Consider the following 274,957-nt stretch of genomic DNA (forward strand, 5'->3'; position numbering starts at 1 on the left):
ATGAGCGCAGCCACTGCCCAACACAGACGGTGAAGAAACTCCTGGAAGAACAGAGGCGTCGCCAGCAGCAGCCTGACGCTGGTGCTGTACCGGTGAGGCCTGAGAAGCACTTCAAAAGACAGCTCTCGCTGGGCGCGGTGCCGCTCGCCTGTAATCAGCCACTCCGGAGGCTGAGGCAGAAGGACTGCAAGTTGGAGGCTAGCCTCAGCAAATTAGCGTGACCCTGTCTCAAAAATTAAAAAATAAAAATAAAAAATAAAAAAGGGTTGGGAATGTAGCTCAATGGTAAAGCGCCCTGGGTTAAATTCCTAGTACAATGAAAGAAAAAAAAAAGGGGGGGGGAGCAAATCTCAAGAGGCCATGTGCTTGTTGCGCCCTCAGAACTGATAAGAGTTATAGTTCTGACTCTGATGCCCTAGAGGTTGGAAACAAATGCCGAGAAATCTGGCAAATTAATTCTCCCTTGTTCCTTTTTGCTTATGTCTCTACAGATTCAGTTCTCCCCTCCCCTGACCCAGCCCCTGACGCCATCTGTGAATGAGGCCGAAGCTGGTAAGTCTGGAAACTCATCTGGTTCCCTGAGCTCCCAGCCCCAGCCTCCCTCAGGCCCTCAGACACCCCAACTCTCAGAATTTTAGGGAACAGAGGGTTCAGGTTCACATTTTGTCTGGGACTTACTAGAAATTTGATCTAGTTTCTTTGGATCCCAATCATCTATGCACGTGGGCCCCAGGCTTCCACCTTGTGAGGACCCCACAAATCCAGGTTCCAGTTTGCCCCTGGGTATTCCAGGATCCTAGGCCCCAGCCCCTCAGTGTCCCAGAAATCCTTGTCTGAGCACCTTGTGACTCAGGCTCCTCCTTCCCTGACTGTGACTCCCCCAAGCTCTGGTAACCAGGCCCCACCTGCCCTCCTCTCACATACAGGCCATACTCACTTCCCAACAATCCAGGAGACTGTGGGTTCTGGAATTGGCACCCTGGCACCCCCGACAAGCTTTCCAGACTGGGACCCCAACACACATGCTGCCTATACAGACAGCCCCTGCTCTTACCCTGCTTCTGCTGCTGAAGGGTTCCTGAATCCTGAGTTCTACCAGCCCTCGGACTCAGGGCGATCGTGTGCATTTTCCCTAGGGATGGAGGTGAGATACAGAATGAGGAAGGATGCTGAAGGGCTTCTAAAACTTCCCAGTTGCCCTTGTGCAGTATTCTGAACTATGGAATGGGATTAAAATCCCATTCCCCAGACGGGCAAAACAGGCCCAAAGGTTCAAGGTCACTTGGCATAGACGGGGTTCCCAGCCCTAGCCACTTGACCAGAGGCTGTGTATATGTATGTGTGGCGGGCTGGGAAGGGGGAATTCTTAACTGACTGACTGTCCCTACCCCTTCAGGACCCCCTGAACACACGGCTCTATGCAGAACCTTCCCTGTCACAGGCAGAATCCTGGAGAGTTTCTGGGCCCCTCTCAGTACCCCCACCATTGCTCCCATCCACTGGACCATCCTTGGAGACAGCCCGAGCTCATATGCTGGCTTTGGGGCCACAACAGCTGCTGGCCCAGGATGAGGAGGGAGACACGTGAGTATAGGGGAAAACGGGGATCATCTGCACACTCCTGAGTCAGCAGGGGACTGTTCTCATTGCTTCCCCCTACCTGTCTGCAGGCTCCTGCACCTGTTTGCGGCTTGGGGACTACGCTGGGCAGCGTATGCTGCAGCAGAGGTGCTCCAGATGTACGGACATCTGGACATCCGTGAACATAAGGGCAAGGTGAGGGATAGGGGCCTGGATTTCTGGGTACAGGGGAGGAAAGAGCTGGGGGTTGGAATTCCTGGATTCTGGAGAAGGGAGCAGTATGGGCCTTGACTTCTGGGTCTGAGGGTGGAGAGGGCTGGGAACCTGGATTCCTGATTCTCAGAGGGGAGATTGCTCGGGGCCCAGACTGATTTTTCCCATGACCTGCAGACCCCTCTTTTGGTGGCTGCTGCCGCCAACCAGCCGCTGATTGTGGAGGATCTGTTGAACCTGGGAGCGGAGCCTAACGCCACGGATCATCAGGGCCGTTCTGTCTTGCACGTGGCTGCTACCTACGGGCTCCCAGGAGTCCTTTCGGTATGGTTAGCTGCCAGGCAGGTGTCTGGGGTGGATTGGTTGCCCAGATCCTGATCCAGGGCTAGGAGGCCTGGGGAGACCCTTTCACAACATCTTTTTCCTCCTCCTAGGCTGTGTTTAAATCTGGTGTTCAGGTGGACCTGGAAGCCAGAGACTTCGAAGGTAAGCTGTGTGTGGGCAGGGCTGGCATGGCGGCGAGGCTGGGCGAGGTGGGTGCCCCAGCTGTAGGTCCCTTACTCTCTCCATTCTACAGGACTCACACCCCTCCACACAGCCATCCTGGCCCTCAATGTTGCTATGCGCCCACCCAGCCTCTGTCCTCGGACACTGAGTACCCAAGCCAGAGACAGGCTGAATTGTGTCCAGATGTTACTGCACATGGGTGCAGATCATACCAGCCAGGTGAGCTAGGCTGTGGATGGCTGGCCCATAGGAGGGTGTGTGGGACAGGGTCACCTGGATGTCCAGGGACACTAAACAAAGCCTGAGTTTGCCACTCCCTAGCTGTGTGACCTTGAACATGTTACTTCTCTGTGCTCTAGTTGTCAACTTGGGGTACTGTCACGGATCTTAGCTTAGATTTATCCAGCACTTAATAGTGATCAAGCACCAAATTTTATATATTAACTTATTGGATCCTCACAAGAACCTTGTAAGGCACGTGCTATTATTTCTTTCTCCATTTTACTGACAAGGAAACTGAAGCACAGGGAATCAGAAGTCTTAAAACTTGTGTGTCAGAGAGAGAATTAGAACCCAGGGAGTCTGACCCTAAAACCCAGCTCTAAATCATATTATCCACCTTTGCCATGAAGCTTCTTTGCAGGCTCGATGAGAGAATGAAATATCACTTAATTAAAAACAATTTTTGGCTGGAATTGTGACTCAGTGGTATAGCGCTTACCTAGCATGTGTGAGGCACTGGGTTCGATTCTCAGCACCACATATAAATAAACAAAATAAAGTCCATTGACAACTAAACAGATATTTAAAAAATTTTTTTTAAATCAAGAATTTTAAACACAGATAAAGTGTAGGAATACTAGAATGAATTCCATATACCCAATATCAGTAATCAGCAACTCATAGCCAGTGTTGCCATCCACTCTCCCACTTTCCTGTTTTTTTTATTTTTATTTTTTTTTGACCGTGCTGGGGATAAAGCTCAGGGCCTTGCTCCTTCCCTAACATACCATTGAGCTACACCCCCAGTCTTTGTGTCTTTAAAAATTGCCTCCCCCTTCCCGGTACCACTATTACACCTTAAAAGATTAGTGATCTCATAATCTCAAAAATCCTGGCTGTGTTCAAATTTCCTTTTGGCTCTAAAGTGACTTTTTTTGTTCATTAAAAGTAATTAGGGGACTGGGGATATAGCTCAATTGGTAGAGTACTTGCCTCACATGCACAAGGCCCTGGGTTCAATCCTCAGCACCACACACACACACACACACACACACACACACACACACACGAAAGTAATTAGTAACCACATATTACAACGATGTCTTTTTAAAGTTACTTTTATTTTAGAGCTCCTCCTTCCATCTCTTTGTGTTCTCATCATAATTTGGTGAGCAAACTAGGTTGTTTTCCATATACAAGCACTTAAAATTTTTGATGTTCATTAAAAATGTGCAGTAATTCCATAAAGGCAGGTAATGAAGTTTCTTTTTAGAAAATGTCTATTTTCCCCAAAAAATATGGAGGGCATGGGCTGGGGTTGTGGCTCAGCAGTAGAGCACTTGCCTAGCACGTGCAAGGCCCTGGGTTCTATCCTCAGCACCACATAAAAATAAATTTAAAAAGTAAAGGTATTGTGTCCAACTACAACTAAAAAAAAAATATTAAAAAAAATACGGAGAGAGCAACTCAACATTGCAGTGGATATAGGCTTAGTCCACTGATTAATGCCACCGACTCTTATCCTTGTAGATAGAATACAGTTATGTGGGACAAGGTGCACTTTAATGTGTTAGGCAGAATGCAGGACAGCCAGGTAGCTGCAGGCCAGAGTTCCTTTGAGGGATTGGAAAAGGAGCCTGTTTCTCAACAACACTTGAACAGGAAAATAGTCATAGAAAAGGTACAGTTCTGGGGGGCTGAGGTTGTGGCTCAGTGGTAGAGCGCTAGTCTAGCACACAAGGCACTGGGTTCAATCCTCAGCACCGCATAAAAATAAATTTAAAAAAAAAGGTATTGTGTCCAACTACAACTAAAATACATATATATATATATATATATATATATATATATATATATATATATATATGGTACAGTTCTGTGCTGCACATGGTGTGAATTGCTACCTGTCTCCCTTGGAGGTAGTGCTGTACATGGGCACCCCTGGGTAGGGTCTGCAGGAACCCTGAGTTCCATGGGAGGAGGACTGGCCTTGACCTCTGCCATTGCCCCCCAACAGGAGATCAAGAGTAACAAGACAGTTCTGCACTTGGCCGTGCAGGCTGCCAACCCTACCCTGGTTCAGTTGCTGCTGGAGCTGCCCCGGGGAGACCTGCGGGCCTTTGTCAACATGAAGGTGGGGACCTAGGCTGGGGTATGCAGGTTGTGGGAGAGAAAGGCAGTAGGGTAGAGGGTCCTGTGGGCTGTGGGCATGGAGGGAACAGAGGGTGGGAGGTGAAGGGGAATACATAAGACAGACAGAAGGGGGGTGTGGCATGCGAATATAGAAGAATAACAGGTGTGGTTTGGAGAACTCAGGCAGCTTAGCCTGCAGCCTTATCAACCCTACCCCCGCTCTTCAGGCCCACGGGAACACAGCCCTCCACATGGCAGCTGCCCTGCCCCCTGGGCCACCCCAAGAGGCTATTGTGCGGCACCTGTTGGCAGCCGGTGCAGACCCAACGCTGAGGAACCTGGAGAATGAGCAGCCTGTCCACCTGCTGCGACCAGGTCCGGGCCCTGAGAGGGTGAGTACTGTGCCTGACCACAGAGGGACCCCCTCCGCTGACCCAGTTTTGACTTTGGAGGGTGACTTCAAATCTCAGTAAATGACCTTCAACCCTTATCCAACCCCGACTTCAAAATGTGATCTTCAGTGTCAGTATCTGGTCCTTTCTGTCCACATGAGACCTGGTTCTCCAACCCTGACCTCTCAACCCCAAATCTTGACCTAAATGTGCCCTTTGATCTCTCAGTGGATCCTTTGAACTCCTGTCCGTAACTCTGGGTCCTGACCTCAAATGTATTTCCAACTCTTGCTTTAACCCTTTGGTTCTGATTCAGTGCTGACCCGAAGGTCTTGAGACCCCAGGCCAGGGACACCCTTCCCTTCATCTCTGCTCTGCTAGGTTTTTCCTCTCTGGTCCCTCACTCGTGGGTGTCTGTGACTCCCCACTTTCCTCCCGGTCGCCCACACTTTTCACCTTGCCTTTTCTCGTCTACAGCTCCGGCAGTTGTTGAAGAGGAGCCGTGTGGCACCTCCAGGCTTGTCCTCTTAGGACTCAAACCCAGAACCTGGACTGATTTTCCAGTCCCCACCGTCCCGTGGGACAGCCAGCGTATGCTAATGTTGCAAATCCATGATAATGTATGTGGAATGTCCTGCCATTAGGGTCTTACATTAAAACCCCAAAATGGCTGCCGGGAGGGTGAACAGTCCCCAATATTTGGGGTGGTGTGATACCCCTTCCCTACCCTCAAGGAGCCATCTGGATGATTTCCATGAAATCGAGGCTTCTTGATTGTTTCTGTGAAACAACCTGGGCCCTCTGACCCTCTACCCACTAGGGTATTTCAGGATCCTCTCCCCTAACTCAGTCCTGCATGTCTAGAAACCCGTGTAACCCTTTCATAGGACTTGGAGCACCTCAGCAGGGTTCCCTAACCTTCCCCAGAACCCACATCCCTCCAGTCCCTAACCCCTGAGACATAAGAAGGACCCTGTGGGACTAGTGTCCCTGGGGTCTGTTGCTTTCAGATTCAGTATTCAGTGGAGTCCCTGCCCCAGATCTCAGCATCCCTGTGAACCCTCTCCCCTAATATGAGCCTCCTCTAAGATCCCTATTAAACTTTACTTAGAACATAACTGTTATCATCTCATTTCTGGGGGCATTGGTGCAGGGAGGTGGCTATCACCCCACTGAGGGGTCACGTATGCATGCATGTGCTCAGCGGGGCATGTAATAGACACTGTGGGTGCCATCAACCTCGACCTACCCAACATTGTGCCCTGACAGCTAGGTCCAGCACCTGTGGATTATTTCTCATGGTGGTAGAGGCTGGGAAGTCCAAGACCTATATGCCACAGGTGCAATTTCTAATGAAGGTGTTCTCTGGTTCTGCAGAGGACCATCTTCATACTTCACGCATTTTCATACTAATGGTGTGTCCACTGTGTAAGATGTTGGCAAATCCTAAAATCCAGGGAGTTTATGCTACACATAGTGGTGCACATCTGTAATCCCAGCTACTTGGGAGGCTGAGGCAGGAGAACTACAAGTTTGAGACCAACCTGGGCAAGTTAGTGAAACCCTATCTCAAAATTTTAAAAGGGTGATGGTAGTTAGGGATGTAGCTCAGTGGTAGGGCACATTTGGGTTCAATTCCCAATTTATCACATGTGCGAACATGAATGCACGAGTGCACACGCAAAGCCAAGGAGTTTATTCGAGCTTCAGGTATGGCTCAGTGGTAGCAGGCTTGCCTGTCATATGCAGGATGCTGGGTTTGGTCTCAGCACCATAAACAAGAAAAGAATAAAAGAAAGGCCAGGGAGTTCATGCCTGCCTCTTGGGCAGCCCTCAGCCAGTGACTATTAGGAAATCGTACATATATGCTTCAGGTCCCTCAACGCCCTTGGGATAACTTTTATATTCTACTCTGGTTCCCAGAGTCCCCCAACAGAATAAATGAAGCACTAGTTTCCCAGAGTGGTTTGGGGGAACTCAAAAACTCCGTTTCCCTTCTCTGTGTCTCTTCCTGCCTCCCCTTGCAAGTTTCTCCAACCCTTCCTCCTAAGCTTGACCTTAAGTGCTCGCCTGAGTCAGCTTCTGGGGGAACTCTCTGAGTTCCTCTGCCATGCCTGCTTCGTTTACTCTCCCCACAACTTCAACTCTGGTTGTATTCTAGACGAATCACACCAAGAGAAAGCCCCTTGGCCTACCTGAGCCTCTTTGCTCGGAGTCTCTTGAACAACAAACCAAGTATATATTTGCATACCTCAGGAGTCTGCATCCCAATATTTAAAGCTAAAAATGTTTGCCTCTTAAAATGTTTATGATTCTGCAGTCTGAGCTGGGTTTAGCTAGCAGTTCTGTTCTGTAGCTTTGGTTACTCATGTGGCTGCAGTTAGTTGGACACTGCTGGACTGGATCCAAGACAACCTCACTCGTAGGTCTGCTCTCTGGGCTAAGATTGCTAGATCTGCTGGGAGTGGACCAAGAATATCTCCACGTGGTCCAGGAGGGTAGGTGGATCCCTTCACGTGGTGGATAAGGGCTCCAAAAGAGAGCAGGCCAAGGGCTGGAGTTGTGGCTCAGTAGAGCACTTGCCTTGCATGTGCAAGGCACTGGGTTCAATCCTCAGCACCACATAAAAATAAATAAATAAATGAATGCATTGTGTCCATCTACCACTAAAAAAAAATTTTTTTAAAAGAGCATTCCAAAAGAGCATGCCCTTTTTGTATCATGCTCTCCTACATGCCATTGACCAATGTTAGTCATGGGGCCATGCCCAGAATCAGCATGCGGGGTGAGGGGCAGGAAAATTGGGAGACAGAGTTGGGAAAACTGGGAGACAGAGTTGTCAGGGGCCATTGGTTTTAACTCTCCCATCAGCTTCTATATGCCAACCTGTGTCACTCTTATATGTATCAATACAGTGGCAGCTGGCCCCTGAAGAATTTATATGAAGATGCTCTTATTTCATTGATTCTAAGAATAACTTAATTGGAATTCATCTTACAACCAATTGTGTGACATAGTTTAATTTCTGCCCTTTTTCCTTTGTGATACATAAAACAATGGGTTTTTTTTTTTGTGTGTGGGGTGTGTGTGTGTGTGTCTCTGGGGATTGGAACCAAGGCCTCATGCCCTCTACCATGAAACTATGTTCCCAGCCCAGTGATGTTATTTCTCATCATTGATAGCATCTGAAATTTTGTTGACATATATTTATTCCAATTTATATTATTATGGATGTTTATTCTAATTCATATTATTATGTTTGTGTGTCCCTCCCCCAAATCAATATGTTGAAATAACAGGCCCCAATGGGGGTGGAGCCATTGAGAGGTAATTAGGTCATGAGCATGGAACCCTCATGATGAGATTAATAGCAAGACACAGGGGAAAGCTTGCTTGCCCTCTTTCTGCTCTGTCCTGTGAGGACACTGAAAGAAGATGGAGCCATCTGCAAACTGGAAAGCATGTCCTTCTCAGACATAAAATCTGCTGGTACCTTGAGCGTGGACTTTCCAGCCTCTAGAACCATAAGAAAGCCACACAGTCTATAGTGTTCTGTTATAGCAACCAGAACTAAGACATGTATCAACACACACACACACACACACACACACACACTCACACACCACTGATATGTTAGAATGTCCCTGAAAACCTAAATTATATTAAAAGAAAAATTAATAAAATCATCTTCAGTGTGGCTTAGGGGCACAAAAGCATCAAATGAGCATTATAAAATCAATATGTTCATAAAAATAGCATTTTAAAATGAATTATTCTAAGCATTGCCACTAAAGTAGAAACTTGGTTAAGGAATCAGACACTGACCAGATTGGAGAGAGAATGGCCTTTTAGTCCTGGTCTCACCTGCTCGAAATTCCTTCCCTACTGTTAGCCTATTGTTCACTCATGGTTGTGAAAACACAAAGACAGCTTTCTCCCAAGCCTGTATTGTTGGTGATAGATTTCTGCTGAGCTCATCTGACTATAACTAAAGACATAACCACTGTTGGAATGATGATGCGTCCTGAATTCTCTAACAAAGCTGTGGCGTTGTATCCAACTTGCGTTTTAAAAGCACCTTCCTCCTTACACCTACCAGGGTGTATTTAATATACATGACCTGTATTTACAGGGATATATTATGAAGAACTCTGCTAGCTCATAGGCCCTTTGGGAGAGTTAGAAATAGGTGCTTCCTCCCTAAGCCATCTGTCTGAAAAAATTGTGCTTACATTAGAACATGGCACATTACCGCCATCTGCTGGGAAATTGTGGTAAAAGAGCAAATCTGCAATGTCTAAGGGTGAAGGAATAGTAGGCATGACTTGAAATTTTGCAGTGCACAATTTAAGCATCATATATGACAGTCTTGAATTATTAAATAGTATGTTAGCAAAGTGCTCTAGATTATATGCACTGGACACAGGATGCCTGTGTTGAATTCCCAGCCCTCATCCTTCCTAGATGATGGAGTCAAAAGGAAATTTGATCTCACTTCTCTCATCCTGCCTTTCCTAAGCTATAGATGGAGATACATTAATTCCAGTTCTATGGAATGAAAATAATGATGAGGCGCACCCAAGCATGTAAAGTGTGTTGGTACTAGGATCAAACCCAGGGTATCATGCATATTAGGCAACTGCTCTACCACTGGGTCCCCTCCATTGTGTTTTGTTTTACAATTTATTTAACAAACACTTGCTAAGTGGCAGGAACAGTTTTAATATCTCCACATATATTGACTCTTTTAATCATCATAATGACTGTCTTGGGAATACATCATCTGATGGGACCCTTGAGTATATACATTCCAATAGGTGTTTGCAGACATCACATACACCCCACTGGGACACAAGACTGGAATTTCCACATTCCAGGGAATCTCCTTTTGACTCCCTAGAAGCTATGAAGACTTGGGATTGGGAAGTGATTCCAGATTCCCAGTGCTCGCAGGTTGGGGCAGATGCTGTGTATGATTGTATGGGCGGGTAACTAGAAGGGTGGAGAAACTTGTGGGAATCCAGCAAATAGACACCTGGAAGTCGCAGCCACTTCAGCACCACGGAAAGCTCCTGGGCATGCACAGAAAGCCTCACCGAGGTCTTTGGGCCCTGTCCCCCCGCCCCGCCCCCCTTTCCGCCGGCTCCGTCCAGATTTAAAGCTCTCTCTTACTTAGAGACCCAAAGGAGGCCTGGGCAGAGAGGGACACCGCGTCCAGCATATTTACACACTGAATCTTCCATAAAGACATAGGATGACCTGGTAGGGAAGAGGACTTTATTGGGATGTTAGTGGGGAAAACGTGGGCAGGTGAACTCTAGGGAAAAATAGACGCTGGAACCAAAGTGGTGGTGACCTTAGGGAGCAATAACTTACAAAATAAATTAAGGTGAGGAGGTCCAAAGTGGGTCGGCCCCTGGGAATGTCTGGGTATTTCTTAGGGATGGCACTGGAAAGGGGAAATAAGAGTGAACTTGTCGAGACCTCCCTCCCCCACCCTAGGCTGGGAATTGGGGTTCTGGGGCCCCAGGAAGAGGGGAGGTCTGGGCTCAGCTGAAGGCATCAAGGGGGTGGGTTCAGGGTCGTTCCTCCAGGAAGCGGTAGGTGGGGTTCTCATAACCATGTCGCTGCAGTTCACGAAGCTGCTGCTCCTCTAGGGTCAGCATGGGATCCACCTGCACCAGGGGCAGAGGAGGGCTCATGGAACTCAGAGACCTGGCCGCAGAGCTCATGGTCCATCCATGTCCGCACCAGGTCTTTGCACCTCTCACCTCCACCACTCCGTGGCTGATGGCCCCATAGGGCTTCTTCTTGCGCAGGAGCAGCATGGAGAGGACGATGAGGGAGCCCCCACCGGCTCCCATGATCAGCAGACCCGACACAGCCTCACGAGACACTCCTGTCCCCGCTGGTGCCTGAAGAGAGAGAATAAAGGGCCAAAGACATCTTTGAGGCTTATCTAGGTCCTGTGGGGCTTTGGGAGCCACAGCTTAAACAGTGATCTCTGATCTTTTCCCCTTAAGCACTGAGAATATGCTTCCTCTTACCAGCTCATCTCTCTGGATCTCTGAGGAGTGGAAAGGAAAGCCCCTTGGAACAGACGCGTTCACCTGGGGAAGCAGGAGGTATCATGGATCCCAGCCTCTTCCTCCCCAGGAGCCCAAAAGGGGACTCCCCACAGCCTTCTTCTCTCCTAGGACTCCAAAGCCCATGGCTTCAGCCCTCTTTTCTCCTCTGGCCAAGGCATCGAAACCCTTAGCACCTCCCTCCCTCACGCCTAGGGGTCCAGGCTCCCTCTTGTCCTCCCTCAGGTGCCCACAGGTCTGTTTTACTTACCTTTGGCTCGTATTGCTCCAAGGGGGTCATCTTCTCTTTTCCAGGTGATGCGTTATCTTGTTCTGTGGACCCTACCCCCCAAGTCCCATCTCATTCTTGAGGGTCCAGAAGGGTGCTGCCCCTGCCTGAGGAGGGGGTCATAAAGGGCACCAGACTCCACCCCAGGAGGTCTGAGGTTCCCAAGGTATGGACCTTTTCCATTCTGGGTTTAGGATTCAGTGGGATTTAGTGACTTGGACACTCACCTTTTGGAAGGGTCATGGGGGTGTCTGCTGGCAGCCAGTGGGGGAAAAGGCAGGTGAAACAGTAAAGAGAGGAAGGTATCATCAAAGAAAGAGCAGGGAAACACCCTCCCAGGGACACAAAAAGGGGGACAGAGGACCCTGCAGAGGCCTCCACACCTTCAACATTCCTCCCCATCCTCTTTTACTCACTATGGTGACTCAGACACCCACAGAATTTAGGGGAATAGAAATAAGGTTGGAGGCTTGTCCCCCAAAATCTTGAGTTATCGATATTTAGGTTCACTCACCATCCTTGGAATCTGGAGGCTGCGGCCCACCCTTGTCCTCGCTGCTGCCCCCAAGTGCAGGGACTTCCAATTCATTGGGACCCAGGTGTTCTGAATGGAGAAGTTCCTCTGAAAAGAACATATAGAAAGGTGGATGGGTTGGTGAGCCCAGGGACTCCACAAAGAAAAATGGGTGTGTGAATAAAACCCTAAGAGTATAGTGATTGGATGATTACACAGATAGCAGAGGCAGCCCCAAGTGTGGGGTAGCAACAAGTATATCTAGGATTCTGGGTGTTCTTAAATATCAGGAGGTTTAGGGTTAGGTATGGAGCATCCAGGAAAAAGTCACATAGATTTGGAGGCTGTGCAAGGTCACACTTTCTGGTATTGACCACATTTTCATAATCTTATTTAGGCCCCTCCCCTTGAATCTGACTTGGTTTGTAACTCATTATAACCAATAGAATGTCTATCTAAGCCTTAAGAAGATCTGGAGGGGTTGAGGATGTAACTCAGTGGTAGAGTGCTTGCCTAGCATGCACACAGACCTTGGTTTGATCCCCCATTACTGAAAAAAATAAAAGGATTTGGCAAATTCTACTTTTCTGCTTTGGGGTGCCTGAGCCACCATGTAGGAAATCCATCTATCCTGATGGAGGGACCACATGGAGAGGATCCATGGAGAAGAGAAGCCCTGAGCCTATTTGTAGAAGAGAGACCCATCTACCAGAGAGTGCCTGTCCCAGTCAGTCTGCTGGCTAAATACAGCTGCACACTTGACTACTGGCAAGATTACCAGAGCAGCCAGCTGAGCCCAGAACAAATGGCAGGATCATGAACAAAGAAAAATGGTCATTGATTTGAACCACTAAGTTCTGGGATGGTTTGTTATATAAGAACAGATAACTGAAATCAGGGAAGGCTGAGGGTTGAGGGTCAAAGTCTGCCCTGAGAGATCTGGAATGAGGGCCCGGGGTCATAGCTACTCACGGATCTGGGGGCGCAGCTCCTGAGCCAGGTGGGGATTCTGATCAAGCAATCCCAGGCTCTGATTCATCCTTTCCTCAATCACCTGAAGGTGGGTCTGCACCTGCAGAGAGTAGGTTGGAAGGATGAAATGGGCAATACCGCCTGGAAAAGAGGAAATTTCCTCTTTTCCTGCATGAAGGAGGAATTGAGTAGGGTCCAAGGGAAAGTAGCCCATAATGACAGACAGCCACCCTGTAGGGAGTAAGGTTCAGGAATTGGGCCATAGGAGGGAAACTGAAGGAGAAGCAGGATAGAAAGAGAAAGAAGAGATGTACACAGAACAGGAAGTGAGGGGCTTGGGAAAGGAAGTAAGGTACCAGGGAAAGAAGTGATTCCTAAGGAAGTGGGCACAGGCGACAAGGTAAGCCAAGGTAGGTGGGGCAGGGGCGGAAAAAATAGATCTGAGGAACAGAAAGTGGGGTTTTAGGGGATTCTAGAGACAGGAAGTGGGATTGGAGAGTCATAGAAATGACAGCAGATTATGAGCAAGACCTGGAGTTCAAGAGCACAGAACAGAGCATTCATGGACAGGAAGATTACCAAAAAGAAAGAATTAGAATCTGAGGGCACAGAACAGGGGTTCCAGGGAACAAAAGTGGAGTTAGAGAAGAAGGAGGATTGATGGGCAGGAACAGGTTTCTAGGTACAGGAAGAGGATTCTAGGAAAGGAAGTAGAAATTCAAGAGCCAGGAGGTAAGAATCCAAGGGAGGAGAAGGGGCTCAAAGGCACAATGCGTGTGTAGGGGCAGTGTACCAGAGCCAGGAAGTAGGGATCCATGGGACAGGAAGTGGAGTTGAGGGACTGGAATGGGTCCTGGGGCACAGAAGGAAGGCACTCTAAGGGGATCCACGGGACAGAAAGAGGGTTTGAGGGACAAGAGAAGAATCTGAGGGACTGGGGTCTGAGGATGGCAAGGCATGTGGGGGCTGGAAGAACATGAGCACCTGGAAGCGCATCTGCTGGGCCTTCTCAGGGTCCACTGCAGCCACGTGCTGGTAGTGCCGCAGCGTGTGCCGCTGCTCCTTCTGCTCTGCACGCAGGTAGCGCCGTAGGGCCAGAAGGACGCGCTCTGCCTGTGGGAGAGACAAAGGCTGCCCAGGCCTGCCCTAGTTCTCCTCATCTTCTGCTCTGTGCCCCATGGCCCTGTACCTGAGGAGGATCCCCTTGCAGCGCTGCCAGGAAGCCCTCCAGGGCAGCACGGCGCTGGTCATTGATGAGGGCGATGACTCGGGAGGCATGAGTCTCCACCAGACGCTGTCGCTCACTGGACACCTGCTCCTCCAGGGTCTGCAGAATGGACTGGAAGTGCTAGGGGTGGAGGTGGACAAGGGGTCAGGAGAGATAAAGAAGGGTGAAAGGCAGGGATATTGGGGCAGGTAAGGTGGGGTTCAGTGCATCTCGGCCAAACTAGGGTAGGACTAGGTCAAAGGAGACTGACTGGAAGGAGGGGCTATGGGACCTGGTAGAGTAGGGGTAGCAGGAGGCTTACTGGAGTTAGTCTGAGGGTGTCGACTGGATGGGAATGAACTGGAAACAGAACTGATCAATGTTAAGATCCAAGGGAACTTGTAGGGAGATTAGGGTCAAACTGAGACAGGCTGTGCCCCAATAAGGCTGATAGGAGTGGGACCAAGAGTTCAAATGGGAGCCAACTGGAACTAAGGGAGGAGGGGCCAATAGGTCAAAGGCCATGTTTACTGGAGAGGGACTGAGTAAAAGTGAATCAGAGGGGCAGGACCAAAGTGAAGGGGTTGGGGGCTAACAGGGCCATGAATACTTCCAAGAAAAGGGCCCAGCTATGACAGCAGGAGGCCGGGGTTGGAAGAAGACTCCAGAGACAGTCCTTTGAGGAAAGTCAAGGAGACATAGGGCTAAACCTGGCCAATCTGAGGAGGAGAGTAATGTGGTATTAAGAGGAATAGGGCCAAATGTAGGGAAAAGGTCAAGATAAGTAAGAAGGGGTTAAATGGATGGAGCAGAATATGGCCAGAGCCAGGCTGAGACCATGCACCCCTCATAGTGGACAGGCATGAGTGGGACTCACTGGAAGTTTTGTCTTACCTCGTTCAGGGCCTGTCTATCAGCTTTAGGCAGGTTCTTGGACTGGTTGTCTGCCATGGCCCATTCACGCATCACCTGGAGGGGGAGGAGCTTCAGGATCCTGGAACCCACCCTGATTGACCTGGCTAGTCTCCCAGTCCCTCTTTAAGACTTTGGAAAGTCCAGATCCCTTAAGTCCCACTGATTCTTGGGTTCCCCAAAGGGAAGACCTAGAGGAAGTTGAAAGTGGAAGAGTACCATGGACCAGAGTTTCCATGGGAATTTGGTGGCATCTCAGTGGGATTCTGGGTGGGTCAGGGATCCCTGGTCATCTTACACAGTAGTGTTGAGGGCTCAGAACTGAAGGAGGCTGGGCATCCCTCAGCTGTAGTGTCAATATCAATGTTTCTAAGGAATCTCCTGGTATTTATGGAAATCTGTGGGGGTGGTTGGTCCTGGGGTCCCCAGTATCATCACCTCATTAATCTGGCGCATTCTGCGCTCCTCCAGGTCCATCTTTGCCCTCAGGAACCCCTCATGCTCACTGATTTCCCCAGGCATGCCGAAGTAAACATCCACACCATCAGTGGGCCTTGGGGTGGGAGTGACTGCAAGATCAGGAATCAGGAGATCAGTCTACAGCCCACCTCCAGGTCACCTTTCCTACCTGGAGAACTATATTTTCTAGAGATCATTGTGTATCTGGTTTAGTCATAGCTGCTAGGAATTATATGGGAGATGAAATTCTAGTCTGGGCCTACTCTTGAAAAGTTCAGGAATCCTTTATACTTCTGAGCTTTCCCCCAAATGATACTTATGACCTACCAAATGGCCCCTCCACTTCCAAGTGCCCCAAAGCTCTTTGCATTGTTCACAGGCTAACCCTTCCACCTCTACTTAACCCAAAGCTACGTGTCTCTTCCGTTCTTCCCAACTGGGCCTCTCCCCTTCAGGTCCTTCCCAAAGATGCTATTATACCAAGGCTCCCCAAATCACCCTTTCCTCTATGGTAGAGAGGACTGGTAGATTGCCTGACCTTTGCTGACCACTGCAGGGGTATGGGAACTTGGGAGCAGGACTCTTTCTTCTTCCTGTTCTTCTTCAGCTTGAGGGGGCTCCACAAAGTAATCATCTACTGGCTGTAGGAAGGATTCTTCCTCTTCTTCATCCTCATTCCCCTCTGTTCTGCCCCGCAGGGGCCAGGACCGGGTAGAGGGGTCACTGAGAGAACAGAAGATTCAGGCAGTAAGATTCTGAGCCTAGGCTGCCATGTTTCCATCCCCTGCCTCAGAAACCTTGGGATGGGCATGGAAGGTTCCCTCTCACTCACCCAACTGCTTTCCCAGATGGGTCAGGGGTCACTGGAGGAGGGCAGCACACATACTCCACACCTCGGAATCGATCTGTACCACAGGGTAAAAGCATGCCCGAGCCATGAAGGATGAGGCCTTGGGAGCTGCAAGCCTGTAACAAGAGTGGGCCCAGATGCCAGGATTGTAGAGTAGGAGGGTGTAGAGGGGAGCTTTGAGAGATGGTCTTGGGGTATGAGGAGGCTAGAAGCCTGGATTCCTGGCTCTAGAGAAAGGGATTGGGGGATAGAAGTCCTAGATCCCAGTGGGAAGAGGGAGCTATAGGCCTGGACTCCTGGGTTTGAGGGATGGGGAAGGGTGGGCCAGGGTCCTGACCTCTTGTGCCTCCTGGTGCCTCCGGGTGGAACTCTCACACTGGTCCATGCGTTCCTGGTGTAAGAACCGACAACCTTCTGGCACCAGTAGAGCCTCACTCACAAACTCACCAGCTGAGGAAAGGGGGACACCAGACTAAGGCTCTCCTACAGCCACCAGCCTCATGCTCCGCAGAATCCAGATATTTTATCCTCCAGCTTCTCTGCCCCACTCTCAGTTCAGATGCTCAGCCCTCTAATGTGGGTCCGAGACAGGGGCTCAGAACCTCCTCTCTGGGAGACTCCCACCTCATTTCCCTTCTCCCAGCCTATGACTCACGAAGGCAGCGGAAAGGCACAACCTGGTGGTGAGGGTGGGCACAATGGCCACCCCGGGCACCCTCGCACCAGCGCTCCATTGGGATAGCCTGTGCAGCCTGCTCCACACGTGTGATGTGCAGCTCCGGATACATCTGAGGGCACCAGGAAAGGGCAGTCAACCCACTTCCCCACCTTGTCAGCCGCCCATCTCCTTTTCAAGGGTCTAGTATTCATATGGACATTTCCTCCCTAGTCCCTGCTTCTCCATAGAAGCAGACTTAGATGCCAAGTCCTTCCTGCCCATTGGTCAAATCCCCTAGTGCTCTCCCTTTAAAATCTGGCCATCTTTAGGTGCTCTTTTCCTGCCCAGTTTCTTTATGGAGGTCCTTCCACCTGACCCATCAGGTTAACCTCTCTAAGCCCCTTACTCTGGTTACTCTTCCCCTCCCATCAGGTCCCTCTCTCAGTAGATCTTACAGGTTTTCTTTATATTAAGCCCTCCTTTTTAAACCACGCCTCCTAGCTATCTATTCTCCCATTGAGTTCCATCGTTCCTCCCCATCTTGCTGGTCCCTAGGTTTCTTTTACTTCTTTGCCACGCCCCTTCCTTGGCCTCTCCCACCTACAGCTGTACTCGTGACAAAAATCCACCACGTATCTCTAAACTTTGCCTCTTCATTGGGTATCTTCCTTAGCTGGCATTCTAGCGTGGTTCTCCACTCTCCTTGGTTTCTCAAAACAGGTCTCTCCCTAAACTAGCCTTGCTTCTTCGTAGGGCACGCCCCCTAGCTTCCCTTCTACTTAAATCCCACAAGTCCTTGGATCCCGCCTTTTGCAAGTCTAGCTTCTTAGCCTAGACCTCGCCCCCTCTGGAACCGGCTTTCCCGCTGATCACGCCCCTCTCGTTGGTCCCGCCCACCTGTCTGCAGTACTCCAGCACGCGCTGCGGGTCCCGGAGACAGCGTCGTGAGCGCTGTGGGTCTGGCTCCCAGCGGCCGGTGCGCAGGTCCCGGTGAAGGGTTAGGCGCCCGCATAGTCCGGCCACTTGCGCTGATCCCGGAGCCTGGGAGTGGAGGCCGAGGAGACAGTGAGAGCCTCAGGGAAGCTGACATACGGGGTCTTTTGCTTCCTAAGACCCAGATATTCATATCCCCAGCACCAGCCCTCCCCCCAAGCACCGCACACCGGCCTCGGTGGAGGCACAGTTCCCTGGGAAACAGCTCCTGAAGGGCGGGAGCGCCCCAGCTCTCCCGTTGCTATGGCGACCCAGGTCCCCCGGGTTTCTCGCGGCCTTGTTGCTGCGGAGACAGGCTCCGCCCCCACCCCAGCGCGGCATAGACAGAGTCGGAAAGGGTTAAACCTGAATCGTGGGGGAGGAGGCCAGAACCCAGGCGTTCTGGCCCCTCCTCCCTCCATCCCTAGTTCAGGCTCCTATTGCGGGGGTGCGAAGACTACAAGGCCTGGCTTCCCAGCGGGCCTGGGTATTCTGTTTGGGGGGCGGGTAATGACTGGAGGCCTGGACTCCTGGCTCCTGCGAGCCTGTGGGCGCCCTCATGGGACCAGAGGATGCAAGGAGCCCGGATTCTTAGATTCAAGTGCCCTGCTGCCTGGTGGATCCTATGTTCAGGTGGCAAGGGGTTGGGGCCAAGTCGTCCAGGCTGAGAAGGTGTGGAGGAGTGGGCTGGACTTTCGGGTCCAGGGGCTCTGGAAAAGCCAGTTCCTATGCTGCGGGTGGGAGTGGGCTAGGACGTCAGATGATGGGGTAGCTAGGGCCTGGAATCCTGGGTTCATGAATACCTAGTGCTGTTAGGGGCTCCTGGGAGAGGGCCACCTGGCTGAAAAGACTGCGCTTTCTGCCCTGGACAGTCCGCATCGGGGTACCGAGGCCCGGTCCCACCCCTTCCCCCATCCCCCAGGACCCGGCCCGGCCTCACCTCGGCCGCGCCGGGGCTCCCACCGGCCAGGCTCCCGATGGCGAGCTGCGCGCGCAGGAGCAGCAGCAATAGTGGCAGCAACAGCGGCAGCGGCTGCGGGCCCCGGCGGCGGCCCAGACCGCAAGCGGCGGGGCTGGCCGGCCCCATGTCCCGGCCCTCGCGCCCTCACGTCCCCTGCACACCGCCCGGCCCGGCCCGGCCCCAGCGGTGACAGGAGCTCCCAGCTCCACCGCCGCCGCCTCCTCCTCCCGCTGCCCCCGGGCTGCGCCGGCGCCGCCAGCCCCGCCCCGCGCCGGCCCCGCCTTCCCAGCCAGGACAATAGCGTGGCAGCTCTGCGCAGAGTGGAGCGGCTCCGGAACCCCGAGTGGGAGCCAGCTCCAGGCCCCCGCCCCTTGAGATTCCAGGCGACCTATCCACTCCTGCAAAAACCCAGCCAGGAGTCTGGTTCATGGGCTGTGCGGTTTGGGATTTTGAGTCCTCCTTCAGGGCTGTCATGCACAGCCCTCTCCTTCTTCAGATCCAGACACCCATAAGCGGCTTTGTCCTCCGCCAGGGATGCCAGCATGGGGAACCCCCCTCCCAATAAATTCCTCTCTGGAGGTCACAAGAATTCAGTCTCCCAAATTTCCTCAATCAAGAACACAGCGATTGAGATCCATTTCCATCCTCTTTCAGAGGAAGCCCCAGGCCCCTTTTCCCTCAGAAACAGAGGCAAACCACCCTCCCATCCTTTCTTCCTCAGACCCAGAAGTTCAGGCTTCCTATCCTGCCTCTTAAGTCCCTGGTGTCAGGACCTTTAACTTCTAGCCCAAGGATCCATGAACCAAAGCTCCCAGGCCCTTTCTAAGGATGACCTAAGTCAGGCACCCATCAAGGACCCAGCACCTCAGGACAAAGGTCTGGCCCCCTATCCTCACTCTAAGGACCAAGGGATTTCCATTTTCCCATCCAGAGTCTTCTCCCCTTCAGTGCTCACTGCTTTGTCTCCTCAAATGACAGCTTAGAATTCTATTTTCCCTGGCTAACTGGGGCAGCTGTGTCACAAGTGTGCATCAATATGGACTTTTATGTGTGTGTCCTGTGGGTACATGGGTATCTATATTTCTGTTTGCAGCTCTGAGTATGCAAGTGTATGTATAGACTTGTGTAGTTGTATATTTAAAACATCTAGAGTGTTAAACAGGTAACAAGGGACTGAGAGGTGGCTCAGAGTTTTGGCTCCTACAGTCACCTCCCAGGCTAGGGTAGAAGAAGACCCTTAGAACATGTTTGATCGACCTCTTCCTTGAAGAAGAAAAGTAATAATACCAGGAAAATCTTCCAGACATGCTTGCCTGTTTGGCTTTCTTTTTTTTTAATAAACATAAATATTCTTATCCCCAGAGTCTCCTTCATCCCCACAATGATAGTTCTCACCCTATCCCCACTGTTTGAGTTCAGCTCTTTCTGAGTCTTTAAGGAAGGTGGAAGGAATCAAGATGGCTGCACTTCTATTGGCTAAATAAAGTGCTGTCAGGGAAAGCCAGGACACAGTGAGAGTGTCTTTTTTCCCCCCTTGTTGGTGGTACTGGGTATTGAACGCAGGGGCACTTTACCATTTAGTTACATTAGCAGTCTTTTTTATTTTGACAAAGGGGCCTTGCTAAGCCTCAGAGGTGGCTGGAATTCCAAGCATGTGCCACCATGCCTGGCTTATGTCTTCCATCTTGATCTGCCCTATACTATCTTTCTTCTCAATGCAAGGCGTCTTCTTGAAATATATTTCCTCAGTAACTAGAAATGACTTCCATTCCTGCCCCTAACTTTTATCACCCTCTGTCCTCAACCTCTGCAAAGGGCCTTGCATCTTGAATATCTTTGTGTGTGTGTGTGTGTGTGTTTTACTGGGGATTGAACCCAGGGCCTCTTTCAGACTAGGCAAGTTCTCGACCACTGACCTACATTACTAAACCCTTGAATACCTTTTCCACAGCAGAATAGGTGGGCACAATGGCCATATTGCTTCCACTTGGGGCATTTGCTTTGGCTGAGTTCACTATGTATAAATGATCCTGATAATTGTAATGATCCCCCCCCCCTTGATGTTCAACTTTGGAGGAATAAGGTTGTCATCTTGTTCTGGTCCCTCAGAAATCAGGACAACCCATTATGGCAAGTTGAAAATCCCAGGATTCTTCAGTTGGAGATGTCACACATGAGTCTGGAGACGTGGGTGGCTTGGCATGGGGAAGGCAGCATACGGGAAGGGGGGAGTCCCGGACGTCAGCTCTGGGGGTCCAAAGGATGTGGGTTTGATGTAGTTGGTGAAAGCTCGAGGATGAGGTGTGGTGAGATAACCTGCCCGGGCTCTGTACAGTCTGCAGGGGGAAACCATGTCCAGGTGTGGGTTGAAGTCATAGAAGGTAGGGGTCCCTGGAAGTCCAAGGGGGGAGGAGGGTGGCAGGAAGAGGCCTCCTCCTGGAGCTTCACCAAGGCTCAGGCTCACACTGACCCCTCGCACCTTGTAGTAACCGTTGGTTGGGTCCTGAGGGGACAAATGGGACTTGGATTGGTAACACATATAAAAGTACAGGGAAGTGAGGATCAAGGATGGACAGACAGACTGAGATAGATTCCAGACCTACAGAGAGGCGAAAAGACAGAAGCAGGAGCAGGAAAAGACCCAGAGACAGAGAGACAGACATAAAAACTGGCAGAGAGACAAAGCAAGACACAAAAATAGCCACAAAGACAAAGGGACAGGAGACCAGCAGAGAAAGCTAGAGACAGGGACAAAAAAGAATGAGACAGAGACAGAGGAACAGGCCTACTGAGGGGAGGGTGGTGGTGCAGAGGAGGGGGCAGAGGGAAGGACAGCCATTCATTCATCTGCCTCATAGCTCCTGGGCTTTGATTTTATATCATGCCCTGGGCCACTGCTGGAGACATGTTCAGAGGAGGCCTGGACCTTGTCTTCATGGAGATTTCAGACCAAGAGGGAATGACAAACCCCCAGATAGAGCAGAGCCCAGAGAGGTCAGAGATGTGACTAGGAAAAGAACAGGCAGTGACTGGGGCTGACAGGGGACCCTTTGGCAAAGTGATCATGCTGTGACAGGGAAGCCCAGGACAGAGTGGTTATGGCTGTGATGGGAAAATTGCAGGCAGAATAACCAGGCTGTGATGAGAAAAGCATGGGCTTCCTAGAATAGGCAAAGTCTGGGCTGAGACTGGAGGAATAAAGGAGGGAATTAGATGGAGATAGGAACGTGGAGGGTTTCAGGCCTCTGCTAAGTACAGAGGAAAACGATGAGGAGGGAGGGGACTGGGGCTGGAACCAACAGGGCTGTCCTGAGGTGGGATCCCAAAGTTGGGATGGGTTTGGGGAGATGCGAAGCTAGTATGGGATCCAGTGGGTAGAAGGGGCCTGGGAAGACCATGGATAACCAAGGAGAGACATCCAGAAGGCCTAAAACATGACTGTGCCGGGGGAAAGAATGTCTGGTCAGGACTCAAGCTGGAGACTAAGGCCAGGGCAGATAAGTGGAATCAACAAATAGTGCAAATTAGGGCTATGGAGCTGGATGATATGGCCCAAGAGGTGTGTGTGTGTGTGTGTGTGTGTGCGCACACGCTCGCTCTCACACATGCACAAGTGATAGATCTCAGGTCTAGAGGAGACAGAATGAAAATGGAGGAGACAAAAACAGGGAAAGAGTTATAGACACAGTGAAGGAGCCCCCCACCCCCACCCCGCACCCTCCCATTCCTCACCTTGGTGTCCAGCGCCCCTTCCTCATCCAGAACCAGGTCACTATGGTCTGTGTGCACAATGGGGCCCTGGGGTATGGAAAATAGTGAGAGGGAGTGGTTAGAGGAGCCTCTTGCCCCAATGACAGACCCCAGAGACCTTCAGCCAGCCAGTGGAGGCCAGGCCACAGCGATCACTTGGGAACAGGAATCTGGACTCAGGACAAGAGGCTGGGGGATATATTGGGCCTAGGGAATGATATGGTCAGGGGCATATGTGGACCGCGGGTGCATTTGGGTCTAGGATCACTGTTAGGACTGGGGCAGTATTTGAGTTTGTGGGTTGGACTAGGTTATTATTGGGGTCTGGAAGCACAGTCAGGTCTGGGACCCTTTCATCTTACCCGTTCCTCACCGCTGCCTGTCTCCTCCTCTGGGCCCCTTGAACTGGAGCCATCACTGCTTCCTGGGATTCGCACCAAGTTCTTTTGTTTGGAGAAAGAGGCTGCAGCCCCAACAGTGAGAGGCTGAGGTGAGTGATGGGCAGGATCACAGTTTGTGGGGATCAATAAGCCACAACAGAGAGGACTGGGGTAGATTCGGTGGGGAGTCTGGGAGCCCATAATAACCTTGTCTTAGAAGTGGGTGGTGACACTGAGGACAATGTGAAAAGCTGAGGAGAACCAAACTGTGCAGGGGTAAGTCCCAGGGCCAGCAGTCAGTGGGCAGGCCATGTGTGGGGCTGGGGGCTTTGGGACTGGAGACTGGATCAGGCACTCACCCTTGTTGTGGCGCCAGCAGCAGAGGGCCACCCCAGTAATGACAATAAGAATGGTTGTGGCTGCAGCAGCTACCCCAGCCACCATCTGCACAGTAGGCAGCAAGTCTGCAGGGAGGAGAAGGGGCATGCTGAGCAAAAGACTGAAGAACAACAGGGAAACTGGGGCTCAAGGCTCAGGCTTGAGATCTCTGGGTTCAAAAGGCCACCGAGTCTGGGAATATCCAAGGTGGTTTTTTTTTTTTTTTTTTTTTTTGGCACTGGGGATTGAACCCAGGGGCACTTACTACTGAGCCACATCCCCAGCTTTTTTTTTTTTTTCATTTTATTTAGAGACAGGGTCTTACTGAGTTGCTTAGGGTCTCACTAAGTTACTGAGGTTGGCTTTGAACTTGTGATCCTCCTGCCTCAGTCTCCCAAGCTGTTGGGATTACAGGGTGCACTTAGTTTTGGACTTATGAACTCATGAATCTGAGGTTTGAAAGGTCTCAGAGTGTGTGAATGTAAACTCCTGGGCTTTAGAGAATCTTAGAGTTTGAGGAATCTTTTATTTTACAATTTCCTACATTTGTGGGCTCCGTTTTTGGAGTTCTTAAGTACAAGGAGTCTTCTGGTTTAGGATTCTGTACTTGAGGGAATTTATTGTTTGGGGGTCTTAGGATTCAAGGAACCCATAGTTTTGAGGTCCCCAATGTTTCATGCTCTCTACATTTGGTGGTCTTATTCTTTGGCAGCTCTACTCTGGGAATACTGGCATTCCTGGGGTTTGAAATCCCCAGATTTGGGGTCTTTGAGCCAGTGTCTCACCTCTACGACCCAGGCGGATCCGGGTGCCTCCCTCACCCAGCCGGTTTCGGGCACTGCAGTTGAAGTCACTGCTGAAGTCAGACTCCTGGGTCCCAGAAATGTGCAGCACAGAGATCAAGCCTGGACCTTGTCCCCGGTAGCCCTCTGGGGCTGGAAACGTCTCCACCAGGAACCTGCCTCTTGACCCTGCCTCTAAGAAGCCTTCATCCCAAGACCAAACCTGGGGACACAAAGTAATGAGAGAGATCACTGAAGAGACTGGGGAGGGAGGGAAGAAGTGGGTGGGATGCTGGGAAAGTCAGAAAAAGTCACAGCAGCTGCAGGGGTGTGGCTGGGCAGGTCAAGGTAGGGAGAACTCTTCCTTACCACAGCTTCTGGGGCTGGAGAGGAAAACACTAGACACTGGAGGCGAGCGGGGCCCCTGAGGAAGGCGGGTGCAGAGTGCAGAGCCATCACTACTGGGGGAGCTGGAATGCAGATTGTGGACCACTCAGGAGAGGTCTCGCCCTCCCCAGAGCCGATTCTGAATCAAGGGAGACCAGGCCTGAGCACTCCCAGCTAACCCCAACTGACTCTCAAAAGTCTCCCTTTCAACAGAATGGCCTGCAATTCCCACGCCCCCATCTACAAAACTTTCAAGGTCATGCCCACTCCCTTTAGACCTCACCCCCTTTGACCACTTCCTATCCCATGACCCTCCCGATCTCTAGAAAGTCCCTCTTACTCACCGTTCACGGTCAACCTAGCCTCGGCTGTGCCACCCCCCAGGCCCAACAGCCCCGGCTCAGCCCGGCACACATAGTCGCCTGCATCCTCGGGTCCAACCGACTGAAGACGCAGCGTGGGCCCGGAGCTCAGCACCTGGGACAGTGAAAGGGCATCAGGGGTGGGACTTTGCGAGGAAGCTCGGGCCATGCCAGCTACCGCCACAGGCTCACAATCGAGCTTCACCTGCGCGCCACCGCGGCGGGTCCAGGTTACCCGTGGGAGGGGGTTCCCGCGCCAGGCACAGCTGAAGGAGGCGTCCTCCCCCACGTCCACGGACATGGATTCTGGCTTTGCCTTCAGAATCGGCCCAACTGGAGGAGGAAGAGAAGAGGTCACATGGCTGGGGCAGGATAAGCCCCTGGTTTGGGATCAGCCTCTCGGAAACGCATATTCAACAGCCTAAGTACACCCACAAATTGTTCACGCTTACACGCCCCTGACCCGCCCCTGCCCCATTTTGGCACTAACCCAGCACAGCCCAATCCTGCCTATATGCTCTTTGCAGCCCCAGGTCTTCCCACCGTGCTCTACAGCCACTCGCTGCTTTGGTCACACCCACGGCCCCGCCCCTGCTCACACAGCACGTCCAGCGCGGTGCTGCGGTTGGCGCTACCCACAGCGTTGCTGACCTCGCAGGACACGGGCTCGGTCAGGAATGAGGCGTCGGCCACCACCTCCAACCTTGGTCCTCGGGCCCCAAGCACCGGAGAACCTCCTTTTGCCCACCTGCAGAGATGATGGTATTGTTAATGTCTCAGTCTCCCCAAACAGGTGCTCTGGCTGGAGAGAGGTAGTCTTCCTCCTCACCTGTAGCCAGTGACAGGAGGTTGGGCTGTAGCCTGACACAGGAAAGTGACCTTCTCTCCCTCCTGCACAGTCTGTGGCTCAGCAGACAGAGTCACCACTGGGGGGTCTATAAGGATGGGACAATGGTCAGAGTGGGCAAAGACCTGGAACACCTTTATTGCTGATCTAGGTAGGAATCCAGTCCCCAGACCCTCTAACCCACTAAGCTGAATCTGTACTTCCCTCCTTTCTTTGAGCCATCAGTCTGGGCTTCCAGTTCCCAATGAGCGATCTTTCTGTCCTCTCCTGCTATATCAGATCCAGGAATCTAGGTCCCACCCCTTTTCCGCAGGGCCAACTGAACTCACACTGCAGGCTCAGTGTGATAGCTGTATCTCTCCCTGTAGGCAAGGCCTGGCTCCTGGCTCTGCAGACTAAGGTGGCTCCATCATCATGGCTGGAAGGGGTCAAGAATAAGGTGCTCTCCACTGACCCAGTGGTTCCTTCCTTCAGCAGGTTCTAGAGGTTATGGATAATAATAATGATTTCATCTATCCCTTATATATGGTAATGCTTACTATGTGTCAGGCACACTCCTAGGCATTTACAGGTATTATTTTATTCAATCCTCATAATTATCCTATAAGGTACATACTATTAATCCTATTGTACAGATAAAGAAACTGAGGGTCAGAGAGGTTAAATAACACTCAATATCAATCAGTTAGCAAGTGTCTGAGTTAGGATTTGAATCCAGGTAGTCTGGCCTTAGAGTTCTTATCTTGAATCACATTCCAAGGGTCCTAACCTTTGAATCCTTGCCCCCCCTACCCTGTACTCTAGGTGAATGATCAAAGTGGACCCTAAGTTTCACTAAATAGGCAAGGACCAGCAAAAGGATTTGGACCTGACCTGGTGGAAGGTGGTCCCCTCCAGCCGGACACCATCTCGAAACCACAGCAGCTCAGGGATGGGGCGGGCATCTCCACGGCTCTGACAGGTCAGATTTGCAGGAACTCCAACAACCAGAGACACAGAGGGGCCGCCCAGCACCTGGGGGGCTTCTGGAGGCACTGTATGGTAGATCTTGGATCAGAACTGGATCTTAGGCCCAGAGACCCTCATCTTCTCAGCTCCAACCAACCACTTTCCTGGTCTTTCTGGATTCTGATACTCCTAGCTAGTACTGGCTGCAACCCTAGCCCCCAGCTCTTAAGGACTAGTGGGCTGGATCCTCACCCAGTACGTGCAGTTGGGCTGGTCGTGATCGAAGACCTGCTTGTGTAGCCTGACATTCATACGATGCTTCATCCTCTAGCTCCACTGGCCTAATGTGGAGGTCATGCTGGCCACTGGCTGGATTCCCAGATATCCAGTACCGGGACCACCCTAAAGTCAGGGGAAAGGCAGTCACACCACAGTTTGAGCTCTTGACCTCTGGTCTTCATCCCCAGATATACCACACCACAAAATGACCCACACATTCCATGGTTAGACACTTAAAAAGTGTGCTGTAGACCCAGAGAAATAAACCCCATTCCCAATGCAGAAAATGTGGGGGTGATAAAATCAGAAAGGAAAACAAGAAAATGACTGCTATAAACATAAGGTTAGCACCTACTTCTGGGCTATGATGGTGGAAAGGAATAAGGGGCATTTGGAGGGAGCTAGCAATGACCCAAGGTATTGGTTACATGACTTCTATAATTTATGTTTACTGCACTTTACGCATTTATATAATATTTTACAGTAAAAAAAAATAATAATCCCAAACTCTATGAGTCACCCCCAAAGAAGCATCTCAATAACCCTGACTCCCAGTGTTTACCTGATCCCATCAATTTCCCAAACTTGAAAACGTCATAATAGAAACTTCAGATACAGCCCAAGCCCAGTAGTCCCACTCTAGTGCTAGTGCTCCCTGAGTAGGGGACAGCCTCACCTGGCAGGTCCCTTTCTCCCCCTAGAGCCAGCCCGTCCTTAGTCCACTGAACGAGACCCCTGTATGCACCCAGAACACAGGGCAACCGGGCTTCCTCCCCCAGCAGCACCACCAGGTCCTCAGGCTGTTGCAGGAAATGGGGCGACCGGCCTAGGAGAATGGGGAACAGCAGATCTGAGCTTAGCGCATTAAAGAACTCCCTCACTCAGGACCCAGGGGTCCAGTTCCCAACCTGCTCGCTCTTTGGATTCTGAATTCAGAATTCTCCTCCCTCAGACCCAGGAGTCCCAGCCCCAAAGCTGTTGTCGGCAAACAATTCTCCCCATTTTCGTCCGCTCCGGTCTTGGGTACCTGCACGCCCTCTAAAGCAGAAGAGGAGGACGAGGAGGGCGGGAACCAGCATCCTGAGTGTGTGTCCCCCAAGGTCCACAAGACTTGCTGTTGCACTGGCTTCGCTCCAATTTCCTTAGTTGCGGATCTCTCCTCAGCCTAGAGGGGAACCCCCCCCCCCACTTGCACCCTATTCTTCGCCCCAGACTGGAGGTCCCCTGTCTCTGGCCTGAAGTCCTCCAACTTTGCTCATCCGCAGCCTCTGAAGCTCTGAAACGCCTGCGGGTTCCGCGCGCTGGGTCTCTCGGAGACCCCAAGAGGGCCTGATCCCGCTGGCTCCGCCCTGCCCGCCCCCTGGGAGGACCGCCCTCTTCCCATTGAGAAACTCCCGCGGTCTGGGCTCGGAGGAAACGGGCGCGGGGGCAGCCTAATTGGGGTCTGGGAGCCGGAACACCTGGGTGCAAGAAGGGGGTCCTGCCTGGAGTGGACACCTGCGTCCTGCCGGCTTTGGGGGAGAGTCCTGGGAGCGGGTGGTGAGGAGGAGGAGGAGGAGCAGGAGGAGAAAAGGGAAAGAGTGGAAGAAACTTGCTCAGCCCGGGTCCTGCAGGGACTGTGATGAGTGGAAACCGAGCTATAAACGGGAGCCCCTGGGGCCTCGCCAGTTCCCGCGCCCTGGGGAGGCGGGGCCCAGGACTCCCGTGGGTCTTCGGGTCGCGGAGAGGGCACCCGGGTGCGGGAGGGCCAGCTGGGACCCCTGAGAAAGGGGGTTCTGCTCCCCACATCACACAATTCCTCAAAATATAGCTCTGCTGCCTTGTTATTGCTGCAAACCGTAGAACACTCTAAAACCCAGGAGTCCACGCCTCCAGTCTCTCTTTTCCCAGGACCCTGCAGTCCGGGCCCAGCCCCTTTCCCCATTCCGCGGGGGCCGGGCCCCTGGACCTTGGTTGCCAGGCGACGGCTGGGAGGCGGCGGTGCCCGGGATGGGACAGGCGGGGAGGCTGGGAACTGTGCAGCTTGTACTGACGGCTCCGTGAAGCCCAGCTGGGGCGTTCCCACGCTGCGCAGCTGGCCGAGCAGGTGGGAGGAACCCTGAGCTTATTGAGGGGGCTAGGGTCTGGAGAGATGGGACCCCGGGTCTGACATCTGTGGACCTGTAGAGATTGAGGTCCACATTTAGATTCTCAGTTGCTCCTGGGCTCTTAGACTCCAGCCTCCCTAAATGGCAGGGGCTTGGATTTCCAGGACTGTAGGGACTGGTGGTCGAGATCTCTGATGACCTGAACTCCCGGTGCTTTGAGGCAAGCAGCATGGTGCAGTTGGGTGATGATCAAATATCTGGTCTTAAGTCTTAGAATCAGTGGATTTAACCACAATCTCTCTCCCATCCCCATACGGACGCAGGAGGATTTGAAAAGCTACAGACAGTAACATCTGTCCGAAGTCCCGTGGGGGGAGGGAGGCGGTAGGATTGGAAACCTGAACTCCTGGGTCCTTGGAGAGAGGGGCTGGGAGTCTGAACTGCTGGGTCCAAGAGAGGAGGGTCCTGGGGGCCCAGACTCCTAATTCTGGGGGCATGAATTCCTGGCTTCTGGGTTGTGGATCCAGGGCATGGATGTTGAATTAGGATAGGCTCAGATCTAGGACTCCTGAGTCTTGGGGAGGAAGTCAGGTGATGAGACTGTTTTTCCAGACACCTGACATCGCTTCCCCTTCCTGGCTCTCTGGGGTCACAGGCATGGAAAAATGGAGAGCCTGAGGTCCCTGGAGCATGCAGAGAAGGAAAACAGCCAAGGTGGAAGGTAGAAGGTTTGTGCTAATTAAAGGTCCCAGCAACTGACAGCTCTACACCCTGATCTCCAGGGACACCATCTGGTGAGGGCCTCATGGCAGACCCTCCCAGGTCTGCATCCAGCCCAATTCCCAGGAGATGTGGGGGGCAGTTGGGAAAGGGAGTGTGGGAGGAGGGCAAGGAGTCAATAATGGAAAGCAGGGGAGAAAAACCACAGGGTGCATCAAGGGTGGAGCTGCCCCAGCTCAGGCCAGATGCCTTGCCTTGTTCCTGGAGGAGGATCAGATAGGGGGTCACAGGGAGGGGGAAGAAACATGAACCGTTGTAATTCCTGCAAGAGATAAGCAGACAGAAGGAGCTTATCCCATGTGTATGTACACACTGGGGTGGGGAGGGTGGGCCAGTTAGCATATGGTTATAAAATTCAGGGATGTGAGAATCAGGACTCAGAGCTGGAGAAACTAATAAGAGAAAGAGGCACAGGCAGGAAGATTCACTGAGAACAAATATTTATTGAGTTCCTGAGGTATGAGAAACTGAATGTGAGGTAGGAGCAGCGAGAGCTGAGAACAGAGACAGAAAAAAAAATTTAAAAAAAATAAACAGGCTTAGAAAGACAGTGGAATAGTTAATAAAAGGTTGACTGAGATTTAACTATGAGAGAGAGAGAAAGAGAGAGAGAAAGACGTTTCAAAGAGATAAAGATAAATCATGATGGATAAAGAAAGGGACTAAGAAACACAGGGAAGGGAGGAAGAGATGGGGGAATGGTAGGAATGGAGACAGAAAGAAGCTCAGGGCGTCTTTGCTAAAGGTCACCCACACTAAGGGCTGGAAGATTTGGACTCATCTTTTCCTTGCACTGTTCTGACTGCCCTGAGCCCTGCACACTCGTACAAAAGACACTCTGACCCAGTCACACACTCAGCACACACCTTCACAAATCACAATTCACCCTTGTCTTCCTTCCTCTCACACTCATGCACACACATAGGTGTGCTCTTACACCCACATGCACACACAGGTAACTTCCCTCTCTCCCACACTCTCCCAGTTTCACATACACTTTTGTACACTCCCCAGCAGAGATCCCATATGCACTGAGGGGCTGATTGTCTACTCAGGAAAGGATGGGACTTGCCAAGGTCATGCTCTGGACAGGGAAGAGCTGGCCCAGCTCTCTATTCCCTAAGCTGAACTAGGAGATGATCCATGTCTGATCTGCTCTCCCAGGCCCTTGGGGTTATGGGAGCTGGGGAGGCACCGAGGAATGTGCCTGGCATGTGCTGACAGGGGATTTCATGGTCCAGCTGGGCCAGGAGGAGCCTGCTGGGCGGAGGCTGGAGTTGGAGACTCAGGAGTGACTTGGCTCTGCCACTGACTGCCTCTTCGCTCTCCTGGGCTGATGGGGCTCACTGGACTCTGAGCAGCAAGTCTTTTTTTTTTTTTTTTTTTTTGTGGAACTGTGAGTGGTGGAAGAGGGTGAAGGGGCAGGGGGTAGCAGGAGAGAAGAGAAACAGACTGTCAAGGAGATGAATGGACAGATGGATGGATAGATAGATTGAGGTGGAGAGACAGGCCAAGGGTGGTGGTGGGGGGATTCAGAGAGTTGCTCAGAGAGAAAGAGCCTGAGGCAGGGAGAGAAAGAGAGGAGGAGACTCAGAGAGACTGGGACAGAGGAAGAATGAGATGGAGATAAAGAGACACTCCCGGAGAGGGGAAAATAGAGAGAGTTGGAAAAAGAGACAAAAAGAGAACAAGAGGCAAAGACGCAGAGAGAGGGAGTCAGAGAAAGGTAGTGGCAGACATACGTGGCAGCCAATGGGCACTGTGGGAGCCACGGCCAGAGGAACTGGAATGGCCCTGAGGACACCCATCAGGGCTCTCCTGATGCTCATGGGGCTGCTGACCACAGGTGAGTGGGACACTGGCTCTGTACCCAGTGCCAAATGGCCTTCATTTCCCACCTTTTAGACAAACCTCTGCCCCTTCTTGCTGATCCTTTTGTGTTTCCAGGTCTGGCTCAGTTGCCAATCCCTGCCTCGGCCCCTCGTGGTTTCTGGGCCCTGTCTGAAAACCTGACGGCTGTGGAGGGGGCCACAGTTGAGCTGCGGTGCGGGGTCACTGCCCCTGGCAGTGTGGTACAATGGGCCAAGGACGGGCTACTCCTAGGCCCTGACCCTGGGATCCCGGGCTTCCCGAGGTACCGCCTCAAAGGAGATTCTGCTAAAGGTGAGAGATAAGAGCCTGAGATTCTGAGCCACCAGCAGAGGCTGTGGTCTTGACCCTCTGGGCCTCTTCTGCAGGTGAATTCCATCTGCACATTGAAGCATGTGACCTCAGTGATGACGCCGAGTATGAGTGCCAGGTCAGCCGCTCAGAGATGGGCCCCGAGCTCCTGTCTCCCAGAGTCATCCTCTCCATCCTGGGTATGGGTGAGAGACCCCCAGGACCCTCAAGTGTGGGCTTCTAGTCCTCTTCTCCCTCAGGACATGGGAGCTGATGGTCCCAGATCCTCCTCCCCCAGATCCTGGGTACAAAACTCATTTTGGAGCAAGGAGACTTGGCCCACATCCTCCTGTCCTTCAAGTGGTAGAGGCTGATTCTACATCCTTTCTCATCAGTTCCCCCCAAGGTGCTTCAGCTGACCCCTGAGGCAGGGAGCACAGTCACCTGGGTAGCTGGACAGGAGTATACAGTCAGCTGTGTGTCTGGGGATGCAAAGCCAGCACCTGATATCACCTTTCTCCAAAGTGAGTGTGGGTGAATTGGTGGGGTCAGTGTAATGTCCCTGGACTAGGGAGTCCATGTGTTATGCTAGGTGCCTTCCTAGGGACCCAGAAAATATAACCAAGATAGGACCCTGGAGTAGGCAAGGGAAGAAGCTGAGGCCCGAATGGGATGCACTGGATGGGAGGTGACACCCGGGGGAGGCATCCAGGAGACCACAGGAATGCTGGTCGGGGGCCTGGAAGAAGCCAAGATTCAGGCAAGATGTGGGCAGTGAGGGTAGCACAGGAAAGAAAAGCTGAGGTGATGGGGGCATGAGGTTCAACCTAATAAAGATGCCAACAGAAAGAAGAGACCCAGGACCTGAGAACTCCAATCATTTGGGAAAATTCCAGGGAACAGAAGTGAGGGAGTCCTAAGTCTTACAAGATAACAGGAATTTCCAGGGGACGAAGCTGGCACCTCAGGTTCTTTTCCTCCAGAACCAGGAGGAAGGGGGCATCATGACCACCCCAGAATCTACTGTGGGGAGTTCCCAGCACCCCTGCAGCCCTCTTGTTGCCCCAAGGTGGACAAACAATATCTGATGTTTCTGCTAACGTGAACGAGGGGTCCCAGGAGAAACTCTTCATGACAGAGGCCACAGCCAGGTATGTCAGGTCCTGTCTTCCTGTTTCTTCATAAGAGCTCCATATCCCAGGTATTCAGGCTGGAAACTCAGGCTGGGTATAAACATCTGGGACTCAATTCTTTACCCAACACCCAAAACTTCTTCAAGGGAACCCCAGTTTCAGGATATTAAGTATAAACATTTGGGGCCAGTATGGCCCCCTGAAGCCCTAATTCTTATTGCTAAAGCCCCAAATCCTTCCCATGGGACTCCAGATCTTAGAGGAAATCAGTATGGAGACTTAGACTAGGTGTGGAGGCCTGGGACTCCCACTTCATCAATTTCAGAAGATGACTTTGACTCCAGAATTCCAACTTCCCATCCCAGGGTGACACCCCAGAGCTCGGATAATGGGCAGTTACTAGTCTGTGAGGCGTCCAGCCCAGCTTTGGACACTCCCATCAAGGCTTCCATCACCATGAATGTTCTGTGTAAGTGGAGAACTGACCCAGTTGTGGGCATGGAGGATGGGAGGCAGGATTGGGGGTCTTGGGGGATTGCAAGAATTATGGGAAATTCAGTCATGCCAAAGAGAAACATGGGAATTCAGAGTCTGGCTATGGGGACTAGAAAGAATGAATGGACTCCCCAGGCCTACTGAGTGGCTATTGCTCCCCAGTCCCCCCAGGACCCCCTGTCATCCAGTGGCCAGGCCTGGAAGAAGGGCACGTGAGGGCAGGGCAGAGCCTGGAGCTGCCGTGCACGGCACGAGGGGGAAATCCACCAGCCACACTACAGTGGCTGAAGGTGAGGGCAAAGGCCAACATGGAAGGCTGGGGGAGAGCCAGAGCCAGGAACGGGCTCTGAGCTGTTCTAGGTCTGACCCTATCTCCAGAATGGCCAGCCTGTGTCCACAGCTTGGGGCACAGAGCATGTTCAGGCAGTGGCCCGCAGTGTGCTGGTGATGACCGTGCAGCCAGAAGACCACGGAGCAAGGCTCAGCTGTGAAGCCTACAACAGCGTATCTACAGGGACCCAGGAACAAAGCATCACGCTACAGGTCACCTGTGAGTCCTAGTGCTAGCTGTCTGTCAGCCCATGTCCCCACATCATGCTTTTCCATTGCCATCTGGGTCCCATCCCCTTGTCTGTCTAGGCTGGTTCTGTGAGGAACCCAGTTCAGTCCAGGGTCTCTCTCTGTCCATCTGTCCCGCAGTTCCCCCTAGTGCCATTACCATCCTGGGATCTGCGTCACAGACTGAGAACAAGAACGTGACACTGTGCTGTATCGCCAAGTCCAGTCGCCCTCGGGTCCTGCTGCAGTGGTGGCTGGGGGGGCGGCAGCTGCTTCCTACGGATGAAACAGTCATGGATGTGAGGAGGGGGCTGAGCCAGGTGGGGGGCTGAGGGCACAACTCTGGAGCGGGGACAAGAAGGCTCGGAGGCCTTGTCCTTGAGAATCGTGGCCTGGGGCCCCCTGAATCCTGCATCTGACTAGGAGGAGGTCAAGATGTGCCCTTGCTGGGGTCTGGGGTAGGTCCAGGGGTCTGGTACCATGGGTGGGGATGTTTTAGTCCCCAAGTCCCAAATCTCATTCTCTGCTAGGGCCTGCATGGTGGCCACATCTCCATGTCTAATCTGACGTTCCTGGTGCGGCGGGAAGACCATGGCCTGACCCTCACCTGCGAGGCCTTCAGTGAGGCCTTCACCAAGGAAACTTTCAAGAAGTCGCTCACCTTGAATGTGAAATGTGAGTCCCTATCCTGATCCAGGAATGCCACCAGGCCCCACAGATCCCACCCTGAGGCCCCAGCCCAGAGGCAAAGTCACCCTCCAGCCTCTCCCTGCAGATCCTGCCCAGAAGTTGTGGATTGAGGGACCACCAGAGGGGAAGTATCTCAGGACTGGGACCCGGGTGAGGCTGGTGTGTTTGGCCATTGGGGGCAACCCAGACCCCTCCCTCACCTGGTACAAGGTCAGTGCCAGCAAGGGTTGTCGGGTGACCAGGAATTTGGGGAAGGATGAGGACCCTCCTCTCCTTCGGAATCTTTGGAGATCTTGGAAAAACCTTAATTTCTTGAAAAATACTGGAGATTCTGGATTTTGGTAGGGAATTGTAAGAGAATAATATGGAATTAATTATATGAGAATTATATGGAATTATGTGGGTCATGAGAATTATATGGAATCTTAAGGAAAATTCTGGGAATTCTGGAAAAACAATTCCAGGATAAAAGAAGGAATTCTGAATCAAGATTGGGAATTCTAGAGATAAAGGCAATTAATTCCATTAAAGTTAAAAGAAATTCTGGTGAAAAGTTCAATTCAGGGAAAATGTCAACAATTTTAGGGAAAAACCAGGAATTCAAAAAACAAAAACAAACAAAATAACAATGATATTTTGGGCAAAGGCTAGATATTTGGGGAAAAAGACTAATGATTTCACAGAACATTGAAAATCCTTTAACATTAAATTGAATTCTTGAGATGTATAGGTAAGAAAATAAAGTTCCATTAAAATTAAAGGAAACGGGATAGAATTCTGGGAAAATTCTAGCAAGTTAGGGAGCTACTGTAAATTCTGGAGAAAAGACTAGGAATTATAGGCTGGCAACAGGATTCCATTTTAATTGAATGGAATTCTGGGGAAATACCAAGAATTGGGGCAACACATAGGATTCTAGTGATTAGGATAATAAGGGAATATTGAGAAAAAAGATTAGAACTCTACGGAAGTCACTGGAATTAAGTGAAAGGTCAAAGAGAGTGGGAATGTTAAGTAAAAGAACTGAGAATAGGAAAAAGGGAAGGAAGTTCTGCCAAAGATGTGGGAATTTCAAGGAAATTTCTGGTTCATAGAGTGGTTAATATTGAAGAAATGGAATTTGAGGAGTGGGGCAGAGGGTCCTGGGGGACTGGGGAGGTGGAGCGAGGCAGGAGGTGGGATCTCAGGGGGGATCAGGGAAAGAGGGAGAGACTCTCGGGGTTAGGGGTTCTGAATTCCTGGTCCACTTCTTAACTCTAGCGGGATGCCAGTTGATGGGAATGCCTTTTCCTTATCACACAAAGGCCTTGTCTGGTCTGGCGATGACCAATCCAATAGGGTCGTCTCAGGACTGGGTGGGGAAGGGCAGGGCTACCTGCGGTCCCCAGCCAGTCCCGGTCCTCAGAACTCCCGCGTCGTGACGGAGCAGCGGCTGCAGCAGGAGTCCCGGCGGGTGCACCTGGGAAGTACCGAGAAGTCTGGGAGCACCTTCTCCCGCGAACTGGTGCTGGTCGCAGGTCCGTCGGACAATCAGGCCAGGTTCTCGTGCAAGGCGGGCCAGCTTATAGTGTCCACGCAGCTGGTGGTGCAGTGTGAGGATGCCAAAGGACGGGACGGGTGGAGGGTTTGGCTGGCGTGGGGTACAGACTACACAGCCAGGCCGGGGTGTGTGGCCTCCCAGACACCAAGTGGTGGGCGGGGCCGGGCTGGGGACTGCAGACTGGGCAGGGTCTGGGGTCGAGATGTTGTGAAAGTAGGCCAGGGGTCTCCTGACTCAGCCTCGCTCCTCTGACCCGCTAAGTTCCTCCGACTAATTTGACGATCTTGGCCAACGTGTCTGCGCTGCGCCCAGGGGACGCCTTAAACTTGACGTGTGTCAGCATTAGCAGCAACCCACCAGTCAACTTGTCCTGGGACAAGGAGGGGGAGAGGTGAGAGTGTGAGGCTCCGCCCTTCCAAGGTTCGGTTCACACCCAATCGGTTCTGGTCCCACCTGAGACTGTTGGGCCCTAGAGACTGTTGGAGTAACAGCCCTCCAATCTCTAGTTTTGGTCCCACCCTGGCACCAGCCCTGGCTGACCCAACTGTCTGCGGTGTGCACAGGCTGGAAGACGTGGCCGCACCTCCCCAGAGCGCCCCGTTCAAAGGCTCTGCTGCGTCCAGGAGCGTTTTTCTTCATGTGTCATCCCGCGACCATGGCCACCGTGTCACCTGCCGCGCCCACAGTGCAGAGCTCCGCGAAACCGTGAGCTCCTTCTACCGCCTCAATGTGCTGTGTACGTGGTTGGTCTGTAACCCTTGACCCCCTCCTGACCCTAAACTACTCCAGTCTTCACCTTGACACTGTCCTTAGCCACTACCCCAATCCTGTTACTTTCCTACCTTTATCCTGATCCCTGCCCCAACCCCTAACCCCTATCCTGACCCCTTTCTCCATCCTTCAGCCTGACGTTGGTTCTAGACTTTTCCTAAACTGAATTTTAACGTCTATCCTGTTACCTCTCCCCAACCCTAGTCCTTCCTTACTCCGACTTTAACCCTTAGACCTGTGTCTGATCTCAATTCTATTCCTGACCCCGACTTTAACAACACTCTTGACTCCCTGCGGCTCTCCCTCTGAAGACCGTCCAGAGTTCCTGGGGGAGCAGGAGCTCGTGGTAACCGCGGTGGAGCAGGGCCAGGCACTGCTGCCTGTGTTGGTATCCGCTAACCCCGCTCCGGAGGCCTTCAACTGGACCTTCCGCGGCTATCGCCTCAGCCCAGGTGCGGGAAGGGGACCCAGAGCGGAGTGTGGGTTCCTGGTGATGGGAGGGTCCGCCACGCCCCTTACCCTGACTTTCCCCAGCTGGCGGTCCCCGGCACCGCATCCTGTCTGGTGGGGCTCTGCAGCTATGGAACGTGACGCGTGCGGACGATGGCTTCTACCAGTTGCACTGCCAGAACTCAGAGGGCACCGCTGAAGCCCTAGTGCGGCTGGATGTGCATTGTGAGCCCCGCCCCGATCACCCCAGGAAATTAGGGTCTCTGGGAACCCTGCCTACCACTGGGGACTTTGGGACCCACTGTGGAGTCTCCTCATTTCGGAAGCTCTGCCCACTTAGGGACAACCACCCATCCTAGAATACTCCCATTCTGGAAGTCCTTTCACTTCTATTGTGGAATCTGTGCCCACTAAAAAGACCCAGTGTGGAATCTCTACCCAAAGAGAAGGACCACCTAAAAGGGTGCTACTCCCTTCAGGGAGCCAAGCCCACTGTAAAGTCTCACTCTTCAAGTACATCACATAGATGGCAAACTCTCCACACACCTAGCTTTCCAGGTCACCTCTAAGACACGCCTCTTGCCTGGAGCACTCTCCCACCATGATCTATCTGGGCCCAAGTGCCTTTCCCAACCCCCTATCTCCCACCAGATGCTCCCACCATCCGTGCCCTCCAGGACCCTACCGAGGTGAATGTCGGGGGTTCTGTGGACATCGTCTGCACTGCTGATGCCAATCCCATCCTCCCAGGGATGTTCAACTGGGAGAGGCTGGTGAGGACCCAGCCTTCAGTGAATGGAGGTGGGGCAGGGGGCTGTGCTTTCATAACTGTGAGATCCTCGGGAGTGAAGTCCACATCCGTGTGATTGTATAACTAGAGATTCATCAGGGCATACTCCAAGAATGAGTAACTGCTAGTCAAACAGTAGAGGGATGGGTGGATGAGTGGATTTACAGTTAGGTGAGTGGGTTGGTGGATGGATAGATGGGTGGATGAATGAGTTGATGGGTGACTAGATGATGGAATGAGAGACATTAGTGGACAGATCAGTGTATATGGTAGATGGATGCATCATTAGTGGAAAGATGTATATGGAAAGATGAATTGATGTATGGATTGACAGTGGAGAGATGAATAAATAGATAGCTGGATATATGGGTGAATGGTTGTATGTATTTATGAGTGTGTGCACATATGAGTGAATAAATGTGCTTATGGTAGGGAGCAGCAAGGATGGATAGATGGGTGCATAGGTAGAAGACAAATGTTGGTTTCATGAATGAGTGGGTAAGTAGATGCAAGTATAAGTGGATAAATGGGTGGCTAGATAGTTAAATGAATGGATGGATTGATGTGTGGGTGGAAGGATGCTTCCAGGCATGTGTAGTTAGATAAATGGGTGGGTGAGTGGTTGGTTGGATTGGTGCTTGAATGAATGGATCGAATAAATGTTTGGATGGATTATAAGAGAAATTTTCATTCAATAGCTTTGTGGAGAGTAGTTGTGAGTGGGAGAATGATGTTACAGATGGGACACAGTTTGGGTGATGATGGATTTGGGGCTAAACTGGAGGACAACCTCTGAGTCCTGGGTCCCCAGGGAGAAGAAGAGGAGGACCATAGCCTAGATGACATGGAGAAGATATCAAAAGGATCCACAGGACGCCTGCGGATTCACCATGCCAAGCTGACACAGGCTGGTGCTTACCAGTGCATTGTGGACAATGGAGTGGCACCTCCGGCCCGGGGGCTGGTCCGTCTTGTAGTCAGATGTGGGTAACATTAAACGCTTGACTTCAAAAGTCTGCCACTAAACTCACCGCTCTCATGTCCTCCCACACACCTCATGTTGATCCCCCAATCCATCCTAGTTGCCCCCCAGGTGGAACATCCTACTCCCCTAACTAAAGTGGCTGCAGCTGGAGACAGCACCAGTTCTGCTACCCTCCACTGCCGTGCCCGAGGCGTCCCCAACATCATCTTCACTTGGTCCAAAAATGGGGTTCCTTTGGATCTCCAAGATCCCAGGTGAGCCAAGCCTGCCAGGAAGTGGTCCAGCCCAAACTCTGATCCCAGCCCCTGAATCCCTGCCTCACTGTCTTTCCAGGTACACGGAGCACACCTATCACCAGGGTGGGGTCCACAGCAGTCTCCTGACCATTGTCAATGTGTCTGCAGCCCAGGATTACGCCCTCTTCACGTGCACAGCCACTAACCCCCTTGGCTCAGACCACACCAACATTCAGCTCGTCAGCATTAGTATGATGGGAGGGGGCTGGGAGGGTGTCAGGGGGGTGCTTCTTGGGTCAACTCCCAAGTCCCTAGTTGGTAGTGTTGCTGACACCTGAAAGGTGTGTATGAGTGAGGATGGAGTCTCTGACCGCCCTGAATTTCCTAATGGGAGACTAGATCTTCAGGGAAACCCACAACAAAGACAAACAGATTAAAATGAGTTGGGAAGATTTATTGGGTCAAGTAACTGAAAAGCGGATTTTTCAGGAGTTGCTGGATCTAGGGCCAGCTCTTAGGTCTGCTTTTCTCTGTCTTGCCTTTAATTCTAAAGCTCCTTCTAGTGGGCTTTTAGAATTCCCAGAGGAAATAGAATTCTTTCTCCTCTGAACAGTTATATGGAAAAACTAGAATGAAATATCATTGGCTCTGCTTGGATTCCAGCTCATCCTCGAATCAATCATCTGATGGAAGGGGCAACCCTCTAATTGGTCAGGCCTGGTCACATGTCCATCTTCCTAGGAGTGGAGTCACTTCCATCAGAAGAATGTGACCTGAGAATGTGGGAGGGTGGTTCTCCAAAGGGAAATTCAGGGTGTTGGAACTGTAAGCAATGAGAATGGATGTGAGGTTGGCATAAAAAACCCACTGCAAGGAACATGTGTGTGCATGTGTATGTATGTGTGTGTGTGTGTGTATAACATATACGCATATGTTTTATACATATACATTCATCTACTTGCTAAAATTTATTTGTAATCTCCAAATCAATACTCATAGTACTTTGTGGTCACTCAAGGACATATACAGAGTAATGCAAAATTTGAGTCACCTGCTGTGCATGTTCCTAGCTGAGACTGAACAAGATGACACTCCACATCTTGTTCCAGTTCTTATACTGTAAACAAGTGTGGTTTATTTACTGTCACTTTAAAAAAACTTTTTGTGGGCTGGGGATGTGGCTCAAGTGGTAGCGTGCTCGCCTGGCATGCGTGCGGCCCGGGTTCGATCCTCAGCACCACATACCAACAAAGATGTTGTGTCTGCCGAGAACTAAAAAATAAAATATTAAAAATTCTCTCTCTCTCTCTCTCCTCTCTCACTCTAAAAAAAAAAAAATTGTGCTTTGGGTTGGTGTTTTTGTCATTTAAAATGCCTGCCAAGCACAAAGCTGAAATGCTGTCCACTATTTCTAAGTGCAAGATGGCTGTGATAGAAAAAATACTTGTGCTCTGGATGAGTTTGTTCGGGCTGGAGTGAGCGTGCTTTTGGCCACGTACTAGTGGTGAATCCCGGTACGTGTTGTGTAAGGCACCTTTAACAGGAACACGCCTAAACAAGATCCTGTGTTCATTGGTTGATGAAAATGCTGTGACAAAGAGGTTTGAAGAAAACTAACCCTGAGTTTCCTTTACAAGCAATAGTTTAGTATTTTCCAGCTTAGTGTTCACAGTGAACTTATTGAATGTAATCACCATGAATAATGAAATTAACTGTAATTTAGAATTATTATTAGGAAAAACCTGAAAGGAATCTTCTAGAATCCTTTTGTATCTTCTATTTTCCCCATCCTTCTTTCCAAAGGCCGTCCTGACCCCCCACTGGGATTCAAGGTCGTAAGCATCACCCCACACTCAGTGGGGCTGGAGTGGAAGCCTGGCTTTGATGGGGGCTTGCCACAGAGGTTCCGCGTCAGGTGGGTCCCTGTCAAGGCAAGTAAGGTGTGGCAGCCAGTGGGTTGGTCATTTTCCTGAACTTACTGGCCTCTCTGTCCTACAGGTATGAGGCCCTGGAGACTCCAGGATTTCTCTACATGGATGTCATACCACCCCAGGCCACCACCTTCACATTGACTGGGCTGAAGCCTTCTACACGATATAGGGTCTGGCTGCTGGCCAGCAATGCCCTGGGGGACAGTGGCTTAGCTGAAAAGGGACTACAGCTCTCCATCACTACCCCAGGTGGGAAGGACAGTATTGGGCAGGTTGGAAAGTTCCTCAGAGGACTTAGAGGGTGGCATAGTGAAATGGATACTAGTTCTATTCCTCTTTTACAGATGAAGCCCAGAGAAGTTGAGCAAATCAACCAAGGTCACACAGTTAGGAAGAGGTGGAGATGAGATTGAAATCTCAGGCAGATGAGCTCCATAGGTCTACCTGTACTATCTTGGTGTGATTACTGACAAGAGGAAATTAGAAAATAGTTTGAATTGAATAAAAATGAAAACAAAAAATTTGAGGGGCAGCTAAAGTAGTGCTAAGAGGAAATTGGATGGCATTAAAAATTTATATTAGTTTTTTAATTAAAAAAATCTTCAAATAGACATTTTACATTTCCATTGTAAGAAACTTGAAAAAGAAGAGCAAACTAAACCCAAAGAAAATGGAAGGAAGTTAAGAGAAGAAATTAATGAATGAGAAAACAGAAAAAAAAAAAAGGAAAAATCAATGAAACAGAAAGCTTGTTCTTTGAAAAGATCCATGAAGTGTGTAAAACTGGGACCTGAGCTGTGGCCTAGCATGTGTGAGGCACTGGGTTCCATCCCAGGCTTCACATAAAAATAAACAAATAAAATAAAGGTATTGTGTCCATCTACAGCTAAAAAATACTTAAAAAAAAGGAAATGTGTAAAACTGATCAAGACAAAAAAGAGAGAAGACACAACTTCCAAAAATATCAGGAAAGCCAGAAGAGACATTATTACTGACCCTACGGACACAGAAAAGATATGCAGGAATATTCTGAATAACCTTAGACCAACACGTTCAGTGACTTTGATGAAAGGGACAAATTCCTTGAAAATGTCTAAGAAGAGTCTTATGATTCTGACAGGCCCCGTGGTTAATCCCACAGGGTCTGGCTCAGAAAAGCCTGGGTTCAAGCTCCCACCTCCCCTGCCACTTCCTAGTTTTGTGAACTTAGGCAAGTGCCTCAGTTTCTTTTCTTTTTTTTTTTTTTTTTGAGAGAAATTTTTTTTAATGTTTATTTTTTAGTTTTCGGTGGACACAACATCTTTGTTTGTATGTGGTGCTGAGGATCGAACCCGGGCCGCATACATGCCGGGCGAGTGTGCTACCGCTTGAGCCACATCCCCAGCCCAAGTGCCTCAGTTTCTAAAAATAAGGTTTCATACCAGGTGTGGTAGCAGCACGCCTGTAATCCCAGCAGCTAGGAAAGCTGAGACAGGAGGATCGTGAGTTCAAAGCCAGCCTCAGCAACATCAAGGCACTAAGCAATTCAGTGAGACCCTGTCTAGAAATAAAATATGAAATAGGGCTCAGGATGTGGATCCTGAGAGCCCAATGTCTTCTTAGGGAGACGGGGAGGATTAAGTCAGCAAATTGATAATTCAGGTTAAAGGACTTTGTACAACATAAAGCACTCATTTATAATTTATTATTATTATTATTGATATTCCTATTGCTATTAGTGTGTTGTCATTATTATCAGAAATACTTGGCTATCTTTAGAATACCCCTAAGAAATCATGTTCCCATTCCAACAAGTTTCAAAGTGAGGTGAAAAGCTTAGTCAGAGACTGAGAAATACATAATCATCTCAGATTTTTGTTATTAATGCATAATCTCTATATTCACCCCCCACCCAGGCCTGGACCAGCCTTCCGGAGAACCTGACCACCAGGAACCCACAGAGCAGCCTGCAGGCAAGTGCTCAACCCCTGAATCCTGCCTCCTCCCCTGAGAATGGAACCTTTTGATCCCATCTCCTCTCCCTTGTGGTCACAACTGCTCTGTCCCTGAAGATTCCCACTTGCATCTGAAGCTCTTCCTCTTACTGGAGTGATCAATTTTTTCTCTTCCTAATTTAGTTTAATTGGAAAAGAATTAGCTGATTCTGAGCTCTGTAAGGAGGTTGGGTCAGTTAGTTTTAGCTGCATATCAAACCACCCAAACATGGGCACTTATGGCAACATACGTTATTACCCATGACTCCTTGAGTCTGGTGAAATGGTTCTGATCTAGGCGGGTTGAGTCATCTCTACAATCAGCTGGCAGTGGGACTGAGAATTGTCGATATAGGATGGCCTCTGTGTTAGTCAGCTTTTTGTCACTGTAACAAAACGTCTGAGAAAAACAACTTCAAGGGGGAAAGATTTATTTTAGCTCAGTTTTCATTCCATGTTCAGCTGGCTCATTGCTTTGGACAAAACATCATGGTGGAAGGGTGTGTCACAGCAAAGCTGCTCACCTCGTGGCAGCCAGGAAGCAAAGAGAGAAAGCCAGCTGTGGGAAGAAAGGAAGGATCCAGGGACAAGATAGAGTCCCCAAGGATCCTCTTCCTTCAACTCGGCCCCATATCCTGCAGTTGCCGTCACCTCCCAATAGTCCAGTTAGCTAAGGATCCAACAGTGGATTAATCTATTGATTAGGTTAGAGTCCCCATGATCGGATCTCTTCCCCAAAGTGTCCCCCCACCCATTGCTGCATTGGGGATGAAGCCTGCAGCACATGAGCCTTCGGGGACACTTCATATTCAAACCAAAGAGCATCCTTCTCTTCACATGTCTGGCAGTCATCTGGCTCTTGATTGGGACAATGGAGATAACTGGGTCACATGTCTCTCCCTGTCATATTCACAGGGAGGTGGTCCTAGGGGTCCCAAGGACAGAAAGAGAAGAAAAACTAATTTACTAGCATTTCTTAAGTTTCTGATTCTATCACATTTGTTCTTGTCTCATTGGCTCCAGCAGAGTTGGGTGGAAGGGAGATTGTGCAACAGTGTAGAAACAGCTGGACGTGGTGATACAGGAGCCTGTAATCCCAGGGACTCAGGAGGAAGAGGCAGGAGGGTTCCAAGTTTGAGGCCAGCCTCAGAAATTTAGTGAGGCCCTAAATAACTTAGCAAGACCCCACCCTAAAATAAAAGATAAAAAGGGCTGGGATGTGGTTCAATGGTAGAGCACCCCTAAGGGTTCAATCCCCTAGGACCAAAAAAGAAAAAAAAGAAGAAGACAAAAACAGGGTGAGAGGCCCTCCCACTTTCCGCACTTCTAGCTTTCATTCTACTTCTTGGCTGTGTGTAGATGTGTCCTAACTGTTGTGCCAAAGAGCCACCACGAGTCAAATGCCAATCACTGTGGAAAGCGGAATGAGTGATCTTTTCCAGGGTGGGTCAGGTGATCCCCCCAGAGTCCTGTAGGAACCGCACAGACTAGGAGCAGGGGACTGGCTCTTTTCCCAAAGGAAAACAAGTGTCCTTAGTAGTTGATGGCAAAATGGAGGGACTGAACCTTGTCTTCAGGGATGTGGTAACCCACTATTGGCCGGGATGGCAGTTGGTGGAAATAAGTCATTGGTGATGAAATCTGTGGAGAAGAAAGGACATTGAGGATAGGCCCTTGATTATTCCAAGGCTCAGAGTTGTGAATTTGCTTCAGCGATTCTGGAAATAGGTAGTGGTTCGTTTGTGTGACCAGAAGGTACAATTCCGGGGTCTATGGTTGGTGGGCAAAACTGGAGCTGTGGAATAGGCTGGATTATAGAGAGGGCTCAGGCAATGGCTGAACCTGCTGCTAACTTGACTTGAGAGAGGAGCCACCTGCCCTTAGATGGCAAGAAGAGGTGGAGACAGAGATTGTTGCTCATTCACTTCCTTGACCTTGGGTGGGGTTGGAGGCTTTGCTTGATCAGGGGTGGCTTTCTCAGACAGCTCCCATTGTACCCAGAGAAGATTGCTTGGGGCTCACTGAGAGGTCTCCCCACCCCTAGGACCCTCCGGGCTGCCCCTGCTGCCCGTGTTGTTTGCTGTCGGGGGTCTTCTGCTGCTTTCCAATGCTTCCTGTGTGGCGGGATTCCTCTGGCGATGGAGACTGAAACATCTTGCTGAGGGTGAGGAGAGGTCCTGCCCCTGCGAGGACAGAGACCCTAGGGGGGGACAGGAACCCTGGGGTTGCTGCATATTTGAGATCTCCCCAGGACCAGGTGGGCTCATGATTGTCTCTGATTCCTTTCCCCCTATTTCTCTCAGGCATCTCAGAGAAGACAGAGGCAGGGTAAGTAGGGGCATTTTGCTGTAAAGAAGGCTCTGAGGAAGGAGGTTTGGGGGTGACAGGTGGCAGAGGGTCAGTCACCCAACTGCTGCCCATATCTCCATCTTGGAAGGTCGGAGGAGGAGAGAGTCAGGAATGAATATGAAGAGAGCCAGTGGACTGGGGACCGGGACACTCAAAGCTCCATGGTGAGTGGGGGTGGCTTGGACTGATCCAATGACAAACTCTACTGTGAACTTCAAGTTAATCATTTCCCTTTGTGTAACTATGGAATCAGAAAATGGAAAGGACTTTACCTGTTTTGTGTGTGTGTGCCTGACAGGCTAGCACGTCAGAAGCAGAGCCATATTACCACTCCATGAAGGACTTCAGCCCTCGGCTGCCTCCCACGCTGGAGGAGGGATCTTATCCCCAAGGTGAGTCAGGACCCCATCAGGACCGCCCCCATTCCAAGGTTCTCCTGACATCTGGACTGGGTGCCCTGATGACTCTTCCTTCCAATCCAACCCTGGGTTTCACAGGTCTCAAAGATGAGGACATGGCCTTTCCCGGGCACCTGTATGATGAGGTGGAAAGAATGTATGCCCCATCTGGAGCCTGGGGACCCCTGTATGATGAAGTACATATGGTAAGGAGATTTGTATCAGATGCAGTTCCGGCTGGAAACCTGCCTCCTACTGCTTGTATTAGTTAGGGTAAATTAGCTGCTGTAACAAAGAGGCCTGGCCCTAATCCAGCAGCCTAAAGAAGACAGTCTAGGATTGAAGATGTATCTCAGGGACAGAGCTCTTGCTTAGCATGGGTGAGGCCATAAGTTCAATTCCCAGCACTGCAAAGAAAGCAGGAAGCAGTTTTTCTCTTCTCACGTGGCTGTCAGAGGTGAGCCCTACTGTAAATGTTTATTCAGAACCCAAGTTCTTTCCATTGTGTTCCTCTGCCATCTCCTGGGACATCCATCATCCAGGTCTGTGTGGAAGGGCCAGTTTCAGCTGGAGTGAAAGGAAGCACCACCCTGCCTTATGGCCCAGGTCCAGAATGGTACACGTACATCTCTCATTCCACCAGGGAAAACAGGGTCCCATTGCTATGCTTCACTGCAAAGGAGGCTGTGAAATGTAGTCTACCTTGGTACCTACATGCCTCACTACAGTTCTGCTACTGTGGAAGAACAAAGGGAAGTTTTCCCCTGGGCATTTAGTAATCTCTACCACAATGGTTAAGCAACTAGAGAGAAAGATTTTTTTTGGGGGGGGCTCATTTAGCTGAGGAGGGATAGAATTGTCTTCAGGACCAGACAGATCTGGGAGTTTCTCCCTAAAGATTTCCTAGAAAAGCCAGGTTTGTAGACAGTTAGATTAGGAATCTTCAAAGAAAGAGAATGCCTCTTTCCCAAAACTCCCAATGCCCAGTAATGGTATTGATCTAGCTTGGGTCATATCCTCATTGTTGAACCAACCATGGAGGCAGGGGATGGACTGTACCAATTGGACAAGCCTGGATCCGTGTCCACCCATGGGATAAGGGAGTCGAGGCCAACTCTACTCAGTTCACCAGATTGAGGGTGGGAGAAGAGAGAGAACCAGGAAGGAAGTAAAGATGGTGTCTAGGTAGATGAAAACAGCAGGCACTTTGACCATCCACCCACCCATTGCCCCAAAGTAAGGGAAGTGGGACAGAAGGCTTGACTCTGTATGTGGCCTGGCTAATGCTCTGGCATTTTGGGCCAAAGGAGTCCCCTTTAACAATGTCCCCCTTGGTGCACTGTTTTCTCAGACTGTAGCTCTGTACCAACAAGGAAATGACATAGAGCTCCATGGCGCTGTCCATGGTTCTGGACTGTCCGTGCCTGGAAGGCACAGATGAGGGAATCTGCAGACATTTTCTGTAGAGGGTCAGAGAGTAAATATTTTGGGCTTTGTGAGACGTAGGATTCTTCAAAACTGCTCAGCTCTGCCACAGTGGGGTTAAAGCCACTCATACATAAAAGAATGGCTGTAGCTATGTTACAATAAAACTTTATTTTTGGACACTGAAATTTGAATTTCATGTCATCTTCATATGCCACAAATATTATTATTCCTTTGATCTTCCCAACAACAATTTATAAATATCAAGCCATTCTTGGCTCTCAGGCAATACAAAAACAGGTGGCAGGCTGTATTTGGCTCATGGGCCAATCTGCTCTAAAGTTTGCTAAACAACTATTTTCTCCCAGCTCTAGAACAAAGCACATCTCTGGCAAGGATAACCCTTCATTGTCTTTTTTTCTCTTTAATTTTGATGGGGGAAGTGTTTTGTAAATGCTAACAGGGCTAACAGAATCATGACCCATATTCCAAAATTGCCATAGCCAATATCAATATCTACAAAGAGTTTGTATTCCTGACATTTAAATTATTTTCCTGCCATGAAATCATGGGATATCTTGAACTAGTTTCAAAAATAATCCAGTTGGGTGGAAGTAGAGGGTGAGAGGCAGAGATTTAGATAAATCAAGATGGACCAAGGGATGGTTCTGTGGAAGTTATGTGTTGGTACATTGTGGTTCATGAGGGGGTTCACTATAATCACTCTTCTGTGCATAGATTGGATCTTTTCCCTAATTAAGTAGGACTTTTCCCCCTGGGAAGGTGAGTAGGGGTGTGTGTCCTCCATAGCTGTGATGATGACCCAAAGGGATCTCTCCATGGTTCTAATTCTACTTTTTTTTTTGCCCGTTAGGGTCCTTATGACCTCCGTTGGCATGAGGACAAGTATGAGAATCCAAGAGGAATCTATGACCAAGTGGCACAAGACTTGGATGCTGTGAGATCTGATTCTCTACCCTTTGAGCTGAGGGGAGAGCTGGTGTGACAGAACTGTGTTCAAGACAGAACCCAGGGTGGGGGGATATGTGTAAGTGACAGAAGAAGGTTCAAGCTGGTGTCAAAACATAACCAAGGCTCCTTCTGGGCTTAGTTTTAGAAACTCAACTTCTCTCAAGGGGCAGAGTCATTCACGTGACACCTCAATAATAAATAGCTATTCTAAGGGTCTTTATGCTTTCTGAAGTAAAAATTCAAAATTAGAAAAGACATATTAGCAATTCATTTCTGGGCAGGGGAAGCTGGGATTGTAGCTCAATGATAAGGGCGCTTGCCTAACATGCATGAGGCACTGGGTTCGATCCCAAGCACCACATACAAATAAATAAAACGAAGGTACAGTGTCCATCTACAACTAAAAAAAATTTAAAACCCTGCCATCTTTAAAAAGAAAGAAAAAAAACCCTCATTTCAGGGCTGAGGATGTAGCTTAGTGGGAGAATGCCCACCTGAGGCCCTGGGTTTGAGTCCCAGCATCGCCAAAAGCCAAAAAAACAACAAAAAAAAAACTCAGTTCATTTTGAGTTTGATTACATCTGGAATAGTTAATAATAAGTGGAGTTTATGAACCATGTTTATGTCCTGCCTGTACTTGGCTTATTGTTTTCCACGTATATAAAACATGATGCATAAACTGTAGCACCTGTGTAAGAATAGACTGTCAAAAGGGGGGAAGATGCAAAAGAATACATACCATGTGATTTCGTTTATAGGAAAAACTGATTTATTGTGCTATGGTTATATAAGAGAGTGCCTTGATCTTTAGAAGTGTGTGTTCTTCTATATTTAGGGTAAAAGGGTATTGCAGCTTTCGTTTATTCTCAAACAGATGAGAAAAAATATGCGTATTTACACAGAGATAAAAACAGATGAAACGTGGTAAAATGTTGACATTTGGGGAATCTGGGCAAAGTGTATGTTGGAATTCTTTGTTCTGTTCTTGGAACTTTTCCATAGGTCTGAAATCATGTCAAAATAAAAGTTAAAGTTAAAAAATGTGTTGTAAAGGTGCCTAACAATGACAGAGATGCAAAGAAAAGGATGTGAAGCTAGGTGTCATGGGCTCTTGGTTCTGCCCAGCTCTTTCAGTGGTGACGATGGCACACCAATACGAAGGTACTTAATACCACTGAACTGGGTATTTCTAAATGGTTAAGATGGTAAGTTTTATATTATGGGTATTTTACTACAATAGAAATTGAAGAGAAATCCAACTAACAAAACACAAAAATGGGCTTTGCACGGACAAGAATGCACATGAATAATGATTAATCTGTTCTGTGTTTCTGAAGGCTTAGAAGGAAAAAAGAAAAGAAAAATAAGTATTCAGGCACAACCATGTGCTTGTGAGGGTGAAACTGCCAACCAAAAATGTTTTGACAGTATCTACAAAACCCGAACATATATATGCATATGCCATGACCCAATAGTTACACACCCAATGGAGATAATTCTATATGTGAACAGAGACACTAACTAGTAGGTTCAATGGCATCAGCAACTGGAAACAATCCAATTGTCCATTAAAGGAAAATGGAACTCAATTATATATTCATCCAATGGATTCTAGGCAATGAGGATGAATGAACTACTGATATATAGAACGACATGGACGGATTTTACCAAGATAATAGGGAATCAAAGTCAGACCCAAAGAGAACATGCTGTATGATTTCCACTGCAAACAGGCAAAAACTAATCTGTGACATTGGAAGTCAAGAGTAGATATCTTTGGTAAATAGTGACTTCCGTGCCAGGAGAGCTTCTGGGGTGGGGAGAAGTAGATAATGTTATTTATTGACCTGGGAGCTAGCTATATGGGCATGGTCGCTCTCTGAAAATTTATCATACTGAACACTTGTAATATGGCCATGCTTTTATATGTGTTATATTTTACTTAAAAATTTATATTATATCTCACAGTTGGGATTGTGATTTTCTAATATGGTTAATTAAAAAGGAACAATTGTCACTCTGTATCATAGTTTCCTTTCAGAAAAGGTCAATATATTCTGGGCACAGGGGGCACCAGGTTTGGGAGGCTGAAGCAGAAAGATTGCAAGTTCAAAGCCAGACCCAGCAAAAGCAAGGTGCTAAGCAACTCAGTGAAACCCTGTGTATAAATAAAACACACGCATACAGACACACACAGACAGACAGACACACACACACACACACACACACACAAGAAAGGAAGAAAATCGGCTGGAGACGTGGCTCAGAGGTAGAGTGCCCCTGAGTTCAATCCCCAGTACCCCCCACCACACACAGGTACACAAAGGGTCAATATATTTTAACCATACCCAAAATTTTCATGTTTGCATATATGTTATGTTAATAATGTAATTAACATTGTATTACCTTTTATTTTTACCCACACGAATGCCTGTAAGGACATTTTCAAGTTGTTCGGGCTGCGAAAGCAATGCCCAGTTTTCTGGGCCCTGACTTCTGAAAGTGGGTACCGCGCCCTGTGATCAATGTAGCAACCACGAACGCGTGTGCAAATGCCAAACTCTCCCACTAGGGGACGGCACTGCCCCGTTGAGAAGACTTGACTTGGCCAGCGATCGTGAATCAGCGCGTGCACAGGGAGTTCCGGTGTTCAAGGGCTAGAGGTCTGTGCTGGAGATTAACACTGGTCAGGGAGTGTCCCCTGCGTGTAAGTGGCCACTGAACCCCAATATTTAAGTAGCGGTGCAGGAGTAGAGGCCGACAGAACTCCAGGAGCACAGTGCAGGTAGGGATTTTTCTAAAATTGCTGAAAAATAAAGGGCAAGTGTAGGAATTGAGGCTGATGAAATGATCGAGGATCAATCACGTAATCTTAGGGAGTTTGTCCTTTATCCGAGGACGGAAGTCATTTTGCAACAATAATAACAGCATTTATTCCGTTTCCACTTACCACTCTAAGTTCTTCATATGTATTATGTATTCTGGAACCATCAGAATCACTCGTGAGTCCTGTTGATTTTGTCATTCACAGTCACTCATGGGGGTATACTCAGTGGTAAAATGTCCCTAGATTCAATCTCTTCTTCTACTACTACTACTACTACTACAAAAGTGAGTCCTATTTAGAATCTACTTGTATTCATGTAAGAAGGAATCTCTAAGCCCCTTGTCCACCAAATGCTAACCATCTATATTTACATCATTCAACAAAAGTTAAGTCCTGTGCTAAGTAATATGTACAAATAAATGACAAAGCTAAATGTAATTCCTACCCTCATGATGGTCACAGCCCAGTGAGGAGGGAGGGATAACTAAGTGCTTACTCAAAGATGAACAAACGTGGGCTGTGGCTGTGGCTCAGAGGTAGAGTGCTCACCCAGCACGCGTGGGCCACTGGGTTCAATCCTCAGCATCACATAAAAATAAAATGAAGATATTGTTTCCACCTATAACTAGAAAATAAATACTAAAAAAAAAAAGAAGAAGAAGAACGGACATGGCAAGATCTGCAAGGTTGCTTTGGTATTAGAGTGTGACATGGTAGAACGTCCCATCATCTGGGAGGGACCACTGTGTAAGTCAGCATTCTGTTGCTGTGACCAAAATACCTGACCAGGACAACTTAGAGGAGGAAGAGTTTATTTTGGCTCTTGATTTTAGAGGTTCGATCCATGGTGGCCCAACTCCATTGTTTGAGTCCAAGAGGAGGCAGAACAACACAGCCGAAGGGTGGAAGATGGGGTGGAAGATGCACCTCCCCAGGGCATCTGCCAATCAGTGACCCAACTCCCCCTTGTACTACATGATGGCAAGGGTTTTTTTTGTTTTGTTTTGTTTTTTGTTTTTTCCCCAAAGGTCTTGGGCAGCTTTGCCCCTTGGTCTTGTCACTTGGAGGGCACTGGCCTCTCTTTTAACCTGTCTCTCTCTGCAGCCAGTCCACATTACTGGCATTTCCTAACTACTGGGGGTCCTGGGGTTCCCACTCCAGCTTTGGCTTCTCCTTTACAGCTTCATGCATCACCCTCTCAGCAAAAGCCGACAGACCCTACTACCCCTTGCCTGGCTTCCCAAGCCTTCCTTTGAATCCTCAGTGAAAGCCTCCATAATCCCCTCATTCCAGCCTCACGTGGATGATGCCAAGGTCTGCTGCCAGCTCACACATACCTGAGCTCCACGGAATCATAGCTGCAGCATCCTCTGAGTGCTGATGTAGCTCAGCATGGTTAAAAAAAAAAAATTCCTAGGCCCCATGTATGAGCAGGAACCCCCATGATCTCCTTTCAAAAGAATTTTCTCTTCTGTACCCTGGAGCCTGTAGTGGATGCGCTCTTGCAAATTCCTGAGATGTCCCCAAGTCAACTTTCCTATTGTCCCTGTGAGAAGTACTCAGCATCCCTTTAGGGACTCTAATCTCTTCAATAAGCACAACTTCCTTGGTCCCAGTTTTACAAGCATTTTTTTTTCTGGCCAATTTGCAAGTTTAAAAAATCCTTTAGCTCTGTTTTTTTGCTCCTTAGTCTCACAGTAATCCTGGCCAAAAGCTGCCAGCAACATCCCTGCCACTGACTAAATGCTGTCCTGCCTTGGAATTTCCTCTGCCAGATTAATTAGACCATCACCTCTAAATGCAGCCTCACACACAGTCTCAGGACATGGGCAAAAAGTAGCCAAGTCCTTTGCCAGAACATAGCGTGGGTGGCCTCTAGTCCAACTCCCAACAGAGTCCTCATTTCCCCCTGAGACCTCAGGAGCACAATCCTCATTCCTGTCACCGTTCTGGTCATTTGAGCCCCCCCAGAATCACCCATTAAGCTCCACTTGCAACATTCTAAAAGTTTTCCAGCTTGCATCTCCCAAGGTTTAAAAGTCCCACAGACTGGCTCCAAAGACTTCTGAACCACATGGTCGGAGGTTAGTGACAGCACCACCCCACTCCCCAGTGCCGATTTCTGTTTGAGTCAGCTTTGGGTCTCTGTGACCAAAAGACCTGAGAAGAACAACTTCAAGGAGGAAAAGTTTATTTAGGGCTCTAAGTTTCCAAGGTTTCAGTCCATAGATGACGGACTCCATTGCTCTGGGCCCATGGTGAGGCTGCGCATGATGGGAAAGGGCACGAGTGACCTTTCCCAGCCACTTATGCCAGCTCCCAGTGGGGTCAGGAAACAGAGAGAGGGAGGAAGAAGCCGTAGGGAAATTGCACCCTTCCAGAGCAGCTTCCGGTGACCCGCCCCCTTCAGCCATGCCCCACCTGCCCTGAGGTACTGCCCAGTCTATTCAAATGAGGAGGGTCTGACTAGGTTACCGCTCTCATGATGGAACCACCTCACCTCTGAACAATCCTGGACTAACAGGAACTTTAGGGGGAGACACCTCTCATCCACACCACAACCTACTTCATTTCTTTGATTTATTCAATAGTTACTCAGCACTAATATGTGCTGCCCATAATTGGGGGCTGCAGCCTCTTAGGAACAAATAAGAATGACAGGAAAGGAAGGAAGGAAGGAAGGAAGGAAGGAAGGAAGGAAGGAAGGGAGGGAGGGAGGGAGGGAGGGAGGGAGGGAGGGAGGGAAGGAGGGAGAGAAGGAGGGAAGGTAGTTTAGAGATTGCAAGAGGAAATGGGGAGGGTCAGAAGCAGGAGTCTGATTCTCATATTTGGCCAGAGCCTCTGTGCTTGATTCCCTAGAACATGGGGCTCCCATGGGAATATCTTCAGATGAGGAGACAGTGTCCCTTAGATGCCACACTAGACCAAAGTCTCCATCCCCGTTGCCTTGGGACTTGGGGTTCCCATGAGGAATTTTAGGTTACCTCCCACCCACGTTGCCTCCTGTGTACCTGTCTTCTCCTTCAGCACCTTCCTGGGCCAGCCCCACACTGGCCCATTCTGATCTGCCTCACCTTCCTCCTGTGCTGCCAGCCTCCGTCTCCCTCTCTGATCCACTCTATTCTTGGTAGCCAGGGGTAATCTTCCTAAAGCCTAAATCCGAGACTTCCTGCCCAGAATCCTCCATGGCTCCCTGGCCTCATCAAGGTAAAGTCAAACTTCATAATGAATCTTTAAGGTCCCCCTCAATCCAGCCCAGGAGACCATTTTGCTTCTGGCTTCTCTCCTCTCCCTGTGTCTCCCTAATCCCTTTCGAAGCTGCCCAGCCCTCCAGTGAGTGTGTTAGGGGCTTTGAACCAGCGGCTCGCACTGTCCCTTTCTCTCCTGTTGAGTTGGTGCCAGCAGAGGCCTTGGAAGGCTGGCCTGGAGGGCCATTTAATAGCCTGGTCCTTAAGAGGTCTGGCACGAGGACCCTGGAGGCAACCTAGTGGTCACCAGTGAAAACCAGCTTAGCAAATTATGGCTGTAGACCAGAACTGGCTTACGGGCATTATAGAGGATGAGTGGACACATCACATGATATCATAAGGACATAATCAGGTAAATCCAATATGTGGGGCATTCTACAACTTGCATGGGAGCTTTTAAAAAGCAAATATTATTTTTTTAAATGTCAGGAAAACTGTACCCCACCCCAACTCCCTTGCAAAGATAAACTAAAGAAACATGACCAAATGCAAAACATGAACCTGAATTGACTAGTTAAAAAAAAAAAAGGATCACAAAGGCTGAGGGCATAGCTGAGTGGTAGAGCACCTGCCTGGCATGCTCAAAGCCCTGGGTTCAATCCCCAGCACAAAATAATAAATTATTTAATTTAATTTCTTCATTTATTTATATTTTGGTACCAGGGATTGAATCCAGGGCACTTTACTACCAAGGCACATCCCCAGCCCTTTTTAAAATATATTTTATTTTAGATACAGGGTCTTACGAAGTTGCTTAAGGTCTTGCTAAGCGGCTGAGGCTGGCTTTGAACTTGTGATCCTCCTGCCTCAGCCTCCCGAAAAGCTGGGATTACAGACATGTACCACCACGCCTGGCTAATTAGTTAATTTTAAACAGCCATTTTAGAGGCAATTGGGGAAATTTTTACCATGGGTAAGATATCAGGTGCTAAGGAATTATTGATATTTTCTTATAAGTGAGACATTGTGGGTACGTAGGAGAACAAACTCTTTCTTTAGACACGTATGTTGAGTATTCTGGCCTCTCTGAATTCTATGAGACCTTATAGAGAATCACTGAACCCGAGGTGGTCTTGGGGATCCCCAAACACAGAGTTGATTATGACACATGCCTCCTCAGAAAGACAGGTGTCAATGAGATTGTGCATACCCAGTCCTTTATGATCACAGCCAGTATTTACAGAACACGTTATACACCATTAATTATGTATGTCCGTTAACTGGATTCTCAAAACAACTCTGGGAGACTGACACTATGGCAAATTAAATTTTTATTTTATTTTTAAAAAAGTTTTAGTTGTAGATGGGCACATTTATTTTATTTATTTTTAATGGTGCTGAGGATTGAATCCAGTGCCTCACACATGCTGTGGCACCAGCAGAGCCCGCACCAGCTCTGCTGTGCCCTTGAGGTGGAAGGCTTCGACATTGAAGTTCAGGGGCTGCCAGCCTGCGAGTAGAGCACCCGATGGCAGAGGGTCATGCCACTCCATACCAGGGAAAGGGGCTTTGATGGTGGCAGATGCACACTGACGGCCCCTTGCCCAACCAGGGGGCAGTAACTGATTAACTGGGCAAATCTTTAAGATTTGAAAGCAGGGAAAGTAAAACTATAATAATGTTTTAGAGGCACACACATGGGTGGTCAGACAAAATAGTAAGAAAAACAAGGAAATGATTAACACAAAAGTCAGAGAGATGGCTAACTTCTGTTACTCAACATCGTGTTTGTGAAATTTGACCATGTGGTTGTATATATCAGCAGTTTGTTCTTTTTATTTGCTGTATAGTATTCCCTCATATGACTAAGTTGCAATGTATTTATTTATTCTTCTTTGATTAAAAACTTGGGTGGTTCCCATCTGGGGCCATGATAAACATTTTTGTACATTTTCCCTGATGCCAATGTTCAAGTTCTATAGGATATATACTTAGCATGGAACATTTGGGTTATAGATTATGTGTATTTTAAATTTTATTCAATAACACTATACTGCTTCTCATTAAAATATGAAACAATTGCAACAAGAGAGCTTAGGTGACTTTCCCAAGATGGAAAAGCCAAACTGCCTTGAATCCAGAGTTCCTGCTCCCCAGACCGTGGGTCCACCCAGCAGCCCCAGGCATGTGGTGCGCATCTCGCAAGAGTGCACTGTGACACTGAAGGTGGCCGGGGGCTGAAACTAGGGGTTTCCTTTCCTGTTACTGTTACTCCGAACTCTGTCCCCATTGGTTAATAATTTACTGCCCCCAAAGAGCTTTCAATCTTAAATATTTGCCCAGTTAATCAGTCACTGCCCGCTGGCTGGGCAAGAGGCAGTCAGTGTGCATCTGCCACCATCAAAGCCCCTTTCCCTGGCGTGGAGTGGCAAGGGACTCAGGATGCTCTGGACCCGTCGAGTGCTCTACTCCCAGGCTGGGCCCTCCTCTGGGGGCTGGCAGCCCCTGAACTTCGATGGCGAGGCCTTCCACCTCAAGGGCACAGCGGAGCTGGCGCGGGCTCTGCTGGTGCTACGGCTGTGTGCCTGGCCCCCTCTGGTCACCCACGGGCTGGCGGTGAGCTGTGACCCTGAGCATGGGCCTGGAGGCTCCCAGGACTGGCTCTGAACCCTTGTTCCCTGTCACCCAGCTCCAGGCCTGGTCTCAGCGACTCCTGGGCTCGCGGCTCTCAGGTGCCCTTCTCCGGGCATCTGTCTACGGGCAGTTTGTGGCTGGAGAGACCCAAGAGGAGGTGGAGGGCTGTGTCCGGCAGCTCCAGGCCCTGGGCCTCCGGCCCCTGCTGGCGGTGCCCACTGAGGAGGAGCCAGACTCGGCTGCCCAGACGGGGTGAGTAGGGGCCAGGGCCAGGGAGGCTGGGGCAACGGCAGGAGGAGGCTGACCGCCGGACCCTGTCCTCTGCTGGCCGGGCAGTGAGGCCTGGTATGAGGGCAACCTGGATGCCATGCTGTGGTGTGTGGACCTGTCACGAGGCCTCCCGGAGAGCCCCGACCTGGCTGGGAAGACCCTCATGCAGCTGAAGGTGACGGCGCTGGCCAGCACTCGGCTCTGTGTAAGGGACAAGTAAAACTATGGGGGTGGCGGAGGGGCTGCCCCCAACGTCCCCTCACCCCCCCACCTGCCACCCCATTTCAGAAGGACCTGACCTCATGGATCACAAAGCCAGGGGTCTCCTCAGAGCTGAGCCCGGAGAGGCTGGCAGAAGCCATGGACTCTGGACAGGTAAGGACTTGAGCGGGGCAGTGCCCGGGAGCAGAGTCCCCCAGACTAGACGTAGCAGGCATGTTGAGAGAAACGGCGAGTTTAGCTGCAGAATGATGCACAGGTGATGTGATCCCATAGATTATAATGCATCTGAATATTTCTGTTATTGCCTAGTGAGATCATAGTTCTTGTGACGTCATATCACGATGCCATCACTTATGTATCGGTGGTAATGTTGGTGCAAACAAATCTTCTGTGCTACCAGTCGGAGACAAGTATAGTACAGCTGGGTGCAATGGCACACGCCTGTGATCCCAGTGACTCAGGAGGCTGAGGCAAGAGGATCACAAGTTTGAGGCCAGCCTCAGCAACTTAGGGAGACCTGACTCAAAATAAAAAGGGCTGGGGGGAGAGCTGGTGCCCTTGCCTAGGATGTGTGAGATACTACATTAGATCCTCAGCACTGCATAAAATAAATTTAAAAAGTATTGTGTCTAATATATATATAAAGGGCTGGGGATGTGGCTCAGTCTAGAGCACTTGTCTAACATGGTTGAAATCCTGAGTTCAATCCCCAATACAAAAAATAAACAAGTAAAAATAAAAGTACAACACATGCAACCACTTACAGTACCTATTTGATAATGATAACAATTATGTCACTGTTTTATGTATTCTATTATCCTTTCTACCATTGTTTTATTTTATTTGTTGTGGTACTAGGTGTTGAACCCAGGGTCACTCTACCACTGAGCTACATCCCCAGACTTTTTCTTTCTTTCCTTTTTAAAAATTTTTTTCTTTTGAGACAGAGTCTCTCTAAGTTGCCAAGGCTGGCCTCAAACTTGGGATCCTCCTGCCTCAACACCCCAAGTTGCTGGGATGAAAGGCTTGAACCACGGCACCCCCTGTTGTCATTGTTTTAAATGTTCTCCTCCTAAAAACTGGTTGACGGTGCAGCAGTGCGCTGTGTTATGCAGGCAGCAGCTTCATAGATCTCGTGTTTGCCAAATCTCTTGCATTGAGAGGTCACGGCTTGTGGGCTTGATGTCGCACGCCTGTAATCCCAGCAGCTCAGGAGGCTGAGGCAAGAGGATCGTGAGTTCAAAGCCAGCCTCAGCAAAAGCGAGGCACTAAGCAACACAGTGAGACCTTGTCTCTAAATAAAACACAAAATAGGGCTGGGGGTGTGGCTCAGTGGTCGAGTGCTCCTGAGTTCAACCCCTGGTGCCTACCCTCCCCAAAAAAAGAGGCCACAGCTAATGACTGAGCTCTAGGTGTGTGGAAGCACACTTCATGAGGTTCACACGGTGGCGCGTTTATCAGAGTCAGTCCCCGTGTGTAAGTGGCAAAGACTGCACCATATTTAACTGCCACTTCTTCCCAGGCTTAGAAGATCAGAATGAATGTGGCTGCAGCCCTGGCACCTGGGTGGCATATGAGTCCTCCGGGGTTCTCAGGGAGGAGCCTGGGACTGAACGCTCCCAAAGGAGGGCTGGACAGCTGCTCTTTCTCCCCAGATGACAGGGTATCAATATTTTATCAGTCAACACAGCTGAACCGATGGGCACTGGCTGTTCCTTATTCCTCTTTGTACCCATGTCCTGTGTCTCCCCTCCTCACCGTGGCCAGCCACTCCATCTTGGGTAGCGTTTATCTTTTTATTATGGTGATTTGTTTCCAGAAAGAGTATTTTGGGTGATACTTCCAATACACACACACACACAGACACACAGACACACACACACAGACACACACACACAGGATTGAACTCAGGGGCACTCAATCACTGAGCCGCATCCCTAGCCCTTTTTTATATTTTATTTAGAGACAGGTTCTCACTAAGTTGCTGAGGCTGGCTTTGAACTCATGATCCTCCTAACCTCAGCCTCCCTAGCCACTGGGATTACAGGCATGAGACACTGTGCCTGGCTTCCCCCAATATTTTATCATGAATATTTTCAAACATAGAACAGGAAAAATAATAAAAAAATATATAATAGCTGTATACCTACCACCTTTAACCGTATAGTCATCTCTTAGTACATATAGAGGACAGGTTCCAGGACCACCCTAGGGTGCCAAAATCCTAGGATGCTCAAGTCTCTACATAAAATGGTGTGCGCTGGCTGTTATTAGCATATAACTTATGCACATCCCCTGTACACATTAAATCATCTCTGGATTACTTATAATACTTAATGCAAATGTAAACATACTATCTTGTCTAGGGAATCATGGCAGGAAAAAAGTCCTACATGATCAGTACAGATGAAATTTTCTCATTATTTTTACTTGCTATTGATTGAATCCATGGAAACAGAACCCACCAATCTGGAGAGTCCACTATACTTCCTTTAATTCATATCTATCCCTCTATCCACCTTCAATCCATCTTATTTTGTGATGTATTTCTTTCTTTCTTTTTTTTTTTTTTTTTTTTTTTTTTTGGTACCAGGGATTGAACTCAGGGACACTCGACCACTGAGCCACATCCCCAGCCCTACTTTGTATTTTATTTAGAGACAGGGTCTCACTGAGTTGCTCAGAGCCTCACTTTTGCTGAGGCTGGCTTTAAACTCATGATCCTCCTGCCTCAGCCTCCCAAGCTGCTGGGATTACAGGTGTGTGCCACCGTGCCCGGCTCTGCCTGTTTCTGAAATATGAATGTTCCCCAGGCTTAGGTCCTGGCCCCACCTCTCCCCCACCACAGCAGCCTCGGTTTCCCTACTCTGCACTAGTGATGCCCATATTTCTGTCTCAGCCCCAGCCCTTCCCCCAAGCCTCATGGATACTTCCCCTGGCACATGGATCTCACACTGGCCTCAGTGTCTCCCCAAACCTGTCCTTCCTTCCTGTCCCTCTCCTCCCATCTCGACTCCACCCCACTGCCTTGGTCTCCATATCCACTGTCACTGCCATTTCCCCAGCCCCTGGCATCTAGACAAGATATGATTAATACACATCAAACAAATGAATAGTGGAGAACTTATTTATCACTCACACTATGCCACATACTGTCGGGCTTCACATACGTTCAAGTATATTTTCTGCCATGAGTTTAGACAATGAACCTAGGAACCCAGGCTTTGGAGGAGGCTGAGGTTCAGATCCCAAGTGTGCCCCGACTAGCTGTGTGACTTTGGACAAGTGACTTTGCCTCTCAGTGCCTCAGTTTCTCCATCCACAAAATGGGGACGATGACAGTCCCTTCCTCAGAGGACCGCAAATGAGTTAAACATCTGGCCAGTGCCTGGAGTGGTGGGCTGCAGGGAGTCGGGCCCTATGAGGAGGGGTGTTAAGGAGAGGAAGCCCTGGCAGCTGCTAACTCTCCCAAACCCCTGAGACCAAGCTCCAGGCTGGGAGAGGGGCAGTTCTGTGATGGGGAGGAGGCGACTGGGCGGGTGCCCCCAGCTCTTCCTTCTTCCTGAAGAACCCTCTCTGCCAAGATGGGAAGATTGCAGTGTCCAGAACAACGTGTCCCCAGGTGAGGGTCCGTCAGGAGCCTCAGGCTATGTTGTCCTGGGGGACTCTGAGGATATAATAAGGGATTCCATCCCACCCGGGCCTCGTTCTTTACCTTCCCAATTTCTTTGAACTTAGCTAGAGTCCCTTTGCATCCCAACAGTTCCCATTTACCCTTTTGAGTCCCCACAAAAAGACTGGGAGTTTGGGACGATTATTGCTACCATGTTACAAAATGCATTTGTTCCTAACACATTTAATTTGGGGTATGCATGCCCTTGAGGGGTATACTGGGGCACCTGGACCCTCCTGTCTCTCTATTTGCTTTCTGGCTGCACGAGATGAGTGGTTTCCTCCTCTATGCAGTCCCCACCTTGATGTGCTGCCTTGCCACGGGCCCCTCGGGCCAAGTGGCCATGAACCCAAACCTCTGAAACTGTGAGCCAAAATAGACCTTGCCTCCTTTTAAGGTGTTTACCTTGGGTATTTTGTCACAGGGACAGAAACTGACTAACACAGTGACCAAGACAACTAAGTTCCTGCCCTGGTGTCACTTACTTGCTAGCCAGGGACAGGAGACCCTCAATCATTAAAACCCAAGTCAGAATGTGACAGGTATAAATGAGCATTGCGGGGAAAATGAGGCAGAGGAACAGGAAAGGCAGGTCTTGGAGAGAAAAGCAAACTAACAAAGATGAGGGAGAGGGAGAGGAGGGAGCCAGGCAAGTGGACATCATCTGGGTAACAAGAACGATGGCCCTCAGGGGGGAAGGTAGCTGGCACATTCAAAGGGTGACCGGGAGGCCAGTGTAGAGGATACAGCAAGGAGGAACGTGGAGCAGAGAAATCACAAAGGACCAGACCAGGAGAAGCCTTTGGGGCTACAGTGGGGCCCTTGGCCTTGGATGAGGAAATGAGGTCCCAAGAGACCACTGTGAGGTAGCATGGCAGTCTCTGTGAGCCGGCCTCTGTGCTCAGCACCTTCCATGTCATCCTGAGTCTCTGCACCTCTCCAAGCTTCAATCTCCTCACCGGAAATTGAAACTTGAATAACAATAATATCTGTCTGTTAGGATCATTGTGAAGACTAAGTCTGATCGTATATAAAGTCTTCTACTCATTCTAGTAGTAACAGACAGTGCATGCTTATTATGTGTGACACTGTCTTGTCCTGATGACATCCAGGAGCATTTCACATATTAACCCATCTTCTGCACACAACAACCCCAGCAGGAAGGAACTATCATCATCTTCAGTTTACAGAGGAAGGAACTGAGGCCCAGAGAGGTTATATGTCTTGCTCAAGATCTCACAGTACTCAGTTGGTAGAGTGCTTCCCTCGAATGCACAAGGCCCTGGGTTCAATCCCCAGCACCCCACATGCACAAAAAAAAATTACACACTAAGTGGTGGAGCCAGGATTCAAACCCAGAGTGTGATCTCCTAACCTTTGCATTACATCTATCTCAATAAACAGTGTCTATGGGATATGGTTATTTTTTCTACTTCTAACAATTTCTAATTTTTTTCCCCCTTCTTGATGATGGGGGAGAGGAGACATAGGCCCTGGAAGCAGCCAGCAATACTGAACCCCTCTCTGCTCCCCTGCTGCCCTCCCAGAACCTCCAGGTGTCCTGCCTCAATACTGAGCAGAACCAGCATCTCCAGGCCTCCCTGAGCCGCTTGAACCGGGTGGCACAGGTAATGCCAGCTGCAGTCTTGCTCTGTGCCCCTGCGGGACATCCCTGGGATCCTCACCAGGGTCTCTTTTCCCCTCAGTATGCCCAGGCCCAGCAGGTGAGGCTCCTGGTGGACGCGGAGTACACCTTCATCAACCCCGCGCTCTCTCTGCTGGTCGCTGCCCTGGCTGTGCGCTGGAACAGCCCCCGGGAAGGTGGGCCCTGGGTGTGGAACACGTACCAGGCCTATCTGAAGGTGGGTGATGCCCTCTGGAGACCCGTGGGTAGGGGCCCAGCATCTGCCCCACCTCCACCCGCCATGTGCCCTGTAGGATACACACGAACGGCTGCGGCGTGATGCCGAGGGGGCACACAGGGCAGGCCTGGCCTTTGGAGTGAAGTTGGTCCGAGGTGCCTATCTGGAAAAGGAGAGAAAAGTGTCCCAGCTCCAGGGGACAGAAGATCCCACTCAGCCTGACTATGAGGCCACCAGTCGGAGGTAGGGCTGGGCCAGGCAGTCTTGGGAGCAATAATAATACGTGACCTTGAATTCATCAGAGTTCACTGCCAGCCAGCATCCTGTATCTGCCTACACGTGACGTCCCCTCCCTGGTCCAGGACACTGCTCACCTGAATGGTTGCCTCCTCCTTGGGCTCCCTGCTCCTCCCTTTGTCCCCAACCATCACCCCAGGCTCCTCGATGTGCCCTAGTCCATACAGCCAGTTCCCTGTGGGTTGTTGCCAATCATGTTCTGTGGATGGTGATGCAGGGACCACCCTTGGGTGCTGGCATCCTGTGCTGGCAGCGTTTCCCCTGGTTGTGAGTCTGCCATTGTGTCAGAGACTGTCACACACACCCTCACCGCAGCCCTGTTAGTGAACTCACATGGCCACAAAAGGAGGAAATGGCTCAGAGAAGGGATGTCCCTTGGAGCTGGGGCAGGTGGGATGAGGGGACTTATGGACTCCAGAGACCCATCCCCAGTTCCTGGGGCCTGACCCTCGCCCACCAGGTGAACCGAATGGGGCATCTCCCTTCAGTTACAGCCGCTGTCTGGAGTTGATGCTGAGCCTTGTGTCCCACCATGGCCCCATGTGCCACCTCATGGTGGCTTCCCACAATGAAGAATCTGTTCGCCAGGCAACTAAGCGGTATGAGGTGGGGGAGTGGGAAACAGGTGCACACAGGAGGGCCCCCTTCCTTCAGAGGGATGGGCAGAGGGCGATGGGGTTATGGTGCTTTAGAGAGGATATAAAAATATTTAAGCCCTGGATGGACAAGGAATTGTCCCTTATATATTGGGGTGTGGGGAAGTCTGATAGTTCCAGGAAGTGACCAGGACTCATTGGGAGTTCTTTGGGAGACTCATATAGTTATTTATCATTGAGTTTGGAAGTACAATTATTCTTCATTATCCACAGATGATTGGTTTCAGGAACCACCCCCTCGGACAAAATCCTTGGGACACTCAAGTCCCTTGTCTAAAATGGCATAGTATTTGCATGCACATCTTCTCATGTACTTTTAAAAAAATAGTTGTTAGTGGACACAATAACTTGATTGTATTTATTTGTATGTGGTGCTGAGGATCGTACCCAGTGCCTCACACATGCTGGGCAAACGCTCAACCACTGAGCTACAGCTACAGCCCCTCATATTTTAAATAATCTCTAGAGTACTTATAATATCTAATAGAACATAAATGCTATGTAAATAGTTGTTACACTGTACTGTTTAGTGAATAATTGCAAGGAAAATGTATGCATTTGGTGCAGGCACAATTTTAAAATAACATTTTTCATCCTTGGTTGGTTGAATCTGAGGATGCAGAATCCGTAGATATAGCAGGCCAACAGTACTTCAATATTGAATTACCAGAGCAACCTATGGGTGTGCAGTGGCTGACTTGCTGCTCCAGATTCAGTCATTATCTTTTGTGATGGATGATGTGGTCTTTTCTGTAGCATGTGGGAGTTGGGCATTCCTCTGGATGGACCTGTCTGTTTTGGACAACTTCTGGGCATGTGTGACCACGTGTCCCTAGCACTGGGTATGTGAAGGGCCCATCTCCCATTCATACCTGGAGCTACCTGCTGCATGCCTCATTTCCTCCCAGCCAGATCCTTTCTGCTATCCCCAACCAATCCTGGCCGTGTTCCCATCCAGAGCCCACAGAGTTCCATCCTCCAGCTCCCTCCAGATAGATGAGTTGTCCCGATATCTGTGGGCCTTGCAGGGCTGGGTCCCTGCTCTCTGCTGGTTCTTGATCATGGGGCTACAATTCCTGTCTGCTTTGTGATCTTGACTGTGCTTCTCCCCAGGACCCGAGGCCAGAAGATTTATGCTTCCTTCTGCTAGATGTTCAGGGATGCAAAACCATTGTACCCTAAATCACAGCTTGAGGTTTCTTGAGCTCTCCAGGGATGCAAATTTGGGCTGCAAATATGAAAGGGAACTAACCCATGGCCGTGACCTCTCAAGAGATGGATCTTTCTGTTTTCTTCCCTGTTCTACTTATGGCCATTTCATTTCTTAGGAGTGGGGGAAAGTGGAAGAATTTACTTCTCCTTGATTTTTGTTCTAAGGGGTGTAACTTTCTCTGTTTTGCAACGTAGTTTTTGGAAAATTTTTCCTATAATTCTTCCTCTAGTGAGGCTCACAGCTCAACTGTACCCTGACATCAGTGAAATCATCAAATAGGAGCTCTAGTTTGCATGCAAAGAATACGTAGCTTCCTGTACGTCCTTCTTTCTCAGATCTCATTTTCTTTTAATTCTGAATTAGTAAATTCCTTGCTGTCTTAGCAGAATTATTATTATTATTATTATTATTATTTGGTACTGGGGATTGAATCAAGGGGTTGCTGAACCACATCCCTAGCTCTTTTTATTTATTTGTTTTTAAATTTCAAGTTGCTTAGGGCCTGGCTAAGTTGCTAAGGCTGGCTTTGAACTTGATCCACCTGTCTGATACTCCACTGGGGATTACAGGCGTGAGCCAAGGTGCCCAGCTCTTGGCACCATTTTAATAATCTTAAGAAGATTCTTTGAACTGTTTACTCCAGAATCAAACTTTTTTCTCAGTGGGAAATTTTGTCCAACTCACTCAAGTTTGCCATCTTCTTAAAATGGAAATCTCTGTTGAAGACGGGGCCTGGGCGCCTCTCCCCAAGCCTGAGCCTGTCCCCTGCCAACACTCCCTCCAGGGCAGGCTGGATATATGGTGTATAAGTCCATCCCCTATGGCTGCCTGAAGGAGGTGATCCCCTACCTGATTCGGAGGGCCCAGGAGAACCGCAGTGTGCTGCAGGGTGCCCGCAGGGAGCAGGCATTGCTCAGCCGGGAACTGTGGCGGAGGCTGCTCGGGAGAAGCAGAAAGCTACCCCATTAGCACCCCCAAGGGTTGTGTGTTCAATAAAGATTCTGAGCTACTGCCCAGGCTGCTGTCCTGCACTGATGCTGCTTTTTTGTGGAAGGGTTCATCTCAATTTTAACCAACCCAAGCGAAGGAGATGTGGGGCTCAAGAGAGATCTTTAAATGGCCCCAGCACATACCAAGGACATTGTTCAAGCACTAATGAAACGTCCCCCTCAACTCTGAGATCTCCCATCTTGGGATAAACCTGGGCAGTGACTGATGTGGGAGCTTCGTTCATCTCAGCGAATACCCAAAAGAGGAGCATGGAGGAAGAGTGCACGCTGAGGCACTGACGATGAAAGGTTGGGCCAAGGTCACATGGCCAGGGACGAACAAAGCACTTTCCCAGTTAATAAACACGGGGCTCTTTTTGAGCTAGGTTCTGAGGTGAGTGAGGCTGGTGACATAACAGTGACAAAGACAATCCTGGGCCCTGCATCACAGGGCCAGGAGGTGTAGACAGACCCACTTCAGATAGTGATAACCCAGAGTGGTCAGGGCTATGTTGGGGTAGTATGGTGGGTGTGGGAAGCCAGAGGAGGCACCTGACCCAAGCTGAGGATGATCAAGAGACCATCCCCCAAACTTCATAAGAATCATCATGAAGACTGAGAGGAGCATTCAAAGCAAGGACATGTGCAAAAACACAAGTGTGGCATGGATTGGGGGGTGGGGAGGCAAGGATAGAGGGGTGGGATAATACCGCCTCACAGGCCAGACTGTAGAGCTTGGCCTCGGTCCCTGGGGAACTGGGGAATCAGAAGGGGTTCAGACAGGAGAGAAACAGGGTCAGTTTGGGCTGTAGGAGACCCCCCTGGCTGCCATGTGGAGGGTGGACTAGAAAGTGATATCAGGCTGGGAGCCTGAGAGGCTGGAGCAGGGCAGGGAGGGGAGGAGGAGACAGGTCATGGGACACGAGGCTGAGGGCCAAATGGGAAGGGGATGGCCAGGGCGAAGTCCAGGGCTCTGACTTGGAAAAGGGGGGCAGTGGGGCCAACCCTGAGATGGGAATACAGGAGAAAACAGTTTGGGGAGAATTCTGAGGCCACTGTGGGTCCTGGGGTGTGTGATGGTCCCAGCGGATGTCCAAGGGGAGATGCCCTGTGTCTCCCTCAGAAATAGGGTGCAGGGAAAAGGCTAAAGAATCCATGGAGGTCTGTGAGGAGCATGGCAAGACAGCCAAGGAATCTACACAGGGTCAGGAAGGGCCTGCTGCCCCCCAAAAGTTCTGCAGTGTAGGCGAGAAGGGGGGAACATGCAGAGCTCAGATGAAAGCCCTGAGGCAGACACGTCTGCGAGGGCCCTTTTGCGGGGAGGGAAGCTTCTGCGCAAGAGTAACAGGAGCCGCTGGTGGCACGTGCGCCTAGATTCCCAACCAGACAGCCATCGTGCGCTGCGGTCACGGTCACGTGGTGGTCACGTGATGTCCACTATAGGGCCCAACGGTAGGTGCAAAGCCACCTGGATTGGGGTCCAGGCCTAGAACTTTTTCAAGCTTCAGGCCCCTCAGTTCTCCCCCAGCCCCTCCCCCAGGCCTCAGACCCCGCCCCAGGCTCCTCCCCCAGGCCTCAGACTCCGCCCCGACCCCCTCCCTTCACTAGTCCCTTCCATCAGCCTCCAGGGACCCTCCCCATCCCAGACTACGTGGCCAAGCTGCAGATCGCCGCAGCGTGGCCACTCTTCCGATTCCTCCTCCCGCCGCACTCAGGCCCCACCTGGCCCTCGCCCGAGCGGGTGGACCACTCCACCTCTTCCTCCACCGCTGGCCTCTTCCTCCAACCTGCAACGTCCAGAGCCGCCTCCTAAGCCCTCAGACGCTCTTCCAGACTCTGTCACCTTTGCCACGCCCTTCCCCAGCCCCCAGCTCCTCTCCCAGCCTTTATGCTGCCCTCGGGCTTCGATCCTCAGGCCCCCTTACAGCTGACCTTCTGTTATGGACCACGCCTCCACCCCTATCAAACCCTCCCCAGTCCCCTTCCCACCTGGCCAGTTCTGACTTTATTGCTTTATTGCCCCCAGAGGTGCGGTCCTTCACCTCCTTCTGCCCTCATGAGACCCCCTAGCTGACCCCCGCCTGGAAACTGAGTCCACAGCCCACAGATGCCCTCGCTGCCCTCACGCTTCCCAGTGGAACTGGGCTCCGTGCGGGATCCGGATGCCCAGGTGGGCCGTCTGCATCGTCTGGCTGTGGCCGGGGGCCCAAGCTGGGGTCTGGCCAGGCTCCTGCGGAGAGGTGAGGACCTGGCTGCTGGGAGGCCTGCGGGACAGGACCAAGGGGCGTGGGGTGGGCTGGGTGGGTGTGGAAGGTACAGCTTCAGTTGGCCAGTGAGCAGCTGTATACACCGGCATCTACTGTGCGCCAGACTCAGAAGTCTGAGATGGGGATTTTAGGGTGAATCTAACTTCTGAATCATTGAGAATGAAATCTGATAGTGGCCTTATAAGAGGAATGAGGATGAGACACATCGGACAAGTGGCTTTTCAGATGGAGTGAAACTTTAATCCTGCGGTATAGGAGCCAATCATGCAAGAGAGAGACAGACAGACAGACCCGGACCCCCTTGGAAGCTGAATGGCCTATGCAAAGGCACTGAAATCAAAGCAAACTGGGCATGTGTGTGCATGGGCTCTGGTAGAGGACTCAGGTCCAGATAGTAAAGGGCTTCAGAATGTGTGTGAATTTTGTTGGATTTTGTTCTCAGTGGGATGGAAAACCATTGGAATTGTAAGCAGGAAATTAACATCACAATGAGCATTAAAAATTTACAATTTCTGTTTTCATTGATTTTTGTTAAGTTCTGGTCTATTTCTGAACTTGCTTAGTTGTTGTAATTGTTGATTCTTTTATTTTTCTTAATTTTTATTTTTAAATGTTTATGATTTGTTGGCTGAAAATGGTTAAGGTTTGGTCTTTGCCCTTCAATATTTGAACTCTTAAGTTTCTTTTTCTTCTCTTGAGTATTAACCAGAACTCCCAAACCATGTTGTTGGCAGACATAGTTTTCCTTCTTCTTTTTTCCTCCTTTTAATTAGTGCATTATAGTTATACATAATAGGAGGGTTCATTTTGTCAGAATCGTACATGCATGGAATTTGATTTACTCCATTTCAGTTTCTGGTCCCCCACCTTTTCCTTCCCTTCTTTATCCTTGTTCTTGATATTAAAGGGATTGAGTCTCTGTTTCTGTTTTATCATGCTTGCTACTGGCTTACAATCAAGTAAGGGAGTTCCCGTCTATTTTCTGAGGTTCTCTTCCTTCAATTATAAGTTGATATTAACTTATATCAAGTACTTTTTTTATCTACTTAAGTATGTGATGTTTGTCCTTTAATCCATGAATGCATTTTATTACATGGATAGCTATTCTTGGGTTGAATAATCCTTGCTTTCTAGAGATAAAGCAATTTTATTTTATTTAGTGTTTTTGCATACATGATCACAAGCAGAACTGATAATATAATTGTATTTTCTGGTTCTGGAAACTCTCATCTGGTTTGGAATTCAGGTCAGATTGGCCTCAGAAAGTGAGCCTTACCATCCTTTTAATTTTTATTGTTTTGGAACAACTTGTGTAAGATTATTTAGTTCTTAAATGATTTGTATTTAAAGAAGATGCCTTTGTGTTGCATGATGAGTGCAAAAACCAATTAGAAGACCATTGCAAAAGATGGGCTTGAGTAAAACATGATGCAGTGAATGTGGTATTCAGAGGCTCTGGAAGGTCTACATTTGAGGGGTTTTGAGGTAGAGAGCCAGCCGGGGTGGACCAAGTGCATGATTGATTGACTGTTTCTGCTGAGGACACAGGGGTACAAAGCAAGGACACCATGCATTGGCCCTCCTTGGCGAAGGACCTGGAGAAAGAGGAACTCGGGAATCATGGGGAGGGGCATAGATACAAAGCATGGAGCAGAGGGTGAGTGAATGGGAGGTAGCATCTGGGCAAAGTGATGATGGGGAAGGACACATGGGGGAAGGCACAGGCATTGAGGTGGCAGTGAATAAGAGGTTGCCATCTGGAGTTAGCAGTGTTCAATAATGAGAGATTTCCTCGTAGAATCCAGAAAGTTTGCTTTTCTTGAAGATTGAAGGCTGGATACATGGGACCTGTTTATATAATACTGAGTTAGGGCTGGGTGAAGGTTGCCTGTCACAGACAGTGGGACAATGCACAAGGTTTCGTGACGGTTCCTTCCTCCCAGCCCCATTGTGATCTTGACACCTCTAGGATGGGGTATGGATGCTGCATGACAGGCAGATGTCGCCCCTTGTTCTGTGGACCTAATGGTGATTTCCGGTGCACCTTGTTGAGGATTGAGTCCTCAGTAGCTGGTGCATGTATGTGGAGGGGGTTCTGGGACAATGATGGAACCCGGGGTCAGGGGAAACCCAGTCTAGGAGGGACTGTGGAGGCTGGGAATTGGCAAGAATATTTGCCTGATGGCCCTAGGACCTCTGCCCCAGGAATGCGGGGCAGGGGCAGTCCTAAGTCTTGCTGCCTCTCAGTTGTCCAGGTGGACGGTGAGAACTCTGCTGGGCAGACGGGGCTTTTCCTCTCAGCACTGTTGGGCCACAGCTCTGCCGTGCGGCTTCTCTTGGCCTTTGGCGCCAACCCCAACCAGTGAGTGGACAGGCCACGATGCCCCACACGCCCAGGGTCCTGAGCCTGAAAGCCAGGACTCCTCTTCTATCCCTTGGTGATCCCCTGATCCTCTGGGGTAGCTTCCCATGCTCACAGTGGTCCTCCTCTCAGCCCCCCAAAGACCCAATGGCATCCTCAAGTAACCCTTCCCATTCTGGTACCCACTTCCCTTGTTCACAGTGACGCCTCCATCCCCCAGGGCCATCTTCCTGCCACTTTTTGCCCCTGTTCCATCCCTTTCCTAATCCATTCCCACCCTTGTTCTGCCCTAGCCGCTGCCGTGATGGCAGCACACCAGTGCATGCGGGCGCCTTCTCAGGCTGTGGCCTGGTGATGCTGCACCTGCTGCAGGCAGGGGGTGACCTGCGCCTGCATGACCAGCAGGGTCGCACACCACGAGACTGGGCTGAGCAGGGGGGTGCCAAACCAAGCTGGGAGGTAAGCAGTGGCGTTGGTGCAGGTGGGGACATCAGGGCCAGCCATACCCAGCCTCACCCATGTGTCCCCATCCAGATGCTGGAGCTGTTGCAGCTGTGTCGTGCCCATATGTCAGCACTACTGCATGGTGCTGACCTGGCACCTACTACTTCCCTGGGCCAACTGCAGGCCAGCTCCGGGAATAGCATGTGTGGCTCCCTGTCCTCTCTGTGGCTGGTACAGACAGACAGGTAATGTTCTGCACCCTGGAGAGCTCACCCACCCACCATGCTCAGTTACTCCATATTCACCCTAAGCCCACCCTTTACTCCAGAACACTGAAGCCAGAGCAGATCAGGAGATCCCCTCAAATCCCAGCTTTGGGGTTTGGCCAGGTAAGTGGGAGGTATTGGGGGAGCGTGGACCACCCTTGTCTTCTTCATGTCTCATGGTCCTGCTCCCCGTCCCCAGCTGAGCAGCCTGCAGCCGCTGGGGCTGGTCACAGGCATACCCCTGGTGGACCCCAAGGAGCTGCTACCAGCCCAGGGCGAACCTGACCGCACCTACGAGAGCACTTCCCATACCCTCATGGTCAAGTGAGAGCTCCCTCTTGTGTTCTTGCAGCGCCCCCTGCTCCCTGCCCCCCTCACAAGGAAATCCTGCCCCCATGTCTCAGACCTGCCCTCTGCTGCTCGCCATTCTCTAGCCTCCTGTGGAGGAGCCACCCTGTGGCTGTGCGGCGGCTGAAGGTCCCAGGAGCCCACCCTGATGTGCTGCTGGCTGACCTTCAGCACTGCAGGTATCCTGTCCCAGCCTCCCCGCTGCCCAGCCTGCTCCCTGCGCCAGTGTCCACCTGCCCTCCCAACTTCAGCACTCCATAACCCCACGACAGGGCAGTGTGGCGATAGCCATGGTTAGTCTTCACCTCTGGGTGGAACGCAGCATGGAGCCTTCGAGCTGGAGTGATTCCCCTTCCACTGGAAAGTGGATGCCCAGTTCTTTGTGCTGTGTCCCGTGGGCCTCGGGGAGGAGGTGGGCATAGGGAGGGGTAAATGGATGGGGAGTATGGGCTCAGTGCTGGTTCTGCCACCGCGGGGCTGTGCGACCAGGGTCGCAAGTTTCCCTCTAGCTGGTGGCTGGTGCAGGTGGCCTGCCGCTGGCACAGAGTGGGTGGTGTGAGCTCAGGAACAGAATCCACCCCCTGTGCAGGTTGGGCCTGCTTGTGAGTGGCCCGCTCTCCTCCCCGCCCAGCACCCTGCACCACCCCAACCTGCTGCTGCTGATGGCACTGAGCCCCTCGGTGGACCTGTCGGGGCTGTGCCTCCTCTTTGAGCCCGTGTGGCTGGGCTCCCTGCACGTGGTGCTGCACTCACAGAGACCAAGTGAGGAGGGTCCCCAAACCGTGCCAGGCTTGCTGCCTGGCCACCTGCTGCTGCAGGTGTTGGAGGCCCTGCTGTTCCTGCAGGCCCGCTGGCGGGCCCATGGTGGACTCACCTCCCATGCTGTGCAGCTGGTGCGGCCAGGCCTGGCTAAAGTGGGCAACCTGGAGCATGGGCGCCCACTGCATCAATGCCGGCTGCGACCCAGGTGAGTGCTTTCGCCACCCGCCTGCCCTGTGAGCCTCCCAGTGGCCACTGCCTCATCAGGCCCCTTGGGCTCCACAGGCTGCAGCAGGGCTACCCTTGGGGGAACCAAGGGCTGCCCCCACCCCCTGAACTGTACCCATGGCTGCCACTTGAGCTGATCCACGGTGACATGCCTGCCACCACCTCAGATCTCTACAGTTTCTGCATCCTGGCTCAGGAGGTTTTCACTGGTCAGTGAGTGACCACCCTATACCCTGGCCCATTGAGGCATCCCACCTGGTTGGGTTCCCTGATTGTACTTCCTCATAGGAGAGCTGCCCTGGGCTGGGAGAGAGGGGCCTGAGGTGAAGGCTAAGCTGGAGGCAGGTGAGAGCCCAACTCTGGACCCCATGGTGCCAGCCCCCTACCAGGCCCTGGTTCAGGCTGGGCTGGGCCTAGGGCCTGCTGACCGCTGGGGCAGCTTGCAGAGTACTCGATACCTGCTGCGGGAGGCCATGGCCCAGGTACAGGAAGGTCAGCAGGGGTTGGGGGTAGTCATGGAATCCCAGGCAGGCTTTTGTCCCCCACAACACGCCTCCTTTCCACAGGACTCATCCCCTGAGGTTGGTTCCACACTGGAGTGGACCACACTGTCCCCTCTACTGCAGGGTTCCCCACCAGGTTAGAGGGCAAGGAAGCGTGGTGGTGGTGCTGGGCGTAGCGGATCTGTGCCTCCCGGTTACAACAGTTGCTCTGTCTCCCCAGAGGTAGCTTCCAGAGTCAAGACCAGACCCAGGCCTGTGCCACCAGGCCCCGTCCCATCCCAGGTAGGGGCTGGGGAATGGAGGTGGGGGACCAAGGCAGGTGTGGGGAACCTGGGTGACCCATGCCCACTGTGCCATTGTTCTCTGCAGGCCCTGGAGACTCCTGAGGCCACTGGCCACAGTAGAGTGCAGAGGAGTGTAACCTTGGACTCTGGCAGCAGCTTGACTCTCAGCAGCAGCCCCAGCTGCAGCCCTAGCCCCAGAGCCAGGGGCCGCCTGCACTGCTGTTTGGAACCTAGCTCCATAGTACGGACACCCCAGAGCCCTTGCTGGCCCAATCCCCCCTGCCCAGTAGCCCCCTGGCCCCCTCTCCTCTGACCAGTGAACCTCCCCACCAGGGACTCTGAACCTGTTACCCCTGACCAACCTGCTTCCCTCAGGGCCCTGCCCTGCCCTCCAGCTTCCAGGAATCGGCCTCCCTGCTGGGGACCCAGAGCTCTGAGGAGCAGTTTGAGAGGAAGTTCTCAGTCAAGATTCAAGCCCTGCAGGGGCTGCTGCAGCACCCACACAGGGTTGCCCCGCTGGACCCCCGGCCCTGTGAGCCCACCCCTGCCTGGTGACCCACAGGGAGGCTTCCACACCTTGGGAGGCTGCTGGCAGGGAAGGCCATGAGGGCAAGCAAAGTGGAGGACCCTGAGCCCACCCACCGTGCGCCTTCCGTTCTTCCAGGCCCGCTGGAGCTGCGTGACCCCCAGGGGCAGCTCAAGCCTTTTTCCCCTGCAGGCACCTGGCACTGAACTGATCACAGAAGGGCTCTTCTCCAGCCTGCAGCAGTGAGAAATGGAGCCCCGGTGGGGGGACCCTGGGCTCCTCCCTCATCCCTGAGGTGACCATGGGTCTCTCCCTGCCCCACTGCTCCCCAGGATGGACCTTCTAGAGGAGATCATGGCAGAGCTGCAGAGTGGATGCCAACTGGAAGACGAGCCCAGCCTCAGCCTCACCCCTGGCACAGATTGCTAGGGCGCCAATGTCCTCTCCCTGAGGATATCACCCCCCTGCAGCCTTCCAGTAGAGACTGACACCCCCTCAAGTGCCTAGAGGAAAGAAAATGAAGATAAAGCAACCCCCAACCCTATGTCTTTTTCATTTGCCGAGTCTGGCCCCAGCATGACACAACAGCCACATTTTCACCATTTTTATTCATTAATTTTGTCAGATGGTTTAGTGGGGCACACGAGGAAAGAAGGCAGGAGTTGTCCCCCTACCCCCTGTGCACAATCAGGACAGGCAGGAGGCTCCCGGAGGAGGAGAGAGAACAGGGTGTCGGCCTAGCCCTCCCTTGGATTTGTGCGAGAGCCCCAGAAGGGGGATGGTGGGGAGATAGGCAAACCCTTCAGCCAGGGTGGACACTGATTTGAGGTGAGGGACCATCAGAAGCAAGTTACAAAGTTAGAAACCAGGGGTAGGGCTCAGGAACTCAAGTAAATACAAAATGAGGGATTGGGCTGGGCTGAGAGTCACTGAGGGCGAAGGAGGGGAATAAGGTCCTTGTCAGCTCTGGCTCAGCAGTAGCTTCGGGTCTGGCCCTCAGAATGGAGAGACCAGCTAGGTGTGGGGTAAGGGGGTGGGGGACCAGCCCCCTCCCCTCTCTGACCCCCATTTCTATACAGAGACCCTCGGTGGTGCTCACCCCCTCTCCCGTAGGCTGGCGGGGCTGCCCTGTAGAGCAGGAGAGGCTCTGGAGGGCCCCAGGGGCCAGGTACCCTGTGAGGGGTACGGGGACCCCAAGGTGCCCGCTGCTTCTGGGGAAGGCGGGGGGCTGGGGGTCCGGGATCTGAACGACTTCGGGGGTGGGCCGGAGGGGAAGAGGAGGAACAGGAAGAGGCAGGTGAAGGACCCCTGGGCCCTAGGGCTAGGTTGACATAGAGGGGCTCAGGCCGGGTGGGACGTCGGGCAGAGTGCTGTGGGGCTGAGTAGCCAAGATGGTCAGGGGGAAAGCAGGAGGGGGGTGGGGGGTAGCTGACCAGGAAGTCAGGGGACCTGTGGAGTGGTGGTGACTGGCCAAGCATGCCATATGAGGCATTGAGCCTATCAGGGGGCACGGAGCGAAAGGGACTCCAGGACTGGGTAGGGCCCGCATAGGAGGACCCCTCGCTTGCCCCAATCTCATAGTACAGGTTCTCTCCCCTGTCTGGAGGGCCCAAGGAATTCCTCCAGACTGGGGCTGGGGAGCTGGGCTGGAAGGATGAGGGGCCCAGGGGATACAGGCCTGGTTTGGGGGCCCCAAGGAATGGTGGCAAGCACTCCCGGGGGGCTGGGGAAAAGAAGCCAGGAGTAGGAATCTGTGAGGGGACAGAACATGGGGACTGAGCTGCCATCTCTGGGACATCCCTGCACCCCCCACCTGCCCTGAGCTGGGCACTGACCTGTGCTGGGCCTCTGAGTCCCCTCCTTGAGGTCCCCATGGGCCGCTGGCTCCTCACCAGGCTCCCATCACTTTGTTGTCTTGGTAGGTAGGATGGGGGTCCTGGGGCCCAGGCACCCGAGTGGGCCAGGGAGTGAGGGGGGGGCCCACTCCCTGAGATCCCCACGGGCTCCCCGCCTACTTCCAGGGACAGTGAGCGGCGGAAAGGGGAACGAGGAACAGATGGTGTGCCCCCATGCTCCTGTTGGCTCTGTCGCTCGGCTACCTGCTGAGCCCGCTCAGCCAGGGCCAGAGCCATGAGGCGTGCTGGGTTCTTGGGGGGTGGAGGTGGGGCCCCCCCAGGGCGCAGGAGGGTCAGGGGTGGGGGTAGCAATGGTGAATCCATACCAGGACCTACAGAGAAAGGAATGGGAAGGAAGTCAGCTGTGTTCTGGGACAACCTCAGGGTCTATGAGAGTATGAGATGGACCAAACAGGACTCACCATGCTGGCCCTGGGTTCCCCGGGGACTAGGCAGTGCCAGCTTGCTGCTGATCTCCTGTTGACAGGTGTCACTCAGTTGGGTCTCGGCTCCACGAAGCAGCAGGGGGATAAGATGGGGGCGCAGGCCTGGGCCAGGGCTGAGTGCTGGTGTTGGGGTGGCTGAGGCAGGTGTTCCCCCAGCCCCCAGCAGTTCTAGGACAGCAGGTGGCACTGATACAGCCAGGGGCTCTGAGATGTCCAGGGCAGTGGGTGAAGCAGGACTGGTGGGCCCCCGAGGTGAGAGAGCCTGGGGGGTCACCCTAGGTGGGAAGGCAGAGGCAGAGGCCGGGGGTGCTGGGCTGGCAGGAGGTGCAGGGTCCCCTGGGGTGGGGCTGCTGCAGCGAAATGTAAGGGGATCAAAGTCAAGCCCCCGCAGTCCCTCCAGGCAGCGTGGTGGGCTGAAGTCCAGTTCATCACCATCATCTAGCCAGGCTGAGGTGCGGTGTGAAGGGGACCCAGAGTGTGGCCCCAGGCCAGCTGCTGAGGACTTGGAGGAGGAAGAGGAGGAGGAAGAGGAAGAGGAGGAAGAGGAAGAAGACGAGGAGGACAGGCTCTCGCAGGAACCAGCAGGTGCTGGGCCCACAGGGAAGGCGTCACTGCTGGAGTGGGGTCGCCGTAGCCTGTGCAGCCTCTGGAGGCCTGGAAGGGGCACAGTTAGAGATCAGATGTCAGAGCAAACAGGACACAGGTCCACAGAAAGGCAGGAAGCAACACAAGAGGCACTTCCCTAGAGAGGGCCAACGAGGCCGTGGATTTAGGAAGAATTGTTCAGGCAAGACCACGAAGAGCCCATTCCAGATCCCAAACAAGAATGGAGTCTTGCTGCCCCAGGGTCTGTGAGCTGCTGGGCGTCCAGATGGGACTGTTTGGGGAAAGCAAGTCTACCTTGTCCTGTAATTTCAATGTGTGCAGACCCTACAGTAGAGCACCTCTACTCCTGGGAATGTGGCACAGCAACCTATGACAGGGATTCCTCACCCTGGGGACTTAGGATGGGACACCACCCCAGAATAGAAAGCAATGGGCTGAATCTGGGCTATGCTCAGCAACACGGATGGCAGTTCGTAATGGAGTTGTGAATGAAAAATTCATTCTGTAGACAGCATGATACCTCCTCGCTCCTTTCTTAACATTTCCTGTAAATAGCATCAAAACTGAGCAATATGTTCTTTACACATATACTTGTATGTGATAAAACCTTGAAGCAAGTTCATGATCAGCATCAAATTTAGAGGTTGGGGGAGAGGGAAGGGGCTCCTGGGCAAGATACTAGGGCTCTTCTAGCTGTGCTTAGGGAGTTGGTGGGTATTCATAATATTTAAATTTTTTGAAAAGGAATGCATAAACAAAAGACTGTTTTAAAGGAACCTGGATGAGCCAGGAGGCAGAGTGTATAGTGGATTTTAGCCAACTCATTGTACCTAAAGTTCAGATTTTAAAAATTTAAACATTCAAGAATCCTCCCAAATCTGAAATATAACTTTTGGGGACAAAACCGGGGCTTCAGTTCCCCTATGATGCTTGGGCACATGTAGGGCCTACCCCCTGCTCACCAGCACCACTGGCCTGGGATGACAGAGACTCTTCACTCTTGGCAGATCTCAGTGTGACTGTGTCGGGTCGACTGCCTGTGAGGAGAGGTAGAAGAGGTAGGAGGGCCTCCATACACCATCCCCCCACCCCCCGTGCCAACTGCACAGCCACAGCCACTGACCTGAAGGCTGCGGTGGGGCTCTGGTACCCCCTAGCCAAGGCAGGGGCTTCTTTCGGGGGACACTGGGGCCCCGGCCTAGAGCAAAGAATGTCTTCCAGCTGCTACCCCCTGGCTTCCGCTGTTTCTCACCTCTGTCCCTTTTCCTCCTGGGGTTTGGGTGAGAAACAAAAGGCAATCTGAGTCACGGTGCACCTCCAGTCCTCCTCCCCGTTTACCCAAAATCCCACTCACCTTTCCACAGGTGAGGCGGGGGCCTTGGGAGCTGTGGGCTCAGTGGGTGTTCCCAGCCGACCCTGGGTGCGAGCCTGAGCTTCCTCCAGTGTCAGCAGGCGAGTGGAAGGGCCACTGCCCGCAAGAGACTTGGGCCTGGGGAGGAGGCAGCGGCCTGGGGAGGTCAGAAAGGGGGAAACTATCAGCTTTGGGGTCACTTAAGGCTACAGGCAAAGCCAAGCGCCACAGCCCAAGCCCCAGCCCGCAGCATGCCCACCCGGGCTGGCAAGGCAGGGGGCCAGGGTGGATCAGGCGGGAATGGGGGTGGGACAGCAGGCAGGCGAGGAGGAGAGGTGAGGCAGAATGAGCTGATGAGAAGGCAGCTCCCAGCAGCCAGCAAGGGCAGCGGCTCTGGTCAGTTACCTCGGGCCAGAGGGCCCTCCGACGAGCTGAATCCTGACTGGGCTGGGGTCCCGGGCAGGGCAGGGAGTCTGGGCAGGGCCCAGGCAGGGTCAAATCTGGGGACCTCCCACTTCCTCCCAGGTAGACCCATGGCCCCAAGTGCCCCCAGGAGCTATAAGGGGTGAAGGAAGAACGGCGTCCTGGCCAAGAAGTGGGGATCCTGAGCGTAGGAGCTGAAATGAGAAGGAGGGGGCGGGGGGGGGCAGGGAGAGGGATGGGCCGGGCGGGGTCCTCAAGGAGTTGGGAGGGAGGTCCGGCTTCAGTGGGGTAGGGATAGGGCTGGAGCCCACCTGCCCTCCCACTGCTGCCCTGACGTTGAGTGGGCAGTAGCCAAGACATCAGAGGTAGGATGGGCATACCTGCAGGGTCAAGGCCAGCAGAGGTGAAGGTGTCACTGAACAGGACCTCCACATGGGTGAGCAGGAATTCCACCACCACAGACTGCACCCGAACCTCCCGGAAGGCTGCTGCTCCACCCAGCCCCACTGACTCCAGCTCCATGGACCTGGGAGAAGAGAAGTGGGGACAGGCGCCTAAAGCCTGGGCTGGCAGGTTCTGGGTGGGCAGTGTGGGGAACCAATGAAGTAATGACTGTCTGTTCAACACCTCAGACTTTCCTGAACTAATCACATGTGGAACTGAGTGCCCAGCCTTTCCCCAAGCTTCCCTACTTGGCCCCTCTCTTTCCTTCATACCCACATCCAATCTGTCAGCAAAACCTGTTGGTTTCACCTATAAAATCTACCCAGAATCTAACTCTTCTCCCCTCTACTATGCCCTGGCTGCTATGGTTTGGATCACAAATGTCCCCCATAAGGTCCCCAAGGTGGTGTTTATTGGGTGGTGGTGAAACCTTTAAGATGCGGAGCTAGTGGGAGGTCTTTAGGTCATTGAAGGCATGACTTTAAGGGGGATTTGGGGATCTTAGTCCCCTCCTCACTTTTTTTTTGTGTCCTGGCCATTAGGTGCTATAATGTGTTGCTTCGCCACTGGCCAAAGCAACAGGGCCAATTGATTGTGAACTGAAACCTCCAAAACTGTGAGCCAAAATAAACCTTTTCTCTTTATAAGTTAATCATCTCAGTATTTCATTACAGTGATGGAAAGCTGACTGACACACTAGCCCAGAGTCTGTTCCCTTCCACATGAACATCAGAGCACCTCCTCCCAGGCCTCCTGTTCCTATCCCTGTCCCCAGAGTCTATTCCTACCTATAGCAAGAGGGAGCCTGTGAACAAAACTGAGTCAGATCAGGGCCTTCCCTGTTCAGAGACCCATCCCAGCTGCACCACACTCCAGCTAAAAGCAAAATCCTCACTATGATCTGTGAGTCACGCCTCTATCTGGTCTGATTACTTCTCTGACCTATCTTTACCTCCCCTCAATTCCTCAATTCAGCTCCAGCCACACCGGCCTCCCTGCTGTTCTTCCCACACATCAGGGTCCATCCCAACTTCTGTTTGCACTCACTGCTCCTCTGTTTGGCTTGTTCCTTCCCAGAGTGCACACACCCTACATAGGTCTTGACTCAAATCTTACCTTTTCAGTGCAGTCTTCCCCACCCACCTTATTTAAAATTGTAGACCTCCTTCTCTGAACCCTTGGTCTTTCTTTTCTGTTTAATTTCTCCCATACATTTTGTGCCCTTTTTTGATGCACCACCTGTTTTACTTATTTGCATGTTTCCCAGAACATGGAACTCCTCCAGGAATCAGGATACAGATTTTACCTGTCTTGGTTAGCAGCAGATCTCCCAGGGCTTACCTTGCTGCTGACCATAAAAAAAAAAAAAAAAAAAAAAAAAAAAGGAAAAGACATAAGCCTTCTCTGCCATTCTATCTAGAAACTTCAAACCGCCATGACTTGGTACACTTCCCTTCCTGACTCCTCTCTTCCTTCTTGGTATCAGACATTACATTGTATTTTTCTTCTTGATGATTCATTGTCCATTTCCTCCATGGGAATGTGGACCCCAAGAGGATAGGATCTTGCTCACTTCTATGTTGCAAGTGCTAAGATCAGGGCCTGGTACATGGGAGTTACTTGAAAAATATGAAGAGGGTCATGCTGGTAAGCTGCCAGTTTACCGTAGGAGGTTGGGTGCCCAGACAATGGCCAGGTTGCGGGCATGCATGCTGGTGTTGGCACTATGTCGTGCCATTCGAGCCAAGTGCCTCAGCAGGTACTCCAGAGTCCTGAGAAAGGGAGCAGAGGGGGACAGCTAAGCCTCAGCCCCCTTGGAACCTACCACAGTCCTTCCCTGCTGCTCCCGGTTTACCTGTAGTGTGGTGGGGGCAGCTGCTGGATGACATCATGGACTCGAACCAGGCGTTCCTCCTCCCCAGGCACTGACATGGCCTCCTGAGATGGTGGACAGGCATGATGGGGCTGGGCCAGACACATCCCCGCACCCTCCAACCTTGCCAGCTCCCTTACTCACACTGAACTTCCCATAGAGTTGGTAGGTGAGCAAGGGATTTGGCAGCTCTCGGAAATAGAGCTTGCAGAGGGAGGAGACGCTGTGGATGTCCTGAAGGAAGGCGGGGCCAGACAGTTCAGGGATCCTCTCACTGTCAAATTCATGCCTGAGGTCATTAGATCCAGAGGAGGAAGGTTCAGATCAAACTGGCTCACCTGGCCATATTCCCCTAGCCCTACCCCAAGTTCCCGCAGATGAATATAACTGTCTTCCCTAGGCCCAATGCTGAGCTACCCAGAGAGAGAACCTTACAATCCCCCCAAAAAATCTTGTGTGGCAAAGACAAGGGTGACCCATTTTAAAGAAGAGGACACTGAGGCTCTGGTGTGTGATACCTCTGCCTATAGCTACTGAAGGCTGACTCCAGAGCGACCATGTTCCTACCATGAAGTTGTGTCATTCATCTGGCTTTAAGCAGTCACTGGAAAATGCAGATAAAATCCTAGCAACCCCCTACTCATAACTCTGGTGGAGCCCAGTGCTAGAAGGTGAAGCTCCTGTGTAGAACAATCTCCTGCTGGTCTCACTGCTCCTTCAGGCTTTGAGCTCTCACTTCATGGCCTCTGGCCTCCCTTGCTGTATTTTGTTTTTTGAATACTGGGGATTGAACCCAGGGGCACTCTACCACTGAACCCCTAACATTTTTTTTTATTTTAAGACAAAATCTCACTAAGTTGCCCAGGCTGGCCTTAAACTTGCTATCCTCCTGTCTCAGCCTCCCCAGTAGCCTGAGTTACAGGTGTGTGCCACCATCCTCATTCCTTCCCACTACTAGACTGTTATGAAGGCTGACTCTTCTTGGCTTAGAATCCTTCTGTGGTTCTCCCTGGCTCAGAATAAAATCCTAAATCCTAACAGTCACGAAAAGGCAGGGCACACACTGCCAACAATCTCCACCCCATCACCTGCTGCTATCCCCACTGTGCTGGTTGCTTGCTCCACTGTGACTGCTTTTCCCAGGAGATCCACGTGGCCTGTTCCCTCACCGCCTCCACTGATCTTCCCCATGAGGCGCCTCTGCCCACACTATCTAAAACTGCAATCCTCCTTCCTGGTTGATCCTCCTTACCCCTAATCAATTTTTCTCCAAAGCATCTGTCACCTTCTAGTAAACTCTTATCATTTTTTTTTCTTTTTTTGCTCTTTTCTCCTTCTAGTATGTGAGCCCAGTGAGGGCAGAGGTTTCTGTCTTGTTCTCCATTACTAGTGTGGACTAGTGCTCAGTATGTGGCAGGTGTCCAGAGAAGGTTAATCCCTCTGCTTATGCTAATTCTACTCTCACCTTTCAGGCCTTAGCTGGGGTGTCACTTCCTCGAGGAAGCCCTCCCTCCCTGACCCCAGCTTTTATTCACCCCTTCTCTGTGCCTTCCTAAATTCCCATAACTATGAACCTGGCACAAAGTACAGGGCTGGACTAGAAAAGAGCTCAGTGAATCTTATGGAAGGGGTTGGTGGAGGGCCCTCACCGCAGTCTTTGGATGTTGGAGGACACGCCTGAGAGCCTGTAAATTCCATCCACCACTCCGTGGGCCTCAATAAACTCAGAGCAGCAGCGTAGCACTTGGGGTACTGGGGGGAAGCAACAGAGTCAGGGCTGGGAGGTAGCATCCTAGATAAGAGGGGTGGGGTGGGGTGGTGGACCCAATTCTCACCATCCTGGCCTGAGTTGCTGAGGTGTTCTCCAAGGTCACAGCCAAACACTCTCTGCCGCAAGATTCCCCGCTGCCTCAACCGCTGCCGAGAAGGGCGGGAGCGCATGAAGGTTCGGAGGAGACCAGCTAGCTTCCCACGAGGTCGAGGTACAGCTGTAGGGGAAAGGAAGGCTCTGTAGGGTCAGCTCAATCATAAGCCTGGTGGGGCAGGGGGAACAGACCTGACCCCTGGTTTCCATTACCTGAGGTCAGAGAGGAGATACCCTGGGGAGCTGGGATGCCACACAGGGGACCATCAGCATCTGCGGGGTGGACAATGGGTGGAAAGGATGGATGGTAGGCAGAGGATGCAGGGGGGCCTCCCACTCTTTCCACGGCACTTACCTGCTTTTAGGCCTGGACCCGGCCGCTCTGTGAAGAGTTCTACACACTCACTGGGGAAGAAGCCAACCTGAGGAGGAGGCACTGTCAGTGGCTGGGCCACCTAACTTGGCATGGCACCCTAGACTCACATGTCCAAAATAAGCCAGGCTCACCTGGAAACCTCGCTTGCCTCGCCACCAGCTCCGATCCTCTGTGGGTGGCATGTCAATCACTGAGACAATGTCTCCTACCTGGAAATGGGCAAGTGGGAGTAGGGGGGTCAGAAGGGGCAGGGGAAGTGGGGAGCCCAGTTGGAGCCTGCTTGCCCACAGCCTCACCTCAAAGGATAACTCATCTGGTGCCTGAGCTGTGTACCGTTTGACCACATGGGCAGCAGCCACCGCAGGGATATTGAGTGAGGCCTCCTCGCTGAGGAGCAGTCGCCGGCCGTGATTGTCCAGCTGAGAGGGAGGTAAGATGTAGCAAGGAGAGGTCAGAAGAAAGAGTTAATAAAGAAAGAGTTAATAAAGTTAATAAAGCAGTGATGTCACTGATTGTCCCCCGACTTAAGAGCCTCTGTCACTCAGAGCTATTGGTCAATCACCTAAATTCCTGCCCCCTGCCTTTAAAACAATTCTCCCTTTTTCTCACACTTGACAAGTCCCAGGACTCTTCTGACCCCAAGACCTCACCACATACTCCAGCACCTGGAGTGTTTTTAATATCTAAAACCCCTCTGGTTTAAACCAGGTGTTCTTTGAGTTATAGCCCAATCCATTTCTAACTGGGATACCTTTAAATGCTCAGGTGCCCATAGTCCAACACCTGCTGAAACACAGACACACATAGACACATACTTCTCTCACAGGCGCCCACATAGACACTAAAATACCAACGCTTCCCTCACTCTGGCTCCTTTCTTTTCTGTGCCCACACACACTCCCAGCTGGTTCTCACACCTCAGACACCCTAGCTTTCTCCTAATTCCAAGACCCCCTGCCCATGCCCACCTCCATCCAGGTGAGCACAGGCCCACAGTTGAGGTTACTGTCCACCAGTCCTGATAGGGTCTCCAGGTACTGTAGCAGCAGTGGTACCAGCATCTGTGGGCAGGTTGTAAGGGTAGGCTCCTGTGAACAGATGCTGAGAGAGCCTCTGCCCTCCCACACTGCCCTGGCTCATCTCTGGGCAGGATTAAAATTCAACCTGGATGCATGGGTGTTGAAATATTGTCACATCAATTGGTAAACAAGCTGTGCTAAGCTCCAGTGCGCAATTGATATGGCTATGCTAACCCTCCTGTGGAATCTCTGGACCATCCCACGATCCCAAAACTAAAGGAAGCCTCCAGAACCCTTTTATATTTCTAAGGCTTCTCCACTTTGATTGGTTGGGACTCAGACCATATCAATCTTTAAATATTTATCTATCCCCCCCCCATGGTGATTTCACTCATGCCTAGTGAAGACACACCAATGGCTGAGGCAGGGGCTGAGACAACAAATATGTTACCTGAGCAGCCCTGGCACCCTCCGGGGGTGGGGGGAGCTCTGGGAGGCAGGAAAACCTTCGGTCAAATATGCACCTATGGAGATGGGCATCCAGGGAACGGAAGTCATCATAACTACGGAGAACTGGCCAAGAACGGCCCTGTTGGAGCAAGAGGGACAGAAGAGAACAGTGGTCCCATTACATTGAGCAGGACCATGGCGGCCAGTTCCTTAGGCTACATGAAAAGCAAGGGTGGCTTTACCTGACAGGTCACCTGCACCCCAAACACCAGCTCATTCTCTCCAGAGAGGCTGGGGCCTTCACGTTCTGGAGATAGGAGGAGCTGCAGAGGGAAACAAAGGCCCACATGAAGGCCTCACTTTTGTCTCAATCCTGACCTCTCTAAATTGGCACTATCTCGGGATGGGTCTGTGTCATCCTCCTGAACCTTCCCAAGGAAAGGACTTAGTGATCTTTTGGTCAGAGTATAGGGCTCTGGTACAGAACAGATAACTAAGAAAAAAATCAGTGAATGAATAAGTCAAATAACAATTGGATGAACAAATGAGCAGCTCTCCCCATCTGCCCTAGCCCCTGCAACTCCTGCTACTGACTGCTCAGACAGGAGGAGCAGCTAGTATAGTAACAGACTTCAGTGATAAAGCAGTTGATATTGGTTCATGTTTGGGTAGGATCTCACCTTCCTACCTGGATGCAAAGACCCCATACCTGAATGTGGCCAAAGTCAACGTTCTCATAGTGGAAATGGGCACAGTCAGCCAGGCGGGGGAAGGGACCTCGAGGAGCTGAGAGCCTGGGAGAAGGTGACACATCACCAATGACTCCCTCCTTCAGGCTCCCTCCCTCTTTAAGCTTCCCTTCCTCCTAAGCTAAACCTTTTCCTCCATCACCCCTCACCTCTTCCCAGGCTTCCCCTTCACATTGGGCCCCCCAGTTGGGGGTACAGGTTGCACTGTGCCTTCCCCTGAGCCATCCAAGCTGTCAGTGCTGCGGGCCTGTAGAGCAGAGAGAAGAATCAGAGGCTCCCAGAGATGGGAGCAAAGAGACAAAAGGAGCATTGTTATCTGCCAGCCTGGACCTACAGGCCCAGGTTGCTCCTTGCTCCACGTTTTCCTGAGCATGGGGCAAAATGGTAGGTCACCAGGAGGTAAGGACTGGACTGAGGATAGGCTTCTTCATGTGTGGTCTAGAGTGGAGGACTAGAGGAACAGGGGCCAAGGCATGAGTCATCAACAGGAGAGAGAGCATGGTGGGCTCAGCTCTCCCTGTTTAAGACCCGTCAGGAGCCTCTGCAGGGTACAGTTATCTCCTGCCACACTCTGGACATTCACATTTCACATCTTGTCAGTCCTCTGCTTCCAACCTCTCCCTCCCTTCCAGATTCTTCACAAGTGCTAGGATCACCCAAATTTGGCCCTGTCTATCCATAGATCCTGGACCTTCAATGGCTCTCTGCTGTCTTCAAGATGAAGTTGGAAGTCTCTGGTCTGATATTCAAACTTCTCTAAATTGGTTTCTGTTTACCTCTCCAGTCCTGTCTCTCCCCATTGTCCCTACTCTCAGAGCTCTTGAACTTCTGAGAGTCCAACAAAAGCACCACCTTCTTCTCATTTCTTTCTATGCTTTTGCACATGCTATTTCCTCAGCCTGGAACCTTTGTCCCGACCCTGTCATTAGGTCCTCTCCTCACCCCTCAGGCCTCAACTCACATGTGTACTACTCCAGAAAGCCTTTCTTGATCTTTTAGGCTGTGCCAGGCATCTCTTCTAGACTCTCTCCATCCTCTGAGGTCCTCCAATCCCAAGATCCACAACTTTACCTGACTTTGTCCCATCATAGCCATGAGCACCCCTGAGATGCCACTCTCTGGTGACAAGCCCATCTCCCCCACTGGACTTTTTATCTCCCCAGAAACAGGGCCCCAGGATGAGACACCCCAGCACGCCCAGCACAGAGGTGGGCACAGTTGCTACTCTTCATAGGGAAGATCATTCTGCATTCCTCTCTGGGTCTGCAATGCCCAGTGCCAGCCCCATTGTACAGCATGGGCTAGGTAAAACCTGATGAATAAATTAGCCAACTACCAGATGGGAATTCAGGGATTCCCCACATTGGGCTCCAGCTTCTCCCTCCTCCATGTCCCTGCAACCCGGAGTTCATCCCTGGGTCTCACCCTCAGGGTCTGTCCCCTGCCAGCCCATGAAGCTCCCCAAGGCAGGATGGGATCTGACTCTCTCTGTGCCTGGAGCATGTCTGTTGAGTGAGGGAATGAGGTACGAATGGATGAATGGATGAATGGTGGGAGAGGGAGCCAGTGGAGGAGGGGAGATGAGCACAAGAAGATGGAGAGGACCCAAGGATCAAGGGGAGGTACAGTACTGGCTTGTTGGGTGGAGTAAGGAGGGGAGCGGCTGGAAAGGCTAAGGTAAGGGTTCTGACAGATGGGGGGCGGGGGATTGAGAAGAGCTGGGATGGGGGTGAAAATGAGGGAGAAGGAGAAGAAAAGGGTCAGGCTGAGGATGAAGCCGGTGGGGGTGGGGCTCAGGAATGAGAAAGGGGCTGTTGGGAGGAGGAGGGGGCTAGACCAAGGGGGAGTGAGGGTGTGGATGAGGATGCCGAGGAAGGCGCTGGAATGGAGACTGGTTTCCAGGGAGCCTCAGCAGACCCCTGCGGGGGCCACTCGCGTGGCGCGGGTCCTTCCCTGGACCAGTCCCTCCTCGAAAGCCTGGGTCCTCGGCCACTGTCAGCCCCATTTAGGGCGCGGAGAGGGATGCGCGGAGGGGGCGGGGTCGAGGTAAGGGCTCGGACCCAGGACCTGGCCTGGGGACTAGAGGGATCGCGACGAAGGGTGAGGGGCGGCGCAGGCCGAGGGTCCGGGCGGGGCCAGGGGCGGGGCGCGCAGGGAGGGGCCGCGCACGGACAGAGTGACACGCGGACCGACAGACTGACGGCCGCGTGGGCCCCTCACCACCATAGTCGCGTAGCCTCCGTCAGGCCCCGGCCGCGCTAGACCTCTCGTTCATGGTCCTCGTCGCCGCAGCCGCCGCCGCCATGGCGACACAAAGGGGAGGGCGCGAGCCGCGCGCGGGCGGCTGCAGACCCCGCCCCTAACGGCCGCCGGTGGTTTCAGCGCGCGCCCCACGGGGGCGGGGGAATAACGGGGACGCGGCGCCGCTTCTCATTGGCCCCACCCTTGGCCTTTTGGCGACGCCACGCCCACCTGGAGTTTTTTCATTGGCTTTGTCTTGGGTACCACCCCGGCTCTGTCTCTCCTCGATCCCACCCCCGAAGTTTGACAGCGCCACGCCCATGACTGCTTTTTATTGGCTGTCATCCTCCTCCTGAGACACACCCCCAGGTTCTTTATCCTTTGCTTCCGACATTTCTAATATTAAGCAATAGACCGTCCTCTTGACTCTCAGTGATCACTACTCCGACATTCTTAATTGGATTCTCCCACGGCCTTAGGGTTTGAGTCCAGTCCTCCAGCAGCTTTTCAAAGCCTCGGTCCTCCACTCCCACCTTGTCAGTCCAGACCGTGACTCCACCCACGGAATCAGGAGGGCGCTCCGCCCACTTTCGTTTTTTTTATTGCCTCGCACACCCTGAGTGGGATAAAATCTTCAGTCCTCTACGACTTGCCTTCGGCGTACCCACTGGACATTTTCCTCGTCTCCCCTTCTACGGCTTATTACAAGCATCCTCCACTCCTTTGTCCTGGAGAAAGGTTTAACCGGAAATGCTAGAACATGATCTTGCCTCCCATAAAGCCACTCTCAATTATTCCTACAACAGATTGAGCCATGACCAGGAAACACTCTGTAACAATGCTCTTTCCAAGAGGACGCTGTCGTTGGTCATACCCTCAGAAGAGCCTTCACCTCAAGAGAGCATACGTTGGTTTATTCACTCACTTATTCCATAAAAAACTCCAACCAATTTTGTGAATACATCAACAATCAAAACGGGAAAATATACCCTATCCACATTGAAACTCAAAGCTGACGGGAAAAGACAATGAACAAATATTTTAAAACAGCCGGGCACAGTTGTGCAAACCAGTGATCCCAGCCACTGGAGAAGCCAAGACAGAAGGATTACAAGTCTGAGGCCAGGCTAGGTAATTTAATGAGACAGTCTAAAAAATGGACCAAGGCTGGCCTGGGGATGTAGATCAGTGCTGGCCCAGGTTGAATCGCCAGTGACACACACAAAGAACCGTGAAGTATCCTGTTGAGAAGTGTGACTATGTTGAGGCAGCCATACTTTGAGGAAGTCCAAATCAATGGAGAGGACATATAAGCATTACAGTCAACAGTCCCAGATGAGTCTAGTCTTTAAGTTTTCTGAGCCCTGAAGTGGTGCCAGATTGTCAATGAAGAAGTTCCAAAGGATTCCGTCCCATAGCTGTTAAGCCACCTCTTGAGTTTCATGGGAAGAGAGCAGAGATAAACTATTCCCAGCTTTGTCCTTTCCAAATTTCCAGACTCACAGAATACATGAGCATAATGAAATGATTGTGTTCTGCCACTAAGATTTGGGGTTAGTTTTTTACCCAGCAGTAGTAATTATGGTAGTCCCTTGTGAATTAGCTAATTCTTAAGTGGCTCAACTTAAGTGTATTTCTTTACGAATCAGCTCTCTCAACTAGACCAGATTCTGCTACTATAAACATCTCTTTATTTCTCCTTATGTCTAAACAGTTATTATCCTCGTCTATTTCCCTTAAATGTATGGTTTGTTCAAAAAGTCAGGAAATCATGTTTCTGACACACAGAGCTGCTGTTAGAAATCCATCCTAACCCACCTTTTATTTTTTTATAGACAGATATAACAATCTTGGTCATATATTCTCCATCATTTTATTATAAAAATTTTCTTATAGCAAATTGAAAAATTTTAGAGGACATCCACATATCCAGTTAGATCTTGCCATTAACATTTCATTTTATTTGTCTTATCTCACATCTGTTACTTTATTCATTCATCAATTCAATTAATCTTTGATGCATTTTAAAATAAATTGCATATGTTGGTATACTGTCCCCTAAATATTTAAGCACACATATCTTTATTTTTCTTTTGTGGTAAATCTGTACCTACAATAAAATTCACTGAGTTTGATAAGTGTGTAATCCATCCCCAGCATGGTAAATCAGTTTGGTTTATTTTTTTAAACATGGACTCTAAAACAAGGATCAGAGAGGGAGCCAAAGGAAACTAAATGGATGATATCATCTTTTCTGAGTTTTGGAAGTTAAGCTGCATCCTTTCCTCTGTACTCTATTGGTTGAGTGGCTGTTTCAAAGGGAAGGAATGTAGACTACCTCCTGGCAAGTGTATCAAAGAACACATAAGCCAGATGTGGTGGCACATGCCTATAATCTCAGTGACTCAGAAGGCTGAGGCAGGAGGATCACAAGTTCCAGACCAACCTCAGCAACTTAAGCAAAGCTCTAAGGACTTGGCAAAACCCTGTCTCAAAATAAAAACATAAAAAGGGGGTGGGGATGTTGCTCAGTGGTTAAGTGCCCCTCAGTTCAATCCCTGGTACCTGCCCCCCCCAAAAAATACACATACATTTTTTAAAAAGTTATACTCTATGTATGTATACTTTTGTTTATTTTCATGTGGTGATGAGGATTGACCCCAGTGCCTCACAGGTACTAGGTGAGTCCTCTACCACTGAGCACCACCTCAGCCCCAATATGTTTAATAATAAGTTTTCAATAGTCCAGGTAGGAGGTGGTGACAGCCTAGATTGAGGTGAGGGCAGTGGAAGAAGAGGGTTAAATTTTGGACAATTTTAAAGCTAGAAATGACAGAATTTTCTGACTGACTGTAGGTGGAAGAGAAAGAAGAGTCAAGGTCAACTATAAGGCTTTGGCTTGTCAACTAAAAGGGCAGAGCTGAGGAAAAAGACAGGCAAGTTTAGCGGGGAGGCTGGGAGCTCAGGAATTTGAGGACCTATGGAATTTGAGAAGTCTCTTAGACCTTTGGGTGGAGATGTTGAGCAGGCAACGCAATGTAGAAACTCAATTCTAGGCCAGAGATAGAAATTTAGGGGCTATCAGAATATTGATGGAGTTTATAGCCATTAGGCTAGACAAGAGCACCTAGGAGAGAGTGTAGATAGGTAAGTCAAAGCCAGGGCCTTGGGAGACACCAAAGTTGACACGTTGGGGCAATAAAGAGGCAAGAGCCAACAGGTAATGAGAAGGTTCTGGAAGCAGAGGAAGAAGTACTTCAAGGAGGGAAGGATCACTTGCATCAAAGGCTGTGGCTGACACAAGCAGGATATCGACTACTGGTCAATGCTTGGGTGACCCTAGTTAGCTTCATACCTAGAGGACAGTCCCTTTGTCCATCTGAGACAAAAAGATCCACTCCTGAGTTAAAGTCAGATAAATTAGGTCTCAGACTTGCCCAGACTTCCCCAGCCCAGATGAAACCAGAAAATAAATTTTGATTCAGTGGTCAGAATAGAGAGGGAGGGACATTTCCTTAAATTGGCACAACCCTTGGCCATTTCACAATAATCCATTTCTCAGAGACAAAGAGGAACCTGGAAAAACAAGTTTCATTGGGAAAAATAGATTGTATACAATTCAAAGTCGTCTAGCTTCAAGAGAGACTCCTTCCCTGCGCAGCCGCCTCCGTGGGGATGATGTTGCGGGTGACCTGGCTGGAGGCAACCACGATCCTGGGTCTTCAGCATGGTCCAACAGGATGGATAATTGGGAATCCACTTTCCTGGAGAAGGCGAAGTAGAGGCAGCTCAGGATCAGGTCTGGAACAGTGGATGAGGTTCTGGGAATGTAGATGGGGTGGGGGTCGGGTATCCAGCCCGGGTCTCAGAGGACTCAGGAGTTCAGTGTCACAGATCCCAGTGACGGAGAGTTACCTCTTCTGCAGCCTCAGCTCTGCCCTCTGAGCTCTTAGCACCCGCAGCACGGGGTCCTCCTGGAACTCGCTGCCATCTGAGTCTGGGTGGGTGGGTACAGAGTGAGTTCTGGGGCACAGGACTCCAAGGAGGCAGACGCCAAGATCCTAGAGGCCCCAGCAACGCGCTCACCTTCTGCAGCCTCCAGAAGTCGCGTGGCCTGGGAGAGCAAGTCCTCTGCTGGGGGCTGAAGGTCCCCTGGTGGGGGCGTGGCCATGGCCTCAAGAGGCCCCGCCTTGAACTCTGGGGGCGGAGCCTTGGAGAGTGTGGACGCCTCCTCAGTTGGAGGTGGTGGGGCCTTGGGCTGTGGACACTCGGCTTCAGCAGAGCAAGTAGCTTTAACTTTCTGAAGCACTGACCCCACTGGAGCAGGCGTGGCCTTGGCTTTACGAGCCCGGGCCCTTGACCGACAGTGAGGGTCAGAGGGAGCGGGCGTGACCTCTGGGCAAGGGGGCGAAACCTTGGCTTGTGGGTGTGTGACTTTGCCTTTTTGAGATTCAGTGGCCGCTGGAGGTGGGCCCTCAAGGCGAGGGGGTGTGTCTTCCAGGAAGTCAGGGAACAGCCGAGCTGTCACTACTTGACCCAAGGCGCCCCTGAGCTGCAGGTCAGGCCCCTCGCCAGAGTCTTCTGGGCGCAGAGCTCTGGACCTCCGAGGTTTGGGGCCCAGCTTCTCTTGCTGGGCAGGGCTGCTTGGTTCAGGGGAGGGAGGGCCCGGGCCCTGGAGGGTAGTGGGGGGCATGGGAGTGGAGGCCAGGGGAGCCAAGGTGGAGGCTGAGGGCACTGGGATGGAGGCTGAGGGTACCGGAGTGGGAACGGGGGTAGCTAGGGTAGAGGCCAAGGGAGCCTGTGTGGCAGCCAGCAGCGTGGGAGGAACGGTCGCAACAGATACCCAGGGGCTGGACTGTGGAGCCCAGAAGAAGCTATAGGGGCTGGGGGCCCACATGATGTGTGGAGAGGACCCTGGGGGAACAGGAGGCCTCTCCACATACAAGGCCTCGTGGGGACCACGCTGGGCCACACTGCCTCCCATGGGGTCACAGTTAGGCTGGGTTGTCACAGCAGGGGTAGGAGAGGGCTGCAGACAGATGGGAAGAGGGGTGTAAGAGGGTGGGGAAGAGGGTAGAGGGTCCTACAATCCCCTGTCTCCCCCTTCCTCCAACTCACCCGAGTGCCGAGGGCTTGGGTCCGGGGCAGCACCCAGGTTCCATCCCCCTCACCTCCTCGGGCCTGTTCAAGCTTCCGCCGCTGCCGCCACTGGTACAAAATGTCATCCTCTGGCCGAAGGGGTTCTTGGGGGGAGGCGAGGGCTGGGGCTGGGGCTGGGGCTGGGGCTGGAGCAGGGGTAGGGGCCTGGGCTGGTACCGGGGCTGCTGTGAGGGAAACAGAGGAGAGGTAGGAGTCAGGTGATCAGCCACCAAACAACAGCCTGTGCAGACACTCTTCTCTGTGCCAGAAGATTGTTCAGACAGGCTGTTCAGTAATGCCAGCTCCTCTCTGGAGTGGGAAGTGGGGAGGGGGCAAGGTCAGAGGAGAGAGCCATCCATCATTTTTCAGTTCTTCAATCATCCAATGAATATTTACTGAGCTTTTACTATATGCCATGCAGATGTGTTCTGGATATGGGGGTTACAGCACTGAACAGTTCCTTTGCCCTCACCCTGGTCCAGCCCCACTCACCCCACCTGGACTATCATAGTGACTGCCACCGGCTCCTGCCTGGGACCCCTGCTCTCCTGTCCTCCCAATCTGTGCCCGACTCACAGCCAGAGGCAGGTTGTGAATACCTGAGTATCCAGGGCCTTCCTGGTTATGAACACTGCCCTGGCTGTACCTCCCTATTGGTCAAAGGCAAAGGCCACTGAGTGCTGGTGGTTCCCTCTGTCTGGACTGGTCTTCCCTCATGTATCATATGCTTCATTCCCTCTCCTGCTCTGTGTCTTGTCCAAATGTTACCTTCTTAGTGAGACCTTCCCCGACTACCCTATTCAAAAGTGCAACAACCACCAGCCCTATTATTCCCTGTCCTCTGTCCTATTTCATTTTTCTCCTTTCACTTACCCTCTTCTAACATACTGAATGGTATTTTCTAGCTTAATTATGGTTTGTCTCTCCTTCCACAATGCCAGTTATGTAAGGAGAGTGATTTTTGTCTGTCTTGTCCATTACCCTTGCCCTACTGTGAAGAATAGAGCTCAGTGCAATCAATATTTGAGACACGATGCAAAAAGAACTGTTTATTGTGCCCTGTCCCAGTCCCCAACTATGTACTGGGGAAATGGTAATGATTACGGACAGGGCCAGGGGGCTGGGACTGGAGCTGAGTGGTAGAGCACCTGCCTGGCACACGAGAGGCACCAAGTTCGATCCTCAGCACCACATAAAAATAAAATAAAAGTAGTTGTGTCCACTTACAACTAAAGTAAATAAATAAATAAGGTTTGTTTGCCAGCAAGCTAATTATACCTAAAAAAAGGGGGGGGCAGGGCGTATTTTTGTTCCACTGGGCAAACAGACATTATTTCTACCACCCTGGGCATAATTTCATTTGTCCTATCAGTAGAGCTACCATGATCTCTCAGAAGCCCTATCATTTGATGCTGCACAGAGAGCGGAGGAACCACCCCCATCACCCCTACTACATCCTACAATTCTACTTTTAACCTGGACACTTCCCTCCACTGCACTCTTCAGTTCTGGCCCACTTCAAACCAGCAGCTTCTCTCACTGGATATAGACAGAAGCCAGAGGAAGTCTGCTAACACCCAAGAAAGTTCATCCTCTCCATGCTCCAACCTCTCTTGAGGATCTCCAATCTAAACATTACAACCAGATGCCTCCCCATGCCTCCAGGGCCCAGCATTCAAGGTGCCCTGCCAATCTCTCCCTCCTATGCTAGTCTGATCCTGGCTCTTGCCTTTTCTGGTCTATTGTCTGCACCACGCTCCCTCTCACTTCAGTCAGTTGTATATGCTAGAAGGCTCTGTTCATCTCACCTTCCTCATCTAGGTTTCCACTTAGCTAGCACCTTCTGGAAGCCCTCCCTGACTTCTAGTTCCACAGTACTCTCCTGCCTATCCTTCATTTCTGCATGTTTTACTTATATATGGGAGGGTTATGTGGTGATTCTCTGTTCCACATCCACTATGCCGTGAAGGTTTTGAAGGAGGGACCATGTATTCATAGTTTGTTGTGAAATCCTCAATCCTATTCACAGAGCCTCAAACATGGTAGGATTCAATATGTAAATGAGTTGAATAAATTTAACTGCAAAATAACTTATGAAGTAGGTACTAATTTTATTCCCATTTTACAAATGAGAAAACTGAGGCTCAGGAGGGAGAGATGAATAAAAGACAAAGCTTAGAAAGAGTGAAGAACTGGATAGGTGAGTCCTTGGGTAGGATCATGCAACATGCATGAACACCTCTGTTAACTTCTGCTTACTTGTACCCAATCAGGGGACCCCTGTGAGACCAAGATAGCATTCTGAGCACAAAATAACAGTAACAATTGGGACAGTAGTAATAGTAACCTAGGTCTATCATCCCATTTCTGAAATTGATCTGGAGTTCCAAAGTTTGCATACTTTAGCCAAATTGCATGATATATGTATAGCATAGACATGGGTCTGAGGCAATATATCAGACTCAAACATATTGACATATAGTGGAACCAAGCCAGGCACTGGAGCGTGACTTGGGAGTCTGAGGCAGGAGGATTGAGTTTGAGGCCTACCTGGGCAACTTAGTGAGGACCTAGGCAACTTGTCAAGACCCTGTCTCAAAATAAAAAATAAAAAGGGTTGGGAATTTAACTCAATGGGGTAAAACATCCCTGGGTTAAATCCCTCATATCCTCCCTCCCCAAAAAAGAAATATAGTGGAACCATACAGAATGGCAATATTCACCTATCTTTTATTTATAAAAATGAAAATTCCCTATGGTTCAATGTAATATACATTCACCAAGAATTATGTATAGTATTAACGCTAAATGTGATCAATACGGACTACAAATAGCCTCATAGGTCAGATTCTGTTGTTAAATCAATGTGGTACCGAATCTGCAAAAAGCCGCCTGATATTGGAGCTTGTGTTCCGCACTGCAGAAAGAACGTTAGGTCTCTCACACTCATGATAACTCCTGCTTTGTTTTGTTTTTGGTACTGGGCATGGAACTCAGGGGTGCTTTACATTGAGCTATATCCCCAGCCCTTTTTAAAATTTTGAGGCAGAGTCTCAACTAAGTTGCCCAGGCTGGCCTTGAACCTGCAATTCTCTTGTCTCAGATTCCCAAATTGCTGAGATTACAGGTGTGCACCCCCATACCCAGCTATGACAGCTCCTGTTGACAGACTTGTGCTAAGTGAACTCAATTCATCCTCACCACACCTGGAGGAGAGGGATCGAACTGTCACTACTGTTTCATAGTTGGGGAAACGAGGCCCAGAGAGGACAAGGTCACACAGCGGGTAAGCAGCAGATGGGATTTGAACCCAGGCTGCCCTCAATCCTTGCCTCTCACCACTTACCAGGTGCTCTGGAGCCAGAGCCCTTGCTGGCGTCAGGGATGAAGGTCATGGAAAAGGGAGAGAGGCCATCTGAGTTGGCTGGGAAGGAGGAACTGCTGGCATCACTGGGGCTGAGGGAGGAGGAGGAGGAGGAGATGGAGGCCTTGCTGCAAGGGGAAGGCAGAAGTGAGGCACTGGATGTCTCCGAGGCAGTGCGCTTGGCTGTGGCTGGAGCAGTGGGAAGGGTGAGGAGGTAGGGGAAGCACCTGCGTTTGAGCAGCCTGGTAGCTCTGCTCTGCAGGCTTAGCGTCTCCAGGTCCAGCAGCGACGAGCTCCATGTGTTGAGCCTCTGTGGGATGAGAGGGGTCAGAGGCTACTCCCCACCACAAAGGCTGCTGGGAAAAGGGCTCTGGACAGAGGGCTCAAGTGCAGGTTTCTACTCCACCTGGTACCTCAAGTGGCAGCTTACAATTTCCTCAGGGAATAGAGACCCAGATTTCCTCTTGGATCCACACCCTTCATTTGCAAGTCACTACTGTTGAAGGATTGAACCAACTTTCCTGAGGGAACCTGACTAAATAAAGCATTCTATCCTCTGGTTCACAGCAATTGACTTAGGATGGGTGAATAAGAGAGAGTCCTGGGGTTTGGGATGGAGCTAATGGAAAAGCTCCACTCTCCATTAAAGTCGCTGAGTTAGTACTCAGAAGCCTAAGCTGCTGGAGGCCATGTTGGCTACTGTGAGGGGAAAGCCTGCCTGAGATAGAACCCAGCAGAGGAACACAAAACCAAAAAAGCTGAGTTCCTCTTAATATTGTCCAAAACACCTTGATCTGGCCACACCTAAAAGCATCTACTTTTGGAGCTTGCAATTACACTCAACAAAATAAATTTTTTTTAAAAAAATCTTCCTTTTAAGGTTTAAGCTTCCTTGAATTGGGGAATGGCTTTAATTCTGTCTCAGGACTGGTGCTGATAGTTGAGGCACACAGAAGAGGGAGTGAATGAGGAGGTCACCTGCTTTATTTCCTGAAGTGGAGCCTCAGCCTGGGATGCGCTGGCCACCTTGGGAGCGAGAATTGCTGTTTTGAGTTTTCCTTTCCGTTCATGGGCTCCTGATGAGAAACCTCAACTGAGTGAAGGGGCCAGAAGGAGTGGTTGCTGGGGTCATTGATCAGGAAGGATTTTAGGCTGGGGGTGGATGGGCGCAAGGAGGTACCTGCTGCATGCTGACTGCTGAGATCTGGAGACTCTGGCCGAAGCCACCAAAAGTCATCAGGGGTTGGGCCTACAGGCTGGCGTTCCTCTCGACTTGTGGGCTGAGCTTGGCGGAACCTGTTTATATACCTGCAAGCATTAGAGGATGGGAGGTAGGGGATGTGAGGAGAGCTAAAAAACGGGTGAAATCTCCAGTACCACAATATTAAAAATTTAAAAATAACTTATTTCAGAGGCACCACAATGCCAGACCTTAAATTATACGACAGAGCTATAGTAACAAAACAGCATGGTATTGGCACCAAAACAGACATGAAGGCCAATGGTACAAAATAGCAGCCACAGAGAAACACCCACAAAAATACAGTTATCTCACACTGGAAAGGCACCATAAACACACATTGGAGAAAAGATAGCCTCTTCAACAAATGGTGCTGGGAAAACTGGAAATCCATATGTAACAAAATGAAATTAGAACCCTGACTCTCACCCTGCACAAAATTCAAAGTGGATCAAGGACCTAGGCAATGTGCCTAATAGAAGAAAAAGTAGGCCCAAATCTTCATCATGTTAGCTTAGGAACCATAGTCCTCAACAAGACTCCTAAAGCCCAAGAAATAAAATCAATTGGCAATAAATGGGATGGTATCAAACTTCTTCACAGCAAAGGACACAATCAAGAATATGAAGACAGAGCCTAGAGAATGGGAGAAAATCTTTGCCACCTGCATCTCAGACAGACCATTAATCTCCAGTATGTATAAAGGACTCAAAAAAAAAAAAAAAAAACTAAACAACCCAATCAATAAAAGGGCTAAGGAACTGAACAGACACTTCATAGAAGAAGAAATAAGATCGATCAACAAATGTATGAAAAAAATGTTCAACAACCCTAGCAATCAGTGAAATGCAAATTAAAACTACATTGAGATTTCATCTCACTCTAGTCAGAATGGCAATTATCAAGAACACAAGTAACAATAAATGTTGGGGAGAATGTGGAGGAAAAGGTACACTCATACACTGCTGGTGGGACTTCAAATTGGTTTCCACCACTATGAGAGTAGTATGGAGATTCCTCAGAAAACTTGGAATGGAACCACCATTTGACCCAGCTATCCCATACCTCAGTTTGTACTCAAAGGACTTAAAATCAGCACACTACAGCGACACAGACACATCAATGTTATAGCAGCTCAATTCACAATAGCTAAACTATGAAACCTAGGTGTCCTTCAACAGATGAATGGATAAAGAAAATGTGGTACTTATATACAATGGAATATTACTCAGTCACAAAGAAGAATAAAATTATGGTATCTGCTGGTAAATGGATGGAATTGGAGACTATCCCAATAAATGAAATAAGCCAATACCAAAAAATCAAAAGCGGATGATCTCTTTGATATGAGGATGCTGACTCACAATAGGGGTGTGTGTGTGTGTGTGTGTGTGTGTGTGTGTGTGTGTGTAGGTTCACCAGATTGGACAGAGGTGAGTGAGAAGAAGGGAGAGGGGATGGAAACGGGAAAGAGTAGAATGAATCAGACATAACTTTCCCATTGTTCCTATATGAATACACAACCAGAGTAACTGGTTGTACATCATGTACAACCACAGAATGGGAAGTTAGACTCCATGTATGTATGAAATACCAAAATACATTTTACTGTCACGTAAGAACACATAAAAAAAGGAAAAGAAAAAAATCTGATTAAGCTATGTTCATTCTAAAATCAAGTGGTAGCTGGTAGGCATGCGGCACATGCCTATAATCCTAGTGACTTGGAAGGCTGAGGCAGGAGAATTTCAAGTTTGAGGCTAGACTCAGCAATTTAGTGAGACCCTGTCTGAAAATAAAAATAAGAATAAAAATAAAAAGGGCTGGAGATGTAGCTCAGTGGTACAATGCCTCTGGGTTCAATCCCCAGCATAAAAACAAAAACCAAACCTGCTTTTTGCTAGGCATGGTAGTGGCACACACCTTAATCTCAGATATTTGGGAGGATGTGACAAGAGGATCCCAAGTTTGAGGCCACCCTGTCTCAAAATAAAATAAAGAAGGGATGGGCATGTATCTCAGTGACAGAGAACTTGCCTTGTATGCATGACACCTGGATTCAACCTCCAGTACCACATACACATATAAAAACCCCCAAACAACACAGAATCAACAAAACCCTGCTTTCCATCTAACCACTAAAGGCAAGTAGTTGTCTTTCAATATTTTTTTCCTTTCTTATGTGTTAATTTTATTTGATCTATTTATTTGGCAGTGCTGGGAATCAAACCCAGGGTCTCCTGCACGCCAGGAAAGAGCTCTATCACTGAGTTACAATACACTGGGCCCAGTCATGCAATTTTTGTTGGATACGTAGTCACTTCTTCTAAGGACTACATTTGCCATGTGACTTGTGATCTCATGACTAGATACTTGACAAACATGAAATGAAGAGATGCAATTCTAGAAAGTCGATTCAGTTGGGAGCCATTTTGGTCCATGAAGGAAAGAACACAGTCCAGGGATGGAACAGCAGTAAGACAGAAGGACCCATATCTCTGACACCTCAAGCAGAGGCTGCCATATCAGCCCTGTTGATTCTGCCTGGACCATTAGATGAGGGAGAAATAAATGCAAACTTGTTCAAGCCATAATTAATTTAGACTCTTTATTACAGCAGCTGATCCTTAACCTACAAATTCAAGTGTTCATTTGATATAGTAACTCACTGAAAGCTCAAAATAGCCCTAGGGGTATGTGCTATCAATATCCCCAATTTAAAGATTAAAAAAAAAACTGAGGCCAAGATCATACAGAGAGAGTAAGTGACAGAGCTGGGACTTGAACCCACACAGCTGAACTTCAGAGCCCTCCATAACACACATGAAGCACCTGGCCCTATAAGAGCACTGTATAAACAGTCTGCCTTCGATGATTATTACCTTCTCCCTCCCCCTGACCCAAACTCTCCTTTCCCTTCAGGGTTTCTGGTACTTACTTGGCCATCACTGAATCCCCACTGTCAATCAGGGTAGGTGGTGGAGAGGCCTTCTCAGTGGTGCTGGATGGGGAAGAGGTCCCTGAACTGGATGGCCAGGACTCTTCCAAATGTTCAGGGGAGTTGGCTGCAGCCTTAGGAGCTCGTGGGAGCTTGGATCTCTGGGACCTGGATGGGCTCAGAGTCTAAGATAGGGGAGGACACAAAAAGAAAAAAGTGAGGTTCGAAGGGTCCTTCCTGTAGGAAACAAAGATACACGTGAAGTCTCAGTTCAGAGGGGAGGAAGCAAATCCCACAATATTATCACTGTTAGCAACCTCAGGTGATTCGGGGAACGATGGGGGATATAAGCAGTAGAGAGCTGTACAAGGGAAGGCTATGGGGAGGTAAGGAGGGACTTTCTCCTAATGTCTCATCTCCATCTCTCCATATAAGCCTTCCTTCCCTCGATACTAGAGGTACTACTCTCTGTGGGCAGTCCTCACCTTGGGTTGCCAGGTCTGGCTTTGGGATGGCCAATCGTGGCCTCCACCCAGGGAAGCATCTCCAAAGGGGCTTTCTTGGATGGAGAAAACTGACAGGCTGCAAGGAAAGAATGGGATTGGAAGGCAGAGCATGGAAGAAGAGGGCAGAACAGACAATTCTCATGGATTCCTGGAAGAGATGGACTATAATTCCCATGAAGCACTGATGCACATTTAAGATAATGATAGTGGAGCCACGAGTCCCATGAGCCTTTGGAGAGCCACAGAAAAACCTAGGAACCAGTTGTTGGTGGTTCTCAATTCTGGATCCACTTTTTGGTGGGGGTGGGAGGGGGGTGGGGGCGTGTTTAAAATTAAAAACAAGCCGTTCCTACTCCTGACAGAATCAGAATATCAGGAAGTGGGGCTAGGCATCCTATCTTTTTCCCATTGTCCCAGGTGAATTTTTTAAAAACTGCAGCCTAAAGGCAAAATGTGGTCTGCGGCCTGTTTTAATTTTTTTTTTTTTGACACACACTAATTGTACACATTTTGAGGTACAGTGTGATAACTGAATACAAGTAGACAATGTATAATGATCATATCAGGATAATTATAATTTCTATCTCCTTAAACATTTCCCACGGTTAAGAACCGTGATTAGGCTGGGAATGGTGGTGCTTACGCGCAGGAGGACCGCAAGTTCCAGTCCAGCCTCTGCAACTTAGCAAAACCCTGTCTCCAAAAAAAAAAAGACTGGGTACTGTAACTCAGGTGGTTAAAACACCTGAGTTCCCGCCCCTCCCCCCCCACCACCCCATACCTGGTAGAGAAAACACAAACAAAAGACGAACAACAACAACAAAAGACCCGGGACTAGACCGTACACCGTACATTTCCCATAAACCCTTGGAGGACACTAGGAAATGGACTACAATTCCCATGATTCACTAGGCTCCGCCTAACCAAGAAAGTTCAAACACAACACCCTTGGGTGTCTAGGGCAATTTCAAAATTTAAAAACTCAATTTCCATGTCTTCTTAGAAGACCTTAAGGGAAATAATCCTTTACAGGTACTCAGAGAAAAGAACATAAGGCATTTAGGGATACCGGGGACTGTGAAGTCCAAGGCTGGGGCGGCCAAAGGCTGTGGAGCATCTTGGAAGTTGTAGTTTTAATGCGGTTGAACCCGACACTCTGGACTGTAGCATAAACTGGTGCTACCCTCACCCTCAGCCCTTCCCAAACCTCTTGTGATCTCGGGAAGAATAATCAGCCTCACCCACGGTCCATCCTGCAGCTACTCTGGGGCGCTTGTGCCAGCTCCGCTTCTTCACCCGACAAACCCAGTGCGCATCTTGTCGCTTAGCAATGCTCCATCAGCCCCGCCCCTCTTTGGGAGTGCCCGCTCTGGAAGAGAGCGGCCTCCAAGGCGACCAATGAGAGACAGGAAAATAAAAGTTGGAAAGGGGCTAATGGGAGGTGTTTCACCGACTGTCTATAACGCTGGCCTGCTTGAGAGACCGCGTTTGATTGGACAACCTGGAGCGTACAGCAATAATTGGCAAGACTGTGGACCAATGGAATGGGCTTGGAGTTGGAGGCGCTCTAAAGGATTCTTATTTTCCTGCAGTCCTGCTGTCACACCGCCCCTTCTTGTGGAAGCCGAAAGTTCTTCCCCGCCCGAGTCCAATGTGTTCTACCCGTTGAAAGGGTAATCGGGTACTCTTTCTCCTTTCTAACCTCCATCAGGCCAGTCAGACCGCCCTGATGGTCATCCAACAATTTCCCTCTTGCTGCAGAGCAGCTGTTGCACCTCTTGCCAGGCCCGGGCTCCTGGCCCAGGTAGCGGGATCAAAATGAGCTATTTCGGGCCCCAGCGCGAGGCCCCTGGGGGGCCAGACTGGAGTGTTAGTGCTCACGCCCCCGGGCCTCTGTGTACCCGAAGCTGAGTCAGAGGCACAGAATTAGGCCCAGCCTGCTGGGGGGCTGGGCCCAAGGCAGGGCTGAAGATGGGGGTAGGGTCTGTTTTGTGTCCTTCTGACAGCCTGGCCCGGCTACTGCATTCTCCAGCAATCTGCTCCTAAGACCTCCATCTGCGTCATCCTCAGAGCTGCCAGCTGGGTGGTGGTGGGTTAAGAGAACTGAGAACTCTTTGGTGGACTTTTCGTCTCTGGGTCCCAACTGCTACTTTGTGTTCTCCATACTCTTCAAGGCTCCGCCCTCTTAGCCTTAGTTTCCCTTTCAAGATACTGAAGAATCTTAATGACATTTTCCTGGCGTCCTTTCCAAGCATCCAGCAGGCGCTTAATAAATAGCCAAGTCATTATTGGGGTTTCTAAATAAGGCTCTTAATGGCCGAATCTGGCCACGGTCCCAGTGTCCCCGAGAGGCCCGCGGAGGGGCCGGCACAAGACGCACTATAAATCAGCGCCTGTGCATGCAGGGGCACTGCGGGATCCAGGGCGGCGGTGGAGGAACAAGATGGAAATCCCGGTGCCTGTGCAGCCGTCTTGGCTGCGTCGCGCTTCGGCCCCCTTGCCGGGAATTTCCACTCCCGGACGCCTCTTTGACCAGCGTTTCGGCGAGGGGCTGCTGGAGGCGGAGCTGGCTGCGCTCTGTCCTGCTGCATTCGCCCCTTACTACCTGCGCGCCCCCAGCGTGGCGCTGCCCACCGCCCAGGTGCCAGGCACGGGGGAGGGGGCAACTCGACCACTTTCAAAGCCAGAGGTCTGGGTCACCCCGAGGGGGTGCTGGGATGACTTTGAGCGTAGTGGAGAGTGCGACCACCCAGGGTTTCTGGAGTTCCCTCAGTTTGGAATCGGGTTGCTGAAGAGAGTTCGAGATCCCCATCACTCAGAAGGGGCGGGGGTGGGAGGATTGACTCGTAGTTCTAAGGGGAGTGGAAGGGCTGGGTCGCTCGGAGGGGAGTCTTGGCTCTGAAGGATGCCGGTGACCAGGGAATCTGGGGGAAAGGGCAGGCAGTGATTCTTGAATGGTTGCAGGGTTGTTAGTTTTGTTGTTGTTAGTTTGGAGGTTGTGTGTGCTTCCCCGGATGTCTCCTGGAGAGGTAAAGGAGAGAAAGGATCCTGTGATTTGATGAAGGGCATCTTGGCCACCCTGAAGCAGGGGAAGGGTACCAGAAACTGCTGGGAGCGCAGGAGGTTAGGTGACCCGAGTTGGAGGGCTTAGAAGGACTCTGGAAACTTGTGGTTAGAGGCATCTTGACAATTTCTGGCGGGGGTGGAGAGTTAGGACTGCTGGGGCGGGGGCAGAGTGACTATGGAGTTTGACACTGGGGGAAGGGACAAGCTTTCTCGCCTTAGGATGGCTTCGGACCTGACCTTGCAGGAAAAGGGAACCTTATCACTCTCTGTGTGAGGGGAATCCAGTGATTAGAGGGGATGGGAGGATACCCGTTATAGTGGGTTACGAGGTCCTCACTGACTCTCATTAGGGAACTGGACTCCCCAGAGTCAGCTGTAGTTATGGAGCCGACAGGGGTGGGGCCTCGCCGGGTCTGGGGATCCCGGCCCCTTCTGATGACAGTCCCACCCGGCCCCGCGCCCGCTGTTCGCAGGTGCCGACAGACCCCGGTCATTTCTCGGTGCTGCTGGATGTGAAGCACTTCTCGCCGGAGGAAATTGCTGTCAAGGTGGTGGGCGAACACGTGGAGGTGCATGCGCGCCATGAAGAGCGCCCCGTGAGCGCGGGCGGGTTGGAGCAGAAGGCGTGCGCAGGCGCGAGGGGTGGGGCGCCTGCGGGAAGGGGCGGGCCAGCTGAAGCCTCTCTGCCCTCTAGGACGAGCACGGATTCATCGCTCGCGAGTTCCACCGTCGCTACCGCTTGCCACCGGGCGTGGATCCTGCCGCCGTGACCTCGGCTCTGTCCCCTGAGGGCGTCCTCTCCATCCAGGCTGCACCTGCGTCGTCCCAGGCCCCTCTGCCGCCACCGCCTGCCGCCAGATAGAGGTCCAGGCACGCCTGAACCCCGTGGTTGCGAGGGGTGCCGCTTTAGGCTCCTTTTCTTAAAGCCGATCTGACTCCGCCCAGCCAGAAGTCCCAGCGCCAAGACAGTCCCTCCATCCAAATCAAGATTCCGTCCTGACCCCTTCACCCTAGACCCAACCTTAATAGCCTTGACCCTTCCAATGACACCCCCGTCCAGCTTTTAGATCCCAGCCTAGACTCCATTAGCAATGACTCCACTTTCTTGTCTTATATCCCCTCAAGATTCCCTCCAACTGCTGAAAAAAATTTTATCCACATACACACACTCTGACACCGGATTATGATGTATGTAGCCCTGCTTGGTCAGGCATGACCCCTCCCCAAACGGCCCAGACCGCAAACCTCCCACTCCAGTCTAGGGCTATGCCCCAATACTCTGGATCTTTTCCTAAAAGCAGACACTCCAGTGTCCCCACCCCATTTTTTGACTTGAAACCTCATCCAGCCACCCAGACTCTTGAGCTCTTTTCTGATTCCCAACCTTTGGGACACCTATCCCAGGCCAACTAGGACCTGCAAACTCAAAACTGTATAGGTTGCCCCCCAACCTCCCCAAAGATGTGTCGGGCCCCCTCCTCAGTTAACTAGAACTCTCCAGTCCCTTTGTCCCTCCACACCTCATCCTCCAGGATCCAACCAAGTGGCCACTCTTTCATTCCCTCACCAAATGACCCATCACCCCATGCCCCCATTCTTTCCTAGGCTCACTCCCCAATAAATGTGCTACAGCACTGTCAACTGCTTTGTTTGGGCTGGGAAGAAACGACTGGAACACACGCTAGTGTACGGTTGGGGGATATTTATTGGAGGAGCTGGGAATGTCACTGTCGATCGTACATCTCCCGGAGGATCTTCATGCTTTCTGAATAACGAAGCTGATTCCGATGGGATGCCTCCTTCCACCTGATGAGGTAGAGCGAGGATTCAGTAAATGGAAAAAGAGGTCATGGGGGGAAGCCAGCTGGGGGAACCTCACCTCTGGCGGATGCGTTTCCAGCGCTGCATGTTACGATAGATGAGTGTGGAGGGTGAAGGCTCGGGCTCAGAGGGCTGTGTGGATAGAGATCAGGTGTACATACTGGAGCCCCACAACATGACCCACAGCCTCAGGCCAGCCTCCTATACCCACCTCATCATCGGGTGTGCCGTGGGTCTCAGGCTGAAGTGGGGATGGAATTCGTGATCTGCAGGCATCTCCAGGTGGCCCAGGGGCTGTAGGTGGAGGCAGCTTGTACACATCACGACTTTTGCTGTTGGCGACCTCTGAACCCTAGAGATACAATACCCCATACCAGGCCCAAGAGAATCAGAGCAAAGGGCTGGGAGTACACATTTTATCCTTCTTGACTTTCCCAGACAATAGACTTAAGGGGCTCACTGGGAAATCTATACTTGCAGGACTCATATCTGAAGGACAGATACCTTAAACAGCCTGGAAGTCAGCTCTGTCTGCTCCAGGGATACCTGTCTTCTCCTGTCAGCTTAAGAACCCTTGTCTACCCTTGCCCAGCCCAGGAAACCCCATCTATACCTGTCATCCTGGGGTGGGTCCCTTGAGCCTGTCTAACCACTGCCCTCCCTGGCTGCTGGGCTGGGGCCCACCACCCATCCCACCTCCTCATCTTCGGGCAGTGGGGGCAGTGGTGAGCTGGGTGAGTGTTCACGCTCGCGCACTGAGGGGCTGTTGCGCATCCAGGCTCGGCAGATTGGGTACAACGGTGTATTCTCACTGAACTGGGCCAAGTCCACACTCCGGTCAAACAGCTTGATCACATATGTGTCTGGGGTGGTGGGGGTGGGAGGTAAGTAAGCATCCTTATGTAGCCCCTGGCTCCCAGCCCACCCCCTCTAGGGGTTGCCCACTCACTGGATCGCTGAGGCCCTCCCTCAGCTAGCCCATCATCCATTTCCCTCCTCTTCTTCCTCCGCTGGTGGGGGAAGCGGGCAGATGGCCTGTGTGAGGAAGGGAAGTGTAAAGACAGGGGTGAGGGCTGGAAACCACATCCACTGGCTGGGGCCCCTGCCACCTTACCTTTTGCCAGTGGCTGCGATGGAGCAATCTCTGTGGGGAAAGACAGGGCATTAGCAGGCTGACCTTCAAACAAATGCCTGCTCCAAACCCCCTGAAAGGGCACCCTGGGACCCCTTGAGTCTTGTGTCCCACTCATACCGTGGGGTTCTAGATGCCAACCATGAGGGGACCTAAACTGCTTCTGTCACAGTTTTTGTATATGTAGTGTGGTTAGGAGTGTATCAGAGAAAGCGCAGGCAGAGTGGCCAGGGACTAGATGCGGAAAGGAGTTACCCACCACATTCTCAGATCCAGATCCTATAAAACAGCTTACTTGTTGTGGGTGTCTGAGGGGGTTTTCCCAGCTTCCTCGTCCAGCCGCTCCCTAGTAGCAGAAGAGAACTATTGGCTCAGGGTTCCCAGGGCCTGGTGTGTGTGTGACTGCATCAAATGGCTTCCCCATGAGACACCTTTCTCCCAAAATTAGCCTCTGGGGTCCCACCCAGATCCACCCAGGATCAGGAGTTTCAATTTGCCAGAGCTCCAGCCCCATGATCCCACCCTGGACCAGGTTCCAACCTGTCCAAGTGACTCTTCTCCAGCAGACACTGCAGAACAGCATCCAGTTGGTTCCGGGCTTTGGCCATCTCCAACTCTGGGGGCAAAGGGTACCAAGCAGAAGTCACCTCTGTATGTATATCTCCACCAGAGCCAATACTATTGCCTGGTCCAGGCATGCTAAAAGGGTACAGCCGGCAGAGACTGAGAGATACAGGGATTCCCAACATCCCTTAGAGGAGAGACAGTTTGAAGATGGGGGTTGGGGCAGCTGAGACTGTAGCAAACAGCCTTGCATCATGTTCACATCTCTGTCCCAGTCTTGGCTTCTCTCCTGAATCTCAACTTGTAGATCCTACAACTTAAGACACCTCCCCTTGGACATCCCCTGTGCTCTTTTTATGCACCGGGCCCTACACTGGCCTCAGCTCTCTAACCCCATGGCTTGACCACTTGGCCTCCTGAGTGTCTTCCCTCCTTCACCCTTTCTATCCTGCCCATCCTGGTCCTGTCTTCTCTTTTCCTTGGGATCCTAACCTCAGTATCTCAAGGTAGCCAGGGGAACTTCCAAAATCAAAATCAAAAACAAGACCCTGATTTTCCCCAGCTTAGAATCCTCCAGGACTCCACAGCGCCCCCCAGAGGGTGGAGTCTTCACTCAGTCTGGAGTTCACAGGTCTATCTCTAGCCCCTACCATCATTTGTGTTCAGACCCCTAAGGGGTCTGAATATTTTTTTGGCATTGGAAAGGTCCTTTATTAAGCCACTTGAGTTCAAAACCCTCCCTTGGATCCTTATTTCTCTCAAAGCAAAAGCCTAAGTCCTCACCTGGGCCCACAAGATCTGTCAACCCTGAACACCTCTTTGCTTCAACCTCCTCTCTACCTCACTCTGCTTCAGCCCCCTTGGTCTCCCTACTGTCCCCCCAACTCACCAGGTAAGGCTTCTATTTCTGGGCCTTTTTCAGGCCTTCTTCAAAACTACTTCCTTTGTTTGGCAGTTCCCTCTAATATCATTTTCATAGCATTCTGCTGTACCTTGCCTCACTCCCACTCCTGATCTCCTTAACTTCTCTCTTTAAGATTTAAAAGGCAAAGTCTTGCTATATCGCCCAGGCAGGCCCTGAACTCCCAGGCTCAAGTGATTCTCTTATCCTCCACAGGATAAGAACTACACCACCAAACTCAGCTCCTGTCTTCTATATTTAATAATATTCATCGGATGTCATTCGACTATTATATTTTTGTTTGAATTCTTTGCTTCCCCACTGGTTTTATCAGGGCAGTCTTGGATTCCCATCAGCTCTGCCCCAATCCAAAATGACTTCTTCTGTCTGAGCTTGTTTCCCTATCCAATGCACTTCCTTATTCCTAGGGTTATTGGAATATAGTGACTGTGAGGGTTAAGAGTCCTTATTTTTCAAATTCACAGCACAACGCCTGACACATGACCACTGCTGGAATCGGAGAAACTGAGGTGGGGGCAAGAAAAGGGCCCTTCTCAGTTACCGGCTGAAAATCCCCTCCTCTTACCAAACCAGCTGTCTGAACCACCACCATTCAATCTCAAAGCTACTGTCAGCACAGACGGGGATGGAATGATCGATGCCTGATATCGCGATTGTCAGATGGGCTGCAAGCAGAAGTCACCTAGCCGCCTTTTCGCGATACTCCTGCCTAGCAGACCTCCAATACCCTGAACAGCACAGTGCTCCCTTTCAGGCCCCCGATCTCTGGGTTCTCACCTGATTTCTCCACTTTCACCTTCACCGGGAACATGGTTTGGCTTCGGAGTCTGGCTAGCTGGGTCACAAAAAACCCCAAAGTGCCTAGTGTCACAAATCAAGGCAAGAGGCGAGCGGGGAGAGGTCAAAGGTAAGCTCCGTGTACGGAAGGCCCTCCAGCTTGAGCAGTGTCCAGCCGCGACTGCAGCAGTGGCCGCCGCCTCCCTTCTTCCCCTTCTGTGGGTGGGCCCCTTCCACAGTCTCTTGTTCCCATTAGTCAGCCAAGTCGTCAATTTCGTTCGCTGGCCAATTGACAGCTGCCGCCCCCACGGCTCCCAGCCTTAGGTCCCACCTTTTGGGCTGCCGCTTCCGGAAACAAACCAACGACAACCCGGGGTGCTTCCTGGGAGGTGTAGTCCTAGCTCCCGAGACTCAATCTGTAACGCCGCCCTCGCCACGCGAGGCGCGGTGGGAAACAAAAGCTCCAAAGCTCCGACATCGCAAGGCTTTTGGGGAGTTGTAGTGTTAGGTTTGGGGAACACCGATTTACTTATTTACAGGGTTTAACTAACCGTAGGAGTCCCTCTGGTTCCTAAAAGGAACACTAGTCTTAAATTAGAGTGGCCTCCTCTTCCGGAGCACTAGTTAGATGCCCAGCTACATGTTAACTTCAGGTACAATCTCATTCATTTAGCAAATAATTAGGCACTGGGGAAATTGCAGTGAACAAAACTCCTTGCCCTAATGGAGCTTATCTTTTGGAGGATGAAAGATAGGCAATAATCAGATAACATATTCCAAATGATTGATGATAAGAGAAAGAATATAGCTTGAAATGGTAACAGGGAGCAAGACAGGAATTTAAATTTTAAATAGGAAGTTCAAAGAAGGCTTCTCTGAGAAAGTTCTTGAACACCTCTGTTGCTGCAGACAACACTTCCTTCAGAGAATGAAAAATTTCCACTTAGCACATGTCTTGGCCTAGATAAACTCCTAGGAGGTAGCATCCTGATTTGTATTCTAATGAGCATATTGGGGCCCAGAGTAGGAAATTCATATTTTTGTTTAGTTTTGTGATGCCAAGAATCAAACCCAGGTCCTCATGCACTCTAGGCTTATGCTCTACCACTGGGCCACATCCTCTGCCCAGAAAGTCATATGTTTTTGAATTCACAACCACCATTACAGGATAGCACCCTCTAGAAGTGGACATGTTATTTGTTTCTTGGCTCCTCATCTGTAAAATAGGGTTCATGAACAGGAAATTTACTATTCCAGAGGGTTATTAGTTTTCAGTGGGGGGGAAAAATGCATATAATGTGTGAAGCACTAAACCTGATACAAAGTAAGCACTCACTAAATGTTTTTGAATGTTAATGATCATTTTATGCTTCAACGTCCAAAGATCTCAGGAAGTCAATATCAAAAGTTAAGGTTATTTATTGGGGATGTCAACAGAGATGACAGGTGATGGACACATGTCTTTGGGGCTTGAAAGTGAACTTAAAGCAGAGGAGCCCATCCAGGGAGAAATCAGGTCCCCAGGCTGTGGAGAAGTTGTCAGGGGGTGCCCAAGGGTATAGTAAAGGAGAGGTAGTCTCCAAGGGCACCCCAGCGGGGCCGGTAGATCTGGAAGATGGTGATCCAGGTGGTGAGCACAATCACCCAGAAGAGGAAGCCCACAGCTGAGCGCCAGACATCTATAATGGGGAACAGGAATGAGGAGGGTTGGCCTCCAGATGCTCTTTGGACTCACCCTGACCGTCCCTCTCTTCTCTTTCCCAGATCCCCGAATTCTGGAGCATCCACCCCCCACCCCCACTTCCCCTTTCTTCTGTGCCCTAGACTTACAGCCTTTGATTTGGCTCTGCTCTGTGTAGGCTGGGGCGAGGAACGCCTCTCGGAAAAACCAGAAGATGTTGACCAACCACAGAAAAGGCAGGAACGCGAACCCACCTAGGAAGATAATCCACACTGGGTTATAAAGCAATAAGGATCTCTACCAAAGCCCACACAGAAGATCTAGTTCAACGGGAGATCGCTGCTGTCAGGGGCTCAGGGATCCTGGCTCCTCCCTGGGTTCCAGGAATCTGATTCTTCAACTTCTTATAGGATGAGGTCTCAACTTCCTCCTTCCTCAGGACCCTGATGCTCCCTTCTCTCAGATCCAGGAGTCGGAGTTTCCAGCTGCTTTACCCCTAGGGACCCACGAATCCAAGCCCCTAGGCCCTCTATCCCTCAAGCGCTCTAATTCAGTCCCCTCTTTTCTCCCGAGACCCTCAGGGATTGGCCCTTACCCAAGTAGTACTTCCGGCACAGGTTCAACTTCTCCTCATTGGACACCCGCTCCAAGTTCATATTTGCGCTAGACCCGGGTCCTCTTAAGGGTCTGCGGGGCAAGACCCAAGTAACAGATGCAGAGATCACAAACAGCCACGCCCCTATTACGACAAATCAGAGACAAATGCAGATGTGGGTTTGATGAAAGAAGGGCACACAGCTCCCTTTAGCAAGCAGGACGAGTGAACGAAGCTCTTTATATTTATTGGGGTTCGCGAAGCGACTCAAAACTCACCAGTGGAGTTTATTTCCTTTACCTTGGATGCCTTTGGTATTTTCAACTACGGACGTTTGCGAGAGGTGCCGCAGGTTTCGCTGGAGTTTGTAGTTCTTTCTTTTTGGAGAGGCAACGCTGTACGCATGCGCATTCAGGAACCTCCCGGCGGTGTTTGTGGAAGGGGGGGCGCGGACCTCCAATGCGCAAGCGCACTAGGGAGTTTGTGAGCGCGTGATAAGCGTGCGGAGGCAGAGACGAACTACACTTCCCAACGCTCCTAAGTGCCGGAAGTGACGTAAGGATCGGGCAAGCTACAGGGTTGGAGTGAAAATGGCTGAATATTTAGTTTTGATATTCGGGAATGAGGACAAGTGAGAACAGGCGCAGGGAGTGTCCTCTCGAGAATTGGGGGCTAGGGCTTTGGTCCTTGGTAGCCGGACGGTTGGGGACGGTGTTTCTGGGGTGTCCGACCTTCCCGGCCCCTAATTCACCACTGTCTTTGCACCTCTTCCAGGGTTAACTGCTCTTTTTACTTTAAGATCGGGGCCTGCCGGCACGGGGACCAACACTCCCGGCTTCACAATAAACCGACTTTCAGCCAGATGAGTCCGAACTCGGATCCCGGCTGGCTACCACCTTCAGGCTCTTCCCCTTCTGCTGTCCATCATCACTAGGTCCCACCTTTTCCGTATTTCTAAGGTCCAGCCTACCGCCCGGCTGTTTTCTGGTAGGCCCTCTCTGCAAGTTCCTCCCCTTAGCTTTCAACGCCCGCTCCCTGAGACTTGGCCACACCCCCCTATGACAGACTGTGCCTCTGGGCGGTCTATTGTCTCTAGGTCCTCCCCCACCTCTTTCTAAGGGGCAAGCACCGCTGATGCACTGATGATGCTTAGAGTTCTTCTCTGGTGCAGGGTTCCACTCCCAAACTTGGGTACTTCCCTCTCTGCATGAAGCCCTGCCCTCCGAGCTCAGGTCCCGCCCCCTTTAAATTCTGTTCAGACCATAGTGCTGCTCAACCTATATCGGAATCACAGAACACCGCCCAAACCGCAGATGGATCTCATTGTGAGTAAGGGACTAGACAGGACAGGAGCAGGGCAGACAGCCTTGCAGGAAGGACGTCTCCTGATTTCACCCTGCTCCCCACCTCCAGGTCACATGAGCGATGTAGAGGTGCAGGAACACTATGATAACTTCTTTGAGGTGAGAGTCAGCCAGGATAGGTTGGATTTCCTCTGCCAGCTTAACTGAGTTTCTCCTTGTCTTATGCAGGAAGTGTTCACAGAACTGCAGGAGAAGTATGGGGAGATTGAAGAGATGAATGTGTGTGACAGCCTGGGGGACCACCTCGTGGACAATGTCTATGTCAAGGTGCTTGCTGCCAGCCCCCCTTTCCCCAGCCCTGAAATGGAAGCATTTCAATGCCTGGTGACCATCACTGAAACTTCACAGTTTGAGGTCCATTACTAAGTTAAATCCTGTCTAGCCTCAGAGCTACTATCTAGTTCCCTGAAGATCACAAGTTCTGCTGCTGACAGCCACCCAGTTTCTCCAGTTTTGGCAGGATGAAGATGCAGAGGGGGCAGTGGCTGAACTCAATAACCTCTGGTTCAACGGTCAGGCTGTGCATGCTGAGCTGTCTCCTGTCACCGACTTTCAGGAGTCATGCTGTCAGCAGTATGAAATGGGGTATGGTAGTTTAAGGGTGGGACAGACACTCAGAGTCCCAGACTCTTGGGTGTGTGCTGGAAGGCTCAAACACACTCAGTGAGGAAAGTTTCCTGTATCCATCTATCCTCTACTCAGGGAATGTACCCAAGGTGGCTTTTGCAACTTCATGCACCTGCGACCCATATCATGGAACCTCAGGCGGCAGCTCTATGGGCGGTGACCTAGGCACAGGTAACTCGGGACCAGTCTGTCAAGATTTCTTATAGCTAAGGACCCTGAGATGAGCCTAATCCTAAATCCCAGTCAGTGTCCCAAGACTCTTGTACCCTAAGAATAGTCGTGAGCTCTATCTGAAAACTAGTACCTCAGTCTCAATCCCCAAACCAGCTTGAACCTCAAATCCAAGACCAGCCTAGATCTCCAACCCTGAGATTGATCCCTGAGTGCCCTTTCCTGAAACCACCTTGTGAAACACTAGTTATATTAATGACCACCCTGCCCATCCCAGAGCAGAGAGGCGTGGGGGATCTTTGCACCACTCCCAATGGCTCTAACCCAGTTCTCTCCCTTCCTATCCCCAGATCACCCCTGAGGTCCCATACTGGCCACCGCCCCCGAGAAAGGAACTGTCACCATTCCCCAGTCCACCGGCATACCACTTCTAAGACTGGCTCCCTTGCCCTTCACCCCTGACAGTCACAGATGTTTCTGGCAAGGACCCCTCAAACTCCCCTTCACTCTAGCCCCATCTTCCCCAGGCTCCAGAAGTCCATTAAGTAATCTTTACAACAAGGATTTTCTCTACTGTGCCTCACCTAATAAAGTTCCACACTGAGGGTTTAGAGCGTCATCTGTGGTTTGCAGTTTCCTTCCACACTTCCGATAAAAAAAAAAAAAAGAGAGAGAGAGAGAGAGAAAACTGCTGGCTTCCAGCCACACGCTCAGCAGAAGCACTTCGAACTACTAATGTGAGAGAGGCTTGGACTCAGGTCTGTACTGGTGGGGTGGGGATACCTTTGTCCTGGAAACCTTAGCTTCTCCATTTGAGACATCCTCAAGGGGGAGGTATCTGTTTATGGCAGGTTGGAGGATTCCTAACATGGAAGAGATTAGGTCAGGAGGGGAGAGGTGGTTGGTAGTTCAGTGGGAGTCTCTAGTTAGAGTTAGGGCTGGGTTCTTGAAGACCACCACTCTTGAGATGGTGGTAATACTTAACACTTAAAATGAATTTGTTATATGCCAGGTGCTGTTCTAAGGGGTTGACTTTTCTAAGTAATTTTTCTTCCTTCCTTCAAGACAGGGTCTTGCTATTTTGCTCAGGCTGATCTCCCAACTCCTGGGCTCTAGCAGTCCTCCCTCGGCAACTTCTGAGTAACAGGCCTACAGGCCACCATGGCCTGGCTGGCTCTAAGCGCTTCTAATAACATAATATTCTCCACAGCAGCCAGGTGCTATGAAAAAGGGAGGGTGGATACCAGATCCAGAGTTCTCCTTAGCCATCTTGAGGCCTCTTGGGTCCTGATAATGGACCAGGAGTTGGCCTGGGGCCTCTGGTGGGGGTTAGGTTCCCGCTTCCAAAGAAGCCAGGGAATTCCTTCCCCGCAAGGAATTCTCCTACTTCCTTCTTCCCCTGGGATTTCTGGAAAGTGTAGCAGAAGAGCTGTGGTTGGAAGTCTTGTGGCCACAGCCTGCGGTGTGCAGGACCTGCCCAGATGGGGACCGGACGCTTCCTCTGTGTCGCCTTGCTGCTTATGGCTCAGGCCTTACCACAGCCGGAAGCCTCCCAGTACTGCGGCCACCTGGAGTACTGGAACCCTGACAGCAAGTGCTGCAGCAGGTGCTTAGAGCGCTTCGGGCCGCCTCCCTGCCCAGGTGAGGAGCGGACTAGGTATACGCATCAATCCTTGAGGTGGTAGGAAGCCGCGAAAGGGGTGAGTGGGGGCTGTAGCGCAGGCCTGTGAGGCTTGTTTAGAGGCAGGCGTGGGCCTTCAGCAGGTAAGACAAGGCCGGCCGAGCCTATGTGGAGGACAGAGATGGGGCCCGCTAGTGGCGGGGTGGGGGGTGGGGTGGGGGCTAGCGGTTGTGTGGAAAGGTTGGCCTTTTTGTGGGTGAATTCGGGTATGGGCAGTGCCTGGTGCAGAGTGGGTGGAGGAAAAAGGGGAGAGGCCAATATAAAGTGGTGAAAGGGGCGGGATCAGTGTGAAAAGAGAAGGCGAGGGCGGGCACTGTTAGGCTGGGTGCGTGCCGAAGGGGCGGGACTTACTGGGATGGGGCAAAGGAGAGAAGTTAATACAGCAGAGGTTTGGGGGCTCGCTCAGCCGCTCAGGATCATGCGTTTGATTCCCTCTAGACTTCGAGTTCGTGGAAAACTGCGGGCTCAACGACTTCGGCGATTTCTTAACGCACCCGTTCAGAAAGTGTCCTGCTGGACACTGCAACCCCAACAACTCAGAGCAATGCAGTCCCTGCAGCAGTGGGGTCGCAGCCTTCACTCCCGTGGGAAGCCGTGGAAGCAGAACCTTACAACGTTGTAAAGAGGTGCTGGGCGGCCTCCAGGGTCTGGGTCAGGGCTTGCTCAAGGTGGGGCGGGAGGCATGGTTTGGGGGTCGATGGGCAGGGCCTGGACCCAGGGAGGGGATAGGAAGCCGCATAAGGGGTGAGGGCTGTAGGGCAGGCCTGTGAGGCTTGTTTAGAGGCAGGCGTGGGCCTTCAGCAGTTAAGACAAGGTCTCCTCCCCACAGAAGGGCCAAGCAGTACCTCCAAGTGGTGTGCCTGATGGGATGTGGGGAAGGCGGACTGGGTTAAGGTAGTGTGGGGTGAGTGGAGTGGGGACAGGATGGAACAGTGAATGTAGCCCCATCGAAGGATATAAGGATGGGAGGGGCTTGAGCTGTTGGGGCAGGCGTGGCACATGGACTCCCTATTTATTCCCAAATCTTTATTCCCAGAAGCCCATCCCTTCCAAGGACTCCTGCCCTATGTCATCTCAAGAAACCAGAGCCCCTAGTTCACCAGTGAGTTCCAGTCTCTCATGGACAACTGAGAGCACCAGCACGCTGCCAAATTTTGTTCTGTCTTTGGTACTGATCTCCTTGCTGGTCCTACTCCTGATCTTTGCAGTGATCCTCCTGCGCCCCCTACAAAGATACTACTGTCCCGGCAAGGGAAAAGCCATTTCCCTTCCCTCTCCTGGCTTGGTTTGTGGAGACCCCAACACCTACATCCTCTCCTTACACTCACCTTTCCCAGGTGCCCCGGAGGCACTGGAGAAAAGGACCACAGGGACAGTATCTCTGCTTCCACTCTCAGGCAAAGGTTAGTTGGAAACAGGACACATACAGGTGAGGGGTGACCTAGAAGTCTGCCCCTTCCTCCCTTTTACTTTCCATTTCCCAGGTCTGCCAGGTCTGGAGTCACAGCCCCTGTCTCGCCTCCTGGATGAACTGGAGGTGCTGGAGGAACTGATAGTGCTGTTGGATCCTGAGCCTGGGCCTGCTGGATATATGGCCTATGGCACCACTCGACACCTGGCTGCAAGATATGGGCTGCCTGCTACTTGGTCCACCTTTGCCTATTCACTGCGGCCCAGTCGCTCACCATTGCGGGCCCTAATCGAGATGGTAGTAGCAAGGGAGCCATCTGCCTCCCTGGGCCAGCTAAGTGTGCACCTGGCCCACCTAGGAAGGGAAGATGCACTAAGGGTGCTGTCCAAGCTTGGCTGATTTGGGATTTGCCAGGCCTACTGCTCAAAAATAGTTTATCTTGAATTCAACTTGCTGTCTGTTCCTCATCAAGGGGACTTCTTGAAGCATAATCCTAATTGGGCAAAGAAGACCCAACATGCCACCGCCTCCTCCCTACAGAAGGGCCACATGTGGGAGAGCTGACCTCAGTGCTGCTTTCTGAACAGTCCTGCTGCACCTCAGACAGCTCATCCACAGGCATTCTACATTAGAAAATGTGAGGCATTTCTTGCTTTGAAAACTTCGCAGACCACACAATTTACTCCTAATTCCTACATGGCCTCTCACATACTGTTGAGGCTGATGTACTTCCTTGGTTCAGGAAGGGCTGGGGTATGGAGAAGAAACAGCTCCTACCTGCCCCCAACACCAATCACATGGGAAGACCACCTCTCCAAACATTGACAGACTTTATTGTGGGGGGTTCCCACCTGGGACCCCACCCTCTTAAATAAAAAAAGTGCATAGAAAAGAAGGGATTTAGAAACCTTTGTACAATATCTACATCCTGGGCCCCCAGGGCAGGAAGGGGGCAATTGCTGGAAGGGTAGAGGCAGGCCCCTTGCCACCTGCATGTCCACATCCACTCTGAACAGGAGGGTGGAAGTGAGATGCTCTGAGGGACTAGGGATCCTTCAGGCTAGGGGCAAGATGGCAAGAGAGTTGTGAGGAGTCGTGGTGGGCAGCCACGGCCTCAGTTAAGGAACCGTCGGCAGCGCTTGGCGCCACAATTGCAGGGCAGCTTGTTGCTGGCATCCTCAATGGGGAACTTGTAGTCATAGGTAAGTTCCTCACCACGCAGGATGCGGCGCAGGGCAAAGATGACGATGTGCTTCTGGCCCTCCACATGGATGACACGAGAGAAGCAGTTGGGCTCACATGAATGGTTGATGAAGCGGGCGGCATTGCCATGCATTGTGGCATCCACCACATCAAAGTCATCCATGCGGAACATGTAGCACCCGATGCCCTACAGAGATGGGTGGAGAGAATCAGGTGCTCATCCCCAAGGACTGGCCCACTTCACCCACCTCATTCCCATGGCCTGTGCAGCCCACCTTCCCATCGTAGAACTTCTCCCGCTTGTCAGTCAGCACAGAGCGAATGACAATGCCAGAGTATTCAATGACCATCTCGCCGGCATCGATGTTGCGCTTACAGAACAGGCCTCGCCCATGGATGGCTGATCTGCCGTGTAGGATGGATAAGGGGAAACTCAGGGGGGCAGAGGGCCAGACACCATATTGCCCCCTACCAGGGCACCTGTCCATCCACCCAAGGGGCACCTCCCCCGACCCCACTAACCTGTAGACACCCACAGCCTCTTTGGACGTCTTTTTGAGGTGGCGAAAGCGCATGGCCATGGGCAGTTCCAGGCTGGTGGCACGTCTGGTGGGAGACAGAAGTGTGGAATCCAGGAAAGAGGGCTCTCTTACCCCTGGTCACCCTCTTTAGGATTCTTTCAGACCACCAACAGCACCCCAGCTTACCCTCCATACCTGGTTGACCTGAGCTGCACCTCATCCTCTTCCTCGTCACAGGTGGCCCCCTCAGGGAGCACCCGGTGTTGGGAGGCCAGGAAGTTGAACATATCAAAGGTACACTTCCTGCAGGTAGGGAGGAAGGGAGGGTCATACATTCCTTCATGCTGCCTACAGATTCTGTGGCCTTGGTCTGCTGCTGACAGCATAGGAGGAATATGCTGTTGAAGACACAGCAAAAGGGGAAATGGTGGGCTTTATTCTTCTGATGTGAATGTTATGTTAGAAATAACTCTTGGAGCCAGGCGTTGTGCAGGCCTATAATCCCAGCAACCTGAGAGCCTGAGATAGGAGGCTCACAAGTTCAAGGCCAGACTGTCCAACAGCCTGTCTCAAAAATGGGAGGAGGGGCTGCAGGTGTGGCTTGGTAGAGTACCCCTGAGTTCAATCCCCAGGACTGAAAAGAAAACAAACAACAAAACCCCACCACTCTTGGAGCAGCCTAGCGTCTTCTTCCCAGGACTTGGTTTCAATACTACAGACTCAGCTCCCACCCTTGAGAGCTCCCAGACCTCTCACCGGAGATAGACCTCAGCACGGGCAGCCCCATGGGGATTCAGGGGTGGTTCCTCCTGACCCTCTCCCTGCTGGTGGTAGCGAAACTTATAGTGCTGGCAGCGCTGGGCCCCAGGCAGTTGCTCTGCCAGGAAGATGACAGCATCATGGTGAATGCCCAGGAGCCTGGCCCCACTCATTCCTGAGGAGAGAGGTTGATGATGGATCAAATCCTGGAAGGCCCACCTTGCCCTCAGGGAGTTATCCCAGCCCCCAAGTCCCTGTGGATCTACCCTTTACTTACCACTAAAAGAGAGATGTCTGAGCCGTGCATGCCCTCGGGCCTCTTGCACTTTCTCAATCAATGTTCTCCACGCCCCTGGAGTAAGAGCAGTGCCAGAGTAGAGTCAGGAGGAGGTCTTGTGGGCCACTTTTCTTCCCTGCCACTACTGTTCCCAACTCACCCTCCAAACTCTCTGCCTCCACACTGAAGCCATCCTCACTACTGATCTCAAAGCGCAGATGTGGGCCAGCCCGTTTTGGAGCCTGGTTCTCTTTGTCCTCTGGAGATGGAGGTTCTTCTTCAGAACTGGAGGCCTCACCTGGTCCCAATGAGCAGGTAAGAGGGCAAGGATCACCTTCCTGGAGTCAAAAGTCTCCAACATCCCACTGTACTCCCTGCAGACACTGCTTTCCCTTCCCCCAGGCACACAGACTATGGAGTCCAATCACCCTCCTCCTGTTCCTTCTGCCCAGTGAGCCCTATAAAATGGACATAATTTTCTCAATGAGACATTCATAAAGGATTTCTTTCTTTTTTGGTGGTGCTGGGGATTGACTCTAGGTTGGCCTCAAACACCCTAGGCAAGCATGCCACCGCCAGCCCAGAACCTGGTTTTTCTTTTCTTTTTCGTACGGAGGATTGAAACCAGGGGTGCTCAACCACTGAGCTACATCCCCAACCCTTTTTTAATATTTTATTTAGAGAGAGGGTCTCACTGAGTTGCTAAATGCCTCACTAAACTGAGACTGGCTTTGAACTCACCATCCTCCTACCTCAGCCTCCTGAGCTGCTGGGATTACAGGCGTGTGCCATCATGCCCGGCTTTTCTTTTTCTTTAATTTTTTTTTAAATTGTAGATGGACACAATACCTTTATGTTATTTATTTTTATGTGGTGCTAAGGATCAAGCCCAGTGCCTCACATGCCTAGGCAAGCTTTCTACCACTGAGCTACACCCTAGTCCAGAACATGGGTTTTTCTAAGGGGCCTACAGTTCCTTTTCTCTTCTTTGTTGGTCCTGGGGACTGAACCCAGGGGCACTCCACCACTGAGTCACACACCCCCAATCTTATTTTGTATGTTATTTAGAGACAGGGTCTCACTGAATTGCTTAGCGCCTCACCATTGCTGAGGCTGGCTTTGAATTCACGATCCTCCTGCCTCAGCCTCCTGAGCTGCTGGGATTACAGGTGTGCGCCACCGTGCCTGGCTGCGGTTCCTTTTCTATAGGACTTCTCAACCATCAGAACAGTTTCAAAGAGGCATGGAGTATTTGAACTCTGCAGGCCACACAAGATTGCTCACTCAAATCCAGTCTATCATAAATGCCCATATATCAATCATCATTGTTTTTCACACAAATTAAAAATACTGGAAAATTATGTTTTGCATTTTTTTTTTGCCATGTTGGGGATCAAACCCAGGACCTTACAGATGCTAAACAGGTGCTCTAACACTGATCTACAGCCCCAGTCCTATATGCAGTAAGTTTCTACAAATATTGTAAGTAAGCTGGGCGTGGTGGAGCATGCCTATAATCCCAGGGGCTCAGGAAGATGAGGCAGGAGGATCGCAAGTTCAAAGCCAGCCTCAGCAACTTAGCAAGGCCCTAAGTAGCTCAGTGAGACCCTCTAAATAAAATATAAAAAAGGGCTGGGGATGTGGCTCAGTAGTTGATGTGGCTCAGTAGTTAAGTGCCCCTGGGTTCAATCCCCAGGACCAAAAAAAAAAAAAATATATATATATATATATATGTATTACAAGCATACATACTCATACACATAGAACCAAGTACACTGTACATAAGGTATTTAAAAGACTTCTCAGGGGTTAATAGATTTTAGAGATAAGAGTAGGTGACTTGCTGACATAGAAGCGGATGTGACAAAAAGAGTTGTGGCCAAGACAATTCCGAGGTTTGGAGCTTAAATGGAGAAAGGATAAAACTGCCACTGACTGCAATGGTGAGGAAAAAGAAAAACAAATTTGGGGTGAAGGTCAAGGGCTCAAAATGGGACATTATGGCTTTGGGTTGCCACTTAGAAAACTCCCCCTGCAACTTGCTGGTGGAAACGGCAAGGAAAGGAGGCAGCAGATTGCAAACTAGGAGTTCAGAGATTAGGTCTGGGTTGGGAAAGCAATATGGGGACTATCAGATTATAGATGCGTATGTAAAGCCAGAAGAGAACATCTGGGAGTATAGATAGTCAAATCAAGGGCAGGACTCTGGGACACACTAAAATTGGCAGGTTGGGAAAATATAATGACCAGCTCTCAGTCTGTATCCTGTGGTGCCAGCAGCAGCACTGGTACAGCTGTGTGCCCTCCCTCCTTGAGACATTCTTTCCCTGGCTTCTAGGACCCCACATTCTCCTCTCAGAGGTGAGAGCTGGTCATTATATCTGGGGTTCAGGGTCAGAGCACAAAAGCCTGAGTGGAATATGATTTAGGATAGCAGGACCCAATGGCCACATTCTTGACACATCACTTCTCAGGGGTATCCTGCCCACACACCCTCCCCAGCTCCAAGTGAAACTCTAAACCAGACCCTTGCTGTGTGTGTGACTCGCATCATCCCAGGACTCAGCACCCCAGGGTCCATCTCTAACCACTTCTAGCTCTTCTCTTATCTGCTCCCCATCCTCACCTCTGCACAATAGTGCTGACTGCAGGGCTCTTGCCCAGCTACTCTTTCATTTTTCCCTCACAGTACCCATCTAACCTGCAATGCACTTGTACTGCATTGTGTGTCTACTTCCCCTACCAAAACTTGGTATGGTCCCTAAGAGCAACAAATGCCTGTCACAGTTACTGCCATATCCTCATGTTGTCTCTGACCCCCTAAGCAGCCTCTCAGTTAAGCAGTCTCAGTCCACCTTGCTCCACTTTCGTGCTCAACAGTTAATCTCTGTGTAATGAGAAAATCCAAACACCTGGACAGGATTGGGCCACAAATCCCAAGCAAGGCTGTTTGACCACCAATTGACTTGACTCTCCCCACTCTCGAGAGACTGCCCTTAAACAGAGAACTTCACTTCCAGCTTCACTGAGTCCTGCAATCAAAACTACTCTGAGCGCCCCTATCATCTCCCAATTTCTGCATTGATACCTATCTCACCTCTTCTCCTCCATCTCAGGAGTCACCTGTTTGAAGCTAACCACCATAAGTTCTCCCACTCACCTTTCCTTCCACAAGCATCCTTTGGTTCATCTCAACCCTCACACTAAATACTTCTAAGCAGCTGCCCTACCTCCTCCCCCTCCTAATCCTTAGCTGAACTTTTTGGCAAGGTGCCTGATGTTGTTTTTAGCTTCTTTTTTTTTTTTTAATTTATTTTTTAGTTCTCGGCGGACACAACATCTTTGTTTGTATGTGGTGCTGAGGATTGAACCCGGGCCGCACGCATGCCAGGCGAGCGTGCTACCTCTTGAGCCACATCCCCAGCCCTGCTTTTAGCTTCTTCATTAACCAATACCTTTTAATTTTGGATGGTGACACAATATCCTCCTCACCCCTGTTCCACCTGCTCATACCATACACTGTTCCTAGACTCCCAGTGGTGCTTCCTATGGCAGGTAGATTCCCAAATGACCACTCCCTTTCCTTGACCACTCTCTTCTGGTCCTCTTGTTCCTGGCCCTCTTCTGGGTCCTATGGTCATCCTCTTTAGATGATACCCTCTTTAGATGATCCATCTTTAGCTTGACTAGATACCTACCTCTCTGACCCTGGCAGACCAAGCTACCCTGGGCAGGCCAGACAAAGGACTTGAGGACTTTGCTGAAATGTTATTAAAGCTAAAATATCATTTTTATGTCTGTTTCTGCCACAAGGCCTTGAGATCCCCATGGGCATCTCTGTGACCATAGCACTTAGCCTTAGGCTCACAACCACTAGGTATATTCTCCCTTGTTTTCGGGTGCTAAAAATTGAAACCAGGGCCCCTCTAAGTTAGTTATACCCTCAGCTACTGGTATGCACTTTTTAAAAATTGGGCCAATTCAGGATGTGTCAGTCATCTAGTTAAGTCGAGCACAAGAAAAAGACAGTGAAAAGGAAAAACTGCTCCTTACCTGAATAGTGGTGCCACTGGGACTCAAGCAGCAGGTCTGGGGTACCATCAGGGGCCCGGGGAGCACCTGCTTCTGGAAGTGGCAGCAGAAGGGACCGTTCCTGGAGGGGCCTGTGAAGAAAGACCTGTTAGAAAAAGGAACAGAGGTCCCAGACTGGCTTCTAGGAAAAGGGGACCTAGCCACTCACCCAGAACTTTCCTCCCCAGGATTATCCAGGTTGAGAACTCCTCGCACCGTCGGTGTTTTCATCCTCACTCGGCTAAACCTGGCAGGGAGAATCCATGAAAAGGACAAGCTGCCTTCTCCTGCCCATCATCCTTGCTTGCTGCCCCAACCTCAGGACACTCACTTACCCACTGCTACCAAGTCCTGGAACTTGGGGGACATCCTCCAAGGACTCCCCATCTTCATCCAGCCGGGGGGTTTTGTTTGGGGGAGGTGCTGGTGGGGAACGGCCAGAAAAGGTGGACACCCTTTTGACACGGATGGCCTGGCGAGGTGGGCTGGGGGGCCCACTGCTAAACACCAGTGTCAGTGGAGGTGGAGGCGGAGGTGGGGCAGGGCGGACTACCCCTACCCCTACCACTGGCAACACACCAAGCAAGGGTCCTGGGGGCAGAGTCCAGGAGGTGGGGGTCGTGGGAGGAATGGTAGGGGGCAAAGGTGGCTGCTTCACTGGGGGTGGGACAGGTTCACCCTCCCCAGCCATCTTTACAAATACTTGCCCCAGCTTGTTGACAAGAATGATCTTGGATGTAGCAGGTTTAGGGGGCTCAGGAGCAGGGCCCAGGCTTAACACCCGAACTCCTGGGGCCCCAGGGAGCCAGGCAAATGTCCGGGTGGGATCGGCTGGGCTAGGGGGCAAACCTTGGGAGGGCTGGCTGCCATTTGCCATGGGAGGTGCTTGGGGAAGTGACTCTTCTCTGGGACCAGCAGCCCCCTCCCCAGGCCCCCCTAGGTTCTTCAACACAAAATCCACAATTTCTGATGGCAGGTCCTCAGGAGGTCGGGTCCTGTCCCCTGCAGCCCCGAGGACTCCAGATCGGCCCACTCCAGGCCCTGAAGGAGGAGTCCCCTGGCCCCGGGGTTGCTGGACTGCCTCGGCCTCGCTGTCTGTGCCATCGTCCACTCCATCCAGCTGTTCAATTCGGGGGACTCCAGGGAGGGTGCCAGGCGCCAGAGCAGGGCCAGACACCACTGTCACAGGGAAGTGGACATAGCGGGTAGTGGGGCTGTTCTCTTCCTCTGAGCTGTCCCCGGGGCCCTCATGGCTGCTCCCCACTGCCCCTGCAGCCACAATCTCTTCCTGGAAGGGCTCAGTCCCCAGTAGGCTGGCTGCAAAGTCCAGGTCGGCAGCACTCAGTCCTGATACAACTTCCATGTCCTCAAAGTCTGGGCCCAGATCTTCAGGGGGTGGTGGTGGAGATGGGGCCAAGCCAGGGGGAGCCAGCTCCCCTGAGGTAGGTGTGAGGGCTGTAATGACTGAGGTAGGAGGGGGCACCCTGAGCTGAGGGGATGTTCTGAGAGGAGGGGAGGCCCGCCTTGATGGTGGCGGCCTGGGAGTCAGGGGGCTAGGACGACGGGAACGTCTGGGTGGAGCTGGGAAGTCCGGGTCTCCCACAGTAGGGATGTGGTGGGTCAGAGAAGATGGACTTCCTGTGGTGAAAAGGGTCAGTGCGTCAACCAGTGGCTCCAGCCTCCCCAACTTCACCCTTCCCTGGACACTCCCCAAGTGCTCACCAGGGGAGGGCAGGGGGCCAAAGGAGACACCTCCCAAGGGCCTCCGGGATGGCGAGTAGTTGGGCACTTTGATTCGAGCCCCTGAGAAGGAGCGGGGGGCTGGAGGAGGAGCGTTGCTTGAATCTAGCCGGAGTGGGGGATCCAGATTCTGAACAGGCGAGTGATGCTCAGGAACTCCAGGGATTAGGGCATCTGTATCTGGTGGGGAATCCTCATGATATGGGGGCTCTGAAGAAGTAAGAGAACTGCATTAGGGGTGATCAGTCCAAGTGTCCCATCACGATACCCCCTTCATTTAAACTAAATACACCATCCAGGATCTCAACCCTGAACTGGTCACATCATGTAACTAGACTCCTGTCATCAACTGGGCCCCATCTGTGGCACCTGTAAAATCTTTATGAACACCCGCATCAGGGTCCTTTCATGATGTCTCTTCTCCATCCTTGCTATCTCCCCACTTCCTAGTTGCCCACTGCTTTCTCTACAGTAGGCACCACCTGCCATGAGCTGCAGTGCCCTCTCTCCAGCATAGCCAGTCCTACCACTTCCTACCTGCTCTGAGCACATCCATGCCACATCAAACACATCAGCCTCATCCTGGTGTTTCAGGCTCTCCATTAACTGGCCCCACCCAGACTTTGCAAGATGATCTCTGCCTCCTCTTGACACTCCCTTCTCTCCAGTCAGGATGGATGCACCCTCCTCTTCTCTCCACTTCATATCATGCTCCAACTTGGAGTAAGACTGTTAACCCACAAATACAATCCACACTTCTTCCTCCTATTTGGCCCACAATGACCTCTCCCTTTCCTACTAATCTCTAAGTACATTCTTTGAGTCATCCAGCTCTAATCCCTCCCTGTCAGCATGGCTGTGAGGTTGTCAGTGGGAAATAAGTAGATCCAGATTCAAATTCCAGTTCTACCAATATGTTACAGCAATAGCAAAAGTCCCCCATGAGATACAATACCACAGAACCCATACCTTCACCGGAGTTGGTGAAGCATTAAATATCATATAGCCCTAATCCAGGAACTAAAACCACTCCGCTTCTTACGGCTGTCCCCAAGTCACCACTCCTCTAAGGCTAGTCACAGGGTGTTCTCCCCCCAATCACTTCCTAGGAAATGCTGAGCACAGCCCTAGGCAGGTAATGCATGGCCAGTAAGTTATTATTTTTATTACAAACAAATAAGCACCTCCTAGAGTTTCTCCAGGGGAGCAGGGAAAGAGAGGCTGATGGGTAACCATTTAGGGAGGGCAGCATCAAAGGAAAAGAATGGGGTAGTACCGAGCCAGACCTGAGGAAGGGGCAGGGCTGTGCGCAATGGTCTGGTTCTCCTCTGCTGCCTCCAGGTGAACCGGCTCTTCCCTTGGCCCCCACGGCCGATACTCTAGAATTCGGCACCGATACCAGCAGCGCCTCCGAGCATCCACTGTGCTCCAGTACAGACGGGAGCACCTGGTAGGTCAAGGGTGTGGGATGAGAGGGTTAGGACAACTTGAAAAAAGGGATCCAGTCCTGAAGTTCCCCAACCCACTAATCACCCCTGGATTGCTCACTGGTAGCCAATGGGGAAGAGCCGTCCCTCACAGTCCGAGAGATCAGAGAGAGTACCCAGGGAGTCAATTCGGATGGAGCCTGTGGTGCAAACAAGAGATCAGGATGGGTAGTTGGATAAGCAAGGTCAGAAGAGTAGGGAGAATTCAAGTAGCTTACCAATGAGCACATTGATGGCATCAGGTTCAAGGCCTGTCAAAAACTTTCGCTTAAAGTTGATGCCTTCAAAATCCACATAGACTCGGCGGAGAACATCAAACCCATCAGGGGTCACAATCTCCTGTGAAATGGAAGGCAAGTGGAGGTTGATTGGTGGGAGTGAGGGGAATGTGGGGGTATGTGAGGGAACAGCTCTGTAGGCCAGGACTGAATGGTCACGTCCGAAGCTTGTCCTAAGGACTGTGGGAGAACATACAAGGAGGAGACACTGAAAGTGCAATGGGCAGCTAACTGTCTCCCCAACTGTCCTGGCCCACCTTGCCATCTAGGAGGTCTGTGTGTTTCTGGCAGAAAACCTTCTTGTCGTCCTGGAAGATGCAGTAGCTGGCTCGGGCACACATGAAGTGGAAGTTACTGAGGCAGGAGGACAGGCAGCAGCCCACTGTGGCGCCAGGCTTCAGGCAGAGCTCACAGCGCTGCAAAGGGAAAGGGCTGCTGAGTGGACAAGCCAGGTACTAGAGCCAGGGTCTCATGCCGGGCACTGCTGATTCTAGGACTCTGCCTAACCCAGCACCTCCCTCAACAAAAGCTCTCACTAGGCTAAACCTCTTCCTTGATCAGGGCGAGGAGCACGTCCAAACCATTTCAGGGCCTTTTTTTTTTTTTTAATGTTTTAGTTTTTATGTGGTGCTGAGGATCAAACCCAGTGTCTCACGCATGCTAGGCAAGCACTCTATCTCTGAGCCACAACCCCAGCCCTGCATTTCAGGGTTTTTGAAACAAAGCATTATTAGACAACTTGAAAAAAAAAAGAGAAAGATTAACAATAGCCAACACTTACTGAGTGACATTTAGCATCTTCCTTTCCTCACACTATTCGAATGTGGATCCTGCTTTACTCTATCTGGTCTTCACAACTAACCCCTGCAGTCAGAATCTCCATCATCCAAGCGCTGATGAGCATTTGACACTCTCTGAGGCCTGCCCCAGGCCAGACAGTCCATGGGGGCAATTCTAACCCAGGTACTACCTCATCACTTCATGGGGGCAGAGTGAGCGTAAAATGCCACGGTATAGCACATCTAGTACAGGTTCAATCAACAAGACTAAAAAGACTAAAGCCTAACTTTAGTCCCCCAAGGCTTCAGGCTCAAATTATGGCCAGATCTATCACTGTAGCACCAGAGTCCTGGAACAACCAAGAAAAGTATCTAGAAATAGCAGTCAAAAGACACATCCTGGTAGAAAATGTGAAATAAGAGCTGCTTCCACTAAAGGCAGGGACCTATCTGAGACCCCAGGGCTGCCCTTCTCTACAGGACCCAGCCCTCACCATCTGCCTCCCTCGAGCCACAGCAGCATGCACGTTCTTGAGGGAGCCATCGTTCTCCTCAAACACTTCAGCTGACCAAATAGCACAGTTGACGTGTGTCCACTCATTCTGCCCGATGTACAGAAGCCGCCCCGCTTCCTATAGGCAGAAGAGGAATTGTATGATGGAGGAGGGAGCTTCCAGGGCCCCACAACCTGAGGCTTCATACAGCAGCCCTCACCTTGGAGTCTGCATCCCCATATTTGAGGCAGAGTGCACACTGACGGGGGTCCTCCAGGTGTGAAAAAGCAGCAGGATCCTTGCACTGGAAAGCTGGAAAGAATGCAGAAAAAGAAGTCCAAGAATCAGGATCAGCAGACTAGCCCTCAAGCTCAAGGGCACTAGCTTCCAGCACCCACATGCCAGTACCTGCTGAAGGATCCCCTGGAGGCTGCCCTGATTCTGGGGTCTCAGGTTCCTCCTGTCTCCACTGAGCATACACATGGTCCAGGGATGGGGGCAACACCGCATTGGGAAGGACTCCGCTGTGGACAGGCAGGGTTAACATCTGATATGTCTAACAAGGACAGCTGGACTGGGGCCCACCCACAACATCAGTCTAAATGTGCCATGACACTCTTTGTCCTCTCTCCATGTGGAAGTTTTCTTAGTCTCCCAAATAAGCCAGGTCCTCTTGTGCCTCCTTTGATGTAAGAAATACTGTTCTCCTCATGCCTGAAATAATCTTCCTCCACCTCTCAGCTCAGATATCACTGCTTCCAGGAAGACTTTCTGATCCCCAGCCTCCAGCAGGTGCCTCCTTTAGGCTCCCACAGCCCCCCCTGGATTTCCCCATTGCCACCCTACCCATCTGGATCATTAATACCTGCCCAGCACCCCAAACGTGAGCTCTTTAAGCAGAGTCCAATCTTACTTGCTCACTGCTCTGTCCTCAACTGCCTTATATAAAGTAGAAACAAAGCAAGAGCTAACTTACACAACCTGAGTCTTTGCTAGTCCACAACCGCCGGGGAATCTCATCCTGGTTTCACCACCCTCTTCTTTAGCCTTAACCCTAACTCTGATCCTATTTTCAGCCCAGCTTGACCCTGGATTTGTAGGTGCCCCTGTCTTTGCCCTCACTCCCTGGTTCCCTCCTGCTACCCAGCCTTGCTCACTTTGGCAGCCGGGTACTCCGTCGCCAGTACTTGGGGTCGTGGGCGTCGAACCAGCCGAACGCAGATTCTAGCAGCTGGGGAGTGGGTTAACAGGATGAGAACTGGCTTCCCCAAAAGTTGGTGGGGGCAGGGTCTGATGAATCCACTCTCTCCCCCCACTACCATTCAACCGCCCTAGGAACAACATCCCCCAGTGCTTACCTTCAATAGGAGCCCCTTCATCTGGCTTCCTGCCCGGCGCTCTGGGGTCTCTCCTTCTTCTGAGTGCCTCATCAGGATGCCCACCATGTCCTCCATGAAGCTGTGCTGTAAGGGGGTTTGTCAGGGTCTGAGCCCCAACCCTAACCCACAGACCTAGCCCTACCCTCTCCTCTTGGCACCCACCTGCTCCTCCCCATGTCCCACTCACCACAGACTTATAGTGGCCATCCTCGAAGCGCTGACCCACAGCTTGCAGATCACAGGGACCTGGGTGCAGTTGTTTCCCATCCTGCCCACACTGCAAATAGGAAAAGTCAGCAGGGCTGGTGCTGGGCCTGGCCCCACCCATCCTGCCTCCTGGGCCCTCCAGACCTGGGTGCACAGCAGCAATGGGCCCGCCACCTTTGAGCTCAGCAAGCCCTGGAGCACCTGGCGCAGGCCCCCCTGTAGAGCCCCACTCAGGGCCTCTCGCCAGCGGGGCTGTGTGGCCCCAGCACATGGTCCACACGTGTACAGCACCGAGTCTGGCAGCCCGGAGAGGATCTCATAGTCTTCATCTAGAACAGCCAGGCAGGAGAGGAGAATATGTTTTGGGAGGATGGCAGAGGTCCTAGGAGCCCCTAGGCCATGAAGAACACTTAGCCACATGTTGTCTAAGGACCTGAGGTGGGATAGGGATCCCCCTAGGGCTGAAGCTACACCCCAGGTTCTCTGCCTACTCACCTGAGAGCCCCTCACACTTGGCATGCACCCAGTGGTCACACTGTGCGCACTGCATCATTTTGCTCTCATAATCATTGTCTTCGTAGCAGCGTGTACAGATTGGGCAGTAGTTTCCTAGAGGAAAAGGGAAGCAGGGAAGAGTCAGAGAGGCTGGAGTTACTCCCTACCCCTCACAGTCCCTGTGGAGAGCCAACCACACCTTGACTGCCAAGTAGGAGGCATCCATTATGCCTGTCTCAAGTCCCTAATAGTCCCCCCACACTGGCTGAGGATGAAGCCTCTTTTCTAACTCTGCAGACCTGATGCCCTTCAGAAACCAGGGTCTTGCTAAATGTGCTGCTTGAACAAATTAGGAAAAAGTCCCAAGTTTTGAATTGCCAATTGGAGATTGGAATTTATAGATAGGATCTCAGAAACTGACCAAGAGTAGGGTCCCAGGCCCTTTATTCCTACCACCCTCAGAGGGGCTGTGTCCCTCTTTTAAATGAACTTCTGTGGGAGAATATTCTGAATCAAAAAGTTATGTAGCTAGAAGGTAGAAAGCCACTAGACTATCTGTTCCAACTCTTGCTGGCAGAGGCCCTATGTTGGGCCCTATATCAGGAGCCTGGCCTCCTCCCTCTGGTCCTCCAGTCCCCATTTTCCTGGCAGGTCCCACCTTTCTCATAGAGCTGGGTGCATCTGGGGCAGAGGCTGTAATCTCCAGACCACTCAACATCCCAGTTCTTCCCTGGAGTTGCCCCACAGCTCTTGCAGCGCACACAGGCCGAACAGATCTGGGAGAGCAGGGTGATATTAGGAAGAAACCAGACATTGGGCTGAAGCAATACAATAGGGGAGATAGGTGAGGAGAAGTGGAGGGAACACATGAGGAAGGACAATAAGAGGAGAAGAGATTTGTGGGGGAAACAACGAGAAAGAGGAGAGGGGCAGAAATGGACATCAGGCTACGGCAGGTAATGCTGAGCCTGGGAATGTGGAATGCACCAGCTCCTAAAACCATTACATCAAATTCTGCATCTAAATCTTGTCTGTGAAAATTTAAAGAGAAAATATTAATCAAATTCTCAAAGTGATGCCAGCCCTCCCCTCCTCCTGAGAACCCTGGGGCAAGTCGGGGGTGGTGGTGGCATAATTACACTACCATAGTGAGGGTTGTGAGCCTCATCTCTCACCCAATGGCGTCTTTTACGTGTGGCCCGGGTTGGATAACTGGGCCCCAGGCAGGCTGGATGGTAAGCATGGCGGCATCGCTCACACTCCAGAAGGTGCTACGGAATGTTTGAGAAAGTTGGCAATGGTAAAACCTATCGGCATAGGGATATATCCCTCTCACATGCCTCCACCTATTCCAGGCTGGCCTCTGTGCCCACCTTAGATCCCCTGCCTTTGCGCCCACAGACATGGCAGAACTTGCAGCGGCGGCAGCACCAGCTATCATGATGCTGAGGCAGGGGCCGTTCAGCCTCCTCCAGGCAGAATGGGTGGAAAGGGTCACAGCAGACTTGGCAAAATACCAACTAGAGGTGGGGTAGGAAAGAGCAAATGATGGGCACAGTGTGAGGTTAGAAGGCCAGGAGATGAGATGGCCCTAATAATCAGGAAGGGCCAATGAAGCCTTGGGGGGGTCTGTGAAAAGAGGGAGAACACCAACCTCATGTAGGCCTTTGCTGGCACACAGCAAGCACACCATTGGGGGCCCCCCTGGGACAGAAGTGAGCACGCTCAGGCCACCCATCAGCCACACGTTCTCTAGGTCACAATCCTCCTAGGGGAAGAGGGGACACAGGATTGCAGAATAGCCAGGAACCTAGGTCAGATCCATCCTTTAAGCCCTGGCTACTCTGACACAAGCAAAAAGCTTCTTCTAACCACAAGCCCTACAACCAACCCCTCTCGCTGACATACCTTAAAATCCACACGGACCCGGTGCACACCATCTGGGGACTTCTGTTTTCCCGTCCAGCCATTGGGAAAAGAAGCAAAGTGGCTAGGGCCCAAAGTATCCTAAAGAGGGATAAAGAACTGATCAGAGGCTGCCCATCTCACCCTCTCTGCAGACTCCCCTCCTCAATGCCCTTCCCCTAGCCTGCCGAACCCTGACCTTTGCCCAGACTCCACTCTGCTTTCCATATAGGCAAGGCCTGACTCATCCCTTAAGGCCTGTCCTCTGGTGTGGACACACCACAGTACTCCGGTGTGCCCGTCACCCTGACTTGCCAGGTAGCTCCTGGAGGGCAGGAGCCATGCCTCACACAGGGCTCGGGGTTCTCGAAGCGGGCCGTGCTGACCTTGTCCAGGCGCCTTCGAGCCTTGAGCTGCAACACAGGCTGCAAGGTGGGTTTGCGGGGCCGGCTCTGCTCCTCAGGTTCTGGTGCTGGCAGCTCTAGGCAGGACACGGGAGCAGTGAGACTTCCCCATCTATATCCCATGATCGTCTTCTACAACCCCAATGTTACCTAGATTACCAAAGCCTTCTTTAACTAAGACCCACAAGGATGACCCTGAGGCCCTACTCAGTAAGTTCAGTGAGATCCTCACATACCAGTTCTGCATATTCTCCTAAAACTACCTCCTCCTCTGTTCTCAGCCACCCTCTCAAGCAGACTGATAAGAGCCCTGGTGCTCTTGCCGCTTCCACAAAAGACACAAGACCAGGGTTGTGCACGTAGCCCAGAGATGGAGCACTTGCCTACCATACACTAAGCCCTTAGTTCCATCCCCAACATGGCCAAAAAAAAAAAAAAAAGAAAAGAAACATAACCGATTGCTTGATGGAGAAAACATAAAGTAGTCCATACCATTTTCTCTGGGGGTCCGACGCCGAGGAGCAGGAGGACCCCCGGGCTCTGAGTCATCCGAGTCCTCGAAGATATCATAGGAAGGTCGCTGTTTGACGCAGCGCCGGGCTGACTTGCGCTGCAGTAGGAGGGAGTCCTGCTCCTCGGGTCCTGGGGGGGCCACCACCTCCTCCCGGGGCCCCCCAGTTCCCGCCCCCCGACGTGGGCCTGGAGGACCCGGGGAGGCCTCAGGAGATTCATCCGAATCCCAGGGCAACAGCGTCTTCACTATCGTCCGGCCTGTGGGAACAGGGGACTTAGTAGGATTTGAGCTCAGCTGGGGACATGGGACAATGAGATAGAAAAAAGACAAGAAAGAAGTGGGGCAGACAGAATGAATATAGGAGGAGTTATGATACATTTGATGGGGAAGAAGACAGACAAAGGCAGAGAACTGCAAAGATAAGGAGGAAGAGCAAATAAAATGTGGCTTCCTCCACACCACAAATCTACATAAGGTTTCATGAAACAAAATGCTCCTCAAACCTGGTTACCTTTTTTGGCCAGCCGTTCCATCTTACGAGCCTCTATCTTGTCACACTTTCGGTATCTGGGGAGGGGAGCAGCACGTCACCAGGGTAGGGGACTGGTGGTCTGGGGGAAGAGAGGAAGCTCTCCACAAGGATGCCAATCCCACTGCTCTGGCTGGGCAGAAAAGGGGCTGGGGTAGGAGGTCTGGATCACGAACAACCCCAGGTGGGAACAAGGCCACCCCCAGCTACTCACACACAGCACTGCTTCTTGGTGTTGGGGCCCCCAAATTTGGGCTTATCCAGGCAGTTGACACAGGACCCACAATCCTGCACACGCAGGCAGCCCCGACAGTGTCCACACCGGGCCATCCGCATCTTCTTGCCGTGGTGGGAGGGCAGTGAGCGCCGGGGTGTGTGGGTCAGGGTCCCTCCAGACCCTGTAGGCTCCAAGTCTCCCCCAGGTCCAGCTGATTCCACTTTTCCCCGCCGGGACCGGGATGGGACACTCTCAGTCTCAGATGCTGATGACGTATCTATTGCAAAAGATAGAGTGGAAATGGAGCCACAAAGCCACCAGGCATCCTGCCTCATTTTCCTGTTCTCCCCCAAGTTCCATTCAGCTGGCCTCTGGCCTCTACTTTCCCACATTGATAGGTTCTAGATGTTCCCGAGTCAACCTGCTTTGTCAAAGATCCAGCATTTCAGTTTATTTGCCACCTCACTCCAAGCCCCCAACTAGGCTCCCTCTCTTCTAGCTTCCTGATATGCTTGATCATACACAAATCTGACGTGGCTGCCAAGAACTCACCCCCCAAATTAACCCCCCTACCCTCTGTGGCGAGATCTTGCCGGTCCCGGAGAGGGAGGGCACTGAGGCGGGGAACATCTTCAGGTACCATGGCCCGGGCCTGACCAAGGGCTACAGCAGCATGACGGCACACGTGTTTGATACGGGGGCCTTGCACAGGTGACTCAGGGCCCTGGGAGAGGAGCAACCAGAAATAAGTGTGGGCAATGGTTCCCTGTGTTCTGTAACTAGCCTACTTCCGAGAACCCTCCTCCAACTGCGTACCGAGGCGCGCTCTCTCTTGACTTCCACAGACTCATCTTCAGACCTGACACAGCCTCTGTCTGGGGTCTGCTTGACAGTCCCCATAGCCTCTTCCATTTGCCCTCCAGGGCTCAGCTGGTAAGGGAATAAGCAGGGTCAGGATCTGGGAAGTAAAGACAGATGGGGACAGGGGAATAGCCATAGGGAAGGAATAGGATCGAGGACAAAACAGGACACTAGAGGATAAGGTAAGAACTGGTTCCGAAGGCTGCTGACAGTGCTGAATAGTGTCTAGGGAGGCAGCTGGATGAACTAGGGAAAAGGGCCTGGCCACAGCACCTTGCTCACCGGCATGGCCGCTGCCACCTTCTGCTGCTGCTGTTGGTCAATCTTGAAGAGCTGTACCTTGGCTCTCTTGAGAAGGCTGAACATTTTCTCCTCCACCCCAGACAGTGGTAGGGAACTCAGGCTGGTCATCCGGGCCTTTTCCAGTGGTGGTGTGTGCTGTGGTGATGGCTGCGGCTGCACTTGTGGCTGCTGGGGTGGTTGTGCCTGGGGCAGTAGCTGGGTCTGCAAGGCCTGCAGGGGCTGTTGTAGCTGAACCTGAGGCTGCTGCCCATTGCTTAGAGGTGGAGCCCCATGGGGGGGCACCTCGGCCTTAACAGGAGTGGTGACCACAGGGGCAAATAGAGGCAGGCTGAGGTGGTTGGTTCGGCCCACTGCCCGTGGCTCAGGCTCAGCTGGAGAATCATCGGCAGGAGGCGGCTCTGGCTCAGGGGCTTCAGGAGCCCCAAGAGGAGTAGTAAGCACCGATTCATAGATCTTCAGGTGGGCTTCGCTGGGGGTAAACTGAGGGGCCCGAAGAAGCAGGGGCCTCCGGGAGGGTGTGGCAGGGGCAGGTGGTGGAGATGGGGCTGGTGGAGGGGCGGGGGGAGGAGGGGGCGGCTCCCGGGTTAGTGAGGTCCAGCGAAATGTGGGTTCCCTTAAGATGGACCGCCTCTTCTCAGGGAGTGGGACTGGGGTAGATGGGGGAGTTGGAGCACGTGGTGGAGAGGGAGCTGGTGCTGGTTCCTGGGGAGCAGGTGGGGAGGTGGCGATGGGAGGTCGTAAAATAGGTGAAACCTCCACCTTTGGGGGCTTGGGAGGGTCTTCATCCATAAATCGTCGGGGTGTCTTGATGACACGGGAGGAGCGGGCACTTACCACAGGCATAATAAACTGCCGGATATTCTTCAGGAAGGTGGTACTTTTGGGGGCCACGGTGGGACTGTCTTCTGAAGGGCCTCCCATGGTGGTAGTGGGGTTTGGAGTGGGAGAAGTACCCTCTGGCCCTGCCCGAGCAGCTTCCCGCTCTGCTCGTTGGCTGGGTGTCAGGGGAGGCCGGCCCCTCTTCCTGGAGCATGTAGCTGGGACTGCAGGAGGTGGGGACTCTTCTCGCTCCTCTGGGACCAGAGGTGGTGGAGGGGATGGTGGTGGAGGGGGAGACACTGGGACTGTGGGTGGTGGAGGGCAAGGTTGAGGGGGAGGAGATGTTGACGGGGGTGGGAGAGGAGGAGGGGGTGGAGGGGCTGGAGGAGTTAAAGGTGGTGATGGTGGTTTTGCCTCCTCCTTTTCCTCGGCTAGCATCACCTCTTCCTCAGCCTCAGCTCTCTCTTCCTTCTCCTCTTCCTCCTCATCCTTTTCTTCTTCTTTCTTCTCCTCTCCTTCCTCCTCTAGCTTCTGCTCCTGCTTTTTGCAACAAGGGCCCCCTCCTTGTCCAGATTCAACTCTTCTTTGGGGAGCATCCTGCCAACTTTCCCCATGTCGACCTTGACCCTGACCTGATTCAAGTCCCAAGGACAACTGTCCCATCTTCACTTTTTTGGCCTTTGAAACAAACTTGATCACGAGGGGGAGCCCACCTCGGCCTCTGCCCCTGCCTCCACGGCCTCCTCTCCCAGACTGTCCTCCACGTTTGGGGGTCCCAGGTCCTGGGCCAGGCCCCTCCTTGCACTTCCAACTGCCAGTTCGGTGTTTTACTGGAACCACAGGAGGTGGGGGTTCAGGTTTAGGGATTGTCACAGCCGCTTCTGCTACCACTACTGCTTGCTGCTTCTTCCGGCAGGGGCCTGCTGGCCTTCCTGGGGGCCGTCCCCGAGACCGACGCGGGGTGGAGGGCTCACATGCCCGGCTTCGGGGGGCTGGGGGTGCCTGGGCCCGCCGGAGAAGTTCAGTCAGTGCCTGCACCATCCGTTCTGTGCCCTCCTCACCCCGTTTCCGGGCAGGGGTCTTTGTGGGGGTAGGTGTCACATCTGATAGGCGAGGAGGAGGAAGAAGGGTCGTCTTATGTTTGCGGCCCCGACCTCGGGGGGCTCGACCTAAAAGGAGAATAGGTGTGGGGAGATGGGTCAAACTGGCCCTGCAGACTGAGGAAGGTGCTCCAGAAAGGCAGAAACTAAGTCCTACTTATCAGTTTCCCCCAGTCTATCTTGGACTCTGAACACAGGACATACTCAGTAACTGACGGAGACTAGCAGAACAGGGAAGAACTGACACAAAGGGCAAGAATAACATTTTTGTAAAGCTACAGAGGTAGAGTTTCCCCCATCACTCACCTCGCTGGGATCGGAGCGCAGAGCGCAGGGAACTGGGGGCCACATCTTCATCTGAATGAAAACCCTGAAACTCCTGATTTAGGGGACCGGGGGTGGAGGGGAGAAACAGCAGTCAGTGCCAAAGCCCTGGTTCCACCTGGGACTCAAGGTATGGAGAAACATCCCCAGCTTACCCCTTAATGTACCTCTGCCTATTTATAAAATAAATGGACAGGAAGGTCTTTCCCTACAAATGGAGGCACAAGGTGTTTCTAAACTCCCCTCCCCAGTGCCAGGCCAGACAAGCAGAGCCACCAGGGGTTCCTGGCCCAGAAGAAAACACAACAGTGTTTCCTCAGGTTGGGCAAGTAAGCCCTACACTAATGGCCAACTTCAACTCAGAACAAATTGGAACCTCCATTTACACCCTTTCAGGCCACAGTTTCTTCCTGAAGATGGGAGTAGGGACACCCAACGGGGGGAAGGAGCAAGCATCAAACGGTTTATCATATCAGGCTCCACTGAGTCCTCAGGTGATTAATAGGGGTCCCAGCAATACAATGGACACTCTTGCTTTTTCTGAAAGGTTAGGGGAATAAATCCTGAGCTGAACTCAGACCAGGCAGAGTGCCCAGTCTCAGCCTCCCTTTCATTCTTCTTCAACCCATGTCCCAAGAAGCCCTCCACCACTCTACCTTAAGATCAGCAGAAGAACTGGAGCACTGGTGAAACTAGGGATGTGTCAGAGATTGAGGTCCTGGGGGAAAGCCTACAGCTAAGAGCTCAGACTGCTCTAGTCTCTAGTCCACTAAAGCCATGCTGCTGCTGTTGCTGCCGTCGCTGCTGTCAACCACCACTGATTGGGCGTGCAGTCCTCATGGCCTTCTCGCCCACACTTCTATTCCCCTAGTCTTGCTACCAAGAAGGATCAGCCCAAGACGCTTCGGCAAGACCTGTCTGGGGCCCAAGAGGCTAGCTGCAGACAGGGCTTCTCCATCCACTTTCAGAGGCCCTATCCACCCAAAGCTCTCTGCAGACTATCTCCTTCCATGCTTGTTCCCAGAAGCCTTTCCTCCACAGAAGCCCTGAGGATCCCACTTGCCCACGCCACCCCAAGGGGGCACCCAGGTCCCTGTAAGCCCCCGGCCTCCGCCCCACCCGGCGCGGGGGACGCCTCCGACTACCTCACCTCATCGTCGGAATCCCCGTCACTGCTCTCCTCCTCTGGCACGCAGCCTCGGCCCGGCCCCGGGCCCCAACCTCGGCCCCGGCCCCGGCCCCGGCCCCGCTGAACGCGCGGGCCGGCCCACAGGCGGCGGAGCCGGCGCAGGCCCCGGCGGAACCCCAGCAAACGGAGCAGGGCCGTATCTTCTCCAAGCTCGGCTCCGCCCGGCCCCGCCGCGCCGCCGCCGCGCCGCAGAGCTACCCGCACTCTTTCGGCCCCGCTGCCCCGTCCGCCGCGGCCCCCGCCTCCGCCGGAGCCCCGCGGCCGGCCCGGGAAGCGGCCCCGCGCGGAGCCAGGCCCCGGGCAACTGCCGCCGCCCGCCGCCGCCGCCATCTTGGCACCGTGAGAGGGGCCGGGGAGGCGGGGGGAGGGGCGGCCCGTGCGCAGGGTCGGGGGGAGGGGAGCGGAGGAGGGGCGAAGCGGGGCGGCTGTGGCTCACGACAACAACCAGCGCCGCCGCGGGGCTGGCGGGAGCCGGGGGCTGGGCCGGCCACGCGCAGGGCACCACGGGAGCGGGAGTCCGGGGCCGGGCGGCCGTCACCCTCAGACCGCACCTGAAGAGAGCACAGACCCTGCGTCCGGGCCGTAGAGGGGCGAGGCGCAGGGGCCTCCGGGAAATGTAGTCCAGACGCCTTGCTCCTTCCGCTGGCGGCTCGGACACGAGAGCTGAGAATACTGGGTTCCCGACTGGGACCCGGAAAGCCAGTACCCCGTCTCCTGGAGGTGTGGTCCGCGCCCCAGACTCCTCCCATTGTTCTTGTCGGAGCCAGCGGTCCGAATGGACTACCACTCCCAGGGTGCCGCGGGCTTCAGACCCTGGGAACCCGGCAGACGCTGGCAAATGAAGTTAGCCAGTACGGGAGGCGTGGGCTGGGGAAGGGGCGGCAGCAGAGGATTAGTTTCAGGTCTAGGAGCGACTCGGGAGCCGTTCCGTCGGCTGTTGAGGCACGATGGTTGTGCGCTCAGGGAGAGGAGACGAGTAACCGAAAGCAGAGCCGGAGCATGCGCTTCTTTCCAGTTCTGGGCCGGGCGCGCCCAGATCAGTGAGCGCCCCGTGCATTGCTGTGGATGGAGCCAGTGCCTCCGATCTCACAGTTCACCCCGATCCCTGCAAGACCTGACGTGAAGTTTGCCGAGATGCCGAGCCCTCATGGCCAATGGCCTCTGTGGGAGGCCCAGGAACCCGGAGAGATGGAGAAAGTGTCGGTCCCGCTGGTTAGCACAGCCACCAGGGGGCGCTACAAGACAAGGGGCTAAGCTGGGGAGGGCGGGGCGGGGCGGGGGGCCGAAACTCGGACTAAAGCCTGCGCTCGGCTTTCCTGTCCAGACCAGAGAGCACAGGAAACTCTTTATTATGGTGATAAAATCAACAGTTCCCATACAGTTAGTCCTCACTCGTGCGAATTTCAGCCCACAGGAGCTCGCTGACCCAGGCTTCTGTAACCCGCAGTCATCCGGGAGAGGGCTCTCGGCGCCTGTCCTGCGGCGCTTCTGAAGTCAGATTTGCTAAATCTAATTGGATTCGTCTGAGGCCAAAGGACCTACCAACACACCGTCAGGTGGTGGTGGAGGGGGCACTACCAGGAGAGGTGGAGGCCTGGGACGGCCTCGAGGATGAGGAGGAGGAAGAGTAGAGGAAGGTGGAGCGTATGGTCCATCCGGGCGGGAGCTGGCTGGGCGAGTGGCCGCGCATGTGCGCCTGCATGGTGGCCAGGCTAGGGCAGCCGGCCCCGCACAGAGGGCAGCGGTAGGGAGCAGCCCCGTGTGTCCGCAGGTGCTTGGTCATGGCAGAGAAGTCGCGGGAGCGCTGAGGACAGAGGCTACAGGAGAAGGGTTTCTCTCCTAGAGCAGAGGGAGGGGGAGGCCATTTAAGGAAGGAACAGGGGACGAAGGCTGACCAAGCCTGTGGTACACTGGGCGACGAGACTAGGAAATTGCGCCGGAGCCGGAGAGAGGGACCCAGGAGTGGGTAGACCGCCGGTAGGGAAGGATGCCGACAGCTTCACACTGGGCTGGGCGCCCATACCTGTGTGGACTCGGTAGTGCGTCTCCATCTGATGCTTGAGTGCAAACCTCTTTCCACAGACAGAGCAAGAATAGGGCCGAGACCGAGCAGGAGGCGGGGGAGGGTGTTGGCGAGATGGGCAGCCTGCTGTGCCCTCATGACCCACACAGGTTGTCCGGGAGCCTGTGTGGACAGAGAAATCAAAGCGGGGCAGGGCCAGGAATCCCACAGTCTTAACACCTGGGCAAGAAATCAGTAGGTCCAGTGGGGCTGAAGCAAAAATGCCCTCACCCTACTCACCTGTGCGCTCCTGCCCAGAGTCTTCCATCTCCCCAGGGCTGACCTGCACAGGGCCCTGGGGGAGGGAACCTAAAAGGAGCAGAGTGAGGTGGGGGTCCCTGCTCAGGTCAGGCCTGGGACCCAGCCCCGGGGGAAGAGACCCTGTGTGCAGGACAGCGAGGGGCTTACCTGGGGTAGGGCTGGAGGAAGCCAACTGATTCTGACTCCAGAACCCTTTAGGGCTGTTCAGGGTCAGAGGGATCCTGGGGGACAGGGCAGGGAAGAATTATAGCCATAGAAAGACCTGGGAGCCTGGTCAACACTGGCCCCTTCCCGAACCCTCATGGCTTGGCCCTGGTTGCCCCTGTGGTGGGAATTTCTTGGCCCAACACCAGCTTAGGAAATGTAGAGATAAGAGGTGTGGTACCCCTCATCCATCACTGCTACCCTTCTTGCACCACTCCCTCCCATTTTAGAGTCTTCCACTAGGCCCTTCACTCACCTCTGGTTCCAAGGCCAGACCTCCTGCCAGGTTCCAGTGCTGGGTGTGCTATGGGAGAAGGGAGTGCCATATCTGGGCGGCCACAGCAAGATGCTCCACAGGGCAGGCTGGTCCTCCCCCAACCAAGGGGCCTCGGCCCACCAAGGCTTGGGGATGATGCTGGTTTGGAGGGAACCTGCTGGGGGAAGGGGACTAGGGAACCCCCGAAGACTTTCCTCAGAGCCCCCTGTTCTCTCTGTCACCCTCACGACCACTCCTTGCTCTCTATCTGCTCCCTGGTAGTCAACAGGGATTTGGCTGAGTTTCTTCTCTGATCTCATCTCTCCCTGACCTTCTGGTATTGCTCTTGTCATCTCAGAGTACTCTATTGGTGGTGGTTTGTGCCCGTGCCATGTCTCCTGTTCCCTCCCACCAATTCTAAAAAATTTCTTTGGTTTTTGCATCTCTCCAAGCCCCCACAGTCCTCTTTCTGAATCCCTTGTGGGTTTCTCTGGCTCCTCCTGATGTTTCTTCAGCCCTTCATCCAGTTCTTCAGCCTTGTCCCTTCGAGCCCTCCTGCATGCCTCTTCCAGGGCCTGCACCCCCAAAGCCCTGGCTGCTTCCTCAAGAGGCCTCAGCTCCCCAGGCTGCAGCTCTACATTCTCCCCATAAACAAAGCTCAAAAGCTGGGCAAAGGTGGAAGGGCTGATGCCTTCTACCAGAGCCCACTGGCCCCTGCAGCCCAGCTGCTGGCTCACACCTGCTAGTACCAGGCTGTGTGCAGGAAACTCCTGGTCTCCTACGGTGATCATGGTATCACATAGTGCTGGCCGGAGCCTGGCTGCTAGCTGGACCAACCGATCAGAGCCATATGGGCTGAACAGTCTTGTTGGGGGGAGGGGCATTTTCCCTTGCCTTGGATACCAATCTTAGGGATTCTTAGAGAAAGACCACAATGTGGGTCCTTGGCAGAAAGGGGAGGGAGATACGGCATATTCTCAAGCCTGTGGAGGGGAGGGGAGAAAGAATGAGTTTTTGGTCTTTGATCAGAGTTCTCTCTTCTGAATAGACCAAATAAGCTAACCCAAGAGAGGACCTAAACTTATCCAAAGTCATAACAGGAGCCAGTGGTGAAAATGTGGTGGTAAGAGAATGGAAATTAGATCAAATTCAAGTTTTAAACAGTAAGAACCAGGGCTGGGATTGTGGCTCAGTGGTAGAGTGCTCGCTTAGCGTGTGTAGGGCCCTGGATTCGATCCTCAGTACCACATAAAAAAAGATAATAAAGGTATTGTGTCCAACTACAAGCAAAAAATAAATATTAAAAAAGAGAGCGAGCTAGAGAATTAACAGTTGTGGGTTTAAGACTAGTATAGGAAGCAGTCTCTGGTTTAAGAATAGTCATCATGGATACTTCTGCAGAGGAAGACCTCCAAGCTGCTGAGCTTTCCTCATTCTAGACAAAGGGATCATCAAAGAACAGTCAACCCTGGCATTTAGGAATACAAAGACACAATTTCACAGGAGAGCTTAGAAAGCTAGTAGGTCCTCCCCAGACATACCTGAAAGCCAGAGAGGGCAGCAAGACAGTGGTCATGGCTGCAGGAGGGTCAAAGACATCCCTCAATCATCTCCCTGAGGCTGAAGCTTTTAGAATACATCTTTGGAGGAGGAACTGGAAGAGACTAAAGACTCCCATCCAGTGGGTTAAGAATGCAGATTCAGGAGCCATAGAGAGAAGGCTCCTGACTCAGTGATAGAGTAGGGTTTTGGAGAAGACTTTGGTGCCTGAGAAAGTGAGAGAAAGGGAATGGAAACTATAGAGAGAGGAGGCTATTCTCTCGCAACATGAGGGTAAGGAGATGGTTTCATTTTGTTTCTCATAAGCCAAAAAGTGAAGAATAGAAAGAACTGTACAAATCACATCAAAACCACCACATGGGCTCTTTTCTCTTTTTTGCCATACTAAGGATTGAATCCAGGGGTGCACTATCAACTGAGCTACATCTCCCCCACTTTTATTTTTAAATTTTGAGACAGAATCTCACTGAGTTGCCCAAGCTGGCTTTGAATTTGTGATCTCCTGACTCATCCTCCCAAGTAGCTGGGAATTACAGGCATGCGATGAGGCTCCTGGCTCCATCATGTTGACTTTTAAGAAGAGAACTGAGAACTCAGATACAAACAGAAACACAGCTTAGAGACCAGCCAATACACCAGCTCTGGGTGCAGGTTCTCCATAAGGACCCTTATAGAAGAGAGAGTTATGACTTGGATGCCTCAGGGAAGTTACATGTTGGTAAGAAGTAGACAGGAAGAGGGGTGTAATGGGAGGAAAGCCTCAGCTGGGGAAAGGTATCCACTCACCGGTTGTAGCTGCCTCCTGACACCACATGCTCTGAAATGCTGTTGGGGATGCTGCCCCCCCACCCCCGAGTTAGCCCCGCCCCTGACTTCAGTCCTCCATTGGATGCCCCAAGTATCAGTCTGCCATAGTCCCCCAAGAGGGTGTGGCTTTATGCCTCTGCTTTACCCTGCAGGGGAGAGATGGCCCTTGTACTTCCAGAACCCAGCCTCTTTACCTCCTGTCTCTTCATTTCTGAACTCTTAAGACTCATAGAAGTGAATCTCTGGCAATGAGGACTTTGGAATAATCTGATTTGCATTTAAGTATCATCTCTGCCCTTTACTAGTTGAGTCAACTTGGGCAAGTCACCTCTTTGAGCCTCAGTTACCTCATCTGTGAAATAAGGATAATCTCTGCTTGCCTCATTTGAAGATGAAATGGCTTGAATATGAAAGTGGTTTATAGGTAACAGCACCATGCAGATGATATTAGTTCCCTTTCTTGGAGGTGGCATAGTAGCTGAAAACTTCTATCTCAGAAATAAAAAAGGGATGGAAACATCTGGATTTCAAGGAGAGAAGGAAGGAGGGCCAAAAGCATGCCTCTTCCCTCTCCCTGGCTTAGTATTGGGAAGCCTCACTTGCTCTATGGGAATGAACTCTGTCATCTGGGCCACCACTGGGGACTGGATGTGTGTGTGACTCAGATCCTCCCACAAAGCTCTGCAAAGGGGTAACCCCAGGAACAGCCTGTGGTGGTCTTCGAAGAGAAAATCTTCTTTTCTTGGGCTGATGACAAATGACATTTCTCTGAAATCAGAACCCTCTTTCATTTCCTGCCCTAGAGGTCACGGTCCCTGGAGATTTCCCCTCCTTTCATACTTAAGCACTTTTTAGTGTGGGGAAGAGAAAAAGGCCTGAGAGGTTCAAATTTCTTTTTAGTTTATTTCCTACAACTCCATTATCCCTGATCCCATAGCAAATTTTTCATTCATTCAACAAATGTTGGTAAAATATTTATGGTGTGTGTCTGGCATATCATATACATGCAATAAATAAGTAGAAGATAAACAAGTCAGGCGTTGGTAGATTGCTCTAGTGACAAGACATAGTCTGATTCCCCCTAACATCTCCTTTAGATCCTGGTCCCCTCCACCCAAATACTGTCTCTAAGGTCCCCTTTTTCCCTTTGGCTCCAGGATCCTAAAATGTTCAGAGTACCCTCCTATTCTCTCTTCCTCAATATCTAAAATACCTTCCATCTCATTCTAGCTTGGGTACAGGCAGGTATTAATTCTTCCTAGATCAGACAGGGTGTGTCAGTGGGTGAGGCTGGTGGAGGGGCACCAGGGTGGGGAGAGGGGAAGATGAGTCAAAGTGAAAGGGAACATGCAAATGGGCATGTGGTATTCACCTGCTACTCTGAAGCTTGAGTATTTTCCATTTCCGAGCTCGTATCACCACCACACCCAGGGACACATTAGACACCCATGTAAAAGACATAAAACATCCTTCTGATATGTATATGAAGACAGGGAAACACCCTTCTTCCAACACAGAAATACAAGTTCTTAAAGTCCAGGAAGAAGTGGAGAAAGCGACTAGGAAGAAGCCCCCAAGTATAACAGGAAAGGTTCAGGGGTCTGGGAGATGAACTCATGACCATGTGGTCCCCTCCATCATGTGCCTGTGACTCAGCTGCACTACTAGCACTGTTTGCTCATTGATGATCAAGAGTTGGAGACTGTGTTCAAAGGGCAGCAACCTCTGTAAAACCAAATGCAGTTGACACGGAGTGTCAGTGGGCTTTCAAGGGAACCTAAAAGGGGGGAGAGAAAGGGAAGGGGACTCCCCACTGGGTGAACATAAACCCCCAAGAATGGGAAACCCCACCTTGCCTCCCGTTTAGGGTCTACCCCATCTAAGGATATCCCCTTAGCACCTCCTTAGAGGAATCCTCAGGCCCTCTGCACCTCATGCTTGTGATACTCTAGGCCCTTCTCTGACCTCTTACTACATTTTTTTTTTTCTGTACTGGGAATTGAATCCAGGGATGCTGTACTGACAAGCAATAACCCCAGTCCTTTTATTTATTTATTTTGTATTTTGAGACAGGGTCTCACTAAGGTGCCCAGGGCTGACCTCAAATTTGCAATCCTCCTGCCTCAGTCTCCTGAGTAGCTGGAATTACAGGCATGTGGCAACATGCCCAGCTTCTCCTCCTACAATCTTGGTAATGCAGTCTAAACCATCCTGCACTAAGTAGTGACAACAGATGCAAATAGCACTTTGACTTGGTAGGAACACTGCTGATTTATTATTCTCAGATGTTCTCCCCTCTCTGGTCTCAAAAACCTTGCCTACCTTCCAATTCCCAGGCTGACTCAATAGGTGACACTCAGGAGATATCACAAGAATGTATTGTCCCCCTGGGATAGAGGAAGGAAACCGCAGGTTAGGAGGACATGAGCCTGTATCATGGCAGAGTAAAGTACATAGGAAATGTTAGGGTAGGTCATGTTGGAAAAGAACTTGTGGAAAAGGGGTATGGTTTTTGCTTCTGTTCTTTTCAATATTCAGATGACCAAGTCAAGTTTGAAGTCTGGTAGTTTTTATTCTGATAGATTTGACCAATGAGACAATAGGGGAAAATGTGTGAAGTGCTCAGTGCACAGCCTGGCTGCAAAATCAGAACTTTCCAGAAATCTTGGATCATAAGCTTCTTCAGGCACAACCCAGCTTGATGTAACAATGTCAACACAGCAATAAAAATATTGATTCTATTTAAATACTATAATTAAAATTAGATCATCAGACTAAGCCCTGGAGCTGAGCATGGTGGCACCTGCCTGTAATTCCAGCAACTCAGGAGGCTGAGGCAGGAGTATTGCAAATTTGAGGCCAGCCCTGGGCAATGTAGTGAGACCCTGTCTCAAAACAAAAAAATAAAAAGGCCTGGGGATATAGCTCAGTGGCAGAGCTCCCCTGGGTTCAATTCCCATTACCAAATAAATAAATAAATGCCCTGGATAATTATTTGTTTTATGAAAATGTTCTCCCCCACCTTTTTTTTTTTCCCAGAGCTGGGTATCAAACCCAGAACTTCATGCGTGCTAGGCAAGCACTCTACCCATGAGCCATATCCCCAGCCAAATGTTCTCCCTTTATCTCACGTATTTTAAATATTGATCCCACTCCCCAAACCAAGCTGAACAAGATTCAATTTATAAAAACTCTACTAGGAAAAATTCTTTGCAGAAACACACCTCTTTCCACAATTCAAGGTGATGAGAGGCCTTTTATATAGATAAAGGCCAATTATTCAAATCCAACACGAACTTTCAAGATATTTGCTCTTTCTAGATAAGTGTGCTCAACATGTATCAGAGAAGACACCCAATGGGGCGAATTTGTTCCTTCCTTTAAACAGGTGCACTACATTACCCAAGAACCACATACATAGTCATACCCAGGCAAAATGAATCAAGGTCACAGAGACCCTATCATAGCGCACCTTTTGTGGATTAAATGGAAAACAAACTAGACTTGAAGCCAGAAACTTAGGGTCCACTGCATTCTCATAGTGGATGGCTATTCTTTAGTAGTAGTATTGTACCCAGTACTTGATACCAGTACTTAAACTCAGGCAGAAAGCCCAACTCTGATATCTTTTGGTTTTGTCCTTTCCCATAAGCTGAAAAATTCAAGAGCATCTAGGAAGTGCCCACATGGAAACTGAAAGCACCCCCCACCAGCCGTGAGATCATGATCTGGGTATCAAGGGCCTGAAATTTGACACTAAAGTGGGCATTCATGGCCTACACGGGCCTCAACTCAGGTCCATTCAGGAGAGGACTGTGTGGCTGACATTCACACCCTGGGTTCTGATTGTGTGTGAGGGGGGATGTAGAGCAAGCTTGGATGTGCAAACTAGTATGTGAGATGCCATGAGGTGTAAGCCAATACCAAATGTGGGAAGAATAGGGGAATATTTACAGTTTTGCCCATTCCCCATAAATAATATGGGAACCTCATGGAAATGAAGGGAGACCCTCATTGCTATACAAAATTACATATAAGAGGTTGTGAGGGGAATGGGAAAATAAACAAGGAGAGAAATGAATTACAGTAGATGGGGTAGAGAGAGAAGATGGGAGGGGAGGGGAGGGGGGATAGTAGGGGATAGGAAAGGTAGCAGAATACAACAATTACGGGGGCTGGGGATGTGGCTCAAGCGGTAGCGCGCTCGCCTGGCATGCGTGCGGCCCGGGTTGGATCCTCAGCACCACATACCAACAAAGATGTTGTGTCCGCCGAGAACTAAAAAATAAATATTAAAAATTCTCTCTCACTCTCTCTCACTCTCTCCTCTCTCTTTAAAAAAAAAAAAAGAATACAACAATTACTAATAGGGCATTATGTAAAATTGTGGATGTGTAACCGATGTGATTCTGCAATCTGCATTTGGGGTAAAATTGGGGGTTCATAACCCACTTCAATCTAATGTATGAAATATGATATGTCAAGAGCTTTGTAATGTTGTGAACAACCAATAAAAAAAAAAGAAAAAAATAATATGGGAACCTATTTTATTCAAATTGGTCTTAAACTCTTGGGGTGGGGGCTCCATCCAATTGAGAATGTAAGCCATAGGACCAATCCATTACATTAGAAAAGTGTAGACATTCATACCATTTTACATATGAACAAATGATAAGAAATTCCAGATCGTTCTGAAGCCCATGCCTGAATGGGATAAATATTCCTTTAGCTTATCCTTATAGCCCTTTTTTGCACCCCCCATACACACATTATACAAATTTTTCCTCTAATTTCTAGGAACCAACAGACCCCTGAAGTCCACTCATATACTACCTACCCCCTGCATTCCCATCCATGTATACAAAAGTACTCTGAAAACTATACCACCATTGAACAGCTGAATGAAATTAGATACTGACATAATGCCCCATGAGTATAAAAAGATGATTAATACAGACAACCTGGGTGATTTCCTGAAGATCAGACTATCTCACACACTTATTATCCTCCAGGACAATACCCCTGCACCTGCCTCTTCTTACAACCTGATATCTTCTGGAAATGACCAGAAAGAACATGGGGAAGAGTGGGGATGAGACTGAAAAGCCCCAAACAACACCTATTCCCATTGTATCTAGAGCTACCACAGGGCAATAATAATTCATTCAGGGCAACCAGCTTGGCTGGGATTCAGAGGCTTCCTTCCCAGAACCTCCATAGGATCTCTTCCCTAATCTCCTGGCTACGTTGTTCAACCCAGACCTAATATTGGAAAGTCTGCCAAGAGAACCTCAAATCACAGTCCAGAAACCCTCTAGAAATCCTTGGGACCACAGGTTCCCAGCACAGCCTGGGCGCAATAATGACCCTTGACAATTTCCCAGTGGACTGTCAACCTCACTAACACTCATTCCCTGCCCAGGCTGGGCCCCCAAACCCCAGAAAACCTCCCAAGTACACACTAGTTTCATCTTTTGGCCAGTGACTACATAATCTTCGAAAAACCACAGGACTCCACTCTCAGTTGCTAGGTCCACACTCAGTCCAGAGACTCCAGACAACTTCTCACGGTCCAGACACCATACTTCAAAGTCAGTGAACCCCCAGAACACACTTAACAAATGCAGGCTGGCCTCAGGGACCATGGACCAACTCAGAGGGCATGCTAGCTTGACTTTGGCCCAGCCTAGGTCCCAAAGTGCCCAGAAGCCCCCACTTCAGCCTTTCCAGGACAGAGGAAGGCCCAAAGGAACCAACTTTCCCTACCCTCACTTCCGATCCTTAAAGGGGACACTCAAGTCCCCTGGACTCCAGTTTTGCCAAGTGCCAGGTCCAAGGCCAAAGAAAAAGGATTTTTTGCTTTTTGTTTTTGTTTTAAATCCACGGCACTCACCAACTCAGACCCTGTTCCTTCTCCCCATTCAGGGTAGCGTAAGCCCGAGTGACCGAGTGACCGTTAGAAAGAGCCCAGCAGCGCGAGGCCAAGAGCTGGTGCCCAGAGCTCTAGGAGCCTGGATCTCGAAGCGAGCGCTGATTGGTTGCAGTGTCAGCCGCGCGCTCTCTCTTGGCTCGTGCGGGATGAGAGCACTAAACAGTTGGGAGGCACCTAGGACAGCGCCACTTCTTCGAAGCTGATTGGCTGTGGAGCTCAGGCGGAGAAGCAGATCCTTGACTCTGACTGGTCCAGGGGCTTAAGCTTCGCGCCTCTAAGGCTGAGATCTCATTTGTCTTCCAGCCCATCGCTAGAGTTGATTGGCTATGGAGTTTGCCCTTTGCCACCATCTGTGAATTGGGCCCTGAACCCCCTTCACCAGAATAACCTTGAGGCTCTTTGGGCAAGAGCTTAGAGAAACCACCACCTTTCTTGCTTTTATCCTGCTATCCTGAGTGGCTTTGTTGTTGGCGGCGGCGGGAGGTGGGGGGGTGGGTACCGGGGATTGAACTCAGGGCCACTCAATCACTGAGCCACATCACCAGCCCTATTTTGTATTTTATTTAGAGACAAGACCTCACCGAGTTGCTTAGAGCCTCGCTGTTGCTGAGGCTGGCTTTGAACTCGCGATCCTCCCCTGCTGAGCCGCTGGGATTACAGGCCTAAGTGGCTCTTGTTTGCAAACCCTTTCAGTTTTCTCTCAACCTCCTACAATCTGTGGAGATTTACACTCCATATAAACGCGAGGGGGCGTGTAGGCTGCTTCCACGTTTGATTGGCTGGGAGACCAGGATTCAGAAGCCGGTGGTGGCTCCCGTTTCCCGCCTCTTCCCCTGCCCCACTGGTGATTGGCTGCACAACTCACCCTGCCTCACCCGGAAGTATCCGGGAGCAGGAAAGACACAAGACCGGACAGTGCCTTGACCGGTGATTGACTTAGATACTCTCACTACAATTCTCCCTGACTCGAGACTCTGCAGAGCCAGGATTAACTATGTACAGCAGGTACCAGCCGTCCACCACACCGTAGCCCAATGTGCTGCCCCAACATTAAATGGCCAGAGGGCTTCCGCCTAGCCATAGCTTTGGGTGCTGACAAGTCGCTAGCTCGCACCACGCCAATCTCCCGCTGCCAGCTGACTGCACTTTCTTCGCACCAGCCAGCTGCGGTTGCACCGCTGATTGGCTGGCACCAGTCTCTTCTAAGTGGCTCCGTCTAGAGTGTGCCCTCGGACACATCCAATGAGACGCGAGGGCGCTTTAAAGAGGCGGGCATTGCTCTGCCGGTGCCACTTCTGATTGGTCCGAAGGCTCACTCTTCTCTCTTGATTGATCAGCGTGTAGGAGGGAGCGGGAGGTGGGCCCAACGGTTTCAGGCTGTTTTTAGAGCTCTGCTGGGGGCTCAGCAAAGGGTTGCGGGCACCTCCCTGCGGGCGGCTGCTAGAGGAACTAGGGTTAGGAGGAATGGGAACGAGCAAGAAGACCCACTTGAGGAGGGCAACGCGGTAAGGACCTGGGTCAGTAGCCAGAGCCTTGAGTGGCGACAGAGACACCCCCGAGAGGAGTTCCCAGCCCGAGAGGGAACGAAAACCTCAATAAGTACCACCATCGTCGCGATCGTCGCGGTGGTAGTAGTAGCAACCACAACTCACGTTATGGAGCCCTTCCCACGCATCGCTCTTTGCGCGTCATCTCGTTGAATCTTTCCAAATAAACCCGCAAGGGAGACTATTGCTATGCGGGTTTAACCTCGGAGGCTCAGAAAGCTGAAGTCATTTGTCTCAGGTCACACAGCGAATATGAGCATTGCTTGAACCCTGTTCTGGTGAGAGTCCAGCCTTTGAGCCACACTATTGAGTAGGGTTGATCTTGTGGGTCTGATGTGGTCACATGGTTCCTGCCTGGTTTGCCTCATCTACAAATGAAAGGTTTTTTGTTTTTGTTTGTCTTTTGGATTTGGATCTGAACCTGAAGAGTCTGCATATTTTCAAGTCCTCGAATATTTGAGAGAATTAATTGGCATTGTAAAAAAAAGATTATTTTAAAAAACCAAGGCTGGAAGAACAGCTCAGTGGTAGAATTCCTGTCTAATTTGTGCAAGGCCCCGGGGGTGGGGGGTGGGGGGAGTCGACTGTATAATATCTTTGCCACTTATTCTACACTTAAACTGAACCAGGCCGGGTTTAAATGCTTTACCTACATCGTCTGACTGAATCCGTGTAGCAAATTCTAACAGGTATTTACTGTTATTATTCTCATTTTGCAGATATGAAAACTGAGGCTGAGAGAAGAAACTGATTGTTCCTAAGATCTCACTAAGAGGAATGTCAGAGCTCGAATTTGAATAGGCCTGTTCTTCTTACTCCAGACCTCAGCTCCTAACCGTTCATATATAATATTCTAACAGCTACAGTGTCCAGAGTGCAGACACACATGCTCCTGGGGAATACTCACAGCCGCCTTGAGAAGTGCTGATAAGACTCTTTGGGCTCACCAAGATAATGTTAGCTAGGTCATATAGTTCATCTAAGGCTGAGCAAGGAGTAGAATGTCACATGACCTTCCGAATCCAAACCTGAGGGTTAATCACTTCTCCTACTTCCCATTAGACAGATAAAGAAACACACCCTGGCAGGGCGCCATAGCACAAGCCTGTAATCCCAGCGGCTCCAGAGGCAGAGGCAGGAGGATCAGGAGTTGAAAGCCAGCCTCAGCAATTTAGCTAAGCGCTAAGCAACTCAGTGAAACCCTGTCTATAAAATACAAAACAGGGCTAGGGATGTGAGAACCCTGAGAAGAAATCAGCTGGAATGCAGCTCCAGATTTTTCTGACTCAATTGATCATCCCCTGAGCCACCATACTTCCAGGAAGTACTTGTCTGATAGATCCTAGGTGGAATCAGTTGAGTTCTAACCCAGTCAAGCTTATTTATAAACTGAGTTCATGTGGTCCCAATTTTGGCCCTAAAGGTGTTTGAGGGTGTATTTACAATGGCTTCTCATTGAGAAGCCCTAATGATAATTTCTAGTTTATTGAACCCTTTTTGTAGACTAGGTAAGGTAGGAAGTATAATGAATTGTATTATCTCACTGATTTCCCATAATAATTTTAGTACATAGGGATTGTTACTGTCCCCATTTTATAAGTGAAGAAACTGAAAGCCAGGGAGGGATTCTATGTAACGTTCCTGTATTTACAGAGCCAGAAAATGGTGGAGCCTGGAAGGGAACACAAAGAATCCTACTCCAAAGTCCTCAAATTTACATTCAGCACCGGGCTCTGGTAGAGTGGAATAGGATGAGTTGTCAGCTTGGTTCTGAGGGTTGAATTGCAGGATTTGTAGAGTTAGTTGTCTAGAAAGTGGAGAAACAGTTATTGCTTATTGAGCACCCAATCCATGCCAGACTCTATTCTAAACTTTAATATAGCCCAAGAATCATAGGAGGGGGCTGGGGATGTGGCTCAGTGATGGAGTGCTTGCCTGGCACATGTGAGGCACTAGATTCGATCCTCAGCACCACATAAAAATAAAATAAAGGTATTAAAAAAATCATAAGAGAAGCTGGGGTTAATTAGATGGATGCTGGATCCAAATTTGCCTGTATTCATATCCTGGTCCTGCTATGCATTAGTTGTAAGACCTTTGGCTAGTTACTTAATTCCTGTGGACCTGAATTTCCTGAACTAAAAAATGGGGATAATAATAGTACATACCTATCAGAATAGAGAGAATCAAAAGAAGTAATAGAACAGTGAAATCTCTTCTCAACTGTCCTGGAAACTGTTGTTTCCTTGCAATCCACTACTTTGACTCTGCTCTAGACCCTGAAAATTAAGGCTGATATCTGCCTTCTCAGAAGAGGTAGCAAGTAGAAGGCCCTAACCCAGGAGTGAACTTAGTATGTTTGCGATTCAGTAAGAAGTCCAGCTGGAGCCAGGCAGTTGATTAAGACTCAGGAACTCAGCTCAAATGCACAAGTGTTCACAGCATATTTAGAAATAACTCTGTACTTTACAAAGCAGAAAGGAATTTCACTAAGTTCACTAAGCTTTGATCTCTGGAAAAACCAAAGGCCATGATTATTGAGGCTCAGCAACCAAGATTACACAGGGATTTAGAGGTGAAACTTAGAATTCAGGACTTGAAGCTCCTTGGAGCCCATGTGTAGGCATCGAAAGATTTGCATTTACTTAAATACTAACCTCCATAGTATATGGCCACATTGAGCCCTGGAGAAGACCCAGCCCCTGCCTTCACAGATTTCACCTAGTCTGCAGATAGAAAAAGGAAATACAACAGGGAATCATATTTGACAGTGCTTTAGAGGATGGACACGGTGCTATATGATCGGAGGACAAGTGGAATGAACAGTGTGGGCACCAATAAAAATGCAGAAAATTGCTTTGTATGTTGGCAGAGAAAGTGGGAAAAGCAGGTATAGGGAGAAATCTGATGTTCACAAAGTGAAGTTGGAACAAGTACTAAAAGGCCCAGAGGAAAACCTTGTGACCTACAGACACCGTGCCTGTTGCCAAACCCTGCATAACTTCCCAGCTGGAGGCCTGGAAAAAGATGGCTGCCCTAGCAAAGGCCTCCCCAAGAAGCAAAGTGGTATGCATGTGACTCCGCCAGAAGCTTGCTAGGCAGACTCTGGGACCCAAGTGACAGAAGTGCCCTAGGCCACTCTTCCCTGGGGAAGCACAGATCTGGCTTGACCTTCTGCCCAAGAATCTTTGATTCCATAGCCTCAGATGGGACTTTTATGCATATGAAGTAGTAATTTATGAAAACCGAAAATAAATATAGCAAAAGGAACCAGGCGAGGTGGTACATGCCTGTAATCCCAGCGGCTCCGGAGGCTGAGACAGGAGGATTGTGAGTTCAAAGCCAACCGCAGCAAAAGCGAGGTGCTAAGCAACTCCAGTGAGACTCTGTCTCTAAATAAAACACAAAATAGGGCTCAGTGGTTTGAGTGGCCCTGAGTTCAATCCCCAGTTAAAAAAAAAAAAAAAAAAGCAAAAGCATAATGTTAACTACCCAGATCTTAACCCTTTCAGGGGTTGGAGGGATAGCTCAGTTGAAGAGTGCTTGCTTAGTGCTTGCCTTATCTGGGGTCAATCTTCAGTGCTAGCAAAAAAAAAAAAAAAAAAAAAGAAAGAAAGAAAATGATACATTTTGTGAAATACCTTAAAAGAACCTTAATTTTTTTTTAATTTCTAGCATTTTATAATATTTTTTTTTACAATTTGCTTTTTCATTCATTGCATAATATACCTCCCCTAAGATCACAGCATTTACAGTTTTGTAAAAGTGCTACAATTTATAAACTATTCTTGTTGTATCACTAAGTTATGTCCAGTTTTTCACTCTTATAAGGAAGGCTGCGGGGCTGGGGATGTGGCTCAAGTGGTAGCGTGCTCGCCTGGCATGCGTGCGGCCCGGGTTGGATCCTCAGCACCACATACAAAGATGTTGTGTCCGCCAAGAGCTAAAAAATAATTATTAAAAAATTCTCTCTTTAAAAAAAAATATTAAAAAAGGAAGGCTGCAGATTATATCTTTGTACATATCAATGATTATTTCCTTTGTATAAATGCTTAGATTTCCTAGTTCAAAAGCTATGCAGATTTTAATGCTTTTGATGGTTATTGGTAAAATATGCTGATTTAATATGCATTGAAAATATGACAGTTTAAGCCCTACACAAAGTCCCAGACGCAGCCAGGCGTGGTGGCACATGCCTGCAATCCCAGCAGCTCAGGAGGCTGAGGCAGGAGAATCAAGATTTTATAGCCAGCCTCAGCAAGATTGAAACTCAGTGAGACCCTGTCTCAAAATAAAAAAATAAAAAGGGCATAGAATGTTGCTCAGTGGTTAAGCCCTGAGTTCAATCGCTGGTACCAAAAAAAAAAAAAAAAAAAAGTTCCAGAAGCATGCTCCTTGCTTCATACCATATCATATAGCTAATTTAAAAAATTGGGGTAGGAGCTGGGGCTGTGGCTGAAGCAGTAGCGCGCTTGCCTGGCATGCGTGCGGCCTGGGTTCGATCCTCAGCACCACATACAAACAAAGATGTTGTGTCCGCCGAAAACTAAAATAAATAAATAAATAAAATTTGGGTGGGGGGTACGGCATGATTAAACCTGGGGTGCTTAACCACTGAGCTACATCCCCAGCCCCTTTTATTTTTTTATTTAGAGACAGGGTCTTGCTAAGTTGCTGAAGCTAGCTTTGAACTTGTGATCCTCCTGCCTCAGTCTCCTGAGTTGCTGGTATTTCAGGCATGCACTACCACACCTGGCTTCATCTAGCTAATTCAATAAGCAAAACAAAAACAAAATGAACACACAAAAACCTTTTTAACACCTTCTAATTAACTTAAATAGCATGGATTATTTTTACATTTGATTATTCATTTGTATATATTAATATTCTTTGAAATACTGCATTCTGCTTTTCTATTTTTCTTATTATTTCTTTTAAGTTATATGTGAAAAAATCATTTTTGATAAAATTATAAAAGCATGGGATATACCTTATTCTATTAGAATTTCATTCTTATGGATGTACATGGTGGTGGGATTCACTGTATTGTTTTCATGTATGTACATGGGAAAAAACTATGTCAGATTCATTCCACTGTCTTTCCTTTGCTTATCCCCCCCTCCCTTCCTACCATCTCCTCTTGTCTAATCTACTTTATTTCTATTCTTCCATTTCCAGCATTTTAAAAAAGTGTTTTCACAAGGTCAAGTTTGAGCAAGGCATGTCTATAATACCAGCTACTCAAGAGGCCAGACTGGGTGACTTACTGAGACCCTGTTAAAAAATACAAAATGAAAAGGGCTGGGGATATAGCTCAGTGGTAAAGTACCCCTGGGTTGAATGTTCAGTACTGGAAAGAAAAAAAGGAGAAAGAAAAGGAGAAAAAGAAGGTGGTTATATTTGGGGTTTAATCACTCACTCTACCTGAGGATTTATATGATAAGCATCCCATTGGTAATTATCTGGGATTCAAATAGGTCTGCTTCTCCACAAAATTTCTTGGTATTATATGATATGTGTCACAATGACCATTTACACCACTCCTTACCGAATGCCATGACAGAAATGTAGCATAAACTCATTCTGTTTTGAACTTGATTGGAATCATTTTCTTGAAGAGGGACAGGAAAGTCTAGTTGGGAATGGCATTTGTATATCATGATTATAAAAAAAAAAAAGATATCGGTCACTACTCTGTAATTTCTAGATTCATCTGTGACTCTTAATGGTAACTCACTTGGCATCAGACAATGATGTAATCAAGAGATGCAGTTCTTGGACTTACAGTTTGATCTTTTGTTTATTAACCTTGAATACTGTATTCTTGCTATAATCATTTATTAGTTCTATGATGGTTACTGTTGTTGCTGTCATCTGTGAACAAAGATAGTCCTATTTATTCTTTTCCAATCTATACACCTTTTATTTCCTTTTCTTGTCTTATTGCATTAGCCGGACTTCCAGTATAGTGTTAAAAGGACTGTGAGATGGGACATATATTTCAATTTGATCTTAGATTTTGTTCTGTTTTGGGTTTTTTTGTCTTTTTTTGTTGTTTGTTTTTTGGACAGGAAGGATTTGAATGCTTAGGGACATTCTTTTTATAATATTTCCAACAGGACTAGAGTGTTACTCCAGAAAGATCATTTTCTTAACTTTTTACCTTTTCTATTGTATTTCTATTTCAGTGCCAGGGTATCTAACAGACATCTAAGGGAATCTTCATATCTTTAATAGATTTCCTACTTGGGTTTTGAAACAGGAATTTCAACGTGAGTTAGAGCCTTATCTTTTCAACCTCCTGTAATATCTGAAATGTTGAAAAACCACCTATTCACAGGATAATTCTGCTTACTGGAGAAATGGCCCAAGGACTGGATACTGTTGGCACTCTTTGCCATCTGACTTCTTCCAGGGAACTCCTCTATTTGAGGAAATCCTAACAATGGAATACTCAAGTGGAGGCATTTGATTACCTCTGCTGGAGACTGTGCGGGTATCTTTTCATCTACCCTGTGTGGTAGATTATGAAAATGGCCTCCATGATTCTCCTCCATGCTGTACACCTTTGGGTAACCACCTCCCACACTAACTCTGGGCTTGCTTTGATATATGAGACAACAAATGTGACAAAAACAGAGCCTTGATAATTGCTTGTGCACGTTGGGACTTGTGTCCTCTTTAGCTGCTCTTGGGAACTCTGCACCATGCGAATAAGCCAGGACCATCCTGCAGTAGACACATGGCCTAGTCAGAGCCATTGTCCCAGCTACATACACCACTGCCAACAAGCCCCAAATGCCACACATGGGAGGGTGCTCTAGCCCAGCCAGCCCCCAGACACTCCACTAGCAGACTGCAGCTGCATGAAGGAGCCCAGGTGAGACCAACAGAACTGCCCAGCTGAACTCAGCCCGAATGGTCCTTAGATAGGATAGAAGAAATAAGAAACACGCTAGAAGACAAAGAAAAAAAAATAGGATTCAAACCATAGTTTTGCATGCTTGTTACCCACTAAGCCCTATCTCCCTTCTGGGCCTGTTACTTCCACATTCCTGGGAAGTCTGTCATCTACCTGTGCTCTGTTAAACATCCAATCAATCCATCAAAGAGATACACTATCTTGAGGAACCAATAACTTGGGGGACTTTCCAGGGCTATCTACTGATCAGATAATGAAGACCACATCAGCCTAAGCATCCTGAGTGGCCAGACCAGTAGAAGTCAGCTTGAGATGGTCATTCCCACATTCCTGCATCCAGCAAGTTTCCAGAAGAGCTGGGAACTCACAAAATGAGTCTCTCTTGAGATTGCCCATATTCTCCCCTAAATATGTATCTCCTTCCTATTAAACGTGTATGTCTCTAACTGGAATGTGCTGAAATTCTTTTCTTTCACGAACACCAAGAACCCTGTTGGTCTGTGTGGAGTTCCTTCTCCTCAGATCTTCCTCTGAGGATACCTCCTGTTGACAAGTCTAATAGAGGGGGAAAACATTATTTTAGGGCACTGTGTTTTGGGGTTCTTAACAAAAGCTACCTGATAAACCTGGACTTGAATCATTTTTAGGCAAAAAAATATCACTATCCATGACTAGGTATAGACCTTGAAAAATTAACATTTTGTTTTCTGTTTCCAGATTTGTTTCCTCAAATTTCAGAATAAGTTTTTATGAAACAAACTTTAATATCTGGATTTTTTTTTTGGTGGGGGTGATACTGGGGATTGAACCCAGGGGCACTCGACCATTAAGCCATATCTCCAGCCCTATTTTTTGTATTTTGAGATAGGGTCTCAATGACCTCAACTCAATGAGTTGCTTAGCTCCTTGCTTTTGTTGAGGCTAGCTTTGAACTCCCAATCCTTCTGCCTCAGCCTCCTGAACTGTTGGTATCTTCTTTTGATTGATTTTTTTTTCATCAAGGCTGGGAACGGCCCCTCAAAAAGGCCTTTTTTTGTCCCTCTGCATTCTGTTTGGCATCTTTCTGTTTCCATGTGGAGAGAAGCTGAGAAAGCTGTCAATTTAGTAAGAAATAAAGATACTATTCATGAGGATTTTGTTTTTGTTCTCTTGATACTGGGGATTGAACTGAAGGGCACTTTACCACTGAGCTACATCCCCAGTCTTCATATCATATATGTATAATTATTTTTTAAATTTTGAGACAAGTTTTCACGAAATCTCTGAGGGTATCTCTAAATTGCTGAGGCTGGCCTCAGACGTGGCCAACCTCCTCCCTCAGCCTCCCGAGTCGCTGGGATTACTGGCCTGCGCCACCGCGTCAAGCTACTTCAAGTTTTAATAGATATCTTACTTGGGTAAGTGGCGCGCTACCATCTGGGCTCAAAATGGCCATCACTTGCAATGTGAAGAACTAACAGCCAGTTACTAGTCACACGGCCCAGTAGGAATGAGAACAAAATGAGAATCAGGAAGCCCTGGCTCCAGCAGCGTCCCTCCGGCGACCTCTACTGGCAAGGCCAAACATGACAAGTGGAACTGAAAGGAAGAAATCGGTAACTTGCTCAGGGGGCGGAGGGGCCTCTAATATCAATAAAAACAAGAGCAATGTCAATGGCTAACACTGAAATCTTTCAGTGCTTTCTCAGTCATTTGTCACCCCGTCGTCTGGAGGAAGTTTGGCTGAGGAAGGGAGTAGAGGTCATTTCTGCCACCCCCCCCCCCCCCGTGTGATCACCGGTCCCTAGTCTCAGGGTCTGAACCTGCGCTGGGTCACCGCTCGCGGGCCGGACCGGAGGATGGAACTGCCAGGGTCCTGAGGGTAGGTCAGGTCTGCGGCCGGGAATGGTCGCTCAGAACTTTCCATGGCCCCCCGCACGGTGTTGGGAGAATACTGGTTCCAACAGGGACGACAGGAACCGACCCACGGGGACACCAGGGACACCGCACTGCTGGGATGTGCATGTGGTGTAGAAACCACCCGCCTCCTTTCCTGGCTGGCTTCGGTTTTGTTTTTTATTTTTCTCTTTTCCTTCTAGGCATCTACTCTCCTCTGACACGTCTGTTTCTCTTATTGATTTTATCTGTGACCCCCTGTCCCCAGAAGGTAAGCTGTATAAAGGGAGAGTCTGAAGTCTAATTTGTTCCCCGACGGGTTCCCAGATCCTAGAAGAGCCCTCGATGCGCAAGATTGGCCAGCAATGAATATCACAATGAATGACTGAGTCTGGGACCCTGGCGCTGGGCCAAAGCCTGCGACTCAGGAGATTGAGGCAGGAGCATTGCAAAATCAAAGCCAGCCTCAGCAACTTAAGGAGACCCTGTTAAAAAAAAAAAAAAAAAAAAAAAAAGTCTTGGGATTTAGCTCAATGTCAGGGTGCCCCTGGGTTCAATCCCCAGTATGGGGGTAGGGAGGTGGGCGGGGAATGAGTCAAGGATATTCACAATTTTGCTTAAAAGATATTCACAATTTTACCACCTAGGACACGGACCTCACTTTAATAGCTCAAGCTTATTAGTGATCTCTCTGCATTAGATAAGCTCTCTCACATCTGCAAAGTTCACTTCTTACAATAACATTGCTCTTAAATGGTCATGATTTACACCACCATTCTCAAAAACCTTACATAAAAATGTAAAATTTTCCATTTAAGGAGGTTGACCCCCTCTGGGCTCTCCCAGATCTCACCAAAATTCTTATCTGCAAGGCCACCTACTGGGGCAACTGCAAGTCACTGGCCATATTTTCCAGAGAAATATTTCTGCCTCCAGCTTCCTATCCTTCTGGAAAGCCCTTTCCCTGCTCTCTGCTCTGTCTCTAACTCAGACTCTTAGCCTAGTGGTTCCAAGGGGGAATACAATCAAAAATACATTTTTTCCACAACTTGATCCTGTGTATCTCTGCCTGGTCTCCATCTTTCATTTCTCACTGGCCCATCTCCCGGTTCCTAACTTTCCTTTCAAAGACATTCTAAAATCATGTCATCAGATAAAAGGTTTCAAATAAAGATGTACTGGGGAATGAAACCTACCAGATTATGTTATGTCCTTGTATAAATATATACATATATATGCATATATATACCCACATATTTTAATTTCTGTGACTATATATGTGTGTGTGTGTATATAAATATATGATGCACTAATCAAATGAACAATAACACAATAGAAGAGAGACCAACAGAATAGCAGATAGGGAAGGGAAAAGGAAGGTTCTGGGGAATGAGATTGTCGAATTATGTGCATGCACAACTATGGCACAATGAATCCCATTGTTAAGTGTAATTGTAGTGTACCAGTATAGAAAAGTTTCAAATAAGGGCAGTGGATCCTTTGAAAAAATCACAATACAAATGTAAGTGTAAATTATTTTTAAAATAGTCAGCATTTTGGGGCTGGAGTTGTGGCTCAGTGGTAGAGCGCTTGCCTAGCATGTGTGAAGCACTAGGTTTAATCCTTAGCACTACATGGACAACTAAAAACATATTTTAAAGAATGGTCACCATTTTGTCAAACTAGGTAATCATTCTGGAAATTAAGGAAAACTAATCATCATAAAGATAAAACTATATTAAGAAAGGTTATACATCACAAAACTTTCCTTCCCCCTCTCTCTCTTGTGGAGTTATAAAATCAGAAATATACCTTCGGCTTTTAAAGAATAAACTTTGGGGGCTGGGGTTGTGGCTCGGTGGTAGAACACTTGCCTGGCACGTGTGAGGCACTGGGTTAAAGTCTCAGCACCACATAAATAAGCAAATAAAGACATTGTGTCCATCTACAACTAAAAATATTTTTAAATAAATAAATAAAAATAAACTTTGGAAGAAATTTCGATTTACAGAAAAGTTGCAAAGATAATACAAGCTCTTGAATATTTAGATTAACAAAGATAATAAGAGCTCTTGTAGGGCTGGGGATGTGGCTCAAGCGGTAGCGCGCTCGCCTGGCATGCGTGCGGCCTGGGTTCGATCCTCAGCACCACATACCAACAAAGATGTTGTGTCCGCCGAGAACTAAAAAAAATAATAAATATTAAAATTCTCTCTCTCTCTCTCTCTCTCTCTCTTTAAAAAAAAAAGAGCTCTTGTATATACTTCACCCAGTTATAGCTTCATTCAGGTACCCCTAATGCTAACATATTGCATAACAAGGCACGTTTATTAACACTAAGATTAACAGCAATGAGATATTATGATATTATTAACCAAATGCCACACTTTATTTAAATTGAACTTTTTTTTTTGCTAAGTCTTTTTTTCTCTCTTCCAGGATCCAATTGAGGATAACACTGAATTTAGCATACATTAATTTTTGTACTTTGCATTTTTCTCATTGAACAATGTACCTTGCAGATGATTTCATATCAGCAGATGTAAATGTGATTCCTTTTAAACTTAGCTGCATAGTATTCTATGGTATGAAAGGAAATAATTATTTAACAAGTTTCCTTTCTCATTAATGTGATTGAAATAGTTTCTCAGTTTGTTCTCTCTCTCTCTCTCTCTCTCTCTCTCTCTCTCTCTCTCTCTCTCTTTTTCTTTAGTACTGGGGATGGAACCCAAGGCCTGGCACATGCTAGGCAAATGTTCTAACTCTGAGCTACATTCCCCAGCCCAATTATTGTTTTTAATTCAGAATTTTTTTTTTCAGTACTGGATACTAAACCTAGGCTCACTCTACCACTGAGTTACATTCCAGCCCTTTTTATTTTTTGAGTTTGGCTAAATTGCTGAGGCTGGCCTTGAACTTATAATCTTCCACCTCAACCTCCTGAGTTCCTGGGATTATAGGAGTACACCACTGGGCCTGGCCCAGTTATTGCTTGTTTTATAGTTATAGATAGTGGCTGGGTTCATTCCAACAAACTCATAAATGCATGGAATTCAATTTCAGTTCATGATCCTCCCCCTTCTCCTCCCCAGATATTGCTCTTTAGTCATACTTGTAAGTAAATAGGTCTTTGTACCCACTCCTGAGTGCACATATATGGTAGATTCCAGAGATAGAACTGCTTGGGTCAGAGAGGTTTTACTTTAAGTCAAAAACAAAACACCAACTTGCCCTCATGGGAAGAGAGTAAGCAAAAATGAATACTGTCAGAGATGCATTTCCTGCTTGATTACTACAGAACATTATTGTTTATTCTTCCCAGTCTTTGATCTCAGATGGTGAAAGAGAGTTTGTCTCAGTGGATCAGGAGAGAGAGAGAGAGAGAGAGAGAGAGAGAGAGAGAGAGAGAGAGAGATATGCCTGAGGAGGAGGATAGAAACCAAGCTACACGGGTCACTCAGTGCCAGGTAGGAGCGAGATCTTGTGCTGCGGGAGCTGGGGAATTGTGGATGGTTGGAAGTCAAGGAGGCCTGTGGTCATGCAGGGGTACAGTAGGAATCACCACGGAGGGGCTGACTCTCCCTCATGTGATCCTGGCTCTTACCTTTCTGCTCCCCTCTCACCCACAGGCACTGGCCTCCCAGGGAGGGGGTCAGGGCAGACAAACTTGTCCTGCCAGCTGCTAGGCTGGTGGAGCCACGCTCTGCAGGTATTTGGCCAGATGGGAGATAGGGGCAGACCTGGTGCAGAGATGGAGGCCTGCCTACCTGACCACCTGGAGGCCAGCTCCACCCCAAGATCCTCCCATCTGGCAAGATCTGGCCTGTCTTAACTGCTCAGGGAAAGACGGATGTGTTTAGCAGAATAACTCTTCCCCCGTGTTCATGTCCTGTCTAGCAGTGGCATTTTTATTGATATTTAATTCTTGACTTCTGTTGGAAGACAAAAGCAGTTATCATAAACTATTTGGAAAATACCCAAATACCCAAGAAATGAAATAAGAATTCCTTGTAAGTCCCCTTTTCCTTTATAATCAATGTTAACCTTATGGAGATTTTGTGTGTGTGTATGTGTGTGTGTTTAATTTTAGTGCCAACATGCACATGGGTTTTTTTTTTTTCAACACAATGCCTTTATTATTATTATTATTATTATTTTAATGTGGTGCTGAGGATTGAACCAGGGTCCTGCCTGTGCTAGGCGAGCGCTCTACCACTGAGCCACAATCCCAGCCCCCAACATGGGTTTTTAGTCACATAAATTTTTAGTTTGCAATTTCTCTGGTATTTGCCATGCCATCAAATACTGATTTTCAGTGTGACTTTTAAGGGAAAACCGAATTTTATAATATTGACTTCTAATGACTTCATAAATATTCTTTAAATTTTTTCTGCCAAATATTTCATATTAATTGAAAATAAGCTTACCCCAGGGGGTGGACATTTTTCAGTGAAAGCACTTTGAATTTCAAGTGTGACTTTACTTTCCTAAATGCAAGTATTCAAGTCACTTCACTGATTCAGCTTCTGAAAGGTGAGGAAGGGTGGAGGAACCCTATACATTTGAAACTGGGGTTTACCAGAAATAGTTGCGGTCCCATCAGGCAGTTTCTTTATGCATTTTTTTTTTTTTCTGGTAACAAAGGGTGGAGAAAATCCCTGATTCGTAATAAAAAGGTTAACCATTTCTTGAGCTCTTTAGGATGAGGCTTTCTGCCATGAGATAGGGACTGTGACACTCATTATATAGAGGGGACATGGAGGCTCAAAGAGGGTGTTGGGGCCCCTGAGAACCCAGTGCTGCCTCTTTGCTTCAGAGAATCCCAGCCACAGACTGTCACTGTAACCTTGCTCAGGAAGACACCTGACTTTAAAAGCAGGTTAAGATAGAATCCCCTCATTTCTTCAACTTGTTTATGAGCTGGACAAATATGTACTGAGGGACTGGGGATAAGCTGCATTCCAGAGACTGAAGAAAAGCCAGTTAGGTCAGTTAACCCTGAGAATTTTTTTTTTTTTTTTGTACTGGGGATTGAGCCCAGGGGCATTTAACCACTGAGCCACATCCCCAGCCCCTTTTATATTTTATTTTGAGACAGGATCTCCCTAACTTGCTTAGGGCCTTGCTAAATTGCTGAGGCTGGCTTTGAACTTGCCATCCTCCTGAGCCACTGGGATTATAGGCATGTGCCACCACACCCAGCCTAGTGGGACTCTTAAGTGTTAAAAATATACTGTGTGTATCACATCTAGGTAGTGTTTTAAAATTCTAGTTTAAAAAGTAAAGTGGTATGTTATTTGGTATTTTAGAAATCCCTTTATTTTTGTTTCTAAAGAATAATAAATGATCTTTATAAAAATTGTTTCAAACATTATAAGCTTTATATTCCTCTCAGCCCCATCCCCACTTTACTCCTCAAAGGAGTCTCTCAAGGGAAATAGGTATGTATGTATTCTTAGTACAAAAACAAAACCACTTTAGCTCAATGCTCCATTTCGACACCATCAATACTCTGGAATACATTGCAACAGTGTTTTTAAAAAGTAGATTCAGAACTGGGAATATTGTTCAATGATAAAGTGCCTACATAGCATGCATGAGGCTTTGGGTTCAACCCCCAGTATTGCCAAAAAAGAAAGTAGATTCATATTCACTGACTTAATAATATATGGTTAGGTTGGGGGCTGGGCATATAGCTCATGCACAAGGTTCTGGGTTCAATCCCCAGCATCACCAAAAAAAAAAATCATATATATATATATAAAATATGTGGTTAGGTAAAGACAAAAGTTGTAAAGCAATATTTAAAGCATAAGGGCTGGGGATGTGGCTCAAGCGGTAGCGCACTCACCTGGCATGCGTGCGGCCCGGGTTCGATCCTCAGCACCACATACAAACAAAGATGTTGTGTCCGCTGAAAGCTAAAAAAAATAAATAAATATTAAAATTCTCTCTCTCTCTCTCTCTCTCAAAAAATATTTTAAAAAAATATTTAAAGCATAATTCCAGGGCTGGAGATGTGGCTCAGTAGTAGAGTGCTTACCTAGCATGTACAAGGTCCTGAGTTCAATCCCCAGCACAGAACAAAGAAAAAAAAAAACAAAAAAAACAAAGACACGATTCCATAAAATGTATGTAAAAGCTTTTGAAAATGCCATTCTCTTAAACATTATTTTGAAAACATCAAACCATTTCTTTAAAAAGGTCAATGCATACTAAGTTATAGTTAGAGAGGAGCAGGGAGTTCTGATGTGCTATTCACAATTGGGTGACTAGAGATGACAATAATATGCTATATATTTCAAAAAGCTAGAAGGAAATAATTTTTTTAACGTTTTTGCTATAAAAAATGATAATCTGGGCATGGTGGCACACCTATAATCCCAGAGATTTGGGAGACTGAGGCAGAAGGATCACAAATTCAAGGCCATCATGGGCAATTTAGCAAGGACCTTGTCTCACAATAAAATAAAAAGATCTGGAGGGCTGGTCGTGGCTCAGTGGTAGAGTGCTTACCTAGTTTGTGAGGCACTGGGTTTGACTCTCAGCACCACATAAAAATATATATATATATTTTAAAGGTCTGGATATTGCTCAGTGGTAGAACACCCCTAGGTTCAATCCCAGGTACTGTAAAAACAAACAAACAAACAAATATCTGAGGAGATGGTTATGTTTACCCTGATTTAAGCATCACACCATGTATATGTATCAAAATATCACATGGGGGCTGGGGATGTGGCTCAAGCGGTAGTTCGCTCGCCTGTCATGTGTGTGGCCCGGGTTCGATCCTCAGCACCACATACAAACAAAGATGTTGTGTCCACTGAAAAAAATAAATATTAAAAATTCTCTCTTTCTCTCTCTCTCTCAAAAAAAATATCACATGGTACCCCATAAATGTGTACAATTTTTATGTCAGTTAAATTTTTTTTAATAAAAACAAAGAAAAAGGCTTAAGTTCTGCTGGACCAGTCCTACATATGTATCTACAAGAATAAAAGTAATGTATATAATTTCCAATTTTTTTCTACTCTGTATTTTCTTTTTTGTTGTTGTTGCTACTGGGGATTGAGCTCTGGGTCACTTTACCACTGAACTACATCCACAGTCCTTTTATTTTTTATTTTGAGATAGGATCTCACTGAGCTGCTGAGGCTCAAATTTGCGATCCTCCTGCCTCAGCCTCCTGAGTTGCTGGGATTACAGCTGTGTCCAGCTTTTACTCTGTATTTCTCAGAGTATTTTTCCATGCTAAAACACAAAATTCTCATTCATTATTTTGTACTATATGTGGTATTTTAGAAATGGACATAGCATAGCTAACCAGTCCCCTACTAATGGTTACTTACATTACTACAACAAACTTCCTTATATGTGTTTTCTAATTATTTATGCCATTATGACATTTTTTATATATCAACTCATAAAGAGCTGCCTTCTTTTTGACAGCCATAGAGAATTCCAGTCTAAGAAAATGAACTATATAAACCATTCTCTGATGATGGATGGTAGGTTGTTTTGATTTTTCACCCTAATAAATAATGACCTTTTTGGTCATTACAATTTTTAAGGTACATATATATTTTTTTTTAATTATAGACCATCTGCAGACCAGTGGAGAAAATGAGGACCCAGGGAAACCTCATTTGATAGGAAAGGAAACCAGGCCCTTCTGCAAGATTGTAGTTGCTGCATAACAGCCAAAGTATGGGGCTGATTCAGAGACAACAAAAGAGAGATACTGAAGCCGATGCACGCCTGTAATCCCAGCAGCTGTAATCCCAGAGGTTGAGGCAGGAGGATTGGGAGTTCAAAGCCAGCCTCAGCAATGACAAGGCACTAAGCAACTCAGTGAGACCCTGTCTCTAAATAAAATACAAAATAAGGCTGGGGATGTGGCTCAGTGGTTGAATGCCCCTGAGTTCAATCCCTGGTAACAACAACAACAACAACAAAAAGATACTGAGATTCTGTCATGGAACCTTTAGAGAATTGCTGGAAGCTATAATTCCTAGGAGAAATATGTCTATCACTTGTATATCTCAACAGTCTTGTGATAAACAAATCCCTTCCCTATCACCATCATGGATACATCCTTAGCAGTATTATCTATGCAGTGCCTTCCCTTCCCCAGCTACAGGATGAGCCAATACCTCAACCAAGACAGTGAAGTCCTGATTTTGGCTAAGGCTATTTGGAGAGAGGCCCTTCCTCAATCTTGTGTTGCTTAGCTATAAAGATAAAAATCTAGCCTTGCGGAGAAATCCTCTCTGAGAACACAGCAGATCTTCTAGAACTCTTGATTGAGCTCCTGGATCCAGACATGCCTGAAGCCATTGTCATGAACCAATAAATTCCACTTTATGCTTCAGTCGGTGAGAGTTGGATTTCTGCCACCTCTATCAGAAAAGCTCTTGTTCGTTCACCCTCACTCCAAAAGAAAATGAAGCCATTCAATCAATCAATCCATCAGCATTTATTGAAAATCTGGTCCATGCTTAGTCCTGAACTGGGTAATGATGGGGACGGTAAAGTGATCATCGTAAAACTTGTCCCTCCCCTGATGGCAATCCTAGTCTACCAGAGCTTCAACAGATAATGAAATAACAGCAGGAATCGCAATACACCCACTGGGAGAAGTTCGGGAGCTACGGCGGGGGGGGGGGGGGGGGGGGGCGGCCTCTGTGAGCGGGTGGGCGTGGTCAGGGAAGTCCCCCGAGGACGGGACCTTTAAGTTGACACCTAAAGATGGGTCAGGAATCAGCCTGGTGATGTGAGGCCAAGGGCAAAGGGCACAGGCACACAAACCCAGAGGTTTGGAGGACACACCTAGGGCCAGCAGGGCTTAGAAACCTGGAAAAAAATCTTGGGATTGGAAGAGGGGAGGGGCCAGGAGGCCGTGGAGGCCCCAGCTGGAGGAGGGGGGAGCAGCAGGGTGGGGACACCGAGGTGCGCAGGTGGCCTCTCCTTGTTCCTCAGAGCGTGGTGTAGAAGTACATGGCTATCAGCATCACAGGGAGCTGGTGGGGAGGCAGTGAGGTGGGGGGGTGCCCCGCCGACACCCCGTCCCCCCAGCCGGTGGGCTCCCGCCGCTCACCGTCCACATCAGGATGGCAAAGCCGAACCACGAGATGCCCCAGGTGTAGCTGTCGATGGCGTGGCCAATGTGCTCGAAGCAGCCCTGGGCAGGGGGACAGAGGGACTTGACAAGGTGCCCCGGAGGGCTGGCAGCTGAAGGACAGCCATTGTGCACCCTTGGAGAAGTCACTTCTGTCCCTGAGTCTTGGTGTCCCCACTTGGGCCATAGGATCAGGGTGGTATCTACCTTCCAGGCAGGTTTTGGGGAACAGGGAGGGGACTTTGAACCCAGATCCTGTGCAAAAAGTACCCCCCTGATGGTGGCCCTGAAGTGCCAGCCCAAGGTGATTTTGTAGGATCCCCACTTCTCATGCTGCCCACAGGTCCCAAGAATTTGAAATTCCATCCTTAGGTTTAGTCTGGTTCTGACACTGCCCATTTAGAGATGGGGCTGAGTGGGGCCAGAGCACCACACCAGCGTCACCTTCATGTAGATCCCCACCCCAGCCTGGCAGCAGCCAAGAACAAAGGTTCGGGGTGTATGCCCTGGAGTCAGAGCTGGCCAAGGGGGGGGCCAACTCTGCCATTTTTCCATGATAGGGCTTGCATATTATTCTGGCCCACTGAGCCTCGGTTTTCCCATCTGTGAAGTGGCATTCTGGAGAGCAGCCACAGAATCTCACGACGTGGTGCCTGTAAGTGCTCTGCGGGGAGCTGGGGCTTGAGAAATGGCTGTCCTGTTCTGACCCTGGTAATGACTGGCACCTGGGCTCCCCAGTCCCTGATCCAGAACATGCCATTGTAAGGTCCCAGGCAGCCAAAAGCAGTCAGTGGGACCAGTTCTCTTCTTAGTCTACCGTCTCTATCCTGGTCTTGAGGTAGTTAAAGCACCTGATTGGTTCCCGACTGCCTGAAATCCATTCCCAGCTCACTAGTGACTGACCTCTCAGTTTTATCATCCTTAAAATGGGGTAATTGTAACCTTTACCTCCTAAGGTTGTCGTGAGGATTAAATAAGTCTGAGAGCCCTTGGAAGATTGTTTTGTACAAAGGAAAGGCTTGGGAAATGTGGGTCATTACTGATGTTGGGCTGCGGTTCTTGTCGTTACTCTCATTTCTGGACAACCTGAGACAAGTTGCAGGTGCCGGGTCTGGGTCAGACCGATCGTGTGCTTTCTGATGATTTGCAGAGAGAGTTGGGACAACGAGGGAGAGAGGAGAGAAAGAGGAAGCCAGAGAGGGGAGGAGAACAGATTGTGGGAAAGAAAGAGAATAAGAAGCAGAGAGGCTGCCAGGCTCCGGGGTTCTCACCTCTAATCCCAGCAACTCAGGAGGCTGAGGCAGGAGGATCGCAAGTTCAAGGCCAACCCAAGCAACTTAGCCAGTCCCCCCATCTCAAATAAAATAAAAAGGGCTGGGCGGGTAGCTCAGTGGTGGAGTGCCTCTGGATTCTATTCCTGGTACAGAAGGGGAGTGGTGGGAGGGAGCAGAGACCAGAAAAGGATGGCGAGACAGGTACAGCAAAGGGAAGGGATATACCTTGGTGAACAGGTAGTCTACATGTCCTAAGCGGCAGCCATTTTCGTTGAGAGGGATGAAGTTTCCCGTCCGGCGGCAGCACAACGGAGGCCAGGGGAACACCACCTCAGGAGTGGCCGCCCTGAAGGCTGATGTGTAGTTCACCCAGTCCATGGGGCCAGATGTGCCACAGCATTCTTGCTGGAGAGAAAATTGGGGATGAGGCAGACCGGGACTCAGAGAGGACAACCACTTGCCTGAGGTCACACAGCAGGGAGAGGCAAGCTTGGCCTTTGCCTCAGTGGGACTCAACTTGACTGTGTCTTGGGGATCAAAGTGTGTGTGTGTGTGTGTGTGTGTGTGTGTGTGTGTGTGTGTGTAAGGATCACTGGTATTTGTTCCAGAGCCAGGAGACTGATGGGAGATTTGGATCAAACACAAATTCATGATTTATTTTAAATTCTTTTGTCAACAACTATGCTGACAAATTGACACCAAAAGGCAGATTTCTGTTTTTTCCTGGTCTCAGGGGGTGAGCAATTTATGGCCCCTGAATGAAGAAAAAAACAGGCCTGGGCAGCCGTCAAACATGGCTCAACTCCTGGCCAGGATTGGGGCTGAGTTAGGACCTCAATTTCCCTTATGACCTAATTTCTTCCTCTTCTCCTGCAAGAGCATCTGGATTTACTTACGAATGTGGCTTCCAGAATCTGGTGGCCTGGGGTTGACTCCTTCCAGTTTTATGACTGACCCATTGTGTAACCTCATTCAAATGGCAAATCCGTCAATCTCTTGCCTCAGTTTCCTCCTTGTGAAAAAGCTCATATCCTGTTCCCAGCAGTTATAAGGATTGAATGAGCCATCAGAGTGTTCTGAGGGCTGGGGTTGGAGCTCAGTGGCAGAGCACTTGCCTAACATGTGTGAGGCTCCGGGTGCCTTGGACAGTGCTAAACAAAAGTTAGTGCTCAAATAGTAACCAAAACAGCATGGCATTGGCACCAGAATAGGCATGTAGACCGGTGGTACAGAATAGAAGACACAGACAAACCCACATAAATACGGTAATCTCATACCAGGCAAAGGCACCAAAAACATACATTGGAGAAAGGATAGCCTGTCCAACAAACAGTGCTGGGAGAACTGGAAATCCACATGCAGTAGAATGAAAATAAACCCATCTCTCTCACCCTGCACAAAATCAACTCAAAGTGGATCAAAGACTTAGGCACTAGCACAGAGACCCTGAGCCTAACAAAAGAAAATGCAGGCCCAAATCTTCACCGTGTCAGCTTAGAACCTAACCTGACTGACTTCCTGACTTCCTGAACAAGTGCAAGAAGTAAAATCAAAAACCAATACATGGGATGGATTCAAACTAAAAAGCTTCTTCTCAGCAAAGGAAATAACCAATAACATGACGAAAGAGCCTACAGAATGGGAGAAAATCTCTACCACACACACCTCAGATAGAGCACCATTCTCTAGGATATATAAAGAACTCAAGGGGCTGGGGTTATAGCTCAGTGGTAGGGCGCTTGCCTTTGCACTTGTGAGGTACTGGGTTTGAGCCTCAGCACCATGTTAAAAATAAAATAAAATAAAGATATTGTGTCCATCTTTTAAAAAAATCTTAAAAAAACTCAAAAAATTTAACACAAAAAAAAACCCACAAAAAACAAAACCCAATAAATAAATGTGCTAAGATACTGAAGAGACAGAAGAAATACAATCGATCAACAAACATGAAAAAATGTTCATCATCTCTAGCAATTAGAGAAATGCAAATCAAAACTTCTCTAAGACTTCATCTCACTCCAGTCAGAATGGCATTTATCAAGAATACAGGCAATAATAAGTGTTGGTGAGGATGTGGGGAAAAGGCACACTCATACACTGCTAGTGGGACTTCAAATTGGTGCAACCATTATGAAAGCAGTATGGAGATTCCTCAGAAAACTTGGAATGGACTCACCATTTGACCCAGCTATCCTACTCCTCAGTTTGTACCCAAAGGACTTAAAATCAGCATAATACTGGGATGCAGCCACAGCAATGTCTATAGCAGCTCAATTCCCAATAGCTAAACTATGAAAACAACCGAGATGCAGTTCAACAGATAACTGGATAAAGAAAATGTGGTATGTATACACAGTGGAATATTACTCAGTTATAAAGAAGAATGAAATTACGGCATTTTCAGGTAAATGGAGCTAGAGAATATCATGCTAAGTGAAATAAGCCAACCCCCTCCAAAAAAAAAAAAAAGGCCAAATGTTTTCTCTAATAAGACAATGCTGATCCATAATTGGGGGTTGAGTAAGAAAGAATGAAGGAAATTTGAGTTGTGCAGGGAGGAGTGGGAGGAGGGGAGGGGAAAGACGGTGGAATGAAATGGACATTATTACCCTATATACATGTATGATGACACTACTGGTGTGACTGCACCAAGCACAGCCAGAGGAATGAGAAGTTGTGCTCCATTTGTGTACAATGTGTCAACATGCATTCTGTCATGTATAACTAATTAGAACAAATTTTAAAAATTTTAAAAACTCAAGGTTAGTGCTCAATTAATGACTGTTCTCATTGTTATTATCATCATCGCTATGGAGACAATATGGATTTAGGCTGCCAGGTTCAAATCCCAGCTCTGCCACTTACCAGCCTGGCCAAGTGACATTCCCTTTCTGGACCTGTGTACTCTCTGGAAGAGCAAAGCCGTCCCCTGGTAGTGACCCCGGGAATGGATGTCTCTGAAGCACCCATTCATCTACCCGTGGACATGACGGGAGCCCTGTCCACAGAGGCCAGGCCCACTCGGGGACCACCTCGCCCACCTCAATCATGATGCGATCCCAAAGGCGGGTCAGTTCCTGGCCCTGGTCGGAGTCTGCGCTGTAGAAGGTGAGCATCTGCTTGGTGATGAGGGACGGGTTGGACACCATCTGCGGGGGACACGGGAGAGCGGGAGCCAGCGGGGCTGGGTGGGGTCAGGGCGCCCTCCACCCTCCCGACCCGCGCTGCCCATCCAGGTCCGGGGCGGCTCACGTAGTCGCGGTGGGTGTAGGAGGTGATGCAGGAGGCGCACTCGAAGATGTAGACGACGAGCATGAGCACCAGGTACTGCGGAGACCAGGGGGGACAGTCAGTCCGGCAGCCTGGCCGCCGGGCCACGGCCCTTGAGGGACCGGTCCTTGGGTAGAAAGGGCTTTTGGGGGCTGTGGGGTAGCTCAGTGGCAGTTGTGTGAGACCCTGTTCTGTCCCCAGCACTGCAGACGGGGAGGGGGAAGAAACAGGATTTCTAAAAACCAGTGTCAATGGCCACATCAGTGATGGGCAGGTGGGAGCTTACTGTGCAAGTCCTTCAGCTTTTCTGCACATTTAAAATATTTTACAATGAAATAGTAAGGGAAATGAATGAGTATAAATGTACAATGTATTCCCCAAAGTTAATTACTGGCTTGGAATAAGTAAAATAAATGTCTAATAGGAGAAGGAAAAAAGAAAAGAAAGAAAAGAAAAGAAAAGAAAAGAAAAGAAAAGAAAAGAAAAGAAAAGAAAAGAAAAGGAAGGAAGGAAGGAAGGAAGGAAGGAAGGAGGAAGGAAGGAGCAAGCCGAGTGCTGTGGTGCACACCTGTAATCTCAGAGGCTCTGGAGGCTGAGGCAGGAGGATCATGAGTTCAAAGCCAGCCTCAGCAAAGGTGAGGCGCTGAGCAACTCAGTGAGACCCTGTCTCTAAATACAAAACAGGGCTGGGGATGTGGTTCAGTGGTTGAGTGTCCCTGAGTCCAATCCCTGGAAACACCCCCCCCATTAAATTAGATTTATAAAAAACACTTAAAAATAAAAAGGGCTGGAGATGTGGTTCTGTGGTTAAGCACCCATCAATTCAATCCATGGTACAAAAACAAATAAATAAACAAACAAATAAATAAAAGTATATTATAAAGACAACCAGAGACATTTATTTAAGCATAGACTGGGTAGTGCAAGGTAGGAAGGAATTAGGGTCAATTGTGTAGTGTCTACCAATGTCATAAAGGGGGTGGATCCCAACAGTTGGTGTTTTATGAAAATTCTCCTCCTGTCCTCAGCCCTCACCCTTAAGGCAATGGGACATTGGGTGCTGATGTACCAGCTCCATTGCTGAGAAATGGGACGATATCACGTAACACGCCCTTCTGCTTTCAGACGGTGTCCTTATCGCATAGAGAAATGTGCACTCAAGTATTTACAGGTAAGTGACTCTGCGTCTAGAAAGTGTTTCAAAATATCCCAGGAAGAAGAAATGTGGCCAGGTGGAGGGCAGGTGGCGGAGACAGTGCGGGGTCTGTTGCTCTTGGGGAAACAGGTGACGGGTTCACGGGGCTCCAAAGGCCATTCCCTCTCTCTGTTTGAAATTTCCCAAAATAAATTTTTTTTTTCAATTCTGTTTTAATTAATAACAAACTGAAGGGGAGCCAGACGAAGACACATATGTATTTTTTAACTGGTTTGGTGGACTTTTAGGACGTGGGTTAAATTTTTATGCTAGAAAATTAAATATAGGATAAGAAAAAAAAGATGAAAGAAAGGGAGGGAGGGGAGGAGGAAGGAGGAGGAAGATAATGAGTCCATTTTACTCAGGATAAAACCACAGTCCCACGAGGCCCAGCCGATTGGGCACCTTCTCACGACCCCCCCACCCCTGTCCCTCTGCCTGTCTGCCCACTGGCTCCTGGGCTTCCTCCCTCCTTGGCCATGGCCCCAGGACCCCTGTCCCCCAGCCCCCTCTGACCTCAGAGCCTTTGCTCATGCTGTTCCTCACTTGGAATGCTCTCCCTCTACATGCTCCCTGGCTCACTCCCTTGCCCCCTCCAGATCTTTGCTTTCCCTGACCCTGAGGCCGTGCCTTCCCCTTCCCCTTGGTGGAGGGCCTTTATGTTTTGCTCAGTACTGTACCCACAGTGCCTAGCGGGGGCTCAGCAGTGCTTCCCGCTCAAGAAACACTCGTTGACTGAGGAAGTGGCTGCTCCTGAGGCGCCAGAAGACCTGTGCCGTAGAGGAAGTGCAGCCCCCAGGGCCTGCATGGGGATCCCTGCCCTCCCAATACCTGGGCTCTCAGCCTCTCCATCTGGTAAATGGATTGGGAAGCATGTACGTCCCAGGGCTTCTGGGCGGCTGCAGAGAGCTGATTTTCCAAACTGCTCGTTCTAACGTCAGGCCCACGAGCGGCTCTTGGCAAGTGTGCGTTATTGTTGGCAGAAATTCACGAGCTGCATCACTTGGGCTTAAATGGCTGTGCCACCGACTGGCTGTGTGAGCCTGCATAAGTGACTTCACCTCTCTGAGCCACAGCTTCTATTTCTGTCAAGTAGGGTCATAGTGATGATGATATAAGGATGACAACAAGGATGACAGTGTCTCGTGTGGAGCTTGAGGAATAAAGGATCTAATCCATCTGAGTCATTTAGCGCCTGGCTCGAGGGGTAGCTCATTACGTTGGGGTTCCAATCCTAGCCCTGCTGCTACGGCCACCCTGCTGTCCAACTCCCCTGTTTTCTTCCCACAGTGGGGGTCACAGGGAGCCTGGGCTGGGGGACAGGACAACTAACACCTGAGCAACTCTGAATGAGGTACCATGAAGAGTCCCCGTAGGGGCCACGGTGGTGGCGGTTGTGATAACTCAGAAACGGTGCTCTCCACGCCATCTGTCCCCGCCCCACCCCACTCCTAGGGCCTTACCGTGAGGATCATGGACCGCCGGCGGCAGAGTGCTGCTCCCACACCCAAACTGGCCACCACGAAGAAGGAGAAGCCGCAGAAGATGGCAATCCAGGCCCCAGCGAAGACGTCATCCTTGCCCGAGACGCCCATCAGTGGGTACACCCGGTACTGGTCAGCCGTCACCCATACGGTCTCAGCAAACAGAGCCAGGCCTGACAGCTGCACAGGGCGGCTGGTGAGGAAGGTCTGCCCAGGGTTGGCGGCCCAGCTGCCCTCTGGGTCAAGTGGGTACACAGTAAGAGTGGCAAAGCCCTGGTCCCCCGTGAGCAGGGATGAGACTGGGTGGAGGCCAGGAGAGGAGGGAGGGCCTAGCCAGTCCCCGCCCAGCCCCCACATCCCAGCTGCCAGTTGCTTCAAGGGTAAAGATGCCACTTGCGAAGCCCAGAGCACATGACTGGCACAGATAAGATGCCAGCCCATGCTGTTATTCCCTGGGAGGGGAATTCATAGCCAAGGCCTTAAAAACACAACACTCCGCTGTGTCCCAGGCCTTATGCAGCTACACTTTATGTGTGATAAGCGCTACTGTCACCAGCTGTAGTGTCCTATGGTTGTTCTAGTCATGTAAATAGTGACCTGTGTGCCCAGCTCTATTCTAAGCACAAGAATTCAAGAACTCATGCTATCCTCACGGCATTCCTGATTCCTCTCCACTTTATTGATGAGAAAACTGAGGTCCAGAGAGGTTCTGTCACTGGTCCCGGGTCTCACAACCAGAAAGTGGCAGAGCTGGGATCTGAACCCAGGCTGTCTGGCTCTGGAGCAAGCAGGTATATTTAAAGACAATGTCAATGAAAAGCCATTATTATGGTTTGGGGTGTAGCTGTGTGCTAGAGCGCTTGCCTAGCATGCCTGAAGCCCTGGGTCCCATCCCCAGCACCAAAAAGGAAAAAAAAAAATAGACATTATTCATTTTGGTGGGCCTCTTGTGCCAAGCAGTCACTTGATCATGGTAGCTAGCGTTTGCTGAGTGCTTTTTTCTCTGAGTCGAGGGCCGTACATGGACTCATCTCTACAACAGTAATCCATACATACAACCAAGACACAATCTATCGATAAGGAGGAGGAGGAACAGAGAAGTCAGGTTGCTCCCTTGAGGTCACGTAGCTAGGGAGAGGCAGAGCTGGGTTTGAACCAGGTTGCTGTGACTTGAGACTAAACACAGGTCAACTGGAGAGTCCTGGGCCCCCAACCCCAGGCTTAGGGTCCCCCCCCACACACACCCACTTGGCTTCCCAGCACTGCGGCATGGCTCACCAGAATAATGATGTTGCCCACGACCAACAGCCCCACCACCACCGGAGATCCCTTCTCCCCGTCTGCAGCTGCAGAAGCCATAGTCCTGTATGACATGGGGAGAGATGAGGCCAGGAGGGGAGGGAGGGAGCAGGACTCCCCATCTCCATCCCACACCCAGAGGCTCAGGGCTACCAGAGGATGCCCTGCTCTCTGCAGGGGCGCAGGCTGGTACCCATGTGCCCAGCCCCCACAACCCCGGCAGTGAGCCCTTTTGCAGCACAGGAAGCCTCGGTTCAGGAGGGCAGTCACTGGCTAGAACTCAGCACTGGCCCTCACGGACCTCACCCCTCCCGGCTCCCCCTGCCCAGTCCAGACTCCCAGGGTCCCCACCTCACCTTCTCTGGCCAAAGCCTCTCTGGTCAGCCCCACCCATAGCAGCTCCCTATATATGCTCAGGCCCCTCCTTGGGCCAGTCTCCAAAGAATGGAGGAGAGTTCTGGAGGAGGAGACAAGAACCCAGAGGGCAGACCAGGATGAGAGACAGATTTTATGAGCTCCCGCCATGCAAGTGATTTATACACCTGAATTTCTAGATTGAGCTGATATCCGGCCACCTGGACAGGGTGATGTGCCCATGGCCGCTGGTTCCCAGGCTGCAGTAGTGGAGGAGGGAAGGTTGCGGGGGCTGGGGACACACCCTGATATCCCAGAAAATGGGCTTTCTTGGGACCCTGAACCAGCTTCTTGTCAGGGCCACCTGAGAATTCTGAATCTCAGAACTGCCTCCTCTCCTCTGTGTGAATTTGGGCAGGTGGCTTCACTTCTGTCAGTCAGGAGCCCAGGTGGAGACCCAGGCAAGGACCCAGGGACCCCCAACTCCTATCCTGGCAGGCAGGAGAGGAGGACAGAGCCAGACCAAGGCAGGGAGATGGAGGCTATAGTGGGAGAGGTGGAAGGCATGCTTAGGAGGCCGATTATAGAGGCCGTGGCTGAGGAGAGGATGATGAGTGAGAGGAGTGTAAGAGGGGAAAGAGGAGTGTGTCAAAAGAAAGGAGGGGGGCGCATTGAAGGGGTTTAGTGGGAAAAAAGCAGCCCTCCCCCAACACACACTCACACAACCATAGCTAGAGGTTTCCTCAGGTTGTGGAATCAAAGACATCTAGGAATGGCACACCGGCAATCCCAGGAGGCTGAGGCAGGAGGATTGCAAATTCAAGGCCAGCCTCAGCCACTTAATGAGACCTTGTCTCAAAATTTAAAAAATGTAAAGGGGCCAGGGTTGTAGCGTAGCCTGAGTTCTGGCCTAGTATGGGTGAGGCCCCGGGTTCAATCCCCAGCCCCAGGGTTGGGGCTGGTTGGGAGGGGGAAGAGATCTAGAATCAAATCCTAGTTCTGCCTCCTCCGTGGCGTGCACATCTGCAAAATGGGTGCTCTCAGACCACGTGCACGGGCGGCGGTGAGAATTGAGCGAAGGCACCTCTGCGAGGGATAAATGCGACAAGTGGCCGCACCGCAGCGCTTCCCAGAGCCCCATGATCTCTCCTATGGCGCCCTCTAGTGGCGAAGGGCTGATCCCGCAGGCGAAAACGAGGGTTTGGGGCCTCCAGACCTTCCCCAGGATTTCTCAGCCCCGATGCCAGGGCATTTGTGTTTTCTCTGGGAGTCCACGCTTCCCCGTTGCATGCGGACAAATAGCACTTACAGTTCCAATGTCAAGACGCCAGCCTCAGAGACTTAGACCCTGGCTCAAAATAAAAAGGGCTGGGGACAGAGCTCAATGGCAGAACGCTTTTGGGTTCAATCCCCTGTGCCAAGAAAAACAAAAACCCAAAACAGCAACAAAATAAAAAGAAGACACTGGCTTGGTTATTAACGTGCACGAGATGCTATCCATTTAGAATGGTTAAGTTGGTATGTCAATCCACTTTATAGATTTAAACTAGTTTTTCTCTTTTTTAAAGTTTTTTTTTTTTTTTAGTTATAGAGGGCACAATACCTTTATTTTATTTACTTATGTGGTGCTGAGGATCACATGTCCCACACATGTGAGACAAGCACTCTACCACTGAGCCAGAACCCCAGTCCTAGTTTTTCTCTTTTGATTTACATTTATATTAAGGGCTAACAAGAAAATTTAAATGATAATAATGTGCATGAACTGTCAAATACATCTTACAAGTTTGGCTTAAATAATTTACAAAACAGCAGAGCTATGCCACTAATTTGAAATATTTCAAATAGTTGGCAACTCTTAGTATTTGCAAGTTATATAAAAGGTCCAATAAAAGCAAAAATGTTGTCATCAATGGGGCATTAATATGCCACTGGTCATAAAGGGTCTCATTTTGGTTTGCAACATGAAGCAAATGTTCTTTGACTTCAGGCTTGAGTTTTCACTATTATTTCTTGCTGTTCGTAAGTCAGTTTTCCAAAGAATGAATGTGACGTGCTAATTGTTGCCTTATAAAAACTACAATGCCATTCTCCTGGAGCTGAACATATGCCTACCTATGACCCAGCCATTTGTCTCTGGGAATTTCCCCACTTCTGTCTATCAAATGCAGTGAATGTAACTCAGAATATTCCCAAAATGGAAGTCACTGAAATAGCCCTCAATAGTATAATGGAGCCAGGAACTGTGGCAGACATCTGTAATCCCACTGGCTGGAGAGGCTGAGGCAGGAGGATTGCAAGTTCAAAACCAGCCTCAGCAGTTTAGCAAGGTCCTAAGCAGATTAGTGAGACTCTATCTCAAAATAAAAAATAAAATGGACTGGGGATGTGGCTCAGTGGTTAAGCCCCTCTGGGTTCAATTCCTGGTACCATGGTACTAAAAAGAAAGAAAGAAAAGAAAAACTACAATTGCCAGTGGCTCAGGAGGCCAAGGCAGGAGAATCAAGAGTTCAAAGCCAGCTTCAGCAATTGTGAGGTGCTAAGCAACTCAGTGAGACCCTGTCTCTAAATAAAATACAAAATAGGGCTGGGGATGTGGCTCAGTGGTTGAGTGCCCCAAGTTCAATCCCCAGTACCCCCCCCAAAAAAAAAAAAGTTGCTGAGGCTGACTTAGAACCTTCGATACTCCTGCCTCAGCCTCCTGATCTTCTGGATTACAGATATGTCCGGCTGTAATGACTGTGCCTGGCTGTAATGCAGTCTTATGATGGTATCATGGAGAAAGACTCCTTTTGAAAATGCTACTGTCTCCTCAAAGTCTTTCTAACCTTGCATAGAGTGGGCCTCAACAGGCCTCTGCATTTGACTAGACTTTAAACACAGATTTTTGTGGTATTTATTTTTTTTGATATTTTTATGGTGCTGGGAGTGTATTTATTTTTAAGATGAGATGCTGTATTTTTCCATTTTTAGTGGTGAAATTTTTCTTAACTTTTTTTATTATAAAATAATTCAAGCATAGAAAACAATGTCATAAGTTATATTTTATTTAACTACTGACCCCACCACTGGGATGTGTCAAATTGAAGCATTTTTCTACATTCACTGCAATTTTGTTTTTTTTGCTTTTTGTTTGTTGGTGTGTCTGTCTTTGGGTACTGGGGATTGAATCCAGAGGCACTAACCACTTGCCACATCCCCAGCCCTGTTTATTTTATTTTATTGGGGTGCTAGGGATTGAACCTCCCACACTCCTTCCTTGTCTTCCTTTATAGATCTTGGGTATCATGGGTTGAGTTAATTCAACATCCTCAGCAATTCAGCGAGACCCTGTCTTATAATAAAATGAGCTGAGGATGTAGCTCAGTGGTAGAATGCCCCTGGGTTCAATCCCCAGTACTTCAAATGTTGGCAAGGATGTAGAGAAGAGGGAACTCATTTATTCTTGGTGAGAATTAGCCCAGCCATGATAGAAAACAATATGGAGTTTCCTCAAAAATTAGAAACAGAACTACCACATGATCCAGCCATTCCACTTCTATAAACCCAAAGAAAAGGACATCAGCATGTCAAAGAGATAGGTGCACTCTCATGTTTATTGCACCATCATTAGACTCGTGTGTGTGCGTGCGTGTGTGTGTGTGTGTGTGTGTGTGTGTTGCCAAGGATTGAACCCAGACCCTGGGGCATGCTAAGCAGGTCCTACCCGATCTGTATTCTCAGCCTTGTTGTAGCATTATTTACAAGATAAAGAAAATGTGCCCCCTGCATACTATTGAGCCTTAAAAAAAGAAATCAGTCCTGTTGTTTGTGATGACAGGGATGGGATGGAGCTGGAGGACATTATACTAAGTGAAATAAGCCAAAATGCTGCATTTTCTGACTTATACGGGACTTTAAAAGATTGAACTCAAAGCAGCAGAGAAGTCGTTCTGTGGTTGACATGGCATGCTGGAAGGGGAGATAGAAAGATTTTTGTCAAAGGGTATTGAGTTCCAGCTAGACAGGATGAACAAGTTCTGGAGCTCTATCTATAGCCGGTGACTATAGTTAATAATATATACTTGCACATTGATATAAGAGCAGATCTTAAATGTTTTACCACAAAAAAATAAGTATGTGAGGTGATGGGTATATTAATTATCTTGATTTAATTATTTTACAAAGTACACACATATCACAACATCATCCTATATACCATAAATATCTATACATTTTTTTATTTGTCAATTATACCTTAATCAAAATTGAAAAAATAAAAATCAGCTAAGGATTTGAATAGACATTTCTCCAAAGAAGATTTGAGTGGCCAATAAGGACATTAAAAGGTGTTCACCATCAGTTAGTCATGAGGTAAATACAAATCAAACCTATAATGAGATGCCACTTCATGCACCCATTAGGACGGGGAAAATAGCTGGGCTTGGTGGTGCTCACCTGTAATCCCAGTGGCTTGGGAGGCTGAGGCAGGAGGATAGGGAGTTTAAAGCCAGCCTCAACAAAAGCGAAAGGCTAAGCAACTCAGTGAGACCCTGTCTCTAAATAAAATACAAAAAAGGGGGGCTGGGGATGTGGCTCAAGCGGTAGCTCGCTCACCTGGCATGCGTGCGGCCCGGGTTCGATCCTCAGCACCACATACCAACAAAGATGTTGTGTCTGCCGAGAACTAAAAAATAAATATTAAAAATTCTCTCTCTCTCTCTCTCTCTCTCTCTCTCTCTTTCTCTCTCTCTCTCTCTTTCCTCTCTCACTCTCTCTTAAAAAAAATACAAAAAAGGGGGCTGGGGATGTGACTCAGTTGTTGAGGGCCCCTGAGTTCAATCCCCAGTACCAAAATAAAACAAAAAACAGGGAAAATAACTAAAGTTGGTGAATTTGTTGAGACCCTGGAACCTTCATACATTGCTGGAGGAATGTTAAATGGTAGAGAAGCTATGGACGACAGTTTGGTTGTTCCTCAAATAGTTAACATAGAGTTATCATATGGCCCAGCTACTCCACTCCTAGGTATATATACAAGATCACTGAAATACACCTTCTCACAAATATGTATATATGGATGTCCAGAGCAGCATCACTCCTGATAGCCCTAAAGTGGAACCAACCTAAATGTTGATCATCTTATGAATGGATAAAAAAAAATTATGATATATACACACAATGGAATATTATTCAGCCATAAAAAGGAATGAAGGACTAATTCTTCTACAACATGGACAAACATTATGTTAAGTGAATGGAGCTAGATGGAAAAGGCCATATATCACACAATTTCATTTAGATGAAATTTTCAGACCAGGCAAATCCACAGAAAGTAAATTAGAAGGGGTCAGTAGTACACGACTATAATTGTGTACCTCAGCTTGGGAGGCTGAGGCAGGAAGATCGAAAGTTCAAATTCAGCCTCAGCTGTGGGTGCCAAACTAGCACCTGACCGTGTCTGTTTCCCCTTCTGATTGGTGGGGCATCATAGGTCGCTCTGTGATCTGGTTGCCTAGGGAAGCCAGAAGATAGCCCCAATCTTTAAAGTACACATGACTGTGTCTTCGTGCAAGGGCATGTGACTTCCTACAGCCCCATGGTGAAGCTATGCTCACCTGCTCCTTTGTAATATAACCTCTTTCCCTGTTTGGGATAGAATGTTCCATGGAAACACCCTTTGTGTGTCCCCTTCTTATTGTGCCCTTGGGTGTGGCCTACCCAGGTGTCAGTCAACCTGCTGACAGTGGACATCATGAAGCTAGACTCAGCCCCCTGAAACCTGATCCTTGCCTCATTTGAATAGCTTCTCCTCAACAAAAGGGGTCAGCAAGTGCGGCTCTCTCTCTCTCTCTCTCTCTCTCTCTTTCTTCGGACTCTTAAGGTCAGAGGAACTGTCACAAGGATCCCAAAGAAAAAGGTATTTGTGTCTCGTGTGGTTATTTCGCGCAGCCCAGTTAGCCCAGTTCCCCTGGAGTGACCCCTGAGTGTTTTAGTCTCGAGCAACCCTGCACTCATCAACTTAGGGAGGCCCTAAGCAACTAAGCAAGACCCTGCCTTTTATTAAAATATAAAAAGGTCTGGGGATGTGGTTCAGTGGTTAGTGCCCCTGGGTTCAATCCTTGGTACCAAAAAAAAAAAAAATAGATTAGTGGTTGCCAGGGTCTGGAGGGAAGGGGCAGTGGAAAGAGACTGCCTATAGGTACAGGCTTCTTTCAAAGTGATGAAAATATTCTGGAAGTAGATTGTGATATGATTGCACAATCTTCTGAATAGACTAAAATTTGGACTACACACTTTGAAATGTTGACTTTTATGGTATGTGAATCAGAAATTCAATTAAAAACAGAAGTTGCCCAATTGTTGTCCCAGATGGGATATCCCAAGTTTCTTTTAATTTATTAAATAATCATTCTTTCCATCGTGCCCAATGAAATCAGCCAGACCCAGAAAATCAACAGCTGACTGCTTTCTCTCACATGTGGCAATTAGAGCAAAAGAAGGGACAGAAAGCAGGGTGAGGGGTCGGGTGGACATCGTGAAGACAGAGGGAAGCTCAGGGGGGCAGGAGGAGACAAGAGGGAGGGAGGGGGGACCAGGAAGGGGATGAAATAAGGAATGAACTTAACAAAAATCATGTTATACGCATAAACATACCACAGGGAATGCCGTCCTTACCTGTGTACATAGAAAGTACCAATCAAAAATAGATAAATAAACGAGTAAAAGGAAGATTAGTAGAGGAAGGAGAAGAAGGGCTGGGAGAAGGAGGGGAAAGAGGAGAAACAGGACTGAAATTTAATTCCATGCATGTAAGGTTTAGTCAAAATGAACCCACGGGGCTGGGGTGGTGGCTCAGTAGTAGAGCGCTTGTCTAGCATGGGTGAGGCCCTGGGATCCATTCTCAGTATTGCGGATAAATAAATAAACAAATAAATAAATACATCAATAACTAACTAAATAAATAAATTTAAAAACCACAGAAATTCATAAGAAAAAGAACCCAACTACTGTGTGTAATTATAATGTTCTAATAAAAAATAACTGTTGGGCTGGGGATGTGGCTCAAGCGGTAGCGCGCTCGCCTGGCATGCGTGAGGCCCGGGTTCAATCCTCAGCACCACATACAAACAAAGATGTTGTGTCCGCTGAAAACTAAAAAATAAATAAATATTAAAATTCTCTCTCTCTCCCCACTCGAAGAAACTGTGACATTTGTCTGGTATAATATCATACCTTCTGCATTCTGCTGATTCTTCTGTAGGTCATTTACCTGGTTTGCAGTCCCCATGGAGCCTATAAAGTGCTCACTGGATCTAACCCAGGCTCCCTTGCTGTTCATAGTGTGGCTGTGACCCAGCAGCCTCAGCAGCATCTGGGAGCTTGTGAGAACAGCTGAGTCTTAGGTACCACCCAGACCTGCCTAATCAGAATCTGCATTTTATTTATTTATTTCCTTGTGTATTTATGTATTTATTTTGGTACTGGGGATTGAACTCAGGGACCTTAACCACTGAGCCACATCCCCAGCCCTTTTTCATATTTTATTTAGAGACAGGGCCTCTCTAAGTTGCTGAGGCTGACTTTAAACTCATGATCCTCCTGCCTCAGCCCTCAGCCTCCTGGGCTGCTGGGATTACAGGCGTGAGCCACTGTGAAAGGCCCTAGAATTTTAAAAAGCTGCATTTTAACAAGCTCTCCAGGCATGTTGAATGTGCCTCAGATCATTCTGCATCTTAGAATCCCTGGGGAACAAGAACACTCTCCATGTCTGATTGCACCCCAGACTGAATATATAGAACTCTCTGGGTTTGGGCCTGGACTTCAAATTTAATAAAGTGCCCCAGGTGATCCTCACATACAGCCAAACTTTAGAGATATTACATTAGAAAGATTATATTAAGGTTTTGATTTTTCAAACAAGTTTTTGTAAGGATATTTCATAGGTTAAAGCTTCATTTCCAAATGCATTTACTTCAACAAAGATGATATATTTAAACATCAATGGCCACAGTGATAGGCAGACTTAGCAACACCCTGAAACCTGAAGCTTGGGCATACAGTAGAGGCTGAAGACTCAGGGTGCTCCTTTGGGTCAGCTGAGCAGTGGAGGACACAAGATTAATGGGTGAGATGGGAAAATGAATGTCCTGCTTGAGAGAGGGGGTCTTCAGAGCTGTGTGAGGGAGGAGAGGGGAAAAGTGAGGGGGGGGGGGAGAAGTCACAGGGAGGCCAAAAGATGGTGTGAGGGGGTGAAGCCAGGAGAGAAGCCTTAGTGTGGTGCAGCAGGTTTTTTCCTCAAATGTATTGAGCAGCAAGTGCTGCTCAGTCCTGAACGGAGGTGAAGGGATGATGTACATAATGAGCTTTCTGCATGCTCAGCCCTGAGCAGGGCCATGCTGGGAACACAGTGGGGACCATGGCACCCCTGTTCTTGGTCTCCTAGGCTCCCAGTAGAGAGGAGGAGACTGACACTGACCAGAGAGTGGCAGCCCATCGAGGTCAGGGGGAAGTAACCAACAACACACACTGTTGAGAGCCACAGCCGAAGAGGCCCCAGCAAACGTCCAGCTGCCAGCTGATGATTGGCTCACAGCAGCCCCAGCAAACTTCTAGCTGCCAACTGATTGGCTCCTCTGTGGTGATGCTCATTGGGCTGTTTCCCCGGCCCTTTCAGACTACGGAGCTGCTCATTGGGGGACTTCTTTTTGGCTCCGCCCATGTGACCCAGCCAATCGGCAAGAGCTGGAGGAGTGGGAGAGGTGGAGAGGCTTGTGGGAAGGTGGTGGCAGTTGGGCTCTGAAGGTTTTCCTGAGGAGCTGTGTGGTGTGGTGTGTGTGTTCTAAAAATAAAGTTCGTTTCTTTTGACAAGTGGCTCCTGAATTGTGCCCAGCCAGACTGCGGCACACACCAGAATGATCAGGGCCATGACAGAGAAGACAAAGGTGAACGCAGGCCTAGAGGAGGTGCCTGTCCCAGGTGGGAGGAGGGGACATTGAAGGAGAGATGGGGGTTGGTAGGGAGACAGGGAGGAGTGGTCCTGACAGAGAGGGCCTGTGGGACTTGAAGTGGACAAGCACCTCGGGGTGTTCACAGCATCTAAGGGAGGCTGCCTCAGTTTCCGGTTGCAGACCAGGGACCAGGTGACTTGTGAAGAATAGAGGCTGATTTGGCTTTGTGGTTGTGGAGGCTGTGGAGTCCAAGAGCATGGTGCTGACATCTGTTTGGCTTCTGGTGAGGGCCTCATGCTGCCTCAGCTTCTGGTGGGTCGTGGAGGGGGAGGCAGGGCTGTGGGAGAGAAGTAGAGCCCCAGGGGATGTCAGGCTTTGTAACAACCCACCCTTCTGGGAACTAGCCAGTTCCAAGCCCAGGTGAACTTATGCCAACAAGAAAGCCTTTTTAAAGGCCCTATTAGCTTTTTCCACAGTTAGAAGGGGGACCAAGCCTCAACATGAGTTTTGATGGGGAAAAATCAGATTCAAACCATAGCACAGGCTGATGTGCCTGGAGCAACTAATATTTAGAAAGCACAGCACACTGTTTTAGGTGTCTGAAATGTATCAGGCACCGTCCTAGGTATCCTTCACACACCATCTCTTTTTTTGGTGGGGAGGGTACCAGGGATTGAACCCAGGGGTGCTTAACCATTGAGCCACATCCCCAGCCCTTTTTATTTTTTGAGACAAGGTCTCACTGACTTGCTTAAGGCCTCACTAAATTGCTGAGGCCCTAAGCAATTTAGCAAGATGCTGTCTCAAAATCAAAAATAAAAAGGGCTGGGGATATGGCTCAGTGGGAAAGCACCCTGGGTTCAATCCTTCCAACTAACTAACTAACTAAATAAATAAATAAATAAACTCCCCTTTATATGGCAGGTAGTAGGTGAGGTGTGAAGAGCTATTGTAGAACATTAGAAATCCTAGAGGCCTAATAACCACATGCAGATATGAACCTCAATTGTATCCTGGTTCAAAAAACAAACGATCTAGCTGAACAAAACTATGGAGGACTATTTTGGTGCAATTTGGGAAATTTGAATATGAACTGAATAGGAGATTTTAAGGAATTAACTTTTTCTTATGAGTGATAATGGTGTAAAGAAACATGAGATACATGCTGAGATACATGCTGATATATTAGGAGTGATGTGAAAAGTATTTGGAAAATATTTTCAAGCATTTTGACAAAAACACATGTATACAGTTAACATGACAAAATGTAAACAATTGTTAACCTCAGGTGGTAGGCATCGGGCAACCCTTGTACTATTTCTGCTGTATGCTTAAATTTTCATAATAAAAGTTAAAAGGGGGAACAGTGTTTTTGTTTTGTTTTAATCCCTTCTGTCATGGAAATCACTTTCTAGAGGATGATTGGGGATGAATAAGAAAACCACTTGGGTGAGGGAGGGGCTGGGAGAGGGTTTCCTGCAGAGGGAGCGGTGTGACTGAGCCGGGCTGGGACTGAAAAGGCAGAGCCGGAGCTCCAGAAATGCTCTGAGCCTCCGCAGACTGGGGCCGGGGACGGGCAGGTTTTGATTCCCATCACGGCCATCACTCAGTTTCGGCTAATTTAAAGTTTGTACCTGCCTAGCACAGTATTCTCAATCCTAAAGAGATTAATATGCAGATCTGGCAAAGGAAGTAAATTAAGTAGAGACCAAATAACTCTGCCAACTACAGGTGATTACCCATCAGTTCCTAAGCAGACTGATGTGGAAGAGGGGCTTCCTGGGATGAGGATGCACCCACAGTGCGAAGGCTGAATGGGAAGGTGGCCGCACAACAAAATGCTTTGGAACAAATGGAACCTGACTACTTTAAGCGCATGACACCAACTATAAGGAAAACTCAGAAAATGATTATTAAGAAGAGAGAACCATTAAATTTTAGCGTCTCAGCTGGTGCACAGGTTTCTCCAGTAGATTAGCTGCTACACAAGATATGCTTCTTATTCACCAATCTTCTGAATTAGGTGACTTGGATACCTGGCAAGAAAATAGCAATGCATGGGAAGAAGAAGAAGAAGATGCAGCCTGGCAAGCAGAGAACAGCAGACAAAGAGAGCAGCAGAGAGGCAGAGGGAGAAAATGGAAAAGGAAGCACAGAGGCTCATATAGAAAGAACAAAATAAAATCAGTGTGAAACTTTCATAACAAATGTTCTTCAAATGTCAGTGTCAGTAGGAGAAATCTGAGCTCCTGAACCCACACATCATTTATTTGGATTTAAGAGTATTTGGAGAATACAAACTCTGCTTTATTTCAGTGCATTCATCAGGCCATCCGGGACACCAGAATTCTCCCAAAGTACCTTGAATTGTGATAGTAGGAGCAAATGTGACTCCATTTTGTTTTATGACTTCATCCTGTAAAACAATCTGCCAAGTAGAAGAGTCATAACTGGGGCAAAATGTTCTTTTCCTTTTGCTATAGAAACCTTTAAGAACACGGAACTACCTAATGGAGCATTGTTTCTGTAACTAGGGTAACGGGGCTCTGTTTCTGTAACTGGGGTGACTGGGCTAACTGTGATTGGTTAGGCTTCCCTCTGCTTGACTGCACTGTCCCGGCTTGCTTGCATTGGCTAGACCTCCCCGAACATCCCTTTTGCGGTTTTCAGACTTATAAGGAGCGCCCTTGCAATTGTTCAGGGCTGATCAGGGGAACAGCTTTATGTTCTGGTCAGCCGCCACCAGTGTGCTTCAATAAAGGCTTGATTCGATTATACGTGAGTGGTCTGGAAGTCAGTTTATGAAACTCTGGGACGAAGCTTTAACTATAACAAACTCCTAGTAATTAAGACTCAAAAGAACAAAAAAGGACTTACGAGACAATATTTTCTTCAACATGCTCCAAATATAAGACTGTAGAGAAATTATTATGAACGGAATATACCAGTACCTTTCCAGCTAGTGTTTCTAGCTAAATTAATGATTGTAAATAATTTTATGATGGAAAAGAATTCTGCTATTATGCTTTCCTTCAATATGCATAATTATAAAATAAATAATTTTTAAAAACACTTGGAATGTGACTGATAAATGCTTTAGAAACAAACTCAGTAAAGGGGTTCCATGTGTGGGAGGTGATGCTGCAGGCTGAGTGGTCAGGGAAGGCCTTATCTGAGTAGAAGGCTTTTATCTGAGTAGAGACCACAAGGAACCACAAGGGAGTGGGCAGCTGGTTATCTGATGGAGAATCATGCCAGGCTGAGCGGCCAGAGCCAGCTGGTGTATTGAGACATCTCATGTGCTCCATCCTTCCTGCCACACCAAAGAGGTCAGTGTGGCAAGAAATGAGAGAGCCAACAGCAGATCAGCAGCAGATCGAAGGGGAAATGGGAGGGTTGTTTTGTCTTTATCAAATCAAATACATCTCATTATATTTATGAATGCTCCTAAGTGCATGGACTGTCTCTGGAGGAAAACAGGAAAAAGACAGGGGACAGCCTTGGGCAGAGTTGGGCAGCTGGAACCAGGGAGCTCTACACCTTGACATTTCACTGCATGTCCTAGTGCTTTGAAATTTTGGTGTTTCTTTGCTATTTCCGATGCATGTCATAGCTTCTATGATCCCTCAAGGTCCCCTTGCATGCACAAGGACCTGTTTATAGGTCCTATGATGGGGCAGGTGCTTCACAAGATCCTTCCCTAAGGCCACTTCCCTCAATCCAGGAATCATCTCTTTGCTCACTTGGAGGAAGTGCATCAGACAAGTTTTTTTCACACAGGCATCTGTCTTGAGGACACAGCATTTCAGCCACGAGATGGCGCTCTAGCAGCCCTGCTGTCAGTTCCCTGTTGACAGGTTTGGTAATTATTTTGAACTGTTAATGTGTGGCAATTCCTTCTTTGGGGGTACTGGGGAAGTTTTTTTTTTTTTTTTTTTTTGTATGAAGGATTGAACCCAGGGGTGCTTAACTAGTGAACGACATCCCCAGCCCTTTTTTTTCGTATTTTATTTTCAGACAGGTTCTAAGTCGCTTAGGACCTCACTAAGTTGCGGATGCTGGTTTGAACTCAACAATTCTCCAGCCTCAGCCTCCAGAGGGGCTGGGATTACAGGTGTGGGCCACCACACCCAGTTGGGAAAGTTCTTTATTTGACCTACTAAAATGACTTTCAATGACTGTGATCTACATGACAAAGGCCCAAAACACAGGGAGAAAAGACCCATTGTGGCGAACACTGCACAGAAGATATTAAGAATATATTGTTTCTTAGGTATAATGAGAGTGTGACAGTTTTAAAGATCAGTATCCCACTGGGTATGCATACCGGCTTCTAGGGAAGTGGAGTTAAGAGTAAAGGCCAGCCAGGGCAACTTAGCAAGACCCTGCCTTAAACAATTGAATGGGCTGGGGATGCAGCTCACTGGAACAATCCCCAATACTGCATAATAAAAATAAAATAAAACAAAATAAAAATTAAAAAATCTGATACACACACATGCTCTGGAATAAAATATAATTTCTGAGACTTGCTTTAAAATTATCTAGAAAAGGGTACTTAAAGATGTTAAAGCTAGGTAAGGTATGTGTAAGAATTATCTCATGGTTCAAAAATGATACATAAGAAAAGTTAGCTGGGTGTGGTGGCGTATGCCTAGGATCCCAAGTTTGAGGCCAGCCTCAGCAACTTAAGGCCCTGTAAATAATTTATTGAGACCCTGTATCCAAAAAAAAAAAAAAAAAAAAATCTACACAGGCAATAAGGGTAAATACAAAGATAAATTTTTTGCCGCCCCCTGCTTTGGGGGGAGGGGTACTGGGGATTGAACGTAGGGGTACTTAACCACTGAGCAACACACAACCCCAGTCCTTTTATGTATGTGTGATATATATATTTTTTAAATGGGCACAATATATTTAATTTTTTATGTAGTGCTGAGAATTGAACCCAGGGCTCATATGTGCTAGGCAAGCGCTTATCCTTTTTTAAATTTTATTTAAAGACAGGGTCTTACTAAATTGCTGAGGTTGGCAAATTTGTAATCCTCCTGCCTCAGTCTTCAGAGCCACTGGGATTATAGGCATGTGCCACTAGGCACTAGAAGCTTTTTAAAAGCTGTTTTGCATAAATACCCATTCTATTGATTGTCTGGAGTGGAGGAAGTGGCCAAAGTTCAATTAAATTAAAAAGTAAAACAAAACAGAAAAGAGGGCTGGGATTGTGGCTCAGTGGTAGAGCGCTGCCAAGCACTCCTGTGTGACCTTAGCATGGGCGGGACCCAGACGAGACCTGGTTCGATCCTCAGCACCACATAAAAATAAAGGCATTGTGTTGTGTCCATCTACACCTTAAAAAATAAATATTGGGGCTGGGGATGTGGCTCAAGCGGTAGCGCGCTCGCCTGGCATGCGTGCGGCCCGGGTTCGATCCTCAGCACCACATACCAACAAAGATGTTGTGTCCGCCGAGAACTAAAAAATAATAAATATTAAAAAAATTCTCTCTCTCTCTCTCTAAAAAATAAATAAATAAATAAATATTAAAGAAAAGGAAATTACCCTGAGGCCTCCCACTTGTCGGGGCACTGACTGAGCTTCTTGCCCCGCTGTCCAGCTCTTACATACACACAGTCTTGGACTTTTCCAGTGAATTTTTATTAGTTAAGTCATGATTCAGGGTCCCAGGGTAGGAAGAACCAAGCACCCAGGTCCCCCTTTACCACCCTGGGAGAAGGACGGAAGACAGGAGAGGCAGGGTGGAACCAGTTCAGATCTTCCCAGGAAATGTGCCTTCTGCCCGGCGGTCATCCCAAGCTGAGACCTGTGGAAAGACAAGTCTGTGTCACTCCATATTCTGTAGGGAAGCCAAATGGATGGATCTGTCTCCCTTCTTTGTCCATCTGTATATTTAGTCAACAAATAACCACAAGTGCCTGCTGTGTGTCAACCACTGCCACAGGAGCCAGGGAACCAGAAGTTACCCTGAAGACAAAAATTGCCTTCTTGAATGAGCTGACACACTGGGGGAAGTAATGGGCAGAAACATCCCAGACTCACTGCAGGGATGTTCCTGGGGAGATGTCACTGCTCAGATGTCCCAGAGTGTGGCAGGGCCCTGCTTACTTAACCCCAGAGGCAACACTCAATGCTACTTGTCAGAACAGAAGAAAGGTGAAATACTAGGCAGCTGCATTACAATGAGGCAGATTTATGTCCTGGCACAAAAGGATCTCCTAGGATGCCTAGAGGTGGAAGTGGCAGATCAAAGGATGATTTTTTTCATTTTGAAAGAGCCTGCCAAATGTGTCATCAAGTTCAAAAAGGTCCCAGAGTGCAAAGTAAAATCCTAAGGTTGATCATAGATGTGGCATGCGTTAAAAAAATGACGGAGAGGTCTGTATCCAATTGTTAACATTCTCCTTAAGTGCTCTCTGCTTTGGGAACCTTTCTACATGCAAACTCCTTTTGATATATACTTACCAACCCACCTGCCTACACTCACACACTCCCCAGCTTTTGCTCTCTTATATGTTAGATATTAGAGGAAATTAATAAAAACATGGACAGTAGAAAATAAGTCTGAGTCCCCACCCATTACTTCCTAGTTGTGTGACCTTAGGCAAGTTACTCCACCTATCTGGGTCTCAGTTTCCAATTCTGTAAAATGAGGATATTGATCAAGTATTTACCTCATATGTTCAACCAAGTGCTTACAAAGGATCTGGCCCATTTTATATAGACATACAGTATTGGACTTTACCAGTGAATTTTTATTAGTTAAGTCATGATTCACACACCCACACACCTTAGAGCGCTTTCTGTATAAAGGTTATAGAGCTCACTTTCTCTATAAAGGTTATCAAGACAATTCTGCATCATTTATGTAACTCTGGCTGTCTCTGAATGTCCCCCATTAAAAACAATTCTGCAATGGGCATCCTTACATACAAAAATTTTTGTAGGATGCCTAGATGTGGTATTGGCAGATCAAAGGATGATTTTTTTCATGTGAAAGAGCCAGCCAAATTTAACCTCAAAAGTGACTGGACTAGGCCAGGTGCGGTGGCGCACACATGCCTGTAACCCCAGAGGCTTGGGAAGCTAAGAAGGAGGATCACGAATTCAAAGCCAGCCTCAGCAAAGGTGAGGTGCTAAGTAACTCAGTGAGACCCTGTATTTAAATAAAACCCCCAAATGGGCTGGAGATGTGGCTCAGTAGTCAAGTGCACTTGAGTTCAATCCCTGGTTTAAAAAAAAAAAAAAGCGACTTGATCAACTTACTGAACCAACAGCACTCTGCAACAAAACCTATTTTGCCAAATTTAACTCGGTAACATTAACCTTTAGTAACTTTTGGTCTGGACTGCAAGGTTAAAACAAGTACCTCTCTTGTTTTAAGCTGTGTTTCCTTGATGACCGGAGTGGAGATGAACACCTTCTCACGGCTGGGGTCCATCTGGATCCCTCATGTCAGACTTGTATATTGTCCCCAGTTCTTTCTCTTTTTGAATCCCTCAGCTGAGTTTACCTTTTTCTCCCTTTTTAATTGTTCAAACTGGCATTTAACACACACAATGCTTGGGAAAGATGGGCAATGACTGGCTGATCTGACCCCTTAGCAAATTTCCTTTTGCCCCATAATCTCACTTCATAGAAAGGAAACTTAAGGAAATCATCCGAATACAGGCAAAACCTTTCCTGTCAAGGTATTACTAAACACTAAAACATTATTTAAAATAGGGAAGAAGGCTGGCTCTTCCTCTGGAGATAGTCCATATTCTCCCTTGAAAATGCCTGTTTTCCTAAACAAACCTCTAAGTCTCTGACTGGTACATGCTGAAACTCTTTGGTCACACACGTCAAGGTCCCCCTTCTCTCCAGGAACTCCTTGGACTCTGCTTTAGAGATCTCTCTTTTCCCATAATGCCTCTTGGTGGCCCACACAGGGAACTTCGGAGGTGCTGGCTGACTGCAGTGATTCCATGGTTAAGAAGATTGTAATGTGAGGATTCCAACTCATCCCAACAAGAGACCAGTCTCTGTCCTCATTAAATTACACAGGCAAAGGCTTAAATCCCTGGTAGGGAAGGTCTTCACCCTTTGCCAGCTTGAAGCAACCATAGAAGATGGATCTTTGCTCCTCATCAACCCTTTAGTGATCTAAGTCTGGGACTGGGAAAGGAGATAGGGATTTGGGAATCAAGGGAGAAACAGCAAGTGTTCAAGGAATCATCCGTGAACCACTGAATGCAGGAAATACCCATGAACTGCTGCAGCTCCTGAGAGACTTGCTCCCATCCTTGACCCATACCCCTGCCTGCAAAGTAACGAGTACAATGTACAAGTGCAGGGAAAACTGGCACAAAACCATGCAGCTCTACCCTGACTCCACCTCTAGTCTGGCCTCTAGCAACTGGCCCTCTGCTAACACCCCAAACTAACAGGCTGCCGTCTCTCTCTGGAGATGCATGGCCTTCCCTCTTGAATGTGTAGTCCTTGCTCTTGGAATGTGTATTCCAAATGCTTCTTACCACCAACAGCCCACAGAAACCTCAATGTCTCTAGGAAAAAATAAAAAAGTAAAGAGGGCAAAAGCATGAGTCCAGTTCAAGGGGCAGAGAAGTTTTTCTAATTATTAAAGATGACAGGATGGCAGCTACCTAATAATGGAGGAGATTGTGTTGGTGTGAAAACAGGGATATAATGCATGTTACACTAAAAAGAAAAGTGCAAAACAGTATCTAGTGTATTTATAAATATAAAAAAGTACACATATATGCTAGCACACAGAAAGGGAGTATATGACTTACACTCAATTGCTAGGGGGCTCAGAAAGGGTTAATAGAGAGATCAGGGATATAGCTCAGTGGTAGAGCACTTGCCTAGCCTGTGCAAGGCCTGGGGTTTGATCAGAGTACTACAAAACAAACAAAAAACAACTGGAAGGTGCCACAATATTATCAGCCAGAACAGGAAAATGACGAAAAATTTATCTACCCCCTTTCTTTTTTAATTTGTTCTAATTAGTTACACATGACAACAGAATGCATTTCGATTCATTGTACACAAATGGATATCTGCCCCTTTACTAGTTATTAAGATTTTGTGAAGTGGTTACACAAACATTTATTTTTATTTACATCAAATTTCTGGAATAAAGAAGCCAGGGCTTGGAGAGTAATCTGGGACACCTTTGTTCCCCACCCCCTTCTTTTTTTTGGGGTGGAGTGGGGTGCAGGAGTGTGTGTTTTTTAGTCTTTGTTTTTTTTTTTTTAATTCATCAACTCATGGACAGCCCTTAGGAGAGGAAGAAGAACTGACTACACATTTCACTTCCTACATCTAGTTTAGAAAATGTGTTCCCCACTTGGTGCTCTTAGGAAGGAATATAGTTAATGCCTCATTTAATAATATATTCCTTTTTGAAAGTTGCTTTTTCTCTCCCCCCTTGAGTAAATCTAGTATTTGATGAAATTCATAAACACCGGTGGACAAAAGCTATCTCACCCCTCCTCTTTTCTAGGATGCACTCTATATGACTGTGACTTTCAAGGAAAATTTGTTGCCATTTGCTGTTTCTTTTTTTTTCAGAGGGGATTCATTTCTAACTTCTTTCACTGAAAAATGAAGAAAAGCGTTGCACTTTTTGACATACACCAAATAAATCTGGTTTGTAAAGGGAGAAAAGTGAGTATCTAAAGAATCATTCATGAACCACTGAATGTAGGAAACACTCATGAACTGTTGCAGCTACTGTTAAAAAACAACAATCTTCCCTGTCTGGAAAAAAAAAAAAAAAAATCCAGGCTGCTGGGCAAAGAGGGTCCTGTCCTGTGCAGAATGCATTTATAACCAGCCCTAATGGTGCAGAGAGAGGGGATGCCTGAGTGGAGGAGCCATACAACCAGATGCTCTCCATGTAAGGGGCAGGACTAGGGACCTGCAGGCTGGGGGGTAGGGCAATGACAGGACCAGAAACACACTTCCTAGGACCCTAGCCAACTCACACCTAATGCAGGCCCCAAGGAGGGATGAGGGATATTACAGAATCACACACTGTATTATTCAAGATTACCCCGGGAAGAAATCCTGGGCCCAGAGTACTCAAGACTCTTAGGTGAGAAAAAACCAACTGAGGAAAATATGCCTTTAAGGCATTTTGTCCTAAAGAAATAAGCCCCAAAGACTGTTGGTTTAGGATGCTTAATATACTCAAAAAATACAACATAATCTCCATTAAAAAAGAACCAGTTACATAAAACCATCTACAGGTTATTAAAATAAATATGTATTGTCACAATACAAGGCTCCAAGACACACTGATATGCCAAAGCAAGTCATAGAATAGAATATACAGTATGAGCCATTCATACATTGAAAGTTCCACAAGCTTATTATATAGTAAATCTATACTGAGAAAAATTGAATCATTTAGTAACAGTTACCTTAGGGGAAGGAGACTGGAGAGTACAGAGGGTTTTTGCTTTTTATTTTACTGTTCTGCTTCCGCTTGTTTTGTTTTTTTAAAATGAGCACTATTATTTTCATAATGGTATCACATTGTGATTGTAAGACACATAGGCTTTCACTCATATCTGAAATTAGCATCATCTATTAGTTTTCAGCAATTTAATAAAAGATTCAAGCCAGTTATATTGGTGCACGCCTGTAATCCCAACGGCTCGGGAGGCTGAGGCAAGATGATCATGAGTTCAAAGCCAGCTTCAGCAACTTAGTGAGGCCTTAAGCAACTCAGCAAGATCCTGTCTCTAAATAAAATGTAAAATAGGGCTGGAGATGTGGCTCAGTGTTTAATCCCTGGTACCCCCCCACACACCAAAAAAAAAGATTCAAACATCTTTCAACATGTCTTACAGTCAATGGGTCAATGGAGTCCTTTGATTTGATGAAACAGGTGAATGCTGAACATAAATTCTTTGCATTAAAAAAAAGAGGACATAGGGCTGGGGATGTGGCTCAAGCGGTAGCGCGCTCGCCTGGCATGCGTGCGGCCCGGGTTCGATCCTCAGCACCACATACCAACAAAGATGTTGTGTCCGCCGAGAACTAAAAAATAAATATTAAAAATTCTCTCTCTCTCTCTCTCTCTCTCTCTTAAAAAAAAAAAAAAAAAAAAAAAGAGGACATAACAAAAGGTATTAAAATATTGACAAAAGGTTTTATCAGATCAGGGGTAAAGAACTGCCTTATTGTACCGTTATTCTTTGGAGAGTCCAATCAAGTAGGTAAGGATGAAATGACCTCAGATTTACTCTAGAATATTTCAGCAAAGGAAAGAAGGAAAAGAAAAGAAATATATGAAGAAAATGTGGAAAAATCTTGGTAGCTATTCAAAATTTGGTTGATGAATATATTTGAGTGATTCAAAATTTAATTATATATAAAATTTAAAAAATGAGGGCTGGGGATATAGCTCAGTCGATAGAGTACTTGCCTCGAATGTATAAGGCCCTGGGTTCAATCCCCAGCACCACAAAAATAAAAAAGTTCATTATGAACAACAGACAGGGCTGCGTGATATATCTGTAGAGTGCATGACTAAAACTGATCTAGCAAGATAGTCCTAGTTGCCCTGGCAGAGGGTCAGGACTGGTTGAGCCGTCAGTGAGAGAAGGAAGGGAAACGATTCTAGGCTGCAGAATAGGCATGAATCCCATGGAGTGCGATGCCCTGTCCTCTCTTTATCCCCCAGACATGAATTCCCACTGAGTCACCAACATCCCCTTCTGCTAAGTCACCTCCCCAACATCACAAGAGCCCCAGTGGGAGGCACATACCCAGGATATGGGGCAGAGGGACTTGTACACACGCCGGTACCACTCACATACAGAGACATCGCCCCCTTTCGCGGTCATTGCCTTCTGGCAGCGGTGGAAGTCTGTAAAGAAAGGGGATCAGGGTCAGCCCAACCAAGGCCTGCAACATATTTTTGATCAAAATTCACCTTTTTACCTCATGAACAATTAATACATACGTATTTACACACGCAGGAAACACAAATGTACAAGTATACTGAAAGGGACTAGATACACCTCACTAAATTGATTTTGCAACCCTAAGAACTGCTGTTTAATTTGAAAATTCTGGAGTCAGCATGTGAGAGGATGAGGGAAGTCTAGAACCAGGGCAAGCAAGGGGAAGATGAGCTTGATGCCAAGTACTAGAGAGGAAGGTGGCGTGGGGGGGGGGGTTAAAAAAAAAAAGCAGGCAATTAAAAAAAATAAAATTCCTCCAGGCATTCTGTTCCTAGGCACATCCCTAGAGAAAAAAGCACTTATATCGACATAAAATAACATTGAAAAGAATATTTACAGCATCAACATTTGTAAGAACCCCCAAATGGAAATCACAAATGTCCATGAATAAATTGTGATGAACTGCACAACAATGATAATGAGCAAACCATATGCCATAGCACAGGTCAATCTGAAGTGCTGAATGAAAAAATCCAAAGACAGAAGGAGACATACAAAAGGAGACTACATATTCATGAAGTTCATAAAGAAGCAAACCTAAACGTGATGGTAAAACAAAAGCGTGGGGCTGGGGATGTGGCTCAAGCGGTAGTGCGCTCGCCTAGCATGCGAGCGGCGCTGGGTTCGATCCTCAGCACCACATACAAATAAAGATGTTGTGTCCGCCAAAAACTAGAAATAAATATTAAAAATTCTCTTTCTCTCTTTCCAAAAAAAAAAAAAAAAAAGCATGATTACCTGAAGTTGGTGGGGTCACATCTCTAGTGAGGAGAAGATATGGCATTCAAGACAGGGCACAAAGCAGGGAAGGGAAGCCAGCATACTGGCAATATCTATTTTCTTTGTGGATTATGGCCTCACAGGGTTCACTTTAGAATTATTAATTTAGCTGTACATGTTTTATTTATTTCATGTATGTTATATCACAAAGAGTCCACACACACATGCTACTTAAATTAAAAAAAACAATCATTATAGGAACCCAAATTTGTAAACAGTTAGTGATGAGGACCATCTGAGATAAGATGTCCAGAGTAAGAGGGAAGAGGGTGGGATGCCCATAAAATAAGGCAAAAGGTGAGTAACTTGAGGTGTGGGACCAGGGAAAGGTCTGTGTTCCTCCGTCACCACGCCCTGCTTACCCACGTAGTTCTGCCAGCAGTTCCTGGTCTGGTTCTGGTTGGGGAAGCGGCTGTCAAAAGGGGCAGTCTTATAGTTCTTGATTTTGGTCTTGATGTCTTCAGCCATGACGCTGACTCCTAGAGACAAAGGGAATGGGTGTTGGCAGGGGTCTTCAGGAGGCCTGAGCATGGAGATGTCAGACCAACCAGGACCAATGGAGGAGACTCAGATATATAAAATAGGTTGGGTGTGAACAAGTTATAGGGAAACTTCTTAGTAAAATCAGGCCTGCCCAGTCCCAAAATAATACTAGCTAACGTTCACTGGGTGCTTACTATATGCCAGGTCCTGTTCTACACATTTTACTCTTAGAGTCACTCTAAAAGGCAGGGCCAGGCACAGTGGTGCACGCCTGTAATCCCAGCAATTTGGGAAGCTAAGCAGAAGGATCACAAGTTTAAAGCCAGTCTCAACAACTTAATGAGACTCTGTCCCAAAATAAAAAGGACTGACAGGGGAAGACAATAGAATGAATAAGATGTAACTTTCCTACGTGCATGTATAAATATACAACCAGTGTAACTCCACGTCAGGTTCAACCATAAAAATGGGATCCTAACTGCAATGGGTTGCGCTCCATATATGTATGTCAAAATGCACCCTACTGTCATGTATATCTAAAAAAACAAATAAAAATAAATAAAAATAAAAAGGACTAGGGATGTGGCTCCATGGTAAAGTACCCCTGGGTTCAATCCTAAGTACTCTCTTTCCCCTCCTCCCCAAAAGGCAGGAATTATTACTACTATTCCTGTTGCCCATACCAGGAAGGGTCAGAGTATCTAAGTGTCTTCCCAAGGTCATATAGCATTCAAATGGTGGGCTGTTTCAGTCATTGGCAGAACCTACACTGAATAGGTTCTCTCTTTTTTTTTTTTTAAATTAGATACAGGGTCTCACTGAGTGGCTTAGCGCCTGTGCCATTGCTGAGGCTGGCTTTAAGCTTGCAATCCTCCTGCCTCAGCCTTCCTGCGATTACAGGTGGGCACCACTGAGCCTGGCTTTGCCCTGGGTTTTTAAACAAATAAAAGACCCCCTGTAGGGTCTTTTTTTTTATTTATTATTTTTTTATTGGTTATTCAAAACATTACAGATTGCAGAATCACATTGGTTACACATCCACTTTTTTACATAATGCCATAATAGTAACTGTTGTATTCTGCTACCTTTCCTATCCTCTACTATCCCCCCTCCCCTCCCCTCCCATCTTCTCTCTCTACCCCATATACTGTAATTCATTTCTCTCCTTATTTTTTTTCCCATTCCCCTCTGAATAGGTTCTCTTAATCTTTTTGGTGCCACAAACTCCTCAGGGGTCTGACAAACCCCATAAACCTCTTTCTTGGAATGTTTAAATGCATTTAAATTTTGCAAAAGATGACAAAGAAAAGCAGTAAGCAGTTATATCTAGCTGAGGATTTGCTGAGTTTTAAAATTTTGAAGAAATTATGACTGAAAATGATATTGTAACATTTGCAACAATGACCAAATATAAGAATATTTGTGATTGTTGGGTACAGAGGTGCACAACACGCCTGAAATCCAAGCAACTCAGGAGGCTGAGGCTGGAGGATCACAAGTTTAAGGCTAGTCTCAGCAACTTAGCAAGGACCTAAGCAACTTTGAGAGCCTGTCTCAAAATAAAAAGAATTTGGAATGTGGCTCAGTGGTTAAGTGATACTGGGTTTAATCCCCAGTATAAAATTAAAAAAAAAAAAAAAGGACTGAGGATGTAGCTCAGTGGTAAAGCACCCCTGAGTTCAGTCCCTAGTACCCTCCCCTGCCCTCTAAAAAAAATTTTGATTTTGATCCCTGATAAAGTTATAGCTGCTGCTAATACTACTGAAGTTGTTCCCTCCATACCTAACTGAAAGAAGTTCTTACTACATTTCAATTAGAGGTTAGTACAACTAAGGATGCAATCTCCCCTCCCCTATATCATCACCTATTCAAGAACTGGCACGCCTTGAATTCTATCAACTCTGTGCACCCAGGGTTGAAAATCTTTGATATATCTCTGAGGAGTTGACACACAGTTTTCATCTGAAATCTGAGAGAAAGTGCCTATGTTCCAGATAATCCAAGAAGCCATAGCGCCACACAGAGGTGCACAAAATACAAGCGGCCCAAAATAGTGGCAGATGCCTGGACTACTAGAATAGGCTTTTGGGGGTCCTGGGGGGAAATGAGGAGGACGGACGCGGAGGACCGCTTGGACTCAGTTGAAAGAGTAATTTTGTGCAAGATCTCAAGTTTACGTTAAAGGATAAGGGTAAATCGAAAATGTTGCGGCCCCTCCAACGTCCAAGAGGGAGAAGGGACTAGACAGGTTGAGACCCAAACAAGCCGCGTGAGGCCACACCTGTGCACTGCAGTCCCAATTAGTGGGTCCAAACCCTGACCACTGAATAGCCTCGGCTGAGCAGCTTAAAATCTCGGAGCCTATTTCCTCGTGGTAAAAGGGGATAATCACAGGACCTACCTCATAGGCCTGGTATGGAATATAAATGAAATTATATAAATTGCATGGACAATTATTACCTGGCATCAAGAAACAACTATATAACCAGACCGACAGGACCACAGGATCCCAGTGTCAAAGGCCGGCGGCCGCCGCAGAACGCAAGCTTAACCCCGTTCCCCAGGAAGCTGCGGTCGGGGTCCTCAGACCTCCTGGATGGGGTCCCAGGTTCCCGAGCCCTCCACACTCACCTAAAGACGCCCCTGCAGCAGCTCGCAGCTCAATGTGACCCTTAGCAAAAACGCCAATGTCAGACAGGAAGCGGAATTAAGACCGGCCGGAAGCTGGGTGAAACGGAAAATAAGGGAGTCTTTCCAGCGGCTAGAGCGCCTCGGAGAAGCCACTCAGGCCACGCCCACACAAGAGAACTGCGACCTCCTATTGGGCTGAACACCTATTCATCATCCCTGCCTGCCCAATGGTGAGCTTGTTAGGCATTTTGGATTGCCCTGAACTCAGGCTCGGGAGGTCAGGTTACAGATTCTACGCTCTGGCGTTACCCAGGAAGGAGAGGATTGGAGAGGGAGTGGGTTTGGGGAGAATATCTTAGCGAAAGTACTTTTATTCATGCCAGAAGTATTTATTGGCACTAATATAAGGGTTGAGAAGGCATCGCTGAAAAAAAAAAATTCCATACCCTCATCATTATTACGGGATCATTTGAAAATGAACCAGTCCCTCTGCCAGAATCCCTGGTCACAGTGTGAGGAATGCTCAGACACCACCTCCTTTATCATTCATATATTTTCTCAAACCTCAAAAAGCACAATTTAACAAAGATTTGGATGACTGAGGGCTAATAAACCAAAGTCCCTGCATCACAGAGAGAAAAGGGTTTGTGATGGATCTGGCGGAAATTGTTTCATCTGGGAAAATGGCAACTATTAATAATCTTTCTACTCACGTTTTGTCGTTGATGCCTAACTTTGTTTCACAGTACATAGCTAATCTAGTTTACAACAAAATTGTGTTGCTTCTGCCATAAAAATATAATCAGAATCTTCCTCTGAAACATGTAGTTCGAGCTATAATTTTCTCCAGCCTGGACTAAGCCCTGGCCTCCTGGCTTCCCTGTTGCCCTCTTTAGTACCTCCGTTTAGCCAAAGGAATGTTGTTCTCTTTAAAAAAAAAATGTTCTTTTTAGATATACATGACAGTATAATGTATTTTGACATATTATACATACATGGAGTGCAACCCATTCCAATTAGGATTCCATTCTTGTGGTTGAACGTGATGTGGAGTTACACTGGGTATATTCATATATGAACATAGGAAAGTTATGTCTGATTCATTCTACTGTCTTTCCTATTTCCATTCCCCCACCTTTCCCATCATTCCCCTTTGCTAATCCAATGAACTTCTGGTCCTCCCTCCCTACAACTCCTTATTGTGGGTCAGCATCCACATATCAGAGAACATTTGGCCTTTGTTTTTGGGGATTGGCTTATTTCACTCAGCATGATAGTCTCCAGTCCCATCCATTTATTGGCAAATGCCATAATTTCATTTTTATTTATGGCTGAGTAATAAGGAATTCTGTTCACACCTCTGTCAGAAGGAGCCTCTTCCTCAGCCCAGAACTTCCCCCACCCCAAATTTTGATCTGACTCTTAATCTAAAGATAAGCTCCTTACAAATGATCTACTTAATTTGGCCCCTTTATACCTTCATCTAGTCCCCTGTCTTCCTCATCCTCACCACTCCAGGCACACTAGTTATCCAGCTGTTCCCAAACATACAGTCTGGCTTTCCTTTAAGTGCTTTTGCCCTTGTGGTTCCCTGAGCTTGGAATGCTCTCCCTAGATGGCTCCCTCTCTCCCCTCCTTCAGTTTGCTCAGATTCACCATCTGGATGAGTCCTTCTCAGACCTACTATTTAAAATTGCAATTTTGTCAGTCTCCATCCTCCTTCCCTACTCCACAGCTCTTTTCTTCTCCTTTCTTTAAATCATGTTTACTCCTTTTTGTCTGTTTCAATAGAATAGAGGCATCGTAAAGGAGCAGTTTTTGTCTGTCTTATTCACCAGTCCATCTAAAATAATGCCTGACACATAGGAGGTGCTCTATAAATATTTTTAAATGAATAAGTGAGTGGGACAGCTGAGGACTAGCAGAGGGAGGTATTTAAGAGAATTGTTTTCTCTCTCCCCTTAGTCTGGCTTCTGACGCTTTCCACATATTATCTCTGAAGCAGCATTAAGTTCTAACTGGATCAAGGACCTCTTGTTCTGTGCCCATCAACAATGCAATCATTTGTGGAATTACCTATTCATATGCTGCATCCATCCTCCTCAATAAGATCTTTCTAAAACCCAAATCCCTCTCCTGCTCAAACCCCTCTATGGCTCTCCAGTGCCTTGGAGACAAAGTTCAGACTCCTCATCATGGCTCATGGATCCTTGGTGAACTCTTTGTGAACTGGCCCACATTCCTCTTTCTAGCCACACCAATATTATTGAATGGTGCTGTGAGATTTTCCACCTCTGAGCCTTTGCTCTTGCTGTTTATTCTTCCTGAAACATTCTTTGCCCACCTACTTCTCTCTCTCTTTTTTTTTTTCGAAAGAGTGACAGAGAGTGAGAGAGAGAGGAAATTTTAATATTTATTTTTTAGTATTTGGCGGACACAAGATCTTTGTATGTGGTGCTGAGGATCGAACCTGGGCCGCACGCATGCCAGGCGAGCGCGCTACTGCTTGAGCCACATCCCCAGCCCCTGCCCACCTACTTCTCAAATCACTTGTTTCTTCCTCCAGAAAGTCTTCCCTGTCTCTCCTGCTCCTGGGTGAGGTCAGTTGCCTCCTTTTGGGCTCTCATATTCCTCTGGAGTGCTTCATCCCAGCCCTGACCATTCTGGTTTGTCCCTGTCTGATGATGGGTCTGGGATCTGTCTTCCTGGAGCACTGTGAGCTCCCTGAGGGCAGGGTTCAGGGATGTTTTGATGGTATATCCCCACTATCACGCAGGAGGACCATACAGTAGGTTCTCTGTAGGGGCTTAGAGTTCCCAGAAGGGATGGGTTCTCAGTAAATTCCCAGTAAGCACTCATTAGGGTCTAGGTCTTGGTTCTGTGTTTTCCAACTTGGAACAGGAAATCAGAGTACCTTTGGTGTGGGGGAAGCCAAACATTAAGTCTAATTCCTTGATGATCCCTAGCACTGGGAAGGCATTAAGTAAATCCTTTTTGTAGTCTGAGTCTTATCTTCAAGGGTACAGGGCCAATGAACTTCCATAATTGGGTCTTGTGTTAATCAGATTTTCATTACTATAAGGAAGTACCTGAGGTAGCATAATTTATGAAGAGTTTTACTTTGACTTGCCATTCTAGAGATATAAGATCCAAACAGCATAGCTCAGGCTCTGTCCAGGGCTTCCCATTGACTATATCCTTTATGATGAATGACCTTGTTGTCAAGTGTGATACTGGGCATTGAACCCAGGGGTGCTCTACTATTGAGTATATCCCCAGCCTTTTCTTTTTTTTTCTTTTTTTTTGGGGGGGGGCAGGGTTTTGAGGCAGCCCATAGCATGAGAGACAGGGAACACTCCTGTTGCATCACACAACTAAACCAGTCAGGGTTACTCCAAGTGAATTTGGAGAGTAAATAAAGACATAGATACAGAAAGTAACTTTTCTTTGGGTTCAGTGACTGCTCCTCAGCCACAGCTCCCTCAAGGGGTCAAGGTAGGCAAGAAAGAGCCAGGAGCACAGGCTGAACTCTTTTTTTTTTTTTTTTTTTTTAAAGAGAGAGGAGAGAGTTAGGAGAGAGAGAGAGAGAATTTTTTTAATATTTATTTTTTAGTTCTCGGCGGACACAACATCTTTGTTGGTATGTGGTGCTGAGGATCGAACCCAGGCCGCACGCATGCCAGGCGAGCGCGCTACCGCTTGAGCCACATCCCCAGCCCAGGCTGAACTCTTTTACTGGGGAGAAGCCATTCAATGAGGCAAGGGGTCAGGTTTCAGGGGGTTGAGTCTAGCTTCCTGACATCTTGCTGTCAGCAGGTTGACTGACATCTAGGAAGGCCACGCCTATCTCAGGGGCTGTGTGGGGATCTTAGGCAGAGCAGGAGAAAAGACCATAAGTCACCTGCCCAGACAGAAGAGCACATGGGTTCAGTCCACCCTGTGCGCTCAGTGCTCATAGTTCACACACACACAGCCCATGGCTGGCTTGCCACAGCTCCACATTCTCATCACTCAAAGCTAAGGGACGCTCGGTTCCCAAGTGGCAGCTCCCCACCTACTGGTGTCTGTGTCTCCTTTTCTTCACAAAGCCACAGGATTCAATTGTGGGGTTCTGCTATACGGACCTTATCTAATCTAATCAATTCCCAAACTGGCCACCTCTAAACACCATAGTTTTTACTCTCCTAATACCATTAACATAAGACTTTGGGAATTAAATTCCCACCTATATTGGGGGAACAAACCATATTCAAGCCTTATGCTATGGGTTTGGATGTGAAGTGTTCCCCAAAAGCTCACATATGAGACAATGCAAAAGAGTTCAGAGGAGAAATGATTAGGTTGTGAGAGTTTTAACCCAATCAGCCTTAACCCAATCCCTTGCTAGGGATTAACTGAGTGATAACTGAAAGTGGGTAGGGTAGGGTATGGCTGGAGAAGATGGCATTGGGGATGTTGCTTGGGGTATATTGTGTATGAGGGGAGTGGAGTCTGTCTCTGATCATCATGTAAGCTGACTCCCTTTGCCACACTCTTCTGCCATGATGTTCTGCCTCACCTGGAGACCTGAGGAATACAGCCTCTGTCGATGGATTGAGACGTCTGAAATCATGAGCCCCCAAATAAACTTTTCCTCCTCTACAATTGTTCTTGTCAAGTCTTTTAATCACAGCAGTGAAAAAGCTGACTGATACACTGTATCAGGTCTGATTCCTTTGCAAGTCCCTGCCCATGGCAGACACACAGTAGACCTTGTGGATACTAGGATTCCTTTGTATGTCCCAACAGGGTGGGCACACAACTGATTCCCTAAATTAGGTCTGGTTCTCAAAGTCACGGTTGTGTCTTGGGATCTTGCAGCCGGAAAGGTGGGTGGCTTCTTAACTCCAAAATTAATCGTTGAGGTGAGCTGTGTTTAGGCTGCAGGAGGAGCCAAGGTGTAATGGTAAAGAGGGGGCCTATGGCCTAAGGGGGACTGTAGCAGAGGGGCAGGGCTTAGGTAGCTAAGAGCTCGCAAAAGAAAGGGTCGGTGTTGGGGCTAAACGGATAAATAAAATAAAGTATCCAACTACTACTAAAAAATACATATTAAGAAGAAAAAAAAAAAGGAGGGGAATACCTAGACCCTGGTAATCTAGGGGCCAAAGGGATGGGGACCCAGGATGATGTGAGATGAGGATCCGACACTTGAGCACTCCGAAGTAGGGGAGGCCAAACTCCTAAATGTGGGGGTGCACACTTAGGCTTTTTGGCGGGTCTAGTCACTGTCGTGGGAAGGACACAAACAAGCACGCGCTAGGAGGTTTGAGCGGATATTTTTATTGGATCTCTGTTCCTTGACTGTCCTCGGAGCAGTCCCGACAGGGTATACCGGGCACTCGGCCCCCGAAGCGGTACGTGTACTTGCGCCCACCGCTCTTACGCACGATGTCGCGGCGGTAGTAGTAGCGTAGACCTCGGCTCAGCTTCTCGTAATTCATGCCCGGCTTCCTCTTGCGCTCGCCCCACAGCCGCGCCACCTAGGTTGGAGGGGGGACTTCGTCAGGGGACGGGTGGGGCGGGGCCGAGACAGGATCGGGGGAGCGGACTTGGGGACTCGGCTCGGGTGGTCTGGACGCGGGTCTGGCACCGGCTAGGTGGATTGAATGGGGTTGGTTGAAGCTGGAACCCGGACTCATTTTAAACCCGGTCTAGAGAGGGCGGAGTGGGGGCGGGGCCGAGGATTAGGCACTGGGAACGGCAGGATTAGGTTAGATTAGAGTCGACCCGGGCTTTGGCGGGCTAGCGGGGTAGGGGAGCTGCCCCACCTCTTTGGGGTCGCACAGCTGGAACTCGCGGCTGTTGCCAGTCCAGCGGATGCAGCTGCTACGCGCCTGGTCGTGGAGCAGCTCCAGGAGGAACTGCCATAGCTGAATGGGACCTGAGGGGTGAAGGCAGGTGAACACTCAGGCTTCTTAGCCCCAGACCTCGCCTTTTGGATGATCTAAGACTCCAACAGGAGTCCAAATGTTCCCTCCTTGGGGATCCTTGAGTTCGGATCCCTCCATATAAAGGAATCAAGTGTCAGCCTCAGGGACCCAGAGGTCCAGAATCCCCATCTAGGAGATTTAGGAGTTTGGCCTCTCCATCTTGGAGATTCGGGCGTCCAAATCCTTATCTCTTTCTTCTGATATAATCCAGGAGCCTGGATCCTCGTCCCCTTGGTCTTTAGAAGACCATCAGAGTCTTAGTCCTCTCGGCCCTCCCCTCGAGTTCTCGGTACCTAAATCCCTCCTTTCACTGCCAGTGTCCTGGGTCTGCCCCCTTAGGTGCACCGCCACGTTACTCTGGCTTCGCTACCTCCTCAGTCTTCCAGGACCTCTCACCTCGGTGGTTAGTTTTGGGGTAACGAGCCAAGGCATCCCGGTCAGATTGCTGACTCTGTTCGGAGGGAGTGGTGACAGCTGAACTCTGGTACCCCTTCGAAGAGATGCTGCACTCTGTATGCAGCCCCGGATCCCACGAGGTGGCACAGTTCGAACCCACAGGCCCACTCCACGAAATGGCACAGTCCGCGCGCGGTTCCCCGCTGAGGCCGTTGCCCCAGTAGGTGGCGCCGTGGGAGCCCACAGAACAGTCCCAGCTGATGGTGTTTCTGGCAGCCTGGACGTGCGACCACGTGGTGTCACAGTTTTGGCCCACCGTCCCTTCGGAACCAGTGAAGGGGACAGGACCAGGGGCGGGGCCCAGGATCTGGGAGGCGTGGTTCCAAGGGTCCGAGGCAGTGCAGGTGGTGCGGGACAGGTCTGCCCAGTCTCCTGACCACGCAAGGGCCTGAGGGGCTGGCTCTGTGAGGAGGTACAGACCACAAGTGAGGGGAGCTCAGGGGGTCCTGGTACCCGGACCCCTTGAGAGTTCTAGCTGTCACTCCTGGTGCCTCCTGTCCAGGGTCCCCAGATCAAAACCATGCCACCTTGAGGATGCAGGCATCTCCAGTCCTAGCCCCATCCGCTTCAAAGAATGGGGAGGGGGATTCTAAACCTCCAGACCCAGCACCTTCGGACCCCTTCTCCCACCGCCCCTCTGCATACACTCACCTGCCCCCCATGAAGCTTCTGGATGTGCTAAGGAGGGGCTCCAGTCCAGCTCTGGAAATCCTGTGAGGGATTAGATGGCAGCTGAGTTCAAGAAAGGGCGGAAGATTTGGAGACCTCTTCAACCACCCACCCATCCACTGGTCTTTTCATGTCAGGGGTTGGGAGTTATTCACTCAGGACTCAGGACCCTCTCTTTCTTTGACCTCGGGAGTCCGGGAGTCCCCTCTTCCCTTAGTCCTAGGAACCCAGCCTTCCTCCTCCAGGACACAGGGCTCCCAGCCCGGGAGCCAACCTTTCCAGCATGTCTCCGCTGTCGGCGTTTCTCCTTGGAGTGCCAGTTCAGGGAAATAGAAGCCAAATTCAGCGCCTTCTGCAGACAAGAAGGACGTCAAGGCCCGGTCAGGAGTCAGCAGAGGCCCTTACCCCTGCACCCTCCCCACACGGAGTGTCTCAGCCCCAGCCGCCTACCCAACCCTGACAGCTGGTTCCCCGGAGGCACTTCCTGTGGTGATGCTTCATCCCCATTCCACAAGTCCATGGATGCTCCTTCTGAATATTCTGGGTAGGGAAAAGTGCAATAGGCAAAGGAGGACCCTTAGGGACCCTGGAATATGGGCCCCTACCCTTGCCTCCCTCAGACCCAGGATCCAGCTTTTGTTCCTTCCTTCTACAGGAACCTGAAATCTTGGCCTCCAGTTCCCTTTCCTCTCAAAGGAGGAGTGAGGAGTCTTAAGTCTTTTTTTTTTTTTTTGTCACTGAGGCCCAGGAATCCAGGCCCCATACTTCTCGGGAATCTAGAAACTCGGGTCCCTCCCTAACCCAGACACCCAGGCATCCATCCAGTCCCCAGTTCCTGGCTCACCTCTGGTGGGTTCCTCTGCCCGCAACCGGGGGTCTCAGCTCCATTTCATACCATGCACCCCCTCCCTCGGGAGCCTAGGCAGGGGGGAATTTTCCGAGACGTCAGAGCAGGGGGTCGCAGCTTGGGTCGGGTTGCAGGGGTTGGGGCGGGGCCGAGTGGCGCCCCCGGCCTCAGGGATGCCACTGGCTCTGAAGCTGTTTCATTGCCAGGGTGGGCGTTTTGAGCTTGGACGAGAGCTTTTGGGGGACAGCGGGCTGGGCGAGTCCCATCCGAGAGGTGTTTACGGGGTGATGAGGGCGGGGCGAGGGGCTTAGTGGAGAGGTGCTCAGACTTGGGGATTTGATCCCGCGACATGGGAGGTGGTGGGGGAGGAGGACCTGGGGTCAGCAGGGCTGCACCGGGCTTATCTGCAACAGGAAGAGGGATTTCCGGCCAGATACCCCCATCCCAGCTGACGTCACAATTGGCAGGGTGAATGTGGGTTGGGGTGGGGTGGAAGGAGGAGAACCTGAATCCTAATCCCCCCAATCCCCCCCCCCCAACAGGCTCAGCGGGGGAGGGCCTCCTGGAGCTGCTCCCCAGGAGTGTCAATCATAAGAATAGTAACATCAACAACTTGAATGATAAGCGCTAGTAATAACAATAGCTAACCTTAAGTGAGGGCCTGTTGTATTTTATATGCCAGAGAATCACGTGCAAAGGTCCTTCATTTAATGAAGGTCCATTTTATGAGGTAGATACTGTTCGTCCCTGTTTTATGAAGGAGGAAATTGAGGCAGACATCCTCCCACTTCTCTTTCCAAAGCCCATGTACTTCCATGCTCTAAGTTTGAAACTGGAAAATTTTGAGTATAAATTCAATGAGATATCACATGGAGTTATTAGATGTGGTGATGGCATTTTATGAAAGATGTCTCTGTGAAGAAATAAACACAGATATTCAGGGTTGAAGAGCTATAATGCCTGTAACTTGCTTAAAAAATTAATACACATGAACATGTTTATCTGAAATTCATAAGTAGGTATTCCATATTGCTATTTGCTGTCTGGCAACCCTAACCTCAGGCAACCTGGCCTTAGATACTGTGTTTGTGCCAGACCTCCTATACAAATAAGTAAATATTTACTGCTAGAAAGAATCTTTTTTAATATGGAGAGTTACCAATATTCATTCAGCTTCATAAAATATTTGTCATTCTGGAGGTAGGAGTTGTGTGGAGAGCACTGCTTTCCTGTTCATTTTACAGAAGGGAAACTGGACCTCAAGAGGGAGAGTCACTTGGAACTGGGATTGGAACCCAGTGGGAGCAATCCATTGAGCCCTGGGGTATAACTCCATCCATTCACTCCATGTATCTAAAGGGAGTCCTGGCCTCCTTTCCCTGAAGCTGGCCTCTTTCCTGTCTCCATGTGCTTCTCCCCTGGTTGGTGTCCCCAGATGTGGTCCCTGTTGCACCAGGACTGACTGAATCCAGTGAGGTCTTGTCACTCAGTATCTCAGACAAGTCTTGCTCCTTCCCTTCTCTGAGTGTTCCCATCTTCTCCATCTCTCTGAGTTTTCTCCCCACCTCCCTTCTCATTGCAGTCTCTAATAGTTCTTATCACTCTGCCTGAGCTTTCCCCTCTCCCTCCATCTCTGTATCTTTGCCTGCTCTTCCTCTCCATCTCTGTGCATATCTCTCTGGGTCCTTGACAAGACTCCTGTGCTTACTTTAACAACCCTTCTTTCCGGAATCACTCTCTCTTTCCATGTCCTTCCTGTCCCATAGGTTGCAGTAAGCAGATCAGGGACAGGAAGGGCTAGTGATAGGGAAAAGGGGTTTGAGGGTCCTGGAACTGGGAGGTCCAGCCCAGGTGGCAGGGGGCTAAGGGCACTTCCTGCCAAGGAGGGAGGCCCTCACCTCTCAGACCAGACTGGAAAATATGACGTCAGAGAGGAGGCAGTAAGAGAGGGGAAGACAGGAACAGAAGAAATTTGATCTCTCCCGGGTGATCTCCTTCCTGAGAGGCCTTGGTATTGCTGCTCCCAGCCCCCAGCCCCAGTCCTTCCCTGACTTACCCCCTAGCCCAGGGCCCTATGGCTGCATCCCTGGGAGATTTTCATTCCTTTTCCGCAGTCCAACCCTGCAAGCCCCTTAGAACCTACCCTAACCTCCTTCCAGACCTCCAGTGCTCAGTGGTGGTCCCTTGGTTTTCTAAACCCATAGTATGTGATGCCAGTCAGTTCCTGCTTGCTACCTGAACTTTGTCCCAGCTTCTCGGGTTCTCTGCTGCCTTTAGGGTAAAGCCTAAGCTCTTAGCCTGGTGATCAAGTCCTGCTTGGACACCTCTTCAGCAGGTGGAGGCAAGCTCCAAGAAGGAAAAAGAACCAGAGATACAGATATCTAGAGACAAGAAACAGAGGGCACTGAGAGACTCACTCAAGACAAGTTGGCTGACATATGGCAGAGTGAAGAAACAGCGAACCAGAGTAAGAATGGCAGGAAGAAAACCTGAGTGGACAGTTCTTTAGGAAGCCCTCCCTGACCCCCAGGGATCCCCCTGCTGGCCCTGGCCAGTCTGGGCCTACTCTCTGACACTGAATCATGAACTCTGAGGAAGCAGGGTACAGGACTGTTTGTCACCACTGATGATGCTGTCACCCAGCATCATCCAGGCCCTCGATGAGAGTTTGCTGACTGCTTAAAGCCTAAAGGCTGTGAGCTCCAGAAGGCAAGGTCTAGGAGACCTCCTATCTTGATGCTGATAACACAGGCTGGTGTGTGGAAACTGATCTGAAATCTGAGCCTCAGCTTGGCTGTTACCTTCCCAAAGCCTTCCTTCCTGCTCTGGAATAGGCGGCACTCAGTATGCACTTAAGAGGTTTTAAGTGGAGGTAATGGGCACATAGTAGGGGCTCAAAATGCTCATCTGGATGTTTTGCCTGGGTAAAACTTCAAGGCTACTCACATTCTCAGGTGAGGGAAAAGCCTGGTACCCAAAGAGTTCTTCCAAGCACAGCCAGGGATGGAAATGAACGTAAATTTATTGAAACTGGTTTTGGGGCAAGTGTGTGGATAGTTGAGGGTTTTCCAAAGACAACTCTGGGGAGGAGCCAGCGCCCGGCCGGATGGGAGCGGGTGCCCAGCCACAGACCCTATCTCAGTCCCAACTTCTTCTTTTCCTTCTGCTTCTTGCGGACCACATCCAGGTTCCGGTCCTTCCACATGCTCTTACGAAGCTTGATGGGGCGTGAGCCCACATATTTCCCTGTGGGACAGGAAGGCTTAAGGTAAGGCTTGGGGTAAGGCTTAGGCCAGATGCCTGCCGTACCCACTGCCCCTAGGGAAAGCCTCACCCACCATTCATCTCACGCATGGCGCGCACATAGTCACTTGGGTCCTTGAAGCTGACAAAGCCATAGCCCTTGGTCTTGCCTGTGCGCTTGTCACGGATCACCTTAGCCTTAAGGAAGGATGGGAAGCGGCTGAAGGCACGTGCCAAGATGTCATCATTCACCTCATTGCCCAAATCCCCGCAGAAGATCCGGAAGTCATCTGGGGTTGGGAGAGAGAAGTCAGAGGAAGCAGATGCTGGCCCCTGTCCACCCTATTTTAATGACCCCATCTTCTCTGATGCATCCTTAAGCTCTCTTTCCTCTATTCCCAAAGTCTCTACCCTGGGATCCTTGGTGATAACAGCCAACATCTTTGTAGTATTTACCCTGTGCCAAGTACCCTGGGGGGTTTACATATCTGATGCTCCCAACAGCCCTTTCACACTGAGGCACAGAGAGGTCAAGCGGCTTCAAACTTACACAACTAGGAGGTGGCAGATGGGACATGAGCTCTGGCATCTGGCTCCAGGGTCCTCACTTTTAACCTCTAACTGTATTGCTTTTTCTCACCCAGGACTGTCACACATTCCCATGAAGAAGCTCTGAATTCTGACCTGGTCCTGGCCTTCCCTCTGAGACCCTCTTGTTCCTTGGTCTCCTGGACACCTCTCCAAGGATGTCCCCTGGGCTTGACACTCACCAGTCTCCCACCATGGCACCTCAGCACCACAGGCTTCACCTTTCTTCAGCTATGCAGAGGCTGCTCTAATTCTACCTTGAAATTACAAACTGTGTGACTTTCTCCAAAGCTGATCTCAGCTGCCACTCTTGGGAATATCCCTGGGCAATATCCTAGGCCTGAGCCTAGACTGATCATGCTCTACCCCAATGAATCACTATCCCCAGAAAGCACATATCATTATTTTCTTTTTGGAGATAGGAAAATGAGGCTTGAAAGGCTAACTACCAAGGTCTCAGATCTAGGGTCCCAAACCAACACTGGACCCATCTGGGTCAAGGCTGCTTGGCCCTGACCTGGGGCAGGTATATTGTCCCAGGATAGGAGGCAAAAGTCAAGGACTTGGTAGAAGGTAAGTTTATTTTCTTCCTCAGCTATCGCCATGGTTGCCCCAGGCTTCTATGATGGTTAAGGACACTTTGAGAACAAGCTAGGCCATTCCAGGAGGAAACAATCTGACAAACTAAGAGGGTAGGAGCTTCTAAGACATTTGGCCTGGACATTTGAAAAAAATTATACATAACACAAGGTGGAGGAACATGCCTGTAATCCCAACAGCTTGGGAGGCTGAGGCAGGAGCATTACAATTTCAAAGTCAGCCTCAGCAACTCAGCAAGACCCTGTCTCAAAAGATAAAAACAAAAACAAACAAAACCCCAAACCAACCAACCAACCCCCCAAAACAAAACCAAACCAAACCCAAGGAGGTGGGAGGAAGACCATTCTCATTGAAAGTTAATACGTGGCTGCAGAGGTGCCTCCTGAGGCCAGTCAGTACGCAGGCTGGCTTCCCCTCCCAGCCAAAGCATCTCCATGGACAGGCCTCTTCCCACCACTCTCTAATCACTTTTGCTGCTGAGGGCGACAATCCAGGGAAAGGTTCACAAGGGGCTCAGGAAGCAGAGGTACCCCCTAAAGCTTCCCTTGCCCAGCTGGATCTATAGCTACCACCTGGGCCAGTGGGCAGGGTGCTGGTTGAAACCTAGACATGCCACTGACTTCTACCCTACCATGCCTCCCAGGCCTTACTTTATATGAACAAGTACTCATTTCTCCTGGGTTTGAGACTTGGTCAAGTGAATCCCAGGATCTAACTGTGCTTAGCCCAGATTATCTATAATTTATTTATTTAGGGTTGCTGGGGATGGAACACAAGATCCTGCATGACAGGCAATTGCTCTACCACTGAGCTGTGCCCCCTCAGCCCTCTAAGCCCTATTTAAACAGAATAAAACAAAAACAAAAATATAATGTAGAGACATAAAACTACATGTATCCTGGCTTGGGAAAAATAGCTGTAAGAATGTTTTGAGAAAACTGGGGAAATATGAATACAAATTGGCTATAAGATGTCATGAAATTACTGTTACTTTTCTTAGGTAATGGTATTATGATATGAAAGCAAGGGTCTTAGAAGAAGATGAATACTAAGGTATTTAGAAATGATGGAATAACTTCACTTATAATTTGCTTCAAATGACTGAGAAAAAGATAAGGGGCTGGGGTAGCTCAGTGGTAGGGCACTTGCCCAGCATGTGTGAGGGTTCCATCCCCAGCACTGAAAAACAACAACAAAAAATATACATATACAGAGGAGTAAAGTGAATGTAGCAAAATATTAACTGGAATCTAGGTGGTAGATAAATCATTCGTGTCATTCTGTACTTAAAATTTTTTTTCATAAAAAGTTGGGGAAAAAAGAATGCTCTTTTTTGACTTTTAGCATGGCAGGTCTGTCATGAGTAAAAACAGGGGCCAGAAAGCCCTAGGTATCTATCACCCCCACCAAGTTCTGGACTATGGTTGGGGAGGGACCTGCCCCTCAGAGCCTCAGTCTGGGTTAACTACAAAGAGCTGTTGAATTATCTGGCTCCCCTTCCCTGCCTATAGCCCAAAGAGGCAGCATGGCCTGTCCCTGGTTGACCAATACTCATGCTTTAGCCACTTACCTGCATCCCACTCCAGCAGGCTGGGGTCCTCCCAGCTACTTCCAGCTGCTGTGCGAATGCAGCGTTTCAATTTTTCTGGCTTCCCTTTCTTCTTGTCTTCACCCAAGGGTTCTGGGACCTGCAGAGGAAAGCGGGTGGGATACCAAGGGCTTGGTGTTAAAGTGTCCTACTCTGCTTTGCCCCCAGCTGTCCTGCCTCCAGTTACATGGCTGGATATTCTAGGTATGGAATACTTGGGTCTACCTCCCTTTTCCCCGAGTCCTCCTACCCTCTGGAGAGAGGACTACGTGTTTTCCTGTGTGTGAAAACTAATGGGCTTCTGCCTATCCTCCTAGCCCTTTCTGTCCCCTTGTTGTTATGCTCCCTGCTTACCTCAAGAGCCATAAGGCCAGGAGGTGGCTCAGGCCGAGGGGGCCGGGGTCGTGGACGCAAGGACAGGAGCTCAGGAATGCGCAGTGGGGGCAGCAGGCCACGTACCACCTCCAGTGGGAGGGGCAGGGGCTCAGGTTCCGGCAATGGCATGGCCAAGGCCAGTGGTAGGCTGGGCCCAATGACTGCAGGGCCAGCTGGAGCACCTCCTGCACCCACAGCCACTGCTGCACTAGCCTCTTCCAGCCCAGCTGCTGCTGCCACCACTGCTTCTTCCTTCTCTTTCAGGCCCAATCCCAGGCCTAGGCCCAGTTCTCGGGGTGCTGCTGGCTCTTCCTGTGAGCAAGAGGAGGGCATGAGGGGGGTCAGATCACAGATCTGTATCTTACTTCCATTCCCATCCCACACAACAAAGTAAGGCCCTAAAGCCAGAGAGCAGGCAAAAAAGGGAAGTCTCTAGTTAGACAGAAATGGAGAAAAATAAGCAGAGAGGAAGAGACAGGCAGATATAGGTAAAAACATCGAGACACAAAAACAGGGACATCAGAGGAAAAATAGAGACAGAGAAGAAATAGACCCTCAGCCTGTTTCTCTCTACTCTTCAAAAAGGTTTGGCCATGGGGAAAAAAAAAAACAGAGAAAGACAGAGGCAAACAAAGATTAAGAGAGAAAGTCAAAGAAATGAAGCCAGGGGAAAGGCAAACTTAGACCTATCACATGGGGTCAGGATCAAGGGTATCCCTGCCCACTGCACCTCTGATATTAGTTCCCTGTCCACACTCACCAGGGGAGGCCTCAGAGCAGCCATAGAACCCAGGGGGGGTCCTGGGGCCCGAGCCATTGGTGGCAGCATCATAGGTGGTCCAGGGGGCCCAGGAAGAGGGGGTCCTACAAGGGCCTGGTGAGGGGGCCGCAGGGCCATTGGACGGGGAGCACCAGCTGCGGGAGAGAGAGCAGAATCTGTCAGGGTGTTAGTGGGGGAGTTGGAGGGCTTGGGGGAAAAGCTGTGTGGCAGGGATGATGACCCTGGCCCCCTCACCTGCTCTCTGTAGCACGTGGGGGACGAAGGCCGGACGCAGGATAGGGGCCCTCTGAGGGGCCACAGCTGTGGGAAAGAGAGATGGGGGTGTGTGTCATGGGGGACAGGGGCAATTGGGGCAAGGTGTGTGTGAGAGTACTCTCCGCATCCAAGAAATCCTGGAGAAGAGTCTGGGGACTCTTCTGGAAGATATGAAGGTTTTTCCATGGGTTCATTCAGCAAAAATGTATCCACAAGGATCTCTTGTGGGCCCCAGCCCTGTGGTGAGCAGTGCTAAGGACCCATTAATAGTCCAAAAGTTCTCAGGGAGCTCCTGTTTCAAAGTAGGAGAGAACAGATGCATCACTAGAGACTGACAGCCCAGAATGGTCAGGGCTGAAATGGGGGAAAGCTCAGGTGGAGGGATCAGGGATAAGAGAGGGAAGGCTAGGGAGCTGTCAAGAGTCCAAAGCCAGCCTAGACTAGATTAGAGGTTTCTTGGAGAAAGAGACCTGTGAGTTGAGACTCAAAGGATAATGAAGAGTTAGGCCAAGGGTTGAGTGGAAATGTTACTGGCAGGCAGAACTTTTATAAGCAATACCTTTTTCCCTTTTCAGTTTAATGGGATTGTCATAAGGAAGTGGAGGGCTGGAGAGCATCATGACAAGGGTTGAAGGATCAGCAAGCTTTTAAACACAGCCTTCTTGGCTAAGCCACGGATGTCTTTTTGAGGATATGGGGAAGCACAGTAGATTGGAAGGTGCGGGAGGTGATTAAGTCAGCCATGCTTTTTTTTTTTTCCCCCCCAAAACCATAGTAAAGAGTAAGAAATGTCAGCTTTGGACACTGAGGCAGGAAGATTTCAAGTTCAAAGCCAGCCTCAGCAATTTAGTGAGGCCCTAAGCAACTTAGTGAGACCCTGTCTCTAAATAAAATATTAAAAAAGGGGTGGGGATGTGGCTCAGTGGTTGAGTGCCCTGGGTTCAATCCCTGGTACCAAAAAAAAAAAAAAAAAAAAAAAAGAGTAAGAAATATTAATACTTCTCATGTCATATAAAAAAAGTGTAATAGATTTAGAAAACATTATTAACAAACTTGACTTAACAGAGTTCATACCAAAATTTTATATCTAAATGAAAAATAATGTCACAAAAACTGACAATGAACATAGGGGTTACCTGAAAAACAAAAGGTAGAAAATGGTAGAGTGGCCTGTGGAGGGGACAGGTTGGAAGATCACAGCTGAATTACAAGGGGCAATGGAGAGAAGGGACTGCAACAAAAGCACGGCTGGAACATCTCAGCAATGTTCAGGGATCTTGGGGAAACAGAGGGGATCTCTCTCTGCAAGGAAGCAGGCCACATAGAGTCTGACTACTGGAGGAGGAGCTTAATGTTTGTTTGACTTGTTCATTCTCTCAACAGATAGTGTGTAACGCTTTCTGTGCCACAGGTACCAAGACTTGTTCCCCTTGTGGAGCTGACATTTTAGAAGAAGCAAAAGATGATGATGATAATCACCAAAATAAGTAAACTGCATAGCTTGTTGTAAGGTGTTAAACGCTGGGGAGTAACAGAGGGGGTTAGTTTGCAGGGACCAAATTAACTTGAGAAACTCAGGAAGGAAGTACACAGTAAGGTTTGTGCTTTAGAAAGATGACAATGTCAGGTGGGGATGAATGCAGAAGATTTAAAGCAGTGATTCAGGCAAGAGGCTGAACTGCCTAAACAATTATGCCTGGTTATATGTGGGCGTCCTGGCTCCTGACTTACCTGCTCGCCGTAGGAACATGGCTTCTCGAGCCTCTGGACTGTCCAGGTGACTCCGATCAGCAGGGCCAAAGCCAACTGTTGGGAGGGAAGACATGAGGATGGAGGGAGGAGTCATGGGCATCCCTTTTTGCCACCCTGTCTGATCTCCTGACCCCCTCATTTTGCCATTCTTTACTTACCTGGGCCCACAAAAGGAGGGCCACCCACCATGGGAGGAACTACTGTGGCTGCAGCAGCTGCCCGGGCCTCCAGAGTCTGTTGCACCTGTTGGGGAGGAGATTGGAGTGAGAGGCCTGACTTAGTGCTCCCTGGCTGGCCACTCCAGGAGCCAAGGCTTTCATCCTTCATGTTCTGTGTGGGGCTGGCTCTCTGTCAGGTCTCAGTTAAAATGTCACTCCTCAGGAAGGCTCTTAGAATCATACTAGATAAAGCTGTCTTTAGCTTCTTCTAGCAGCAACTTCTTTCGTCACCCAGCTTCATACTCTCCACAGCACTTGGTACTATCTAAAATTATTTCCAATCTGTCCCCCCCATCTACAATGTCACCACCCTGGTTCTGGCCAACATTATTATCTTGCTTAGATTATACAGTAACCTCTTCCTCAATCTCCTGCATTCTGCCCTTCTCTCTTACAGTCTATTCTCCAGACACACAGAGCCACCTTGTTATAACTAAGTTGAACGACATCATCTTTCTGCTTAAAATCCTTCACCATCTCAGAGTAAAAGCCCAGGTTCTTTTTTTTTTCCCCTCCCTGTGGGTTGGGTGCCAGGGATTGAACTCAGGGGCACTGGACCACTGAGCCACACCCCCAGCCCTATTTTGTACTTTATTTAGAGACAGAATCTCACTGAGTTGCTTAGTATCTCACTGTTGCTGAGTCTGGCTTTGCACCTGTGATCCTCCAGTCTCAGCCTTCATAGCTGCTGGGATTACAGGCATGTACCACCGTGCCAGGCAAAGCCAAGATTCTCATGGTAAACCACATGGTCCTACAAGATCTGGTAGCCATCATCTCTGTCTTTATCTCCTCCCACTTACCTCTTTGCCTATTCCATTTTAGTCACTGATCTCCCTGCTGAACATGATCACTCACTTCACTAGCAGTTCTCTTCCTCCAGATACCTGCATGGTTCCCTCCCTTGTTATCCTTTATATCTTTGGTAAATGTCACCTTCTCAGAAAGGCCTTCTCTGGACTAATAAAACACTACTTTTCTTACCACACTTTGACTTCTCTCTCCCTAGTAAAACAAATTCCAAAAAGGCAATGATTGGTTTTGTTTTGTTCTTTGCTAAATGTCCAAGGCCTAGAGTAGTGCCTGGTACATAGAAGACAACCAATAATTGTTCTTTGACAGAATGGATTACTTAGAGACAGGGTCTCACTTAGTGCCTGACTTTTGCGGAGACAGGTTTTGAACTCTAGATCCTCCTTCCAAGATGATGGGATTACTGTGCCCGATTAGTTTTAATAGTCCTTTTCCACTAGTCATATATAGCTAGTTACTGAGCCCTTGAAATTTGACTGAGATTGACAAGAATTAGTTAACTTAAATATAAATTTTAAATAAGTACTGAACATAACCATCATTGCAGAAAGTTCTATTAATGTAAGTTCTCTAAATGTAAGCTCCCCGCAAAAGGAAATATTGTGCGTCGTGGCACATGAGATATTTGACAGGCTAATTAAATTCACAAGCCAAAACGTCAACACCTATCTGTATTCACACACCTGCTGCCTTACATGCCTTAGCTCAGCCTTACCTGCTGATATGTGTTGGTCGCGATAATTGGGCGGATCACAGGAGCTGCTGGAACCTGCATCGCTTCGACCGTGGGGACCGTGGGCACCGCAGGCACAGCGGTTGGGATTCCAGTTACTGGAGCCCCCAGAACTTCCTGCTCAAACCTAGGGGAGCAGAACATACACCAAGATCAGGTCCTCGCACCAATTCTGGAACGCTGGGTACATCGCGACAGCGCCTTCATCCCTGACAACGTCTCCATTTCACTACCCGCCCCCCGCCCCGAAGATTCCACTTCCACATGACAGAGTTATATCTCAAGCCTATCGCAGCCTGGAGGCGCCAAGGTTCAGTAGCTCTAGTTCTGGCATGGCTTTTATCACCCCCTTTCGCGGGCCTTACAGGGCCATCTCCGCCTCCATTTCCTTCAAGCGTTCCTCGCCGCTCTTGCCCGGGATGCCGGCACCAGGGCCCGGGACCACGGGTCCTCCTGCACCCGGGAGCCCCGGGGCTGGCATCGCCCCGGCCATTGCTGCAGCCGTCCTTGTCGCTGCTACTACTGTTTCTGCTCAGCGGTCGCAGAGGTTCCTGCCGTCTACTCTCTGGCTTCGTCAGGATGGGCGCCTGCGATGACGTTCAGCGAAAGCGACGAGCGCCAGGACGTGACGCCTTACGTCCGTGAGCAAGGGCCAATGAGATGTGGCCACACCCCCAGGAAGGGATATAAGCCAATCAGAGCGCCGGAGGGATAAACTAACGGAAGAATCTGGGTCAATCGGAGAGCTGTGAAGAGAGGCGGCTACCCTTTCCAGGAGGAGCGCGGGCAAATAAGAACCAAGCAAAGTCAGTTGGTTCCGCCCTAATGTGGAATCTGGACCTTTGAGAATACAGGAAAGTTAGGAGGCCCCACCCGTGCCATAACCCAGTCCTACGCCAAGTTTGTAAACACGTTGAGATCCACGTCGGTCCCGGGACTGGGCAAGGCTGGAGACCTAGCCAGGGACTGAGAACTCCGGCTCTGGATTAGACAGTCGCACGTCTGTGACTTCCAGGAAAACTAGTGACGTCATGGGGGGAAGCTCTGGGAAAGCGCCTGACCCGGAGACTTCATGGAGAAGACATTTGCTAGAGAAAATGGGGAGAGATTTTTTTTTGAGGGGTAGAAGGAACAATTTATGCCAAGGCCCGGTAATCCAGAGTGTCAACTCAGAAGTGCATCTTGGGTTTGGTCTCTACGCCCTTTCTTGGGACATGGTTGACTTCTTCCTCTTTTAACTCCTCCTTTCCTCAAAGCGTCTTATTATTTTCAAACATACACGACATTAGAACAGCATCACGAACCTCTCAAACACTACCAATATTCTACATTTCGGCTTCATTTGTAGTTCTCTCTTTATTTTTGTGGTACTGTAGATGGAACCCATGGCCTCGTGCATGTTAGTGCAAGCTCTCTACCACTGAGTTACATCCCCAGCCCAATTTAAATTATTTTTGCTAGAGATGTTCAAAGCGAATTCCAGACATCATTCATAAATGCACCAGTATGTCTAACAAATAACTATTTTAAAACAATTGCATTAATTATGCTATTATTAATACCATCAAATTAATTCCTCGGTATCATCTAACATCCCGACCATGTTCAACTTTCCCTGTCTTGAAAATATCTTTGTACAATAATATTGTAAAATCAGGATCCAAATAAGGCCCACACAATGCATTTTTTTTCATGTCAAAACTATTAGTTGCCTTGGTTTTTTAAGAACATTGTTGTTACAAGTCCATACTTTATTCAGATTTCCTTAGTGTTGACCTATTCTGTCCCAGCACCTTATTCAGGATACCATATTACATTTAGTTGTCATACCTCCTTGGTCTTTTCTTGTCAGTTTCTTGTACTTTTCTTTTTTAAAAAAATATTTATTTCTTAGTTGTAGTTGGACACAATACCTTTATTTTATTTTATTTATTTTTATGTGGTGCTGAGGATCAAACTCAGGGCTCCACACGATGCTAGATGAGTGCTCCACCACTGAGCTACAACCCCAGCCCCATTGTAGTTTCCTTTTTTTGATGATCCTGACAGTTTTTAGGAGTGTTGGCTCAGGTTATTTTGTAGAATGTATTTTCATTTGGAATTTGTCTGATTTTTTTTTTCAAAATTAGGCTGGGGTTATGGGTCTCTTGGTGAAGGACCATAAAAATAAAGTGTAATTATCATATATCAAGGGTGCATACTATCAATACAACTTACCACTGTGGATGTTAACTCTGATAACCTGGCAGAGATAGTGTTTATTATGCTTCTTCACTATAAAGTTAGTTTAAAAAATGAAAGAAAACAAAAGCAATAAACTTTTCCACGTTCTTTAGGAAAAAAGTCACCATATGCAGCTGTGCTTACAGAGTGGGGAGTTATGCTCCACCTCCTTAAGAGAGGGATAGTTACATAAATTATTTGAAATTGTTCTATATTAGACTACATATTGGTATTACATTAGTATATAATAATACATTAGTATTACATTAGTATATAAGACTGCAGTTCTTATATATTCGATGAAGAAAAAGAAGTAGTTTTTCTAATGTCATTGGGGACCAATTTTTTAGTATAAATGAAAGACACAAATATAAGTGGACACCCTGGGGCTGGGGTGTAGCTCAATGGTAGAACCGAACTTGTTCTGACCTGCACAAGGCCCTTGGTTCAACCTCTAGTACCATGAACACACAAAGTAACCACTATTATTTGAATTGGAAATACCAGAATCAACTTGTGATTTTTCTCTTTCTAAAAAATGTGTTTCCCTACTGAAGATCTTAATATAACGACAACACAGTAATAGTGAGCAACCCTAGTGTTCATCCAGACTGGGCCATCTCTGACTATAAGGAACCAGGGACCCTTGGACAACAGCCAATTCTAGATCCGGAGGAGGAAATGTGCACAATGTTTAAGGGTGATCTTGTACCAAAAAGAAACAAGTCCTCCAGGACTACTTTGGTAGAGTGAGAAGGAATCAGGAGCCAATCTGAAAGTGCTCTCACTGATAAAAGATAGAATTGGGGGGGGGGTTCTGGGGATTGAACTGAGGGGCCACTCGACCACTGAGCCACATACCCAGCCCTATTTTGTAGTTCATTTAGAGACAGGGTCTCACCGAATTGCTTAGTGCCTTGCTTTTGCTGACGCTGGTTTTGAACTCCCATCCTCCTGCCTCTGCCTCCCAAGCAGCTGGGATTACAGGTGTGTGCCACGCCCAACAGATAGAATGTTTTGAACAACAAAGAGTATCTGCAGATTAATAAAAATTAACTGCAATAGTTTGAAGCCCATCAAATATACTTGAATGTGTAAATTCATAATGACACAAATATTTCATCAAAGATTCTCCAAAGTGTGATTGTCTGGGCAAAGGTAAATGCTCATGTAATTTTTTTTACGGAGATTACACAAGAGGTGTTGCATGTTGCCTGTGAACTGATGTATCAGTGTCCTTTTTGCCACAGCCTTGTCAACAAAGTTAGCTGTCAAAATTCTGGGTTTCCTGCAGTATGGAGATTCCTTAGAAAACTTGGAATGGAACCACCATTTGACCCACTCCTCAATATATAACCCTAGGACTTAAAATCAGCATAGTGTAGTGATGCAGCCACATCAATGTTTATTGCAACTTAATTCACAATAACTAAGCTATGGAACCAACCTAGGTGCCCTTCAACAGATGAATAAAGAAAATATGTTATATATACTCAATGGAATATTACTCAGCCATAAAGAATGAAATCATGGCATTTACTGGAAAATGGATAGAACTGGAGATTTTCATGCTAAGTGAAATAAACCAAACCCCAAAAAACTAAAGGCTGAAATGTTCTCTCTGATATGTGGATGCTAACACACAATAATGGGTTGGGGAGAGAAGAATAGAAGTTCATTAGACGAAGGGAAGGGAGGGGACATGGAAATAGGAAAAACAGCAGAATTAATTGGACATAACTTTCCCATGTTCATATATGAACACACGACCAGTGTAACTCCACATCATGTATAACCACAACAATGGGAACTTATACTCCACATACCTTTATTTTATTTATTTTTTTGTGGTGCTGAGGATCAAACCCAGGGCCTCGAACGTGCTAGGCAAGTGCTCTACCACTGAGCCACAACCCCAGCCCCTTGGGTTGATTTTTTGCTGGTTTGATAGATGGGAAATATATCAAAGCTTGGTTTCAATTTGCTTTCTTTAAAAAAATTTCATTCCTTTTTAAAAATTATTTATTTACTCATTCATTTTACAGTAGAATGCATTTTGACATATAGTACACAAATGGAACACAATTTCTCATCGCTCTGGCTGTTCATGGTTCAGAGTCACCTTAGTAGTGTAATCATACATGTATATAGGATAATAATGTCTGCCTCTTTTTACCATCCTTCTCATCACCTCAACTCCACCCCTCCCCTCTACACAAACCAAGTATCCTTCATTTTCCCCTATCTCCTTGCCCCACTATGGCTCAGCATCCATTTATCAGAGAAAACATTTAGCTTTTGTTTTTGGGGATTGACTTATTTCACTTAGCATGATATTCTCTATTTCTACCCATTTACCTGAAAATGCCATAATTCCATTCTTTTTTAAGGCTGAGTAATAGTCCATTCTGTATATGTACCACATTTTCTTTATCCATTCATCTATTGAAGGGCATCTAGGTTGGTTCTATAGTTTAGCTATTGTGAATTGAGCTGCTGTAAACATTGATGTGGCTGTTACTGTAGTATGCTGATTTTAAATCCTTTGGGTATAAACAGAGGAGGGGATTGTTGAGTCAAATAGTGGATTCATTCCAAGTTTTCTGAGGAATCTCCACACTGTTTTCCATACTAGTTGCACTAATTTGCATTCCCACCACCAATATACAATATATGCATGTACCTTTCCCCCCCACATCCTTGCCAACAGTTATTATTTCTTGTTTTCTTGATAATTGTCATTCTGACTAGAGTGAGATGAAATCTTAGTTTTGATTTGCATTTCTCTAATTGCTAGAGATGAACTTTTTTTTCATGTTTGTTGACCAATTGCATTTCTTTTTCTGTAAAGTTTCTGTTCAGTTCCTTAGTCCATTTATTGATTGGGATTGTTTGTTTGTTTGTTTTTTGATGTTAAGTTTTTTGAGTTCTTTATATATCTTGGAGATTAATGCTCTGTTTGAGGTGTGTGTAGTAAAGATTTTTCTCCCATTCTGTAGGCTGTTTCCTTTCCTGAGAAGATTTTTGGTTGAATCCATCCCATTTATTGATCCTCGATTTACTTTTTGTGCTTTCGGAGTCTTGTTAAGGAAGTCAAGTCCTAAACCAACATGATGAAGATTTGGGCCTACTTTTTCTTCTATTAGGCTCAGGGTCTCTGTTCTACTGTGTATTTGATCCACTTTGAGTTGATTTTTGTGCAGGGCGAGAGAGGGAGAGGTTCAATTTCATTCTGCTACATTTGGATTTCCAGTTTTCCCAGCATCATTTGTTGAATATACTATCTTTTCTCCAATGTGTGTTTTTGGCATCTCTGTCTACTATGAGATAACCATATTTATGTGGATTTGTCTCTGTGCCTTCTATTTTGTACCATGTAGACATAGTCTACATGTCTATTTTGGCACCAATACCATGCTGTTTTTGTTACTAGGGTCTGGTATTGTGATGCCTTTTGCTTCACTTTTCTAAGGACTGCGTTGGCTATTCTGGGTATCTTATTTTTTTTTCAAATGAATTTCATGATTGTTTTTTCTAGTTTTGTGAAGAATGTCATTGGGATTTTTATAGGAATTGCATTAAATCTGCATAACAGTTTTGGTAGTATGGCCATTTTGACTATATTAATTGTGCCTATCCAAGAGTATAGAAGATCTTTCTATCTTCTGAAGTCTTCTTCAATTTCTTTCTTAGTGTTCTGTAGTTTTCATTGTAGAGGTCTTTCATCTCTTTTTTTTTTAATATTTGTTTTTTTTGGGATGTAGATATACATAATACCTTTATTTTACTTATTTATTTTTATGTGGTGCTGAGGATTAAACCCAGGGTTCTGCACATGCTAGGTGAGTGCTCTACCACTGAACCCCAGCCCCAGCCCTCTTTCACCTATTTTGTTAGGTTAATTCCCAAATATTTTTTTAAGGCAATTGTGAATGGGGTAGTTTTTAGAATTTATCTTGCAGTGGATTCATTGCATATGTATAGAAATGCATTTAACTTATGGGTATTGATTTTATATTCTACTTTGCTGAATTCATTTAATGGTTCTATAAGTTTTCTGATGGAATTTTTTGGATCTTCTAAATATAGAATCATGTCATCAGCAAATAGTGGTAGTTTTGAGTTCTTTTCCTATGAGTATCCCTTTACTTTCTTCCGTCTGATTGCTCTAGCTAGAGTTTCAAGGACTATGTAGAATAGAAATAGTGAAAGAGGACATCCCTGTCTTGTTCCAGTTTTTAGAGGGAATGCTTTCAATTTTTCTCCATTTAGAATGATGTTGGCCTTGGGTTTAATATAGACAGCTCTCACAATGTTGAGGTATATTCCTATTATTTCTAGTTTTTTTAGTGTTTTGAACATGAAGAGGTGCTGTATTTTGTCCAGTGCTTTCTCAGCATCTATTGAGATAATCATATGATCCTTGTCTTTAAAGTCTATTGATGTGATGAATTATAAACATAAGTTTATTGATTTCCGTATGTTGAACCAACCTTGCATCCCCATCAATTTTCTTTTCCCTTATTATTCTGGGCATCTTTTCTGAGAAATATTCATTCATATATTTTGCGCATTTTTCTACGGACTTGGAATTTTCCTTCCTAGTCTGATACTATAGACACACACACACCCATTTATGGTATAAGTTGTAAATAGTTTTTCCAAATTGTCATTTCTTTATTTTCCTCATTTTTTTTGCCATGAAGTTTATAATTTATTTATTTTAGAGGGCACTGGGGATTGAACCCAGGGGAACTCTACCCCTGAACTAGATCCCCAGACCTTTTCATTTTTATTTTTGAGATAGGGTCTCGCCAAGTTATGCAGGCTGGCCTTAAACTTGCAATCCTCCTATCTCAGCCTTTGAAGTCTCTGGACTACAGGTGTGCACCACTGTGTCTAGCACAAGTTTATTTTTATGTAATCAATTCTGTTAATATTTTTCTTGTGTCTAGATTTTGTCATATTTAGGAAATTTTGACCAACTTCTAGTTCATAAAGGAATTCACTGTCTTGAAGCTCATATTTCTGTCTGAGGGAGAAAAAGGATAAAGTAAAATACATTGTATGTTAGAAGACGTACTAAGGAAAAAAAATAAGTAGGATGGGTGGATAAAGACCCTGGTGTTTAGAGTTCATGAGGGAGGTGGGGGTTGGGACCTGTGATAGGAGGGCGTGCCAAGACCCAGCTGTGGAAGGGGCATGTTAAGGACTGTGAAGAGGAAAGCGACGTGTCATGACCAGGAAACAGTAGCCATGGAAAGGAGGAAAATTGGGAATGGGGTTGCTCTGGAGAGGAGTTGTGAGGAGGAAGGCAAGTAGCAAGTTTCAAGATCATAAAGGTGTCAAGTCTCCCTAATTTGTAAATTAGTGCACTACCAATGAAACTACCAGCTGTATTGTTTTTCTTCTGGCACTTGACATGTTACGTATAAAGTTTGTTTTATTTGGAAGAAAAAATTAGCAAGAAGAGACAGGGAAACCTTGAAAAATAAAAGCCCACGAGGACAATCTCTTGTTTCAGAGACTAAAATGTATTACAAAACCTTTATAATGAAAACCCCGTGGCAGTGGCACAATAGGGTTAGATACACACAGGTCTGGAAAGAACCCAGACACAATTTGGTTAAGCGTGGAGTTTTACTTTATAAATGGAAGAATAATCCACACAGCAAAATTCCTGGGCTTTAAGAGAGTGCAAATCCTGCTACCTAGGAAGTTTCCTCATATCCTCATTTGATTGCTGCCACCTGCCCCTGCTTCAGAGGCAACTGCTTCTCTGACTGGGAATTTTTAGCAAGTGCTAAAAATATGGGATATATGCAAAATAAAACTATACTGAAGCTGTTTGCCAGGATAAATTTCAAGTGGCTCAGATTTAAATGTGGAAAAAAAAAAGAAATTTTAAAATCTTAGACTATCTTATCTCCTGACCCCATCCCCACTCCCATGGCACTGGGTTCCTCAGGGGCCCTCACACCAGCACATTCCAGTGGACACTGCAGCCTCCACCTGTAAACCCTTCCTGAGGCCCAAGTGACTCCGCACACCACAGTGCAGTTCCCTAGCACCTAGAGAAGGTGCTCAGTTATATTTTCTTGAGAGAGAAAGTGATGGACGGACTTTAAAGGGTACCTGGAGTATGGTCCATAGTATGCTATTCTCTTAGCTTTGGTTGAATGAAAGGACAAGGACAAGGGAATTGAGAGGAGCAGCGGAACAGCCTGAGGGGGACTACGGGATAGAGACAAGGGGCTACAAATTCTGGCCATGCTTTCTTTTCAATGTTTTATTGGGGGATGTGAGGTGTTGGGGCGAACAAATGTGAAATTCTCGATTCTGGTTTGAAGCCCCTCTTTTTTTTTTTTTAATACCTTTATTTTTATGTGGTGCTGAGGATCGAACCCAGGCCCCGATGGTGCTAGGCGAGCGCTCTACTGCTGAGTCACAATCCCAGCCCCTTGAGGCCCCTCTTCATCTGCACAGCTGTTGCAAAGCTCCCTGGGCCTGGACCCAGCGCAGCCGCCACTGGGGCAGGGACAGGCCCTGGCAGAGCTCCCCGGAGAGGGTGGCTTGGCCTGGCTGCTCCCACCTGGGAAAGGGCATAGCGTCAGAGGGAAGGCCAGCCTTCTGACCCGCTCTGGCCTTCCACCATCATGAGCTGCGCCTTCACTTTCCACCCAGCTTAGTTCCCTCCCTCTCTGTGCCCGCCTCTCACCAGTCTGCCAGGACTCCCTGCAGTTTAGGGACTCGCTCCAGTGCCTGTTTCAGCAAGTTCTCCAGCCTGTTCAGAGCCTGCCCCAGGTTCTCCTTCTGTTCCTTTTCCTGGGATGCCTGGATCTGCAGCAGCTCTGGAGATTAGAAACCAGGGAGGCAGCTTTGAGGCCTCTGGCTTGCCGGAGCCTTGCAGCCAATAGGTCACCAAGTCTGCAGTCACCCAGTCTTGACCCCAGCAAGACCTCTCCCAAACCTGTCCCTCTTCTTAGGTCCTCATGTCAGGGCAATACCCCCCATCTCCACCAGGTCTCGTCCTGGATGCCTTCTTCCCTACCTTCATCAGGTCATGGCCACCCATTCAGCTTCCAAAGTTCATGTTTTTTGTCTCTCATTCCGTTTTTTGTTTGTTGTTTTTGTAGTATTGGGCATGGAACCCAGGACCTCGTGCATGCTAGGCAAATGCTCTGCCACTGAATTACAACCTCAGCCCATGTTTACTGAGTTTGTTTCTCCTGTCTTCTTACTCCACTCTCAGCCTCCCTCATATTCCAGGCCTCAGTCTCTTACTCTGGTCACATTTCAGAGAAGCAACCTGGCACCCATGACTTGGCAGTCATAGTGATCTTTCTGAAGCCTGAACCTGATTCTCTCTTTCTCCTGCTTAGAACGTTTCCCTAGGCCCCCCAAAACAGAGTCCAAGTCTTCAGCCTGGTATTTGAGTCTATATTATGTGGCCCCTGCTCACTATTCCTTGGGAAAAAACCTAACCCAATCCCAAGGCCCGTGTGAGATACCATTTTCCCTTAGGCAGCCCTTTTTCTTTAGCATCCCTCATTGCAAGGCTTTCTCCTCAGCCTTCTCCAGTCTTAACTCTTGTGGTATTTCTCCCTAGGACTGTGACTGGGCCTAGCCCCTCTTCATGTGCCCAGCTCAGTCAGAGCAGTTATAGATTATTAGCATGAGCAGATCTCTTGAGCCTGAATCCTGACTCCATCCTGCCTTACCTATGACCTTGATCATGACTCTTGTCCTTACTTTAGCTATATCTGTTGGTAAGTGGACTTAACTGAGTCATAGGCTTGTGGGGCAGGAAGCAGATTGGAGAGAACTCTGGCAATTGGACCCACAGGGCTTGTTGACAGGTTTGAGGGCAGGTTGGGATCTGGGAGGAATTAAGGACAACTGCTCTGTTTTTAGCTAAAGCACCTGATGAGGAGGGTGGAATAATATACTGACAGGAGGAAACCAGGAAGAAAAGAAACAGAATTGCTCTTTGGAGTAGAGGAAAGTTATAAAAGGTTCAAGATGACCATGAAGTTGGGTATAGTGGCACATGTCTGCAATCCCAGTGGCTTGGGAGGCTGAGGCAGGAGGATCACAAATTCACAGCCAGCCTCAGCAACTTAGTGAGGCCCTAAGCAACTTAGTGAGACCTTGTCTCTAAATAAAATATAAAAAGCGGTGGGGATGTGGCTCAGTGGTAAAGTACCCCTGGGTTAAATCCCTGGTACCAAAACAAATAAACAAACAAACAACAACAAAAACAAAACCCACAAAAAACAAAAACCCAAAACAACAACAAAAACAATGCTCATGAAGTAGGGACATGCTGTGATGTGTCTTGAACTGTTCTTATTTTTTCTACAGTGTTCCTTTTCCTCGGGGTGAGATGGAAGGCAGGGAGACCCAAACTCAAGGGTCTGAAAATGGTTTCTTCCTTCTTGCCTGATGGTGTCCCTAATTCATCTCTCATCAATTCACCTCTTCCACTTATTTATATTTTGATTCCTTGCTCTGTGCTTCTACCAGGGGTTTCTTGGGGCTGGCCAGCTGTCTCCTTACTCCCCATCAAACTATTTGGGCTGGCATCAGGATATCTGTGAGTTTCTGTTTTCTTATCTGCAAACTGCGGGTCTTAATAATCCCTTCCCTCACAGTGAGGAGTCAAAGAGACGATGTATATACACACCCTACAGACACCAAGTGCTTGTTGCCTGCCAGGTACCATTCAATGCCGTATTTGGGTCACCTGACTGAATCTTCCCAGCAACTCTCTATGACACTGTTACTTTGCTTACTCCACTGAGGAGGAAACTGAGGCATGGGGAGATCATTCGACAAGGAAGGGAAAGGGTTGACAAGAGAATCTGGGTACTTTAACTCCATAGCCTAGTTTTTAACCACTCTATTTGGGGGTGATGAGTGAGTACTTGGCAAATGGATGGCAGTGTAGTCTAGTGGTCAGGAGCACAGGCTTACGTCAGACTACCTGGGTTCAAATCCCAGCTCTACCATGTAGGCAAACTACTAAGCTCTCTGTACCTCAGTTTCCTTCTCTGTAAAATGGGGAGAACAGCAGCGTTTACTACATGGGCTTGCCATGCAGCAAACAACTGGATGTGCTTCAGCACACAGGAAGCACTGACTAAGCAGTGGGTGTTGTCTGTTATTACTTGGGAGGCTGACGTGCTGAGAATGCCCAGGGAGGCTGGATGTGGGAAGCAGTGGAGGCCTACCCTGGGGGGATGGTCCTGATGGCAGACGGGTCTTCATGTGGAGCAGATCCCCACAACGGAGACTCTGCTGGTCCTGGAAGAATAGAAGGTCCTGACGAAGAGAGGCAGCCTTTGGGAGGAGCAGCTCTGGTGCCTGGAAGGAGGGGGAAAACAGTCACCTTGGGGTGAAGACTGGAGAGGGCAGGGGGTAGATAAATCATAGAGGACAGGCACTTACCTTCCCTGTGGGCAGCCCCAGTATGTGGCTCAGCGCTATGAGGCTAGAGCCCTTTGGGCACATGGGGTGCAGCTGGTGGATAGATGGTAGGATCGTGGGCAGGGGCTTCAACCTGGGGTGGGGGACAGTCCAGATTGGATAGAACACTGAGTTCTAGAAGTCTGGGGGCCCAAGAACTTGAAGGCAGACCAGATTGGGGCTGGTGACCTAAGGGTGAGGTCTGGGCAGCCTGGAAACATTGAAGCTACATTTTTTCAGGAGGTGAAGGGAGTGACAGTCGACCATGGCAGAGGAGACAGGGCTGGCCTCAGTCTTACTCTTCAGGGCTATGCCGCAGCAGGGTGCCCAGCAGAATGTGGGGCAGATGTCGGGCTTCCTCCTCCAGACAGCGAAGCAGCTCCTGGCTCTGCGGTACCACGGCCTCAGAGGTGGGGACAATCTTCCGCTGAACCAAAGCCAGTACCTGTTGGGAGGGAGAAAGTGGATGGGCAGTCTGCTTCCACCCAGCCTCACCCCTAGCAGATTTAGTCCCCTGTTCCACACCTTCCCCCACACCCATCACACCTCTCCAGGACTGCGGCATAGGCGTGTCTTGCTGGCTGAGTTGCCCTTGATGAGCAGGCGGATCTGTTCCTGGGTTTCCTCCTGGGGAACCAAGATGCCCTTCAGAGTAGCTGTGTATCCTTCCCTCCTCAGACCCTATGCAAAGGGTCCTGCTTCCTCTTGGGAGTTTCACCTTGAGCTTCCTCCCCACTGGCAGGCCCAGTTCCTGTTCACAAGGCTCTAAGCCTCCACTCTGGCCCTCCACCAGCTCCAGGCCCTGCCTCTCACCACCAGCTGGCGCCAGTGCAGGATCCGCTGCTGCTTGGCCTGCAGCTCCCTCAGCAGAAGCTGCCTCTGCCCAGCTGCATCCTCCAGTTCCTTAATCTGGGCCCTCAGGGCCTTGAGCTCTGCCCACAGTCCACAGCATCTAAGTCCCAGTATTAGCACTTTCCTGGGGGACAAGCAGAGAAAGCAAAAGAGAGAAAGGGGACTGAGACCCACACTGGGAGGAAGAGATCCGCAGGGATGCACAAGGAACCACAAACACTGGGAGACAAAGTGTGAGGAAAGGGAGGCAGGGGCAGCCACAGAGGTAGGACATACCCAGGTCTACAGATGCCAGGGAGAGAGATGGTCTAGAGGCCTCTGCTGGAGGAACCCCCTTACCTCTCACTGGATCCCAGGGTACGTCTCTCTATCTCCTCGACCAGGCCCTGGAGGTGGCCAGTCAGGATTTGACGCTCCTTCAGGAGAGCACCCCGCTGGGTAACAAGTGCACCCACAGTCTGCCAGCCCTCCTGGGGTGGGTACAAAGTTTGTGTGGGCATGATCCATGGGGATGAGGGGACTGAATAGATCTTGGGAAGGTACCTAGGGTTACCTGGATGAGGTGCCCCATGGATGGCAAGGCCTGGCTGGAATCTGACTGGTCCGGTGCCTGGGGACTGGGGTGGGGGCAAAGCTGCTGAGGGAACAGCCCTGTATCCTTGCCTTGGTACTTGGAGGGAGCCAGTGACACCCACCTCCCACAATGGCACTGGGCTGCAGTTCTACCCCATGCCTGTTCCTGACCCTGTCCCAACTCACCCACCCACATGCCTGCCCTGAATGTAGGAACATTCTACTCCTTACCTGGACAGCTCGATATCTCTGAGCCCATCCCCTCTGCACAAGGATCGAATCTCTGCTTCTCGCTCTGCGGCCAGGTACTCCAGGGCAGCCAGGACATGGCCTGGAGGGTGGTTTGTCAGTAGGGTCTGGTGGATAAAGGTGAAGTCAGGGCGGGGGGGCAGGCTTGAATGATGGGACCCCATGGGAATGAGGTAGGGATGAAGACTTATGAGCAGGCACCCGATGTTTTTACAGGTCTGGAGGGTGTGGCCTTTCCTGATGGCCCTGCCATCTCACCTCCACTGAGCCAAGCCACTGCTGGTATGAAGTTCCAAAATGGTCATCCTGAGGGCTTCTGTTGGGGTGGGTAAAGGGATAGAGAATGTTATAAGACAAATCAAATACCCCTGTAATTATTACCACCCCACTAAAGTAGGGACTGTCATTGTCCCCATTTTACATACGAGGAAATTGAGCCCATGTAGGCATGCTAGACTGGAGATCCTTAATTCTACAGTTTACCACCCCTGGGGCTTTTACATGCATGCTAAACCTGGGATGCCTTCATGACCCCAGCTAAGCCTCCGTGTCAGAGAACCCCTCACCTCCCTGCTTCCTTAGCTGGGAAAGGGTCTCTTCTGGTTACTTTGAGCCCCCCAGGCTTCCCCAACACCAATAGTTGTGACTATCACTTTCTGCTTCTTTTTCTAAAAATTTTTAAAGTTGTAGATGGACACAATACTTTTCTTTTTTTTTTTTAGAGAGAGAGAATTTTAATATCTATTTTTTAGTTCTCGGTGGACACAACATCTTTGTTTGTATGTGGTGCTGAGGATCGAACCTGGGCCGCACGCATGCCAGGCGAGCGTGCTACCACTTGAGCCACATCCCCAGCCCCCACAATACTTTTCTTTAAATTTATTTTTATGTGGATCAAACCTAGTACCTCACACATGCTAAGCAAGCACTCTAATACTGAGCTGCAAGTGTGACCATCGCTTTCTATACGGGGTCACAGCTTGGGAACCGTGTCATGGAAGGACCTGGACTTGATACAGCACAGAATCCCAGCAACCGAAGAATTAATACACAAGTGACTTTCTGCCTTTAAAGTAAAAGTTCTTTGGAGGGTTCCTGGGTCCTGGGAACACTTACAGGATGCTGCCACCCCTGGCTTGGAGAAGATTCTGCAGGAACTGGGCCCGGAGGGTGCAGGCTGTTCGGACATCACGCTTTGGAGGAGAGGACAGAACATGGTACGGACCCAGATGTCAGACTGACCCCAGTCTTCTCACACCTTCTTCTATGGCCTAGGGTCTTACCAAGACAAGAGGCTCCAGGGCCACAGCTGTTGATGTCAGGGGTCCAAAGGTCACATCCACTGTGGCCTTCCTGGAGGAAGAGTGCAGTTGGGGCAGGTTGTACCTGGGAGAACAGGTGTCTGTGCCCCACCCTTCCTACTGCCAGCCTGGCTAGTCACAGGTTTTGCTGAGCCTGGGTCTTAGGGGCCACCTCCAAGATTAAGCCACCATTGTGTCCTGGCAGGACTACTGCATGAGCCCCCTTCACTGGTCTCTCTGCTTCTCACCCCTGTAGTCTGTTCTCCACCCAGTGGTCAGAAATCATGTTTCATACAACCTGGGGAAGATGAAGTCACTGCTCAAAACCCACCACGACAGTGGGACCTTTCCCTGACATGTTCAGAATGACAATGTGAATAACAGGCAGTCTTTCTAGCACTATACATAGCTTACCACATATAACTATCATATCTTCCATAAAAGGGTGATATAAATATTATCATATTCCAACAAATCTTAGAAACTGAGGTACAAAAAAGTTAAATTCCTTGCCCAAGCTCACACATTTATAAATGGCCAAGGTGGGGCATGAACTCCATCTACCAGTAAAACTTCTATGCCTCCAGGGCCCTCTGACTGCTTCTCCTACCTCACCTCTTCATCTTGTCCCTCCTGTCTTCAAATACTGAGCTGTATTTACCTCTTGGCAGCTCTTCCTGAAGGCCAAGATTGGAGCCTGGCTGTTCCCTCTCCATGAATATTTGTGCCCCAACCCAGGTTACCTCCTCAGAGAGGCCTGTCCTGAGCATCCTAGCTCAGGTAGCAAACACCTTTCCCTCGGTCACAGTCTTTTCTTCATTGAACTTATTTCTCAGGATCTGTTTCCTAGTTTGCAGTCAGCCTTCTCTATATCAGAGCATAAGGTCCAGGAGCATAAACAGGGGCCTGTCCTATGTCTATTGTTGTTACCCAAGAGATGGTGCAAAACTAACTGGGCTTATGGGCCTTAAATCCTAGGGTTGGTTGTGCAGAATTCTGGAACCCAGTAAGGATCAGGTAAGAACACTGGGATCTCAGAGGCAAATGTGTGGCCACCTGGTGAAAGCTGGTCTCTTGGGCAGATGAGGCCCACCTCTCTATGTCCTGTAGGCGCCTGAGCTGATTCTGCAGCTGCTGCGTGGGGACTCGCAGTCCGTGCTGCTGTCTTCGCAGGTTTCCAGTTTGGGCCCGGAGGAGGAGAGCTCGATACTGGGTGTCCCGTGTGCTCTGCAGCATCTGCTCCACAGCCAGGTCTGTGGGAGACACAGGGGTCAGCACTTTTCCCACCCAGCATTAAATGCCCACCTTCCTGGCCCCATGGGTCACCCTGAGCCTCAGCCTCTCGCTCCATCAGCTCCAGGTTCTGGTCTAGCTCTTGGATCTCTGTGCGCAGGCGTGCTACTGCAGCTTCCAGCTCCAACTTCCGGCTGACCTGGTGAGATCAGGTATAGAGTCAGATGCTCATCTGAGTATGGCTTAGCCTGGCCTCACTACCTTTTGGGAGGCACCAGGCTCTTATCTATCAGGGGAGTGGTTAAGGGGTTTTTCTGTGCAGATTCCTTGTCTGATGCAGAAGCACTGGTGTACCCTCTGGCTCTCCTTTTCCTCATGGATTGTTTCACTTATCCTCCCTGCAGGTTTTATTTTATTTTACTTTTTGTTTGTGCTACATTTCTGTCTCAGTGGGGATGATCTCCTCCCTGAGTCCCACACCGAGGAGTCCTGAGGTCTTCTGAAAGCATCCCCCTGATGTCATCTGGGTTCCCTGCACCAAATGGATCACAAACTGGCCTTTGCATCTCTTCCAAATCTGGCCCATACTACTTCTCCCCTCACCAGGTTTGATGTGGAAAACCTTCAACTGTGCCATTGCACCAGTTCATTTCTGGCTTCCCCTGGACTGTAAGCCTAGGAATGCAGGAATTAGAGCTGTTTTGTGACCCTGTGACCCCAACATATCCAGCACCAAGCAGGGACTAGAGCAGAAGATGTACAAGTTCTTTCTTGGGTGAGAGGGAATCTTACAGCATAGGCTTCTCACCTCTGGACTGTCCTGGTGGCCATACCTGAAGAAACCATGCCAGAGTTAGGATATGTGTGGGGCTTGCAGAGGGAAGGGCAGGAAGTATGAGGCTGTGGGTGGGGACAAGGCCAGATGGGACTGGAGAAGATGGGATGGAACAGCATTTAGAAGCACTTACCACAATAAGTTTCCCCGGATCTTCTTGACACTGCTATAGTGGAGAAGTGGAGGAAGAGGAGTTACTGTGAGACTTGCCTGTGCCCTCTTCCTGGCACCCTCCCCTGATCCCACTGGCTCACCTCTGACTATGCACATGCTGTAGGATGTAGGCCCAGATGTCAGCCCCCTGGCCCAGACACAGCCTGTGGGGACAGGGTGTAAGGTTATGTCTGGGGCACAACCCAGGTGAAGGATGCTTATTGCTAGGGTGATGGTGAAAGAGAAAGTCTTTGCTAAGGAGTTCTCACTTCTGGGGGAAGGAAGGCCCTTCTTAGTCACAGAAAGGGTGATTTATCACTAAGTATGGGGGCATCCTCATTCCAGTAACTTGCAGAGGAGGAGAAATTTGATCCGCCCTGAAGAGCTCTCATGACTAGACAGGGTCCTCACTCCTACAGATTCAGTCCATTGTGGTGGTTATTGCTAAGGGGTGGAGTGGGAATGTGGGGTCACGATCAGGGCCTGTCCCTCATATACAAGATGCTCTACTAGAACTTAACACTGCCACGATAGGAAGGAGCTGGCGGACTCAGCTGTTGGGTCCTCCCTGGTGGCGACTCTCTGAAGAACCGGGAGACCCTACGGCCCGCCCGACTCACCTGCGCAGGGTGGACTCCGGGGCCCGGGACGTCGCGGGCACCCGCATCTCTTCGGCCGCCCAGCAACCGAGTTCCCGCGCTTGCGGAACTAAATCCATGACAGCGCCCGGCCCGGCCGCCGCCTCCCGCCCCCTCTTTCAAGCGTGGCGCCCTCCTCTGACGTCACGAGTGCGCCGGCAGCTAGGCCCCCGGGGCCGGAAGGACCCAGAGTCCTGAGCCGCCAGCTCGCGGGCGGTCCCGGTGGTCCTGCAGCGCCCAGTGCTCCCGTGTGGGCCCCACTGAGGGAGGCGCTGGCGTCCGCTGGCCTCCCCTCTGCTCCGCTGACCGCCAGCTGTTGGTGAAGAGGCAGAGGGTCCTCAGTGCCCTCTTCAGGTCCTGGAGAAACGGGGCTGGCATCCGCAGGGGACCCGTCGTGGACCGCGGCACTCACTGCTCGCGAGTTTCAGAAGCAGCGAGTCCCAAGGCTGAGCGCAGGTAGAGCAGAGAGCGTGGCCCCAACCTCGCTGCGCTACGCAGCCTTTCAGGTCCTCGCCTTTGCTCCCCGAGTCATTAGTGTCCCAGGAGCTGACCCTGTGCTGCGCGATGACATCGCGCCCGCTCCCACTGAACTGCCACATCTCTTCTCTAGGCTTCTGCGCCCTCCAGAACGCCCAGAGCTCTATCTGTCGCAAAATGACCCACCCCTGCTGCTCATTTTCTACCATCCCTACCTAGGGAAGCGCCCACCTCCCCCACTGAACGGTGAGTTCCTGACGGTGGGGACCAGGGCGGTCTTGCTCACCACTGATATAGCAGGTTTGGAAGAGAAGGGGAAGATTCCTTTGAATACTTCTCAAAGACTGAGGAGCAGAAGAGAATGTCAAAGGTTGATGTAATTTGGTGGGCTTCCAGGAGTAAAAATTGGCAGTGTTGACTCCTGGATGTCTGCTTTCTCCACAGCTGTCATTCCCCACAACCATCTCCACCCTCAGTCCTGTGTAGTGTTGACTACTTAAAAATCAGTCAGTTAGACACCAAGTCTCCCTTGAGTCTATGAGCTTTTCTGGGGGCTTTGAAGATGAGTGAGAACTTTCAAATGTATTGGCTGTTAAAAGGATGCAAAGAGAAGTCACAGGGTTGGAAGAAATATTTGCAAAACTCATACCTGATAAGGAACGTGTTTCCTGAATATCGAAGAGCTCTTGAATTCAACAGTAAGAAAAAAGCAATAAAACTAATGGGCAAAAGATATGAACAGATACCTCACCAAATTGCATTACATATGGCACATAAATATACAAGATTCTCAAATTCATCAGGGAATTGTTAGTTAAAACAATAATGGGATGCCACTAGATATCAATTAGAGTAGCTAAAACCTAAAACACTGACCACACCAAGTACTGGTGGGGATGTAGAAGAACAGGAATGCTCATGCAGTGGTAGCAGGAATGCCAGATGACATGGCTGATTTGAATGAGGGTTTGTAAATTCATCATAGAACTAAACAGTCTGACCACACAATCCAATGCTTCTGAAGGATATTAGTCATATGTTATGGCATACTCTTTTTGTGGTGCTAGGGATTGAACCCATGGCCCTTGTGCATTTGAGGCAAGCACTCTACCAACTGAGCTATATATCCCCAGCCCCATGAACTGGCATAGTCTTGTTCCTTTTTTTTTTTTTTTTTTTTGTTATCAGCATGTTAGTGAGCTTTGACAGAAGCATAACACCAATTTCTAGAGAAACTTTTAATTTTTTATTCTTTTGGATGCCACAGGAATTAAACTAGTGTTAGGCATATGCTCAACCACTGAGCTACATCCCAAGCTCAACAAAATCTCTTTTTAATATACTAGCTATATACATTATATTTCATGTGTTATGTGACGCATATTAAATTTACTTGATGATCAGAGAATGTGGTCATGGTGGACTCTTGTGATTCTTGGGTGGCCTAGTATCTGACTTTCCCCCTACACCTGGGAGGCCTTCATCTCCTAAGAGAAAGCCCTCCTCATCCTGTCAAAAGAGATGGTGGTTAGATCCTCTTTCAGTTTTCCATGTACCAGCTTAAATACTCTAGCCTGGTTGTTCCTATATCTGATTAACTTAATTTTGTAATTATATCCAATTTATAATAAGATTCTTAAACATCTCTTTAGGTGTCAAAAGTATTATTGCAGAAAAGAGAACGGTAAAAGTTGTAGAATAAAAACAACTAAAAATTTTTGGCCGCTTATACTTCTGCTTAAAATGGAGTAACAGGGATCAAATTAAATTGTCTGAACAAATTTATAAAATGAGCTAAAATGTATGACACAGCAGTCTTGAAGCAATGCAGAGCAGGCAATAAAGGATCGTGACCCTTGAGAAGAGAAGCAGAGAAGGGTGAGCCTTAGCTGACTGCCTGTAAAGGTTCTAGGCTTCAGTGCAAGGAGCAGAGACTGAGCAGACCTCATCTTCCTTAAACTGAGAAGGAGCGAGGAGTGCACAGAAGGCAGGACCGTTTGAGTTCACAGGGTGTAGTCCTGGAGAGGAGAGAAAAGGCCTGGAAGGGAACTGCACGGGGTTCCCCACCAGTATTCTGTAGAGTGTGTAATGATACAAGATGTGCAGGAGGAAACTCCCTGAGGGGAGAGGAAGAAACATCTGAGACTAGTAAAGGGAACAATCTTCAGAGCCACAATGGCCAAGGAACATGGATGATACCACCTACTGAACACCTTGTAGTCAGTGGGTACTGGGAAGAGATTGTTACTTTAGTTGCAGGGAAAGATTAACCCTAGAACAAATCCTTCTTTGAAACTGACTAAAAACGATTAAAGGAGTGAGGCGTGGTGGTGCAGGACTGTAATCCCAGCAACTTGGCAGGATGAGGCAGGAGGATAGGGAGTTCAAAGCCAGCTCTAAAAACTTGATGAGGCCTTAAGCACCTCAGTGAGATCCTGTCTCTAAATAAAATATTAAAAAAGTGCTGGGAATACTGGAGATATAGCCCAGTTGGCAGAGTGCTTGCCTTGTGCCCATAGGCCCTGGGTTCAATCAGCAACACACACACACACACACACACACAAAGGGCTGTGGATGTGGCCTTGTGCTTAAGTGCCCCTGGCATTAATCTTTGGTACAAAAATGTTATACAGGGCTGGGGATGTGGCTCAAGCGGTAGTGCGCTCGCCTGGCATGCGTGCGGCCCGGGTTTGATCCTCAGCACCACATACAAACAAAGATGTTGTGTCCCCCGAGAACTAAAAAATAAATATTAAAGTTCTCTCTCTCTCTTTAAAAAAAAGTTATACATATATTATATATATAATATATATGTGTGTGTGTATATGTATGTATATATATATGTGTGTGTGTATATATATATATAGAGAGAGAGAGCGAGCGTGTGCGCGCGCGCGACTTTGAAGAATGAAGGTATTAGTTATATGCATTCCAGAAAGAATTTTCAAGGATATTTACAGAAACGCATATATTCCAGAATCCAATAATATGAAATTAACAAATTAACATTATCTGTCAGCAGAGCTGGGGTTGTGGCTCAGTTGTAAGACAACACTTGCTTATCATGTGGGAGATCCTGTGTTCATTCCCCAGTATCATAAAAATGAAAAAGATGAGAAGAAGAAGAGGAGGAGGAGGAGGAGGAGAACAGCATCAGTAAAAAAATTATAGCTAAGTAGCAAAGAAGCAGGGAAATGTGACTCAAAATGATGAAGAAAATCAGTAAATAGAAACTAAGCCAGAATGTAGTTAGATGACAAAATTGGTAAGCAAAGACTTTAAAGTAACTCTTATAACTATATTCCATCTGAACTAAGTGCTAGAGGATATAAAACATTTAAGTATAGTCATGAAAGAAAAAAAAAATACATGTATCTCCACTTTAAATTTTGGCAGTGAAAACTCAACATCTGAAATGAAAAAAAAATAAAGAATGGATAGGAATAACAAAAGATTGTTGCAGAAGAAAATATTAATGAACTTTAAGACATATGTGTTATTCATCTTTTCATCCTTGTGATCAAAATACCTGATGAGGAAACTTGGAGGAGGATAAATTTATTTTGTCCCATGGTCTCAGTCCATGGGCAGTTAGAACCATTGACCTGGGCCTGAGATGAGGGTGAACATCATGGCAGATACACAAACTCTGAAAGAATTATCATCAGGAGACCTGCATTACAAAAAAAAGTTTCAAAAAATCTCCAAGTAGTAGAAAAATGATGATAGATTTGAATCTATAAAAGGGAATGAAGAGTACTGGAATGGGAATAAGTATATCCATATTTAAATTATTAAAATATCTTTAAAGATATTATTGGTCAGTTTAAAGAGAAAATTGTAGTATGACATATAATATACACAGGCGAGAACTGTGTGAAGAATAACACAAAGGCTGGGAGTGGAGGCCGGGCTGTGGCTCAGTGGTAGAGCACTTGCCTAGCATGGGTGAGGCACTGGGTTCTATCCTCAGCACCACATAAAAAAATAAAACAAAAGTATTGTATCCATCAATAATTAATTTTTTTTTTAAAAAAAGGCTAGGAGTGGAAAATGGAAACATATTCTCTAATATTCCTACACTATTGGACAGGGCAATATGACAGTGCCAACCCCACCAGCGTGGGCGGCTAAACTAAAGTTCGCTTGAATGAATTTACTAGGATACGAAATAAAACACAAGACACACAATTTACCTTTAAATCAAGCTTCAGGATGGCTTCTCTGCTTTCGGCCTCAAGCCACCCAAATGGGAGAGTGAGGAATGTCAGGAGAGGCTGGGCAGAGACAGCTAGCAACTTTTATTGGGAGGACCCTCATTGTTTAGAAAATTCTATCCAATAAAGGTCATCAAGATGGGCAGGGTTACAAGGACAGGTAAAGTAATTTGACCCCTGGAGCTGAAGGAGGTCACACCTATGCAAGAGGACACATTCTGCTACTTCCAGGATCAGGGCAGTGTTCTGGGGCCACTTTGAATGTGGCCAGATCACTACAGAAGTGACCAACAGAGCCTCTACCCATCACAGGAAGGAAAATGCTGGTCTCAGCACAACAGCCCCCATGTGACAGGTTTCTGAGAAGCCTTGGTCTGACTTTCTAACTTTTCAATCTCAAGAATTATTGTAGCATGTGTTGGGATTGCATCATCCTGAGAGAAGGAGGAACTAACTAGAAGCGTCCATGGAGCAGGGTGTTCTTCAGTGCTTTTTATCCCCTTGAATCATGCACCCCCTGTTATAAAAGCTGGAATCAGAGACTTTCTGGGCTTCCTCCTTGATGGTGCAATTGGGGCACACACACAGGACTCTATCCACCCAGGTCAGCTTTCCTGGGCCTTGGGGACTGTTTCACAATGACTCTTAGGCTTCTATTGTTCCTTGCTGCCTATCTGCAAGCAGTACATCTACTTCAGGTAACCCGTGTGTGGCAGTTAACAGTGCACAGTGAACGTGCTTTCCAGCTCTGTATGAAGTGTCACAAAATTACTTGAAACACAACTGATAATCTCAAAAGTTAAAAATACTACAACAGCCACAAAAATGATGAAACAAAGATGTATAGTCAATAAGCCAACAGAGGAGGAAGGAAATGAAATAATATTCAATTGAAAGAGGGATCAAAAAAAATGGAAAAAGAGAACTAAAGGTACATGCACTGAATAGAAAACAGGAAAACAGTATATTTAAATTAGACCATATCGTTGAATTACATAAGAAGTAATGGCTTAAACATCCTAATTAAAAGACAGAAATGTTTTGATGAGATTAAAAGTAAAGTCCAAGTTTATGCTAACCATAACAAGCATATGTTAAATAATGGTCGCATATGGAGATTAAAAGTCAAAAGAGGGGCCAGGCATGATGGCCCATGCCTGTAATCTCAGCATTGTGGGAGGCTGAACCAGGAGGATTGCAAGTTTGAGGCCCACCTCAGCAATGTAGCGGTGCCTGAAGTAACTTAGTGAGACCCTGTCTCAAAATAAAAAAATAAAAAGGACTAGGATATGGCTCAGTGGGTTCAATCCCTGGTACAAAAAAAAAAAAAAAAAAAAAGTAAAAAAGATGGAAAAAGATAAACTATTCCTTTGTTAGAACAGAATTGTCGTATGATCAAGCAATCCTACTTCTAAGTGTACATATATATAAAAAGAATTAAAAATAGGGTATCTTAGAGATACTTGCACATCCATGTTTGTTGCAGCATTATTCACAGTAGACAAAAGGTAGAAGCAACTGTACATTGATGTATGAATGGATAAACATAAACATGTATATACATACAAGGGAATATTATTTAGCCTTAAAAATAAGAAAATTTTTACACATGTTACAACATGGATAAATCTCCAGGACAGAATAGTAAGTGAAATAAGCCAGTCACAAGAAAGACAAATACTGTGTTTCCAATTTTTAAAAGCACTAGGAGCAGTCAGATTCCTAGAGATGGAAAGTGGAATGGTGCCTGTCAGGGTCTCCAGAATGGGAGAAAAATAACTTGTATTTACTAGGTAGATAATTTCAGTTTTAAAAGATGAAAATGGATCTGAAAACTGGTTGCATGACAATATTGATGTATTTAACACTAGCCAGAAACACATGGCTGCTCCTATTCTATAGAACCATTTCTAATTCTGGAAACATGTCCCCAGGCTTAAAAAGGATGCACTGAGATGAGTTATGTATAGGAGACCAACCTCAAACGTGACTGAGTTAACTCCCCTGCTGAGCAATGTGGCCTCGGCACCCATGCTGCTAGGCTGCCCTTCTTTTTAGGGGTCAAGTAACTGTGTCTTTGTGCCCCGGTGTGTCTTGCTACAGCCCCATGGGTGGAGCTATGCTCACCTGTTCCTTTGTATTATAACCCCTTGCCCTTTTTAGGAAAGAATGTTCCATGGAAGTCCCTTGTGTGTGTCCCCTTCTCTTACTGTGCCCATGGGTGTGGCCTACCTAGATGTCAGTCAACCTTCTAACAGTGGACATCATGAAGATAAACTCAGCCCCCTGAAACCTGACTCCTTGCCTCATTTGAATAGCTTCTCCTCAATAAAAGGAGTCAGCACTGCGTGTGCAAGCTCTCTCGCGCTCTCTCTCTCTCTCTCTCTCTCTCTCTCTCTCTCTCTCTCTTCCTGCAGATCCTTAAGGTCAGAGGAGCCTTCACAGCAACCCCAAAGAAAAAGGCATTTGTGTCTCTTGAGTGGTTATTTCACACAACCCAATTAGGACAGTTTCCCTGGAGTGACCCCTGAGCCTTTTAGTAGTAAACAGAAACCCAGCAGTTATGCTTTCTCCAAATCTGTATGTTGAAGCCCTAGTCTCGCACTTCAGACTATTGTCTGTATTGTAGGTAGGGCCTTTAAAGAGGTAATTCAGTTATTTTGTACACTGGACTGTAATCCAATAAGACTTGTGTCATTATAAGATGTTAGCAAACACATAAACAGAGGGATGACTATGGGGACACAGCGAGCTGGTAGTCACCTGCAAGCCAGGAGATGGACCTTAGAAGAAACCAAACCTGCTGACACCTTGATCTTGGACTAGTAGTCTCCATAATGGTAAGAAATTTAAGTTCTCTTATTTAAGCCCAATTATTCTATGGTGTTTTCTGATGGGAGCCCTAGCAAATGAACAGTGTCCCTGTTCCTGAATGATTTCTGGACACCACTCCAGTTGCTACAAAGCCCTCAGGGTGAACTGGAGCAGAAAATCACCATTCACACAGCAGGGAAATAAGACTCATCAGAAACAGTGACCCACAGCTTGCCCAGCCTTCTAGTTGGACAGTCCTGTGAGATGGGACTTCCTGCTACTAAGCTTGGGGAATTTCTTATTAACTTTTGATAATAAACACTTGATTAGCCTTTACAAATCCCAACAGACCTGCCAGCAGTCGTCACAAAGAGCCATTACAGGCCTCACTGACATTTAAGGATACCCTGAAGGTTCCCCATCACCCCACAGTGACCTCATGCAAGACTTTCCCTTTATGACAATATGTCCACCAAGGCCAACTAACCTCCCTCTATCCTGCTAGTGCACTTTACACTAACAACCTGACTTGCTAAATCAAATCAAATTATCAGCTGCCTGTAGCCTTAACATTCTACAGGCAGCTGAAAGCATCCTCCCCAAACGCACATGAGAGAGAGCCTTCAGTGGTTCCCAGTGAGAACACATGTGCCCCATGACACAATCCAAGACCCTCCCTAACACCTGCAGTGACCTCTTATTCCATCCACACTGCCATGTGTAAGATCTCCTTGGCATGGAAGAGGAGATTTTACAAATCTGCAATTACTTAGGGACTGGTTCCTGTGATCCTCTCCCTGACCACCCAGGATACCCTCAGTGATCCACTCTGACAACCCCAGCCGGTCCTATCTGGTCTGCATGTTGCTTAAAAAGGTCACTGACAACCCTTAGTGAGCCACTTTAACAGCCCACCTGCCCTGATGTAGCCAGTGTCTGCCAATGTGGCTTTGTCAGTCCTGACATGGCTCCTCTGTCTCAACCAGACCCCTTCACCCATTACAAATTCACCATTCTTCCATAATAACCCCAAATATTCTAGCATTCCCCCAAAACATCCTTCCTTGCCCTCCTCAGTGTGATGGAATCACCTCCTCACCCTCTTGTCAGAATGCCTGTCTGCTCTGCCCAAGCGTTATTTCTTCCCTCAAACTGTGCTTGTTCCAGTATACTCTGAGCAACAGAGCCAATTATCTCTGTACCCGCTTTACTCATGACACCCTGTCTCTCCCTCACCCCTGCACCATTCTTCCTGTCTAGTGATGGTGTACAGCAGGGGACAAAACTCATCTCCCAGTGGAGCTTCTGCCCTCTTAACTCCTGGACCAGATCTCCACCCAGCATCCATATTAGCTAGATACTGCTTGAGGCATTTGGCTCTTTGCTGCCAAGCCTTGGCTTTGTGGTTTTGTTTTTTTTTTAAGTCATTGATGGGCCTTTATTTATTTATATTGGTGCTGAGACTCAAACCCAGTGCCTCACACATGCTAGGCAAGTGCTCTACCGCTGAGCCACAACCCTTGGCTTTGTTCTTGGTCTCCTCCATGAATATCCACAATCCAGGAGGAAGTGTGCATTCCAAATAGACAGAACTGAATCAAATTTAGATACCCAATTGGTGTGTTGGAGAATCAGGTTGTCAGAATTGCTTGGTTGGTGTGTGGAGCAATCTCCCCACATTTCCTGTTGTCGGGCTGTTGTTTGAATAGTGAGCAAGAGTAGGAAGAAATCTTTTTTTCCTGATCTCAAATGATTTGTCTCTCCAAACACTGAGAAGCAGGTGTCCCATTCATCATAAATAGGTATTTGCTGCCAGGTTGTTATGGTATAGATAGATGTGACGTGTCCCCCCAAACTCATGTGAAAGAGGCTGAGGTGAAATGTTATGAGAGCCTTAGCTAATCAGTGCGCTGATTAACTGGCTGGTAACTGCAGGCAGGAAGGGTGTGTCTCTAGGAGATAGGTCTCTGGTGTCCGTAGTGAACAGAGCCCTCTCTCTGCTTCCTCTTGCCACACTCTTTATGTCACCATGGGCCCAGAGCAATAGATTTGGCCATTTTCAGACTGAGATCTGTGAAACCATGAACCCCTCTTCTGTGGGTTCTTATTGGATCTTTAGCTCACAGTGACAAAAAAGCTGATTAAAACACAGTGTTTAGTTACATTGTTGCATGTATTTGGTGGTTTGTTTATGAGGCAAGAATGAGGTCACCTTATCAGCAATGATATGAAGATAAAAACGATGAATGGTAATACGGACAAAAAAATGCCTATGATGGACAAGCAGAGGGTTATAATAGAGGTCTTGGATGCCTTGTCATATTCTTTGGCTTGATTGTAGCGCATCGTCTGAGTTTCAGAGGAGAGGGAACAGGAAATGATGAGTATGAAAGGGTACTTGAAATGGGTGAGCTATGGGACTGTAAGGACCCAGAGTGGGGTCTGAACCATAGCTCAGATTCCCCAGCACAGGAGGGAGAACAGGGAAGAAGCTGAGAGAGGGTCAGGGCCAAGAGGGAGAGGGAGGATGAGGATTGGCATCATGCAGATTCCCACCCAGTAAGAACAGATTATTGATGGAAGGCCTAGTGGGCAGCAGCAGAGGAGGGCTATGAGTGCTAAGCAAAAGTGGTCGTTGGCTGCTTCATTTTCTGAGCCCTCATCACTGCTTTGATGAGCCATTTATTCAACCACCTGGTGGGCAGAGAGTGGATTGGGTGAGTATGGCTTCTGGACTCTGCCATTCCTTCCCATTCCCTCACTTTTTACCCTAATACATTTCTTCTTTGCTCCTATTAAATCTTCATTGACTCCCTTTAAACTTCTCATTGACTCCCTGAAATTCCCACTATGTCCTCTCTAATCTCTCTCGATGCTTGTTTAACAACTATACATGCCCTACTTCCCACCTTCTGGTCCTATAATTAGTCTCTCTCTGTAACCTATTTTCCTGGGTCCTAACATTTCCTCCAAGTTCTCCACAATCACTTTTAAGATTCTATCCATTGTTTCTATTTGGCACCTTCTACTGTCCCCCAACCCAAATCCCTGTTTCTGATGAGTCTTACTCCCTCAAACATCAATTGATACATTTTACCATTTTTGGGGGGGACCAAGGATTGAACTCAGGGGCACTCAACCACTGAGCCACATCCTCTGCCCTATTTTTTGAATTTCATTTAGAGACAGGGTCTCATTGGGTTGCTTAGCACCTCATTTTTGCTGAGGCTGGCTTTGAAAGTGAGATCTTTCTGCCTCAGCCTCCTGAGCCAATGGGATTACAGGCTAGCACCACCATGCCCAGCTCTTTATAGCATGCTGTTCCTATAATGCTGCCATTGTCCCCAAAGCAGCTTCCTCTTTTCCCTTTTAAAACACACATGAATAATATCCTCATATTATCATTTTTAATCTGACAAATCTTCATTATAAATTTTCTTCTAAACATCTCACACTATAAAATAATGCTCTCACAAATTCGATTATAATCTGTCCCACTTTTCCCTATGGATCATTCATTGGTCCTGCTCTAACCCTTTACTGTTCACTCATAAACTACTCAGTTGCCCCATCCAAACTCTCAGGTGGCTCCTCTAAGATTTTTTTTTTTTTTGACTACTCTATCACCCTCCCCCCTCCCCTGCCATTTTTTTTTTTTTTTTTGAACTGGGGATTGAACCCAGGGGCAATTCACTATGGAGTCACATCTGCAGCTCTTTATATTTTTCATTTTGATATAGGGTCTCACTAAGTTGCTGAGGTTAGTTTTGACCTGGCCATCCTCCTGCCTCAACCTCCTAAATCGCTGGGATTACAAGTGTGAGCCACTGAGCCCAGCTTCCTTTTTCCTTTTTCTCCATAGTTTCTTCTTTGTCCCCTTACAAATTAGTGCCCTGTGTCCTTCTGACACCTTCTTCCTACCTCCACCAGCTTCCTAATCTTTTCAACTTCTTCTCCATCCACTTTGAACAGCCTCCCTGTTCTCCTAAATCTCCAAATAGTTTTCTATCCACTTGTAACAAACTCCTGCCCCATCATTCCCCCTCTACCCCTCCTCTCTTCTCACCTTAAACATGACCAGTAGGGCAGGTGGCTCTGGTATTGCTAGGACTACACAGAGGTTCACAGGAGTCACCAAGGATTGCCTGGAGACCAAGAAGACCCGCCTCCTATCCCATATTTCTACTTCCATTGGCTGATTCGAGGTGTAATGACGCTCAAGCCTAGAAGCTGATTGGTATAATGGCCTTATGCACTCACGTGATTGGTCAATACAGGATTCTGTGCTTTCACCTTCAAAATGGACGTATAAATAGGCTTCATCTTCTCGAACCTTGGCTAAACCATCTCACCAGAGAACCCCTTCCCTACTTGCTTCCTTAGCCGTGTAAGGGGACCTTCTCTGTCTGCACTGAACCACTCAGGCTTCCCCAAACTCAATGGCCCTGACACCTGGCTGTCCCTGTCTAATGGGGCCCCTCTTGGGAGCCCAGTTATGGCAGGGCCTGGGCCTCATATAGCCCAGAATTCCTCATGTGAATAAGCAATAAAGAAGTGAATTCTGCCCGAAATCCAAATTTTTTGCAGGGTTCCTGTTTCCAGGGAACATTCACAGGTTGTGTGCTTCCCTGACCTGGGAATCAGGAGGTTCTGCAGGAACTGGGCCCGGAGGGTGCAGGCTGTCCGGATATCACCCTTGGGAGGGGACATGATCAGGAACAGAGGTGGTCATCCTGAGAGCTTCTGTTGGGGTGGGTAAAGGGATAGAGAATGTTATAAGACAAATCAAATACCCCTGTAATTATTACCACCCCACTAAAGTAGGGACTGTCATTGTCCCCATTTTACATATGAGGAAACTGAGCCCATGTAGGCATGCTAGACTGGAGATCCTTAATTCTACAGTTTACCACCCCTGGGGCTTTTACATGCATGCTAAACCTGGGATGCCTTCATGACCCCAGCTAAGCCTCCGTGTCAGAGAACCCCTCACCTCCCTGCTTCCTTAGCTGGGAAAGGGTCTTTTCTAGTTACTTTGAGCCTCCCAAGCTTCCCCAATCCCAATAGCTGTGACTATCACTTTCTGTTTCTTTTTTTAATTTTTTAAAAAAGTTGTAGATGACACAATATCTTTCTTTAGATTTATTTTTTTTTCAATTTCTTTCTTTTTTAATTATTAGTTGTTCAAAACATTACAAAGCTCTTGACATATCATATTTCATACATTTGATTCAAGTGGGTTATGAACTCCCATTTTTACCCAGTATACAGATTGCAGAATCACATCGGTAACACTTCCACTTATTTACATACTGCCATACTAGTGTATGTTGTATTTTGATGCCCTTCCTATCCTCTACTATCCCCCCTCCCCTCCCCTCCCCTCCCCTCCCCTCCCCTCCCATCTTCTCTCTCTACCCCATCTACTGTAATTAATTTTTCTCTCTTGTTTTTTCCCTTTCCCCTCACTTCCTCTTATATGTAATTTTGTGCAACAATGAGGGTCTCCTTCCATTTCCATGCAATTTCCCTTCTCTCTCCCTTTCCCTCCCCCCTCTCGTCCCTGTTTAATAGTGATCTTCTCATGCTCTTCCTCCCTGTTCTGTTCTTTGTTGCCCTCCTTATATCAAAGAAGACATTTGGCATTTGTTTTTTAGGGATTGGCTGACTTCACTTAGCATAATCTGCTCTAATGCCATCCATTTCCCTGCAAATGCCATGATTTTGTCATTTTTTAGTGCTGAGTAATACTTCATTGTGTATAAATGCCACATTTTTTTTTATCCATTTATCTATTGAAGGGCATCTAGGTTGGTTCCACAGTCTTGCTATTGTGAATTGTGTTGCTATGAACATGGATGTAGCTGTATCCCTATAATACACTCTTTTAAGGTCTTTGGGGAATAGACCGAGAAGGGGGATAGCTGGGTCAAATGGTGGTTCCATTCCCAGCTTTCCAAGGTATCTCCATACTGCTTTCCAAATTGGCCGCACCAATTTGCAGTCCCACCAGCAATGTATAAGTGTACCCTTTTCCCCACATCCTCGCCAGCACTTGTTATTGTTTGACTTCATAATGGCTGCCAATCTTACTGGAGTGAGATGGTATCTTAGGGTGGTTTTAATTTGCATTTCTCTGACTGCTAGAGATGGTGAGCATTTTTTCGTGTACTTGTTGATTGATTGTATGTCCTCCTCTGAGAAGTGTCTATTCAGGTCCTTGGCCCATTTGTTGATTGGGTTGTTTGTTTTCTTATTATTTAACTTTTTGAGTTCTTTGTATACTCTGGATATTAGGGCTCTATCTGAAGTGTGAGGAGTAAAAATTTGTTCCCAGAATGTAGGCTCCCTATTTACCTCTCTTATCATTTCTCTTGCTGAGAAAAAACTTTTTAGTTTGAGTCAGTCTCATTTGTTGATTCTTGTTTTTAACTCTTGTGCTATGGGTGTCCTATTAAGGAATTTGGAGCCACAATATGTAGATCAGAGCCAACTTTTTCTTCTATCAGACTCAGTCTCTGTTTTGATATCAAGCTCCTTGATCCATTCTGAGTTAACTTTTGTGCATGGTGAGAGAAAGGGATTCAGATTCATTTTGTTGCATATGGATTTCCAGTTTTCCCAGCACCATTTGTTGAAGATGCTATCTTTTCTCCATTGCATGCTTTTAGCACCTTTGTCAAATATAAGATAGTTGTAATTTTGTGGATTGGTCTCTGTGTCCTCTATTCTGTACCACACCCTCCTGTTTTGGTACCAGTACCATGATGTTTTTGTTACTATTGCTCTGTAGTATAGTTTGAAGTCTGGTATCGCTATACTGCCTGTTTCACTCTTCCTGCTTAGAATTGCTTTTGCTATTCTGGGTCTTTTATTTTTCCAGATGAATTTCATGATTGCTTTATATATTTCTATAAGAAATGCCGTTGGGATTTTGATTGGCATTGCATTAAACCTATAGAGAACTTTTGGTAATATTGCCATTTTGATGATGTTAGTTCTGCCTATCCATGAACAGGGTATATTTTTCCATCTTCTAAGATCTTCTTCTATTTCTCTCTTTAGGGTTCTGTAGTTTTCATTGTATAAATCTTTCACCTCTTTTGTTATGTTGATTCCCAAGTATTTTATTTTTTTTGAGGATATTGTAAATGGGGTGGTTGTCCTCATTTCCTTTTCAGAAGATTTGTCGCTGATATACAGTAATGCCTTTGATTTATGCACGTTGATTTTATATCCTGCCACTTTGCTGAATTCATTTATTAGCTCTAGTAGTTTCTTTGTAGAACCTTTTGGGTCTGCTAGGTATAGGATCATGTCATCCACAAATAGTGATAATTTAAGTTCTTCTTTTCCTATCTTTATGCCTTTAATTTCTTTCATCTGTCTAATTGCTCTGGCCAGTATTTTGAGAACTATATTGAATAGAAGTGGTGAGAGAGGGCATCCCTGTCTTGTTCCAGATTTTAGAGGGAATGTCTTCAATTTTTCTCCATTCAGAATGATGCTAGCCTGAGGCTTAGCATAGATAGCTCTTAGAAATTGAGGTACAAAGAAGTTAAGTCCCTTGCCCAAGCTCACACAGTTATAAATGGCCAAGGTGGGGCATGAATTCCATCTACCAGTAAAACTTCTATGCCTCCCGGGCCCTCTGACTGCTTCTCCTACCTCACCTCTTCATCTTGTCCCTCCTGTCTTCAAATACTGAGCTGTATTTGCCTCTTGGCAGCTCTTCCTGAAGGCCAAGATTGGAGCCTGGCTGTTCCCTCTCCATGAATATTTGTGCCCCAACCCAGGTTACCTCCTCAGAGAGGCCTGTCCTGAGCATCCTAGCTCAGGTAGCAAACACCTTTCCCTCGGTCACAGTCTTTTCTTCATTGAACTTATTTCTCAGGATCTGTTTCCTAGTTTGCAGTCAGCCTTCTCTATATCAGAGCATAAGGTCCAGGAGCATAAACAGGGGCCTGTCCTATGTCTATTGTTGTTACCCAAGAGATGGTGCAAAACTAACTGGGCTTATGGGCCTTAAATCCTAGGGTTGGTTGTGCAGAATTCTGGAACCCAGTAAGGATCAGGTAAGAACACTGGGATCTCAGAGGCAAATGTGTGGCCACCTGGTGAAAGCTGGTCTCTTGGGCAGATGAGGCCCACCTCTCTATGTCCTGTAGGCGCCTGAGCTGATTCTGCAGCTGCTGCGTGGGGACTCGCAGTCCGTGCTGCGGTCTTCGCAGGTTTCCAGTTTGGGCCCGGAGGAGGAGAGCTCGATACTGGGTGTCCCGTGTGCTCTGCAGCATCTGCTCCACAGCCAGGTCTGTGGGAGACACAGGGGTCAGCACTTTTCCCATCCAGCATTAAATGCCCACCTTCCTGGCCCCATGGGTCACCTTGAGCCTCAGCCTCTCGCTCTATCAGCTCCAGGCTCTGGTCTAACTCTTGGATCTCTGTGCGCAGGCGTGCCACTGCTGCTTCCAGCTCCAACTTCCGGCTGACCTGGTGAGATCAGGTATAGAGTCAGATGCTCATCTGAGTAGGGCTTAGCCTGGCCTCACTACCTTTTAGGAGGCACCAGACTCCTTATCTGCCAGGGGAGTGGTTAAGGGTTTTCCTGTGCAGTTTCCTTGTCTGATGCAGAAGCACTGGTGTACTCTCTGGCTCCCCCTTTTCTCCTGAGATTGTTTCTCTTATCCTTCCTGCAGTTTTTTTTTTCTGTGTTAGTGATACATTTCCATCTCAGTGGTGAGATTTTCCCTGGGCCCCACACCAAGGAGTCCTGAGGTCTCCTCAAAGCTTCCCATGGATGTCATCTGGGTTCCTTGCACCAATTGGATCACAAACTGGCCTTTGCATTTCTTCCAAATCTTGTCCATACTACTTCTCCCCTCACCAGGTTTGATGGGACAAACATTCAACTGTGCTATTGCACCAGCTGATTCCTGCCCCCCCACCCCACCCCAGCATATCCAGCACCAAGCAGGGCCTAGAGCATAAGATGTACAAGTTCTTTCTTGGGTGAGAGGGAATCTTACAGCATAGGCTTCTCACCTCTGGACTGTCCTGGTGGCCATACCTGAAGAAACCATGCCAGAGTTAGGATATGTGTGGGGCTTGCAGAAGGAAGGGCAAGAAGTGTGAGGCAGGAAGTGACAGGCCAGAGACCTCCACCTAGAAGACCCTTGTCATAAATTAAAAAATTCTGTTTAACATAATTGTTCTTAGAGTATCAGTGTGAGGCTGTGGGTGGGGACAAGGCCAGATGGGACTGGAGAAGATAGGATGGGACAGCATTGAGAAGCACTTATCACAGAAATTTCCCCGGATCTTCTTGACACTATTATAGTGGAGAAGTAGAGGAAGAGGAGTTACTGTGAGACTTGTCTGTGCCCTCTTCCTGGCATCCTCCCCTGATCCCACTGGCTCACCTCTGACTATGCACATGCTGCAAGATGTAGGCCCAGATGTCAGCCCCTTGCCCAGACACAGCCTGTGGGGACAGGGTGTAAGGCTATGTCTAGGGCACAACCCAGATGAATGATGCTTATTGCTAGGGTGATGGTGGTAGGGAAAGTCTTTGCTAAGGAATTCTCACTTCTGGGGGAAGGAAGGCCCTTCTAGTCACAGAGATGATGAGTTTCTCACTAAGTATGGGGGCATCCTCATCCCAAATGGGGTGCTCCATTTCTCCAGTTACTTCTAGAGATGAGGTGAGAGGTGGTCTGCCCTGAAGTGTTCTGATGACCAGACAGGGTCATCACTCCTACAGATTTAGTCTCCAATGTGGTGGTTACTGCCAAGGAGTGGGCAAGGAGTCAGTATCTACTGTTGTCCCTGAAATCTGGGAGGCTCTTCTTGAACTTAATACTGCCAAGATCGATCGGGAAGCCCAGTTATGTGGTGCTGGGTGAGGGTGAGAACCCTCAGTGAGCTGTGGGGTCCTGTCAGTGACTCTCTGCAGAACAGGGAGACCCTATGCCCACCAGATTCACCTGGGCAGCATGGATTCTTTGGCTGCCTAGCAACCCAGTTCCCACGCTTCCTGCACTAGCTCTGAATCAGGCCAGAGACCTCCACCAAGAAGACCCCTGCCATAGCTAAGCTTCAAAAGTTCTGTTTAACATAATTGTTCTTATAGTATCAGTAAGAATTTCTACAACAGAGTTTTCAGGTGGAGGGTGTGTTTGCAGAGAAAGAGTGGACTCAAGGTCTTCAGCTGGGGTCTGGAGCCTACACAGAGGCGTTTGCATCTCAAAGGACCACAGTCAGATCCTGCAGAACCAGCCAGTGGAAAGAAAGGGGAGAAGGACTCTCCCTTTCCCAGACACTAATTTTCAGAGTGTCCTTGATTTGAATTGGGTACCCAGAACAGTGAAAAAGCTGCTTTTATGTGAACTTCTACAGATTGTGAGCCTCTGAGCTCCTCCCCTTACACATTGGATATAAAGTTTTAAAACGTTCTGAACTCAAAGTTCAAAGGGGTGCTTTGACGGAGGCAAAAAAATAAAAATAAAAATAAAAACCTTCTAACCTGGCTGCAGCCAATAAACTTGCTTCCTGCTATTCCTAGGAGACCTGCCTCTCCCGTCCTTCTTCAGCTCTCTGACAGCGCCTGGCCCTGGCCGCCGCCTCCCGCCCCCTCTTTCAAGCGTGGCGCCCTCGTCTGACGTCACGAGTGCGCCGGCAGCTAGGCCCGCGGGGCCGGGAGGACCCAGAGTCCTGAGTCGCCGGCTCGAGGGCAGTCCCGCTGGTCCCGCAGCGCCCAGTGCTCCCGTGTGGGCCCCACTGAGGGAGGCGCTGGCGCCCGCTGGCCTCCCCTCTGCTCCGCTGACCGCCAGCTGTTGGTGAAGAGGCAGAGGGTCCTCAGTGCCCTCTTCAGGTCCTGGAGAAATGGGGCTGGCATCCGCAGGGGACCCGGCACTCACTGCTCGCGAGTTTCAGAAGCAGCGAGTCCCAAGGCTGAGCGCAGGTAGAGCAGAGAGCGTGGCCCCAACCTCGCTGCGCTACGCAGCCTTTCAGGTCCTCGCCTTTGCTCCCCGTGTCATTAGTGTTCCAGGAGCTGACCCTGTGCTGCGCGGTGACCAAGAGCGCCCTGGTCCCCATCGTCAGGAACTCACCGTTCAGTGGGGGAGGTGGGCGCTTCCCTAGGTAGGGATGGTAGAAAATGAGCAGCAGGGGTGGGTCATTTCGCGACAGATAGAGCTCTGGGCGTTCTGGAGGGCTCAGAAGCCTAGAGCAGAGATGTGGCAGTTGAGTGGGAGCTGGCGCGAGGTCCAGAGCAGAGAGGAACAGAGGATTTTGGGATTCTGGCAAGTGGTTATGTAGTGGGAAAGGAGGGCAGGACACAGCGAGATCTGGAAGCAGCCATTTATTAGTGGGCATGGCTCAGAGGGCTAATTCCCAAAGTCTGGCCCCGAGTGCAGTAGGGCTTATGGTTTATACATAAGCAGGTTTTGGGCAAATTGAGGCAATGGATTGGTGCAATTCTACTGGAGGATGCCCCTTAGGTTCCTTATGTGGATATAAGCTTGTCAACAGACTAGGGGATTTCAGCTCATACTGCTTGGTGACTTCCACTGCATTAAGCCTGGGCGGGGTGGGGGTTGGTTCTTTTGTCCCAGTTATTTTGTTTTCTGCTTCTGCAAATGTGGTCATCTTGTTATAGCTACCAGACGGCCACCTCAAGCCTCTCTGGTTAAATGCCAGTAAGCAGAGCTGCTGTGTACCAATGTGTGAAACCAGAGCCTTCAGCTCTTAAGGGACTAAAGTTTTCATTTTGTTCTACTATATTATCTTTTTAGGGACCTACCTCTCTCTCATCCATTATGCTTACCTAGGTTGCCACTCTGTCCTCATTGTCCAGGACAGAGCCTGACCCTTTAGTTATTGGCGAAATAAATGGGGGTAAGGTGATGGCATGTGACTACAGTTGGATACCCAAGGAGGAGGCTAGGGCAGGATGAGAGGTGTAGAAAAGGGCAGGGCTCGACCAGCGTGAGGCTGAGAGGCAGGTCAGCGGACACTGCCAGGATGGGTCATGAGGCTGGACTGTAGTGGTGGGGGCATCAGGGAGAGGCTCAGAGGTTCAGGGTTTCTGGATGGGGTGAACCTTGAAATGGGGTCCTGAGAGCAAGAGCAGCTTTGGGGAGAAGCAAGGGTCAGTGTGTGACCCTGTGGGTTACAGGTGTCATGGAGACATCCAAGGCTCGGGCCTCTCAGATCTAAGGACAAGGGACCTTGCTCGCCACTGATATAGCAGGTTTGGAGAGAAGCTAAAGATTCCTTTGAATGCTTCTCAAAGATTGAGGAGCAGAAGAGAGCGTCAAAGGTTGATGTAATTTGGTGGGCTTCCAGGAGTAAAAATTGGCAGTGTTGACTCCTGGATGTCTGCTTTCTCCACAGCTGTCATTCCCCACAACCATCTCCACCCTCAGTCCTGTGTAGTGTTGACTACTTAAAAATCAGTCAGTTATACACCATGTCTGCCTTGGGTCTATGAGCTTTTCTGAGAGCTTTGAAGATGAGTGAGAACTTTCAAATGTATTGGCTGTTAAAAGGATGCAAAGAGAAGTCACAGGGTTGGAAGAAATATTTGCAAAACTCATACCTGATAAGGGACATGTATCCTGAATATCGAAGAGCTCTTGAATTCAACAGTAAGAAAAAAGCAATAAAACTAATGGGCAAAAGATATGAACAGATACCTCACCAAATTGCATTACATATGGCACATAAATATACAAGATTCTCAAATTCATCAGGGAATTGTTAGTTAAAACAATAATGGGATGCCACTAGATATCAATTAGAGTAGCTAATACCTAAAACATTGACAACACCAAATACTGGTGGGGATGTAGAAGAACAGGAATGCTCATGCAGTGGTAGCAGGAATGCCAGATGACATGGCTGATTTGAATGAGGGTTTGTAAATTCATCATAGAACTAAACAGTCTGACCACACAATCCAATGCTTCTGAAGGATATTAGTCATATGTTATGGCATACTCTTTTTTTTTGTGTGTGTGTGTGTGTGTGCTAGGGATTGAACCCATGGCCTTTGTGCATTTGAGGCAAGCACTCTACCAACTGAGCTATATCCCCAGCCCCATGAACTGGCACAGTCTTGTTCCCTTTTTGGTTTGTTGACAGAAGCATAACACCAATTTCTAGAGAAACTTTTTATTTTTTATTCTTTTGGATGCCACGGGAATTAAACTAGTGTTAGGCAAGTGCTCAACCACTGATTTTACATCCCAAACTCAATAAAATCTCTTTTTAATATACTAGCTATATACATTATATTTCATGTGTTATGTGACTGCATATTATATTTACTTGATTATCAGAGAATGTGGTCATGGTAGACTCTTGTGATTCTTGGGTGGCCTAGTATCTAACTTTCCCCCTACCTGGGAGGCCTTCATCTCCTAAAAGAAAGCCCTCCTCATCCTGTCAAAAGAGATAATGGTTAGATCCTCTTTCAGTTTTCCATGTACCAGCTTAACTGCTCTAGCCTGGTTGTTCCTATATCTGATTAATCTTGTAATTATACCCTTTATAATAAGATTCTTAAACATCTCTTAAAGTATTATTGTCAAAAGTATTATTGCAGAAAAGAGAATGGTAAAAGTTGTAGAATAAAAACAACTAAAAATTTTTGGCCACTTACACTTCTGCTTAAAATGGAGTAACAGGGATCAAATTAAATTGTCTGAACAAATTTGTAAAATGAGCTAAAATGTATGACACAACAGTCTTGAAGCAATGCATAGCAGGCAATAAAGGATCGTGACCCTTGAGAAGAGAAGCAGAGAAGGGTGAGCCTTAGCTGACTGCCTGTAGAGGTTCTAGGCTTCAGTGCAAGGAGCAGAGACTGAGCAGACCTCATCTTCCTTAAACTGAGAAGGAGCGAGGAGTGCACAGAAGGCAGGACCATTTGAGTTCACAGGGTGTAGTCCTGGAGAGGAGAGAAAAGGCCTGGAAGGGAACTGCACGGGGTTCCCCACCAGTATTCTGTAGAGTGTGTAATGATACAAGATGTGCAGGAGGAAACTCCCTGAGGGGAGAGGAAGAAACATCTGAGACTAGTAAAGGGAACAATCTTCAGAGCCACAATGGCCAAGGAACATGCATGATGCCACCTACTGAACACCTTGTAGTCAGTGGGTACTGGGAAGAGATTGTTACTTTAGTTGCAGGGAAAGATTAACCCTAGAACAAATCCTTCTCTGAAACTGACTAAAAACGATTAAAGGAGTGAGGCGTGGTGGTGCAGGACTGTAATCCCAGCAGCTTGGGAGGATGAGGTAGGAGGATAGGGAGTTCAAAGCCATCTTGGGCTGGGGATGTGGCTCAAGTGGTAGCGCACTCGCCTGTCATGCGCGGGGTGCTGGGTTTGATCCTCAGCACCACATAGAAATAAAATAAAGATGTTGTGTCCACTGAAAACTAAAACATAAATATTAAAAAATTTCTCTCTCTCTCTCTCTCTCTCTCTCTCTCTCTCTCTCTCTCTCTCTCTCTTTCTCTCTCTCTTTTTAAAAAATAAAAAAGCCAGCTCCAAAAACTTGGTGAGGCCTTAAGCACCTCAGTGAGATCCTCTCTCTAATAAGATGTAAAAAAAGTGCTGGAAAACTGGGTGCAGTGACCTAATAAGCTTGTGATCCTAGCGGCTTGTGAGGTGGAAGCAGGAGGATCTTGAGTTCAAAGCCAGCCTCAACAATTTAGCAAGGAGATAAGCAATTCAGACCATGTTTCTGATGAAATATAAAATATGGCTGGGGATGTGGCCCCGTGGTTAAGTCCACTGAGTTTAGTCGCTGTTACAAAAAAATTATACATACATTGATGGGGAGGAGACTTAGAAGAATGAAGCTATTAGTTACGTGCATTTCAAGAATATCTATAGAAATATATATATTCCATTAATGCATTCCACTATTGTTGTGTATTTTTTAAAATTTTCAGTTTAAGAAAAAAAAAAGAAATGTATGTAAAATTAACATTATCTGTTAGCAACGCTTAGGATGTGGCTCCGTGTTGGAACACTTGCCTAGCATGTGGAAGGTCCTGGGTTCATTCCCCAGCACAAAAAAAAAAAAAAAAAGAAAGAAAAAAAGAAAACAAAACATATCAGTAAAAATCATAAGGCATGTAAAGAAGCAGGGAAATATGTCTCATAATGAGGAGAAAATCAGTAAATTAAAACTAAGCCATAATATACATAGATGATAGAATTGTAGGCAAAGATATTAAAACAGCTCTTATAACCATATACTATGTGATGTAAGTGCTAGAGGATATTAAACATTTATGTATAGGCATGAAAGAGAAAAATACATGTATTTCCACTTTAACTTCTGGAAGTGAAAAGTCAACATTTGAAGTGAAAAAAAAAAAACAATGGCTAGGCATAATAACAGATTCCTGCAGAAGACAAGGTTAATGAAGATACACATATTATTTATCTTTTCATCCCTTTTATGACTAAAATATGTGATGAGAACAACTTGGTGGAGGAAGGGTTTATTTTGTCACATGGTTTCCAAGGTGCCCATCCATGGTAAACAAGCACCCTTGACCTGGGCCTGAGGTGAGGTTGAACATCATGGCAGGAGGGCATTCCTGAAGAAAGCTGCTCAGCTGAGGCAGATCAGGAAGGAGAGAGAGAGAGAGAGAGTGAGCACGTATCTAACAGGTGCCAGACAAGAGAGAATCCCTAGGGATACACCCTCAGTGACTAACCTTCTCTAGCCATGCCCACCTGTCTTCAGTTACTACCAAGTAGTCCATTGAAATTATGAATCCATCAAGTGGATTAATCCATGGAGGACGTTACAGCTCTCAGAATCCTATCTCTCACCTCTGAACACTGCTGCTTTGCCCAACACATGAGCATTTCAGTGGACCATTCCTAGATGCAAACTGTAACAACACATAAAAATAATAAAAACTACTCCAATGGAAATATTGAGATGAAAAGATTGAAAAAGAACAATGAGAGGAAAAGATTGCAAAAAGTATCAGCGAACTGTGGGAGAACTTCCACCTGCCTAATACACATGTAATTGGAATCCCCAAAGGAGAAGGGAACACAGAAAGATATTAGGAGAAATATTGACTCAGAATATTCCAGATAAGATGCAAGTTACAACCCTTCCAAATCCAAGTATTCCAATGAATCCCATGCCCAAGAGAAACAGTTCACTACATATGGTGATCAAATTCTCAAAACCAGGGACAAGAAGAAAATCTTAAGAGCAGCCAGAAGGAAAAGGCCGTTTACAAGAGACAATGACAGCACATTTTTAATTGGAAGCAAGGCAAAGAAGAAAGCAGTGGAAGTCTGGTGGCGAGGCAGCACACATCTATAATCCTAGTGGCTTGGGAGGCTAAGACGGGAGGATCACGAGTTCAAAGCCAGCCTAAGCAATGGCCAGGTGCTAAGCAACTCAGTGAGATCCTGTATAAATAAAATATAAAAGAGGTGTGAGGATGGGGCTCACATGTATTGGTTGAGTGCCCCTGAGTTCAATCCCAGGTACCCCCCAACCCTCAAAAGAGAAAACAGTGGAGAAAACACGTTGAAAGTACTAGAAGAACTAAAAAGTTGACAAAAATATCTTTCAAAAATGAGGGGGGAAAAAAAGAAAAGACAATTTCAGATATACAAACCCTAAAAGAATTCATTATCAGCAGATCTGCATTAAAAAAAAAAGTTTCAAAAATCTCTCCAAGTCGGAGGAAAAAGATGTCAGATTTGAATCTATAAAAGGGAATGAAGAGCTCAGGAATGGGAATAAGTATATCCACATTTTAAATTATTAAAATATCTCTGAAAAGATTATCAGTCAGTTTAAAGCACAAAATTGTAGTATGATATATAATACATATATATATATATATATATATATATATAATTATATGATATATAATACACATAGACGAAAAATATGTGAAACAATAGCACAAAGGCTGGGAGTGGAAGAATGGAAATACATTCTCTAAGGTTCCTACACTGTTGAACAGGGAAATATGACAGATTTCTGAGAAACCTTGGTCTGATCCAGTTTTTTCCCTTTTTAGGTTTCCATTCTAGGGAATGACTGTAGCATGTATTGGGATTGCACCATCCTGAGAGAAGGAGGAACCAACCAGAAGAAGGTGTTTTTCTTTTAGCGGCCCCTTTGGAGCAGGGTGTTCTTCAGTGCTTTATCCCCTTGAGTCATGCACCCCCTGTTATAAAAGCTGGAGTGAGAGGCTTTCTGGGCTTCCTCCTCGATGGTGCAATTGGGGCACACACACAGGACTCCACTACCCAGGCCAGCTTTCCTGAGCCTTGGGGACAGTTTCACAATGACTCTTAGGCTTCTATTGTTCCTTGCTGCTTATCTGCAAGCAGTATGTCTACTTCAGGTAACCCGTGTGTGGCAGTGTCTGAGTTTAACAGTGCACAGTGAACGTGCTTTCCAGCTCTGTATGAAGTGTCACAAAATTACTTGAAACACAACTGATAATTTCAAGAGTTATCAACGGTCACAAAAAATAATGAAACAAAGATGTATAGTCAATAAGCCAACAGAGGAGGAAGGATATGAAATAAAATAATATTCAATTGAAAGAGAGATTGAAAAAAAATGGAAAAAGAGAACTAAAGATACATGCACTGAATAGAAAACAGGAAAACAGCATATTTAAATTGGACCATATCACTGAATTACATAAGAGGTAATGGCCTAAACATCCTAATTAAAAGACAGAAGTATTCTGATGAGATTAAAAAGTATATGCTAATCATAACAAGCACGTGGAGTTTAAAAGCCAAAAGAAGGGGGTTAGGGTTGTGGCTCAATGGTAGAGCACTCACCTCACATGTGCGAGGCCCTGGGTTCGATCCTCGGCACCACATATAAATAAATAAAATAAAATTATTGTATCCAACTACAACTACAAAATAAATATTAAAAAAAAAGTCAAAAGAGGGGCCAGGTGTGATGGCCCATGCCTGTAATCTCAGCACTGTGGGAGGCTGAACCGTGAGGATTGCAAGTTTGAGGCCCACTCTCAGTAATGTAGCGATGCCTGAAGTAACTTAGTGAGACCCTGGTGCCGCCCTGTCTCAAAATAAAAAATAAAAAGGACTGAGTATGTGGCTCAGTGGGTTCAATCCCTGGTACAAAAAAAAAAAAAAAAAAAGAAAGAAAAAAAAAGAAAAAAGATAAACTATTCCTTTCTTAGAGAATTGTCATATTATCAAGCAATCCTACTTCTAAGTGTGTGTATATATATATTTAAAAATAGGGTATCTAAGAGATACTTGCACATCCATATTTGTTGCAGCATTATTCACAGTAGGCAAAAGGTAGAAGCAACTGTACATTAATGTATGAATGGATAAACAAGATGTGATATATACATACAAGGGAATATTATTCAACCTTAAAAATAAGGAAATTGTGATACATTTACAAAATGGATGAATCTCCAGGATAGAATAGTAAGTGAAATAAGCCAGTCCCAAGTAGACACATACTATGTACTTCCATTTTATGAGGTACCAGAAGTAGTCAGATTCCTAGAGATGGAATATAGAATGATGCTTGACAGCGTCTTGGAAATGAGAGAAACAGGAACTTGTTTTTTTAATAGGCGCAATATTTCAGTTATAAAAGATGAAAATGGAGGGCTGCTCAGTGGCAGAGTGCTTGCCATGAACCAGTGAAGCACTGGGTTCGATCCTCAGCACCACATAAAAGCAAAATAAACAAAATAAAGATACCATGTCCATGTGTAACTAAAAAATTTTAAAAAATAAACAAATAAAATAAAGGCATGCTGTCCAACTACAAAAAAATTTTTAAAAAGATGAAAATGGATCTGGAAACTGGTTAAAAAATATTAATATATTTAACATTATGCAGAAAACATGGCTACTTCTAGACTATAGAACCCATTTCTTTTTTTAAAAATATCTTTATTTACTTTTTTTTTTAATGTAGTGCTGAGAACCCATTTCTAATTCTGGAAATATGTCTCCAGGCTTAAGAAGGATGCATGGGATGAGTTATGCTCTTCCTAAATCTGTCTGTTGAAGCCCTAGTCCCAGTACTTCAGACTGTTGTCTGTATTGTAAGTAGGGCCTTTAAAGAGGTAATTCAGTTAGAGTTTTGTAGGGTGGGCTTTAATCCAATTAGTCTTGTGTCCTTATAAGATTTTAGGACACAGATAAAACAGAGGGATGACTGCAAGATGGTAGTCACCTGCAAGCCAAGGAGATGGACCTTAGAAGAAACCAAACCTGCTGATGCCTTGATCATGGACTGCCTGTCTCCATAATGGTAAGAAGCTAAATTTCTGTATTTTAAGTTTCCTAGTCTTAATGTTTTATATTGGGAGCCCTAGCAAATGAACAGTGTCCCTGTTCCTGAATGATTTCTGGACACCACTCCAGTTGCTACAAAGCCCTCAGGGTGAACTGGAGCAGAAAATCACCATTCACACAGCAGGGAAATAAGACTCATCAGAAACAGTGACCCACAGCTTGCCCAGCCTTCTAGTTGGACAGCCCTGTGAGATGGGACTTCCTGCTACTAAGCTTGGGGAATTTCTTATTAACTTTTGATAATAAACACTTGATTAGCCTTTACAAATCCCAACAGACCTGCCAGCAGTCGTCACAAAGAGCCATTACAGGCCTCACTGACATTTAAGGATACCCTGAAGGTTCCCCATCACCCCACAGTGACCTCATGCAAGACTTTCCCTTTATGACAATATGTCCACCAAGGCCAACTAACCTCCCTCTATCCTGCTAGTGCACTTTACACTAACAACCTGACTTGCTAAATCAAATCAAATTATCAGCTGCCTGTAGCCTTAACATTCTACAGGCAGCTGAAAGCATCCTCCCCAAACGCACATGAGAGAGAGCCTTCAGTGGTTCCCAGTGAGAACACATGTGCCCCATGACACAATCCAAGACCCTCCCTAACACCTGCAGTGACCTCTTATTCCATCCACACTGCCATGTGTAAGATCTCCTTGGCATGGAAGAGGAGATTTTACAAATCTGCAATTACTTAGGGACTGGTTCCTGTGATCCTCTCCCTGACCACCCAGGATACCCTCAGTGATCCACTCTGACAACCCCAGCCGGTCCTATCTGGTCTGCATGTTGCTTAAAAAGGTCACTGACAACCCTTAGTGAGCCACTTTAACAGCCCACCTGCCCTGATGTAGCCAGTGTCTGCCAATGTGGCTTTGTCAGTCCTGACATGGCTCCTCTGTCTCAACCAGACCCCTTCACCCATTACAAATTCACCATTCTTCCATAATAACCCCAAATATTCTAGCATTCCCCCAAAACATCCTTCCTTGCCCTCCTCAGTGTGATGGAATCACCTCCTCACCCTCTTGTCAGAATGCCTGTCTGCTCTGCCCAAGCGTTATTTCTTCCCTCAAACTGTGCTTGTTCCAGTATACTCTGAGCAACAGAGCCAATTATCTCTGTACCCGCTTTACCCATGACACCCTGTCTCTCCCTCACCCCTGCACCATTCTTCCTGTCTAGTGATGGTGCACAGCAGGGGACAAAACTCATCTCCCAGTGGAGCTTCTGCCCTCTTAACTCCTGGACCAGATCTCCACCCAGCATCCATATTAGCTGGATACTGCTTGAGGCATTTGGCTCTTTGCTGCCAAGCCTTGGCTTTGTGGGTTTTTTTTTTAAGTCATTGATGGGCCTTTATTTACTTATATTGGTGCTGAGAATCAAACCCAGTGCCTCACACATGCTAGGCAAGTGCTCTACCGCTGAGCCACAACCCTTGGCTTTGTTCTTGGTCTCCTCCATGAATATCCACAATCCAGGAGGAAGTGTGCATTCCAAATAGACAGAACTGAATCAAATTTAGGTACCCAATTGGTGTGTTGGAGAATCAGGTTGTCAGAATTGCTTGGTTGGTGTGTGGAGCAATCTCCCCACATTTCCTGTTGTCAGGCTGTTGTTTGAATAGTGAGCAAGAGTAGGAAGAAATCTTTTTTTCCTGATCTCAAATGATTTGTCTCTTCAAACACTGAGGAGCAGGTGTCTCATTCATCATAAATAGGTATTTACTGCTAGGTTTTCATGGTATAGATAGTTATGACGTGTCCCCCCAAACTCATGTGAAAGAGGCTGAGGTGAAATGATCGGGTTATGAGAGCCTTAGCTAATCAGTGCGCTGATTAACTGGCTGGTAACTGCAGGCAGGTTTGGGAATGTCTCCAGGAGATAGGTCTCTGGGGTCCCTGATGAACAAAGCCTTCTTGCCACACTTTCTTCTGCTATACTCTTTTATGTCACCATGGGCCCAGAGCAATAGATTTGGCCATTTACAGACTGAGACCTGTGAAACCATGAACCCCATATAAACATTTCCTCTTCTGTGTTGTTCTTGTTGGGTCTTTAGCTCATGGTGGCAAAAAAAAAAAAAAAAAAAAAAAAAAAAAAAAACCAAAACTGACTAAAACACAGTGTTTAGTTATATTATTGCATGTATTTGGTGGTTTGTTCTTGTGGTGAGAATGAGGTCACTTCTTTAGCAATGACATCAAGATTATAATGAAGAGTGGCACAATCAACAGAAGAATGGCTGCGATGGACAAATAGAAGGTTATTTCAGAGGTCTTGGCTGCCTTGCCATATTGTCTTTTTTGATTGTAGTTTGCTGTCTGAGTTTCAGGGGAGAGGAAACAGAAAAAGATAAGCATGAAAGGGTATATGAAGCTGTGGGACTGTCAGGACCCAGTGTGGGGTCTGAACCATAGCTCAGGTTCCCTGGATGCGATGGAGAACAGGGAAGAATCTGAGTCAGGGTCAGGGCCAAGAGGGAGAGGGAGGATGTGGTTTGGCATCATGGAGATTCCCACCTTGTATGAAAAGATCAAGGCTGGAATTCCTAGGGGCCAGAAGCAAATGATAGCCACGATTGATAAGATTAAGTAGTCATCGGGCTTCCTTCCGTCATGTCCTGCCATCCTTGAGATTATCGGTCATTTATTCAACCACCTGGTGGGCAGAGAGTGGGTTGGGTGAGTATGGCTTCTGGACTCTGCCATTCCTTCCCATTCCCTCACTTTTTACCCTAATGCATTTCTTCTTGGTTCCTATAAAAATCTTCATTGTCTCCCTTTAAACTTCTCATTATTGACTTCCTGTAATTCCCATTATGTCCTCTCTAACCTCTCTCTATGCTTGTTTAAAAATCTTCATGTCCATTAGTACTCCCCACTTTCTGGTCCTATAATCTGTCTCTCTCTCTCTGTAACCTATTTTCCTATCACTTCCTCTAAGTTCTCTACAGTCATTTTGATGACTCCCACCATGGTTTTTCATTTGGCTCCTTCTACTGTCCCCCACCCCAAATCCCTGCCTCTGAGGAGTCTTACTCCCTCAAACTCAACTGATCTCTTACAGCATTTTTTATCTATAATGCTGCCATTGTCCTGAAGGCAGCCTCATTTTCGCCCTGTAAAACAAACTGTAAATAATATCCGCACACTATCACTTTTTATCTGTAAAACCTTCATTATAAATTAATTACTCCCCTCTAAATCTCTCCTGCTATAAAATAATGCTCTCATTGATTCTTATATAATCTCCCCCACTTTTCCCGGTGAATCCTTCATTGATCCTGCTCTAACCCTTTCCTACTAACCCATAAACTACTCGGTTGCCCCACCCTAATCTTTGTCTACTCTAAGACTTTCTTTGAATACTGTAAACTCTGACTCCTTTTCCCTTATTATCTATCTAGTCTATTCTCGGACCCCTTATAAATTGGTGTCCCATGTCCCTCTAACAACTTCTTTCTACCCCCGACCAGCTTCCTGATCTTTTCAACTACTTCTCCATCTGCTTTGAATAGCCTCTCTGTTCTAAATCTGTGCCCCCTCCAAATACTTTTCTATGCGCTTGTTAACAAAATCCTGTCCCCATCATTCCCCACACCCCTTCCCCTCCTCCCCCTCCTGCCTGCTCACCTTAAACATTACCATTAGGGCAGCTGGATCTGGCCTTACTTGGACTACACAGAAGCTCGCATAAGTCACCGGCAATTGCCGTGGAGACCAGGCAGGCCCCACCTCCTATCCCGTTTTTCTACTTCTATTGGCTGGTTGCAGGTGCAATGATGCTCCAACCTATAAGTTGATTGGTACAGTGGTCTTGTGCACTCACGTGATTGGTCAATACAGGATTCTGCGCTTTCACTTTCAAAACGGACGTATAAATAGACTTCATCTTCTCAAACCTTAGCTAAATCTACTCACCAAAGAACCTCTTCCCTACTTGCTTCCTTAGCTGTGTAAGCGCCTCTTCTGGATGTTCAGAGATTCTGAGGTTTCCCAAACCTCAAAAGCCTGATCACCTGGCTGTCACTATCTACAACGGGTCCCAGCTTGGGAGCCCTGGCGGGGTTGGGCATGGGCCTCGTATACCCCAGAATTCCTTGTAGGAAGAATAAATAAATGACTTTTTGCCCCCCAATCCACGTTCTTTGTAGGGTCCATGGGGCCTGTGGATGCTCATGGTAAGATTCCTTCTCTGGTCTGAAGAATCAGGAGGTTCTGAAGGAACTGGGCCTGGCAAAGGCAGGCTGTTCACATATCTCGCTTAGGAGTGGAAAGGATATGGCCAAACCCAGGCATCTGCCTGGCCCCAGACTCCTTACTCCTACTCCCATGGCCCAGGACTCTCACCAGGATCACAGGATCCAGGGCCACAGCTGCTGATGTCACTGGCCCAAAGGAAACATTCACTTTGGCCTTCCTGGAGGAAGAGTGTGCAGTTGGGGCAGGTTGTACCTGGGAGAACAGGTGTCTATGCCCCATACCCTCCTACTGCCAGCCTGGCTAGTCACAGATTTTGCTGAGCCTGGGTCTTAGGGGCCACCTCTAAGATTAGGCCACCCTTATATCCTGGCAGGACTACTGCATGAGCCCCCTTCACGGTCTCTCTGCTTCTCACCCCTGTAGTCTGTTCTCCACCCAGTGGTCAGAAATCATGTTTCATACAACCTGGGGAAGATGAAGTCACTGCTCAAAACCCTCCACGACCGTGGGACCTTTCCCTGACATGTTCAGAATGACAACAGTGGAGAACAGGCAATCTCTTTAGTGCTATAGGTGATTTAACTCACCTCATTATCATACCTACTCTAAAAGGTTGGTGTGAACATTAGCTGATTCAATCAATCTTAGAAATTGAGGTACAAAAAAGTTAAGTCCCTTGCCCAAGCTCACACAATTATAAATGGCCAAAGTGGGGCATGAACTCCATCTACCAGTAAAACTCCTATGCCTCCAGGGCCCTCTGACTGCTTCTCCTACCTCACCTCTTCATCTTGTCCCTCCTGTCTTCAAATACTGAGCTGTATTTGCCTCTTGGCAGCTCTTCCTGAAGGCCAAGATTGGAGCCTGGCTGTTCCCTCTCCATGAATATATGTGCCCCAACCCAGGTTACCTCCTCAGAGAGGCCTGTCCTGAGCATCCTAGCTCAGGTAGCAAACACCTTTCCCTCGGTCACAGTCTTTTCTTCATTGAACTTATTTCTCCCCAAAATGACAGGATCTGTTTCCTAGTTTGCAGTCTGCCTTCTCTGCATCAAAGCATAAAGTCCAAGGGGTTAGGGGCTTGTCCTGTGTCTACTGTGTTCCCGTAGACATGGTGTTCTTGATGTACAGTTGGTACTATTCCTGGCACTGGAAATACAGGTATGTAAGATGACCAAACTCCCTGGTCTTATGAACCTTAAATCTATGGTTGGGTGTTCAGAATTCTGGAACCCAGTAAGGATCTGGGAAGAACACTGGGATCTCTAGGGAGAATGTATGGCCACCTTGTGAAAGCTGGTCTCTTGGGCAGATGAGGCCCACCTCTCTATGTTCTATACGTGTCTGAGCTGATTCTGCAGCTGCTATATTGGGTCTCGAAGTCCATGCTGCTGTCTTTGCTGGGCCCCAGTTTGGGCCATTAGGAGAGCTTGATGTTAGGTGTCCCATGTGCTCTGTTGCACCTGTTCCACAGCCACCCAGCATTATATTGCCCCTCTTCCTGGCCTCAGCTGTCATCCTGAGCCTCAGTTTCTTGCTCCATCAGCTCCATGCTCTGGTGTAACTCTTGGATCTCTGTCTGCAGGCGGGCTGCAATGTGGCTTCTGGCTCCAACTTCTGACAGACCTCATAGGATCAGTCAGATGCTCGCTCTGACTCTGGCTTAGCCTGGCCTGACTACCTTTTGAAAGGCACCAGGCTCCTCAACTGCCAGGGATGAGGAGTTTTCCTGTGCAGAAGCACTGGTGTACTCTTTGTCTCCCTCTTTCCTCCTGAGCTTGTTTCATATCCTCCCAGCTTGTTGTCTGTCTGTGCTAGTGATACATTTCCATCTCAGTGGTGTTCTCTTTCTAACTCCTACATTGAGGTGTCCTGAGGTCTCCTCAAAGCCTCCCCCTGGATGTCATTTAGGTTCCCTTCACCAATTGGATCCCACCCTAGCCTTTTCATCTCTCCAAATCTGTCCCATTCCCCTTCTCCCCTCACTAGCTTTGATGGGGCATACCCCCAACTGTGCCATTACACCAGGTGATTTCTGGCTCCCCCTGGACTGTAAGCCTAGGAATGCAGGGATTAGGGCTGTTTTGTGACCCTTTGACCCCAGCATATCCAGCACCAAGCAGGGCCTAGAGCAAGAGATGTACAAGTTCTTTCTTGGGTGGAAGGGAATCTTATAGCATGGAATTTTCCCTTCTGGACTGTCCTGGTGGCCATACCTGAAGAAACCATGCCAGAGTTAGGATATGTGTGGGGCTTGCAGAGGGAAGGGCAGGAAGTGTAAGACTGTGGGACAAGACCAGATGGGACTGGAGAAGATAGGATGGGACAACATTGAGAAGCACTTACCACAATAAGTTTCCCCGGATCTTCTTGACACTGCTATAGTGGAGAAGTGGAGGAAGAGGAGTTACTGTGAGACTTGCCTGTGCCCTCTTCCTGGCACCCTCCCCTGATCCCACTGGCTCACCTCTGACTATGCACATGCTGCAAGATGTAGGCCCAGATGTCAGCCCCCTGGCCCAGACACAGCCTGTGGGGACAGGGTGTAAGCTTATGTCTGGGGCACTACACAGATGAAGGAAGCTTATTCCTAGGGTGATGGTGGTAAGGAGTGTTTGCTAAGGAGTTCTCACTTCTGGGAGAATGAAGGCCCCTCTTAGTCACAGAAAGGGTGAGTTTCTACAAAAAAGGGGGGCATCCTCATTCCAAGTGGGGTGCCCATTTCTCCAGTTACTTCCAGAGGTTGGGGTGAGAGGTGGTTTGCACGGGGAAGTGCTCTCGGACAGGACCCTCACTCCTACAGATTCAGTCTCCAATGTGGTGGTTATTACTAAGGGGTGGGGGTGGGAATGTGGGGTCGCTGTCAGGGTTTGTCCCTCAAATCTGGGATTCTCTTCTTGAATTTAATACTGCCAAGGTGGGGAAGCCTCAGTGAGCTGTGGGGTTCTCGCTGTCGGGGACCCCTGGCCCCCCGACTCACCTTTGCACCGTGGACTCTGGGCCGGGATGCTGCAGGCACCCGCATCTCTTGGCTGCTCCGCAATGCAGTTCCCGCGCTTCCTGCCCTAGCTTCACGAGGCACCCTTTCAAGTGTGGCGCCCTCCTCTGACATCACAAGTGCATCATTCACGTCGCCGATAGTGTGTTGATATGTGCGTTGACACACACACAAGGTACTGCTCAGCCTCAGGAGAGAAGGAACCTTGCACACGTTACCCCATCGATGAATCCCAGGGCAGAATATGATATAAGCTAGTCACAAAAAAGACAAATATTGGGGCTGGGGATGTGGCTCAAGCGGTAGCGCGCTCGCCTGGCATGGGTGCGGCCCAGGTTCGATCCTCAGCACCACATACAAACAAAGATGTTGTGTCCGCCGAAAACTAAAAAATAAATATTAAAATTAAAAAAAAGACAAATATTGTGTATTTCCAATTTTACGGGGCACCAGGAGTAGTCAGAGTCCTAGAGATGGATTGCAGAATGGTGCCTGTCTGGGCCTGGGGTGTGATGGGCAGCCGCTTCAGAAAACGCTCTAAGTGAGAATTCAAATCAATGAGAACTTTATTTACCTGGCCAGGGACTGTCTCCCACCTGTAGAGACTGAAGCTCTGAGGGAGAACAGCAATTTCCTGGCCTGTATCCTGGAAACTTAAAGCCAAAAAACTTAAAGCCAAAAAACACAACCACAGGGGCTTTCCTTAGTGTCACACAAGCAAGCCAGTTGTAGAAGCTAAGACAGCACTTAGCACAGCAACTCACAGTTGCACCTTGGGTTTGAGCAGGTGTTAGACAACTGTATCCTGAGTTCAAGCAGGTGGTTAGTGGGGGCTAGAATCTACTTCAAAGTCTTGGGTCATCAAGACCACCATATCCTGGGTTGAGTACATTTTGTGGGGTACAATGTACAGAAAACAATATAAGAAAACAGCTTTCATTTCAGTTTCTCAGAAACAGCTCTTGTAACAGTTTTTTTTTAATAGAAGGAAGCAAAATCTTGGGCCTGTCTACGACAGTTCTTGCTTTATAATTGTCTTATGTCACTTATCAAAATCTT

General features: G+C 48.5%; 20 protein-coding genes, 1 long non-coding RNA gene and 1 pseudogene across 38 annotated transcripts in view; 9 read left to right on the top strand and 13 right to left on the bottom strand.

Annotated features, from left to right (window-relative positions):
- The window catches only part of NFKBID (NFKB inhibitor delta), a 6,610-nt gene extending 479 nt beyond the window's left edge, over positions 1-6,131 (top strand). Inside the window, exons 1-11 of the mRNA XM_081275686.1 lie at positions 1-92; positions 492-552; positions 927-1,144; positions 1,397-1,584; positions 1,671-1,776; positions 1,972-2,118; positions 2,229-2,280; positions 2,372-2,520; positions 4,541-4,657; positions 4,884-5,048; positions 5,526-6,131. The exon at positions 1-92 is cut by the window's left edge and continues 479 nt beyond it. Of these exons, the coding sequence (XP_081131812.1) occupies positions 1-92; positions 492-552; positions 927-1,144; positions 1,397-1,584; positions 1,671-1,776; positions 1,972-2,118; positions 2,229-2,280; positions 2,372-2,520; positions 4,541-4,657; positions 4,884-5,048; positions 5,526-5,579 (1,349 nt within the window). The 3' untranslated portion in view covers positions 5,580-6,131. The remainder of the gene's footprint in view (positions 93-491; positions 553-926; positions 1,145-1,396; positions 1,585-1,670; positions 1,777-1,971; positions 2,119-2,228; positions 2,281-2,371; positions 2,521-4,540; positions 4,658-4,883; positions 5,049-5,525) is intronic.
- A 4,233-nt stretch (positions 6,132-10,364) lies between these two features.
- APLP1 (amyloid beta precursor like protein 1) lies at positions 10,365-19,125 on the bottom strand. Of its 2 annotated transcripts, none has more exons than XM_081274664.1 (17): positions 18,887-19,125; positions 17,872-18,015; positions 16,972-17,104; positions 16,654-16,766; positions 16,299-16,432; positions 16,005-16,189; positions 15,446-15,576; positions 14,990-15,064; positions 14,078-14,236; positions 13,873-14,001; positions 12,889-12,988; positions 11,917-12,024; positions 11,630-11,653; positions 11,385-11,455; positions 11,096-11,158; positions 10,820-10,963; positions 10,365-10,723 (listed from the first exon to the last, which is right to left on the bottom strand). In XM_081274664.1, exons 1-17 carry the CDS (start codon positions 19,031-19,033, stop codon positions 10,625-10,627), a joined length of 1,959 nt encoding a protein of 652 aa, XP_081130790.1. In that variant the 5' UTR covers positions 19,034-19,125; the 3' UTR covers positions 10,365-10,624. The 2 variants fall into 2 exon arrangements, with proteins under 2 accessions (XP_081130790.1, XP_081130789.1); XM_081274663.1 differs by having other exon boundaries at positions 11,630-11,656.
- A 1,358-nt stretch (positions 19,126-20,483) lies between these two features.
- On the bottom strand, positions 20,484-28,353 carry KIRREL2 (kirre like nephrin family adhesion molecule 2). The gene is made up of 15 exons (XM_081275669.1): positions 28,048-28,353; positions 27,697-27,846; positions 26,994-27,143; positions 26,667-26,827; positions 26,123-26,273; positions 25,776-25,881; positions 25,546-25,694; positions 25,152-25,279; positions 24,929-25,061; positions 24,567-24,667; positions 24,201-24,420; positions 23,397-23,501; positions 23,020-23,120; positions 22,640-22,705; positions 20,484-21,410 (listed from the first exon to the last, which is right to left on the bottom strand). The coding sequence occupies exons 1-15, from the start codon at positions 28,097-28,099 to the stop codon at positions 21,075-21,077; spliced, it is 2,109 nt and encodes a 702-aa protein (XP_081131795.1). The 5' UTR covers positions 28,100-28,353; the 3' UTR covers positions 20,484-21,074.
- A 3,005-nt stretch (positions 28,354-31,358) lies between these two features.
- On the top strand, positions 31,359-48,777 carry NPHS1 (NPHS1 adhesion molecule, nephrin; the record flags this gene model as incomplete). The annotated part of the gene is made up of 29 exons (XM_081274230.1): positions 31,359-31,733; positions 31,835-32,050; positions 32,125-32,247; positions 32,443-32,571; positions 33,117-33,198; positions 33,546-33,649; positions 33,838-33,965; positions 34,054-34,225; positions 34,375-34,532; positions 34,764-34,908; positions 35,009-35,133; positions 36,329-36,515; positions 36,725-36,854; positions 37,027-37,199; positions 37,546-37,686; positions 37,769-37,909; positions 38,336-38,457; positions 39,286-39,457; positions 39,557-39,713; positions 39,793-39,944; positions 41,499-41,610; positions 41,694-41,875; positions 43,522-43,578; positions 45,644-45,763; positions 45,903-45,927; positions 46,037-46,112; positions 46,247-46,340; positions 46,446-46,552; positions 48,646-48,777. The coding sequence occupies exons 1-29, from the start codon at positions 31,508-31,510 to the stop codon at positions 48,775-48,777; spliced, it is 3,888 nt and encodes a 1,295-aa protein (XP_081130356.1). The 5' UTR covers positions 31,359-31,507.
- An 8,423-nt stretch (positions 48,778-57,200) lies between these two features.
- PRODH2 (proline dehydrogenase 2) lies at positions 57,201-66,554 on the top strand (the record flags this gene model as incomplete). The annotated part of the gene is made up of 10 exons (XM_081274679.1): positions 57,201-57,374; positions 57,448-57,644; positions 57,729-57,867; positions 57,951-58,037; positions 63,105-63,185; positions 63,264-63,419; positions 63,496-63,662; positions 64,205-64,315; positions 65,129-65,214; positions 66,370-66,554. The coding sequence occupies 10 exons, from the start codon at positions 57,201-57,203 to the stop codon at positions 66,552-66,554; spliced, it is 1,383 nt and encodes a 460-aa protein (XP_081130805.1).
- Positions 66,555-68,348: 1,794 nt separating this feature from the next.
- On the top strand, positions 68,349-73,465 carry LOC308637861 (inactive serine/threonine-protein kinase TEX14-like; the record flags this gene model as incomplete). Its single annotated transcript, XM_081274711.1, has 9 exons — positions 68,349-68,814; positions 71,089-71,203; positions 71,497-71,662; positions 71,738-71,892; positions 71,976-72,036; positions 72,113-72,237; positions 72,348-72,440; positions 72,893-73,228; positions 73,306-73,465. The coding sequence occupies exons 1-9, from the start codon at positions 68,682-68,684 to the stop codon at positions 73,463-73,465; spliced, it is 1,344 nt and encodes a 447-aa protein (XP_081130837.1). The 5' UTR covers positions 68,349-68,681.
- A 92-nt stretch (positions 73,466-73,557) lies between these two features.
- On the top strand, positions 73,558-75,026 carry LOC308637956. Its single transcript, XR_014019713.1, has 7 exons — positions 73,558-73,730; positions 73,815-73,908; positions 73,978-74,033; positions 74,121-74,276; positions 74,411-74,567; positions 74,754-74,803; positions 74,894-75,026. It is a non-coding gene; the product is annotated as an uncharacterized lncRNA (long non-coding RNA).
- Positions 75,027-75,150: 124 nt separating this feature from the next.
- On the bottom strand, positions 75,151-88,434 carry ARHGAP33 (Rho GTPase activating protein 33). Of its 2 annotated transcripts, XM_081273341.1 has the most exons (23): positions 88,278-88,434; positions 87,483-87,562; positions 86,207-86,304; positions 86,018-86,102; positions 85,551-85,631; positions 85,310-85,447; positions 84,808-84,900; positions 84,136-84,258; positions 83,971-84,048; positions 83,819-83,885; positions 83,677-83,736; positions 83,435-83,587; positions 83,249-83,351; positions 81,744-81,888; positions 81,582-81,664; positions 81,391-81,498; positions 79,663-79,808; positions 78,863-79,016; positions 78,632-78,777; positions 78,471-78,545; positions 76,879-77,556; positions 76,397-76,788; positions 75,151-76,312 (listed from the first exon to the last, which is right to left on the bottom strand). In XM_081273341.1, exons 2-23 carry the CDS (start codon positions 87,558-87,560, stop codon positions 75,533-75,535), a joined length of 3,864 nt encoding a protein of 1,287 aa, XP_081129467.1. In that variant the 5' UTR covers positions 87,561-87,562; positions 88,278-88,434; the 3' UTR covers positions 75,151-75,532. The 2 variants fall into 2 exon arrangements, with proteins under 2 accessions (XP_081129467.1, XP_081129466.1); XM_081273340.1 differs by lacking the exon at positions 87,483-87,562 and having other exon boundaries at positions 75,151-76,788.
- A 1,694-nt stretch (positions 88,435-90,128) lies between these two features.
- Positions 90,129-103,721, bottom strand: PROSER3 (proline and serine rich 3). 5 transcript variants are annotated; one of them, XM_081273510.1, is made up of 11 exons: positions 102,555-102,678; positions 101,465-101,561; positions 100,980-101,164; positions 97,982-98,109; positions 97,780-97,877; positions 97,029-97,111; positions 96,784-96,809; positions 93,417-93,622; positions 92,385-92,970; positions 92,214-92,295; positions 90,129-92,062 (listed from the first exon to the last, which is right to left on the bottom strand). In XM_081273510.1, exons 1-11 carry the CDS (start codon positions 102,653-102,655, stop codon positions 91,918-91,920), a joined length of 1,737 nt encoding a protein of 578 aa, XP_081129636.1. In that variant the 5' UTR covers positions 102,656-102,678; the 3' UTR covers positions 90,129-91,917. The 5 variants fall into 5 exon arrangements, with proteins under 5 accessions (XP_081129636.1, XP_081129635.1, XP_081129634.1 ...); XM_081273509.1 differs by having other exon boundaries at positions 90,130-92,062; positions 96,784-96,893; XM_081273508.1 differs by having other exon boundaries at positions 90,130-92,062; positions 96,784-96,929.
- A 147-nt stretch (positions 103,722-103,868) lies between these two features.
- Positions 103,869-106,192, top strand: HSPB6 (heat shock protein family B (small) member 6). 4 transcript variants are annotated; one of them, XM_081273515.1, is made up of 3 exons: positions 103,869-104,174; positions 105,025-105,099; positions 105,246-106,192. In XM_081273515.1, the coding sequence occupies exons 1-3, from the start codon at positions 103,929-103,931 to the stop codon at positions 105,411-105,413; spliced, it is 489 nt and encodes a 162-aa protein (XP_081129641.1). In that variant the 5' UTR covers positions 103,869-103,928; the 3' UTR covers positions 105,414-106,192. The 4 variants fall into 4 exon arrangements, with proteins under 4 accessions (XP_081129641.1, XP_081129642.1, XP_081129639.1 ...); XM_081273516.1 differs by having other exon boundaries at positions 103,872-104,126; XM_081273513.1 differs by having other exon boundaries at positions 103,879-104,174; positions 105,025-105,147.
- Positions 105,507-110,058, bottom strand: LIN37 (lin-37 DREAM MuvB core complex component). Of its 2 annotated transcripts, none has more exons than XM_081273512.1 (9): positions 109,768-110,058; positions 108,045-108,120; positions 107,800-107,850; positions 107,487-107,516; positions 107,322-107,407; positions 107,069-107,235; positions 106,584-106,666; positions 106,431-106,504; positions 105,507-106,357 (listed from the first exon to the last, which is right to left on the bottom strand). In XM_081273512.1, the coding sequence occupies exons 1-9, from the start codon at positions 109,799-109,801 to the stop codon at positions 106,308-106,310; spliced, it is 651 nt and encodes a 216-aa protein (XP_081129638.1). In that variant the 5' UTR covers positions 109,802-110,058; the 3' UTR covers positions 105,507-106,307. The 2 variants fall into 2 exon arrangements, with proteins under 2 accessions (XP_081129638.1, XP_081129637.1); XM_081273511.1 differs by having other exon boundaries at positions 106,584-106,724; positions 109,768-110,045.
- Positions 110,059-111,168: 1,110 nt separating this feature from the next.
- On the bottom strand, positions 111,169-112,476 carry PSENEN (presenilin enhancer, gamma-secretase subunit). 2 transcript variants are annotated; one of them, XM_081274013.1, is made up of 4 exons: positions 112,344-112,476; positions 112,044-112,187; positions 111,598-111,702; positions 111,169-111,446 (listed from the first exon to the last, which is right to left on the bottom strand). In XM_081274013.1, exons 2-4 carry the CDS (start codon positions 112,102-112,104, stop codon positions 111,307-111,309), a joined length of 306 nt encoding a protein of 101 aa, XP_081130139.1. In that variant the 5' UTR covers positions 112,105-112,187; positions 112,344-112,476; the 3' UTR covers positions 111,169-111,306. The 2 variants fall into 2 exon arrangements, with proteins under 2 accessions (XP_081130139.1, XP_081130140.1); XM_081274014.1 differs by having other exon boundaries at positions 112,322-112,459.
- A 514-nt stretch (positions 112,477-112,990) lies between these two features.
- On the top strand, positions 112,991-114,692 carry U2AF1L4 (U2 small nuclear RNA auxiliary factor 1 like 4). Its single transcript, XM_081274012.1, has 6 exons — positions 112,991-113,368; positions 113,457-113,506; positions 113,576-113,674; positions 113,859-113,992; positions 114,110-114,205; positions 114,556-114,692. The coding sequence occupies exons 1-5, from the start codon at positions 113,251-113,253 to the stop codon at positions 114,192-114,194; spliced, it is 486 nt and encodes a 161-aa protein (XP_081130138.1). The 5' UTR covers positions 112,991-113,250; the 3' UTR covers positions 114,195-114,205; positions 114,556-114,692.
- Positions 114,693-114,898: 206 nt separating this feature from the next.
- IGFLR1 (IGF like family receptor 1) lies at positions 114,899-118,164 on the top strand. The gene is made up of 5 exons (XM_081274011.1): positions 114,899-114,963; positions 115,627-115,846; positions 116,325-116,512; positions 116,923-117,289; positions 117,371-118,164. The coding sequence occupies exons 2-5, from the start codon at positions 115,687-115,689 to the stop codon at positions 117,694-117,696; spliced, it is 1,041 nt and encodes a 346-aa protein (XP_081130137.1). The 5' UTR covers positions 114,899-114,963; positions 115,627-115,686; the 3' UTR covers positions 117,697-118,164.
- Positions 118,165-118,348: 184 nt separating this feature from the next.
- On the bottom strand, positions 118,349-139,889 carry KMT2B (lysine methyltransferase 2B). 4 transcript variants are annotated; one of them, XM_081274008.1, is made up of 37 exons: positions 139,114-139,889; positions 137,946-138,018; positions 135,691-137,642; positions 135,373-135,486; positions 135,130-135,280; positions 134,554-134,833; positions 134,322-134,377; positions 133,789-134,067; positions 133,279-133,373; positions 132,896-132,994; positions 132,642-132,755; positions 132,361-132,507; positions 132,163-132,258; positions 131,646-131,763; positions 130,988-131,101; positions 130,637-130,821; positions 130,473-130,562; positions 130,265-130,369; positions 130,064-130,137; positions 129,315-129,430; positions 129,127-129,218; positions 128,907-129,044; positions 127,891-128,049; positions 127,574-127,694; positions 127,417-127,495; positions 127,155-127,315; positions 125,851-126,078; positions 124,464-125,766; positions 124,298-124,375; positions 124,111-124,220; positions 120,218-120,355; positions 120,058-120,132; positions 119,778-119,955; positions 119,217-119,324; positions 119,023-119,106; positions 118,776-118,905; positions 118,349-118,687 (listed from the first exon to the last, which is right to left on the bottom strand). In XM_081274008.1, exons 1-37 carry the CDS (start codon positions 139,480-139,482, stop codon positions 118,412-118,414), a joined length of 8,085 nt encoding a protein of 2,694 aa, XP_081130134.1. In that variant the 5' UTR covers positions 139,483-139,889; the 3' UTR covers positions 118,349-118,411. The 4 variants fall into 4 exon arrangements, with proteins under 4 accessions (XP_081130134.1, XP_081130132.1, XP_081130133.1 ...); XM_081274006.1 differs by having other exon boundaries at positions 135,691-137,708; positions 139,114-139,884; XM_081274007.1 differs by having other exon boundaries at positions 135,700-137,708; positions 139,114-139,883.
- A 613-nt stretch (positions 139,890-140,502) lies between these two features.
- Positions 140,503-142,994, bottom strand: ZBTB32 (zinc finger and BTB domain containing 32). Its single transcript, XM_081274010.1, has 5 exons — positions 141,936-142,994; positions 141,623-141,696; positions 141,455-141,523; positions 141,176-141,337; positions 140,503-140,991 (listed from the first exon to the last, which is right to left on the bottom strand). Exons 1-5 carry the CDS (start codon positions 142,817-142,819, stop codon positions 140,705-140,707), a joined length of 1,476 nt encoding a protein of 491 aa, XP_081130136.1. The 5' UTR covers positions 142,820-142,994; the 3' UTR covers positions 140,503-140,704.
- Positions 142,995-169,037: 26,043 nt separating this feature from the next.
- UPK1A (uroplakin 1A) lies at positions 169,038-178,281 on the bottom strand (the record flags this gene model as incomplete). Its single annotated transcript, XM_081274712.1, has 7 exons — positions 169,038-169,601; positions 169,679-169,762; positions 171,199-171,378; positions 174,015-174,122; positions 174,226-174,300; positions 176,902-177,195; positions 178,201-178,281. 7 exons carry the CDS (start codon positions 178,279-178,281, stop codon positions 169,557-169,559), a joined length of 867 nt encoding a protein of 288 aa, XP_081130838.1. The 3' UTR covers positions 169,038-169,556.
- Positions 178,282-188,933: 10,652 nt separating this feature from the next.
- On the top strand, positions 188,934-189,709 carry LOC308637863 (receptor-binding cancer antigen expressed on SiSo cells-like; annotated as a pseudogene). The gene is made up of 2 exons: positions 188,934-188,954; positions 189,065-189,709. The product of its transcript is annotated as a receptor-binding cancer antigen expressed on SiSo cells-like (transcript).
- A 3,429-nt stretch (positions 189,710-193,138) lies between these two features.
- COX6B1 (cytochrome c oxidase subunit 6B1) lies at positions 193,139-203,542 on the bottom strand. The gene is made up of 4 exons (XM_081275608.1): positions 203,396-203,542; positions 200,644-200,760; positions 199,304-199,404; positions 193,139-193,326 (listed from the first exon to the last, which is right to left on the bottom strand). Exons 2-4 carry the CDS (start codon positions 200,747-200,749, stop codon positions 193,273-193,275), a joined length of 261 nt encoding a protein of 86 aa, XP_081131734.1. The 5' UTR covers positions 200,750-200,760; positions 203,396-203,542; the 3' UTR covers positions 193,139-193,272.
- A 5,171-nt stretch (positions 203,543-208,713) lies between these two features.
- Positions 208,714-211,075, bottom strand: ETV2 (ETS variant transcription factor 2; the record flags this gene model as incomplete). The annotated part of the gene is made up of 6 exons (XM_081274713.1): positions 210,940-211,075; positions 210,764-210,841; positions 210,472-210,531; positions 209,761-210,222; positions 209,203-209,315; positions 208,714-208,914 (listed from the first exon to the last, which is right to left on the bottom strand). The coding sequence occupies exons 1-6, from the start codon at positions 211,007-211,009 to the stop codon at positions 208,714-208,716; spliced, it is 984 nt and encodes a 327-aa protein (XP_081130839.1). The 5' UTR covers positions 211,010-211,075.
- Positions 211,076-214,340: 3,265 nt separating this feature from the next.
- On the bottom strand, positions 214,341-222,883 carry RBM42 (RNA binding motif protein 42). 3 transcript variants are annotated; one of them, XM_081273343.1, is made up of 10 exons: positions 222,648-222,883; positions 222,265-222,409; positions 220,677-220,761; positions 220,498-220,572; positions 218,746-218,811; positions 218,491-218,645; positions 217,710-218,042; positions 217,338-217,455; positions 214,675-214,869; positions 214,341-214,582 (listed from the first exon to the last, which is right to left on the bottom strand). In XM_081273343.1, the coding sequence occupies exons 1-10, from the start codon at positions 222,773-222,775 to the stop codon at positions 214,470-214,472; spliced, it is 1,413 nt and encodes a 470-aa protein (XP_081129469.1). In that variant the 5' UTR covers positions 222,776-222,883; the 3' UTR covers positions 214,341-214,469. The 3 variants fall into 3 exon arrangements, with proteins under 3 accessions (XP_081129469.1, XP_081129468.1, XP_081129470.1); XM_081273342.1 differs by having other exon boundaries at positions 218,491-218,666; positions 222,648-222,882; XM_081273344.1 differs by lacking the exon at positions 218,746-218,811 and having other exon boundaries at positions 222,648-222,882.
- A 7,853-nt stretch (positions 222,884-230,736) lies between these two features.
- Positions 230,737-240,506, bottom strand: HAUS5 (HAUS augmin like complex subunit 5). The gene is made up of 20 exons (XM_081275077.1): positions 240,220-240,506; positions 239,790-240,120; positions 239,271-239,333; positions 239,150-239,182; positions 238,990-239,014; positions 238,275-238,380; positions 238,042-238,201; positions 236,931-237,000; positions 236,764-236,840; positions 235,906-235,963; positions 235,630-235,754; positions 235,379-235,442; positions 235,165-235,295; positions 234,787-234,949; positions 234,520-234,600; positions 234,273-234,418; positions 233,956-234,067; positions 233,739-233,871; positions 231,224-231,356; positions 230,737-231,097 (listed from the first exon to the last, which is right to left on the bottom strand). The coding sequence occupies exons 2-20, from the start codon at positions 239,885-239,887 to the stop codon at positions 230,980-230,982; spliced, it is 1,896 nt and encodes a 631-aa protein (XP_081131203.1). The 5' UTR covers positions 239,888-240,120; positions 240,220-240,506; the 3' UTR covers positions 230,737-230,979.
- Positions 240,507-274,957: the final 34,451 nt, after the last annotated feature.

This window comes from Spermophilus citellus, assembly GCF_964194105.1.
Source record: "Spermophilus citellus genome assembly, chromosome: 18".
Taxonomy (NCBI): domain Eukaryota; kingdom Metazoa; phylum Chordata; class Mammalia; order Rodentia; family Sciuridae; genus Spermophilus; species Spermophilus citellus.

Bases quoted from the DNA above. Each gene is read 5' to 3' on its own strand.
- ARHGAP33 (XM_081273340.1), bottom strand. The intron at 83,588-83,676 runs GTAATGGAAACC...TTTCCCCTACAG, and splicing joins TATCTCCTCTCTGACCTCAG to CTGTACCTCGACCTCGTGGG. The intron at 81,665-81,743 runs GTGAGTAAGGGA...CCACCATCTCAG, and splicing joins AACTCTATGGGAAGTTCAGT to GAGGCCATGTCAGTGCCTGG.
- LIN37 (XM_081273511.1), bottom strand. From the start codon at position 109,801: ATGTTCCCGGTGAAGGTGAAAGTGGAGAAATCAG. The intron at 107,851-108,044 runs GTTGGAACCTGG...TTCTGCTACTAG, and splicing joins GAGAAGAGTCACTTGGACAG to GGAGCGGCTGGACGAGGAAG. The intron at 106,358-106,430 runs GTGAGGTTCCCC...CTACCTCATCAG, and splicing joins TGGAAACGCATCCGCCAGAG to GTGGAAGGAGGCATCCCATC.
- PSENEN (XM_081274013.1), bottom strand. From the start codon at position 112,104: ATGAACTTGGAGCGGGTGTCCAATGAGGAGAAGTTGAACCTGTGCCGG. The intron at 111,703-112,043 runs GTAAGGGCCAAT...TTATCTTCCTAG, and splicing joins GTGCCGGAAGTACTACTTGG to GTGGGTTCGCGTTCCTGCCT. The intron at 111,447-111,597 runs GTAAGTCTAGGG...TCCCCATTATAG, and splicing joins GCAGAGCCAAATCAAAGGCT to ATGTCTGGCGCTCAGCTGTG.
- KMT2B (XM_081274006.1), bottom strand. From the start codon at position 139,482: ATGGCGGCGGCGGCGGGCGGCGGCAGTTGCCCGGGGCCTGGCTCCGCG. The intron at 130,370-130,472 runs GTGAGTGGGACA...ACCCCCTTACAG, and splicing joins ATGGCCACTATAAGTCTGTG to CACAGCTTCATGGAGGACAT. The intron at 118,906-119,022 runs GTTAGTGGGGTC...CCTACACGGCAG, and splicing joins GAGGCTGTGGGTGTCTACAG to ATCAGCCATCCATGGGCGAG.
- IGFLR1 (XM_081274011.1), top strand. From the start codon at position 115,687: ATGGGGACCGGACGCTTCCTCTGTGTCGCCTTGCTGCTTATGGCTCAG. The intron at 115,847-116,324 runs GTGAGGAGCGGA...GATTCCCTCTAG, and splicing joins CGGGCCGCCTCCCTGCCCAG to ACTTCGAGTTCGTGGAAAAC. The intron at 116,513-116,922 runs GTGCTGGGCGGC...CTTTATTCCCAG, and splicing joins CCTTACAACGTTGTAAAGAG to AAGCCCATCCCTTCCAAGGA.
- RBM42 (XM_081273342.1), bottom strand. From the start codon at position 222,775: ATGGCCGGGGCGATGCCAGCCCCGGGGCTCCCGGGTGCAGGAGGACCC. The intron at 222,410-222,647 runs GTAAGGCCCGCG...CTGCTCCCCTAG, and splicing joins ATGGAGGCGGAGATGGCCCT to GTTTGAGCAGGAAGTTCTGG. The intron at 214,583-214,674 runs GTGGGTGAGGCT...CCTGTCCCACAG, and splicing joins CGCCATGCGTGAGATGAATG to GGAAATATGTGGGCTCACGC.
- HAUS5 (XM_081275077.1), bottom strand. From the start codon at position 239,887: ATGGATTTAGTTCCGCAAGCGCGGGAACTCGGTTGCTGGGCGGCCGAA. The intron at 239,334-239,789 runs GTGAGTCGGGCG...CTGTCCCCACAG, and splicing joins CCGGAGTCCACCCTGCGCAG to GCTGTGTCTGGGCCAGGGGG. The intron at 239,183-239,270 runs GTGAGCCAGTGG...TCTCCACTATAG, and splicing joins CAGCATGTGCATAGTCAGAG to CAGTGTCAAGAAGATCCGGG.
- COX6B1 (XM_081275608.1), bottom strand. From the start codon at position 200,749: ATGGCTGAAGACATCAAGACCAAAATCAAGAACTATAAGACTGCCCCT. The intron at 199,405-200,643 runs GTAAGCAGGGCG...CTTTCTTTACAG, and splicing joins CTGCTGGCAGAACTACGTGG to ACTTCCACCGCTGCCAGAAG. The intron at 193,327-199,303 runs GTATGTGCCTCC...GTCTTTCCACAG, and splicing joins CCCTCTGCCCCATATCCTGG to GTCTCAGCTTGGGATGACCG.
- HSPB6 (XM_081273513.1), top strand. From the start codon at position 103,929: ATGGAAATCCCGGTGCCTGTGCAGCCGTCTTGGCTGCGTCGCGCTTCG. The intron at 104,175-105,024 runs GTCTGGGTCACC...CGCTGTTCGCAG, and splicing joins GACCACTTTCAAAGCCAGAG to GTGCCGACAGACCCCGGTCA. The intron at 105,148-105,245 runs GTGAGCGCGGGC...TCTGCCCTCTAG, and splicing joins CGCGCCATGAAGAGCGCCCC to GACGAGCACGGATTCATCGC.
- KIRREL2 (XM_081275669.1), bottom strand. From the start codon at position 28,099: ATGCTGGTTCCCGCCCTCCTCGTCCTCCTCTTCTGCTTTAGAGGGCGT. The intron at 25,062-25,151 runs GTGAAGCTCGAT...TCACTGTCCCAG, and splicing joins CCCGCCGCGGTGGCGCGCAG to GTGCTGAGCTCCGGGCCCAC. The intron at 24,668-24,928 runs GTGAGTAAGAGG...TCTGCATTCCAG, and splicing joins GGCTAGGTTGACCGTGAACG to CTCCCCCAGTAGTGATGGCT.
- ZBTB32 (XM_081274010.1), bottom strand. From the start codon at position 142,819: ATGCCCCTCCCCCCAACAAGACTGTTCAGCCCATATGGCTCTGATCGG. The intron at 141,697-141,935 runs GTGAGTGAAGGG...CCTGTCCCCCAG, and splicing joins GTCTGGCCTTGGAACCAGAG to GATCCCTCTGACCCTGAACA. The intron at 141,524-141,622 runs GTAAGCCCCTCG...TGCTCCTTTTAG, and splicing joins TTCCTCCAGCCCTACCCCAG to GTTCCCTCCCCCAGGGCCCT.
- PROSER3 (XM_081273506.1), bottom strand. From the start codon at position 102,655: ATGCTACAGTCCAGAGTGTCGGGTTCAACCGCATTAAAACTACAACTT. The intron at 96,930-97,028 runs GTGCTTCCCCTA...TTCCCCTTGCAG, and splicing joins ACCAGGCTGCTCAAACGCAG to CAAGGCCTCCATCTCCTCCT. The intron at 93,328-93,416 runs GTGAGTTGGAGG...ATCTGTCTGCAG, and splicing joins CCCAAGCCCTCGGCACTCGG to CCCTCTCCTACCCCTGCTGT.
- U2AF1L4 (XM_081274012.1), top strand. From the start codon at position 113,251: ATGAAGCCCTGCCCTCCGAGCTCAGGTCCCGCCCCCTTTAAATTCTGT. The intron at 113,507-113,575 runs GTGAGAGTCAGC...TGTCTTATGCAG, and splicing joins ACTATGATAACTTCTTTGAG to GAAGTGTTCACAGAACTGCA. The intron at 113,675-113,858 runs GTGCTTGCTGCC...CAGTTTCTCCAG, and splicing joins TGGACAATGTCTATGTCAAG to TTTTGGCAGGATGAAGATGC.
- APLP1 (XM_081274663.1), bottom strand. From the start codon at position 19,033: ATGGGGCCGGCCAGCCCCGCCGCTTGCGGTCTGGGCCGCCGCCGGGGC. The intron at 18,016-18,886 runs GTGAGGCCGGGC...CTCCACTCCCAG, and splicing joins GGAGCCCCGGCGCGGCCGAG to GCTCCGGGATCAGCGCAAGT. The intron at 16,190-16,298 runs GTGAGTGAGAGG...CTGTTCTCTCAG, and splicing joins CCATCTGGGAAAGCAGTTGG to TGACCCCTCTACCCGGTCCT.